Source organism: Haliotis rubra, unplaced genomic scaffold (genome assembly GCF_003918875.1).
Source record: "Haliotis rubra isolate DU_JTF1 unplaced genomic scaffold, ASM391887v1 Scf128, whole genome shotgun sequence".
NCBI classification, from domain to species: Eukaryota; Metazoa; Mollusca; class Gastropoda; order Lepetellida; family Haliotidae; genus Haliotis; species Haliotis rubra.
Genome location: NW_025765203.1, coordinates 1,656,032 through 1,944,389, shown reverse-complemented (window position 1 = coordinate 1,944,389; position 288,358 = coordinate 1,656,032). Strand labels below are relative to the sequence as shown.

The window sequence follows — 288,358 nt, the reverse complement described above, 5'->3', positions numbered from 1 at the left end:
AGGGGTGGGTTTCGTTTCCGGAGCATAACGCGAAAACAGTTCAATATCTTTCAACAGTACTTGTGAGATATATGAGACAGATCTTGAAGTGATGCCTTTTGCTATTTACAGATTTTTGTCATTTTTATTTTTCTAGGTTTCCATGGAAACGATTTGAACTTAGTCTCAAAAGGGAGGGGTGGGTTTCGTTTCCGGAGCATAACGCGAAAACTTCTAAATATCTTTCAACAAAACTTGGCAGATATGTGAGGCAGATCTTGAAATGGTGCCTTTTGCTGTTTACATATTTTTGGCATTTTTATTTTTTTCAGTTTCCATGGAAACGTTTTGGACTTAGTCTTAAAGGTAGGGGTGGGCTTCGTTTCCGGAGCATAACTCAGAAACCGTTCAGTATTTTTCTGCAAAACTTGGTAGATATATCAAACAGAACCAAAGTGGTGCCTTTTGCTACTTACAGATTTTTGTGATTTATTATTTTCTTGGTTTCCATGGAAAAGATTCGGACTTAGTCTCAAAAAGGAGGGGTAGGTTTCATTTCCGGAGCACAACTCGAAAACTTCTTAATATCTTTCAGCAAAACTTGGCAGATATGTGAGGCAGATCCCAAAGTGGTGCCTTTTGCTATTTGCCGATTTTTGTCATTTATGTTTTTCATGATTTCCATGGAAACGATTTGCACTTAGTCTAAAATCAAGCTGGACTTTAAGTAACTGTCAGATGATTTGTTCTTTCAAAGATGTGGGGGCCGTGGGGATATGTCATCTTCTGATGACTCTTGTATTAAAATTGTTAACGTATAGAAAAATACAAGATATATATCAAAACCGTCGTTTTCAGACGTGTTCAATGAATGATGCTTGCTATATATAAGTTACATGCGACATGTGCACCTCAGTAAGAGTATCAATAACAAACTTGGATGATTTCTACAAATAAGGATTAAATTAAAATGGTAAACTTCCATTGAGAAACAAAATATAAACTCCGTGTTTTCAATGCAGGGCGAATAATACTATGTTGTTTTTTTTCAAGTATAGTTATTCCAAACGTTACATTTTAGTACGAAGTAGTTGAAAAGACGAAGTGGGACATTTGGTAGCGAAGAGTTTATCATCAAATTCCTTTATACCCATAATACCACTTGAAGTCTGTCTCACAATCCCCGATCCGCACTATTTCCGCTGCCGCCCGGCCCTTTCTTGTTGTCAAGAAATTCTCGCGACAAATTTGAATATGCCGCCACTTTTCATGAAGAGTTGAAGGCGAATAGTTTCCTAGTACTTTTGTTTTTGAAATCAATCAGATTTTTCATCTCCATGATTTAGAAAATAAGACATTTTGTGCTTGCATTCCTGTATTGAGGCTCGGGGGCCGAATTGGCTGGGGTCAGGTAGCAAATGTCATTCTAATTCATGGTTCGTAACCCGTGAAGGTCCGGGTTAGAATGAACCTTCAGTAACCCATGCTTGTCGTAAGAGGGGACTAACGGGATCGGGTGGTCAGGCTGACTTGGTTGACACATGTCACCGGTTCCCAATTGCGCAGATCCATGCTCATGCTGTTGATCACTGGATTGTCTGGTCCAGACTCGATTATTTTCGGACCGCCGCCATATACCTGGAATATTGGTGAGTGCGGCGAAAAACTAAACTCACTCACTCACTCATGGTTCGTATGCAAGGAATGGAAAATATTTATAACAAACCTTGGCGCTGGCATGTTATGTAATTGTGTGGGAGACTCATCTGAGACAAAACAGCTAGGTAATGAAGATTGTTGCAAAGACCTAATTCAGTGATGCCTTTCGCTTCACAACACTTGTCTCCTGTAGTTGAACCAGGAAACATGGGGTCATGCGGACCAACCCGTGAAGATGCGGATTAGAATTAATCTTCAGTAACCCATGCTTGTCGTACAAGGCGGCTAACAGGATCGGGTGGTCATGCTGTTGATCACTGGATTGTCTGGTCCAGACTCGATTGTTTACAGACCGCCGCCATATAGCTGGAATATTGCTGAGTGCGGCGTAAAACAACAACGATACAAACAAATCATGTGGGCCAGTACTGGAACCTCAGTAATTATCAGCATATTATATGACGTCACAGGAATTTCCTGTGTATGGTCGGTTATGGCCCGGGGAAGCGAAATTTGGACCAAACCTCCTCAATTTAGGTGTCGCTTACGCGGGAACGGTCAAGCTTCAGTGAACACTGAATTTAGCGTTCCCGGTACTCTCAATACCTAGAAAAACAAAGAAATGTGTGTCCTCGGCTGATACCGTAGTCATGGTAGAAATTTAATTTAATGTTGTCGTCGGTGCGATGGAGGAAGGGTTCTCCTGCTTCGGTCAAGATCCACTCTCCCTCAAGCTGAATCACACGCCGGGTGGCAGGAAGTCTAGGAATGGTCTTGTGCCGCTGTCTGTAGAGAATGGTCTTGAGTGTTGCGAAGGAAGGTATTTCCTCCAGCAGGTCGTCGCTTTACCGGGAATAGGGAATGTTGAAATTTCGCTTCCCCGGGCCTACACCACATGGTCATCAACGAACCCGGATGTTAGTTGAAAAGGCTGCAACAGAGTAAGGATTACATTCGCGGTCAGTTTCTACAGTAACCTAAATATCCGATAAGTTTTATCCCAGCCAGATCTATGAGATGTAAATCCAGCCAATCAGATCTTAAGAATCTCAAGGTATTAACCAAGCGCAATGTGGCATAAATTGGCTTTCGTGTGTATTTGGATCGAGCCCTCAGTACAGGATAAGCTGTTGAGATGTGCTTATATCATCACAACTGAGGTTGGAAGGTAAACTTTTATTGCTTTTGTCAGGGACAAATTAAAAAAATTATCGTCGACGGTAATGCAACAGCGAATTTTTGAGAAATTTGAAAAATCGTAAGCCCTTAGACCGTAGCTGGCATCGCACGACCACCGCACGAAAGCCGCATGGTGATCGTGCGGTAAACGCGCGATGTTTTAGTTAAAAAATATCTTACAGCGATCGTAAGATATCCGCACGGCCATCGGACGGCAACCGCGCGATGACCGTGCGGCCTCCGTGCGGTGCCCGTGAAATCGCGCGGACATTGCACGGTCAACCCACGGCAGCCGCATGATGGCCGTGAGACAGCCTTGCGATGGACCGATCATTTTTTTTACCATGGTATATTCATTGGCAATCCCTAGCAGTTCTATCATTTGTCTCGGTTCATGAGAAGTCCAAGACAACAAGATGGTAAACCGATCTCCGCTCAGTCTCCGCTGCGGACGTAGCACGGGCACCGTATGATGTCTAAGCAGTATAAGATCTCCGTGTGATCTCCGTACGATTTCTGTGCAGCCTCCATGCAGGTTTGCCTCAGCTTGTGGCCCAAGGAAATCGCACGATGCCCCAAGACAATCTGAACACAAACGTCGTAGCCCGCGGTCACCCACGATGCCTAAAACATCGTACGGAAAATCGTATGGACTACTTTATCGTACGGCGCCCGTGGCAAATGTGATCCAGGTCTTAGAGGTGGACCATGAAACGGACTACATTCTTCTCATCCACCATGTCACCATTTGGCAAACCGTCTATAGTTCGAAGTGTGAAGTTCGAGGCCATGACGACCGTTACATGTGATTGATATATGTAAAAAGTCGTTACCTGCTGCAAAAACGATTTGAGTAGAAAACCTAACAGAACTAACACTAAAAAATGATAGAGAGAGGGAAAGCTTTAGGTGAGTGTGTCTAGAAATTTACAAAAGAATATTATTAAGCAAACAAGCCTATAACAGCATACCAAACTGTTGTGGACAGTCAGTTGTTTCACACGATGAGTCACTGCACGTGACGGGAACATACCTGTACTAATCTAGGTATGTGGGTAAACATGTTATCATACTGTCTGGACGGATTCCATGCGTAACTGTATCGCATCCGTGTAGATAATAAGCGTCTACCCAGAGAGCAAAAGGTCGGTGTCATGTGCCAAGACAGGTCAAAAGGTAAGTGGGTGAGTTTAGTTTTACGCCTCACTCAGCAATATTCCACCTATATGGAAATAATGGAGTCTGGACCAGGCAATCCAGTGATCAACATCATGAACATCGATCTGGGCAATTGGGATGCGATAGCATGTGTTCACCAAGTCAGCGAGCTTGACCACCCGATTCCGTTAGTCGCCTCTTACGACAACATGGGTTGCTGAAGACCAATTCTAACCTCGCACTTTGAGGGCAGCCCCATACGGAGGAACTTGTTATTATGATGCATACATTGATTGTAGGCATTATTCCAGCAATATCACGACGGGGACACCCTAAAGTACTGTCGGAAATAGATAAAAAAAACTGTTACTGTTACTCTGTATCCTTAAAATTTACACAATTGCAAATAGCATATGTCGAAATAACCCACATCGGCCTAACTGGGCGTTCAGTGGGATGTGCAATAGGATATCCAGAAAAGCATGTTTACTCGTAAACTCGGGCAAAACTTAGAAACACTACGAACAGCTGCTGAAAACAATAGATCAGACTATAGATGGCAATTAGGTCGCTCAGCCAGGTATGACGACGGACCGTCAACTCACTTGGCATGAAATGCACGTGCTGCCCACAGACACAAGGGGTCATCTCAAATATCTTTTATGCTGTTTCATGTGTATTGAACATGTCTCGACTAATTTTCTAATCTAAGCTAATATCTCTATCCCCAAGCCCGAACCCAACTACCGTCAACAACACCTGTCTTGGTTTTGCTTTTGAGACGACCCCTCCTACCTGTTTCTTTTGATAGTGACAGTGAGACTCAATGGTATCTATATCCTTAATAGTTTCAGCATTAAAGTTGTTATTTTTTACGTCTGCTATCGTTTATTATGAAGCTAAGTCTAATTTCAAAATGGACATTCAAAAAGTGTCATTTGTTATACAATATCATCGCACACTAATTTGCATAAAGCCATGTTCTGCTCCAAAAAGTCTCTTCGGACTTTGAAAATAACCGCATTGCTCATTTCTGCACTAATATCTCCTCAGTAAAATCCTTCTTTTACGTTTCCTATCTCCCTACCACTGAGACTGTAGTTAGGCCAAACTTAGTTCAACAGATATTTCACACTTTCACATATTAACTACCTAACTTGAAACAGTTTTTTTTCTATTTCCGACGGTACTTTAGTTCAGTTCACACGGTTAGGGATACGAACCCGGCCTTCGACGAGCTGACGCTTCAACCACTAGGCTAACCAGTCGCCTTTCTGACTACTGAGAGGGGCGGTTGGGTAGCCTAGTGCTTAAGGCGTTCGCTCGGCACACCAAAGACGCGGGTTCGATTCCCCCTATGGGTACAATGTGTGAAGCCCATTTCTGGTGTCCCCCGCCGTGATATTGCTGGAATATTGCTAAAAGCGGCGTAAAACTCACTCACTCACTCTGACTATTGAGGACAAGATGGCTCATGTACATCGGGCACCTGTTGAACTGTTTTTACTGTTCAACACAGGGCGTGTTATAAGTGAAATAATCTTCAAAGCCGCGTTAAACTACAGAGGGAACACTTATTAAAGCGAGTTGAATGATCAGAGCATATCTGACTTGGATTGTATCTGACAGTGTGGGCCGTGCTCTTGACATCAACTACTAGTTTGTCGGCCAAGAAAAATTATCCAAGAGTAAATGAAACGATGCGAGGCCAGCCTTCTTTGAACGTCTTGTGGGACAAGGTTGACCATTGACGTCACAGATTTGCGAAGTCCGACGGGTGATATCTCCACTATATGTTCGAAATTTCACTGTCAGTGTACAATTTGATAACTTAACGAGTCTGAGGTACTCGGATGTCGGTGTTGACGGGTGGCACGTCACCCATAAATACTTGCAATGACCTCTGTATTATCATTTGCTTTAGGAATTATGTCAACATACACAGCTGCAACCTGTATAATCATTAACTATTTGTTTCATGAATGCATTTGCGCAAGAATTTTACCGCCAGCCCTCAACTTTCACTCCGAGTTGAAATATAAATAAGTTTGATTGTCTAAATGTTTCCCGCCGCTGTAGACATTAATATCCCGATGTGACTGTGTCACAGTCCCTGGACCGCATTAGTTTCCTTTCCGCCTCGTCTGTCAAACAGACCCTGAGAAAAATACCCTATGCAGCCTATGCAAGTCTAGAATGTGTGGCAAGTCTAGATTACCACAGTTTCTGAAAATGAAGTAAGTCTCTATTTTAATTTTTAAACTATTTTTTCTGTAAAATATGTTCATTTCAGAGACTAGCTGTTAGTCTACCTTCCACCCAGCCCTTCCTGCAATGCTAAAGCCCTAAATGAAGCAAGTCTAGATTTCCTCAGGCTTAGGTCTCCCATCTCACGGGGGCTCCTTTTCAGTTTAAATGGAACTGAGTGTTGCTACCAAAATTATATATATTCAGTCTTCAGAGAGTGTTTGGGTGTTGCTACCAAAATTATATATACATTGTATTCAGTCTTCAGAGACTAAGCGTTTGTCTACCATAAAAACAACAGATCAGATCTTTCTTCATCTAAATTTACTGAAAAATGTTAGTGAAGCTAGTAGAGTCGATCTACATCATAAAATTAATTTAAAGATTATAAATTTCATAAATAATACATTTTAACAGTATAAACGATATACTTTACCCAGGAATTGGCTTTCACTTTGTGTGAGTTTAATGGAGTATGCACCTTAAGAGTAAGAGACAAAATGGACGGAGATTGCGAGGATATGTTTACCTGAAATTGACACTCTCTAGTTCAACAATAAAGGTGTTAATGGATCAGATTATTATTTTTTTTTTTTTTTTTAATATAACACTCAGCAACGTCCAGCTATATGGCGGCGGTCTGTAAATAATCAAATCCGGACCAGACAATCCAGTGATCAACAGCTTGCGAGTGGATCTACGCAATTGGGATACAATGACATGTCAGCGAGCCTGACCACACAATCCCGTTAGCCTGAAGAGTGACGATCAATTGTAACCCGGATCTCCATGGCTAAATGGATCAGAAACAACGTTCCTGAAGTCTTTCGTGCAAGATAATTTCCACGGGTTTCCCCGGGAAGGTGGAAGTGGGCCGTCCATGATTACACCAGTCTCGTCAAAAACGTACGAACATCTATATGTGTCGTTCGTTCACTTCTAAACGTCAGTTTCGCGGTCATGTGACAGACCTCTCGTCCAATAAAAATGCAATAGGTCGTGCGAACTTTATATTTTCAATTTAGCTGTCAAATAATGAAACACATAAATAATAATGGAAACATACATTAACATTAACCTGTTGGATCACTGCTGAGAGCTCAATGCACATTTGATTTAGTGATGATTCAGTTCACTCACCATACACCTAATTTGGGCGATTGATAATATTATTCCTCGGTTTGCAATGTAAGAAATATGAAAGCGCCTTCCTATATCTAATTTTTCATCGTCTTAAATCTTGTAACTAAATCAAAATTTCTGTGAGAAAAAAGTGAGTGAGTGAGTTTCATTTTACGCCGCACTCAACAATGTTCCAGTTATATGGCGGCGGTCTGTAAATAATCGATTCTGGACCAGACAATCCAGTGATGAACATCATGAGCATCGATCTACACAACTGGGATACGGTGACATGTGTCAACCAAGTCAGCGAGCCTGACAACCCGATCCCGTTAGCCGCCTCTTACGACAAGCATGATCATCGATCTACACAATTTTGTTATTCCATGTTTTTTGGGGTGTAGACCAACAGTTGTCAGAGTTCTTTGTTAGTGTGACTGCTGCCGTGAGATAAGATAAGGATGTGAGAATTGCAGACAGTATGTGTAACATCGGCACAGCTGCAGACTGACAAACTTTGCACTGCAAGATTATACGGGGTGCTGTATGGTAGTGTGAGTCTGAGGTACGTCTTGATAGTTTTCATTATGTTAAAGACTCATGATAGTCATCTAGATTTATTGTCATTTAAGGACATGAGTTAAGTACAAGGTATGGCACCTTTATTATTTTATTATGTTGAGACGTTTCAGTAGAAATCTTTGTACTACCCGTGAAGAGTAGTACAAAGTAGTACAGGTTGGTTGATCTCCACCAACCAATGCCTGGGTTTGGGTGGTCAGATTCCCTGACTTGGTTGACACATGGCATCGTATCACAATTGCGTAGATCGATGCTCATGCTGTTGATCACTTGATTCTGTAGTCCAGACGCAATTATTGACAGACTGACGCCTTATAGCTGGAAAAATAGCTGAGTGCGATGTTAAACAACGAAGATCTAATCCATTTACACCTGTGTTGTTGAACTAAACGTTTAGAGAGTGTGAATGTCAGGTAAAAATATCCTCGGGGCGTTGAATACCAAATAAAGATAAGGGTAACCTCATAACAGAATAATTCATGACATATCTTGCCTTTACTGTTATTCATACACGTTGAGAAATGTCAATCAAACAATTAATATTCAGTGCAAAATTTCATATGTAATTCATATCTGAAACAAAACAGTTGTTGTGCTACTTCAGAAATCAACTCGTATGTTTAATATCAGATACACCTATATTAAGAATAATAGTTGCACCAGATACACGAGGTCAAGTCTTGAAGGTTATAACGTGTGGAGTGTAATTGTAGACTTTGTCCGTTTACTTTGTAATTCTGACTGGATTCTACAACGACGGCACTCAAAGATCACAATCTGCTTATCGACCCCAACGTCTATAAATAAGTTCCACATATTAACCCAGGCATTGCAAGACAACAATTTGGTTTTCTTACAGTTAACTATCATGAATCAGGTTTTGTAGAGATAATCTGCCCACGTGGTTTTACTGTTACAATATGCACGTGACCGTAAAGACAAATATGTTTTGTTTTTGACCGTCATGAAAGCAAAAGACAAAATTTTAATGTCAGAATATGTATTACAATAAATATTATAGTTGTGAGTGAGGGAGTTGGGTTTTACGGCTCTTTTAGCAATATTCCAGCAATATCATGGATTGGAACACCAGAATGAACTTCACACAATTTACCTATTTGGGGAATCGAACCCGGGCCTTTGGTGTGACGAGCGAACGCTTTTACCACTAGGCTACCCCACCGCTCTATTATCGTAGTGGGAAAATGTCCTTGTATTAGATTTTCCCCTTAATGACGGTTAGAGGTAGTTGCTATAGTTACCTCAACGCATCTTTGAAATGATATGTCTACAGCTTGTAAGCGAGTGAGTTAATTTAGCAATTCGCTGTCATGCTGTGGCGATGGTAAGAGCAGGGAGTTGTCCAAAGGTTGACTTCATATATTGCAGCCCGACCCGTAAAGATCCGGGTTAGAATTGATCTTCAGCAACCCATGCCTGTAAGAGGCGACTAACGGGATTGGGTGGTCAGGCTCGCTGACTTTGTTGACACATGTCATGGTAACCCAGTTGCATAGAACGATGCTCATGCTGTTGATCACTGGATTGTCAGGTCTATTATTTACAGACCGCGCTCATAGCTGACATATTGCTGAGTGCGGCGTTAAACAACAACCAAACTTAATATTGCAGCCCAGCCAATGATACTTTCATGTTATTGAATATCCTGGAATGGTTTTGGCTTGGGGATCTAAGCACTACTGTGATCTTAACTCCTTTACCGTAGCACCGACGTACGACAGTCGTAGCGCTACGGTGATCGTAACTTCTTTACAGTAACATAGACGTACGACAGTCGTATCACTGGGGAAATCGTAACTCCCTTACCGTAACATAGACGTACGACAGTCGTGTCTCTGAGGTGATCGTAACCCCCTTACTGTAACATAGACGTACGACTGTCGTATCACTGGGGTGATCGTAACTCCCTTACTGTAACATAGACGTGGAACAGTTGTAGCACTAGGGTGATCGTAACTCCCTTACCGTAACATAGACGTACGACAGTCGTATCACTGGGGTGATCGTAACTCCCTTACCGTAACATAGACGTCGAACAGTTGTAGCACTAGGGTGATCGTAACTCCCTTACCGTAACATAGACGTACGACAGTCGTATCACTGGGGTGATCGTAACTCCCTTACCGTAACATAGACGTCGAACAGTTGTAGCACTAGGGTGATCGTAACTCCCTTACCGTAACATAGACGTACGACAGTCGTATCAGTCGTAATACAGTAACATAGACGTACGACAGTCGGGTGATCGTAACTCCCTTACCGTAACATAGACCCAGCACTTACCGTAACATAGACGTAAGAGTACGACAGTCAGCACTGGGGTGATCGTAACTCCCTTACAGTAACATAGACGTACGACAGTCGTATCACTGGGGTGATCGTAACTCCCTTACAGTAACATAGACGTAGCACAGTTGTAGCACTGGGGTGATCGTAACTCCCTTACAGTAACATAGACGTACGACAGTTGTAGCACTGGGGTGATCGTAACTCCCTTACAGTAACATAGACGTACGACAGTCGTATCACTGGGGTGATCGTAACTCCCTTACCGTAACATAGACGTACGAACAGTCGTAGCACTAGGGTGATCGTAACTCCCTTACCGTAACATAGACGTACAGACAGTCGTAGGTGACTGGGGTGATCGTAACTCCTGGGGTGATTACAGTAACATAGACGTACGACAGTCGTAGCACTGGGGTGATCGTAACTCCCTTACCGTAACATAGACGTACGACAGTCGTATCACTGTGATCGTAATCGTAACATAGACGTACGACAGTTGTAGCAGCAAGGGTGATTACCTTAACATAGACGTACGACAGTCGTCGTAGCACTGGGGTGATCGTAACTCCCTTACAGTAACATAGACGTACGACAGTCGTATCACTGGGGTGATCGTAACTCCCTTACAGTAACATAGACGTACGACAGTCGTAGCACTGGGGTGATCGTAACTCCCTTTACCGTAACATAGACGTACGACAGTCGTATCATATCGACGTAGATCACTGGGGTGATCGTAACTCCCTACCGTAGACGTGAAGAACAGTAACATAGACGTTGTGATCGCTACGACAGTCGGTATCACTGGGGTGATCGTAACTCCCCTTACCATAACATAGACGTCGAACAGTTGTGATCGTAACTCGTATCACTGGAAGTGATCGTAACTCCCTTACGGTAACATTACCGTCCTTACCGTAACAGACCCATAGATGTGGGGTGATCAGCTCCCTTACATTAAGGGACTTTACCGTAACATAGACATTACGACAGTCGTATCGCTGCGGTAATCGTAGCTCCCGTACCTTAATATACAGCGGTCGTTGCGCTAAGGGGAGTCGTAACTCCTTTACCCGTAACCAGACGTTTATCGTCGTAACATAGACATAGACGTACGACAGTCGTAGCACTGGGGTGATTATAACTCCCATACCTTAATATAGACAGGCGTATGGCGGTCCTAATCCTTACCGCAGTCGTAGCGCTACGCTGATCGTAACTTTCATACCGTACTATAGATGTCCAACAGTCGTACAGTTCTATAATTAATACGGCCTGACCTCTTGGAATATCTTGAAAACCTTCACGTCGTTAACATACCAGGAAGATAACTCGGGTCTTGTCCACAGCACCATTAGGTTGTTCAGATAAAGTCTGTTTCACATACGTGTGTGTCTGTGCTAAATCCGCTGATCTGTGTGCCGTGTGGAAATCTGCTCTCAAGTACTTGCTGGTAAGTGGAAGATAGGGGTTAACCATCTGTAGGGCGCGACAAGGCGATCGATAACATTGGAATTCACTTGTGGTGTAACGGAACGGTTAGTCCTGGTAGTCATTGCTCTGTACATAATATATTGTTTGAAACTATTTTTATCCTCAACGTGTTTACTTAAAGTCAGAGGTTGGAATATATTGATTTAGCACTCGTTTCGCGCATCACAAAATGCTGGCGAGGCACGTTTTAAAAAGTGGAATTGTATTTTTCATCTTAGGGGAATGTTCGAAACAAATATCTTCTTAGCATTGAACTTACAGTTAAGTTTGTTAAGATATGAAAAATATCCACTGTTTAAGTAAGAAAAACGTATCCTGTCACGAGATCCGAAACGGCATAGCGGGAGATTCAGTGAACGGGAATATGCGGAACAAGAATCTCGATCTGCATGATAAAACAGCTGTACACGTGCTTCACCCAATTAATGCACGACTTTCCTCCTTAGCACGTGCACAGGTCGTGTTATGCTAGCACACAAAGCTATTCGATATGTACAAAAGAAATATTCAAATATCAGTAATGTAAAGCATGTTATCTGATACATTTAGCCCCATTAAGCTGTGCAGTCTGTCTTAGCGCTCAAATTATCATTTACCAACACGTCCTCCTCTGCAGCAGTGGTATTTGAAGGACACACTGACCGCGACTTCGTGACTTACATACACGGGATCAATGTCACGGTTGTTCACTAATGGCAGTGAAAAGTCGGTTGAGAGCGTTTCTAGAGGCTGGGAGGTTGTCTCGCGGTGAAGTCGACTCTCAGGATTTAAAACTGAAAATATTACAACAAATATTTCACTTGCATTCAGTATCTTTGGTTTTGTTCATTTAACCTACAAAATCCGCTTTGGATAAAATGTTAAACCCTGCTTTCCACAAACAAGTCCGAATCTGACTTTATCCCCAGACATTCAGACACATTTCACAGTACGGCTAGTGTTGTTAGAAGTTTAAAAAGGCGATTGGGAATCATGTTAGACACATAATATCCAAGATATATTTTTTCCGGATATTCTGCATTCTACCATTGAAGTATTTCATGGATACGACACACACTGAACGTCATGGTGCGCAATTTGAAATCTGTCTCGAAAAGGAAATTCAGATTCTGGAAAGGTCGTTTCATAAAAATTTAAATAATTGGGACAAATGTTTTCTGACACACTTCCTTTTTTAACGAGGAATTATATATCTAGAAGTGAAAAGGCTTCGTTGAGAGTGTGTGTATTCTTTTTTGTCTAAGTGTGTTTTCCATCTCCCGTCTACCCTAAAGCTTCCTTCCGACGTGAAATAATATGAAAAAACATTCCTTATCTCTATTATTCTCGCTTCGGCATGCCCAAGTTGGATAAAGGAAAAAAACACGTTACCCGCCAATACTCATCAAACACAGGCCAGCTTTATTTCCCTTCATCTTAATCTGTTAGTAAATTGTTTCCCAAGAGACGCGACTCAATCTACATCATAAATACTGATACGCTGAGATCGAAATTTAAAAGTTTCTAAAAATGCGTTATCATAATTATTAGTAAAACAACATTTTGGTCAAATATTTTTTTTTTTTTAATTATTAATGTCCGCCCGCTCTCTCGCTGGTTGAGGTTACAGATGAAAGTGAGTAAGTTTGGTTTTACGCCGCTTTTAGCAATATTCAAGCAGTATCACGGCCGGGGAACACCAGAAATGGGCTTCACACATTGTACCCATGTGGGGAATCGAACCCGGGTCTTCGGCATGACGTGCAAACGCTTTAACATCTAGGCTACCCCCACCGCCCCTGGTAGAAAGTGAGGGACATGATTTTACGCCGCTTATATAATCACGGCGGAGCACACCAGTACGGTCACGTGGTATGTTAGCGGGCTTGTGCCACTGGTTCAGCTGGTGCCCGCCGTGAGTTAGTTTGAATATTGCATCAGCATAAAATAACATGCACCCATTGAAACAAGCATGGAACATGCCCTTACCCCTCCCCGGAATATTTGATTCAGACCTCTCAAAACCAAAATATTCACCGGAAAATGGTATTCGACTAAACAATTGCAAAGTTAATTCAAACGTTACCAGTCTGAAAACAGTTACCAAAGCACTGCAAACGTACGACCCGAAACATAACAGTGATAACCTACCAATGTTTGTTTGTTTGTTTGTTGTTGAATGCTGCACTCAGCAGTATTCCAGCGATATGGGGGCGGTGGGGTAGCCTAGTGGTTAAAGCGTTGGCTCGTCACGCCGAAGACCCGGGTTCGAATCCCCACATGGGTACAATGTGTGAAGCCCATTTCTGGTGTCCCCCGCCGTGATATTGCTGGAATATTGCTAAAAGCGGCGTAAAACCAAACTCAGTCAGTCAGTCAGTCCAGCTATATGGCCTTTAGTAATGACCTTTCTCTGAACTAGCAGGTAAGATTTTGTTCTCCAGCAACCAATACTTGTCGTAAGAGGCGACTAACGGGATTAGGTTGTCAGGGTCTCTGACCTGGTTGACACATGTAATGTTATCTAAGTGACGTAATACGATGTTCATGACATTAATCACTGCATATCCTGACTCGATACGTGTGTGAAGTTTTCGTCACAGGGTAGACACACATGGTCAGTCCGACTCTGCCCTAAGGGTCAGTTGGGGCAGATAACTACCTACTTGAATGTAATTCTTAAATAATGACACAACCATCCCCGGTGGTTGCCGATAAACCGCTGACAGCCTGGGATGTTGTGGAAGATAATAGGGAATCAAAACTTTGGGGTTATGTAATGATGGCTTGAGTTGTATATATACGGCTGTCGGGGAGGGCCACCTTACTCGGTACCTCTCACTCTGCCTCCGCCGAATAAACTCCCGACAAATCAACAGCCTTCTCTGTTCTTTAAGGTAACACATTTGTTGACATTTCTAGTTTAACTTATTTTGCTCGCTACAGTTAACATATGCTAGATTTAAGCTAGGGATATCATGACGCATCGTAGCATTGCGACAGGTATCATTTAACTTATATCTAACTGGCGACATTCCCGCCGTGATATTGCTGGAATATTGTTAAAAGCGGCGTAAAACCCAACTCACTCACGCTTGCGAACGTACTGTATACGGTATATGTTATTTTAGTGTACTGTCTAGACGGCAATATCCCATCTATCCCACTCTATGCAAACTTCAAAGCGTGTGTCAAATTTAATAATAATTTTTCAACATCTTTTGATTGTCCACTCGGTTTACGACAAGGGTGTATCTTAGGCCCTCTTCTTATCTCCATTCTTATCAATGCACTAGCTTATGAAATCGAAGCATGTCGTGAATCAGGAATTCAGTTTCATCCTGAACTTGTACAGTTATTTCTTCTTTTATTTGCTGATGACGTTGTGTTTATCTCTGATACAGTGTTTGGTCTACAGAAAAGACTTGATGTCCTAACAGTATTTTGTTCTGAGAATTGTTTGACGGTAAATATGGAAAAAACAAAGGTAATAGTTTTCAAAAATGGTGGAAGACTGTCAAAGTATGAAAATGGTTCTATACTGGTGTACAAATAGAATGGTTTCCTGGTATAAATATATAGGTATTTTATTCAGTAGGTCATTAGTATGGACCAAGCACATAGAAAATGTAAAGTTTTATTTGGTACATGTAGATCACTGTCAATGTTTAAGCCGTTATCTTTTTACCTGTTTTTTAAAAGATTTTTGACACCTAAGATTGTCCAATTTTATCATACGGTGCAGAAATATGGGGGCTCAATCAGCGTTCGAAATAATCGCCGGCCCGGAGGCCCAGCACCGGGTGTTTTTGTATCGGGCCGGCAATTTCAAATATTTGCAGGCCCTTGTGGCCTTCAGTAATTTATCTGTAATTTGTTTTCTCAACTGAAATTTTCCCATAATTTCTTTCTGTATTAATGTTAGGGAATCATCCATAATCCCTCATGTTACGATAACTTACAGTTTCACTTCCTGGTATTTCAGCGCTTTGTGCATATGAATGTCAACACCAGTCTTTAACAAATCAAAACATCTCTCTGCGCCATAGGCTTCGCTAATTGATTTTGTAGAAACAGTGTGAATCTGTGTACAGTGAAGTCTATTTTATTTTTGGGGGTTTGACGTTAACAAAATGGGCCTGCAGATTTCATCAAGGGCCCGTAGATTTTAAAGCCTCGCAGGTGTCAGCAGGCCCTGGTGGCCAACTGGCAAATTAACCTGTTGCAAACACTGGGCTGAATGTTGTTAACGAAATAGAAGTTATACATGTAAGAGCTTGTAAACGATTTCTAGGAATTAAATCCTCTGTTTCAGCGATGTTGTGCGAGGCGAATGTGGAATATATCCATTGTATATTTATACCATTTAAAGTTTTATCAAATATTGGTGTAAAATATTGAAAATGTCAAATGAGCGTTATGTAAAGAAATGTTATAACGTGCTTGTACAAATGGAAAGTAATGGTTGTCAGAGCTGGGCATCTAGGATAAAGCATACATGAAAAGTATTCGGATTTGTTTAGCAAGAACAGATGGTTCCAAATGAAACGCTATTTTTAATGAATTTCTTGGTAGACTCAAAGTTTCGGATCAAAAAGACTAGTAAAAGCACAAAAACATTTGGATACTCGTTGTATAAACCTATGTACGGTGTTGAATCATACATCCTCACAGTCAGCTATTTTAAACATGCTCTTGCTCAGTTTAGATCGGGGTCTCATAAACTACGAATAGAAACTGGCAGGTATATTGAGAGGCTAGAAATGACAGATTATGTAATAACTGTAAACTGCCATATCTAGGAGATGAGTATCACTTCTTGCATATTTGTAATATATATCAAGCATTGCGGCGTCCGTACATCCCTTTACAATTTTATGAAAATCCAACAATCCATAAATTTAATATGCTTCTGCAAGCATCAAATGCAAGCATCTTAAAACATTTATCAGCATATATATATCAAGCTATGTTACTAAGACAGGCTTCATTATCACATACTTTCTCACTTTGTAATTCTCAAGGTGTAACCTGGTCCTGTCAGCGTTTAAAATTCCCGCCTGCCCGACCACCCGGAACTGTCTATTTTCATCTCGGACTGTCAAATTTCAAAAGAAGCCTGTCCGGTGGTCTGGTAGAAATTCTTACCCCTAAGAGTAAATATTTCATAATATATCAGACAGATTTTCGTGTCGTCAGTTTGAGGTGTAGATCTATAAGGTATTATGAAAATTATGTTAAACTACACATATGATTGTACAGTTCATGTTACGATAACTAATCATAACACATGTACTTTCAGTTTACCTAAACTCGGTGCATTGCCTGTTAGTGCTATGTAGTTCATTGCGATGCCTACAAACAGTGAATGGAGCTTGCGCGAGTTGGCAATGGCAGTCACAGTTTTTTATTGTTGAAAACCGGACAGGCAAATTTGTATCCGGACCGGCTGTCTGGCTTGGAATTTTGGGAGTTTTAAACACTGCCTATGGCTTATATTACTTTTCTGAAATAAAGCACTGCATATGAGTATGAGTACCAATGTCCAAAACTAGCATGTTCCTACATTCAGAGGCGCATACCGGAAGACAAGACACACAAACCCGCGACGTCACAGACATGGACGGTAAAGTTGCCCTGGTAACAGGATCCACAACGGGCATTGGTTTAGGAATAGCCAATCATCTCGCAGAAAAAGGATGTTCGATCATTTTGACTGGATTGGGAAGCCAAGAGCTCATCGATTCCATCCTGAAGGATTTTAAAAAGTAAGTCTAGAATATTGTTCACTGCACAGTATCATCACTGAATGTAAAATAATTAGTTTGAAACTCACAGACCAGTGACTGATAGTATTAAGAACGATAGACGTCGCCAGGGTATCATGATCCACCACGAGAGAGAGACCGATCACAAACTAACCATTTTCAACCAAAACATCGACCCAACTCTAAGATTTTTTTTGATTTTTTACACTAGAGAAAATGCAACTTTGACTCTCAAAATGTGCATGAATTTTTCTATACACATTATGAATTATGTATAATAAGTTATTGGTCTTATTGCTCTGTCAAATGATAGACATCTCACATGACAAAGAATGGCACCACAACTTACATATGAAGCGTAAAGGTTTATAATTTATCGGTAGTTCGTGTCTTTCGCTCCTTGAAACCCATAGAGAACATTATCTGTAAAACTCTGTATGTATGAGTGAGTATGGTTTTACGCCGCTTTCAGCAATATTCCAGCAATATCACGGCGGGGGGATACCAGAAATGGGCTTCACACATTGTACCCATGTGGGCAATCGAACCCGGGTCTTCGGCGTGACGAGCGAACGCTTTAACCACTAGGCTACTCCCATCGCCCCCGACATATTAAACTGGCACGTGGTGATATGACTGAAATTATGTTAAAAGTAAGATTGAACAAATACTCACTCACTCTGTGTGTTCCAGATACAAAGGCCGAGTTGATTATGTTGCCGCTGACCTCTTTGACCCTGTGTCTATTGCAACCTTCTGTGACAAAGTCTGTGATATACACCCTGATGGAGTTGATATCCTCGTCAACAACGCAGGTGAGTTTACGATTTTAGCGATATCACTTGAAGTAAGAACGCAGGTGAGTTTACCATGTTAGTGATACCACTTGAAATCAGAACACAGGTGAGCTAACCATCGCAGCGATATCCCTTGAAATCGCGGAACGCAGGTGAGCTTACGATCTCAGCGATATCCCTTGAAATCAGAACGCAGGTGAGTTTACCATGTCAGCGATACCACTTGAAATCAGAACACAGGTGAGCTTACGATCTCAGCCATATTCCTTGAAATCAGAACCCGGGTGAGTTTACAATCTCAGCGATATCCCTTGAAATCAGAACGCAGGTGAGCTTACGATCTCAGCGATATCCTTTAAAATCAGAACGCAGGTGAGCATACGATCTCAGTGATATCCCTTGAAATCAGAACGCAGGTGAGCTTTCGATCTCAGCGATATGCCTTGAAATCAGAACGCAACTGAGCTTACGATCTCAGCAAAATCCCCTTGAAATTAGAACGCAGGTGAGCTTACGATCTCAGCGATATTCTTTGAAATCAGAACGCAGGTGAGTTGACCATCTCAGCGATATCCCTTGAAATCAGAACCCGGGTGAGTTTACGATCTCAGAGATTTCCTTGAAATCAGAACGCAGGTGAGCTTACGACCTCAGCGATATGCCTTGAAATCAGAACGCAGGTGAGTTTACCATCTCAGCGATATCCCTTGAAATCAGAACCCGGGTGAGTTTACCCTCTCAGCGATTTCCTTGAAATCAGAATGCAGGTGAGCTTACGACCTCAGCGATATCCCTTGAAATCAGAACGCAGGTGAGTTTACCATCTCAGCGATATGCCTTGAAATCAGAACGCAGGTGAGTTTACCATCTCAGCGATATCCCTTGAAATCAGAACCCGGGTGAGTTTACCATCTCAGCGATTTCCTTGAAATCAGAATGCAGGTGAGCTTACGACCTCAGCGATATCCTTTGAAATCAGAACGCAGGTGAGCTTACGATCTCAGCGATATCCTTTGAAATCAGAACGCAGGTGAGTTTACCATCTCAGCGATATCCCTTGAAATCAGAACCATGGTGAGTTTACCATCTCAGCGATATGCCTTGAAATCAGAACGCAGGTGAGCTTACGATCTCAGCGATATCCCTTGAAATCAGAACGCGGATGAGCTTACCGTCTACCTTGAAATCAGAACGCAGGTGTGCCTTCAAAACTTAAAAGTCTTGACGTCATAACAGTGTAGGTGGGGTAACAATCGCAGAGGCATCTCAACAAAACAGCCAAGGTCATTTTTGTGCCAACCAATGACTGTAGAACTAAGCATGTGAGGTAACAATCACAATATCAGGTGGCATCAGAAAAGTACTAGCTAAAATATTTTGCTGAAACGTATAAAAAAATAAAACATGCAATTAAGTTTTGATTTGTAATTTGTTGTTTAACGGCGCACTCATTAATATCTAACAATATTTAACAGTAAATAATCGAGTCTGGGCCTGGCACCTCAGTATTACAATCACGCCGTCAGGGAACGATGACACACCCGACTGAATCGGAATGCTCGCCGAGTCCAATGGTACTTATCCCTGGAGGGGCGGTGGGGTAGCCTAGTAGTTAAAGCGTTCGCTTATCACGCCGAAGACCCGGGTTCGATTCTCCATATGGGTACAATGTGTGAAGCCCATTTCTGGGCCGTGATATTGCTGGAATGTTTCTGTAGAACCACTTACTTATTGCTGGAGGCTATTATCTTCGACCAGGTTTATTCATAACCTGCTTACATTTCATCATGATATCGATCACTGGTTTAACTGGCCAAAATAACTTATACACCGACTCGATGCAGCGTTAACAACATTTACTCTCTCTCAAATTGTTTCGAACTGCATTTGGGAGCGGTAGCCTAGTGAATAAAGCGTTCACTCGTCAGGCCGAAGACCTGGGTTCGATTCCCAATATGGGTAAGCCTATTTCTACTGTCCTACGCTGTGATATTGCTGGATTATTGTCAAAACGGCATAAAACTTTACTCACTCACTCAAACTGAGTTTACGTCATCGCGATGTTTCAGGTATTCAGTACGTCAGAGCCGTCGAAGACTACCCCCTGGAGAAGTGGAATCAGATGATTGCCATAACCCTGACGGCGCCATTCCTTCTCACCAAACACTTCCTGTCACGGATGAAACAGAAGGGTGAGTGGCATCTTGTGGTTTAAAGTTCTACCCTTGAAGATCCGGGTTAGAATTGCAACCCCATGCTTGTGGTAAGAGGCGACTAACGGGATCAGGTGGTCAGGCTCGCTGACTTGGTTGGCACATGTCACCGTATCCCAGTTGCGTAGATCGATGCTCATGTTGTTGATCACATGTGTGCTTCGTTGTGGGGCAGGACTGAAGTCCTGGAAACTCTCAAGCGTCCAACCACGGCCACCCATCCAAAGAATCTCCTGTGTCAGTCCCCATGAAGTGATCGTAAGTTCGAATCCCATGTTCACGTTTTTCTTTGGTGCATCCGAACCATTACCGTGGTATTGTTTCACAATTGATGAAGTTCCATGATCTGCTTCTCAGGTTGGTGTCCGCCCACCATAACGATGACGTGGTGATATCGGAACCTACAGGGACTTTAACTGAATCTATTTGTTGAATAAATTAATAAAAGCATATTTTAAGATCAACCATATCCTATTTGTGATAACCTACCAAAGCATCTGTAGTACAATTTGGTTACAGCAGACCAGCTATGAGTCCCAAAACAAAACCATGACCATTATTTCTAAGTACTGTTTATTATCAATGGACATTTTACATCGAAAACTTATTCTACATGAATATCTAATCCCAGAGAATTCATTCAATGTTGTCTTTGCATTTGCTGTACAATTCAGCAATATTCCTGCAACAACACGGTGGCTTGCAAAAGAATATTTTGGATCAGACTGAAGAGTGTTTGACATAAGAAAGATAAGCCCCCTCACCGCCGGGGTACAATGACTCGTCATCTACCAAACCACAACTTGACCACTATATGGACGTAGTCGCCTCGTGATGACGAACACAGGTTTTGGGGTTACTGCGAACACAGTTCCCAGTTTCATCAACTCAGGGCATCTGCAAATAGTCGCGTCACAGCCTCGGTACATATTTTAGTTATAACGGTAACATTTGGCGTTTCGTTAGAATTTGTTCGCCAGTCGACAGCCATCTGCCCTCGTGTGACAGCGCCGCAAAGTTCTATCGTTGCATAAACCTTCTTCTTTTCCAAGATCGACGTTTCGTTGATACAGGCAGCCATGGCGTTCAGATCACACAACCGGATGCCCGTCCGTGTATTCCGGAAGTCGCGTTTCACAACCCAGTAATTCGTCATTCTCTCCACAAACTTGCTTTTGGGAGTCTCAGCCTTCATCCATTTGTCATATGAGGCCTGTGGAAGAAGGATGTTTTTATAAATGGTGAATCAGCCTTATACATATTGACATGAGACCAATTATTTACGTTTAATATCGTCACAATCCACCAATGTTTCCTCAAGCTGCAATCCGTTGATGGAATGACCATGAACAAACTGTGGTGATAAGGACATGAATTATCTAATCTGTACGTACTGAATTGGTATAACTGCATCTGAACAAAGAGAAAACAAGACTTTCCGTCTGGGTTATGTAACCGTATGTACATTTACCACCTGAATGTGTGGTTTTCTTGACGTCGTTTTTGTGCATTAGGCGAGGTGAGATTAAATGGGGTTTAACGTCGCACTATGACGACGTGCATTCGTGTGTGTGTGTGTGTGTGTGTGTGTGTGTGTGTCTGTGTGTGTGTGTGTCAAGCTCTGTGTGTATGTGTGCGTGTCTGTCTGTCTGCTTGAGATACTATGCCGCAGTGAAGCATGAATACCCCACTCAGACACATTATACTGACTCCGAGCCGACCAGTCCTTGTACCCATTAATGCCGAGCGCCAGGCACCAACAAGTACCATATTTTAACGTCTTTTGGTATGAAGCGGTCGGGGATCGAACCCGCGACCTTCCGCTCCCCGGGCGGACGCTGTAACCACTACAGCACGGAGTCGGTCCGTAACCATAGGGGAATATTGAAATATATTGTAGTAAATAGCGGATGAATATTTGCTGAAAGTACCATCGGGGAGACAGTCGACGGTCAGTTCTCGACTTGTTTGAGGACAGTGGCTACTCTATGAGCCTGATGGTTATGGGGGACTACTTGATTTACTGGATATCCCTAGCACCCCCAGCCACACTGCCTACACACGGGTTTTCAGGAACAAATATACGCACCCATGGAATCTCCGCGTCCATGCAAGTCTCCCATGGGACAACATTGACGTCACCGAGGCCGTGCAGACTGATGAAGGCCGCCTCCGGGTCAGAGTGGAAGTTGAACTCTCCGCTCATAGTGATGTTTCCTATACCTAGGGGGAAATCATTGCACATATCTGTACTATCCGCTCATCGTGACGTTCCTATACCTAGGGAGAAATCATTGCACATATATGTACTCTCCGCTCTCCGTGACGTTTCCTATACCTAGGGAGAGATCATTGCACATATCTGTACTCTCTGCTCATCGTGACGTCTCCTATACCTAGGGAGAAATCATTGCACATATCTGTACTCTCCGCTCATCGTGACGTTTCCTATACCTAGGGAGAAATCATTGCACATATCTGTACTCTCCGCTCATCGTGACGTTTCCTATACCTAGGGAGAAATCATTGCACATATCTGTACTCTCCGCTCATCGTGAAGTTTCCTATACCTAGGGAGAAATCATTGCACATATCTGTACTCTCCGCTCATCGTGAGGTTTCCTATACCTAGGGAGAAATCATGGCACATATCTGTCACTCCGATCTTTTCTTGTTGGTGATAATCACGCAGCTGTCATATAGGTATTCCACGAATATGGGCCCACTGAACAGATTTCCACCGATGGGCCCACATTTTAGAAAGTCAGATGGCCCACCTTTCTCCCGTTAGATAGGTTACCAGGCCCACCTTTCTCCCGTTATGTAGGTTAACAGGCCCTCTTTTGTACATCACCAAGCTTCATTAGAAAGGTTATAGATTGACTAGCTTGGCTAAGGTCGTTAGTGTTTGTAGATAAATAGTACCTTTATAGTTACCACCCATGATGTAGACGTCCTTCACCTTCTTGCCGAACTCCGGGTCCATTTTCAATGCCAGTGCGATGTTTGTAAGTGGCCCAACAGGAACTAGAGTAATCTCCCCTGTACGATAATATGGTAAATTACTGATTTGTGGTTTCTTTCACGTGACTGCTGAATAATAAAACATAATGAAAATATTTTAGTTGAAAAAAAGTAGATGAATATGTAGTTTGGAGAAGTTTGATAGCTGATACAACCTTGCGTAATACGTATGTCCTTGTACCTGGAAACAAGTTGACCAATCGAATAAGAGCATTGACGGCGTGTTCTGATTGGACGACACTTGTGTCGACCTCTTCGTCCCAGTCAATTTCCCCTAGTCCGTCGTTGCCATGGAAGGAAACTGGTTCACGGTTGTGGGGTATAATTGGGGAATCTGCTCCCTTGAAGACCGGAACCTGAATATGGAGTGAATTTAATTTTACGCCGCTATATGTTCCGGCCTAATTTTATGGTGGGTTCATTTTTTGCGAGGTTCATCGTATACATGGCTTCGGACCCTGGTATTCAGTGAGCCTAGAACTAGGCGAGCCCACTGCCCGAATATTTCCATCCATGTCACACATTGTTTCCTCGTGAAACCAGGGGCGGTGGGGTAGCCTAGTGGTTAAAGCGTTTGCTCGTCACGCCGATTCCCCACATGGGTACAATGTTTGAAGCCAATTTCTGGTGTCCCGCTGCCGCGATATTGCTGGAATATTGCTAAAAGCGGCGTAAAACTGAAGTCACTCATTCACCGGAAGCAGTGTACGATTACTAATATCATTTGTAGATTTTCTTCTACTTCAGAAGATTGCATAAATGCTTATTATGTGATAGTAAATGAATATATTCGGCAAATAAGTCTGACCCCAAATATGACATTGTTTTCGAACACCTCCAGTTGACTCAAAGTATTTGGAAACATAAATACTTGTACAATATTCCAAAATACTTACATTAACTCGATCACATACTTTGAGAACTCTCAATGTATTTCGAATGACCTTGTCCACGTGAACGTTTCCGCTTACACACGTGACACCAAGCACTTCCACATCCGGGTGACTCAATGCCAGGATAATGGCGGCTGAGTCATCGATGCCAGTGTCAACGTCCAAAATTAGTTTTCTTCCCATAACTGAAACAGTCAATAGCATGGAATAAGTTTTCAAGAAATTCATAATTATTTCATGTCCAACGTTCGTATTGTATTTTTGTGCCATCAACTTTTCTACTTCAAATATTTTGTTTCAAGTCTTCATAAAGTTAGACCCCACATGGGTACAAAGGTGAAGCCCATTTCTGGTGTCCCCCCGCTGTGATATTGCTGGAATATTGCTAAAACGGCGTAAAATCCAACTCACTCACTCACTCATAAATTTGTCAGTTTCAGTGACAGTTTGTTGTTCATAATGCTTCATACATGTATAAACGTTTTAAATATTATTATAATGTAATTCAATGTGATTAAATTGTTTTGTAATTTCTGCATGCAGAACACAATCTATTTTGGTCTATTGAAGCTATTTAAATACAATGCATTATCCAGACTTTTCATTTATTCGTACAGATCATGCGATGATTAGGGCACATTAAAAATGAAGCAGTTTTACACCATTTTATACCTTTTATTACAGCAAATCGACTGAATTAATATCAATAAGAATAATTCTATGAAAACGTACAGAAGTAATACATACAAAACATAGGGTAGCGTTTCCAAGCTATGTCTATCATGGGTAGTATAAATCAAAGAATATAAAAAATAACTGGGTGTACAGATGCATCTGTCCAAAAATTAGGTCAAGAAATTGAGGTCACTCGTATCTGAGCGTGGTCAAACGAGGGAATCTAAGGGCAATTCAGGTATATGTTTCTAATGACATCTTAAATCATAATGATAAATATTATCTTCATCCTTCAGTCAAACAATCATCGAACACGACTATAAATAAATACAGATACCTCAACACACGTGTTGGCCTTACGGCTCGCAGGGCGCAGGGTCAGAGTTCAGTGGTGAATATCCAAATCACGTGATCTGTTGACCCAACCAATGACTGCACGATGATGCTCTCGATACAGCCTGGTTCCCGGGGTCTGCGGCGCTAACGCTTCGACACTGAATCAGTCTGGCCTCGATAGACAAACAAAAAGGCGGACACGTCATGTATTTACTACAGAAAACCCCAAGAAGGAGTTGTTAGAATCTTGTCTTAGCATTATCAGCAGCAATGAAGCAAAGTATACGTCACGTGAAAAAAAACATCATTGTTACTGTAATTGAAAGAAAATATTAGGGACCGTTCATAATTAATGGGTGGGGGGTGATGATGATTTTTATGGAGAAGCATGTACAGTACAAAATTTATGTACAAAGTAAGTCACACAATTGTATGTCTGGTGCATTTGCGCCCAACGTCGGACCAAGCATATTCATATCAATTTTGATCAAAGTAAGTCTCACTCCCAAACTTCACGCAGAGGACCGTGCCTAGTGGTTAAGGCGTTCGCTCGTCGCCGAAAACCCGGGTGCGATTCCGTCATGGGTACGTGTGAAGCCATTTCTGGTATCCCCCGCCGTTATAATGCTGGGATATTGCTAAAAGCGGCGTAAAACCATACTCACTCGGTCACAGGTAATTTGTATAGCGTAGATCAATATATTGCTCTCGCGAACTTTAAGCAGAAATATGATAATAGGTTTGTGTTTGTTTTTGTGTAGTTGAGCCATTTAGTCATCCAGCATCTGAATAGTCATATTGATAATGGGTTTTTTATTCGGAGTTGAACTGGACTGACCGCGGAATATCTTCTTATTTGTGATTCATCAGTGTGATTCAGTGTGTGTGAATCTTAAATAAATGGTTTAATGTCATGGAAAATGCACAGGAACATGTCACGTGATTATTCAGCTGTCAGTGAACGGGTTGAACACGTTGTTTTCTGATGCACTGATTGACTTCACTCTCACCGTGTAGTGTTTGTGTCATCTTAGAGGGTTGATAGGGTAGCACAGTGGTTAAAGAGTCATCGAACATGGCCAACAACAAAAGTATGATCCTTTTTGGATGACAACTTAATTATATTATGATGCGACGTTTCAGTGTAGGTTCTAATACCGTTGTCAAGCAAGAGTCTTCATCATACCTTTCTCATAATTCATCTACTTCTAAATTGGCAAACAAACAGATGCTCAGCATCGTTCCTTACGTGGAAGACCCAGGTTCGACTCCCAACATCTGTTAAGCTCATTTCTGGCGTCCCCGCTGTTATATTGCTCAACGTAGGGTGAAACCCAAATCACTCACTCACCCAAGCGAGATCGACGCCCTACCAACCTCCCATACCCACTCTAACGCTCGCCAACACCCTTGACACCAACTTGTACATCTGGTAATACATCCACCAACATACCCGTCCACTCCTCAAACCGTCTGTCCAGTCACCCTATAAACATACGTTCATTTCTCATCATCCCCGTGACGACGTATGACTTGTGTTACAGGCTGGGGTCGCATCATCAACATGTCTTCACAGATGGCGGTGATCAGCACCAATGGCAAAGCTCCATACTCCGCAGCTAAATCCGGCCTCGTGGGCTTCACTAAGGTCAGTAGTCCACATGCGAACCCTAAGTTCAAGGTCAGGATCATCAGTACATGTAAAGGTCAAGGACGAAAGATAAAATGTATTCCAAGATTTGTCCAGGTATATTCTGGTTTCGATGTGTCCTGTGTATATGTATTCACATCGTTTAGAATTGTTTCGGACTGCTCAGCATGGTGTAACTTTCATGGCAATCACAGCGGCTTTAAAGTGACCTCACTGTTTACAGGGCGTGGCGCTTGAGGCTGCTGAATTCGGCGTGACGTGCAACGCCATCTGCCCCGGGTTTGTTGATGCTCCAAGTACGTCGCATATATATTTCAATTTTATTTAAATCGGCATTCATGATCTCGACCTGTTTGATAGTTTAAGAGACCCATTCTTGTCGTAAGCGGCGACTAACGGGATTGAATGGTCAGGTTCGGTGACTTGTTATTGTGTGGATAGATGCTAAAGATGTAGATCACTGGATTGTATGGTCCAGACTCGATGAAAACAGAAAACACGCTAGATATGATTCTGTGCTGCAATATTAGTAAAAAAAATCTAAATTTAGTGATCGGTATCTAAATATAATGTCAGTGACGTCAATCACTGGATTGTCTTGTCTAAGACCCGTGAAGGTCCGGGTTAGAATGAACCTTCAGTAACCCATGCTTGTCGGGATCGGGTGGTCAGGCTCGCTGGCTTGGTTGACACATGTTATCGGGTCCCAATTGCGCAGATCGATGCTCATGCTGTTGATCACTGGATTGTCTGGTCTAGACTCAATTATTTTCAGACCGCCGCCATATAGCTGGAATATTGTTGAGTGCGGCGGAAAACTAAACTCACTCACTCACGTTTGTCTCAATTACTTGCAGACCGTCGTCATGTAGCTGGAATATTGTTGAGTGCGGCGGAAAACTAAACTCACTCACTCACTTTGGTCTCAATTACTTGCAGACCGCCGTCATGTAGCTGGAATATTGTTGAGTGCGGCGGAAAACTAAACTCACTCACTCACTTTGGTCTCAATTACTTGCAGACCGTCGTCATGTAGCTGGAATATTGAGTGCGGCGGAAAACTGAGTCTCACTCACTCGCTTTGGTCTCAATTACTTGCAGACCGTCGTCATGTAGCTGGAATATAGCTGGAATATTGTTGAGTGCGGCGGAAAACTAAACTCACTCACTCACTTTGGTCTCAATTACTTGCAGACCGTCGTCATGTAGCTGGAATATTGTTGAGTGCGGCGGAAAACTAAACTCACTCACTCGCTTTGGTCTCAATTACTTGCAGACCGTCGTCATGTAGCTGGAATATTGTTGAGTGCGGCGGAAAACTAAACTCACTCACTCACTTTGGTCTCAATTACTTGCAGACCGTCGTCATGTAGCTGGAATATTGTTGAGTGCGGCGGAAAACTAAACTCACTCACTCACTTTGGTCTCAATTACTTGCAGACCGTCGTCATGTAGCTGGAATATTGTTGAGTGCGGCGGAAAACTAAACTCACTCACTCACTTTTGTCTCAATTACTTGCAGACCGTCGTCATGTAGCTGGAATATTGTTGAGTGCGGCGGAAAACTAAACTCACTCACTCACTTTTGTCTCAATTACTTACAGACCGTCGTCATGTTGCTGGAATATTGTTGAGTGCGGCGGAAAACTAAACTCACTCACTCACTTTGGTCTCAATTACTTACAGACCGTCGTCATGTAGCTGGAATATTGTTGAGTGCGGCGGAAAACTAAACTCACTCACTCACTTTTGTCTCAGTTACTTTCAGACCGTCGTCATGTAGCTGGAATATTGTTGAGTGCGGCGGAAAACTAAACTCACTCACTCACTTTTTGTCTCAGTTACTTGCAATCCGTCGTCATGTAGCTGGAATATTGTTGAGTGCGGCGGAAAACTAAACTCACTCACTCACTTTGGTCTCAAGTACTTGCAGACCGTCGTCATGTAGCTGGAATATTGTTGAGTGCGGCGGAAAACTAAACTCACTCACTCACTTTGGTCTCAGTTACTTGCAGACCGTCGTCAGGTAGCTGGAATATTGTTGAGTGCGGCGGAAAACAACAAACAAACACTGAATGAGTGGTGACTTCTGGGTAAAACTCATGATGTATATGTGCTCTTTTCAGTGGCCATTCGGCAGATGGAGGATATGTCTAAAGAAAAGGGGATAAGTTTCAAGGCTGCGAGGGTAACAATCTTCTTTCATTCTTGAATATGTGCCCTACGTCTTATGTAATGCCCATAAAGATCCGGGTTAGAATTGGTCTTCTGTAACCCATGCTTGTCATAAGAGGCGACTAACGGGATCGGGGGTGAGGCTTGCTGACTTTGTTGACAAATGTCATTGTATCTCAATTTCGTATAGATCGATTCTTATGCTGTTGATCACTGGACTGTCTGGTCCGGACTCGATTAAACAACAACAAAAACAAAAATCGTCCAACCGTAACCTCACTACCTCGGACTAAAACGTTGAAATGCTGCTAAATGTTATTGTTCAAGAAACAGATTTACCATTCGGTCACGTGAAGTGGGATATAAACATTTACAGCCTTGAGCACGCTAAATAGGATTGCTGCAATACAGTGTATACGTACTTAAAACTTAACATTAATGCCACATATCTGTTGGTAACTTAATTTGGAATCTATATCTAAATGTAATGTTTGTGATGTCAAAATCAAAGATGGTTGACAAAGTTCAAGATGGCCGCCAGGCGTGTGTTACCATGCGGCAGTGCATTAATAGCTGCCTCTGTTGGTGCCAGTCGGCCCCGAGCTGTAGTGGAATAAAACATCTATCTGGAGAGTGGAAGGTCGATCAAGAGACCGCGTCATACCAACAGAAGTGCCTGAATTGGACGCATGAAGCCTCCTTTCTCCCAACGACACATTATTTTTCGAACATCCAATTTTTTCAGTGTGTGTGTGTGTGTGAGGTGAGGTGAAATTGGGTTTAACGTCGTGCTTGAGAATATTTCGCTAATATGACGACGTGCATGCGTGTGTATGTGTAGGTGCGGCTGCTTGTACTAGCCCAGACTTAAGCTGGTTTTATAGTGCTTGCCCACTGGGATACCATGCCGCAGTGAAGCATGAATAACCCACTCAGACAGAGTATACTGACTCCGAGCCGACCAGTCCTTGTTGTACCCAGTAATGCCGAGCGCCAGGCAGGGACCAACAAGTACCATATGTTAACGTCTTTTGGTATGACGCGGTCGGGGATCTAACCCGCGACCTTCCGCTCTCCGGGCGGACGCTCTAACCACTACACCACGGAGGCGGTGTGTGTGTGTGTGTGTGTGTGTGTGCGTGCGCGCGTGTGTGTGTGCGTGCGTGTGTGTGTGCAATTTTAAGTCATTTTTGGATTACAGTACATGTGCATATGTTTTACAAATAGTCATACATGCTCGCATAATAACAAATGGCAGACCGTTTAACCTTTGCCATCCTGCCTTGTGTGTTCTAGAATGACAACAGACATTTTCCTTTGTAGGAACATTTCACCAACGAGCATCCAACCAAGAAACCTGTCACTATAGACGAGGTAGGAGACACTGATGTCAGAAACCCCGTGACACGGGACTACTGTAGAGGTTTCTGTTGGGTTTTTCTGTTCCCTTTGCAAAGATGACTGACTTCAGACTTCTATCATGGTCATCATTATGACGGCTCTGTTGTATTCTCTTGGCAAATGACATTAAAAGTTATAGGTCAAGCTTACGTAAATGGTTCTGGTTGAAATATCCTAAACTTGTTCATCCATTTGTCATACGTTTACTTATGTACCTACTCTAGGAACGGTTTCTTTCCCTAAACACTTTTGGTTATGATTTCGCAAAGGTCAAGGCCAGCGTTCAGGGTTTTGTAAAACTTGGATATGTCATCGTTCGTTTCTCAGGCATGGATTCATCTACAAACATGACTCGTTATGTTTTTATGTGTATTTACATTTTGGTGATGTGTCCGTCGAATATAATGTATCAATAGCCTTGCAAAAATGCCTCTGACCTTGACCTCAACTTGACCTGTTTAACCATGCGCAATTGTGTTTCAGGTGTGTGGTCTCGTTGACTTCCTGTGCACATCATCAGCAGACAACATGACAGCAAGCGCCATCTTGATGGACGGCGGGAACGTTGCTCACTAGCACAATGTCCGGCAGGGCAGGAGTGACACTACGTCCATGAAGTAATCAGATTCTATTGATAAATAACCACAATTCCAATACCACAATTCTAGAAATCTGGAGTACGAGTGACGCTGAGATTTGCTATTTGATAATAATCTTGTCCAGATATTTTGGGGGAAAGTCATTTGGCCTCAGGTTCTTGATGGACGGCGGGAACGTTGCCCACCAGCACAATGTCAAGCAGGGCAGGAGAAGTGAAACGAGATCCATGAAGTAACCAGATTCTATTGATAAATAACCACAATTCCAATGCCACATTTCTGTCATTCTCGAGCACGACTGGCCTGAGATTTGCTATTTAATAATAATCTTGTCCAGAATTCCAAACAAATTGTCAGAGAAACATTTTATGTCCAAGAGCAGTGACTATCTCTTTCTTTCTATGTTGAGCTTTCTATGATAAGAGCTACACGAAGGACTTGGTTCCTTCTGATGCCAGAAAATGTGGCTGTCTTTGAAGTATCGCCCTCTAACATCCAACATTAGTTTCTTCAGTATATATTTGATTGTTCGTTTGACATCAACACAACATTTATAGAGAAAAAACAACAAGTATGAGCAAGTTTGTTATCCAAGACGTAATAGTCATCAGACAATGGTGTTGTTATTTCCATCAACATTAATAAGTATTTTACGAAAGAATGTTTATGTTGAAAATTCTGAATAAAAGTTTCGAAAAAAACGTTCTTCTCATTTGTTCGTCAAACTACTTGATTTCTCTAAGACACGTACGTGAAAGTTTCGATATGATGTACGTTTTTCGAATAAGTATCATCTTTTTTTAATTATTCCTATTTTTGTTGTACATCAAATCATACGTCATTTACATATACAGTTGCATTGAAGAATTCATATAGTGTAGAGGCAGTGTCATGCCCATGTGATTTTGATGGATACTCAACAAAATAAGTAAAGGACCACGCCAATATTCAATATTTAAGTAATATGTGGATCATAATATGAACTATTAAATACTTTGATATTGAAAATTGGGATGGTCCTTCACATTTTTTGCTGAGTATACATGACCAAACTCATGTTGTTTGGCGGTGGGGTCAGGGTGGGGGTCTTTCTTATCAGCTATTCAGTTCTATTCCTAGATCTTTTTCTTCGACCGTTATCCATTGTCATTTTGCATATCTTTATCCTTATCTTATTCTATTTCCACATATTTCCTTGGTCCTACCCCGTAGACGTTTTAGTTCAACCTTGTCATTGATCCTATTTCTTCATCTGATCTTTAATTCCACTCCTTGATCACACTCTCTAATACTATACCTTGGTCTCATTCTAAGGTCCAAGTCCCTTGACTCACCTTGACCGTATCATAATATGTACACATGCACTCAGTGTAACGCTGACCTGCTTCCTTGCTGGGGTCGTTTAACGGAACGATCCCCTGAGGTAAAATAAACAACCCCCCACCCTCCTATAACTCTCCGCCAACAGACTGCTAAGTAGGTCATCCCAAGGAAAGGGATCCTCAGTAGGTCAACCTTATCTGGAGATAAAAGCAAAACAAGCGGACTGCAAATAGCCCCCCCGGGTGTGTGTCAGCACGTGATCGGGTAGATGGGTCCCTACTTCCTGGTCTTGTTCCACGCGGTTTGTTTGTCTTGTCTTTTGATAGTTAGGTAAAACTGACATCCAAGTAAATATCACATAGGACTCGGAGTCAAGCGCTGATAGCCACCTTGTTGAAATTGAGTTAAGATACGTTATCGGGGTGAGGGTCATAGGCTGTGTGGGTTTTCTTTCTTGTTTTGTTTTTTTGTCCTGGGGGTGGTGTTTTTTGTGAGTGTTTTTTGTGAGTGTTTTTTTTTTTCATCTAATATTGTAAAATGGGGGGTGCGGCTTGGAACGGGAGTGGTTGGTGGGTAGTTTTGTGTTGAAGCGGAGTGGGGTGTTGTTGTTTTTTGTTGTTGTTGTTTGTTTTGTTGTTTTGTTTTTGTGTTGTGGGGAGTGTGTGTTTTGTTTTGCCTTTGGTGTGTGTGTGTTTTGTTTTTGTTTTTTTGTCAAACCTCAAGAAAACAAAGTTTAACCACAGGCAGTATCTGAGGAACGTGTAATAGTCGGACCTTAAAGCGTGGGTTGGCTTTGACTGGTTCCTGCCAGATCCTCCACTTGGTGTCGCTGCGGGAAATAACGGAAACCAGTTCAAGTTTTTTTGGGTGTTTTTGTTGTTGTCTTCTTTTTTGGGGTTTTTTTTTTCTTCTAATTTTTAGCACTAGGTCAGATGTTACACATGCGATACATAAGCATATACATCAAGCGGGGTGTTACACTACTTCTATGTGATTCCAAATGTACAATATTTGCTTTACATACTATAATGAGAAATAAGGGGAAATATACGATATTAGTACTAGAAGTGAAAGTGTGGGAATGGGAAGAGAAGACAGGAGAGAAAGCATAAGCAGGAGGGGGGGGGGAGAGAGAGATGGCGTGTCGGTGGCTGCGTGTTTAATTTTCTACAGCTGTAAGTATTGGTATCAATGATTACCATTTGTTTTTTAAAATGGTATTGGCATAGCCGTAAATATGTTTTTCAATGTTAAAAATTTGCTTGATAATTTTTATCAAACCTGGGAAATGCAACTTGTTTTTTTAATATTTTTACACGTGTAGATAAATACATTTTGAGAATGTTATACAAATGGTTTAACAGAATACTTTGATTGGGGTCTCCAAGTAAGATAATTGATTTTGATATTATTAATTTCGTCTTGGTTGTTCCTTTAAACCATATTCGAAACTGTCTTATCAGATTTTGAGTTTATCTGCAATCGTATAAGGATGTTCAAGTGTTTCTGGCTCCTCAGTGCAAAGAAAGCAGTGGCTGCTGTCAGATATCCCTATATAATGAAAAAAGTTTGTGTTGTTAAAATCAGTGGCTGCTGTCGGATATCCCTGTATAATGAAGAAAAGATTGTGTTGTTAAAATCAGTGGCTGCTGTCAGATATCCCTGTATAATGAAAAAAAGTTTGTGTTGTTAAAATCAGTGGCTGCTGTCAGATATCCCTATATAATGAAGGAAAGTTTCTGTTGTTAAAATCAGTGGCTGCTGTCAGATATCCCTGTATAATGAAGAAACGTTTGTGTTGTTAAAATCAGTGGCTGCTGTCAGATATCCCTACATAAAGAAAAAAAGTTTGTGTTGTTAAAATCAGTGGCTGCTGTCAGATATCCCTGTATAATGAAGAAAAGATTGTGTTGTTAAAATCAGTGGCTGCTGTCAGATATCCCTGTATAATGAAAAAAAGTTTGTGTTGTTAAAATCAGTGGCTGCTGTCAGATATCCCTATATAATGAAGGAAAGTTTGTGTTGTTAAAATCAGTGGCTGCTGTCAGATATCCCTGTATAATGAAGAAACGTTTGTGTTGTTAAAATCAGTGGCTGCTGTCAGATATCCCTACATAAAGAAAAAAAGTTTGTGTTGTTAAAATCAGTGGCTGTTGTCAGATATCCCTATATAATGAAAAAAGTTTGTGTTGTTAAAATCAGTGGCTGCTGTCAGATATCCCTGTATAATGAAGAAAAGATTGTGTTGTTAAAATCAGTGGCTGCTGTCAGATATCCCTGTATAATGAAAAAAGTTTGTGTTGTTAAAATCAGTGGCTGCTGTCAGATATCCCTATATAATGAAGGAAAGTTTGTGTTGTTAAAATCAGTGGCTGCTGTCAGATATCCCTGTATAATGAAGAAACGTTTGTGTTGTTAAAATCAGTGGCTGTTGTCAGATATCCCTATATAATGAAGAAAAGTTTGTGTTGTTAAAATCAGTGGCTGCTGTCAGATATCCCTATATAATGAAGAAAAGTTTGTGTTGTTAAAATCAGTGGCTGCTGTCAGATATCCCTATATAATGAGAAAAAGTTTGTGTTGTTAAAATCAGTGGCTGCTGTCAGATATCCCTGTATAATGAAGAAACGTTTGTGTTGTTAAAATCAGTGGCTGCTGTCAGATATCCCTACATAAAGAAAAAACGTTTGTGTTGTTAAAATCAGTGGCTGCTGTCAGATATCCCTGTATAATGAAAAAAAGTTTGTGTTGTTAAAATCAGTGGCTGCTGTCAGATATCCCTATATAATGAAGAAAAGTTTGTGTTGTTAAAATCAGTGGCTGCTGTCAGATATCCCTATATAATGAAGAAAAGTTTGTGTTGTTAAAATCAGTGGCTGCTGTCAGATATCCCTATATAATGAAGGAAAGTTTGTGTTGTTAAAATCAGTGGCTGCTGTCAGATATCCCTATATAATGAAGAAACGTTTGTGTTGTTAAAATCAGTGGCTGCTGTCAGATATCCCTACAGAAAAAGAAAAAAAGTTTGTGTTGTTAAAATCAGTGGCTGTTGTCAGATATCCCTATATAATGAAAAAAGTTTGTGTTGTTAAAATCAGTGGCTGCTGTCAGATATCCCTGTATAATGAAGAAAAGATTGTGTTGTTAAAATCAGTGGCTGCTGTCAGATATCCCTGTATAATGAAAAAAAGTTTGTGTTGTTAAAATCAGTGGCTGCTGTCAGATATCCCTATATAATGAAGGAAAGTTTGTGTTGTTAAAATCAGTGGCTGCTGTCAGATATCCCTGTATAATGAAGAAACGTTTGTGTTGTTAAAATCAGTGGCTGTTGTCAGTTATCCCTATATAATGAAAAAGTTTGTGTTGTTAAAATCAGTGGCTGTTGTCAGATATCCCTATATAATGAAGAAAAGATTGTGTTGTTAAAATCAGTGGCTGCTGTCAGATATCCCTGTAAAATGAAAAAAAGTTTGTGTTGTTAAAATCAGTGGCTGCTGTCAGATATCCCTATATAATGAAGAAACGTTTGTGTTGTTAAAATCAGTGGCTGTTGTCAGATATCCCTGTATAATGAAGAAACGTTTGTGTTGTTAAAATCAGTGGCTGTTGTCAGATATCCCTACATAAAGAAAAAAAGTTTGTGTTGTTAAAATCAGTGGCTGCTGTCAGATATCCCTATATAATGAAGAAAAGTTTGTGTTGTTAAAATCAGTGGCTGCTGTCAGATATCCCTGTATAATGAAGAAAAGTTTGTGTTGTTAAAATCAGTGGCTGTTGTCAGATATCCCTTTGTAATGAGGAACAGTTTGTGTTGTTAAAATCAGTGGCTGTTGTCAGATATCCCTTTGTAATGAAGAAAAGTTTGTGTTGTTAAATTCAGTGGCTGCTGTCAGATATCCCTATATAATGAAGAAAAGTTTGTGTTGTTAAAATCAGTGGCTGTTGTCAGATATCCCTGTATAGTGAAGAAAAGTTTGTGTTGTTAAAATCAGTGGCGGCTGTCAGATATCCCTGTATAATGAAGAAAAGTTCGTGTTGTTAAAATCAGTGGCTGCTGTCAGATATCCCTTTGTAATGAGGAACAGTTTGTGTTGTTAAAATCAGTGTCTGCTGTCAGATATCCCTATATAATGAAGAAAAGTTTGTGTTGTTAAAATCAGTGGCTGTTGTCAGATATCCCTGTATAGTGAAGAAAAGTTTGTGTTGTTAAAATCAGTGGCTGCTGTCAGATATCCCTGTATAATGAAGAAAAGTTTGTGTTGTTAAAATCAGTGGCTGCTGTCAGATATCCCTGTATAATGAAGAAAAGTTTGTGTTGTTAAAATCAGTGGCTGTTGTCAGATATCCCTGTATAGTGAAGAAAAGTGTGTGTTGTTAAATCAGTGGCTGCTGTCAGATATCCCTTTGTAATGAGGAACAGTTTGTGTTGTTAAAATCAGTGGCTGTTGTCAGATATCCCTGTATAATGAAGAAAAGTTTGTGTTGTTAAAATAAGTGGCTGTTGTCAGATATCCCTTTGTAATGAAGAAAAGTTTGTGTTGTTAAAATCAGTGGCTGCTGTCAGAGATATCTCTGTATAATGAAGGAAAGTTTGTGTTAGTTAAAATCAGTGGCTGCTGTCAGATATCCCTCTGTAATGAGGAACAGTTTGTGTTGTTAAAATCAGTGGCTGTTGTCAGATATCCCTCTGTAATGAGGAACAGTTTGTGTTGTTAAAATCAGTGGCTGCTGTCAGATATCCTTGTATAATGAAGAAAAGTTTGTGTTGTTAAAATCAGTGGCTGCTGTCAGATATCCCTATAAAGAGGAACAGTTTGTGTTGTTAAAATCAGTTTGCTGTCAGATATCCCTATATAATGAAAAAGTTTGTGTTGTTAAAATCAGTGGCTGTTGTCAGATATCCTGTATAATGAAGAAAAAGTTTGTGTTGTTAAAATCAGTGGCTGCTGTCAGATATCCCTGTATAATGAAGAAAAGTGTGTGTTGTTAAAATCAGTGGTTGTTGTCAGATATCCCTGTATAATGAAGAAAAGTTTGTGTTGTTAAAATCAGTGGTGGCTGTCAGATATCCCTTTGTAATGAGGAAACAGTTTGTGTTGTTAAAATCAGTGGCTGCTGTCAGATATCCCTGTATAATGAAGAACAGTTGGTGTTGTTAAAATCAGTGGCTGTTGTCAGATATCCCTCTGTAATGAGGAACAGTTTGTGTTGTTAAAAATCAGTGGCTGTTGTCAGATATCTCTGTAATGAGGAACAATTTGTGTTGTTAAAATCAGTGGCTGCTGTCAGATATCCCTATATAATGAAGAACAGTTGGTGTTGTTAAAATCAGTGACTTGCTGTCAGATATCCCTATATAATGAGTGAACAGTTTGTGTTGTTAAAATCAGTGGCTGTTGTCAGACATCCCTGTAATGAAGAAAAGAAGTTTGTGTTGTTAAAATCAGTGGCTGCTGTCAGATATCCCTATATAATGAAGAAAAGTTTGTGTTGTTTAAAATCAGTGGCTGCAGTCGTCAGATATCCCTGTATAATGAAGAAAAGTTTGTGTTGTTAAAATCAGTGGCTGCTGTCAGATATCCCTTTGTAATGAGGAACAGTTTGTGTTGTTAAAATCAGTGGCTGCTGTCAGATATCCCTATATAATGAAGAACAGTTTGTGTTGTTAAAATCAGTGGCTGTTGTCAGATATCCCTTTATAATGAAGAAAAGTTTGTGTTGTTAAAAATCAGTGGCTGCTGTCAGATATCCCTGTATAATGAAGAAAAGTTTGTGTTGTTAAAATCAGTGGCTCATTGTCAGATATCCCTGTATAGTGAAGAAAAGTGTGTGTTGTTAAATCAGTGGCTGCTGTCAGATATCCCTTTGTAATGAGGAACAGTTTGTGTTGTTAAAATCAGTGGCTGTTGTCAGATATCCCTGTATAATGAAGAAAAGTTTGTGTTGTTAAAATAAGTGGCTGTTGTCAGATATCCCTTTGTAATGAGGAACAGTTTGTGTTGTTAAAATCAGTGGCTGTTGTCAGATATCTCTCTGTAATGAGGAACAGTTTGTGTTGTTAAAATCAGTGGCTGTTGTCAGATATCTCTCTGTAATAAGGAACAGTTTGTGTTGTTAAAATCAGTGGCTGTTGTCAGATATCTCTCTGTAATAAGGAACAGTTTGTGTTGTTAAAATCAGTGGCTGCTGTCAGATATCCTTGTATAATGAAGACAAGTTTGTGTTGTTAAAATCAGTGGCTGCTGTCAGATATCCCTACATAAAGAAAAAAAGTTTGTGTTGTTAAAATCAGTGGCTGTTGTCAGATATCCCTATATAATGAAAAAAGTTTGTGTTGTTAAAATCAGTGGCTGTTGTCAGATATCCCTGTATAATGAAGAAAAGTTTGTGTTGTTAAAATCAGTGGCTGTTGTCAGCTATCCCTGTATAATGAAGAAAAGTGTGTGTTGTTAAAATCAGTGGCTGTTGTCTGATATCCCTGTATAATGAGGAACAGTTTGTGTTGTTAAAATCAGTGGTGGTTGTCAGATATCCCTCTGTAATGAGGAACAGTTTGTGTTGTTAAAATCAGTGGCTGCTGTCAGATATCCCTGTATAATGAAGAACAGTTGGTGTTGTTAAAATCAGTGGCTGTTGTCAGATATCCCTCTGTAATGAGGAACAGTTTGTGTTGTTAAAATCAGTGGCTGTTGTCAGATATCTCTCTGTAATGAGGAACAATTTGTGTTGTTAAAATCAGTGGCTGCTGTCAGATATCCCTGTATAATGAAGAACAGTTGGTGTTGTTAAAATCAGTGACTGCTGTCAGATATCCCTATATAATGAGGAACAGTTTGTGTTGTTAAAATCAGTGGCTGTTGTCAGATATCCCTTTGTAATGAAGAAAAGTTTTGTGTTGTTAAAATCAGTGGCTGTTGTCAGATATCCCTATATAATGAAGAAAAGTTTGTGTTGTTAAAATCAGTGGCTGTTGTCAGATATCCCTGTATAGTGGAGAAAAGTTTGTGTTGTTAAAATCAGTGGCTGCTGTCACATATCCCTGTATAATGAAGAAAAGTTTGTGTTGTTAAAATCAGTGGCTGCTGTCAGATATCCCTTTGTAATGAGGAACAGTTTGTGTTGTTAAAATCAGTGGCTGCTGTCAGATATCCCTTTGTAATGAGGAACAGTTTGTGTTGTTAAAATCAGTGGCTGTTGTCAGATATCCCTGTATAATGAAGAAAAGTTTGTGTTGTTAAAATCAGTGGCTGCTGTCAGATATCCCTGTATAATGAAGAAAAGTTTGTGTTGTTAAAATCAGTGGCTGTTGTCAGATATCCCTGTATAGTGAAGAAAAGTTTGTGTTGTTAAAATCAGTGGCTGCTGTCAGATATCCCTTTGTAATGAGGAACAGTTTGTGTTGTTAAAATCATTGGCTGCTGTCAGATATCCCTCTGTAATGAAGAACAGTTTGTGTTGTTAAAATCAGTGGCTGCTGTCAGATATCCCTCTGTAATGAGGAACGGTTTGTGTTGTTAAAATCAGTGGCTGCTGTCAGATATCCCTCTGTAATGAGTAACAGTTTGTGTTGTTAAAATCAGTGGCTGTTGTCAGATATCCCTGTATAATGAAGAACAGTTGGTGTTGTTAAAATCAGTGGCTGTTGTCAGATATCCCTCTGTAATGAGGAACAGTTTGTGTTGTTAAAATCAGTGGCTGTTGTCAGATATCCCTCTGTAATGAGGAACAGTTTGTGTTGTTAAAATCAGTGGCTGTTGTCAGATATCCCTCTGTAATGAGGAACAGTTTGTGTTGTTAAAATCAGTGGCTGTTGTCAGATATCCCTGTATAATGAAGAACAGTTTGTGTTGTTAAAATCAGTGGCTGTTGTCAGATATCTCTCTGTAATGAGGAACAGTTTGTGTTGTTAAAATCAGTGGCTGTTGTCAGATATCCCTGTATAATGAAGAAAAGTTTGTGTTGTTAAAATCAGTGGCTGTTGTCAGATATCCCTCTGTAATGAAGAAAAGATTGTGTTGTTAAAATCAGTGGCTGCTGTCAGATATCCCTGTATAATGAAAGAAGGTTTGTGTTGTTAAAATCAGTGGCTGCTGTCAGATATCCCTATATAATGGAGAAAAGTGTGTGTTGTTAAACTCCGTTGAAGAATTTTGTACTGAAAGTTTCTTTTCTAATTATCAATGAAACCGTTGTTGATAACAGAAAAACATTTTGACATAAAATCTGTTGAGATTGGCATGTCCAGTTTAGATTCCCATTTGTTTGTAATTTTGTCCAACGTGGCTCTAACCTTATCACATAATGTTTGGTAGATGAACTTACTGTATTTTGACGACATTATTCGTTTCAACATATAACTGTTACTTTCTTGATCGATTATATGTGTAAGGTCAAGGTTTGGAGGAAACCACGTCGCCCGGATGTGTCCCGTCAAAGACAGTTTCGGAACATTCTTTTGTGGTTTGGTCTTTTTTTATCTCTCCCGACAAGAATGTTTTATTTTAGTCTTATCGTTCTATATAAGTATACTCGGTAGGTATGTCTTACATCCGTCTTTTGACCCTTGACACGTGAAAACGGTATTGGTGGATTGGTGGAGTAATTTGGCAAAGTCCGGTTCATATCAGCTAACACGGCCAAAGTGTGAAATAATTTTGTTAATTTTCAATAAGGAAATATCTGATTCCCCCCAAACCCGAAAAACAGAAATGGGGTGATTACCAGATGTGCGACTATATAATTGACAAATATTATTGAAACTTCTCATGATTATTTGATAATGGTAATACTGCATTTCAATTATTTCATAGCTTGTCATAGGAATGTTATTGTTAACGAAGCCATGAAGGTTACAGGGACGGTGGGGTAGCCTGGTGGTAAAGCGTTCGCTCGTCACTCCGAAGACCCGGGTTCGATTCCCCACGTGGGTACAATGTGTGAAGCCAATTTGTGGTGTCCCCCGCCGTGATATTGCTGGAATATTGCTAAAAGCGGCGTAAAACCCAACTCTCACTAACTCACTCACTATGAAGGTTACAGACTTTTGGCCAAACGTGGGCATGTGACCACGAACTGAGAATCATAATCATTGGTCATAGGATCCTGACACGCGTAAGGGACGAAACTCTGTATAGAGCGTTGACCACCTAAATTTTCACCATAGAGAGAAGAATATGATGGTGTATTTCCATGAGGTCACCAAAGCATTACATCCCTTAAAATAGGTTCTTATCACATTGAGTACTAGTGTTCTGTAAATATCTCAAAACGATGCCGGGTGTCTATCTATTTTCGCCGTTGTTTTTGGATAATATTCACAGATAACACAGCTCGACACTTATTTCATGCCAGCTGCCGGCATTTGAATACATGTTATCGTGCACATGCAAATCGTGCAACGCATGTTTGGTGTCGTGACGACTGTTGGCCACGAAGCAAGAAATCGTAAAGATAGGGCCCGTAAGTTGGTCACGACACTTCGTGAGACCTCAGTACTTCAGGCGATAAACAACGATGCATACCTTTTCGAATGGTCTCATGGTTGTCAGTTGACAGTAAGGAACCGATAACCCATGCAGGAATAAAAAAAATCATATCTAACCATTCCCAAATTAGCCAACTATTACGACTGTCAACAGCTGTGACAGCCAAGCATGGTTGTATACTTGGTCCTGTCTAGTGATATTTGACGGTCGCACAATTTGGAACCAGAACTGGTTCTTGAATAATACGCTTGTCACCACTCTCCTACCCAGAGTTCCATGCGGCAAGCCAGCATAGTACCTCTGCCACAGGCCAGAAAAATGTGACGATTCGTCACATCTTGCACCGTCCATTCAATATAATGTACAGATTATTTTTACTCTTTTATTTTTGACGCGTCTTCACATCTAACTAAACATCTTTAATAGAATGAATAAGTTTCACTGAGAGAGTATCCAAAAACATGTAACACTATTTCGATTTGCGTAGCGATCCTTTGTTAACATAGGTTGTACGGCTCCACGTGCTGTCATCGAAGCCGTCGGAGAGCAAACGATGCAGCCAGTTTGATATCTAAATATGTACTGTCATAGACCTAACTATCGCAGTTGTGGAAGAATATATATGTAACAATGTAAAACATTATGAAGAGAGCGCCGGAAAGCTTTCGTGAGTCAAGTCTCTTCTTATTATGAATATGCGCGTTTGATTACAAACAAGAGAAAAGTCCGGTCACGTGATATGCAAATTAGCCTGTGGCAGTGATGTTATGTTAAGTCATCGCTGTGCCGGAATGTGGCTTGTCACCGGAAATCTGGTACCGGAAGTAAGCTGGGCCCCGTCTCGAATATATCGCAAGTTGGCGCGCTCAAAGAGAGCCGGAAACAAGCTTAGTACCGGAAGTAGCGCCTCGCGAGACTTACAGGCCCTATTAAACTCGATTGATTAAGTGGGTACATGCATGTTTACTCTGAATTGTTCGGGAAGTTTTTGTGCGTTATATCTTACGACCCTCTCCCAGGTGATGTCCTTTTCTTTTAATCAAGGAGGCTGTCATCGTGTCTGGTGTAGTCAAACATCGGGAAGGTTAATATGTGTACCTGAAAATAAATATATCAGATTAGAATTTAAACAGTCCATGTGTAGTTGAACGGGGCGTGATTGTTGGCAGGAGGTCACATGTACTTATCATGGTGGAAACGTGCGTGTACCACAGTACATACACGAGGGTGTTGTTTACGTCTCAAGGGCCAGTATCTGGGCTGTATCTCGGTGACCGGTCAACTATCTAGACCAATCACGCTTAATCAAACACCAGGAATGACCACCCAATCCATTAGTGGACTCCTTAAAGTGCAGGTTGTGGAGAGTTAAACATTAAACCTACCTGACCCATCCATTCCTTTTCAGTCGGTGGGGTAGCCTAGTGGTTAAAGCGTTCGCTCGTCACGCCGAAGACCTGGGTTCGATTCCCCATATGGGTAAAATGTGTAAGGGCGGTGGGGTAGCCTAGTGGTTAAAGCGTTCGCTCGTCACGCCGAAGACCTAGGTTCGATTCCCCATATGGGTACAATGTGTGAGGCCCATTTCTGGTGTCCCCCGGTCGTGGTATTCCTGGAATATTACCAAAAGCGGTGTAAAACTAAACTCACTCACTCACGACACGCATCAACGTACTGGAGATGATTTTGTGGTTTGATTTGTAAATTTCTTTTTGTTGTTTGCCGCGCTCAGCAATCTCACGGGCACAGTCTGTAAGTAATCGATACTGGACCTGTAAATCAAGTGACTGATATCATGAGCACCAATCTACGATGGGGATACGATAACATGCATCAACTTCAGTGATCAAAGTCAGTGATCTTCAACACCCGATCCCATCGGTCGCCTTTTGTGAAGAACATGGGTTGTTGAAGACCCATTTCGTCACGGATCTTCGTGACCTTTCCATACCTAGCAAACGGTAAGGTGACATCGATCTATCTAGTACATATGCCCTAATGTGGTGATCTAGTAACCGATATTCAGCTAACATTCCTTCTAGGTGTTCGACCTCTTCAGCCTGACCACGCTGTTTGACCGATGACTCAACAACAATTGTCTTGTGCTAGAACTTTGCCCGAAATTCTGTCTCAAACAAAAATATTGTTGTTTGCTAAACACCGCACTCAGCAATATGGTAGGTGTGTGACAGTTGTATGTCATTAATCGAATCAGGACTAGACAATCCGGTGATTGACATGCAATGCAACTTGAATACGAGCACATACGTCAATCAAGTTAAGCCTCATCACCTTGGTAGCATGTTACATGTATCTGTTAAAGACCCATTCTAAGCCGGACCTTCACTGACCGGAAAGCTTTCTGACCCCATACCTAGACAGCCGTAAGGTTACATTTATCTATCTAAATATGTCCTGATATGGTGATCTAGTAACCGATATCTAGCTAACATTCATTCCGTAAATATAATTTCCAGTTTGAGAGCAGAAATTCTGCAGATTGTCACCCATGGTTAACATTGGTGACTTACGGGTTCGGGTGGTTAGGCTCGCTGAGTTGGCTGATACATGTCATCGTATGCCAACAAAGGGCGATGTTCACAGTGTCAGTCACTGGATTGTCTGGTCCAGACTCGATTATTTGTAGACGACCGTCATAGAGCTGGGATATTGCTGGCCGCTGCGTTAAACAAACAACCTTGCTTGAGAGAAAACCGTACTGAACGTTCAAGAGCATTCTTTCGTGATGTTCAGTAAATCCTTACAATCAATAAATAATAGGTTTTCCCAACTAAACGATAGCGTTTTAGAACATCCCTGTTTTGCAGAAATGCAACCAGTTCGTTGCTGTGGATGTCAAAGCTGATGCTGGTGGGTAAAAAGGGGCACCTATAACAATGCTTATGCCCAACTTCCGGTCTCGTTGCTTTGTTTCTTTGAAGATGTGGGCCGTGAAGGTCCTGGTTAGAATATTGATCTTCAGTAACCCATGCTTGTCGTAAGAGGCGACTTACGGGACCGGGTGGTCAGGCTCGATGACTTGGTTGACACATGTCATCGGTTCCCAATTGCGGAGATCGGTGCTCATGCTGTTGATCACTGGATTGTCTGGTCCAGACTCAAATATTTCCAGACCGCCGCCATATAACTGGCATATTGCTGAGTGCGGCGTAAAATAAACTCACTCACTCACTTTTTCAAGATGTAGGTGTATTGGCCGACACACCTACCATTTTACCGGACTAGTACTAGACGTACTAGACAAATATAACAAAGTCACAAATGTTATATTTGGGATAACACTTTCTAAGTAAAGTAAATATTTTAGTACTTCTGTTGGGTTGAGTCCCATCCGGGATTCGAACCCACACACTTAGAGTCAGGCACCTAATCACCAGCACACAAAGTCAGCTTCCGCGGCATTTTGTATTCATACACAAATCTGAAGACACTGGTACAAAGTACGGACTAAAGTAAATAAAGGACAACAAAACCTCACACAAATTCGTTATTTTGACAGGTTACTAGTCGCTTTCATGGTAATTTCTATTGAATCAACGTTCGCGTTCTTAGGGTTGATCGATAGACAACCCGGGCACCCATACAAACGTTTCGCCAGTACTCTTGCATATATTTCCGCTTACAGGATCTTGAAACCTTTTTCTTTTCTTGTTGTTTACTTAAATAACAATCTACATCGTCGTCAAATTCCAAATTAAGCACTTGACTTACAACATCTTCGCAGCATTCAGAGTGCATCCTGCAAAACAGTGAATAAGAAGTATGTAGTGCGCATGTCCAGAGTCAATGTGCTTTGAAAGAGCCCATCAAAACATTTGTTTGGTCCTTCGAGTGCTCTCATACTTTTGATAACTTGCCGGCACATACTTTTGTACGTGCTTGCTGCGGTTGGGTAGCAGCGAATGAAAACGTTTTGAGAATATTAGCATATGGGTGCAAATGAATGAAGAAGAAAGAAACTCAAAATGTCTAATTTGGATGCGAAACAAAAGTGTTTGCTAAATGTTATCTCGACCGTAGTGGGTATTAGACAGATATATGGACTCTTTCTTCGGCACCTCGGTGGGTGTATCTCTTACAACATCGTCACTAAACACTTCGGCCTCTAATTTAACCTTCCCCTAACACTGAGTTTGGTTTTACGACGCTTTTAGCAATATTCCAGCAATATCACGGCGGGTGACATCAGAAATGGGTTTCACGCATTTTACCTGGAGTCGAGCCCTTGTCCGGCGTGAGGATCGAACACTTTAACCACTAGGCTACCCGATCGCCCCTTGTCACTAACACACACACACAATAGTCATGTTCCCATCTTTTGAAAATAGTCACTTGGCTTAGGAACACAACACGTGGTTTTTTCCTTGTTTGATGTTTAACGCCACACTCAGCAATATTCCAACTGTAAATGATTGAGTCTGGACCAGACAGTCCACTGGTCAACATCATGAGCATCGGTCTAGGCAATTGCGATTAACATGTGTCTACAAAGTCAGCGAGATCTGACCACCCGATCCCGCCAGTCGCCTCTTACGACACACATGTGCCTGCATATTCATATGTTTGAAAGGACCGAGCCCTAGAAACCCTTAGACGCATAGCTGTCGAACACGGTTACCCATCCAACCTCACCAACCCCACAGGATCGTCACCACTATCCAGCATCTTATCTAGCGTCTTTGTTGGGAGCATAGCTCGGCGGTCCATTCTTCTAAGGAGCCAAAATGCTCCATGCAGAGTTATTTCCCGTGACCGCGCCAGGATCTGCAGGCGTGTTTCGAATCCCACAGTCTTCGCTATGCACCAGCATCATGTAGGCAACCTGCATCATGTAGGCATTTCCTCTTACAGGGGCGGTGGGGTAGCCTAGTGGTTTAAGCGTTGGCTCGTTACACCGAAGATCCGCGTTCCATTTCCCACATGGGTGCAATGTGTGAAGCCCATTTCTGGTGTCCCCCGCCGTGATATTGCTGGAATATTGCTAAAAGTGGCGTAAAACCATACTCACTCATTCACTCTTATATGTACACTAAACGCCAAAACTACGTTACCCTCCTACCTTTGTGAATTACTTAAAAACTATCAAAGATATGTTAGAAGGTATTAGTTTACAAGAAAACTTAACAACACAGCTTTATGCAAATCACCAAAACGAATTCTCACATTCATATTTAGGTGAAATGCACCTTTTTCAGAAGAGTTGAATTGTCTTATATTCGACCATGCCGAAATAAACCAATAACAGTGATTTAAATGTCCAAAAGAAAGGTTCAAATAAAATTCTGCTTTGAGACAAAGATAAACCATTTTTAGTCACCATTTTTCAACTATTAAAACAAGAAACAACTGTTGTAGAGTGTGTAAAATTGTAAAATTATCATTCTTTTAAAATATTTTCTGCTGATTTGCATTAGTGAAAACAAGTAAAACGTGTCTTTGATATTGTGAAAAAGTGTTTAGGAACACCTAAAATTATCTTTGTTAACATTTTTGCTTGCAAGGTAACATTTTTCCATTTTCTGTTTACATATAGCAATATCAATCGCCAAAACGTAGCAATATTCAAGCAGTATTTGGATCCATTTCACGTGTAGAATAATTCTATAGGGTATAAAGAGAGACTAGAATGCATGATATGATACACAAGTACGAGAATTATGCCACGATTAACAGCTGAAGAGAGAGAGAGAGAGACATTGGGATGGTGCACATAGGGTCGACGTACAATGCTGTTGCCAACGCCCTCGTATGCCATAGTATCACGGTTATAAGACTTATGCAGCTACAGAAAGACTGGGGTCACCGTAGACAGACCAAGAAGTGGACGTCCACGCATCACAACGCCAGCTAAAGATAGGTTCCTCCGTCATTAAGAAAGGAGGGTAACGTTTCTTTTGGCGTTTAGTGTATATAACAGGACTGAGATACTGTTCAGACGAGGCGAAATAGAACTCACAGTCACGTCACAGAACTCATTGCACTGAAATAACCTAAATGATTAAATGTGTTGTAATATACAAATTGATGGTACATGTAAGCTGTTTACTCACGGTTACATAATACCCTCATCTGTACATACCTATAATGTAGGCTTTGTCGCGTGGTGGGTAGAGCGCCTGCCCACAGACCGGAAGGTCGGTCGTTTGATCTGAAGTCACGTTCTACCAAAGGACGTTAAAAGATGGTACTAGTTAGAACACTGACCGACGTTAACGGGATAAAACCAGTACTGGTGGACCGGACAGGGTGAGGCGAGGTAAAATGGGGTTAACGTCGAACTTAAGAATATTTCGCTCATATGACGACGTATGGCTGCTTGTACTGGCCCAGACAAGTTCTGTGTTGCTGTGATGTATCCATATATCTTCCCGAGGTGAGGTGAGGTGAGGTGAAATTGGGTTTAACGTCGTGCTTGAGAATATTTCGACGACGTGCATGCGAGTGTATGACACATATGTGTATGTGCGGCTGCTTGTACTAGCCCAGACTTAAGCTGGTTTTTATAGTGCTAGCTCACTGATATACCATGCCGCAGTGAAGCATGAATACTCCACTCAGACACATTATACTGACTCCGAGCCGACCAGTCCTTGTTGTACCCATTAATGCCGAGCGCCAGGCAGGGACCAAGTACCATATTTTAACGTCTTTTGGTATGACGCGGCCGGAGATCGAACCCCGACCTTCCGCTCCCCGGTCAGACGCTCTAACCACTACACCATGGAGGCGGTTCGACCGGTCAGGGTGTGAGTAGGGCATCTGCGTTAAACTGGGCCATGGTATCTCAATGTGTTAACTCTTAAAAACAGACGTTGGTCTGGTCCAGTACAGATGTCTGATTTCCAGCGCAGTTCTGGGGCGGTGGGGTAGCCAAGTGGTTAAAGCGTTCGCTAGTCTCGCCGAAGAGTCGGGTTCAATTCCCCCCATGTGTGAAGCCCATTTCTGGTGTCCCCCGTCGTGATATTGCTAAGATACTGCTAAAAGCGGCGTAAAACTAAACTCACTCACTCACTTCAGCGCAGTTCTACATTTAAAACCTGTATACCCCCTCCTCTTTAATCACATACATCCAAATACGGACATGTATATAATTGCTTTAGAATATATAATAAGGACCAAAACCACAATCGGTAACTGTTTCGAGATCCGCCACCATGGTTTTCAACCCGTTTTCGTTTTGTAATCTATTACAATACGTCATCGATAGGTTGTAATGTGTAACGTGTAGTAAGATATACAATTGGCAGCTGTTACATCAGCAACTGCCGCGACGACACGGACCGTGGAGGCGTGGTCATATTTGACAGGCGTCCACGAAACCTGATCATATATCGGCTGTGATAAGCCACACTCAGACCTGTGCAGAACAATTATGAAACAGATTATAGGTCGGAAGTGGGCCTATTTAAACCAACGTGCATTGTCTGATAGGTATAGTGGGGTGAGTCGGAGATCACATCACTCAGGTAGGTAGTCGACGATGTTGCTGTAGCTGTGGTGGTCATCACTGGTCACGGGTCTATATTTGACGAGGTGCTGTCTGTGACAAACAGGCAGGACCTTCCATCGATGAAGTCACATATACCCGTTATAGATATGCGTTCTCCGTGGATGAGGCATTTAACCGGTTTTATGTCGTCATAATTAACCTCTTATCTTCAAAGATAGCTGTACGTTTGTAGTAAGTGTGCATTTTGTCCAATTTAGTTTTATTTCACGTAGAAATGCAAAACGGTACCGGATAGTCGGGAATATTTTAGCAAATTTAAATAAATATAAATGTATCCAGTTATTGTCAATTTTCTGCAACACCATTTATCGAAAACGCGTTTCATTTTCGTTTTATTTCACGTAGAAATCTGTTTTCGATACGACCCGGAGAGACTGATTTACTGTTGTAGGGTATTATTTTTTCAACATAAAACATTGCAAGGGACGTATACGGGGATTGTCTTGCACTTATTAAAGGTTTTACCTTTGGTTCGGAGTCGAGGAATATGATTTTGGACTAACAGTAAACGTCAGAAATCTATCACGATGAGGGGCTGCGTCAGTTACCGGTTTGAACCGGGTAGCATTGTCTTATCGTCTTTCTGAACTTTGTCACCTACCTGTTTTTCCGCTACAGCAAGAATGCCTCGAAATGACACGATTATCAGTATACTTTGTGTTATGACGTCATATCAACGTTATAAAAAGTACTTTTCTTTCTAAAATTAACGTTTTCGACACAGTGTACTCAGAAACCCAAAATGATTCGGTAAAAGACAATGTTTTTATCAGATATGAGATGGCCAAAAACGCGACCATCTGTGTTATATGGGACAAAAAACTCGTAATGTTCATTCGGAAAATATCCAATGATTCGGCAAAAGACGATGTTTTTATCGGATAACAGATGGCCAAAAACGAGATCATTTGTGTTATATGGGACCAAAAACTCGGTATGCTCTTTCGGAAAAAATCGTGTATTCCCCGCGGGTGTTTATGCATTCGGAACACATTTAGAGAACGGCAAACAATGTCTCGGATATTTTCTGAGGTTATTTTTTAATTCCCATTTGAAGACACTTGGGCTTCAAACATCTTAACGGGATCAATAGCCACACATATACCGAGTATAGTTGAGAAACCGAGTTCGGAATCAATATGATTTCACATCCATATATACACTGAGGCTGGCCGGCAGAGACATTGGGGGGGGGCAGTGGGGTAGCCTAATGGTTAAAGCGTCCGCTCGTCATGTCGAGGACCCGGGTTCGAATCCCCACATGGGCACAATGTGTGAAGCCCATTTCTGGTGTCCCCCGCCGTGATGTTGCTGGAATATTGCTAACAGCGGCTTAAAGCCAAACTCAGTCAGTCAGTCAGTCAGTTAAAGCGTACGCTCGTCATGTCGAGGACCCGGGTTCGAATCCCCACATGGGTACAACGTGTGAAGCCCATTTCTGGTGTCCCCCGCCGTGATGTTGCTGGGATATTGCTAAAGCGGCGTAAAACCATATTCACGCGCTCAGAGAAAGTGGAAAATTGCTATTTTTTATAACGACCATGTCGACTTTTGATAATTCCTGTACTTAAAAACTACCAATCTTCATTTATCATGATATGATAGCTATATGCGCCCCCGTTTCCGCCACTAGAATTGTACTGTGACTCTCTTGCCATTCGGTGTGCAATAACACGTATCCTCATCCGAATGCGTAGGTTCATACGTTTATATTGAATAATATGTTTTGCCTTTTGATGAGTGTGTCGTGGTATTAAAAAAACCGACGAGTTGTGTCTACCACGTTTGCTCCTCCGGAAATTATGTGTCGAAAAATATGCATCATGTTTGTAAGCAAACAAATCTCGAATTAAATTCAAATTTAGATTCAAATGCCTCTATTCAGTAGAACCTAACTTTCTGCGATTGTGTCTGTTCCACTCCACTCCACTCCGCACCGCACCGCTCTACTCCACTCCACTCCACTCCACTGCACTCCACTCGCTGAAAAAATCGCATACGCTTTCCATGTTCAACATCTTCTATCTACTATCCGCTGTCAAAAAAGTGACTGAGAGCTCGTTGCTATCTTGTTACACTGAGGAGCTGAAAAGTCTCTTCCATGGATCTGAAAAATACCCTTCCCCCATCCAGATCGACTGCAGCCCTGCATCATTAAATGTAGACAGACAGTTTATTTAAGTCTCACCAAGCGTACACAATATATACACATGATATGAGTTTAACAAGAGTAAAGGTACCTAGCCATTCTTTATAGAATTATGAGAGACTGATTTGAGAAAATATAAAATACAAACTGAAAAATATTAGTAAATGGATATAAAAACTTCTTTGCGATAAAATTAGGTAGATGTTTTAGGTAATATAATTCATAACATGTTCATTGCGTGTAAGTGTATGATTGGCACTGTATCGTTTATGTAAAGGATTAACCTATTGCTAATGTTGACTTACCAACGCCCACCAATCAGGTGATTGTTAGTCATTCACTTGAAACGTTTTTAGCCTCATTTCGTGTTTCTTGTTTAATAATTCTATGACGTGTTAGATTTAAATTTTGTGTTGTACAAAACATTTACAAAAAAATCCCAAAGCTTACCCGAAGTAATATACGAGTACATTATTTCAGAAAAATGAAGCTGTGTGACTCACGATAGCACTGTCTGATTGACACGTGGAGACAGGTTAATTGAAACTTGACCCTGAAGAACTTTGACTGGCGTTGCCGGTAATCTAATCTGCTGTAGTAGTATCTATGTTTTACTCTAATTACTGTAATGTTCCTATGTGTTACGTTAAAGTTAGCGGCTAGACTAATCACTAGTAATTTCTACTTTCCTGCAAACCCCGATGGGGCAGACTAGTGCTTAGATCCGGGTTCGATCCCCACATGGGTGTGTAATGTGTAAAGCCCATGTCTGGTGTCCCCCGCCGTGATATTGCTGGAGTATTGCCAAAAGCGGCGTACAACTAAACTCAATCCTTTCCGGCAACTCGACAAGCAACTCGAGGGGGTTATTATCTAGTGACAGGGGTGGACATTCCATGCGGACAACTGTCTCCTGCTCACAGAGATATCAACGACCCTGTCACGAAGATGTCGTACGTTATCGTCTATGACGATGAAGTCTAATCCGATAGCACCAGCATATGATCATGTTCGGCAAAGTTAAGCATCATGAGTTTGATTTTCTACGTCTAAGCCACGACGAAGCTTAGACAGTATCTCGATTATCAGTGGAAAATACTGGAGCAGAGTTCTCGTCTGCTCAATTGGCCTGATCTTCAGCCCAATTATAGCATGCCTGCCATTGATGTCGTGTCAGTGGAATGCGTACCCCAGTGAGTTTAGTTTTACGCCACACTCAGCAATATTCCAGCTACTATGGCGGCCGAAACCGGAGACATGGAGACGATTACGCACTGTTTGAGTTGACGCCACTGTCGTTCAATTTCTTAGTGAGTCATGAAGTGCTAAAGTCGTGCTGCAGTCAGGAGAAACTTCTCTTCATGCAGTGTGGTTGAACGCTGTCGACCACCTGCATGTAGCCTGAGTAGGCGATCCAATGCCTGCAATGAAGTTGTGTTGACCACGTTTCAAGCAATCTTTGATCTGCCTCATTAATAGTCGTCAAACGTCGACTAACCCTTACCCCAACCACTGTTTACCGGCACATTTAAATATGTACTTGTTGGACGACGTTTATTTCATCGTAAGTTGATCCTTATAGTAATATGGTTGTGTTTTTCATCGAACTTTGCAGGGTTTCCACAACTGTTTTCGGCCTAGTAACATTTTCATAGCGTTTTTAATTTTTTTATTAAATTATGAAATTTTAAAGTGTACTTTCTTTTGCCCGGCGGTTTGAATAAATATAAATCTATACCAAATACAGTAGTAATTTTTCCATGAAGTTAAAACAGGACTTTGGTACCATAACGGAATAATGCAATGAAAAACTCATATTCAAAGTCTTGAGGAATTGGGCTTGTCCATAAAGACATTGAAGCGATTGAGTGTTCAAGTTGTGAACTTCTGTAAATATGAAACGTTAATGCCATAGAGATTCCATTGGGGCAGAATTAAGGTTAAGTATTCACTGCCCTATCTGACCCCACACAGCAGCCCTGCATACTCACATCGCGACGGCCTGTGCACACACTACGCTATGGGGTGATTGACCAGAAACTCACATTGCACGATAAAGCATTTACATAGTTACTTGGTGAATAATGGGCGGTGGGGTAGCTAGTGGTTAAAGCGTTCGCTCGTCACGCCGAGGACCCGGGTTCGATTCCCCACATGGGTACAATGTGTGCTGCCCATTTCTGGTGTCCCCCGCCGTGATGTTGCTGGAATATTGCTAAAAGGGGCAACTCACTCACTCACTCACTCACCTTGTGAATAAACTGACGTACAAAAGAAGGTACACACGTGGTGCTTGGGGTTATCAAAAAAACGTAAATATTTTGAAAAACATTGTGATTGTGACAAGTCACAGACATAGTGCACTTGTGTGTTTTCTTGTTTGTGTCAGTTCAATATTCATGTGTGTAGATCAGGCACCTTGAGCAGTATAATTCAACACCATTCAATGTACACCGACTCAAACAGGGTAGTGACGCTGTCCTAGCGAATACAGATATACAAATATAGTATTATCTGCCCGGATACATAATCTGTCAACAGAAAAGTGCAACTGGCTGAGGTAGTGAGTGAATATAGTTTTACAATATCACTATTCCAGCAATATCAGGGTAGTGTAAACAAGAAATAGGCTTCAAACATGGGATCGAGCAAACGTAAGATTAGTTTTAAGCCGCTTGTAGCAATATTCCAGCAATATCACAGCGGGGGGCACCAGAAATGGGCTTCACACATTGTATCCATGTGAGGAATCTAACCCGGGTCTTCGGCGTGACGAGCGAACGCTTTAACCACTAGGCTACCCCACCACACTCACCACACACACACACACACACACACACACACCACCCCTATTAACTCCGGTTTACCCCCATCAGCCCTGTAATTGGCAAGTACAAGGTATCTTTCCTGTGTGGCACTGACCTTCACCTTTGTTCATTGATGGGCAACAGAGTTCATAAAAGGCGAGAGAGTACAATATTCAAGTCGTGGGATAAGTCCGTTCCTATTCTGACCCCATTTCGGGACTCACCATGTCTTCATCTATTGAGATGTCCCCTACAGAGGTATATGATTATTTGTACAACCGTTATGTAGGCCAGCAGTATTATATAGAACGTGACTTGATAGGAAACGACCTGTAGTAACGAAAGAGGCCATGTTGATAGGTGAGTAAACAGTTATAAATGTGGAAAGAGGTACGTGTGTGCATGTGCGTGCGTGTGTGTTTGTTTGTATGTGTGTGTCGGTGAGAGCATTTGTGCAGTTTTGTTGTTGGTTAATAACAGAATAGGTAATCGATACACCAGCGTTGACAAGTGACATGACTGGCAGACATAGTGTCTGGATTTCGGTTCAGTGGCCCAATTACGTCCTTTACTTACGCCAGGATTCGCTAATCGTGGATTCCCAGATTTGCTCTATACATGACCCTTGGTTTACCACTCTGTCCAAGTCAGTGATTTCACTAATGAGATCGGGGCGTGGGGTAGCGAAGTGGTTAAAGCATTCGTTCGACTCGTTGAAGACCTGGGTTGGGTTTCCCACATGGGTACAATGTGTTCCCCTCCGTGGTATTGCTGTCTAACACCGACATCCAGTAAAACAGATCACCATACATTGTCATGTTTTGTTTCAGACAACATGGCGGTCCTGAAATGTCTGACGTCACTTCCTGCTCTAATCCTACTGGTGCTCACAATGACAGCAGCGTTTGACATCAACGACCCGAAGACAAACATAGACAGCCTTGTCCGAGTAATAGGATCCTCTAACTCGGAGGACGTGGGCGTACTTTACGGTAACGGAACAGTTTATGGCCGCCAACCTTCGCAAAAGCTGAAAAAACTCTTCTATTTTGAAGGGTTCAACGTCGGCCGGAAGGTCTACACCGGAAATGGCTACCTCTCGCTCACGCGAGAAGTCTTCGTATACCGAGACATCATAACAGGGGAGATAATCTACATCTGGCACAACGTATATTCGCAGCAGAGCAACGAGATTTTCCACGTCCATAACGACCCTGTTGACATGAACTTCACATACGGAGTTGAGGTAGTCCCAACGGTTCGATTCCCAGAACAGGAGTTTGGGTTTACTAGCGACATTCTCTTGCAATACCCGAACCTACTGGATCCGGTTCATTATAAAGAATTCTCGGCAGGTCCCCTCTATCAAGCGGATGAACTGTTCCAGTACTTCTCCGACTACGACGTGTTGACGACAACCAACATCTCCTCCCTCAACATGACGGGGGCGTGGTTTCGGCGTGCCCAGTACCTCCCCTGGATGCAAATGGGGGACACCCCGGGTCATCTGTATTACCAGACAAGCAACTGGAAGTGCCTCAATGGCCTCAAAGATCTATCCGAAGACCTTTACCAGTTCGTCGAGTCCAATTTCCCCGAGTTCTTTGAACCCCCAAATGAATTTGATCCAATTCCGGAGACAACATGGCAAGTTATCAAAGACGTCATAGACAGCAGGAGAAAACAAGGCCTGCCAGACATAATTTTACCAACCGTCAATATTACAAAACGCGTGACCCCAAAGGCCAACAGCCTTGACCCAAGAGTCAAACCCCTGTTCACGAAAGACTGTACCAACGTATTCTTCAACGGGAGTATCTATAGCGAAATTACAGGTAGACAGTCCATTGAACTCATGAAACTCACAGGAACGTTCAGAGCATCCGCGTTCAACTCTGTACTCCCAGACATATTCCTGAATGTCAAAGTATCGGGGGTCTTCCGTGATCCCATAACGCTGAAGGAACTGCAATATTTCCACAACCCTTTTACCAATGCCACTGTCAGCGTACCAAAGTTTACAGGGGAGAGAGAAGGAATTTTTAAGAAAGACGATGTCTTCTCGATATCTGTTCCTCATCTGGAGAAAGTGTCAGTACAGGCTAAGACATCGCACACGACACATCTTCCGGACAACGGTAGTGAAATCTGGTCGGTAGACATGCTAACGCTGTTCTTCAAAGAGTGCGACCTCGACAAACAGAACCCCTACTTTTACGGGACATGGGCCCGCTTTACCAGCTGGTTAGACTGGATGGGCATGGATGGTATTGACGGGAACCTGGTATGGCGAATGAGCATCAACAGAGTGACACCTCAGCCGGGTGACCCAACTTGCCAACAATGAAGCCCTGTATATACATCAGCGTAGCCGTTTCTGTGATTTAATGTGATCTAATGTCACGTTGACCCAACTTTTAAGACATTCCGAGATGGTCTTGAGTGCACATGACAGAGACTCGCACAACTCATCATATTTACGGACGGAAATGTACCAGGTCCCGATCCACAAACCGTTCGTAACGTTACGACCTGTCCTAACTCTATAGTTTAGCATAGGTTTACGAATTGTGTGGCTCGGAACCCAGGTCTTGCAAGGTCAACATAATATTATATATTCATTGAATAGCTGTATCGGTTTTTTAAAATAATTTTTAATTATATTGTAAAAGTATTTCGAAACATCTTGTTATTCGATGTATTTTTTTATTCCAACAGTGACCTTACAGTTGATGAAACTACTCAAACCAGGCTAAGGACCGAACTATTATTTCACATTTCTGTCATGGCATGAAGGAATGATCCTTTACATCTTTTGAATTACCATGTCAAATAATATGTTTTCGATATTGCGTCACAATATATCCAATTCTGCTCTACCGGTGACATATAAATGTATTTCTTTTATCATTGTAGCTCATAATATCGACCCTCCGCTTTTCCGGAACTATGTTTATCTCGATGTGTTTTCGGTGTATCAAATAAGTGTGATGTTGTTTATGGTTGAATTGTTGATAACGCATAATGTTCGTATTAAAATCGTTCGTTTCAGCATCTTGCTTTCATGTTCATGTGTCTAAAAATAGTCCAGAGTAATTATGGCATTGGCGGTAGTGAGTGAGTGAGTATGATTTTACGCAGCATTTCGCAATATTCAAGCAATATCACGGTGGGGGACACTAGAAATGGGCTTCACACATTGTACCCATGTGAGGAATCGAACCCGGGTTTTCGGCGTGACGAGCGGACGCTTTAACCATTAAGCTACCCCACCGCCCCTAACGTTGGAAGTAGTAAATTACAATTACAATTAAATGTACAAAAGAAAGTACACCTCTGGTGTTTGGGGATTATTTTCCAATAAACAAAGTAAGCATTTTGGAAGGTGTTTTGATTGTGATTACAAGTCAAAGACATTGCGTACATATTTTTAAAAACACCATATATGACCTTTACGGTTCTCAGAATGGAATATCTTGAAAATCGTGATTTTGTTGAATCGCACGTGCATGTTATGCGCTAACAGTATGAAACATAGTCGATTTTAGTTGCAAGAACGTTTGACTGTACAATCTGTTTAATGAAACGCGTCAACCAGGCTGTCAAGACATCTGACAGTTCCAGAACTGGAAGAGTGAGTGAGTTTTGTTTTACGCCGCCTTTAGCAATATTCCAGCAATATCACGGCGGGGGAACCAGAAATGCCCAGAAATGGAAGAACGAGAGTGACTGCCCCGCAAGAAGACCATCACCTTCGTATTGTCGTTCTGCGCAACCGGATGCTCGCAGAGACGTCATCAGCAGAAGCTACATGATGAGACGACGGCGTGTTGTGGGTATCCGGGCTTATCGACCCGGGCCCCGTTTCTAAATGCGATCGCAGGTGATCGTAATTCCCATACTTTAACATGGGTAAGGTGAGGTGAAATTGGGTTTAACGTCGTGCTTGAGAATATTTCGCTCATATGACGACGTGCATGCGTGTGTATGTGTATGTGCGGCTGTTTGTACTAGCCCAGATTTAAGCTGGTTTTATAGTGCTAGCCCACTGAAGATACCATAGCGCAGTGAAGCAAGAATACCCCACTCAGACACATTATACTGACTCCGAGCCGACCAGTCCTTGGTGTACCAATTAATGCCGAGCGCCAGGCGGGGACCAACAAGTACCATATTTTAAAGTCTTTTGGTATGACGCGGTCGGGGATCGAACCCGCGACCTTCCGCTCTCTGGGCGGACACTCTAACCACTACATCACTTTTACTTTAACATGGGCCTACGACAGTCGTAGCGCTGCGATCGCTTCGGGACATGTTATTAACCCGTCAACATCGACTGAAACGCTGAGGTGCTGGCAACGTTGCATTTTGGTACGACATCTGTCGTGTATTGGCAACATGCACACGATGTTTTACTGTTCGCCACTTGTAAGTCACAAATAAGACACTTTCCATATTATTTACGTACGTTGTTTTTGAAATATTATCCCAAAGCAACAGATTTGTATATAACATCTCAAAAAGCACGTGCATACATAACATTACCACAACCACATGCACAGAAAGAATCACCACAACCACATCCCCGCATGACATCCCCACATCCGCATACACACATGCCATCCCCACATCTACATACACACATGACATCCCCACAACGACATACACACGTGACATCCCCACAACCACATACACACATGACATCCCCACAACCACATACACACATGACATCCCCACAACCACATACACACATGACATCCCCACAACCACATACACACATGACATCCCCACAACCACATACACACATGACATCCCCACAACCACATACACAAATGACATCCCCACAACCACATACACACATGACATCCCCACAACCACATACACACATGACATCCCCACAACCACATACACACATGACATCCCCACGACCACATACACAAATGACATCCCCACGACCACATACACAAATGACATCCCCACAACCACATACATACATGCCATCCCTACAACCACATACACAAATGACATCCCCACATCCACATACACACATGCGGGGCGGTGGGGTAGCCTAGTGGTTAAAGCGTCCGCTCGTCACGCCGAAGACCCGGGTTCGAATCCCCACATGGGTACAATGTGTGAAGCCCATTTCTGGTGTCCCCGGCCGTGATGTTGCTGGAATATTGCTAAAAGCGGCGTAAAACTAAACTCAGTCAGTCAGTCAGTCAGACATACACACATACCATCCCCACATCCACATACACACGTGACATCCCTACAACCACATACACACATGACATCCCCACAACCACATACACACATGACATCCCCACAACCACATACACACATCACATCCCCACAACCACATACACACATGACATCCCCACAACCACATACACACATGACATCCCCACAACCACATACACAAATGACATCCCCACAACCACATACACACATGACATCCCCACAACCACATACACAAATGACATCCCCACAACCACATACACACGTGACATCCCCACAACCACATACACACATGACATCCCTACAACCACACACACACGTGACATCCCTACAATCACATACCAAATACACACATGACATCCCCACAACCCATACATGACATCCCCACAACCACACATGACATGACATCCCTACAACCACATACACACATGACATCCCTACAACCACATACACATGACATCCCCACAACCACATACACACGCGACATCCCTACACACACGTGACATCCCCTACAACCACATATCCCTACAACCACACACACATGACATCCCCACATGACATCCCCACAACCACATACACACATACCATCCCCACAACCTCTTACACACATAACATATTTAAAGTGGATGAATCACATTAGTTGAATATTTTCAGCCCCTTCTCGTTATGGCATCGAAACTATCTTGGCACCGGAAACAGACCTCTGGTTTGTCTTTCAATCAGTATTGTATTACTATTTTATTACCAGTCGTAATGACCCGTGAAGATTCGGGTTAGAATTGATCTTCAGCAACCCATACTTGTCATAAGAGGCGACTAACGGGATCGGGTGGTCAGGCTCGCTGACTTGGTTGACACGTCATCGTAAACCAACTGCGTAGATCGATGCTCGAGATGTTGATCACTGGATTGTCTGGTTTACAGACCGCCGCCATATAGATGGAATATGGCTGCATACGACACACAAAAAAAACACTATCTTATTACTGCGAGTGCGAGCATTGTTTTTACGCCACTTTTAGCAATATTCCAGCAACATCACGGCAGGGGACACCAGAAATGGGCTTCACACATTGTACCCATGTGGGGAGTCGAACCCGGGTCTCCGTCGTGACGAGCGAATGGTTTAATCACGAGGCTGCCCTACCGCCCCTATTTTATTACTGATTGCAATGTATAAATATTGTCATGTCTGATGTCTGAGTCCCCATCATCTGTAACAGTCAATGTAACGAATGACACGTACCTTTACACCTCCTTCTGCTGCATCCGGGGTGGAATAGGTCTTCACCAACCCATGCTTGCCACAAAAGGCGACTATGCTTGTCGTAAGAGGCGACTAACGGGATCGGGTGGTCAGGCTCGCTGACTTGGTTGACACATGTCATCGGTTCCCAATTGCGCAGATCGATGCTCATGCTGTTGATCACTGGATTGTCTGGTCCAGACTCGATTGTTTACAGGCCATCGCCATATAGCTGGAATATTGCTGAGTGCGGCGTAAAACTAAACTCACACACTCTGTTTTTGTTCTTTAAAAACGCGAAACATGGGTATTGAGAAATTCAAGTATTTGATTGTAATGGCGCTTCTATATTCTCACAAGATGCACTCGTAAAATCTAAGCAATGAAAACATGATGGGCAAGCTTTATATCCACCATATTATATTATTTGTTCATTCATTTGTTTGTTTGTTTGTTTGTTTGTGTGGCATCGATCATAGGGCCCGTAAGTCTCGCGAGGCGCTACTTCCGCTTCTAAATTTCCGATGACAAGCGAATATCAAGAACCAGTTCTGGTGCCAAATTGCGCGACCGCCAAATATGACCTTACTAGACCGGACCAAGTGTACTACCATGCTTGGCTGTCACAGCCGGTGACAGTCGTAATAATTGAATCATTTGGGGACGATAAGATCGAACATTTATTATTCCTTCAAGGATTATCGGTTCCCTACTGACAACCGACAACCATGAGTCAATTCGAAAAAATATGAGTACCTTTCTTTAGCTATAATATATTTTTGACAACCAGTGCAGTTCAATCACTAAACGTGTTTCTCTTCAGTATCGCGGACAGTGTTTGTTAGAAAATATATTTCGGGAATCAATGGCATGGTTAACGTAAGATGCATTTGAGTAAACTGTATTTATTGAATTAATAAAACTATTAATTAATATACTGCTATTCATAAAACAGTCATGTGTAACCAAGTTGATGTTCTATTCATTTTTAGCCACATTGACTCTGTCATTTCCATGTTCAATTAAAGTATGTAATTTCCAAATTAAAATATATTTGTTTGTTTAATTTGTTATTTATTTTCTAAATACATTTGTTATGCTGCAGCAATATCTTCAGTAACTATTCCAAATTAAAAAACTATTTTTTACATATCAATATCTATATTTGCTAGGAACTATTTAATAGATATAATCAATGGAGACAATTTGCTTTATGCAATGTAAAATGCATGTGTATAAATACTTGAGGTACTAATATAAATACTTTGTAAACTAGTTGGTAGGCTTTACATGTAATTTTACTCATTTCCAAGTCTAAGGGACGACTGTATGCAAGTTCAGGTGACATAATGACTCAAAGATACAATAAAGAAATTGTTTGTTGCTTTGCAAATTTGACAGAAAATGCATTATAAATTTTACTTTGGTTACATGACAGGGATCTGCATGTGTCAAATTGTTTCTTTGCCATGCTGTAAATATATTGATAATGATATTGAATAAATAGCAGTTCTCATAACATTATGAAAAATATATATAAATATATGAACTTTCCCATTTATGGTGACGTTTTTATTCACACTAGAAGTCATAGTGTCACAAATCAATCAACAGCTCGACAAAATAACCCCGATGGCATTAATACGGTTACAATTATTTCGGTTACTACTGTCAGATATTCAAAACAAAAATGTGAAAACCTTCAGACATATGAATATTCATCATGAAACAAATATTTATCAAATTATGTAAACATTATTTCAGTGGGGTGATATATAAAAACTGGTTGTTGGACAATATTAATTACACTTTGTACTAGATGTCTTGGATGTTGTGAACTTTGTACTATGATCTTCAGTACATTTGTGTTACTTAGTTCTTGGTTAAGCAGGGGTGAGGTTCTGCTGTGCTGTGCTGTAAGCAAAATATGAAGCAGCACACAGCACCTTCAAGTCACAATAGGCAAAAATGCAAGACCATATATACTCAAATATGGAGTAATCACTCAAAGACATATCCTGTATTGTAAAATATACTGACCAATACATGGGGAAACTAAATGTGCATATATACTATGTCATGACTGTAGATTCTGCAGACACTGGCTGATAGCAGCATGAGTATTAATTATTACTTGTCATGAAATATAGTGTTTTTCACCTATTTTTCATAACTTATACATTCCAAATATTCTGCCAATGAGGCCAAGGTTGGTAACTGGCATTCCATATTTTCCACTATAAAGCTAGACCAATATGTTTTATAATAATGGAAAAGAATAATATGTACCGGTATTGTGCTATGAACCAGTGTTGTAACCTTACACTACAGCAAATAAAAACAAGAATTTCATATTTCAACAAAAATTACATGTCATGAAGAAATACATGCCTATGCCATTGATTAAGTTTAATTTTCATTGGTAAGCATGTTTTTCATGGAAACTGGGGTAGTAGGGTAACCTAGTGGTTAAACTGTTGACTTGTCACACTGAAGGTCCGGGTTTGATTCCCCACATGTGTGCAAAGAGTGAAGCCAATTTTTGCTCTCCTCAGCATGATGTTGCTAGAATATTGCTAAAAGTGGCGTAAAACCCAACTTTCTCACTTGGAAACCTTTGCTATATACACTGAAAATCTAATCTCATACATTCATCGTTATATATTTAATGTCAAATCAATATCATGGCTAAAAGCAGAAATCTTCCAAACAATTCAATTTGTGCTTGCTTTACCACACTTAAAAAACAATAAACGAGTTTTATAACTATTCTGCAATTTTATTCCAAAGACATAATTACTCATAACATATCAAACATGTTTTGCATTTCCCAGATGCTAAACCTGAAAAAATACTGTAACAGTATGAACTGGAATATTTTCATGGTCACTCATCTAAAATCTCACTGAACTATCTGAGAGTCCCAAGATGTCCCAAGAAGTTCCACAACACCTTGCTGATGACAAGCATTTCCTGTTCAAGCAAGTGTCCAAAGGATGATGTGTAGGGCTTTAATATGTTTTATAACTGTATATGCAACACTTTAATGACTTATTGTTTCTTCATTGGTAATGTACTGCTTGAACACCAGATGTTAAGAGTGAGTGAGTGAGTGAGTTTGGTTTTACGCCGCTTTTAGCAATATTCCAGCAATATCACGGCCGGGGACACCAGAAATGAGCTTCACACATTGTACCCATGTGGGGAATCGAACCCGGGTCTTCGGCGTGACGAGCGACCAGATGTTAAGAGAAATCTGAAGATCTGTTTCAGTTTGTGTTGCTCCTGATGTCAATGGTAATTGTGGTGATAAAGAAATCTACCCCTCCTTCTTTCTCCCCTTAAAGATGTGCATCTGTTTAGTTCCAACTGAAAAAAATACATAACACATGTGAGGCCAAGTATGATATACTTAAAAACATGTAAACATTTGCTTACAATGTTGACATCAAGATATTATTGATAACTTAAGCATGTGGATGTTATTTTTACCTGAACATGCTGCACCATAAACAAATGCTAAATGGGTTTGTAATAATCAAGCTCATATTACAGAATACATTTGTGAGAGACACCTACTCAGAGCTATTGGCATCAATCAAAGTGTGGATATAATCATCATTGTTTATGCGCTACTAAATTATTATTTAATTCATTTCATTTATTTTTTTTAGAATTACACCTGGAATTTCATTGTATATAAAGTTATCTTCTGGATAATTCCAACTTAAAGATACTCTATTTATAAACACAGTTCCCGATAAAACGTGTTTTGCACAACTTTACAAATATTGACCAAAACAATATTTTTGTGAGGTTCCAAAATAACTTAACATTGTTATATACAGGAAAATGCTCAGGATAGACTTAATTGATATTTGCCATGATGAATAACGTAAGTGATAATAAATGTAACAACTGCAAAATTCAACTGTAGTGAGTGGGTGATTTAATATTTATCGTCACATTGGCACTATTTCAGCTATATCGTGACGAGAACAATTTATTATCATAGATCGATACAATTAGAAAGTAAAAGTCTGTTGTCGAAGAATAGTAGAACTACTAGTATATCACATGTATTAAAGTAAAATTAACACGCTATCATAAAACGATATTATTGAATAAAACAATACAATATAAACATGGGCTACAGTAGGTCTATATAGGTTACTAACCACAGAAGCTACTGTGAAGATGGGGACGGGAACTTACAGTACTTTTGCTACCTGCATGGACCCTAGCTGGATTTTCATCATCCCTTCAGCTGTTGACAGTTTAGACAAAGTTAGCCATTAATTTAAACGAGCATATATTACTTAAACTATGTTAGCCTTTAAGAAAACAAAGAAATCCATGTAACAAATAAGCTTACCTCGACTAATGAATGGGCCAGCCTGAATACGACGCTATGACAACTCTGCAGCTGTTTGGCAGTTATCCAAGTGCTATTCATGCAACATAGCCTTAGTGCTTTTATTGTCTGTTGACATAGTCTTCTGAGTCACACAGCGAGTGTCGAGTATGATTATCCACGGCACGCCCCATGTGACAGCGTTATCGCCATTACCGAAAAACGTTGTTTGTCACCGGAAGTACAAAACAACGTAAGGTCTCGCGAAGTGCCGTGACCTACTTACGGGCCCTATTCATTTGGAATACTATGACACGTGTCAACCAAGCTATCAAGATTTACCACCCGATCCAGGAAGTCGCCTTTTACGACAGGCACAGGTTGAAGAGGAGAACCCAGATCTGCATGGGGTAGAGAAATGTGCAACTGGTCTGAGGTCATTCTGACCTCGACTAGACTCCCACTAGACACACTGTCAGTGACATGATGTTTGCGAAATAATGCAGTGTAGTGGAAAAAAAAGATTTTTTACTTTACTTCAATTGTCCGTAAAAGTATGGAAAATATTAGGGACGGTGGTAATCGATGCTGAATCCTGGAAGGGTCGTGGTCACGTTGTTGCGGTGTCCCCCTTAAAACAGAAGGAAATAATGTTAAAATGAACCAAAGCGCGAAAACGCCACATTTTGACCATTTGTTGCTCTACCGCGTTATTGCGTTAATACATATGTTTGCTTTCACAAAAGGGGGGACGGTGGGTTAGCCTTGTGGGTAAACCGTTCGTTCGATTCCCAAAATGGGTTCAATGTGTGAAGCCCATTTCTGGTGTCCCCTGCCGTGATATTGCTGGAATATTGCTAAAAGTGGCGTAAATACCATACTCACTCACTCATTTCACCAAAGAGCGACTACGCTTCAACGCCTCATATTTAAGGGTCAAGTACGTTATGTCGCCCTTTTCCATCTCCCAGCCACTTGTCACTTAAATCACAAAATGTAGCCCTGCATCCTCCATCTTGATTTCGCAGTCACCACCACAAACAATTCTTACTGGAAGTTTCGACCACAAGCAAGCACATACCATGTACAAATTGTGGATGGAAATAATTCACAAGAAAGTGAAATGTCTAATCATTCATTTTAGCTATTTAAACCGGGCACTTCATTCTAGTATTTTGTTCCAATTCATGGTAAAACCTAAGGGGAGATCACTCTGGTTTGAGGCCAGGAAGTGAATTACAACACGCATGCGCAGAAATTGTTGTACATCACTGCATTGTCGCAGTTTCTTGCTTTTGTAACATTTGATCCTGTTACTTGTTTAATAAGGGCGTTCTCAGCGATCATGGTCCTTTGAGAGTTCCATAACTTAAGGAAAGTAGGGTGGGCATCACAAACGAAACATTATTTTCCACGAAACAGTTATAGGACAACATCCGTGCATCAAGTACATTTTCTTCAGCGGCTGATTGTTGCAGTGCATATGACGCTTGTTAGGCAACTCACGTAACAAACAGTCCTTGTGTTAATCTTGAGACTAATTCTGTTCCTACTGATGCAGAACACATCCGTTGTCATCAAAGAATAGCGCACTGTGATGTGCGCAACGGCTCATAAACTCCATTGCCAGATTAAACACTGTAACTAGTCATACCCGTGTTGTTTTGATACCACTTAAAACTATAACTCTCTTAATGCGATGAAAAGACATGTTTCTATGCAACGTCTTGAACGATTATGGCTGAGTTATGTAACATTGACAACCCCATCCCTTTCCCAGACGACTGTCCAACAAGCCACTGTTATTACAGACTGCCAACACATATCTTCGATATTGTTAAATATTTACAGACCCCCGTCATATAGGCTGACGTACAAAAGAAAGTACACACACAATGTTTGCCATGACACAACAAATACCCTTCATATTATCCTGCGTGGGATATCGTGATTTTGGTATACGCATGTTATACGCTAAGGGACCGTTCATAAGTGGGGTGGGTGTGGGGGGTGATGATTTTTTTTTTTTTTTTATTTATTTTTTTTTTAATTTTTTGGGGGTGGGGTGGGGGTTGTCAGCCATTTCGTTCTGGGAGGTAGTGGAGGGTCAACAATTTTGTACAGATGTTTCTAGGGGGTCAACACTTTTGTACATAAAAATATGTTCATATTATGATTAAAATATTGGAAGGGGAGGGGGCATTGATTTTGGTACATGACATGCAGGGGGTCACTTACTTTGTACATAAAATTGGGGGGGGGGGTCATTCACATAGTACATGCTTTTCCATAAAATTCATCATCAACCCCTGGCAATAAATTATGAACGGTCCCTAAGAGTATAAAACACAGTCGACTGAGATTGTTAGTAGCATACTGGAGCCGAGCGAGAACGAGCCATTGAATGAGAGATTTGTGCTTCCGACAGTGGGTAGCCTAGTGGTGAAAGCGTTTGATCGTCACGCCGAAGACCTGTGTTCGATTCCCGTCATGGGTAGAATGTGTGAAGGACATCTATGGTGTCACCCGCCGTGATATTGCTGGAATATTGCTAAAACGGTATAAAACTCACTCACTCACTCACTCGAGAATATATCATTCTGCCGCAAGACGTTACCACAATGGCGCTAACGTTGAAATGTTTAACGACTGAACTCGCAAACCAGCTGTTTGAGTGAGTAAGTATGGTTTTACGCTGCTTTTAGCAATATTCCAGCATTATCACAGCGGGGGACACCAGAAATGTGCTTCACATATTGTGCCCATGTGGGGAATCGAACCCGGATCTTCGGCGTGATTTTAACCACGCGCCCCACCAGCTGTTTGAAGACTGAGCAGCTACGTAAACGAGACACGATGATCGTGTTTAGTACCATGACCACAACAGTGAGTGAGTTTAGTTTTACGCCGCACTCAGCAATATTCCAGCTATATGGCGATGGTCTGTAAACAATCGAGTCTGGGCCAGACAATCCAGTGATCAACAGCATGAGCATCGATCTACACAATTGGGATTCGATGACATGTGTCAACCTAGTCCGCGAGCCTGACCACCCGATCCCGTTAGTCGCCTCTTACGACAAGCATAGTTTGTGGAAGATCAATTCTAACCCGGATCTTCACGGGTCCCATGACCACAACAAAACAACAGAAAAATAACAATATGCGGAACATAAACCATTTGTCTATCGCGGGTCAACGTTTCAAATGCAGCCATACGTAATACCTCCAACGTTATAGTGGGGAACGCTGGTATTCAAGTTGTCATGCAAACACACTTTGAATACATTGAATGCATTAACGTACCAAAAAGCATTCACGAAGAAATCACTGAAAGGGATCTGGACCAAGCCCCGAGTAATACATATTGAAACGTGTCTGTGAAAATGTAGAAGGGACAAAAACGTATTGTGACTTAGTTAGACACGGGCAATGCATGGCAGTCAATGGTCTGGGCGGATTCAATAGGCTAATAGAGACAGACAGCCATGTCGACCCAGCTTTGACAGAAACGTCACCATGTTCCTACAATGGCAAGTAGCAATACATATCTAGTCGATCGAACAGTCATTTGTATATATGATATACTCCTCGTATTTTCCATTAGATATCATCGGTAGCAAAGTAAAAAGGAATAAGTTTAAACTTTGAACAAGGTCTATTACTTGTCAGTCACCATGTACTTGAAGAAGTTTATTTCAGTTTGTAGGCCATCGGCCCATGTACAAAAAGCAATACAAATGATAATTGTGCATAATGGCAAAAGGCAGACATCTGTGTTGTCAGTTTACAGAAGATCGACATTTAAGAGATGATTTGATCAATTTAGCACGATTCAATAAAAGTACCATGTCATTGGAAATTCCTAACTTTATGAATTTACAAGCATTTGTTAAATTATTTCATAAGGGAAATACGTTTTTCGTAGAGTGATATATTTATCACATACAAACAGGATGTGGCCTTCATCTTCATTTCTATTACTATTACACATCTTACAAATTACATCAGAGTTTCCTCCCATCTAATATTACATCGTAATGGTAATCCATTGAATCTTAACAAACATAAATATCTTCTTAAGTCTCTTACGTTAATGGGGCGGTGTGGTTGCCTAGTGGTTAAAGCGTCCGCTCGTCACGCCGAAGACCCGGGTTCGATTCCCCACATGGGTGCTATGTTTGAAGCCAATTTCTGGTGTCCCCCGCCGGGATATTGCTGGAATATTGCTCAAAGCGGCGTAAAACAATACTCACTCACTCTTACATTAATTCTTAAAATGTGATTATCAAGAGGCAATGATGATATATACTTATGGAAACAAATAAGGGAACACCTTAAAGTACAAGTGCTCCTTTATTCTTTTCCAGGTTTTTTCACAAGGTAAGTCATTTTCGGGGAAATTCTGGGAATAAATATAGGAACACTTGTACTTTCATGTGTTCCCTTACTCGTTTCCATAAGTATATAATATGTTTAAAATGCACAAGACTCGATGAATCCATGATATTGCTACTAATATTTGGTTTTGAGCAATCAACCAACCTCTGCTTAATAATAATAAACATAATGACACATTTCCAGTGTCTTAGGGGCGTCACCATGTATTCATTCACAACACAAAGTGCTCACATACTTATTGTACATGTTTTCTTTCTCTTTTTCTTTGTTGTTTTACGCCGCACTGAGCAATACTTCAGCTATAATTATGGCGGCGGTCTGTAAATAATCGAGTCTGGACAAGACAAGCCAGTGATCAACAGCATGAGCATCGATACGCAATAGGGATACGAAGACATGTGTCAACCATGTGACCACCCGATCCCGTTAGTCGCCTCTTACGACAAGCATGGGTTACTGAAGATCAATTCTAACCCGGATCTTCGCGGGTTGACGATGATGATGATGGCTGGTGCAGGTTACCTTCAGTAACAGGTTGCACTCGGTGCAGGTAACAATAAATCTTCCAGCATCTTTTAGCTGTCATCGTGCATTTTAATTGGGAAGTAAGTGACTGGAAGTAATAGGTCTCTCTCCGCTTGACTTGTTACAGCATTAACATTTGTTACAAATATTTTTGTTACTTTTTAGAACCAGTGACATTATTTTATGGTGCAACCAAATTTTGATGGTGCAGCCAAGCCTATAAGCCAGGTTGCACTCGCTGCAGGTACTGGAAAAATCGCACCCTGCAAAAACATTTTTGGAATGTTTCGTGGCATAACGTATGTGTACTCCCTTTCAGGTTAAACTTTATAGACTGGCAATCTTTTTGCAGTTCTATACAAAAGTTACAGAAAACCTCACTGTTTGTATGACAGAGACATACATTTTATTCAGTAATAGGCCACTGGCCCAAAATACATTCATAGACGTATGTCTTGCATGAAGTTACATGCGTCTTACAGAAAAACATCAGAATTGTTTATTTTCCCAACATTATATAAAAATAGGCATAAATTATTTATAACATTAATGTTTGTTGAAGACATTATGTTGACAAAACTGTGTTGTGAAAGAGGTTTCAAATATGTATCCAGAAATGTATTTCTTATATCTAGGTAGGTTTTACAATAAAGTAAAACATGTATTTCATCTTCAAGTAAATTAAGATTATTTTTTTGCAAAAATGACAAAATCGTGAATCATAAGGGACAATGTTATGTCTACCGGTCTAAATTTTGTTATACAATTTCTTAAATATGGGGCAATATCTAAACTGAGATAAGTTTCAACATTCAGGGGGAACTTGAAAAGCATATAATTAGAACACTTGGTTGTATTATGTAGGGATGAGTACCAATCTTGTGAAAGATTATCAGACAATCTCTGCTTAAAAACAGAGATGAAACCATCAATATCTCCAATATCCTGGGACGTCCAAACAAAGCCAAACCCAAATCTTAATAAAATATTCTTGATATGAGATGCCCATGTCGTGCATCCAGATTCATCCAAAGACTTTAACATTACATTAAACAGATGAGGTAATCTATAACTTGGAGGAGTTAAAAGTGTACACCAATATTTAACTGCCCTTGACATATAAGTTGAAGAGGGAACCATATTGTTACAAGTATTTTTGCCAGCTTTTAAGAAATATTTACATGTTTTTATCTGGATTTGTTCAATGATTTTACAATGTGTGACACCCCAAATTTCTGAACCATAACGAAGAATAGGTTTAACCATAGCATCAAATATTTTGAGAAGATCCGCACATGACAAATAACCTACTCTTTCTTGGTATCTATAGATAGCCACAAGCGCTCTATTGACTTCATGAATAATATTCTTCTCCTCACAAGAAACCTTTAACCTACACTGAGAATGGAAGTGAATATTTTACACAGAGAATCAATAAGAGAGATACCTCTATCATTATTGGGGTTACTTTTTACACCAGATATGTAAAAGGGACAAATAATCCTTGTTTATCTGTCTGTATGTAATAACACCACCAACTCAGTTCTCCGTTATGTGTAACACAAGTTATCTGCCCTTGTTTATCTGTCTGTATGTAATAACACCACCAACTCAGTTCTCCGTTATGTGTAACACAAGTTATCTGCCCTTGTTTATCTGTTTGTATGTAGTAACACCACCAACTCAGTTCTCCGTTATGTGTAACACAAGTAATCTGCCCTTGTTTATCTGTTTGTATGTAATAACACCACCAACTCAGTTCTCCGTTATGTGTAACACAAGTAATCTGCCCTTGTTTATCTGTTTGTATGTAATAACACCACCAACTCAGTTCTCTCCGTTATGTGTAACACAAGTAATCTGCCCTTGTTTATCTGTTTGTATGTAGTAACACCACCAACTCAGTTCTCCGTTATGTGTAACACAAGTAATCTGCCCTTGTTTATCTGTTTGTATGTAATAACACCACCAACTCAGTTCTCCGTTATGTGTAACACAAGTAATCTGCCCTTGTTTATCTGTTTGTATGTTTGTATGTAACACCACCAACTCAGTTCTCCGTTATGTGTAACACAAGTAATCTGCCCTTGTTTATCTGTTTGTATGTAATAACACCACCAACTCAGTTCTCCGTTATGTGTAACACAAGTAATCTGCCCTTGTTTATCTGTTTGTATGTAGTAACACCACCAACTCAGTTCTCCGTTATGTGTAACACAAGTAATCTGCCCTTGTTTATCTGTTTGTATGTAATAACACCACCAACTCAGTTCTCCGTTATGTGTAACACAAGTAATCTGCCCTTGTTTATCTGTTTGTATGTAATAACACCACCAACTCAGTTCTCCGTTTACAAATGTAACGAACATAAGACTGATCCTATGTTTAATGTTTAAGTAGACATCGGTTCATTTCTTTTTAAATGAATAATGATAAGTGGAAACATAAAGACGTAATAATTAGTACTAATTTATGAACATTACAGTGCTACTCCCCACCCAGACCTTTAACCACGTGGTAATGTGTGATCAAAACTGTAAAATCGTGGTTAACTTAAACAATATGCATACAAGGTGTGGAAAAAGAGGTTCACAACATGCATGCATTGACACATTTTTCGTTGTTCCCTGATATTAACGAAATTAATTTGTGTAAACTAGGATAATGGATATAATATTTACAAATGAACTGCTTTCTGAGATCGGCATACAACCGTCATATTAGTAAGAAATGCTATTCTCTACAGTGTTTAAATCAGTGAGTGAGTGAGTTATTATTTAACGTCACATCGGCAATATTTCAGCCATATCGTGACGAGAACATATTTGATTTTGAAGTGGAATATATGTATAATATAAAAACCTGTCGACGAAGGACAGTAAAACAACTAAAAATATCACAATTAGAATTAAACTAGCGTGGAAAGTTTAAAACTAACAGCACTATAGGGACAACACATGTCGTGTTGAAACAGCTCTCTCTGTCAGTTAAAAAGCGAGTGAGTTAAAGTTTAACGTCACATCGGCAATATTGCAGCCATATCGTGACGAGAACAGTTGATATCAATAGGCAAATCAATAAATGTATAACGTAATAATCTGTCATCGAAGGACATAAAAACAACTAGAATATCACAGATATACATGTAAAACTAGTAATTAAATCTAAAACATTCTAACTATAGGGGACAACACAATATAAAAACAGGCTATAGATCTCCAACAACAGAAGGTAGATCACCATACTAGGGACCATGGGGACTTACAGTACCTTTGCTACCTGCATGGACCCTAGTTGGATTTACACCATCCCTTCAGCCGTTGGCGATTATAAGAAATGTTAGCCAAAATTAAAATAACAAGAAAACTACGTTTAAAAATCCTGGTAAGATTGAATTGACTTTCAAAGTTTTGGGATTTACGTACCCTCTCAGGGGGACAATAGTTTTACGATACTTCAACCCCCCTTGAGGGTACAGCCACTAACAGTCTAAGTTACTAATCAAACTACCAATCATTAAAACACATCTATCTACAGAACATATTTATCAAAATTCATTAATTAAATCAATTTCTTTTAAAAAGCAAGAATTAAATGAAGATGAACAGTATTAAAAGATCCTTAACAGTTTTAACATTGAAATATTTATCCCTTATGATGGAGAATTCAACACAGTCAAGCAGACGATGCGTGTTTAAATCACAAAACTGACAAATTCTGTGTTGCTGTGATGTATCCATATATCTTCCCGAGGTGAGGTGAGGTGAGGTGAAATTGGGTTTAACGTCGTGCTTGAGAATGAATAAAGCAGATGCTTACCAGAACATTGTCTGTCCTAGTTGGTCGTTGAGTTTTGACATTTCTTTGAATATCCTGCTACAGTTTCAACAATCAGTTTCGTCAAGTATTTCGTCGTCCTCATTTTGACAGAAACAGTTAATGGATACCTTCCACATTCTCAGAAACAATTGAAGTAGATGTACTATGGTTCAGACCAACGGGTCGTTTTATATACGCATAAATGTACGTTTTCTATTACATGAAACATTTCTAATCCCCAAACCTCTGTTTCACATAACAAGATTGGAATGTTCTGGGTGTTTTATTTAAAAATCTTGAAGAATGTACGATAGGATATTTCAAGGACTTTCATTTTCTGAAGAACTCAAATTAAGATATTCTTAGCTTGTACAACGCTTGATTACATACATTTTCAATGACATTCTTCTTCTATAATATACACCTAAATACTTACAGAACGATACAACACCTTATGGACTATTTTTTTAAATCTTTTAACTGTTTAAAAAATACCAATCCCTTTTATGTCATTTTAAATTTCATTTTTTGCAAAATTAATTGTTATTTATTGTATATTATATTCCTGTACAGAGTTTACCTGAACTGTTTACCCGGAGTTACCAGTGATAATCCTGTCTGACTGGAGGGGCCATCTGGTATAGTGTAGTGGTTAAAGCGTTAGCACGTCACGCCGAAGCCGTCGATTTGGGTATTGCTATTCGCATAAAACAACTCACTCACAACTAGTTGGAACAACTCAGCAACACTTTCACATTTACGCGTATATAAACTGACGTACAAAAGAAAGTACACACCTGATGCTTTGGTAAAATGATTTCCTGAAAACAGCGAAATATTTAGAACAGTGTTTTGATTGCCACTTACAAGTCACACACATTGTGTACGTGTTGCAATAAAACCATAGTTATCGAACCCAATTGGAACATTGCTAGCAAAATATTTACGTTGCTATAATAGTCTCAAAACACCAGGTGTGTACTTTCTTTTGTACATCAGTATAAAAATGGTCACAAAGGATACGGAACAGAAAGACATAAACAATTATTTACCAGGAAGTAACTTACGACGGGGGACACCAGAAATGGTATATAAATAGAAACGACTAAACCCTTTCCAAGTATGTATTTGCTTCAGCAGTATTTTAGCTGTACGATGTTGTCTGGAGCAGACAATCCAGTGATTGTCACGATCCGATACGATAACAGAGCATGATTGTGTTGCTGATACCAGGTGTTCGCGAAAGGTGAGCGTATAATGAATAGACAGTAAATACAAATGACAACGTTGCACACAGTTAATGCTACTCCGTCAGTCACAACATCGAACACCCTGTCAAATAAACCGGAAGGTATACATTTTAGGTAACAACCCGTCAAATAAACCATTAGGTATACATTTAAGGTAACACCCTGTCAAATAAACCGGAAGGTATACATTTTAGGTAACACCCTGTCAAATAAACCGGAAGGTATACATGTTAGGTACCACCCTCTCACACCTTCTCCAAGGTGCATACCTTCCGGAAGGTATACATTTTAGGTACCACCCTCTCACACCTTCTCCAGTGCGGCAATATTTGCACCCCTTCCGGAAGGTCTACATTTTAGGTACCACCCTCTCACACCTTCTCCAGTGCGGCAATATTTGCACCCCTTCCGGAAGGTCTACATTTTTAGGTACCACCTGTCTCTCACACCTTCTCCAGTGCGGCAATATTTGCATCCCTTCCGGAAGGTATACATTTTAGGTACCACCCTCTCACACCTTCTCCAGTGCGGCAATATTTGCACCCCTTCCGGAAGGTCTACATTTTAGGTACCACCCTCTCACACCTTCTCCAGTGCGGCAATATTTGCACCCATACCGGAAGGTCTACATTTTAGGTACCACCCTCTCACACCTTCTCCAGTGCGGCAATATTTGCACCCATACCGGAAGGTATACATTTTAGGTACCACCCTCTCACACCTTCTCCAGTACGGCAATATTTGCACCCCTTCCGGAAGGTATACATTTTAGGTACCACCCTCTCACACCTTCTCCAGTACGGCAATATTTGCACCCCTTCCGGAAGGTTTACATTTTAGGTACCACCCTCTCACACCTTCTCCAGTGCGGCAATTTTGCACCCCTTCCGGAAGGTCTACATTTTAGGTACCACCCTCTCACACCTTCTCCAGTGCGGCAATATTTGCATCCCTTCCGGAAGGTCTACATTTTAGGTACCACCCTCTCACACCTTCTCCAGTGCGGCAATATTTGCACCCCTTCCGGAAGGTCTACATTTTAGGTACCACCCTCTCACACCTTCTCCAGTGCGGCAATATTTGCACCCATACCGGAAGGTCTACATTTTAGGTACCACCCTCTCACACCTTCTCCAGTACGGCAATATTTGCACCCCTTCCGGAAGGTATACATTTTAGGTACCACCCTCTCACACCTTCTCCAGTGCGGCAATATTTGCACCCTTCCGGAAGGTCTACATTTTAGGTACCACCCTCTCACACCTTCTCCAGTGCGGCAATATTTGCACCCCTTCCGGAAGGTCTACATTTTAGGTACCACCCTCTCACACCTTCTCCAGTGCGGCAATATTTGCACCCATTACCGGAAGGTCTACATTTTAGGTACCACCTCTCACACCTTCTCCAGTACGGCAATATTTGCACCCTTCCGGAAGGTCTACATTTTAGGTACCACCCTCTCACACCTTCTCCAGTACGGCAATATTTGCACCCCTTCCGGAAGGTCTACATTTTAGGTACCACCCTCTCACACCTTCTCCAGTGCGGCAATATTTGCACCCATACCGGAAGGTCTACATTTTAGGTACCACCCTCTCACACCTTCTCCAGTACGGCAATATTTGCACCCCTTCCGGAAGGTCTACATTTTAGGTACCACCCTCTCACACCTTCTCCAGTACGGCAATATTTGCACCCCTTCCGGAAGGTCTACATTTTAGGTGACACTCTCTCACTCCTTCTCGAGTACGGCAATATTTGCACCCGGAATAGGGGGTCGCTTTCAGGCGTTTGTGTCTGTACATATGACACACACAGATAATGTTTATCTGCCCACAGAATTCATTCATGAGCTGACTACGCGGTCCGAGGGGTTCGCGAGAGCGCTATACAAATATCAAGTGTCGCCATGGCCTCGCTATCGTACCGTATAACCACGCAAAGGCCCGGATTGTGAACGAGGTCGATCTTCCTGCATACCAATAGGCTCTGATGCGAGGACAACATTGTCAGGCCTTAACACGCCAGGATTGAGACATGGGAGACCTGGATTTATCTGAAACAGTTCATACACTGTCATAACGGTTGACTAGAGTTCATTATACCATAACCTAAATTCAACTGGATTTCAAAACAGGAGACAGCTGTATATCCAGCTTATTCTGCCTCCAGCCATGTTCGTACTAACCTGTGATATTTCTGGGATGAATACATATTGATGCTTATAGGTTGATGGGAACCTACTCGGTTGTAACTTCCATTTGAATATTTGCGATTTTACAAGGTTATGATTTGTTTAAGATCGCTAAGGAGACGATTGCCCCAGATGAAGAATATATTCAAGAAGAAAATACTGTTCCTTCTTTTGTGTGCCGTAGGCTGTCTTGTATATGTTTGGATGACGGAAGATCAGGTGTCTTTTGGACCGGTCCTGAATCACAAATGGACATTGGTCAGCGGTTCGGCGGATCTGTACGTCTTCAGCGCGTATTTCACTGGACGTGACCACCTGGTGAGAATCGTCAGCGTAGGTCCCACCTTGAGCAAGGGCAGGGTGGTGTGTTCCTATTACTTCCTGAATGACGTCACGGACAAGGTGGAGGCTGGGGAAGAAGATGTGTCAGGGACCATACATCAAATGAGGGATCATCATGGGATGACGTAAGTATTATCATCATCATTATCATCATCATCTTTTGTTGTTCTTGATGGTGGTGGTCTTCGTCGCCGTAGTAGTAGTAGTAGTAGTAGTAGTAGTAGTAGTAGTAGTAGTAGTAGTAGTAGTAGTGGTGGTGTTCGTTGAGGGTGGTAGTAGTAGTGAGTGAGTGAGTGAGTAAGAGAATGAGTGTGGTTTTACGCCGCATTTAGCAATATTCGAGCAATATCACGGGGGGCACCAGAAATGGGCTTTGCACTTTGTAACCATGTGGAGAATCGAACCCGTGTCTTCGGCGTGACGAGCGAACGCTTTAACCACTAGGTTAGTGATGGTGGTGGAGATAGTGGTAGTAACTGTTAATTACTTTGGGCAACTTGTAAGTTAACAACAGACAGACATTACGCCACGACATCATGTAAACTGAACGTCATCAAAGAACCTTTGATGTATGGGAGTAAAGAAGTGTCCTAGTGAAATGTCAGTCTAATGTCATCATAACATTTTATTGTAATAACTGCAATAATGCCGAGAAACGTCGACAACTACAAAAGATGTCGTTTATAATTGTGCCAGGTTGTATTTTGTTCGGTATTAGTATGTTCAAAACAGTTCCGTTTCGACTGATTTACAATCAAATTTTCACCAGTTGACGACGGTTTCGCATCTCTGATAATCATCTACATTTGTATTCACATCAACAAACACATGCAGGTCTAGTTCACTCCAACCAGCACTTGTTGAACATTTGACTGTGAAAGGTCTTCCATATAGCCTCAACGCTTGGCTGGTTGATGCACACTATACAGTGCCCTGTGATTCTATTTACAGTCACAACGAGCTTGACAACCACTGAATGGGTTTTATAGAAATAACATTGATTTCACGGTATAATGCACCTTGTTCTCACAGTCGACTAGTCAGTGTAGACATCTCTGTGTAACCTGCCGGGGGGGTGGGTGGGGGGTTGTCTCTATTCGCCTACATCTCAATTCGAAGTAGAATTTTGTTGTTACAGTAGATCTATAGTCTCCTTGGTGTTGTGCCGGTGTTGTTATAAGGGATTAAGTCACTGGGTGCTGTAGAAATTCTGAACTATGTTATGGAATATAATTTCCATTTGAGTTTAGCTCACTGAGATTATAATGTTACTGATTAATGTGTTCATTCAACCAGTGCCATACAGTACATACATGTCTTACATATTGTATAAATACCATCAAGTTACAATAGCTAGTATCATTTTCACAATGGCTCATGGACAGTTAAGAGTTCAATTACAAGTTCCTTCCTACTTCACGCGGTGGTACTTCCTACTTCACACAGATACCGTAGATGCACTCTTATTTCAGTTTATATTCTGGTACAGTCAAGAGCAGTTGGTCAGCTGATCGGAGACTTCTAGAGGGCTTGTAGTTGACAAACATCTCCTGAAGATAGGCAGGGGCAGTGTTGTGAAGGGACTGGTAGACTAAAGGAAGCATCTGAAAGTCAATCCTGTCGCGGATCCTCAGTCAATGCAGTGACTTTAGGCTTGGGGTGATATGAGAATGCAGCTTCCTGGATATGATACGGGCAGCTCTGTTCTGTATCATATGGAGTCTGTTCAGCTCATCTCCACGAGTAGGCTGTTAGATTAATCCAGACGAGACAGGATCAGTGATCTGGCCAGAGTGGCTGTAGTTTCAGCTGTAAGAAGATAAAAATGAAAATGACATTTGTTTGTAGAGATAGTCTACTTGCTTTTTTCATAGTAAGAGAAGAGTCAATAAAAACATCAAGGTTTTTTCATGGGGAGAGATAGAAATCAGACTGTCAAATCTTCAGTTGGGTTAGCCGGGATTTTTGCTGTCTAGATGGTGTGCAATGATGATGGCCTCTGTCTTTTCATCATTTAATTTAAGCATGTTGGTTGACATCCTGGATTTGACATTGTTAAGACAGCTTTCCATGTTAATCAGAGATGCCATCTGGTTTGCTAAGATGGGTCTGAAACTGTCAGCCAACTGGGAGTTATGGGTGTTACACTGATGAAGCACATGCTGCTCTGATGTCCCAGTGGTCTTGCGTACATGGTGAATAAGATGGGACCCAGCACAGACCCTTGAGCGACGCCACAAACCAGAACTTCAGTATAGGACATAGATTTGTTAATGTGGACAAACTGTTTCCTATCTGCAAGGCACACACACGCACACACACACACGCACACACACACACACACACATACATACATTACACTCAGGTAACTCTTCGCTGGTTTATGATTAAACAATATCTCTACCGTTACCGTTAATTCATGTCGTCAATTGAAATTATAGCCAGTCGATAAATCTGGAAGGTTTTGTCACGGTATTCGTTTCCACAATACCTTTTCAGGATCTGATGGACAAGTCGATAAAAGTGTCAGACCTTTATTACATTTCTGTTGTAATTGTTTGTTTTCGAAGGTGATGTTCCTGCATAGGATCCGAATTGTTTTTTTCGAATTATGTGCCATCTTTTTGTGTTTTGAGTGCGGCCCCCTTTTCAAGTCAAAAGGCTGTCTTCGCATGTAATACAATAAACAATATAATGTTCAGGAATTTGTAAGAAGCGGTCGTAAGAAATATGTCATTCTTATCTAATTAATGTCGCCCATTTCTATTCCAGATTCAACACCCTTGAAATAACCTGTCCTTTAAAGAAGGGAAGCTATCCACATTTTATTGGGCTCTCCGCTACAGGGAAACCAAGTAATTACTTGAAGATCAACTACCCACCTACACGAAGTTTTAAAGCCAAATTCACAGTCTGCATACCCCCGATTCATTCAAATTTCAGCCACACGACAGAAGTCGTTCAAACTCTTGAATTTGACCAGATGCTAGGTGCAAGCGACTTCACCATCTATTACACGTCTGCATCACCGGAAGTGGATGCTGTTCTGCGCATGTACAGAGATGTCGGGGTGGTGAAAGTAGTCCCGTGGTTTATACCAGATGTTGATGTACATTATCATGGACAGATCGCTTCCGTTCGAGACTGTTTCTATAGGAACATGCATACGTCGGATTATATTGTGTTCAAGGATCTTGATGAGATACTACTGCCATACAAACACCGAACATGGCAGCAACTCTTGGACAACATCCTTGAACGCCACTCACGAGCAGGAGCATTCATCTTCCGGAATTCATTCATACATAAACTCGGTCCAGACGTCACGGATAGCATGAAGAGTGCTGATATTCAAATTGCAAAAACATTCGGCCTCTACACGCTTCTTAAACGGCAGCGTCAGACAGAGATTTGGAAATACAACCTACGTGCTAAATTCATTGTTAACCCCTTGAGAGTACATAATGTAGAAATACACGAGGTGAAGGATATAATGGAAGGATATACTCGTGAAGTGGTTGATGAACCATTGGGTCTACTATTCCATTATAAACAATTTACTGATGCAAAGATCAAGACTGTGAATGATCCTGCGGCTGCACGGTATCGCGAGGAACTGATAAACAGGGTCAAAAATACCTATCACGTTTTGAATACTCAGTATTGAAAGAACACACTCACTGACTCCACATGAAGAAAAGAATGTGAGAGAACACGGAGTTCAATATCTTTACATTGACTTACACTGTGCTCAATCATTCTGATGCACCTCAACATCTAAAGTCTCTACTCTGCCCATACCATCCAAGTCGACAACTAAGATCAGCCAACAGCAGTTTACTAGGAAAAGGAAAACCAAGTTCTATGGATAGTCAACTTCTTTATTGCAACGAGTGCGACGTTTCGGTGTAGATAATTGCTTGATAACGGTGTAGTACCTACACCGAAACGTCGCACCTATTGCAATAAAGAAGTTGACTATCCATAGAATTTGGTTTTCCTTCATCTTTACAACTTCTCTGAAAAAAGCAATTTACTAACTGTACCCGAAGCACAAACAAAAATGGCTGATAGGTAATTTTCTGTGTCAGCTCTGCGACTCTGGACATCAAGCAGGCGGCAGACAATCAAACTTTCAGGAAACTCCTAAAAACGTATTTGTTCAGACAGGCATATGCTGACCTGCTAGACTGTAACAGCGCCGTTGAGCAGGTGCTGCAGAAATGAAATATATTATTATAGTATGAGGCTACTCTGTCTTGTCAATGTTCCGATGACGTGGCAGTACCAGGATACGAATTTCTAAAAGTAGTGCACAGGTGGCCCATCATTCGTGACCAACTCGTGTTATTCCGGGACACGCCGGAGGTTACGGAAAGGGGCGAGTGGTGACGAATGGGGGCCTGTATCCACAGCTTTACGAGCTGTCGTAAAGGTATAGTTCGCGATAGGCGTTACACGAATATCGTAGCGCTTCGAACACTTTTTTTAATCGGACCCAAAAATTTAAGCGAGTGAAAGAATAGTATGGTTGTCCGTTAGCGATTGGATTATGTCTGTGAAAATGAAATATTTGACACTTAGATCCATTTATATTGCATTTTGTGATCTCGGGCAACATTGACGCCGTCCAAAACTGTACATTCAACTGTAGAATGAATATGGGTTCGTTTTCCAGTTGGTTGGTTGTCGTTGTTGTTGTTGTTGTTGTTTAACGCCGCATTCAGCAGTAATCCAGCTATATGGCATCGGCCTGTAATCCACTTACAAATTCGCCACAATTATGATCCTTGTCAAGCCATATTTGTTTGTTTATTGTTTAAGGCCGCACCTCGCAATACTCAAGCTACATTACACCGGTTTGGACCTGACAAATCAATGATTGATGTTATGAGCGAAAACGCCCAATCTGTCAGTGAACAATAACAACTAATTAACCGAGAATGACCATCCGATCCACAAAGTGACCCGCAAAGTGGACATCCGATCCACAAAGTGGATTTATAAAGATAAGCCTGGCTTGCTGGAGACCAGTTCTAGCCTGGAAGTACTGGGAGCCGACTTTGGATCTTGAGTCGTTTTGTATAGGATAAACAGTCCATATACGATCATTTAAAAAATACAAGTTTCGTGTTGGCAATACAAATGATATTAAAAAATTTTATATGAAATTATAATAATACTTTCTTTTTTCCTAAGATGAAAGATTTTATTCTAATCGTTTGTTTGAATTGTATACATGTGCATATCTGCAATAAATAGTCATTGCCAGTTGCATCAAAAGCTGTATACACTAATACAAATTGACAATTTCCATCTTCTGTGCCTTGATAGTCTAAAGTAGGACACTGCAACACCAACACCCACTGTACATGCTCACAAGTCTTCCACAGTTCACTTAGGAATCTCAACCTCGATAAACTTCCAGCATCCGTAGCGAAATGTATTAATAATTGAATTCCATGAGCAAACTCTGTCTTCCTTGACACAACAGCTTCTACAATTCTACATGTCGGTAAGATTTGCATGCATGCAATTGTCCCCAGCAGTAATATTGCTAATAAAGGCGTTGGTAATAGCACATATCCCAATTTTGATTAAAATATTAACAGCACAATCCTTCAACATGCTTATTGTTTGAACATATTTTATTCAATGTTGAAAGGGATTGGGCACAAGATATGTAACATATTATCGCCCGCTCCCACCAGAAACATAAACAATAATGAATGGAAGTAATGAATGGACATGATAATATACTCATGCCAATAATGGTTGTCACCCCCTTCATTATGACAACCATTATTGGCATGAGTATATTAAGACATATTAATCGAAGCGCTTACTTCATACAATGTATTTATGCACATGACTAAAGATATTTTGATTAATAGTATTTGGCAGAACTGGGTTGCCGAAAAGAATGGTATCAATGTCTAAGTGAACTATTAATAGTACAAAGTCTTGCTTCAGCTCAAAACGGCAGCTGACAAATTTTGGACATTTTAAAAAGAAATGCTTAGCATCTTCCACCGGAGCACCACAATTGCAAGCTTTACTCTCTGATAAATTAACACGAAAAGATCTGCATGTAATGAACTACACGAATGTCTTAACTTCGTGTGTAGTATATTTGTCTTTCTTTCACCAAATAGAAAATATTTTGGAACTTCGTCAATTTTTTCAGATAACTTTAATTTAAACGATGGTAATGAATTTGTACATTTTGTTGTACAGGAGAGAACATTCCAGAAACTTGCAGAATCATAAATAAATGACTACTGTAGAATTGAGGTGCGAAATTTAGGAATAGCCAAGTCGGATTTGTTACCCAAGTTGTATCCGGAAATGGTTTCAGTGAAAGGTGGAAGTAAATCTATCAGGTAATCAGCATATTAACAATTTTGTTAAATGTATAGAGTTTTCTTTGTGTTCGTCTAACTTTCAGTGGTAACCAACCAGTTTCACAGTATAAACTTGAAGCGGATTTAGGCAATGCTTATTGAACTTCTTTATTTCCTAACGCGCTTGTGTTTGGATTTTCCGACCGCTTCACTTAGTTTAACAACGGTTCAGCCTACAAAGTGCCAAGACTCACGTATGTGCTAAAGGTTTTAATTTGGCATACAAACGATATTGTTTTACCGCCCAACTCTCCCCTACACTCGACAATCGACATATGTATCATAGTTTAATTATAGTTTATTATGTACGCACTTGTTAAACCCGGGTTTATTAACACAACTGATCCAAAATACAAATGAATTAAAAGAATAAAAAGTAGAACAATCTGCTTATTTACCTCCCTGATACGGTGTGATCGAGCTCATAGCGGGCGCTTAACGAAACTTCCCGCACGAAAGCTTTGAACAGTCATGGGTTCTTCAGATGTGATGTCATTGTGTGATGACGTCATCACGATCTTCCTGACTGTAAGTAATGATAATGATGATACTGATAATTAATTTATATATCGCTGTTTCCAAAAAAGCGTTTGCACAACGGCGCTGAAGAAGAAAGTCTGAAAGACTTTGAGAGGGATATTGATGGATTTTTAAGGCTTTTTTTTAAAAGTCTTTACAGTTGATTTCCCTAAACCATTTACTTCTCACATTATTTCAACACCGCAAGCTCAGTTGTTGTTGTTTTTTTTATCAATAACGAAAATAACTTCTGGTCAATATTTCATCCTAACCAAATTCAATAATGTCATAGACAGAGCATTATTGTTAAAAGCGGCGAATTCCGATGCCCTTATCATCACTGTTTGTTAGTGATTAGAACAGTGATTTTTTTTTTTAAATTGTATTTTGTTTGTTTGTTTTGTTTTGTTTTTTGTTGTTGTGTGTGTGTGTGTGTGTGTGTGTGTGTGTGTGTGTGTGTGTGTGTGTGTGTGTGTGTGTGTGTGTGTGTGTGTGTGTTGTTGTTGTTGTTGTGTGTGTGTGTTTTGAAATGATAATCGTACACGTGCAAATTTCACCTCACACACCAATCATCTTTCAAGAGCGATTACTGTACAAACAACTATGGTCATAAGGAAGTGCAACTGGTGATGCACTCTCAAAACGTTCATTAATTTTTATAAACGTAAGTTAAATATGAAGTTCTCCTACTTTTGTGGAAGAGTATATTAAGGAGTGGGATTTGTCAGCGTTTGTTAAATGACGTCAGTATTTTACTAAGGCTTCATTAGATGTTTGTAAAATCGTTCATTTTGATGTTGGTCCGGGGCATAAAAGGATCGTCCATTTACCGCTGTGATATCGATCACAACGGAAGGATTGTTGTACTTTATTTCTGAACAGAAGAACTGCCAAGGAGGTTGGATAGATTATAAACAATTGGCGTGTAATGAATGGATTAATGAAATTATGAACAAGTACTGAATGATCAAGAACAAGCAATGTGACGATCATCAGATCAAGAACAAGCGATGTGACGATCATCAGATCAAGAATAAGCCATGTGATGATCATCAGATCAAGAACAAGCGATGTGATGATCATCAGATCAAGAACAAGCAATGTGACGATCATCAGATCAAGAACAAACAATGTGACGATCATCAGATCAAGAACAAGCGATGTGATGATCATCAGATCAAGAATAAGCCATGTGATGATCATCAGATCAAGAACAAGCCATGTGACGATCATCAGATCAAAAACAAGCCATGTGATGATCATCAGATCAAGAACAAGCGATGTGATGATCATCAGATCAAGAACAAGCGATGTGATGATCATCAGATCAAGAACAAGCCATGTGATGATCATCAGATCAAGAACAAGCCATGTGACGATCATCAGATCAAAAACAAGCCATGTGATGATCATCAGATCAAGAACAAGCGATGTGATGATCATCAGATCAAGAACAAGCCATGTGATGATCATCAGATCAAGAACAAGCCATGTGGTGATCATCAGATCAAAAACAAGCCATGTGACGATCATCAGATCAAGAACAAGCGATGTGATGATCATCAGATCAAGAACAAGCGATGTGATGATCATCAGATCAAGAACAAGCCATGTGATGATCATCAGATCAAGAACAAGCCATGTGACGATCATCAGATCAAAAACAAGCGATGTGATGATCATCAGATCAAAAACAAGCCATGTGACGATCATCAGATCAAGAACAAGCGATGTGACGATCATCAGATCAAGAACAAGCCATGTGATGATCATCAGATCAAGAACAAGCGATGTGATGATCATCAGATCAAGAACAAGCAATGCGATGATCTTCAAATCCTGAAAAAGCGATGTGATGATTAACCAAACTCGCTGTCCTGAAAACAGGGTGGGGTAGCCTTGTGGTTAAAGCGTTCGTTCGATCGTCACACTGAAGACCCGGGTTCGATTCCCCACATGGGTATAATGTGTGAAGCCCATTTCTGGTGTCCCCCGCTGTAGGGCTGGGACGGGTCCAAATTTTCTACCCGGGTACCCGACCCCCTATTACCCAACCCGACCCGGGTACCCGTTATAACACTAATTGCGAGTTCTTCTCCTTCAATAAAATCAGTTATGACTGAGATTAAGAGTGGCGTCTGGAAATATTTTGAATACGTCACATCATGCACAAAGACAAAATGCACTTTGTGCACAGTGCAGCTAAGTCAGAAAGAAGGGAGTATGTAATCGATGTGGAAACATCTGAACAACAAACATCCCTCCGTAACAAACCAGGAGCTAAAACAAATGTCGTTCCAACAATCTGCAGGCGAAATACAATTGAATGTATAAATAAAAAGTGTATACCATTAAACTAACAAGTAAACAATGTAATGTAAACATAAACTTTTCAAAGTAAATACCTCTCTCCGTCTCCCGTGGATTCATAATCCAATCACAATAGTCAGACAGACAGACAGATTGTTTACGTCTCACCAAATGTTTATTAAAATAAACAATAATACATTATAAAAACATTATATATGGAGTTATGAGAGACGGTTGATAATTAAATATCACAGAGCAATATATAGAAAGTATGAGTAGATAAAATGACAATTGAACTTTAAAGAAATATATACAAAATATGAACATGAAACGTTGAACTTATTTATATAAAATTTGGCGGCGTCTTAAATAGGGGTGGGTATTGGAGAGAATTCTCATGTTGCGATATATTGCGATATGTATGGCAATATTTTGCAATAAGTAATTTTAAACAAAAAACTACTTATAATCGAGTTAATGCTTGATTTATAAAGCATGAACACAACAAAAACACAATCCTTGATTAAACTTTATTAAAAACATTTAATCATGACAAAATAAAAATGTAAATTTTGGCACAAATGAAACAAGGAAATATCCGAAGGTCTCCGAGCGTTACGAAGTTTTCCGAATGCAAGTCAAAATACCGGTTTCGCAATACGTATCGTTTTCATGTTTGAACCGGTTCATACCGGTAAACTGGTAATATTGCGCAGCCCTAGTCTTAAAAGGGTTTAAAGCAGTTTTGGCACACACGTTTATAAGATCTTGAGTGCTTAACAAGTGATAACTTTTCAGGTTCCGATAAGAGGGTAAAACGTGGCATGAAAAACTTTGCTGATGTTAAAAGGTCTTCTCTTAAATCGCCATGAAGTGGAGATTTCAATAAAACGTGCTGTTCCGCTTCAACTCGATTTGGGCAGTGAAAACATCTTCTATCTGTAAGTTCAATGCCTTCATAACGCCGGTTTCTATATGCGAAGGCGCTGTACCCGTCCTGAACAAATCGAGGGCACGTCTGTGAGACTTGGAAGTGTTAAAACATAGGCTTCTGTTATATCGAATATCGATTTATGGATTTTGTAGCACAGGCCCTCGTGTCTTTGCGAGGATTAAAGATTTTTTTATAAATATATCAAAATTTGAGATGACCCATGCACATTTGAAACGCTTAACAGTACAATACATCATGCATTTACTGTGAACCATTTCGAGTCGGGGGTCATCTCAAAACAATATTTTATACATCTTTAATCCTTGCAAAAACACGAGGGCCTGTGTTCTGTAGTGCCTGAGTTTGTTTTCCCCCGATCCCTGTTTTGCGTTCTCCAGGTGTAATGATTTTTTTCTTGCTCTTATAAAAGCTTGTAACGATAGTTCGTCAGTCTTTTACAGTGATGACGTTGTTTAAAAGAGCTTATTTGGTGATTTCCAATGTGTTCATTCGCCGGTAAAAAGCTGAGTGCCAAGGCTTGTGTCTGTTCAGTGCTTGAGTATTTTCCCAATATAAAACATAGGGCTTTATACGTTCTTGATCCATATTCATCATGCTCCTTGAGTAACGAATCAATCATACACGTATATCTTGTCGTACACTTAGTTGTCACTTGCAGGGTGTTAAACAATATCGTTTGTTTCCAAGACTAAAACCTTTAGCACATACGTGAGTCTTGGCACTTTGTTATTGAACCGTTGCAAAACTAAGTGAAGCGATCGGAAAATCCAAACACAAGTGCGTTAGGAAATAAAGAGTGAGTGTGTGAGTTTAGTTTTACGCCGCACTCAGCAATATTCCAGCTATATGGCGGCGGTCTGTAAATAATCGAGTCTGGACCAGACAATCCAGTGATCAACAGCATCAGCATCGATCTGCGCAATTGGGAACCGATGACATGTGTCAACCAAGCCAGCGAGCCTGACCACCCGATCCCGTTAGTCGCCTCTTACGACAAGCATGGGTTACTGAAGGTTCATTCTAACCCGGACCTTCAAAGAAGTTCAATAAGCATGTTGAAGGATTGTGCTGTTAAATATTTTATTCAAAATTCGATATGTGCTATTACCAACGCCTTTATTGTGAATTATAAAGCATGTTGCGTCTTTAACACGTATCTTGTTTCAGTTAGTTTTTCAAATCTTCGAAACACTTTTGTGAATTTTAGAGGAATGTAAAAACAATGAGTGAGTGAGTATGCTTTTACGCCGCTTTTAGCAATATTCCAGCAACATCACGGCGGGGGACACCATAAATGGACTCCAAGCATTGTACCCATGTGGGGAATCAAACCTCGCCGAAACCTTTAACCACCAGGCTACTCCATCGAAACATAACAATTTAAATCACGTTTTAAAGCAGTGGTAGAGTGAGTGAGTGGGTTAAAATTTAACGTCACCTCGGCAATATTTCAGCCATATAGTGACGAGAAATGTTGGGCATACACAGTAAATACAAGGAGGTAAATAACCAGTCATCGATGGACTGTAAGATAACTAAAGTATCACAGATATGGATTTAAAACTTGCATGGAAAACTAAAACATTTTCATTAAAGAAGACAATACAATATAAAACACGGGCTATAGATCGCCAACAACTGAAGGTAGATCACCATACTAGGAACCATGGGGACTTACATTACTTTAGCTACCTGCATGGACCCTAGTTGGATTTATAACATCCCTTCAGCCGCTGGCGATGGTAGGAAGATTTAGCCGAAATTTAAAATCACAAAAATACTACGATTAAAAAGTATGGATGAGCGAAATTGACTTGGAACGTTTTGGGGACTTACGTATCCTCTCAGGAGGACAATAATTTTACGCTACTTCAGCCCCCTTTGAGGATACAGCCACAAACAATCTAAGTAAATAATCTGAACTACCAATTTTAAAACTTTCTATTTACAAAACATATATCAAAATTCATTTAACAAATCTATCTCTTTTAAAAAATCAATGATTAAATGATAATTAACATTATTAAAAAGGTCCCTTATTGTTATGATATTGCAATATTTATCCCTTATGATGGAGAATTCAACACAGTAGCAGTGGTAGAGCTAGAAGAAAGGAAGATGTTAGCAAACACGTTGCCGCAGTGTTTCTTTAACACCTGCAGCGGCTAAACACAAGGCGTGTACAATGCATCAATATAGCCATCCGTATATCTTTATGAGTGGCTCACTTCCCGCAGCATCCAGCGAGAGAGCGAGCGAGCGAAATTATATATATATACTTTTAAAATTATTTTTTTTCACATGTAATGGAACTGTTTTTACGAAATTGTAGCGAGTGAGTGAGTTGTGTTTTACGTAGCTTTTCTCAATATTCCAACATTATCACGGCGGGGAACACCATACATGGGGTTCAAACAATGTACCCATGTGGGGAATCGAACCTGGGTCTTCGGCGTAACGAGCCAACGCTTTAACCACTGGGCTACCCCACCGCCAATACGAAATTGTAAAGTTAAAACCACTTGGTGACGTTCTGTCAAACATATGACGTAGATCGAGTCACTTTGCCTAGGAAATTGTTTTTAGTAAATACAGATGAAGAATGGTCACGTTTTCCTGGTGTTTATGGGTATGAACCGGTTAGAGTATGTTTCTGTCACACTAGGGTATAAATTTCCACAGCGGTGAGGAAAATCGAGATGGGAACACGTTGTATTTATTTCTGGTCGGAGCAGCGTTCGAAATAGCTGCTGGCCCACTAGCCAAATGCTAACTGATTGTGAATCGGGCCAGTAACATATTGTTAAAGCTATCCCGAGTTGCTCGCTGAAAATCTCAGATAATTTGTTCTTTATTTAATTTACATGAATATGGTGAAGTAAATTATTAAGGGGTTAAAAGTCCGTCCGCAAAAGATTCCTGATATTATTATCTCTTGTCATACGAAGATCGCTATATTAAAAGAATATTAATAGCAATATGGAACAAGTTTTTATGGATAACAACTTCTTTATTTCGTGAGTGCGACGTTTCGATACAGATTCTTGTACCGTTGTCAAGCAAGAGTGATACATGAAGTGGAGGAGCTGCATATTTATACTGTGTATAACAATGAAACTACATACATTGTAATTGACAAAGGAAACAACATAATTGCCATAATTGGTTAAGCAGTAAGCTGATGAAGCCAGTGAGTACACAAAGGATAGTGAATGGAAGCCAGAGATGTATAAATACAGGAGTGGTACAATGAAGGAGATGTTTATACAATAGGTGCGATGTTTATACAATAGATTGGGCTTGGTGGAGGAGTGGATCATAAGCTGATGGAATGAAGTATCCTTGGTCACGGTTGATGGTGGGCTTATGGCGTTTGATGTGAATGGCTTCGGTGAGCTTGCGTTTAGTGAAGTCCGTTTGGTTGTTGGCGAGAATGGTGAAGTCGGACCACTCAACAAACCTACAAGAAGAAATTGAACACCTAAGGAAAGTCTTTGTAGAACGCAACCACTACCCACCTGAAATAGTCAACAGAACCATCGAAGCAACGCTTTCACCTCCTGCCAAAAGATCTAAACCAGAATCAGCCCCCATCAAGATATCCATTCCCTACATTGGTAAACCATCACATCAAATCAGCCGACTCCTGAAACAACAGGCAGGCATAGACACAACCTTCTCAGCGTCCTCCAGCCTCAACAACCTCCTCCATGCCAACGGAAGAAAACAACCCACCGTCAACAACAACAACAACAGCCCGAAATATGTTATTTATAAAATAAACTGTGATTGTGGACAAAGCTACATAGGTGAAACATCCCGACCCATCAACACCCGAGTCAAAGAACGTCGCACCTCTGTTGCTACTTCCAACACCAAATCAGCTATCTCTGACCAAATCAAAGCAAACCCCAATCATCAAATAGAGTGGTCCGACTTCACCATTCTCGCCAACAACCAAACGGACTTCACTAAACGCAAGCTCACCGAAGCCATTCACATCAAACGCCATAAGCCCACCATCAACCGTGACCAAGGATACTTCATTCCATCAGCTTATGATCCACTCCTCCACCAAGCCCAATCTATTGTATAAACATCGCACCTATTGTATAAACATCTCCTTCATTGTACCACTCCTGTATTTATACATCTCTGGCTTCCATTCACTATCCTTTGTGTACTCACTGGCTTCATCAGCTTACTGCTTAACCAATTATGGCAATTATGTTGTTTCCTTTGTCAATTACAATGTATGTAGTTTCATTGTTATACACAGTATAAATATGCAGCTCCTCCACTTCATGTATCACTCTTGCTTGACAACGGTACAAGAATCTGTATCGAAACGTCGCACTCACGAAATAAAGAAGTTGTTATCCATAAAAACTTGTTCCATATTGTACGTCTCAACTTCTAAAATGCCACTCAAACAAATGTTGATATTGATATTTTGCAGGGTAGCATGACGTGGGCTAGCAACAGTTTTACTTGACTGGCCCTCCTGACCGATGTGTATGTTGATATTGATATTTTGCAGGGTAGCATGATGCGGGCTAGCAACAGTTTTACTTGACTGGCCCTCCTGACCGATGTGTATGTTGATATTGATATTTTGCAGGGTAGCATGATGCGGGCTAGCAACAGTTTTACTTGACTGGCCCTCCTGACCGATGTGTATGTTGATATTGATATTTTGCAGGGTAGCATGATGCGGGCTAGCAACAGTTTTACTTGGCTGGCCCTCCTGACCGATGTGTATGTTGATATTGATATTTTGCAGGGTAGCATGACGTGGGCTAGCAACAGTTTTACTTGACTGGCCCTCCTGACCGATGTGTATGTTGATATTGATATTGTGCAGGGTAGCATGATGCGGGCTAGCAACAGTTTTACTTGACTGGCCCTCCTGACCGATGTGTATGTTGATATTGATATTTTGCAGGGTAGCATGATGTGGGCTAGCAACAGTTTTACTTGACTGGCCCTCCTGACCGATGTGTATGTTGATATTGATATTGTGCAGGGTAGCATGATGCGGGCTAGCAACAGTTTTACTTGACTGGCCCTCCTGACCGATGTGTATGTTGATATTGATATTGTGCAGGGTAGCATGATGCGGGCTAGCAACAGTTTTACTTGACTGGCCCTCCTGACCGATGTGTATGTTGATATTGATATTTTGCAGGGTAGCATGATGCGGGCTAGCAACAGTTTTACTTGACTGGCCCTCCTGACCGATGTGTATGTTGATATTTGATATTTTGCAGGGTGGCATGATGCGGGCTAGTTTTAACTGGTCTGACCGATGTGTATGTTGATATTGATATTGTGCAGGGTAGCATGGCGGGCTAGCAACCTCCTGACCGATGTGTATGTTGATATTGATATTTTGCAGGGTAGCATGATGCGGGCTAGCAACAGTTTTACTTGACTGGCCCTCCTGACCGATGTGTATGTTGATATTGATATTTTGCAGGGTAGCATGATGCGGGCTAGCAACAGTTTTACTTGACTGGCCCTCCTGACCGATGTGTATGTTGATATTGATATTATTGCAGGGTAGCATGATGCGGGCTAGCAACAGTTTTACTTGACTGGCCCTCCTGACCGATGTGTATGTTGATATTGATATTGTGCAGGGTAGCATGATGCGGGCTAGCAACAGTTTTACTTGACTGGCCCTCCTGACCGATGTGTATGTTGATATTGATATTTTGCAGGGTAGCATGATGCGGGCTAGCAGTTTACTTGACTGGCCCTCCTGAACGAGATATTTATTGTTGTAGCTGGCGGGCTAGCAACAGTGTTCCTGACCGACCGATGTGTATGTTGATATTGATATTTTGCAGGGTAGCATGATGCGGGCTAGCAACAGTTTTACTTGGCTGGCCCTCCTGACCGATGTGTATGTTGATATTGATATTTTGCAGGGTAGCATGATGTAGGCTAGCAACGATGTGTATGTTGATTTATTTGCACTGGCCCTCCTGACCGATGTGTATGTTGATATTGATATTGTGCAGGGTAGTATGGTGTAGGCTAGCAACAGCATGATGTGGGCTAGCAACAGTTTTACTTGGCTGGCCCTCCTGGCCAGTGGCGTTTCAAAATTAATTCATACATTGTCTGAAAAAAGCATTCAGGGCAGAGAAGAAAAGAGTGGAAACACAGAAAAACTACGGACAGAGTTACCGAGATATCACAAGGGTATCCTTACCCAAATCTGTACATAATAACACACGGTAAGGGTTCAACGCCATTAACGATCGTGTAATCTAGAGAGTGGCCACTACGGGTTTAAAGGGCCACTGATCCAGAGCAATTTCCGTGGACTGGTTGTTGCTTTTGTTATTGTTTTTCTCCCGTGAATACCCGGATGATATCCCAGAATTCATGACTGGTTCGTTACCTCTGCTGCGCCACCCTCATGTGCAATTGATAATATAAGTATATACTGATCAACAAAGATGAAGTCTTTTTTACTCGATAATATTTCCATCTTATGTTGATTTTGTTGTAACATTATGTAGACTGTGATGAATAATTTGGTTTCTTATAAAAAACAAATTCACTTTGATAAAAATGCTGATTTTGATGTAAAATTTTGATTTCATTGTAATGTTGACTTTATAAAAATGTTACCGTAAATGGATGTAGAATTTGATTTAAGAAATAGTTTGACCGTGAATTTGGTGAGAAGCCTGATATAATATCATTGTTTTGAAAGTAAGGCTAACTAAGTACATGGGGAGTCTTGGGAAGAGTAGTGAGCTTGGGTTCACTACTAGTCAATCTGAATGTTGTATTAAATGGCATTATTTTGATAACAAATGAAAACATTTTGAAGTTTAACCATCTGCCAGTGGTAAAACTCGTTAGGACTGAAATAACGAAGTCAATGTACGTCTTTATATTATGTCTTATAATTGCAATTAGTTTATTATCATATTTGTATGCATTTTGAAACACTTAGTGAATATAGATTGCCAACGTGAATCATATTTCACAACAACAAAAAACTGATTCTGTTGAATGCCATAACAAATAAATAAAAAGAAAATGCAAATATTAAAAGTAAAACAGACTAAAGTGAAAGCAACAATATCAGGCTATTACATTGTTCGGGGAATGTATCCATCAATATCCACATAAAGGAATGAGATGCCATTCATCTGCGGCTGACAATGTATCCTGTTCCATGTCATGTGTCTTTTAACAGTCTAATATACGAAAAAGTGATCTATCGTTTCAGGTCCTCATTGGCCACCCAAGACATCACACCTGGCAACTTATTGCATGATGTCTGTAACTCAGCTGATAATTCCTCTTGCTGCACTTCCATGCGCATATTACATAAGATGTAATACATTTGCCACATCAGACCTCAATTTATAATGATGAGTATTTACTCCAGACACAAGAAATGCCAAATGGGAACCTTTGTCGGGTAATCTGAGTGGGGTTATCGCTAATTATACCTGTTATAAATTAGCGAAGTTGCGCTGGGAACGAACCAAGTCACTGTGCGTTGGAGCATGACGAGGCACACGTTAATTAGTACAAATGGTAAAGAAAGCAAGCGAGTGACCTATCCCTGTTCAGAGTATCCCTGGTTTAACGTGGCTGTCAGCAATAGTTCATCTGAATCAGGGTGAGACTCTCTCTCTCTCTCTCTCTCTCTCTCTCTCTCTCTCTCTCTCTCTCTCTCTCTCTCTCTCTCTCTCTCTCTCTCTCTCTCTCTCTCAAACTCTCTCTCTCTCTATCTCTCTCTCTCTCTCTCTCAAATTTGAAATACTTGCATAAGCTCTACATGTACAAACTCATATCATTATCGATGAAGTATGGCCTACTTTTCAAGCACTCCAACCTTCGCACTACTTTGTCACTTCGTTAACTCAGCGCTATAAATAGTAGACGACTGCATGTCGCAATGTACATGCGCAGTACATTGACATGGTCAACCAGCTCCACGTGAACTCCACGTGGTCTTGCTGTTGTATAATGCTTGGCAGAGACCATATGTAATATCGGTAGATGTCGCTGTGCTTGGTTACAAAATGCGATTGTTATAACATACAGATCGCGGAAACCCACAACCAGCTTTGGATTCCGATTCTATATATATCATGGCCGGCCTACTTGACTTAGTTATATTACAAACACAATAGGTACACATACCAGCATATGACAGGTGGCGATTAGTGGAGCGTCATTTACAGTGCATGCAGGAGTGATGTGGATGTGTTCTGATACTGTATGAAAGTGTTCTCAGGCAGACACAGGGTCAGGAGAGAGTCGTATACGATGTTGAGACTTGTACTGTGTGACTTGCTTTGTGGACAATAAGCCCGAGAGTGAGAGACACTTCCTTGAATCTCGCAAATTCTCTAATTAACGATTTATGGCTTGTATAACGGGAGCTATGATATATTTGATAATATATGTTCGAGCAGAACTGTATACACAAGGAATACAAGCTGTAGGTCGTGTCACATATGTCATGTGAACTATGATATGTAAAAGATATGTACCATACATGTCCTCGTTATCTCATAACAGTAAAGACGCATGCGTATTACATTTGGTTCACCACGTGGTTGTGTCGTGTTGAGGGACTAAGTGTTTAGACCTACCGACCGGTGAAATGTCACTTGAGCCATGCAACTTAAACGCCATAAAAATACAAACTTGATGTTAACATTATCTGTGTGGGGTTAGTCTTTGAAAATACATAACTTTGACAGAGATAAATAACCCTACTTGCATAGAAGAGGTACCCAGAGAGATAGGAAATTCCGGGGAACCTTGGGTGAGTCTGGAGCACATAGAGAGTTTCATGGCAGAAAGCGGTGGGCGGGTGGAAAATAAATGTGGTTCAGGGACTGTCGTACAGATTATGTTGGGGTGGGGTTGTGTGTTTGGTGGGGCGTGTCTCGGGATGACGGGTGTATTTTTAGGTTAATATTGGGGTTGGGGTGTAATCACATATATGGCATATTATGAGTGAGTGAGTGAGTAAGTGCGGGGGACACAAGAAATGGGCTTCACACATTGTACCCATGTGGGGATATATTACTATTAAGTAAATGAGGGAGGAATTTAGATACTCGTTATCTTTATACGGGCTTTGTTTGTGACAGTGTTATTATGGTGGTGAATCAGATTATTCGTAATCAAAACCAGCCTTTCAGGAAATATACACCCTGTAATTACCAATGAGAATAGTGTGTGCTCCAGGTTTTATGTACACGTTTCGAAACCTCATATCAGGTTAAATTTCGACCATTTCATAACCTAGGTTTTGAAATGGTTGTTATTTAACCTGATATGAGGTTTTGAAATGGCCATTATTTATGATTCATACAACTTTGTGTTGCTATGACTGATCGTAAAATATCTCCTTATTGAAAACTTCCAATATATAGTGGCGATAACTGGCTTCGAACCCGCAACCCTTCGATCTCTTGCTTGGCGGTTTTATCCACTAGGCTACGAAGGATCGCTGTGAGGAATGAGATTGTTTGTCAGTATGAACCATGTGTTCCTCATAAGACGGGTACTGACACGGGCCTTACGCGTGCGAGGCAAGGCGTTGGCTGCCAGTCGCATCCCAGTTGACACCGGCTGTTCCATCATATGTGGGCTGTTCCATCAATGTTGTTCTGCTCAGTACATGCACAAATTGAAAATAATACACGTTTGTGTTTTACATTCATGCCGGTTCATAAGTCGGATAAATCACTCCCCCTCGGTCTTGGTCGGGATTGTAAAACCCTCGAGCAGCACGGACGGAGCTTGTAAAAGAACTCCGTCCCTGCTGCTCGAGGGTTTTACAATCCCGACCAAGACCTCGAAGTCGTGTTTTATCCTTTACTTCAAAACCTGGGTTTGGAAATGATCGGTGCAAAGACACGACAGAGGTCTACCCGATTCTGGAAGGAACCTACTTTACTGCAGAGAAAATCGGAGATAGGTTTATAAAGCACAGTACTATATGATCCTGCGACAGATATACCTACAAGCCCGTGATAAGGAACACCTTTCCTATTGTTCCATATCTCCCAGTGTTCCATCTTCTCGTAGCTCCACTTTTCCCATTATAGTTCCATCATTCCCATTGTTACTTTTTTCTCATCGGTCCATCTTTTTCATATTCCATCTTTCCCATTGTTACATCATTCCCATTCTTCCTTCTTCCCTCCGGTCACGTGGTGTCAGAACCTACTGAGGTGGAACACAGTGTCTGTCAGTAGTAGTATCTAACCTAATTGTTTTCATCCCACTGAGGTGGAACACAGTGTCTGTCAGTAGTAGTATCTAACCTAATTGTTTTCATCTACACCTGTCACAGAAAATGCAGCTGCCACAATGCACGCAGTCTATTTACGTCACCACTGCATTGTCCCGAGGCGAAATCGCTGGGTCTCATAAATCTGTCACATATTTTCGCGTGAACCAAACCAAAGAGACCATATATATAAATAATATACGACCACCTGCAGAGTGACAGTTTTTAAGGGAGCAACGGCATCGGCCGTGTTAGAGAATATCTCGTAACGATATGTGGGCATTTGCCCCGAGTGTCTTACATTAAGTAACTTATCTTTATTAGTAGTAGCTTTTCTTACTGTGCCTATATACGACTAGGGACAGTGTGTCAATTATCCAAGTATCAACGTCACTGATCCCGACCCTAACCAAAACTCTGTCCATAAAGAAAAAAATGGCAGGAACGATTGGAATTCTTTCCGCCGTTTTCACAAATAATATCCTTGTTTACATGATCCCTGAATAAAGGGGATTCTACACACGCGTTCATGGTTGTGGCGGGTGTGGTGCGCATTTCATTACTAATTTCACGAACACTGCTTGTGTACAAATATACTCAAATGACTAAGTGTACTCTCTTAACCTTACCAAAACATAAAAGTAACAAAACGCATTCTCTCAAGAAATATAAAACTGCCTTTGGATATGTGTTGCCTAGTGCTTAAAGTATTCGCTCGATTCTCCGAAAACCCGGGTTCGATTCTGTGTTGTGAGTGAGTTTAGTTTTACGCAGCCTTTGGTCATATTCCAGCAATATCACGGCGTGGGGCAGCTGGGCTTCACACATTGTACCCATGCTGGGAATTGAACCCGGTCTTCGGCGTGAAGCGCGAACGCTTAAACCACATGGCTAACCCCCCAACCCCCGTAGGCCTACTTTAGAATCAATAACGGTATGTCTAGCTAACAAGAGCGGTGGTTCGTGATGTTGCTGGAATATTACTAGAAGCGGTGTAAAAAAACTAAACTCACACACTCGTTTAACATGGGTTGTATAGTACAATGTCAGCTCTGTTTTATTGAGACACTTGTCCAACTTTCATACGTGTGTTTACAGGAACACATAGCTGATGTGCCTCGCCTTTGAGTGGCGGCCATGTTGTATTATAGCTACAGTTGGTATTGTTTCCTTATAGTTCTGATAGTGTCCTAAGTTAACCTTAACATTTGTTTTTCCTCAGATCGAGTCGAGTCAAATATGGTTGACACACGTTTGGATAACCGGACGCACGAGGTACGGATGTTCACCGATAATGTGTAACGCAGACATTTCATTAGACATCATGCTGCACGTGCAGTACGTGCAGGAGCAGAAATGGCTGGGATTCAGTTGTCTCGTGTCAATGTCATAATTGTTATGTGATTATACGATAATGTCATTATCGGGACGTGGTTCTGTTGCGCAGAAAAATGATTGGGTTCGTCTCGCACTGTTTCTATCTGTGTATGCTGTCCATGAACTGTCACGGGTTTCCTATCTGTTACGCAACTCCGGTGTGAAGGGGGCGGTGGGGTAGCCAAGTGGTTAAAGCGTCCGCTCGTCACGCTGAAGACCCAGGTTCGATTCCCCACATGGGTACAATGTGTGAAGCCCATTTCTGGTGTCCCCCGCCGTATTATTGCTAAAAGCGGCGTAAAAGGATACTCACTCATTCACCGGTGCGGTGGAGTAGCCTAGTCCCTAAAGCGTTCACTCGTAACGCTGAGGACCCAGGTTCGACTCCCCACGTGGATTACAACGTCTACAGTCCGTTTGTTGTGTTCCTGTCGTGATGTTCCAGAATAAAGCTAAAAGCGGCGTAAAACCCAACTCACTCACATTTGTAATGCCCCTACCAAAACCGGAGATTTGACCCTTATCATTTACCTATATTTGTGTTTAAATCAGACTGGGTAACGTGCTATACGATTCGCATAAATTGACCACCGGTTCAAGGATGTACAATGTATAGCTATAGAATGCGTTGTCAGGAAATACATACCAGGAAATACAAAAGATCAAGTTAATCCTCCGTTTAGATTTCGGGTGAGCATTGACCCTCACTAACCTATACATATGCGTGTGATATAAGGCGACTTCACGCAGAGAGAGATCCATAAAATATATACATATTGTATGTTGATACAAAAGTAAAAAATGGTGACACAACAAAAACGAATCTCCCGCTAACATGTTCAAGAGGTTAACATATTACAACACGAATGCCCCTCTTACATGCTTAAGAGGTTGAGATACAATACGAATTTCCCTCTTACATGTTTAAGAGGTTAAGATATCACAGCACGAATGTCCTCTTAAATGTTAAAGAGGTTGAGATACAACACGAATTTCCCTCTTGCATGTTTAGGAGGTTATGATATCACAGCACGAATTTCCCTCTTAAATGTTAAAGAGGTTGAGATACAACACGAATTTCCCTCTTAAATGTTTAAGAGGATGAGATACAACACGAATTTCCCTCTTGCATGTTTAGGAGGTTAAGATATCACAGCACGGATTTCCTCTTAAATGTTTAAAAGGTTAATATATTAGACAGTAATCGGTGTCTTCTGTCTAAACAAACCATAATTTGTCAACTACATATTTTTATTTTAATAAAAAGGTTACCTCATATCTTTCCTTCCCTCGAGGGGCGGTGGGGTAGCCTTGTGATTAAAGCGTTCGCTTGCCACGCTGAAAACCCGGGTTCGATTCCCCACATAGGCACAATGTGTGACGCCCATCTCTGGTGTCCCCCGCCGTGATGTTGCTGGAATATTGCTAAAAGCGGCGTAAAACTAAACTCACTCACTCCTTCCCTCTAACTACGACACTTTTATGTAGGTGATACAATCAACAGTAAAGTCACCATTTTTTCGAAAGCTGCTGTATGTACAGAAACGTATGTACGAAATATTGCTAAAAGAAACATAAAACAACATTAACTACAGTAGATATATGTACAACACAACTCCCGGACAACTAAGCCTGATCAATGGACCGTCTACTAGGTACGCCAACAATTTACTATATTTAACCATGATGCCTTTATGGACACTTGCCAACTCGAACTATTGATCCAGGGAGAGGTTTCGCAATTTCGCTACTAGACTATAAGCGTCCATCACGACGCCAATGGCAAGGCCCGTGTACTACTATTGCGAAAGAAGGGGCGTGGCGATATGGAAATTCTCGTATAAAAGGCGCGCAAGTAATTTCCGCACGCTACAAAACTTCCAAACAAGATTTTTACTACAAGCGAATTTGATACTCAAAATCCAATGAGTGATTGCGAATACAAAGCTTACGAGAACGAATTTTACGGATCCAGTCGTTTCGACGGACAGCAAGTAAACCGTTCAAGTAAGAATTCATCCAGTTCCCAGAAGAGGGAACAGTCTAAGGGCGACTACTCTTACTACAAAGATGGCTCGAATGGACCGGACCCGACCAGGTAATTAACATTATTATCATTGTCAGAATTATTATTATCAAAGTGATGATCATTATCATTGCCTAACACGAGATTGATATAAGGTACTAGCAAATATGAAAAATGGCCCAAAAATTATAAAGCGTTTTTTTGTATTAGAACTTTTTACTGAAAAAGACACAACAAACACAAAATGTATTTTGATTATCATATAAGTGTAAAGCTTTAAATGTAAAGCATTAGTTTATGGTGTAATGTTAATCTTTGACATATACAACCACATGTTGTACGTATAGTCCTTTTCCTTGAAAAGTCAAATTTGTATCAATTTGATTCGTTGGGATTTTTAGAATACTCAGCGTAAAGTATTTAATGTATGTTGAATCACATTGTTATCGACTATGATACAATCGATGATGTCTGATTGATCTGAATTCCTGAGTGATGTCACGAGCCGCTCCCTTATAACGCCCTTATTACACTAAGACTACAGTACACTCCATTGCCACATACTTCGATCTTTAATATACTACATCGTAAGTTATCATAGCTAATAAATAACATAAATTACTCGCCTTCATAGTTATAGATTAAAGTTGAGTTGAGTTGAGTTGTGACGTAAAACCCAACTCAACTCAACTTAACTTTAATATATAACTATGAAGGCGAGTAATTTATGTTATTTATTAGCTATGATAACTTACGATGTAGATTCATAGTAAAACTACTTCAATTATCGTTTAAAATATGTTTCATTCAACTTTTCGAACGTGAATGTTTAATTTAAATACAAAAGATACATTTTAATTCCTCCGCCTGCGAGTTTGACGTCACAGCCCTGAAATGGCGAACCCGTGGAAGACTTTTCACATTTGATATATCACTACGCGGGTAAAAATTGAGGATGTAAGGCATTTATTGAGATTTATAGATATATTTAAGGGCTCAATCGTATTCAAGGGAGCTTAAATGTTCACTTATGTGCTATTTTGAGTGTGTGAAGGACGCCGAAGGGCGAAATTGCGCAATCGCCGAGTCTTCCGCTTAGTGCTTCGGCTCGCACTCACTCTTTTCATCACGACTAGAAGAAAGAGAGCATGTCATATACTTTAGATTATCATGATCGGTAAGCAGTTGTCGTGGTTTTACGTGTATTTCAGATCTGAAACTTTGTAAATTTATTTGTCTATACCGTTGGGATGTATAACTCAAGGTGAGATCTCATATTTGATCGTACTTGCTGTTAAATCCGATCTTTTTTGACAGCAAATCGGGAAAGGGAGCCGGAAACATGGCCGCCAATTGCGCACGTGTGTGTCATAGGCGAACATATGTTATCAGGAATTTTTATGTTTTGTGTTCGCCCAGTTCATTTTCAGCATAGCCAACACATGGAGTCGAATGGAATAGTAGTCTTTCTGCCCCAAATTCTCTAGTTTGGAACAATTTGACGGCTTGATAATTGACAAAGCTTTCTTCAAAAATCAACCACTCCGAAGTGTGCCATGAACTGTCCTCGATGACACGAAGGATTAGTAACATAAATTACTCCTTCCCTGTAGTCATGTGAGTTACGTGAAATTGTTTCAGCTAGTCTACTTATGTATCTATAATAACGTCTGAAAATATTTCTTTGAAAAGCCATGTGACTTTAGCAGAAACAATGCACGAAACGCCTGTCTCAAATAGACCTGGGTTGTACCACAAGCTGACACTTATCTTGACAATATCATTCTGAATATTTCGTATTTGGGAAAGAGTTCCTTCCGTTCCCCAACCTTAACCCTAACTTAAATTTTGGACTTTTAGTCGTTTTGTGAGTTCTCTAGTAATTATTGTGTTAATAATTTTAGTATATTTCTAAATATTATTTGGGATGGGGGAGCGGGAGGAACTCTTACCCAACAATTAGTAGAGAACTCACTCAAAAATAATTCAAAGCCCAAAACTTAATTACAATGTATTGGGTCAAACCACATTGTTTTAGCTCTGTCAATCTGCGGAAGAAAGAAGTGGGCAATCATATGGGGGAACGGAAGGAACTCTTTCCCTTACCCCTGTTTTATTTTTATCATTCTATGCCTAAGAACAAATGTGTTTTTTTATCAAAACCCTGAACACCCTAACCCAAAACCTAACCCTAAAACTTCGAAATAATCATAATAAATAGAAGACATTTCAAGCGGGGGTTACAGACGGAGCTCTTACCTAAATGATATCTTGGATCCTTATGTTTTCACTCTAGTGGTTTTGCATACACTAAAAGTTTAAGTATCACCACTTTGAAGGCAATACATCAAGTTGTTTCCATCTGAAGTAGCCCTAACAACAGTATTGTGTTAATACATGTTGGAAGTAAATTTTTGCAGTGTGCTACACAGTGCCTACAAACACATGACCATGTATCAGTCAGATCATTGATCAAAATGAGAACATCTCTAAAACTGGAGACATTGTCCATAAAGAAACAACTCTTAGTATTGGCACCATTCTCATGCTTCCATTAAGTCTCTGGATGGTTGCCAAGGAAAGATTCTTCCATGCTTCAGTAAGAGCATTGTCAAGATACTGTTGGGTTGCCTGAAAGACAGGCATCATGGGAGGGCAATGCTTTTCCATATGCAATCAATGCCTTGAGGCAGTGACTGAGCCACTCTATGCAGACAAACTTCTCTTGCACTAGATCCGGGGTAGAATAGGTCTTCAGCAACCCATGCTTGCCACAAAAGGCGACTTTGCTTGTCGTAAAAGGCGACTTTGCTTGTCGTAAAAGGCGACTAACAGGATCGGATGGTCAGGCTCGCTGACTTGGTTGACACATGTCATCGGTTCCCAGTTGCACAGAACGATGCTCATGCTGTTGATCACTGGATTGTCTGGTCCAGACTCGATTATTTACAGACTGCCGACATATAGCTGGAATATTGCTGAGTGCGGCGTAAACTAAACTCACTCAGTCACTCTTGCACTAAGTAAAGCATCGGCAGTCCTGTCATGTGCTATTGCCATTAAGTGTCAAAGTGCAAAACATACTCTGGTATCTTTCTCCTTGTCTGTACCACACTTGGGGGTCACAACCTGCGAGGTCAATACAGTATATCAGTGAAAAACAATGGGGTCCAGTCCTGGTCTGTCTAATTTGTTATCTTCCACCAATTCCATACATGCCAGCCATTGATGTCTGGTCACTTGGATGGGAATGTATCCCCTCCTTGACCAGACCCTAATAGAGATGATTATACAAGTACATTTACATCATTGGTGTTACACATGAAATTTGTGGCTGCAATCACACATTTCTGCAGCCAGGAGAAACTGACAGCTCTCTGTATGGCTTAAACACCATTGACCACCTGCGTTCTGCTTGGTGGCTGATCCAAACATCTTATCAATTCTATGCCAAGCTGCTCAGTTTGGCCAACGCCAAAGACGTTGGCAACATAACTTGTTGGCCTAGATTCAAATGCTGAAGAACATTAAGTGTGACATACCAGTACAATTTAAGCCTATAGTTGGGCGGTGGGGTAGTCTAGTGGTTAAAGTGTTTGCTTGTAACTCTGAAGTCCCGGTTTTGATTCCCCACATGGGTACAATGTGTGAAGCCCATTTCTGGTGTCCCTACCGTGATGCTAAAAGCAGTGTGAAACCAAACTCACTCATTAAGCCAATAGTTTATTTCCTATATTTAGTAGACCGCCTCCGTGGTATAGTGGTTAGGCGTCCGCCCGGAAAGCGGAAGGTCGCGGGTTCGATCTCCGACCGCGTCATACCAAAGACGTTAAAATATGGTACTTGTTGGTCTCTGTCTGGCACTCGGCATTAATGGGTACAACAAGGACTGGTCGGATCGGAGTCAGTATAATGTGTCTGAGTGGGGTATTCATGCTTCACTGCGGCATGGTATCTCAGTTGGCTAACACTATAAAACCAGCTTAGGTCTGGGCTAGTACAAGCAGCCGCGCATGCACATCGTCATATGAGCGAAATATTCTTAAGCACGACGTGAAACCCAATTTCACCTCACCTGTATTTAGTAAATATTGCTGGTAGACTTGAACTGACCTCTAGTTTGTCACTCACCTGTATTTCCAACTTTTCCAGGCCTCAAACACAGGGGTCATATGATGATGAGCAGCGGGACAAGGTGGAACAGAGACAGCAGCCAAAACAAAGTGACGACAAGCGATCATTTGATGACAATCCAGATGACAAGGAAATCTCTCGAGATGCCATTCCAGACACTAACATGGTCATCGAGGTATGGTCACTTTGCAATTACCAGGTTTTCAGATGCTTGTCCAGTCTGAAGAAAAGGAATATCAGCTAAAGTAATTAATGAAGAAGTCATGTAATATGGGTATTTTGGCTGCACGTTATATTTGCCTTATGTTCGTGGGGTAAATTTTGCCTGTGATGAATAATGAAGTAGATGCTCAGGGAAATGCCTTATTCCCTGTGGTGGGATAAAGGGCTGGATGTTTTTAACATACATGGTTAATTACAGAGCAACTGGACGAGTGTTGTGGAGTCCTTCGATGACATGAAGCTGAATGAACAACTTCTAAGAGGAATCTATGCCTATGGTTTCGAAAAACCATCTGCTATCCAGCAGAGAGCTGTTATGCCTTGCATTGCAGGTAACTTGACTGTCATTTCCGTCTTATTAAACTCTGAATACCTACCTCCATGTTATATTATTTTTATCACCCTGGTGTTATCCTGCATTTAGATTCTTGAAAACATTGAAAATGCAATAACATCATACAAGTGTAACTTGGTGAAAAGAGACAGAATTTCAGTACTTCATGATAATTCTTGACAAATAACTTTTGTGTTCTTACCTTAATAACAGGCATTACAGATAAATAATTGAAATGAACGTTTGATCTTGCATTTTCGACATATTTGGCTTTAAATGCACAGAGGTACAGATAAGCTGCGTATCTGCGTAAATTACACAAATATTTGTGAAAACTCAATTCTTATTAAGTCTGTTTGTGTGCAAGTACAAGTAGGCTTGACTTTTTGTAAACACTCAATGAATATGATCTTGCATTGTAGACACAAAACTGTTGAATCATAGCTTGCGTACCAGTGCATAGATAAAATAACTGAGGTATATTCATAGATTCTATTTCAACACACGAATTTGGCAACTTGCTGTCTTTGTTATCATTTCTCATATTACAGATCAAATATGAATAACATTTAAACTTTATTATATTTTTACAATTAATGGAAAATGGCAAAATACCCTATTGAGTTTGAGTGAGGTGGGTACAATGTATTTGGTTACTTGAAGGAAAATTAGGCTACCCAATTGAGATGAACACAAGTACATAACTAAATGACCAATAAGTTATCTGTATCTCTGAATGTAGGGTTAATTGCTAAAGTATTTGCCTGTTTTTTGTTACCATGTTTTTGTATTTGTAATTTTTTTCTTGTTTGAGTGTGAAGTCCATTTCTGTTGTCCAAGTCGTGATATTGCTGGAATATTGCTTAAAGTAGCATTAAGTTAAACTGACTTGCTCATAAAGTTTAATCTGTTGCAGGCCATGATGTAATTGCGCAGGCCCAGTCGGGGACAGGCAAGACAGCCACCTTCTCTGTTGCAATCCTTCAGAGACTGGATATCTCCATTAAGTCCTGCCAGGCTCTGGTTCTTGCTCCAACCAGAGAACTCGCACAACAGGTAACTTACCAACATTTGCTCGTAAACTTAGTGTAGATGTGATCTTGTCACTCAGTTGTAAGATTCAAATCTTTTAATTGTGAGTTGTTAGATTGTAAAGTTTATGCAAATCCATCTTAGCGAAGATGACTATACTTGGGTCATGGTGGTTGGCTGTGGACTATTTTCACCTGATTTGTATCTAAGTTTGTCAGCACTGTAGCCATGCTGAGCCTATTGTAAATGTGTGACAAGCATTACTTTATGCTCTGCTCAAACATAAGTTCACACACTATTATATTAATGGAATACTGTTCAAAAAGGCATTTCAACCAACTCAATCACTACTGGCAGGAACAGCTGTCACTGATCCATTGGACACACAATTAAGTTATTTGAATGATGTCGACCTGATGAAATGGATCTGGTTGCTATATCGCCAGAGTTCGTCCTGTAAGTCTGTTAAAAATTCCTTTGACACTTGACGTCGGTGCCAAATGGTTTTGGATCATTGTAGATAGCACTTTATTTGGATATTTTAATTGTGTATTATTAGTACATTGACCAGTATAAGCTGATCTTACTAGACTTAGAGAAATTGTGCTAAGCAGTGGAATCAACCTATAAGAAGCTTCAGGCAAGTTGATAAGTCTAAGACTTCACTTCAATGTCTAGAGTAACTACAAACGTTCACTTCCCAAAAGCACCGTATTGTCTTATGACTTTGCTGGTTGTCAAGAGGAAGAAGATGAAAGCATATGACTTGGGTGAGGTGGACGTCTTGTGACTTTCATCTCAATATTGTGTGCGACACTTTAGAACAAAATTAGAAGTTTATACACTGGTGGTTTATATCAGTCGAGGTTTGTTTCCTAAAACTAAAAAATACCACTGATTCCTTGACAGTTCGACACGAAAAAGTCAAGTGACAGCATGATATCACAGAAAAATGAAAATATTCTGAGTCACCAAATTGTCAACATATTTTGTGATAACGATATCATTTGAAAAGATCTTAACTTGTGAGACTATAAATTTGACAAGCTGGATTTACTGAACATTATCATTACTGCGAGAACAGTTCTGCTTCAAATGTCATGGGCCTATAAACTAACCCACAAACATTATCATTCAATACAGGATTTTCTGTTATACGCACTGACATTAAAAATGGCCACACGCGTGTTGACCTGTGAGAATGGTCCTTTGAGTTTCATGGTGAATTCTGAACACTGTTGACCATCAGCAAGATGGTGGATTGATCAGTTTTATGGTAAATAGACCCGTCCTACTTCCGATAACTACCGTATAGTCCTATATATGACTTTGCTGGTTGTCAAGCGGAAGAATATTAAAGCATATCACTTGGGTGAGGTGGATGTCTTGTGACGTTCATCTCAATGTGGTGTGCGACACAATATAACATAATTTACACTGGTGGTTTATCAATCCCAATGCGCTTTGGGGTAGAGGTGTAACCAAAGTGATTAATGAAGCACAATGCTTTGCCTGTATTCCAAAGTAGTTGGAACGAGAAGGTTCATGTATGTCTGTATCATCAGTGGTCATTTCAGATAATACTATTCTGGTGTTTGACACTCTTTTTAAAAAACAGCACTTTATTTCCAATACAAATACGCGATACTGGCATATAATTTCACTACATACTTTTAGTTTAACATAATGACTAATCTGAGAGATACGTCTTTCGTCCCATTATAACTTTAAAGTATTTCTAAGTAACTCCGCGTAGCAATGTGTGATATGTACACACGTTCTAAAAGCTGAAGTCCATAGAGAAGGAGGTTGGTTGGAAAGACGAGACATCCCATTCAGTGATGCCTACAACTTCCTGCATGTTTCATCCAATGAATGAAACTCATGTCTGATAACTCATTGTGGTTTCATGCTAATCGTCCATGTTTTTGTCAATGAAGGGTCAAGGCAAGCACACAAAATACCAAAACACTTAACTTAAAATATTTTTCCTCAATTGCCAAAGACAGTTGATCACTTGACAGCAGTGCAAAAATCAGTCGCAGTCTGATATCATTCAGTGTATGGAAAATGAACATTCAGAAAATATGCCTGATAATGACAGCACGATGTCACAGAAAATCACAGTAAAATGAAACTGTTCCTGAAGTAAGCTCTGAGTTTTATAAGCTGCCAGTCTGAGCAGCAAAGTGATCAGAAAATTTGTCAAACTTCCCAAAAGCACCGTATTGTCCTGTGACTCTGCTGGTTGTCAAGCGGAAGAAGATTAAAGCATATGACTTGGGTGAGGTGGACGTCTTGTGACTTTCATCTCAATATTGTGTGCGACACTTTAGAACAAAATTAGAAGTTTATACACTGGTGGTTTATATCAGTCGAGGTTTGTTTCCTAAAACTCAAAAATACCACTGATTCCTTGACAGTTCAACTTGAAAAAATCAAGTGACAGCATGATATCACAGAAAAATGAAAATATTCTGAGTCACCAAATCGTCAACATGTATTTTATGATAATAACGATATAATTTAAAAAGATCTTAACTTGTAAGACTATAAATTTGACAAGCTGGATTTACTGAACATTATCATTACTGCGAGAACAGTTCTGCATCAGTTGTCCTGGACCTATAAACTAACCCACAAACATTATCATTCAATACATGATTTCCTGTTATGCGCACTGGCATTAAAAATGGCCACACGCGTGTTGACCTGTGAGAATGGTCCTTTGAGTTTCATGGTGAATTCTGAACACTACTGACCATCAGCAAGATGGTGGATTGATCAGTTTTATGGTAAATAGACCCGTCCTACTTCCGATAACTACCGTATAGTCCTATATATGTCTTTGCTGGTTGTCAAGCGGAAGAATATTAAAGCATATCACTTGGGTGAGGTGGATGTCTTGTGACGTTCATCTCAATGTGGTGTGCGACACAATATAACATAATTTACACTGGTGGTTTATCAATCCCAATGCACTTTGGGGTAGAGGTGTAACCAAAGTGATTAATGAAGCACAATGCTTTGCCTGTATTCCAAAGTAGTTAAAAACGAGTAGTTTTCAACATCAGGAGTACATACTCCATATTTTTTCACTACAGGAGTACTGGAAAACCTTAAGAGTACATTTAGAGTACTGAGTGGAATTAATGGCATATCAGTAATCTTGTGTTTCGTTTCATATATGCACCACAACATTGATAGTCTTGTGTAAACAGGTCAATAAACTAAACCAATATTTTTTTCAGATAAATACGTCTGTAAATGATTCTAAGACCATACACCATTGCTGTGGTGCGTACCTGCTACGTTTTCTAAATTATTTGATGCCGTATCGTGCATATTTTGTATCAGTACATACGCCGATACAGCCCTTATCTGGAGCCCTGAAGCTCTGAGTTTTATAAGCTGCCAGACTGAGCAGCAAAGTGATCAGAAAACTTGTCAAACTTCCCAAAAGCACCGTATTGTCCTGTGACTCTGCTGGTTGTCAAGCGGAAGAAGATTAAAGCATATGACTTGGGTGAGGTGGATGTCTTGTGACTTTCATCTCAATATTGTGTGCGACACTTTAGAACAAAAAGTTTATACACTGGTGGTTTATATCAGTCGAGGTATGTTTCCTAAAACTGAGAAAAATCGATTCCTTGACAGTTAGCAGAGCAAAAATCAAGTGACAGCATGATATCACAGAAAACTTGTAAGTCTATAAATTTGACAAGCTAGGTTTTCTGAACCCTATCATTACTGCGAGAACAGTTCTGCATCAGTTGTCCTGGACCTATAAACTAACCCACAAACATTATATTTCAATAAATGATTTCCTGTTATGCGCACTGGCATTAAAAATGGCCACACCCATGTTGATCTGTGAAAATGGTCCTTTGAGTTTAATGGTGAATTCTGAACACTGTTGACAATCAGCAAGATGGTGGACCTGTCAACTGTATGGTAAATCCATCCATTCTACTTCCGATAACTACCGTATAGTCCTATATATGACTTTGCTGGTTGTCAAGCGGAAGAACATTAAGGCATATCACTTGGGTGAGGTGGATGTCTTGTGATGTTCATCTCAATGTTGTGTGCAACAGTTACTGCTGATGCTGAAGATATTCTCGTGTCAGTGTGTCCTTGGGGTGTTTATTTCACTATTTTGAATTCAGTTTATATTCATTCATGTGTTTTTGTGCTCCAGATTCAGAAAGTGGTTGTTGCCCTCGGTGACTATCTTGGAGCCAAGTGTCATGCCTGCATTGGTGGCACAAACGTCCGTGACGACATTCGCAAACTGGAAGACGGCATCCACGTGGTCGTGGGGACACCAGGACGTGTGTTTGACATGATTAACAGGCGTGTTCTCAGTAAGTAGTTGCTTTGTAGTTTTACAATAGCTGTGAAATGATGTGAAGGAGTTCTCTGTGAAACTCAATATTTGTGTTTAAAATTAGAATTGGCAGTGATAAATATTAGTAAAGATGTTTAACATTCAAAAGGCTCAGATTTTCTAAAATTGCCCGTTGAAAGAACTTGGAATATGGTTGAGCAGTGGTTGATTATTTCTTCTGTTTGTAGATTGTAAACACATCCAGATGTTCGTTCTGGACGAGGCCGACGAGATGTTGTCCCGAGGATTCAAGGATCAAATCTACGACGTTTTCCAGTACATGAATGCCAACACCCAGGTCAGTCCTTCACACCCTCACTCACTCATAAGTGAGGTAGACAAGTCAGTTAATGGTGGGCTGCTAACTACAGATGTTTGGTGCTTGTAGGGGTTCGAAGATGTGTAAGCATCGGTTCAAAATCATTTAGCTTTTTGGGGTGAAACTTACTTTTTCAAACACAAAAATGTACATTGCGAAAAAATATGAAATACAACTCAAGTGACCAAGTATATCCAGGCAGTGTCTGGGCACAACAGTTACAATGTCTTATGCCTGATGCAGACATGTTTATGCCATACGGGTCATAATAAGACCAACTCTATAGATGGAACCTAGTTTGTAAGTGTACTATGGCTCCTGTCAACTTGCATTAAATAACCTTGGTCATCTCATCCGAAAGTCCATACGTTCCATCCTGATTGTCAGTGTTGGTGTTGTAGGTGGTGCTGCTGTCTGCCACGATGCCGGTGGAGGTGCTGGAGGTGACACAGCGGTTCATGAGGTCTCCAATCAGGATCTTGGTGAAGAAAGAGGAACTCACCTTGGAGGGTATTAAACAGTTCTACATCTCTGTAGAGAGAGAGGTGAGGCCTAGTTTTGTATAATCTGATCTCCATCCACTAGTATGATGTACATGCTGTTAGAAAATAATATGGTGGCTTTGTCAATTCTGATAGTTAACATTTCCTAGCTATGCATAAAACTCAACTTCATATGTCACCCACAGGAATATGACTAATTTCTTTCGTACTTGATCACCAATAACTGCTTTTCTGTAGTAAGTGGAGTAAACATCACTTGGTCTGGCGATCGAGTGTCGATTTCTAAATCTCAATCATCACTGTTGCATAATGTATTCCTGGTCATGGTTGCAATGATGAAGACTCTTCCACTATTCGCAGTTTCCACAGAGAGGTCCGAACCTCGAAGATGTCAATATCCTTCCTTGGATGTCTGAGCAACCTGTACTCAAATATGACTTGTAATGTAAGTTTGGTTTCTCAACATCCCAGGTTGTAGTTCTTATGAATCCTTGTTTGTTTCTCAGGAATGGAAACTGGACACCCTTTGTGATCTGTACGAGACCCTGACCATCACACAGGCCGTCATATTCTGCAATACTCGGAGGAAAGTCGACTGGCTCACGGAGAAAATGATGTCCAGAGACTTCACAGTATCTGCCTTGGTGAGTGGATTGGGTGGTTCTCAGTGACAGGATCTTTGTATCATTTTAAAAAAAATTAACTTGTACTTGACAGAGAACAGTTGCAATGATGAAGACTCTTCCACTATTCGCAGTTTCCACAGAGAGGTCCGAACCTCAAAGATGTCAATATCCTTCCTTGGATGTCTGAGCAACTGTTACATCAACTTTATTTCTTAAAATTTTCATGATCACACCACTAATCATTGGTGGGGATATATTCTTGAGACAAATGACCTTAGGGTGGATATTCTATAACCATTCCATGATTGTATGAGGGTTTTTTGGGGTGGGGGTTGTTAAAGAAAATTTTGTAACATTTGGATAATTTTACCAGGAACCAGAAGTATGAAGTCCTCTGAAAGACTTGGATGGATGATGTGTTTCTTGGATAGAATGCACTTTTGAAATATTCTAATACGTATGTGATAGAAATATTCTGGACCATCTGTATGTAATACAAGGGTGAAGGGTTGTCATGATGTGTCGGAGGATGCCACCTCAAGAATCGTGAAACAACTTATACAGGTTAAGCACATTATACAGGTTAATAACAGGTTGGAAAGGTGGTACCCTAACTATATGGAACTTGTAAAACGTCAGGACTGTTTGTGATAGAACTATCATGACCCGTGTGTTTCATGGTGTGGTTTTTCATTTTCTGTCTCAACACTGCAGTAAAACGTCCTCTGCTCTGTTTCAGCATGGCGACCTGGATCAGAAGGAACGTGATGTCATTATGCGGGAGTTCCGCACAGGATCAAGCCGAGTGCTGATCACCACCGACTTGCTTGCCAGGGGCATTGATGTCCAGCAAGTGTCGCTCGTCATAAACTATGATCTGCCCGCCAACAGAGAAAACTACATTCATAGGTGAGTACATCTCGCTTAAACCTGGCTGTGGTTTTGCTGTTTTCATCTCTTCTGAAAAGTTTAGATGGAACATTATATTCATGATCACAGTAAAACGGTCTCTTTATTATGATGATATCTGATGTGATCTCGAGGATGTTGATAAAGTGTTATATTTTTTCAGCCACACAACTAGGGCTCGTTTGTATTTGTTTAGTGAGAGATGAATATTTCTGCATGTAACTGTCGGGTATCATGTTTTGGCTCCATTTGAAATTGCTCTGCCTTCTACATCATACTTTTCTGTAGGGGTTTAAATAATAAGATAACATTCAGACATGATAGATCTTTAAAAAAAATTCTATCACCCACACATTCCCGATACCAAAATGCAATGATTTCTCTTTATTCCCTCAGAATTGGACGAGGTGGACGATTTGGCCGAAAGGGGGTGGCCATTAACTTTGTGACAGAAGCTGATACCCGCACAATGCGGGACATCGAAACCTTCTACAACACGCAGGTTGAAGAGATGCCTATGAATGTTGCTGACCTTATTTAATTTAAGCCAAATCTAGGTTTTTCTTCACTGGTTCCGGCTGAAAAACAGGAACTAGTCACAAGGATTCTGTTTGAAAAAAATCTAAAATTGACTTAATGCATTCATTAGCTCTTATGTAATGTTTATTGTTTTCTCATGCTGACTGTCTGCAAATATGGTCACATGAGGTTATCAGCTGTCTGAAGCATCAGCCATGTTTATACCAACTAAATTATGCCTAATTATTAGCAGCACTCATTATTTTTATTACCAAATTGTTTCCTTTGTTGAGCATGTAAAAAGGCACCACAGTATCATATTTTGATATTGTGCAATACCAAGCATCTTTAAATTTTTAAAAATTACAAAAAAATAGCAATTGTCATTTGAAAAAAAATGTAAGTGAAAAAAATTCCTGTACAGAAGTTGAAATGTATCATTTTGTGTTGTTCGTCGTCCATTGCTCTGTGGTACGCGTCAAAGCCTACCTTCCTACCACCACTCATAGGGGCAGGCGGCTCATGTTGGTCCGCGCGGGATCGGGATTATCACTGTTCCAAGAAACGCGGCAAAAACATACTAGATGTATTAAAGTCATGTATTGATAATGTTGGTGTTCATTGTTTTACTTGGCAGTCTGAAGTCGGGAGAAACCAGGCAACATGGGGTCAAGTTTATCCACACACACCTGGGCTTGTGAATTTTATTAAAGTTGTCCGCACACATTAATCTGACAATGTCGTGGTTGAACTTATATCCTGATCAAAGCAAAAGCTGTAAATGTCCTCATCACTAAAGATTTAACTGATTGAAAATATGGCAGGATGAGTGTGAAATTTGTACTTGCCCTGCCCATTTCATAACGTCGGTCTCATCTTTCCTTCTTTTAAAGCACACATGGTATTTTATAACTAAATATGTCTCAAACTAAATTTGTAGTCTGGTGAAATGGGAACTGCCTTGAAAGTTTGTTGTGATTTGGACACTAATTTGGGGCTATAGGAGATAATTGGGGGTTTTAATTCTTTTAGCAACATGCATGAGGATATTAAAATTGTTAGCAATTCTCAATGGATGGTTCATGAATCGCTTTGCTCGTAGGTCAGGATTTAGGTTTTTCAGACAGTTTCTGAATCATCATTACTCTACACCCATGAAAGTGTACCTTTCCGCCATACACCTAATGTCTTCCGAAAGTCGATGTCATCTTTTAGGTCATTTTGACGTGTGGTTCATAACTTACCAGCTATTGTGTTTGCACAGTATTAGACTTGATAATTGATGGATGTTACTAAGATTTTGACAGTTGTGTCAAAGCATGTTTGCGATAAGTCCCCAAAATGACACTTTTGTTGTAAACCACAAGCAGAGGTTTTTGATACTTTAGGGATGTTCCAGAAATGTTGCAGCTAGTGGCATAGAAATGGGCACCACACATTGTACGTACCCATATGGTACAAAGTCTTCTTTAACCACCTTTTATGGGAAGTAATTATGATTGCATCGGAGGTTTGAAGAAACATTGCAAAGAGTTGCTTCTGTTTTTGCAAATACAACAATGTCCACAAGAAGTGTTGCTAAGCAGACAAGACGTATTTGCTCCAGTAAGCGAGGGATGCTCTCTGGTGTGATGACTTGCCCATACATTGTCTGGATTCAATTTTTCCAGTGGACTGACAACTGTTTTCAATGACAACACTTTGGCATACCAGTGTCACTTCAGGGCCTTGAAAGCACTTGAACCTCATCTGGGAGAGCTATGGTGGCTGGTACACAAATAACACAAGTCAGTTTTTGTGATAAGGGATTTTCACTTTATTGTTTTCTTTCAAAAATAAGAAGTTGTACCTATCACATGTAAGTTTCACGCAGACACTAGGAAGAAAGATTGAGATAAGACAAAATATCTGTAAGGTTATATTGGCAATTGTGCTCCATGTAATATTTGATTTATACTCATTTTTTCCCTGACCTCAAGGTCCAGGGAAAAGTTCAGTAATACAAATGTTTTTCTCTTATTTAAGCTCTTGTGACTACACTCCCACTAAGAGGTTTGAGTGAGTGTGCATTTGTGGTTTGATCACATTTCACATGGCCATCCCTTGAGTTGACTAATGCATTTTCCAAAATACCCTTCAACAATTACAGTTGTCAGGAGAATAGTGTTGAACAGATTTTTGACTGATAAAGCATGTACACTGAGACTCCAAATTCCTGAGGAAGCAAATATAGTCCCTTGGTCACTAATCCCTCTAAAACGAATTCAATGGAGGCACAGCAACTGGAATGTAAGAAGTCCTCAAGGGAGACAACTCTTTTTGGCTAACATTTCCTAACCTCTCTAATTCATGTTTCCTCTTGCATTTGATTTTAGAATATTAGCCAAGAAAAGCTGTTTTCCCCCCTATGTTGGAAGATTAAGTCACAGAGTGTTGGTAATACGTTCGTTGGTAGGTAGATAGTTACTAGAATTTCACAGCAATAACAAAAAAAGATACATTAACATGAAGACGAGTGTCCAAAATTTGGGATGTTTTTGTGGGGGAGAGGGGGAGAACTTTGTGAAAGTGAACATGTAGATATTTTTCATTTTGTTGATTGTATCTTGTGAACATCAATATGGAATTTCATCAAGCACATGAAACAATATGTGACAGCTAAAAGAATATAAAAATATAAAAGACATTAGAAAATTTGATATGAAATGTTACAGTGTGATGATGAACAGCTGTCTAAAGTGAGTTGTAACACTTGTCCATGTTTGGGGCCAATGGTCACACATCTGGGGCCCAAAGCATGGACATATATCACAAGATATTTGTACCCCTACAGTGAAAGATGTATACTGTAAGGCACACCAACAGTCCACAAACACTAACAAGGTTAAAGCTGTATTTTCTGAAGTAATGGCCAGTAGCATTGTTTATCTCACCTGAAGCTTCTCACTATGAGACCTAAATCTGCATTTCACATTTTCTTATTTCTAATATTCAAAGATTGTATAACATTTTCTTCTTCCAAAAATATTTCAGTATTAAGTAACATTACTATAGGACAGAGAAATAGACAATTTTTACCACACTGCTTTGACATTTACTCTTTAAGTTACAAAGAGATTTTTTTCTAATAAGGTGTACATTATTTAGAAAATATATTCAGAGGGGACAATTTCTAAAACATCTAAAAGCTGGTGAAAATGTCTAGTGTGAAGCCATTTAACATTTTGACATGGGCAGTATAAAAAACAACATTGGCAGACAATATGGAAGCAGAGGAAACACTAGTTACCATAGGAACACTGATGCATCATGGGATGCGTCACAAGGTGATATCACAGAAGATAACCCTGACTTCCACTGACAAAATGTTCCAGAATTCTCTTCCCAGTCTCCAGGAAACCACTATGTAGAAACTTCTCACCCAATCAAACAACAGCTCCAACTTCATTGCAAATAAGTGGTAATACCTTTCCATATCACTCCTAGATTTTCAGATTAACTTCTCTTAATTTTAAGCCATACCACTTACACACAAGTCCCAACTTAGAACTATTTTATTGAAACTGTCAGTAACTCTTTGACATTGCGCCCTGCTATTGGTCCCAACCCTAGCTTCCTGGAATGGAGAGTTCAATACTAGGACCAGTTTGTCCCTGGTGCCAAGGACGAGTAGTGTGTTGATTCTCGAGGATCAAGAAGACAGTATCACGCTGGGCAATCTTAATGGAAACTGAAATTCTTTCTATTGCAATTTCAAAACTTAAATTGTTTGGCTATTTTGCAAATTTCTATTTCATTCACAAGTCAAAGGTTTAAAAAAACAAAGTCAGGTCCAATAAATTAGTACATAAAAAGTACTTCTTCAAACAGCCAAGACTACAAATACCTCTGTAGTTCATGAGCTTCACACTGTACAGTCTATCAAAACTGCAGGTTGGAAAGTTCTCTTCAGTCACTAGTGGGTTGAAGATGGCACATTGTCGTGAGAGACCGTAGTAAATGAAATTTAATTATCAAAGCATATGAGGCACTTGGGATCAGGGCAATGGAAAAACCAAAACAATATTTTTTAAACTAGGTCTCGGTCTACAAAACGTTTGTAGCACTAGGAACTTCATTTCACCATAGTTTAAATCATTTCACAGCACTACAGACACTTCGTGGGTTGGTCCTTGCAGTAAGTAACGGAATAATGATCTATGGGAAACATCGAGACCGCTCTTTAATCTTCGAATAACCCAACACTTCACGAATCGAGAATATTAGGCTAACAGTGGTTTGAAATCTCACACAAAAGTCAACTATAAAGTTACCCTCAGCAATACTGCCTTCTCAAGAACATCAAGTTCAAAAGATTCAAGCCATGCAAAAATAGAGTTCTATACATCAGAAAATATATACACTTGATGCCCATCGTGGGCTATAGTGAAGAAAGAGCCAGTTCACCTTACAAAACTGTTTCGATAATGTGTCAATTCATTTCATGTTATTTGGCACCAGATGATAATTGTTAATCTTACTATCAGTGTCTCAAAGGGTTTCAGAGTGATAGTAATAATATTTCAATGCATTATTGACAATTTACCGAGTCAGCTCTGGAAAACAAACTGGTTTGTAATAAATAATCGTGCCATTTGAATCCTTGCTCATCTGTCCTGTCAAGTATAGTCATCTCATCATCACAATAAACCCTGTGATTTTCCACCAGCTGAAGTTGAATGATGTTTTAATTATAAATGTTTGTGTTGGTTAAACTGTAAACTAGCTCCCGTTATACTCTTGTACAAGGTAGATCAATCAACACACTGGTTCTCTTAGGATCTCTTAGTTACATGTGAACATACTACCCTGATACAGATTCTCTCTTTGTGTTAGTAAAACTGTGAATTATTTTTATTTTATGTAAGGAAAACTGAAATATTTCTATTCTGATACAATTCTGAAACAAAACACTTTTAATCCTCTAGTCTTAACAATGTATCACTTCTTGACAAAATATTGTTTTACTCACTTTCATTCAAGTCAAGAAATCAGATAAGACAGCTGTGTCTCCAACTTCCAGTTAGGGCCCTTCCAGCAATCTAGCCAAGTAGACTATCATAACAATTGTAATTACTGCCTTATTGAGAAGGTGCCATTTCGTCATCAAAAAATGTCTTCAATAATTTATATAAATGTACAAGAAATACATTTAATAAAGAACAAATTTTGAAATGTTCAAAGAAAAACATCATCCAGCTTCACACAGCATATCTTCTTAACAGTTACTTGTATAAAAACAGCTAGATAGTATCAAATATCAGCAATATAGAAAATGTGTGTGTTTGCACAAAAAGTCACCATTAAGATATGACGGTATTCGAAGGTACAAAACGTGGAAAATATATACAAAACTTTGAAGATGCTATCGTGATGAGTCCTCAGACTCGAAAATGTAGTATGAAAACTGTAACAGTTACAACATGTACGGCGTACAAGCCGTTTTATACCAACAACTTCAACATCCAATACAGGGTAGTGTACAACAAAAATAACCACAATCATAATTACATAACACTTATCTAATGGGAGGGAGCCCACGTAGATTGCACCGTCTTGAAAACAAATGAATATACATGTGGTAGCCAATGTTCCACAGTCATAGAGCTCAGTCTGAACACAACACACCTCAAACACTGTCTACATGTTGAACATTCTTTCTATAAAATGGCATATCAAAATGTTGAAACTAGTAATATGTATCAAATCTAGAAAATAGAACATGTTGAAATCTACAAATTGAAACAGGTTGAATCTGAAAGCTAAACTTCTTCCTAGACAAGAGACACGTCCAATGTAGTATCTAGAAATCAGGTACATCCTCTTTAGAGCCTGGAACGTCTTGCAAGAAATGCAACTGTGCTACATAAAATGCTGTGTTACATTGTAAATAAAATGTCACAAACGAAACCTGAAATAAAGAATGCTAGTTCAGAAATCTGAGTAGTTCCAGGCAGTCTTGAAGGACAAGAAACGGGAGGAACATAAGAGCACATCAGGGCACAGGGACTAGATTCTTCGTTGACATTTTGTCAAGTAGAATTTCGCTAGGTTGAAACTGTCCATTAAGATACCAATCTGACCAGTATATGCATCTCAAAAGAAATGAAAAAATACCTAATTATATAGTTAATCTGTCATGGTACATAATATGCTCTTCTTTATCAAAATGTATCAATTGATTTCGAAATTGGGGTGTCCTTATATTTGTACTCATCAACTATTCAACTCTATCACGTGTCTGTTTGATGTCTAGCTATACCATAAATCATTGATTTGATTGATTTTGGAAATTAAAAAAACTCTGGTTTATACAAAGAATCCAGGTATGGTTTCAGTATATCATTTCAGCAGCACGTGTTCTGACTAAAATGTCAAAAAGTACCCCATAAATCTGACCTGTGTTAATCTACATTAAAGTTAGCTTGTGTTTGAACTGAACTATAACCTGCATTTAAAAATATTTGAAACCTGACATCAACTGAGCTCACATCTAGAGGAAACAAAGTCTGACTTAATGACGCGATGAAGGAAATGATTACTCTTCATCTGATAATTCCATAACTACATGTGGTTATCATATGAGATTCATACCAGCCAGGAACATAGTACCTCGTTCCAGACAGCAATATTAGTGCAAAGACCATTTTAACCAACACACCTCAACACTGACACATAATCATTGGAATCGAAAGTCTTTAGCGGAAAAGGACCAGTATGTCCCTTTCCCACGATGATCTTAGCGCTAAGACCATCATCACTCCTACACATTATCACTGCCATTATTGTTGGAGTCACAAGATCATTTCGTGGAATAAGGACCAGAGTGTCCACAGTAATCTTAGCGCTAAAATCGCCACTCTCATAACTTAACATAGCCATACAATAATAATATTACTACGATGATCGTAACATCCATACCCAAACATAAATATAGGGTTCAGAGTAGCGCTAAGACGATGCATACTCCCATACCTAACACAAACCTACAATGCTCAAATCATTATCTGGAGTATAAGGTCAAGGCCAGGGATCTGTTCAACAGCACTATCGGAAGTCAATGTTAATGGATGGGAGTTACGACTGTCTTAGAGCTAAATTCATTTCGTAAACATGGGCCTATGTTGGCTCTTTGGTCATACAGAGACTTTCATACAGACCGGCTGTACAATACGAAACTCTCGCTACACCTAAACAATACAAAATATACAAAATAGGAATGAAAGATACGTTCAATGCTATCTTACAAATAAAATATAAGACGAATGTTCCTGTTTGAAAACATTTGTATCTTGGCAGAATAAATAACTTAAAGCCATTTAGAACATATAGAAAGTGAAAACAATCTAAACCACTTTTCACACTCTCTGCAATGAATCACTTGAAACATTTGTACTGAAACGTCACGCCAGTAACATGCTTATCATAAGTACAAAATATAAACTTTTGCCTCTGAATTGAAAACATAACAGTCTTTCGGACATCATTTTTTTGTGAAAAGGATAAATTATAGATAAATAGATAAACCAATACTGGGTAGGCATGTTATGTATTTGATTGTGGTGACAGTGCCACTGAAGGGGGCAGGCTAGCTGCAAGTTGTATAACCATGGAAAAACAAGTTTATATGGCCCTATTATGAAGGCTTTATGAAAGCAATGATGCACAGAAGGGAAATAACATTCCCTCAATAACACAAATATCAGCATAAACAAAATTATAACAGCACTATGTTCTATACTCTTGCCTTGTCAGTACAGCAAGATAGGAGGGAGTTTGTACAATATGTTAAAACAAAAAACCGAAACATTTTCCAGCTTACCTATTAAATAAATACATACCAATTTAATGAAAATGATGGTCACATGATGGTGGAATAAACCATTTTTTCAGATATTAATTAAATTAATAAAATTAATTTTTCAAGAACAACAGTTCAGCTTCCAGTGTCTGAAAATGTTTTCTCAGGTCGATTTCCCTATTGAATTCCTTGTGTAACGACAAGCGAATGACCTCACCATAGTAACAGAGGATGGCAGGTGACCCGGACAATACACACATGCGTGAAATTGTGTCGACAAGCTTTCACCTTGCACGAACAAAACAGTAATGCAGTTAGGAACAGTTCCTGGAAATATAACACTGAAACATAGCTGTGGTCCCAGGTGTTATCACGTAACAATGTCATACATCGTCACACCAACATCGACGATGTCCGATGACGTCATCGGATGTCATCTCACCCTGTCACCCAGATGGTCCATGTCATCAGGTCGAGTGATCCTGATGCAGCACTGCAGTCAGTCCCACAGAGCAGCTTCAGCAGCGACGCCACTGTCAGTAGGACATCGCAGCATCGGCTGCAGCGGCAGCTAAATGTCAGGAGGTGGAGGTCTTCTCAGCTCGCTCCAGCGCCAGCTCTCTGTTCAGCAGCTCCTTGATGCCTTGCTGGATTCTCTTCAAGTGTCCCACCTTCGTCACCCCGAGGTCCTGGACACGTTAATAATGGTCACTGGTTAAAGCATGTAACTATTCCCAAGACAGTTATTTTGGAAACCCATATTAATTCTAAATGTCCAAGTGAATGTCTGTGTGTATGTTACTACACTTGGTTCAGATATTGACAAGCTCTCCTCATTCACACAGTATTATAGAGGCACATTGGCTTATCATTCTTTGTCTTTCACACAATTTGTTGTGTCTGTAAATAATCGAATCTGGACAAGACAATTCAGGGATAAACGATACGAACATCGATATATGCTTCTTACGTCCTTGCCCAGAACCTGTGAAGATCCAGTTAGAATTGGTCTTCAGTAACCCATGCTGACTTAAGTAACACATGTCATTGTATCCCAATTGAGTACAATGATGTTCATGCTGTTGATCACTGGATTGTCTGGTCCAGACTCGATTATTTACAGACCGCTATCATATAACTGGAAAGTTGCTGAATGTGACATTAAACAACAAACTACCTAGTCACAAGACAGTACAATGTAATAAACATGATACTGACCTTGAGATCTCTCCGCTCCAAGTTGAGGAGCTCCGACCCGCGGATCTCATGGCTGATGAAGGAGTCTCGGTACTCCCCTAGTGAGAGTTTCTCCAGCCAGACTCCGACTTCCTCAGGGGTCCAGCCTCGAACCTCAAACCCTGGGGACAAATACACACCATCAGCCCGCAGGAAAATATTTATTACTTTCTCTTCCTCATCTGCTTCACTACCAAACCCTGGGGAAAATACACACTGTCAGCCCACAATAAAATATTTTACTTTTTCATACCCACCTGCAATACTACTGACTACAACTAGTATTATTTCATCATCCCACGTGATCTTATTATATAATACTTGCTAGAGCTGACAAGAATGCAAATAAACAGTTTATAATGTGTTCATATATCTCAACAACACTATATATTTATACATGAACGGCATTTGTTCCTTACAAATTTTCACACAGATTTCATCAGACGTTCTAAAACCTTGATCATAAATGTTACCACTTGGAAAGATCAAAGGATGATGTCAATCAATTAATCGATTCCTTTTTTACACATGTGTGTCCTGTTTATGACTGAGGATGAATATGATTATACATCAGGCAAATATTATACTGAAAAAGACCAAGATTATTTACTAGAATTGTGTTGACTACACAAATATTTTACCATGCACATCTCAGAATAATATATACTAATGATTTCTCCGGGTGCAGACAAAGAAAATCACAATATATACCACCAAAACATGCTAAAGAAAACCTTAGTCTTTCATATTACTGTAGTCTAACCACAGTGATGTGAAAGAATCAAAGCATCTTTGGAGTTTTGAATGTTTGCACGTGATTCCTGCTTCACAAAACCACATACAAAGACAAATAAAAAACCCAACAAAAACAAAAAATACAATGAAGTCTGACTGATACTTTCAAGAGAACAGGATTCAGTGTCAACATCATGACCCCATTCATCACAACAAGCAACATCACAATGTTCTATGGTTAAGGATAATTTAGGTGAGGTGAGGTGAAATTGGGTTTAACATCGTGCTTGAGAATATTTCGCTCATATGACGACGTGCATGCGTGTGTATGTGTATGTGCGGCTGCTTGTACTAGCCCAGACTGAAGCTGGTTGTATAGTGCTAGCCCACTGAGATACCATGCCGCAGTGAAATATGAATACCCCACTCAGACACATTATACTGTGCCAGGCAGACAGGGACTAACAAGTACCATATTTTAACGTCTTTTGGTATGACACGGACGGGGATCGAACCCGCGACCTTCCGCTCTCCGGGCGGACGCTCTAACCACTACAACACGGAGGCGGTCGGAGACTAAAGGATGCCAAATGGTGCCGCTCACTGTTGATTGGATAACAGGCATGTGTCATGTTTCGGCATCAACGCGGCATGTTGAGTCATGAGGCAAGAAAGGTCTGTTCTCGATCAGTTATCTTCAATTATCCGGGAACATCATATCACCATTTTATCAGTCATGTTGAAATTAGTGGGTTACTAGGGTCCTCGAGATTCGATGACTTAGTTTTCAAATTTAGCCACTCCTAATATGTTTCACAATAATATTAGGACACAGGTCACTTAAATGTCAAGATAAATTTCAAACAATGATATGAGTAATGCCCTGAACCCATTTTCTTCCATAGCTTTGTTAGGGAAGCAGCATCATAACGCATCTTCAGTTACTCTCCCATACAAGTGAGTGGAAGCATCTTTCTGACTCGAAATAAAGCAACAGAAAGTGAGAGAGACAATAACTTTTAGCAATATTCCAGCAATATCAAGGCGGCAGACACCAGAAATGGGCTTCACACATTGTACCCATGTGGGGAACCAAACCCGGGTCTTCGGCATGACGAGCGAACGCTTTAACCACAATGCTACCACACCGCCCAAAGCAACAGAAATGAATGGTAAATGATAGAAGCTTGAAGACATAGCACTCTTGATGCCTAACCACTAACTAATTAACAACGCAATTAGAACATCCAAAAACAACAATAACAACCACAATATTCAAACAAAAACCACATTTCATGCCAAAGACGTCCAAACTGACATTGACACAAGAGAGATAACTCTCACCTGGAGGGAGACTACTCCGGCCTCCTTTCTCCTTTTCCTTCCCCTTTCCCTTCAACTTGCTGTACACCTTGCTGAACTTGCCACCATGTTTGTGGCGCTTATGCTGTTCTATCATCTGCACCTATAAGCAATGTATCTATGGTTACGGCCTACCGGTCATATTTCCATGTTCCACATGACCAAGTGATTTGAAACACAAAAATAACCAACCATTTGCAATCCAACTCTCTGGCACACAGTTTCCAGGGACTCTCATTTGCATAATCTAGGCTTCTTTCAACTCTTATCCACAGAAGATATTTTATTGTACAGGAAATTCATACTGAGTAAAATAAGTCTACAGAACAAAATATTACTAGCATGAGTACAGAGACAGCTAAAAGCTTGCTACCAAGTTCTACTTTTTACTACAGAACTGCCATCACACTATCCCTTATTCCCTATGAAGTGATCAGAATGTGACCAGTAACACCCATTATTTCAGCCTATAAAAGCATTGTACAGAGGCCAGAAATAATTTTGGAGTTTGGATAAGAAGATAGAGATAGAAATTTGTCCCCAAATCAATTTGTTCCATAGAAGAACTATGTTTTGTGTTAGGAGGAACTACTTTCGGCATACTCACTTCCTCTGGTGTCTGTGTATACTGGCCCACGCCACTGATGTTGGCCACCTTCTTCATCTCCACCTCCAGTGTGGCCAGGCACATGCTAAGCTTCTCCTCGATGTCGTGCCAGAGGTGCTGCAACAGCATCGAAATGCTTTAGTCAGTCACTGCACTGCACGTGGGCATTATGGTATTCTGGTGATTCATCATGACTTCATATTTATAATTATTTTTCATTAAATACAGATATTAGTGAGCGACTGAGTTAGTTCTAATACTACTTGACCCGTGAAGATCTGGGTTAGAACTGGTCTTTTGTAACCCATGCTTGTCATAAGAGCCGACTAACGATTTGGGTGGTCAGGCTCGCGGACTTAGTTGACACATGTCATTGAATCCCAATTGTGTAGATCGATGCTCATGCTGTTGCTCACTGGACTGTCCGGTCCAGACTTGATCATTTACTGACCGAGGCCATATAGCTGGAATATTGCTGAGTGTGGCATTAAACAACAGACCAACCAACCAATTAATACTACTGGTTATGTCATGGCTTGTTAGCTGGTAGTGGGAGGAAAGGCCCCCGAAACAAAAACAGGCCTCAGAAGTTAAACACTTTGGTGAAACCCACGAGTACAGGGATGGTACTGACAAACCTGGAAAGGGCATGCCAGGATTCGAACCCAGGATTTCTGGCACATCTAAGGGATGAAAGTGTGCACTGTGAAAGACTGACTGACTGAGTTTGGTTTTACGCCGCTTTTAGCAATATTCCAGCAACATCACGGCAGGGGACACCAGAAATGGGCTTCACACATTGTACCCATATGGGGATTCAAACCCGGGTCTTCGACGTGACAAGCCAACGCTTTAACCATTAGGCTAAGCCACCGCCCCTCACAGTGAAAGAAGGAGAGACAGAATACTTAGGGGTATTAGGAGAAATCTCGTGAGAGGAATATCAGTAGAGAGGGCATGAGAGTGTCAGTCAATAGAGGAGAGGTAGAGAGAATGTCAGTAGAGAAGGAGAGAGAGAAAGGTTTTCAATTGAGAGAGGGAGTGAAAGTGTTCAGAAGAAATGACCGCTTACAACATTGGACATGGCAGGAGCTTTGTCCGAGAGGAACAGGCTTGCTTCGTTGTAAAGGAGTTTAACGCTGTGTAGCAGGTCGGACACTTGACTCCGTAGTGTGGGCTGAAACAAGGACGGTCATCTTACATACAACACAAATCAGAGCTACAAGCATGTGGATATCTCCTTAGCAGCAAACACGACAGCCGCAAACATGATGTAAAGGATAAAATACAACTCCAAGGTCTTGGTCGGGATTGTAAAACCCTCGAGCAGCAGGGACGGAGCTTGTAAAACCAAGGGCTTACAAAACCTAGGTTATGAAATGGTCAACATTTAACCTGATATGAGGTTTCGAAACGTGTACTTCAAAACCTGGGTTTAGAAATGATCGGTGCAAAGTCACGACAGAGGTCTACCTGATTCTGGAAGGAACCTACTGTACTGCAGAGAAAATCGGAGATAGGTTTATAAAACAGTACCCAGCAGGTGTAAACAGTACAAGCTGTAACGTTTGATGATGACAGACACAGATCAGGTAAACCGTAGTTGATGTTGTACCCATCAGCGTCAACTCGGTTCAAATCTAAATCAACGCAGCCAGAACTATGGCATTGGCAACTGTTTCATTTCAATAAATGTGTTTGAATCTGGCACCACGAAACCATAGTCTAGTCTTACTAGTTAATATGTTCACCAGTAGTGACATGCATTCAGCAATGAATATCCACCCAGCTATTTTCACCATCTAAGATAGTTTTCACCAGATACATTTTTCCTGCAGGCCCTTCAATCCCATTACACCACAGAGGTAAAAAGGATCACTGATACCATTACTAGGTGCTGATTTTACAAACTGTACTCTATAATCTCAATCATTCAATACACAAATAACACCGTGCCACTCAAATATTCTCTGAATGACAAGCAAATTATCACAAAATATCAACTAGTCACGACATTCTTGTTAAGCATTATAAACAACTGAAATGCTAGAACATGCAGATCCAAACATAACTGCTGTTAGGACATAATCACATTTCAAATGTTAATTAAATTAAAACAGGGACTTGCATGCACAATAATATAAAATCAAGAATAAAATCTAAATTTGGAGGCATCTGAAATAACTGAAAGAAAGCTACAAACAATCTATGGTGCACTTATACAAGCAATAATTAAATTAAATTAATCAACACGAAACGGATAAAATAAAATTTCCTAAAAACTTGGGGGTGAATTAATGACACAGAAATCAAATGGCAAACTCTACAAGATAACAATACTACTAGTGACACAAACCTGGTAGGTCTCAGGCTCCGAAGACTCAAGCTGATGTGGGAGAAAAAAATTGAAATCATTTTAAATTTTTTTTCTGTGTTTTACCAAATTTGAATTTTTAACACACCTTTGCCCACTCATCTGTGGAACCTGTAGAAGCTCACCTCACCCATCCATGACTGTATTTAAACAATAAAGTCTAATTTTTTATCCATAAAAACCCATCTGACATCTAACAGTCATAAAAAGTCAATTAATTGGGATCAATAGATAAATTTGGAAACAATTGTGAAAACCACATAATGGAAATGTCAATCCACAGTTTTTGATCACTTCTCTCTGAGCACTGTCCTGAACTACTGCCTTACTGAAGAGAAAGTAACAGATAATCACCTCGGGAAGTTTTCCTGAAGGGTACAGACGATCCAAACAAGACGACGCTTGTTGGGCAAGGGGAAATAACTCTTGTTCTATTGTACTGTGACTTCGGGCAGCTACCTTCACACTGAAAGAAAAAAACAACTTCTTTCAGCAACAGAAATCAGAACTTAGCTATGTCAGCAATTTCCATAAGGTTATAGTACATTTACTGGAGAGCCTGGTAAACAGGCCAGTGTCTTGCAGGGATGAGAATGAAGTTTTGAGAAAAACTCTGAAAACTAGCCGGGGGCAAAATCAATGCCAAATTATACAGATTTAGACGATTCACAAAAATGACCCTTGGCCTTATGAAATTCCCGGAATTAAGCGGATCCGCAGAAAATTCTTATCCCTGGTCTTGGAATGTCCTCCTCCCATGAAGATCTGAGTCACAACTGGTCTTCAGCCAACCAGGTTTATCTTTAATGGCAACTAATCAAATCAGTTTGTCGGGATTACTGACTTGGACGTACACGTCATTGTATCCCTACTGCATCCACCAAATGCTCATTATTTCGATCACTGGATTGTCTAGTCAAGACTTGATTATTTACCGACCACAACCGTACAGCTTTGATACAGCTCGGTGCTGCATTTGACAACAAACAAACATGACCACCATGAGTCAATGCTTATTGTATTGTTTTATCCCCTTCTTACCATCGTATGAGCGACGCTGCTGCCTCCACAAAGTTAAGCAATATGTGAGCTTCATCTTCTGACAAAGGTGCTGGCTGTGGACTGATTGACCGGTCTATCTTCTGCTTCTCGGACCACGATTTTAACACATTCTCGAAAGTCTGTAACACAAATATTGTATTACCAACAGATAGAAACCACAAGTTGAAAAGCCACATTAATGGATAAGCATTTACAACACTTGAATTCTATGAAAAACAATTATGAGACAATACAGGCAATGAAATATAACAATCAAAATCAATAATTTCTTGGCATCATCTGTAGATGAAGGTTAGGCCCAAATTGTTACAACCAAACCATGAAGTTAGATCACAAGGGTGAAACGTCATTATCAAATGAAGCCAAGACTTGTTCTATTTCTTAAATCCAGACGGGTGCCTCATCAACTGACCCTGTCTCTTGTGAGCATCTGGGCTCGATTCTTGTGTACGATGCGGATGAAGCCGGGAGGCTGTGTCCATGCCTCCCCATCTACCTGCACAGGTACGCCCTCGTCCCCCAGGATGGTGATCTTCACAGTCCGACACTGCAACACCAACATCCACTATACATACTCACAAGTCACCCAGTTATGAATCTCAAGCTAGATAACTTGTTCTAGCATCTGCACTTAATGGCTCAATTTCACACATCTTCAACAATATTTTGGCCTCTATGATACATAATGGGGCATATGCACTCACTTTAGCTTTCTGTTGATGCAATAAAAAACTTATTATCACTTACGACTTGATAATTGAAACTTTGGGGAGAACAATACCAAACAGAGAACATTTGCCATATATGGAATGTAAACAATTGCTGCGTACATCGAAAACTGGCACACACAGTGTTGTCGGTGTTTGCCGAACTGGTTTCAGTCACAAGTTGCATGTATGTTTTTGCACCAGACACAAGCGTCATTTGTCTAGGGCTGAGTTCTGTCTCCAAAGGAGCTCTAGGATATTCGTAAAGAGCACTCCAAGGGATATAACTCTATGGGGTTAACTTGAAATAATGTTCGGTAAGGGGCGCAAGAGTCGATTTAATGCATGCTGCATTAATTCATTCAAACTTTTTAATTTAATATTGTAACCTAAATAAGTAATCTTTTTTAAATAAATTATTTGGTAGCTTCCCTGAGGGCTGATAGTTAGTACTATTGAGAGAAATGCATTATTTATTTTTAGAAAATTGTGGTGTGAAATAGTGCCTTGAAAAGTTTTTTGAACGACAAATGAATTCCAAATGTCAACTGTTTTCATTGATTTTATAACTCCTAGAACCAACTCCTGGCAGTTACTGAAGCCAGTAGTTTAGCTTAAAAGCTCTCTTCTTACATCAGAAGTAAAGTTCTGATCCTGTTAGCTTGATGAATATTTACATATTCCCCGCAAGGAGGGAAATCAATCTCTGACCACTAGTAGGAGTGGTTGTCAGTTTAGCTTTACGCCACACTTACCAATATTCCAGCTATATGGCCTCGGTCTGTAAATAATCAAGTCTGGACCAGACAAAAATCCAGTGAGCAACAGCATGAGCATCCATCTACGCAAATGGGATACGATGACATGTGTCAACCAAGTCAGTGAGTCTGACCACCCGATCCCGTTAGTTGCCTCTTACAACAAACATGGGTCTAACCCGGATCTTCACGGGTCCTCTGACCATTAGAACACATCCCTTATGCCAAACCACACACGTTCACCTCATTCAAACTGAACAGCTGCCTTCTATCAATCTCTTTTCTGTTTAATTCTTTTGTATTGGGAAAATAATTTCGTTGAAGCAGTATCGTGATATATATATGATTCTAATGTATCCTGCGAGAGGGTTTATACCATGCATCTCCTCCACCATTTGACCCTAAACAGTCCAACTAGTCTACATGCCACCCTAATATATACAATCATTTTGTTCTGATTACACAACCAACAGACATAATACTTGTAAAGAGATCTCAATACACCAGGAAATCATTACCCAATCACTAGTTCCCCCGGTCTTATTAGAGCCATGCCTACCTGACAGATTCGATGATGTTGAATGTCGATGACCCTTGACACAGCCATCTGCACTCCCCCAAACACAGCTACCACTTCAAGAATCTTGTCATCAAAGCTTGGGGCAGTGAAGTTCTGGAAAAGTTTCAATGCTGTCAATTTTTACGAACATACAAGACTATGGCATCAGGGTACAATGTGTCACAGAATCAGTCTAGTAAAAGCTGAAAGTGGTTTTTAGCTTCATCAACCAGGTAGTCCATAGTCAGCATATCTGAACCATCCAATCCACAGTACAGTAGAAATATTCCACTATCAGTGCAGTGGCTTCTATATTCTCAATTTAGACACTTCAAGCATTTCTGATCTGATTTGTTATAATGCAAATGAATGCAACTGGGCAGTTCCAAATGGAGCATGATAAAGACAGTGATATATCTATGTCAGTAAGTACTGAAACAGATTCATTTTGAAAACCGACATTTGCTTGGCCCAACACTTTCCATCTTGACTGAGAAGTCCAAGTTCAAATGATAGAATCTATAGACAGTTTGTCACATCTTGGCAGAGATTTTGATTTTGAGAAAAATTAAATTGATTACCGGTAAATGAGATTGGGATCAACTATGATGTACAGATTGCAAAATCATTACTGCATTACAATTCATAAGGAACATTAACACCATGGATAATAAAGTGAAGTATTCTTACTATATCTTCTTTGGTACCACCCCAGAAATTTGCCCCTCCACCATAACTGAAAATAAACAGAAAACAGTAAATACAGGCAGAATGAGAAAATAGGCAAATAAATATATAGAACTATCACTATCAGCAAATGATTCTCACACCAGTTACTCTCCTCTGACCGGTGAATGATGAGGAAAGAATGCTCTTCCCCCAGATACATATCTTCACAGTAGGATATTCCAATAGTGAGAATATGTCTGGCCACAGGCAGCAAGTTTACAACTGTATCACAATGTGGACGACAGCATGAGCAAGGATCTGCAAATGATCAGCAGTTTTGACCAATCAGTGAGCCCTTGTACCAAAGCAATTAGCAAGCCAACCAATCAGCACTTGATCCACAGATATTAGAAATATTGCCCAGTCAATCAACAAGTAAACAATCAAACAGACATTTTCTCCAATCAATCAGCCCAAAACTCCAATCAGTCAACAATTGTGCCCAAAAAAACAACACATGTCCTCAGTCAACTGACTTCTGTCCCTCAGCAATCAACAACTGTGCCAAGACAACGGACAACTGTGCCCACACAATCAACAGTCCTGCCTAAGGTCTGTCTTCCTTCTTCCTGTCAGTGATGTCATCATGCCTGAACTACTTTCCATGCAACTGACCTTGGAATGTTGAGAATGACGATCCCCTTAAGACTTGGCAGTGGAATTCTCTGTCCATCGCACTCCAGGAGAACTCTCTGGTCCAGGTTTTTGAAGGTGCGATGTAGGATCTCCTTGCTGGCCAGTACTCCATACCACATCAGATTCTTCGTCCGACTCCGACACTTCTCCGGGTGCTCGTCCCTCTTCATCTGGAACTCCAGGTTTATCTTGGCATCGAGACCAATCCCGAAGTAGTTGTTCATGACACACCTCTCTGTGTACAGCTCTCTGAAGGATACACAACAAGAAATATTTCACTGAAAGTTATTAGACAATCACATCTGAAAATAACTACAATGTCAACAGTAGTTTATATTCATTTTCAAATTAACGAAAGCACAACAAAGGAAAATGGGCTACATCATTCCACAATGAGAGCGATAGTTCATCTAATAAAGAGGATTGGTGATAAACTGGTCATAGTGCTAAGCATGCTGCAAGCAATTCTAGCAATGGTACACAAGATGTCACAACAAATTTTACGGAGGGATAACAACATATGGATGGACAACTTCTGTATTACAGTGAAAGTGACGTTTCGGTGTAGGTTAATATGGTGATTAATACATAAGAGGGCGAAAATATCAGGGTTCATATTTTTCATACGATGCCCTAGGGCAAAATATCACTTTGTCATGGTGAGTAGATTTGGGTTTATTTTCCTCAGTTTGATGACTTCGGTAATAAATAGAATAGCATTTTTGTGCCCATATCATACTATGTTTACAACACTTGTGCCTAAAAATCGGTATATCCTTTGCTCTCACTCAGGAAATACCAACATTTAGACATTCGTGCTGTAAACATAGTATGACATTGGCACTCATATAATATCCTCTATGAATGTTAGAAACATCACTCTCTCTGTAACAAAGAAGTTGTTCATCCATATATTGTTATGCTGCCTCACTTCTCCAACTGTCAAATGCTTCTAAAGGAAGTTAAATCTTACGGAATATCTTCTTCTAATAGCGGTGATGCTGCAGCACAGAGGGCGTCAGCGTTGGCCAGAGCACCTTGCTGATGAAGCTGCCTCCACCCAGTGTCTTGGCCAGACTGCTGCTCATCCCTGGAGCAGACGACAAGGCAGCCATTTTGAATTGCCATTATTTTATTTTTAGCATTTATTTAGAATTTGAGTTCATTCATTTTGCATTTTTCATCCTCATCAACACCATAAAAACATTTCCACAAGATAAGGAATTATAAATTTCATGAAGAGTCACAGTGTGTACATTTCTCATTCATTGGAAAGCAGATTCTGTTCTAGCAAATAATGGGAAATTTTGTGATAAAAGATTACAACAACAAAAATCTAATACAAACTTAAAAACTGAATTACTTCAATTTTAGCAACGCGTAATTATAAACGTGGAATTACAATATATATCTTCATCCAAAGAATATTTATCCAAATCATCCATAAGGCCAAACATTTATTTCACAAGACTTCAAAACAGACGGATTATTTACTATGCCCTGGCCCAGACCAAGATGGCAGCCACTCACCTGGCAGCATCATGTGGTGGTCAAGGATGGGCAGTCCAAGAGTTGGGGGGACATTCAGGGTGTCTTTGGAGGGACTCCTGTCACGGCCGCGGGTACAGAGGTTGGAGCCCACGCTGGCGGAGCGGTTAAACGTACTCATGCTGCTGATCCTCCGTGACGACGGACCTCTTGGAGAGCGAGATCCATCTGACACAAAATATGTAACATTTAACAAATGTAATATACATCTTGTAAAATATCCCACACTTTTGTGCCATCTTAAAAACAAATTCTGTTAGGCAATACACAATAAATAATTTTTGATAATAATAATAATGTTAAATTATCAACACTAACATTGAGAGGGTAAACAATTAGCTATGCTGTCTGCGTCCAGAAGCTTACTGGACTGAAAGAAATTGTACAAGACTCGGGCTTCTGACTAGTGGCTATGGCCATAGATGAGCTATGAAGTTTTGAGACAGTATTCCTTGTATTTTCTGGTTGTAACTGTCACAAATTTGACATTTCTCAATGACATGATCAAAACCGTGCTAACATATTCTAAACAAGTCAAAGTGTTGTCAGATAACAGCACTCACCTATACGACTTGGAGCCGGTGGAGGTGGAGGAGGAGGAGGTTCCATTGTGAATATTGAGAAGCTTGGTGCCGACCGAGACGTCGTTCCATCTGTCAAGCCAGCATTCTCCAGGTCCCGATTATCTGCCCCTGCTCCAAGCATCATCTGTCGTGTCTGCTCATTTTGTTCATCGACAGCTGCAATGTAAGGGGCTCTGTGTGAATCAGGCAGAGTAGAAATCACAGTTGCTGCATCACTGAGTGGATTCATGGGTCAGCACATCCTATAGGCATGAGGAACCTGAGTTAACTATGCCCAGTCTAGGTGAAGGATGTGTGAAATCCCCCGAGCCAATCACATCAGTTTTCTTAAGTGATGCAGCTTTATATAATATAACAAATTCAGACACTTCAATAGAACAAAATAGGAAACCTGGACTGCATGCCATTGTGAAAAACATCCTCATCACTACAATGATCCCAAACATGAGTTTACGATCACTTTAGCCCTAAGATCCCTTTGTATAACAGTACCCTGCACAAGCCACCTCACACGGCACTGTGTAGTTGCCACTGCACTCAAAGTACAGGCTGCATCAGATATCCACAATATATGCAGCACAGCCTTTATTATTTTCCATTCAGAACTGCTAGGTTGTGTTAGTTTTCAGATAAAGATATCAGAGTTGATGCTCTGAATGCTCAACTCACTGGTTCCAAGAACACAGAAGAAACAGCAGTGTTGGGCTAATTAGAAAGTTCCGTGACCTCATATATAGAGTTTGTCATCTCTTCACAAAGAGAAGATAACATGCTATTGCTGCACTGCTGTGACCAACCTGTTTAATTGAAGTGATCCTACCTTTTTCTGTGTGTTCTATTATCTGACGCACTGCTTTCTTCAAGCTGTTGGCTCGTGACATCAAGGCATCGCGGGGTCGGAATATGGCCTGAAGAAACACCGAGGAGGATCATGTTAACTCATAACTTGCATCTTGCAAAAAACATTCCGATTATTACACATGTAACAAATTCTGTATGGCTACAACATTAATAATTGGTAATCATTTTTATGGTTTAAAGATCAAATATAGTATGCAGCAGAGAGAGGTTGTTTGGTTCTGGCACAGTCAGGCTGGCAAGGTTCATCATCAGCTCAGGGCCCTTGGCCCTGGTACACGCAGCCCAGACAGCGTCTAGTCAAACCAACCAAGAACTTTCCAGAGAAAATGGAGACAGCCCAACACTGCAGCATTCTGCATTACCCAGTGGGTCAGAATGGCTGTGCTTCTGTTGGAGAACCAGGGCACTCTCTTGATCTCTTGGCACAGATAAGGAGAGTGCCCTCGATCAGGAGGTACCAAACCAGGGCACCAAGAACAATTGGGAGTCAGGATGACAGTATACTGTGATGAAGGAGGGGTTATTATGATTATATTATATCAATTATAAAAATAACCCTTCTTTCTTCACTACCAGATTCCAACCGACATGCAGACAAACCACTGTAGTTGACTTACAGATCTGACTTTGATGGGCCCAGTTATCTCCCCTGGGACGATGTCTCTCTCGGGGGAGCCAATCACAGGCTCCTCCACAATCTCTTCCTCTTCCTCCGGCTCCTATAACATGATCCAGACATGAGGAACAGAACAATTCAACATCAGTTGGGTATTCATCATAAACAAATATCTGCTTACGGACCATTCATAATTTATAGCTAGGGGGGTGGGAGGGGGTTGGGGGTGATGACGATTTTTATGGAGAAGCATGTACAATGTGAATGAGTGCCCCTAAGATTTATGTACAAAGTAAGTGACACCCCCTGCATGTCATGTACAAAATCAATGATCCCCCCCCCTCTAATTTTTAAGCATAATTTTTTGAATATATTCATGTACAGAATAGCTGACAAACCAACCCCACCCCAACCCCCAACCCCGAACATGTATACAAAATTGATGACCCACCTACCTTCCCAGAACAAAATGGGTGAAACAAACCACCACCACCCCCCTTAAAATCATCATCACCCCCTAGCCATAAATTAAACGGTCCCTTATTGCAATGTTGGCCCGTGTGTACTTACCTCTGTGGAAACCTTTGATTCCTGGTTAAGAGTCTTCAACAACCCTTCAAGTTTTTCATTTAACACAGCACACTGCAACAAACAGACAACCAGTTGAATACACTTCCTACTGCAAGCAAGAGTGACAACAGTATAAGAATCCATACCGAAACGTCGCATCATGTACATAAGTAAGTATAAAAGAAGTTGTTATCCATAAAGAATGTATATAGAGACATTGGGTTTTGTAAATACATGCTTTCTGCATTTGCGTTCGATCCAATCAACAAATACTGAGGTGGTGAACTACTGCGTGGCTGGAGACTGTCGTTCATCCAAGTACAAAGCAGGACTTGAAACTCACAATCTGAGTTTGCACCGGTTTCCGTCCGATCCAGCCATCCGAGAAAAATGGATGCAGTTTGTTTGCAACCCCACCACCCACAGACATAATAACATGTCATGTGTACAAGTATCACACCAGCCTGTCTGTGTAATAATATTACATGATGTGACAGAGACAGAACTCAGGTGCACGAGCCATAAATCAATGTATTTTGTTTATGGTGTATAACCTGATAGGTGTTAAGTTCAAATTGCATGTGGTCAATGATTGAAGTTGTGTATTGCATATTGTCATAAGCAGACAGGCAGGCAGACACATAGGTGTCAATAAAACAGACACTGAGTTTTGTCTGTGACAGAGTGCTGGGGTGAAATTAGTGAATCGTTTGAACTCTGATTTCGAGGGGGGGTTTCATCGGCGTCTTCCCACTTCACCCAACTCCTATTTTTCAACTTTATAAGTTGAATTTGCATTTTTGATAATTTGTTACTGTAAGTCCATACCGAAAGGTATCAGAATCTGCAAAGTTGTGTTTTGCGTTGCATGTGACCTTTAAACAAAACAAAACTGAAGAATTTAACAATCTAACTTGTATTATCTATTATCCATATAAAATGAGAGAAAAGGGAAAGAGATCCTTACGTGCCCACACCTATTTTTGTGATGAGCAAACACTATAGTTTAGTGTATAGTTTATAGTTAAAAATTAGGTGGAGGGTACGTAAGGAACTCTTACCGAGAAAAGTTGGAAAAATAAAAAATAGGTAATTAAAATTCTAAAAAAAATCCTGTACAGCTATACATACTTATGTTACTGATATTTTTCACTGGGGGTGTAAGATAATCTATGCAGGTAGACAGGTAAATGCTATGAATTTTTCAGAAATTATTTTCCCTCTTTTCGTTCACGCCTTCATACCTGTTTAGAATATGCATATTAATATGTATATGGGCCTGTGACCTTCATATGTAATAAACACTTTGATGATGACACTTGGCCAGAAACCTGCCAGTCAATATATCGCAATATGTATTGCAATATCTCTTACATTATTGCAATATATCGCAATATGAGAATCAGGGCAATATCCAGCCCTACTCCTCATGCCGAAGACCTGGGTTCGATTCCCCACATAGGTACAATGTGTGAAGCACCTTCCTGGTGTCCCCCTACTGTGATATTGCTTGAATATTGCTAAAAGCGGCATAAAACCAAACTCACTTATATAGCTGAACACTGGATGGACAAAAACAGATTCTCTCCCTTTGACCATTCATGGTCAAACATGAGTTATGCCCCTTTGACCACAGAGATTTCTAAATGCATGTAAGATCAAGGCAGCAGACATGAGAATGTCAAGAACTGGCAGCAAACAACAATGTGGCAGTCAATAGCCTGAGCAACAGTTTTCTCTTCAGGTATTTTACACATTACAAAATGTAACCACAGAATTGTCATTAATGATGGGGACCTAGATCATCATCATCATCATCATCATCATCATCATCATCATCATCATCATCATCATCATCATCATCACCAGATCCTTACCTTCATGGCTATTGATTCTCCCTCAGGCTCTTCCTTCTCAGGCTCCTCTTCATGAGAGTCTCCTACTTTGGCTACAAAATCTTTGACAGTTTCACATAAAACTCTGAAACAAAAAACAACATGCTCTTGTTTCAACAGGAAAATGAAACTGGATCCTAAATTTTTAGATTACATTTAACAAATTAAGATTCTTAAATCTATACATCCCATAACATCTTATACAAAGCTCTCTCTGGGATATAGTGAACATCTCAAACATAAATATTCTGTTGAGGTTGAAGGAGGTTGAGGGAGGATGAAGGAGGTTGAGGGAGGTTGAAGGAGGTTGAGGGAGGATGAAGGAGGTTGAGGGAGGTTGAAGGAGTGAGGAGGTTTTATGCCACTTTTAGCAATATTCCAGCAACATCACGGCAGGGGACACCAGAAATGGGCTTCATACACTGTACCCATGTTGGGAATCGAACCCGGTCTTCTGCATGACGAGCAAACGCCTTAACCACTAGGCTACGACACTGCCCCGGGCGTTGAAGGAGGTTGTGGCAAGTTGAAGGAGGTTGGGGGAGGTTGAAGGAGGTTGTAAGTTGAGGGAGGTTGAAGGAGGTTGAGGGAGGTTGAAGGAGGTTGAGGGAGGTTGAAGGAGGTACTCACTTGGCAGAGGATATCACAACCTGATGATCTTCGGAATGAAGTATTTTGGACAGATGGGCAGCGACAGAGTCCTCATACTGGGAGATGGGATCAGTCTACAAGGAGAGAAGGACACCATTACACCAACACTGCGTCAGTAGAACACTCAACTCAGCAGCAACATAATCATTCCATCAGCCCAGGGTCTTATTAAATGTACCATTCAATTTGATTGGCCCATGTAATTAGCGAATCACATTTCATCTTACAGAATGTTTTTCATCATTATTAAGGTAGGTATTATAGCAAATGTACACAGTAAAACATAAAAACAGTTCTTGAGATTGTACCACTAATTGTTCAGATGAGTATAGGATTTACTTCTATTCATTATAAGGATCATATTAACAATTTGGCTGTTTATAACTTGCAGTAAAATCAAACTGCGTCAAGAAGGCTTGTTCATGTTTCAGACAAGATACACTATTGACATACAGAACCACTTAATAATTATCATCGCTATTGTTATTATTAAAAATTCTAATGCTGTGATTCTAAATGCTGTGATTCTAAATGCTGATTGGTTTATTGAAGCCATATGTCATCACAGTGCTTCATTGTTGAGAACTATATGATGACATTTTAACAGAGATGTGGTCAATGAAGTGGTGATTAACACATTTTGTGAACGACTCATTTCAACCCCAGATATTGATACAGGCACTGATGTAAAGTGGCTGATATTTCTGGGGTATGCGCACCTGTTGAGACAGTTTCCTTGGGGGTGGCATAGTTCCCTCATACGTCCATATACTCCAGCTGAAACAGCAATGGTATTCCTCAACAAACATGCCAGAATTAACTAAAATAGTTCAAGCTCTTTATATTTAAAGTCTCCTCGCATAATCTGGTCACACATTTTCTATGCCATTTCACTCTGTACATTCTAAAACACAGCAGTGAAACACTTTAGTTGAGTGATGAATTACACCCCAATCACCGATTGTACGGCTATATCACTAATGCTATAAAAATTAATGTAATTAAGTTTGAACGGATAAAACCAGATTCGTTGATTGCACGAAATCCAACCCACCAGGCTGTGACATCCCCCAGCAAGGTCACACAGCAAGGTCACACACTGCCAAGCTAATATTCTGTCAGCTCTAACAAACAGCAAAGTGGTAGGACCATAGCCTATGGAATTCATGTGTGTGATTCTTTGAGCACAGTAACCACACCAACGGATACTCACCGATCTAACTTTGAGCACAGTAACCACGACAACGGATACTCACCGATCTAACATTGAGCACAGTAACCACGACAACGGATACTCACCGATCTAACATTGAGCACAGTAACCACGACAACGGATACTCGGGCGATCTAACATTTTAATCCACGCATAACGGATACTCACCGATCTAACATTGAGCACAGTAACTGGACGTAACGATGTCACCGCATCTAACATTGAGCACAGTAAGTAATGCATAACGGATACTCACCATCTAACATTGAGCACAGTAAACCATAACGGATATTCACCATCTAACATTGAGCACAGTCCCAAACGGATAGCACCCCTAGTTTCTTGGCAGCTGGAAGTTTAGTGTATCGCTATCAAATGTCTCTTCCCTAGAACCCGCAAATCAGCCCCAAACGGTAGCACCCTTATTTGGCACTGAAACATTACAAGGTTACAAATCAGCAGCTTTAATTCCATGCAAATTTGACACTCGTTCACACATACAACTAAAATATTACTCAGTCTATTAAATATTCCTCAATCACACAGACTATTTACTATTCCACAGTCAGACAGATACTATTAAATATTCCTCAATCACACAGGCTATTTACTATTCCACAGTCAGACAGATACTATTAAATATTCCTCAATCACACAGGCTATTTACTATTCCACAGTCAGACAGATACTATTAAATATTCCTCAATCACACAGACTATTTACTATTCCACAGTCAGACAGATACTATTAAATATTCCTCAATCACACAGGCTATTTACTATTCCACAGTCAGACAGATACTATTAAATATTCCTCAATCACACAGACTATTTACTATTACACAGTCAGACAGATACTATTAAATATTTCTCAATCACACAGACTATTCACTATTCCACAGTCAGACAGATACTATTAAATATTCCTCAATCACACGGACTATTCACTATTCCACAGTCAGACAGACACTATTAAATATTCCTCAATCACACAGACTATTTACTATTCCACAGTCAGACAGATACTATTAAATATTCCTCAATCACACAGGCTATTTACTATTCCACAGTCAGACAGATACTATTAAATATTCCTCAATCACACGGACTATTTACTATTCCACAGTCAGACAGATACTATTAAATATTCCTCAATCACACAGACTATTTACTATTCCACAGTCAGACAGATACTATTAAATATTCCTCAATCACACAGACTATTTACTATTCCACAGTCAGACAGATACTATTAAATATTCCTCAATCACACAAACTATTTACTATTCCACAATCAGACAGATACTATTAAATATTCCTCAATCACACAGACTATTTACTATTCCACAGTCAGACAGATACTATTAAATATTCCTCAATCACACGGACTATTTACTATTCCACAGTCAGACAGATACTATTAAATATTCTCAATCACACAGACTATTTACTATTCCACAGTCAGACAGATACTATTAAATATTCCCTCAATCACACAGACTATTTACTATTCCACAGTCAGACAGATACTATTAAATATTCCTCAATCACACAGACTATTTATTTATTCCACAGTCAGACAGATACTATTAAATATTCCTCAATCACACAGGCTATTTACTATTCCACAGTCAGACAGATACTATTAAATATTCCTCAATCACACAGACTATTTACTATTACACAGTCAGACAGATACTATTAAATATTCTCAATCACACAGGCTATTTACTATTCCACAGTCAGACAGATACTATTAAATATTCTCAATCACACAGACTATTTACTATTCCACAGTCAGACAGATACTATTAAATATTCTCAATCACACAGGCTATTTATTATTCCACAGTCAGACAGATACTATTAAATATTCCTCAATCACACAGACTATTTACTATTACACAGTCAGACAGATACTATTAAATATTTTTCAATCACACAGACTATTCACTATTCCACAGTCAGACAGATACTATTAAATATCTCTCAATCACACGGACTATTCACTATTCCACAGTCAGACAGACACTATTAAATATTCCTCAATCACACAGACTATTTACTATTCCACAGTCAGACAGATACTATTAAATATTCCTCAATCACACAGGCTATTTACTATTCCACAGTCAGACAGATACTATTAAATATTCTCAATCACACGGACTATTTACTATTCCACAGTCAGACAGATACTATTAAATATTCCTCAATCACACAGACTATTTACTATTCCACAGTCAGACAGATACTATTAAATATTCTCAATCACACAGACTATTTACTATTCCACAGTCAGACAGATACTATTAAATATTCCTCAATCACACAAACTATTTACTATTCCCACAATCAGACAGATACTATTAAATATTCTCAATCACACAGACTATTTACTATTCCACAGTCAGACAGATACTATTAAATATTCTCAATCACACGGACTATTTATTTTATTCCACAGTCAGACAGATACTATTAAATATTCCTCATTCACACAGACTATTTACTATTCCACAGTCAGACAGATACTATTAAATATTCCTCATTCACACAGACTATTTACTATTCCACAGTCAGACAGATACTATTAAATATTCTCAATCACACAGACTATTTACTATTCCACAGTCAGACAGATACTATTAAATATTCCTCAATCACACAGACTATTTACTATTCCACAGTCAGACAGATACTATTAAATATTCCTCAATCACACAGACTATTTACTATTCCACAGTCAGACAGATACTATTAAATATTCCTCAATCACACAGACTATTTACTATTCCACAGTCAGACAGATACTATTAAATATTCCTCAATCACACAGACTATTTACTATTCCACAGTCAGACAGATACTATTAAATATTCCTCAATCACAGACTATTTACTATTCCACAGTCAGACAGATACTATTAAATATTCCTCAATCACACGGACTATTTACTATTCCACAGTCAGACAGATACTATTAAATATTCCTCAATCACACAGACTATTTACTTTTATTCCACAGTCAGACAGATACTATTAAATATTCCTCAATCACACAGACTATTTACTATTCCACAGTCAGACAGATACTATTAAATATTCCTCAATCACACAGACTATTTACTATTCCACAGTCAGACAGATACTATTAAATATTCCTCAATCACACAGACTATTTACTATTCCACAGTCAGACAGATACTATTAAATATTCCTCAATCACACAGACTATTTACTATTCCACAGTCAGACAGATACTATTAAATATTCCTCAATCACACAGACTATTTACTATTCCACAGTCAGACAGATACTATTAAATATTCCTCAATCACACAGACTATTTACTATTCCACAGTCAGACAGATACTATTAAATATTCCTCAATCACACAGACTATTTACTATTCCACAGTCAGACAGATACTATTAAATATTCCTCAATCATACAGACTATTCACTTTTCGTCAGTCTCACACATATTATTTACTGTTCACTATTCGTCAATCTCACACATATTATTTACTGTTTGAAAAATATTTGCAATTCTATCTACATGTTCTTAAATATTCATTTCATATGACCATTTTCCTGGATAATTAATCAAAATTTGTAACACAAAATTTCCCCATTTAAAATGTTCTTGAGGGCAGTAATATAACGCACCTGTCGATGTAGATCTAGTTTGTCAATCTCAGATAGCACCCATCCAATACTGCCATCACCCCCACAGATGAGAATACGGAAGGAATCAAATTTTTGGAATAATCGTAGCCTGAAACACAAAGCAATATCGTTCACACACAGAAAGAGACAACTAGAACATAGATGAGCAGGAGAATATTGTCAAAGACGTCACTTGTTTTCTATGAGGGCAAGAGCTGGATGTATTTCTGCTTCATTCAAGCATGCCAGCTTGGTGTGGGAGATAAGCCCTTTTCCTAGCTGATTGTCAGGACAATGTTTAACACCGCACTTGGCAATATTCCAGCTATATGGTGTCAGTCTGTTAATAATTAATGATGGACCAGACAATCCAGTGATCAACAGCATGAGCATCGATCTACACAATTGGGATACGATGACATGTGTCAACCAAGTCAGCGAGTCTGCCTAGTAAATATAGTTACTGGGGTAGTTGTCTGTTACGACAAGCATGGGTTGCTCAAGACCAATTCTAACCCAAATCTTCATGGGTTTAAGAACATTGAGACCTCTGACATTGGTTCACGTGAACAAAATAAACAGGCTGCATGTGGATATCTGAGAGGGACAGTCAACCCCTTCCATGCAGCTCTAAAGCAGAAAGCTACATGTAGTTTACATGTGTAAAAAGTCACAGTTCAGGTGTACCGCAGCTCAATCAAACTTTTGTTTTATATTAATTTTCAGTTTATTTTAAAGGGTGTCGAAGAGATTGCTGACTTAGAGGGAAAGGACATAGTCCAACTCACCCTGGGTACGGGCCTCCATTCATGAGATCAAAAACCTGAGCAGGATTCAACAGCTGCTTAAATCTTCGTAAAAATTTTACTCCCTGAAAAATAATATACATGATATAATCCATAATTAATAATAAATCTTGAAAGTTTACCACCCGCCTTTTCCAACAGACCAACGTGCATATATTCCTGATTATACAGCAACTTTTGACTCTAAGGTATTGCCTGGGTACCCGGTGGGTACAATATTTTGTTACAAAGTGCTGAGATTGTTTCTGTTCATAAACAGAAATACATGTCTGTCTGTCTGTGATGAATTGTAGTATTTCAGGTGTTTCAACAACCAAAGTTCAAGATCACGTCTGCGTCAAGCATCTGTTGCCACTAATTCTGTCATTTTTCCATCAGTTTCTGCCCATGATGTCAAATTCCATCACTTTCTGGCTATACAGAAATACTAGTATTCAGCTTGTACCACTTATGATATGTCTCTCCACCTTTACTATTGTGTTCCATGTGTTTCCAACTGTAACTACTGTGTTGCACGGGTTCAACTGTACCTGATTGTCGCCACTCTTGGTGTTGACGTACACCAGCAGTGGGCTGGTCCCAGGCGGGCGTGTCGCCTCCCAATAGCCGTCCGAGTCAATGCTGTTAATAGCGATGGGAGGGAGCACAGACAAGCGGCATTGACCAAGGGGGCATTTCTTATAGAATTGTTCTTTACAGGACGTATGCACCTGAAAATATATTGTCAGTTGTGAAAATCATTGTGAAAATCATTGAGAGAATGTGTCATTAAAAACACAAGGTAAAAAAATGAATCTCCAACTGGGCCAACACATGGAAAACATTTAATTGCACATCCTTTTACCATCAAGTTAACCATTCAAACTAGTCTGTCATACAGACCCTGAAGCAAATATATCCAAGAAAGCCCACACAAGTCTAGAAAATGTGGCAAGTATAGATTTCCTCTCAGGGCTCCTTTTCATTATATTATAGTTTTTTTACTATGAACTTTTTTCAGTAAAATATGTTCATTTCAGAGACTAGTTGTTAGTCTACCTTCAAACCAACAATACAACACAGAAGACATACAGTTAGTAACAACCGTGTGGGGCCCCTGCTGCTCAAGCTGCAGCCCTGACCATGGATGTGTACTCACCATAGCTCGACACCAGAGGCAGCGCCAGTCCTGGAGGCGGAGAACGCTGCCGCAGGTTTTATCACAGACATTGCATTTAGCACTGACAGGTAGGTTGCCTTCTAACCACTGATGTGGTAATGAGATCTGAAACAGGCACAAACATTGTAGAGACTTCTCCAACAGATTATAACTCTTTTAGTCAAGTCAGTGAGTCAGTTATAACATTCAGTTTAACCACTGCATATTGAAGTAATGTAGGGCAAGACAGACAGAATCAGGTCGAAGGTGTTGACTAATTTCGTAAACCCACATGTAGAGGTGTGCTGATGACAGGGCAAGGGTCATAATTGGGCAGATTTGGGGTAAATCCACCAGTAGCGGATCCTGGTATGGTGAAGGGAAGGAACTCAAGTTGAACTGAAAAGCATTTGATCAGTATGTCACCTATGCCCCAATGATTATTACTCTTGAATAAAATAAATGGAATTATTTTTCAAGAGCTATTTAAATTATTTTTTTCAAGACCCAAATAATCTCTGAAATGCCATCCCATTCAACCAATCAACGACATCAAGGACAGTTGGAATCCCAGTTGACCTTGACAGTATTTCCAGGTTTGGCAACCCCTGGTTTCAGTAACATGGCAGCATCATGTCTGGCTTTCCTCCCTTGTTGGGCGACAAGTCGCAACCACAATACTGTTCACAGTGACGTTATACCCAACTCACTCTAACCATAGACAAAGAGCACTTTTCAAAGATATTCAAATATGACAAACTTCAGAGCAGCACACAGTAAGCTTGAAGTGACATTGATAAGTCTTTCTGTGACAGGGAACACCAACAAGATAGCTTTCCTTCTATCAAGGACAATATTGTATTTACAATTGAAAACCTGCAAACAATGAAAGCATATCAGACCTGAGCTTACAGACTTCTGCTTCTGGTCAAAATCAACAAAGTCAATGCTAGTCATCCAGAAGTACCCCCATCACCATCAACCCATATCTAAAGTCAAGCTTCCTGTCAATCATATCTCAGAAATAACAACTGGACCACAAGGAAGTAGTGTCAAGCACCCAAAATAAATATCAATAGGTACAAGGATATATATAAAGAACTCCTTAGAACTCTTTAGTGCTGCAAATCTCCCCTTCTACCTTGTCCCACGTCCCTAAGGCACCACCGCCTTAATTGACTTACATCATAAATTAGGACTTCAGCCTGAAGTTATCATAAACGGCAGCAACACTGAATCTACACTACAAGCCTCCAGTCAAACCTGTCTGAATTCACACACCTCTAGAAAACAGTAAATCCTAAGCCAAATAAAAGCTTGCCACCAATTCCACAATTCTAAGCTACCTAGCTAGCTGCAGGCATTGCCATAGAGCACTAACTACTAATCATAGCTATATAGAATATCCAGCAGGGAAGCCTAGAACTTAGTCGGGGTATTTCAGTCTGAATTGCCCCGGACAATCCTCCATCCCCAAGCCTCACTGATAATCGGCTTCAAACCAGCCCTTAGCCCAGTGACGGTGGTCTAGCTTCTGGGCAAATTTGACCCGTTACAGCTTCGCGGACAAGCCTAGTTGGCATGCTCTGGCCATGGTGTGTGTCGTGATTGTGCAGTCCCTGCAACTATCCTGTGATAGGCCTCATTGAGCGTGCTGGGTGCAGTCAGGGAGAATCAATGTGCCCGTGGGTACAGTTGCCAACCAGCAGTTTGACAAAAGCTTCTGGCTTGTGAAGACCGATCTTCAAGTACAGCCATTCCCCAAGAGGAACACTGATCTGAACACTGAAGGTCACCTGGGCTAAGTCAAAACTTACACCAATTTCGTACTTTGCCTGCAGGCATATTTCAAACAGTTGTACAGTACATTATGTTTATCATGAACAAAGGAGCATGCTTATAATGAACTAACACTGACTGACTGAGTTTGGTTTTACGCCGCTTTTAGCAATATTCCAGCAACATCACGGCGGGGGACACCAGAAATGGTATTGAACTAACAGACATACACAAGCATTTGTTTGGTTCCGGATAATTGCAGCATATTTCAGACAAAATACATATAACAAACTACAATTATAGCAATTACAGGTCCCTTTGAGTTCGTTATAACTATACTTTACTTTACATGCATTGCTTCTACGCAAAAAACAAACTTCCACTGAACATATCTCATCAATGCAGGTTCCTCTTTAGCCATTTACTGGTTAAGTGATGTTAGTTTCATGAACAAACTTTGAATTGTATGCTCAAGCCTACATTGACTATAAATATAGGTAATATATCACACAGAAATGACAAAAATAATGAATTTGAAATTTTGTAACTATCAGCAATCATGTCTTGGTTGGTAAACCGCCAGGAAGTGCTTACAACATTTACATCTCAGAATTTTATTCAACTTAGGATAAAAGTTGTTTAACAAACGATCATAGTTTCAAATCGCTATTATTGGTTTGTATTACAAGGGGATACGCGCAGTAGTTGGAACTGTGAAACAAATGCACGTGCGCTGCGTGATGAGCGTTAACTTAGACCAACCCTACATGTTCTCGGTGTTTCATTTAATGTGCATACCCTCTAGTAATACAAACCAATAATAGCAATTTGAAACTATGATCGTTTGTTAAACAACTTTTATTCTAAGTTGAATAAAATTCTGAGATTTTAATGTTCAATTGGCAAGGTAAAGTTATGAGGATTCGCAATCTTAATTTCACTTTATTTATTTACTTATTTGTTTAAAGTGAAATTCATCGGTACGTTTTCACTGCCAGCAGACTATAGTGCTGATGTAAGTTCAACTGAAGCTGGTGTAAGTTCAACTGAAGCTGATGTAAGTTCAACTGAAGCTGGTGTAAGTTCATCTGAAGCTGGTGTAAGTTCAACTGAAGCTGCTGTAAGTTCAACTGAAGCTGACTCAGGTTCAACTAAAGCTGGTGTAAGTTCAACTGAAGCTGGTGTAAGTTCAACTGAAGCTGATGTAAGTTCAACTGAAGCTGGTGTAAGTTCATCTGAAGCTGATGTAAGTTCAACTGAAGCTGGTGTAAGTTCAACTGAAGCTGATGTAAGTTCAACTGAAGCTGGTGTAAGTTCAACTGAAGTAAGTTCAACTGAAGCTGGTGCAAGTTCATCTGAAGCTGGTGTAAGTTCATCTGAAGCTGGTGTAAGTTCAACTGAAGCTGATGTAAGTTCATCTGAAGCTGATGTAAGTTCAACTGAAGCTGACTCAGGTTCAACTGAAGCTAATGTAAGTTCAACTGAAGCTGACTCAGGCTCAACTGAAGCTGGTGTAAGTTTAACTGAAGCTGGTGTAAGTTCAACTGAAGCTGGTGAAAGTTCAACTGAAGCTGGTGTAAGTTCAACTGAAGCTGGTGTAAGTTCAACTGAAGCTGGTGTAAGTTCAACTGAAGCTGGTGTAAGTTCAACTGAAGCTGGTGTAAGTTCATCTGAAGCTGGTGTAAGTTCAACTGAAGCTGATGTAAGTTCAACTAAAGCTGATGTAAGTTTAACTAGTGCTGATGTAAGTTCATCTGAAGCTGGTGTAAGTTCAACTGAATCTGGTGTAAGTTCAACTGAATCTGGTGTAAGTTCAACTAAAGCTGATGTAAGTTCAACTGAAGCTGGTGTAAGTTCAACTGAAGCTAGTGTAAGTTCAACTGAAGCTGGAGTAAGTTCAACTAAAGCTGGTGTAAGTTCAACTGAAGCTGGTGTAAGTTCAACTAAAGCTGGTGTAAGTTCATCTGAAGCTGGTGTAAGTTCATCTGAAGCTGACTCAGGTTCACCTGAAGCTGGTGTAAGTTCAACTGAAGCTGGTGTAAGTTCAACTAAAGCTGGTGTAAGTTCAACTGAAGCTGACTCAGGTTCAAGTAAAGCTGACTTATAAATTAACATCTATCATGATGAGAGACCAGATGAAATCTTTGACAGTCTCTCAATCTTGAGTGTGTACAAGGATGATGAGTTAAGAGTATGGACCTAGAGGCAATGTTCACCTATGTTAATCATTGGGCCAACATCACTCAAAACAAATTCAATTCATGGTATTTTCAAACCTGCATAGAACACCACTATGATCATATCGAATTGAAGGACACTCTAATCTGGGATACAAAGTGAAAGAACATAAGACACTAGACCATGAGACCATCCTCCACATGGGTAACGTGTTTGAGTAGCTTGACAATGGTACAACAATCTGTATCGAAACATTGCACTCACGAAATAAAGAAGTTGTTATTCATAAAGTTTGTCTATACTCAACTGGGGTGTATATTTGTGATGATTTTTTATTTAGAATTTCAAGACAAACAAGACTTTTCAGGGTTTTTTCTCTAAAAACAAAGTCACCAATGATGTTTTCTTCTTATTTGGACACACATTCCATCTGGAATCCACTTTATACTTTTATAAAATTATTTGTTTGAAGTATTTTCTGGAACAAATTATTTTTACAAAAACCAAACTTACTCCCTCCTCCTCTTCCTCGATGATGTCTTTACCAATTGATGACAGCGACGTCCACTTGCAGTCTGTAGGAGCACGGACTGCACATCGCTTATGAGCTTTGAATTTACAAACTGAAAAATAAACGTAACATTGATGCTTATGATATCAATCACTGGATTGTCTGGTCCAGACTTGATTATTAATGACCTGTCTTCACACAGCAATATCTGTGAGTGTGCCATGAAAAGGACAACACACATACAAAACAGCACGATTTTTTTTAACAAAAAACCCAAAACATTTGCTAATTTAATTTTTCCCTGGTCATCAAGACTCTTCAATTCTGAATGAAGATTAGAACAATCTAGAATCTGTTTTCATGGCTAACAACATGATTCTCAACAAATGCATACGTAAACATTTACAAAACCAAGGACAATGGCTGAGATAAATTTGTCCATCAGGGACAACTATTGCACAACATGAGACATAGCAGCATCTCCCGGACAACTATTGCACAACATGAGACATAGCAGCATCTCCAGGCCGTGTCTGCCGACCAACAACATCTTCACATAGCGCCAGACACAGACATGGAGTACCATCCGACTCACGGCAACATCATCACTCGATGCTTTATATTACAACTGTCCTCATCACCATATTGGGTTGAAACAGTACAAAGAGATCACATCCATAAACTGACAGCATTATCAGGTTCTCTACGTGACAGCAGAATCCATATTCTTTGTAAACAAGACAATATCCTCAGATGATATAATGGGACTTGCACTTTAGCAACCGTAAGTTTCAGTTGTCAATCTGAAATAAGTAAGCTTTAAAATTCTTTAAAGATGGATTCCCTAATCCTGAATGAAGCTGTTTGACAATGCATGAACTGTAGACTGATACCGCACATTGAATAGTGCATACTGACTGCTTGATACTGCATTCTGTTTAGATGAATACTTAATACTGTATACTCTTTGCAAAATACTGAACACTGATTGTTGCATATTGAATAGTGCATACTGACTGAATACTGCATACTGAATAGAGCATACTGACAGATGCATATTGCATACTAACTGCTGCATACTGACTAGCGATTACTGTATTCCAAATACTGCAAGTACATGCCTAAGCTCATGAATAATCAAACTTTTGCTTTTCGTTATCCAACCAACTCTACTTTACCTTTTAAGGATCTGTGATCCAATATTTGCACCAGATTCATATTTTACCTGGATTTTCCTGCATAAACTAAATCCATGCCTCCTTAACAAAACGTTCTTTACACAACAAATAGAACAGGTAAATATTGCTTCAACCGATGCTCATCAACTCGATAATTAGTCATACATCCAACAGATCCTTTCTTTGCTCTCAAGTGACAGAAAGCTTGGCAAAACCGAGAATGTTTTTGAGAGAAATGCAGGAAAAGGTTACACCATAAAGAATGGTGTTCTTTTCTGACAAAGCATATATTTTCTTTTACAAGAAAAAGAACCTTATCTGCCACTTCCCTTCACAGACCCTTGTGACGAAGCCTTGAAGCCTTGGTGCTGTCATACAAGCCAAAAACATTCACTTTTTGGAGAGCCTACCCCACCATTAAACCTATATCAGTTCTTTATATTTGATCGAAGAAATCCATAATTTTTCAATTTTATGCAATTATGCATTTCAATGCACATCTTTTCAGAACCCTGCTGCATACCTGAACACCATTGTGCAGGGAAGGCGCTGCAATATTGCTACACCCAAAGACACTCGTGTCACTCCCTAATCACTGCCAGACTATATATATCGCCTTGTAATTTGAAGCCAAGTTGGACTGGCCTGGACAGATTATGTGTCCTTTGTGTAGTCTGACTTCTTGAGCCAACGACAGGCTTGCTCCCTGGACATCGCTGATGAAAATATCTACTGTAAAGGTCAAACCTACAAGCAGGTAGTAAGTCGGCTGGCAAGTAGGTTCGATGGCACTGCGTTTATAGCTGGAGCCAACAAGACACATGGGATCACGCTGGCAACAACAGTGTCGTTTGCCGCTGATTGAAGCACACAGATTTTTTCTAAATGTGACAAACGATTGTTTTTTACCTCCACTGAATTTGTCTTTATCTTCTTTCTGATTCTCTGTTGATGGTGGACGAAGAAAAGGAAAAGGGGGGAAAGGGTGGTTGGGGGGGAGAGAGTTGTTATCTGGTCTCTTGTTATTTCCAGTTACTGTTTATTGATTGCTAACTTTGGAGACGTTTAAGGTGTTCTTTAAAAGCATTGTCATGTTGCCTAAGCTGGATAAAATTCCTGTTAGGAGGTTATTCCCTATTGTCATGATATTTTCCAGGCTACTGTGTTATTCCCTACTTTCAAGTTACTGTGCTATTCCCTACTTTCATGTTACTATGCTATTCCCTACTTTCATGTTACTATGCTATTCCCTACTTTCATGTTACTATGTTATTCCCTATTGTCATGCTATTTACTAGGCTATTCCCTACTTTCATGTTACTATGCTATTCCCTACTTTCATGTTACTATGTTATTCCCTATTGTCATGCTATTTTCCAGGCTATTCCCTACTTTCATGTTACTATGCTATTCCAACCTTTCATGTTACTATGTTATTCCCTATTGTCATGTTATTTTCTAGGCTATTCCCTACTTTAATGTTACTATGCTATTCCCTACTTTCATGTTACTATGTTATTCCCTATTGTCATGCTATTTTCCAGGCTATTCTCTACTTTCATGATACTATGCTATTCCCTACTTTCATGTTACTATGTTATTCCCTATTGTTATGCTATTTTCTAGGCTATTCCCTACTTTCATGTTACTGTGCTATTCCCTACTTTCATGTTACTATGCTATTCCCTACTTTCATGTTACTATGTTATTCCCTACTTTCATGTTACTATGCTATTCCCTACTTTCATGTTACTATGTTATTCCCTATTGTCATGCTATTTTCCAGGCTATTCCCTACTTTCATGTTACTATGCTATTCCAACCTTTCATGTTACTATGTTATTCCCTACTTTCATGTTACTATGCTATTCCCTACTTTCATGTTACTATGTTATTCCCTACTTTCATGTTACTATGCTATTCCCTACTTTCATGTTACTATGTTATTCCCTATTGTCATGCTATTTTCCAGGCTATTCCCTACTTTCATGTTACTATGCTATTCCAACCTTTCATGTTACTATGTTATTCCCTACTTTCATGTTACTATGCTATTCCCTACTTTCATGTTACTATGTTATTCCCTACTTTCATGTTACTGTGCTATTCCCTACTTTCATGTTACTATGCTATTCCCTACTTTCATGTTACTATGTTATTCCCTACTTTCATGTTACTATGCTATTCCCTACTTTCATGTTACTCCCTAGTGTCAGCTAATTCTTGCGGACATGTTATCCCCTAATGATATTAGCCCTACAGAGATGATATTCCCTACTGATATGTTATTTCCTACAGTGATATCCTTACTGATCTGTTATTAACTACTGTGATATCCCTACTGATGTGTTATTCCTACATACAGGGCTCCAGATAAGCGCCATATCAGCGTATGTACGGATAGAAAAAATGCACGATACGGTAGGAAATAATTTAGAAAACGTAGCTGATACGCACCACAGCAATGGTGTACGGTCTTAGAATCATTTACAGACGTATTTATCTGTTTTATTGTTCATTGACCTGTTTACACAAGAGTAGCAATGTTGTGGTGCATATATGAATTGCTGATACTCCATTAAATTCCATTCAGTACTCTAAATGTACTCTCAAGGTTTTCCAGTACTCCGATTTTGAAAAAAATAAGGAATACATCCTCCTGTTGTTGAAAAATTATCTGACTGACTGAGTTTGGTTTTACGCCGCTTTTAGCAATATTCCAGCAGCATCACGGCGGGGGACACCAGAATTGGGCTTCACACATTGTGCCCATGTGGGGATTCGAACCCGGGTCTTCGGCGTGACGAGCCAACGCTTTAACCATTAGGCTACCCCACACATGCCCCTAATTTTTTTTTTATCTGTACCTATTCCCTACCGCCCCTTAAAAATTTTTATCTGAGGCCTGTACATACATGTTATTCCCTACTGTGTTATCCTTACAGACATGTTATTCCCTACTGTGTTATCCTTACATACATGTTATTCCCTACTGTGTTATCCTTACAGACATGTTATTCCCTACTGTGTTATCCCAACAGACATGTTATTCCATGCTACCATGTTATCCTTACATACATGTTATTCTCTACAGTGTTATCCTTACAGACATGTTATTCCCTACTGTGTTATCCTTACATACATGTTATTCCCTACTGTGTTATCCTTACATACATGTTATTCCCTACTGTTGTCCTTACAGACATGTTATTCCCTACTGTGTTATCCTTACAGACATGTTACTCCCTACTGTGTTATCCTTACAGACATGATATTCCCTACTGTGTTATCCCAACAGACATGTTATTCCCTACTGTGTTATCCTTACAGACATGTTATTCCCTACTGTGTTATCCTTACAGACATGTTATTCCCTACTGTGTTATCCTTACAGACATGTTATTCCCTACTGTGTTATCCTTACAGACATGTTATTCCCTACTGACTGACTGAGTTTGGTTTCACGCCGCTTTTAGCAATATTCTAGCAACATCACAGTGGGGGACACCAGAAATGGGCTTCACACATTGTACCCATGTGGGGATTCGAACCCGGGTCTTCGGCGTGACGAGCCAACGCTTTAACCATTAGGCTACCCCACCGCCCTTATTCCCTACTGTGTTATCCTTACAGACATGTTATTCCCTACTGTGTTATCCCAACAGACGACATGATCTCCTCTCACTCACACATAATATTTTTTGTACAGATTTATCTAGACCTTCATGGAGGCTAATTGTAGCCCCAATACTATGTTTAAGTACCTCTGAACTTACGAAAACCGATCACTTTAAACAAATCTGAAGTTTTAACAAAATGATGATTTTTCACCCTAACTGAATGCATGGTCATATAGTTTACAATCCTGGCTTACCCTTGAAGGTCCGGGTTAGAATGAGCCTTCAGTAACCCATGCTTGTCGTAAGAGGCGACTAACGGGATCGGGTGGTCAGGCTCGCTGGCTATGTCATCAGTTCCCAATTGCGCAGATCAATGCTCATGCTGTTGATCACTGGATTGTCTGGTCCAGACTCGATTATTTACCGACCGCCGCCATATAGCTTGAATATTGCTGAGTGTGGCGTAAAACTAAACTCACTCACTCACAATCCTGGATAAATCACTTACATTTTCTCAACACCCTATCCAAGCAAATAAATCAACAACCAGCCAAACTATCACCCTCTAAAATGTTCATAAGTATACCACATATTTCAAAAAGTTTTCGTTCTTGCTTCGTAAAGGTCAATCCTCTTGAACGCACGCAGTCCACCGATATTGATCTCATCCCTGACAGTTACCTACGATATTACACTAACAGATACTTACGTTTAATTGCTGGTATTGAATTGGTCAGGTGACCATGATCAAGTATATGAGAGCTACTTCCTGTGTGGCACAGACTGACTGTGCGTCTATTTGCTGCCATCTCCTGACATATCTGCACGCTAATGTCAACATGGGCTGGGTTGGGTGCAAGTAGCAAAGTGGTAGACAGTGACTGGGACGAACCAAAGACTGGACACACTGACAGAGTAAGTAGGGTGCCAGGCAAATGATAGAGGCAGAAGACTTTTTAGAGTACAAAAAGGGGCCAAGGAAAAGACAGAGGAAGAAGAATTTCTGGAGTACAAGAAGTGGGGCCAGGGAAATGACAGAGGACTGACTGACTGACTTTGGTTTTACACCGCTTTTAGCAATATTCCAGCAACATCACGGTGGGGACACCAGAAATGGGCTTCACACATTGTACCCATGTGGGGATTCGAACCCGGGTCTTCGGCATGACGAGCCAACGCTTTAACCACTAGGCTACCCCACCGCCCCAAATGACAGAGGAAGAAGACTTTCTGGAGTACAAGAAGTCGAGCCAGGGAAATGACAGAGGAAGAAGACTTTTTAGAGTACAAGAAGTGGGGCCAGGGAAATGACAGAGGCAGAAGGCTTTCTTGAGTACAAGAAGTGGGGTCAGGGAAATGGAGGCAGAAGACTTTCTGGAGTACAAGAAGTTGGTTCAGATAAATGATGGAGGCAGAAAACTTTCTGGATTTCTGGAGTGCAAGAAGTGGGGGTCAGATAAATGATGGAGGAAGGAGGCTTTCTGGATTTCTGGAGTGCAAGACACTGACTGTCTGGGTGGAAGAAGTAGGGATATGGACCTGAGTGATGTGGAGCTTCAGAATGTCAGCAACAAAGTACATTCAGATTAACAAAAAGTGTACTCACCTTCACAGGACAGGCCATGTGACGTGACCCCTGAGAGGGCTTCCCGGCACACATTGCAGTATGTAGGGCGTGCGTGGGAGCAGGCGTACCAGTTGTGCTGTCCTGACATCATCTCCGTGTGACTAGTAGTACCCTGCTGTGGGTGGAAGAATACACACATCATCAAGGGACAACACACTGGAAACATGAAGCTAAATAGTTGATATCAGGCTGTCCTGACTTCTCCATGAGACGATAGAACCCTACTGTGGGTGGCAGGGGGGTGGGGATTTTGGTTGTAACTAGGGTGGGGGAAGGCCAAGGTGATTGAAAGCATCTAAGGTGGCATTAGTTGAGAATTAAGGTGGAATTTCAGAGTGGGACATTTTAGGGTGGGAAAGCCACAGTGGTAGGATTTTTGGTAGGAATGTGAGAGTGGTGGGGTTTGGGGTGGGAATGTGAGAGTTCGACATTTTAGCATGGGTATATGAGAGTGGGACGTTTTAGCGTGGGAATGTGAGAGTGGGACGTTTAAGCGTGGGAATGTAAGAGTGGGACATTTTAGCGTGGGAATGTCAGAGTGGGAGGATTTTGGCCTGTCCTGTGAAGGTGAGTACACTTTTTGTTAATCTGAATGTACTTTGTTGCTGACATTCTGAAGCTCCAAATCACTTAGCGTGGGAATGTGAGAGTGGGACGTTTTAGCGTGGGAATGTGAGAGTGGGACATTTTAGAGTGGGAATGTCAGAGTGGGAGGATTTTGGGTGGGAATGTGAGAGTGGTGGGGTTTGGGGTGTGAATGTCAGAGTGTTACGTTTTAGGGTGGGAATGTCACAGTGGTAGGTTTTAGGGTGGGAATGTCACAGTGGTAAGTCTTGGGGTGGGAATGTCAAAGTGGTAAGTTTTAGGGTGGGAATGTCACAGTGGTAAGTTTTAGGGTGGGAATGTCACAGTGGTAAGTTTTGGGGTGGGAATGTCACAGTGGTAGGTTTTAGGGTGGGAATGTCACAGTGGTAAGTTTTGGGATGGGAATGTCACAGTGGTAAGTTTTAGGGTGGGAATGTCACAGTGGTAACATTTTTGGGGTGGGAATGTCACAGTGGTAAGTTTTAGGGTGGGAATGTCACAGTGGTAAGTTTTAGGGTGGGAATGTCACAGTGGTAAGTTTTGGGGTGGGAATGTCACAGTGGTAAGTTTTAGGGTGGGAATGTCACAGTGGTAAGTTTTTGGGGTGGGAATGTCACAGGGTGGGAATGTCACAGTGGTAAGTTTTTGGGAATGTCACAGTGGTAAGTTTTAGGGTGGGAATGTCACAGTGGTAAGTTTTAGGGTGGGAATGTCACAGTGGTAAGTTTTAGGGTGGGAATGTCACAGTGGTAAGTTTTAGGGTGGGAATGTCACAGTGGGTGGGGGAATGTCACAGGGTGGGGTCACAGTGGTAGGTTTTGGGATGGGAATGGGTAGGGTGGGAATGGAATGTCACAGTGGTAAGTTTTAGGGTGGGAATGTCACAGTGGTAAGTTTTAGGGTGGGAATGTCACAGTGGTAAGTTTTAGGGTGGGAATGTCACAGTGGTAAGTTTTGGGGTGGGAATGTCACAGTGGTAAGTTTTAGGGTGGGAATGTCACAGTGGTAAGTTTTTTAGGGTGGGAATGTCACAGTGGTAAGTTTTAGGGTGGGAATGTCACAGTGGTAGGTTTTAGGGTGGGAATGTCACAGTGGTAAGTTTTGGGGTGGGAATGTCACAGTGGTAGGTTTTAGGGTGGGAATGTCACAGTGGTAAGTTTTAGGGTGGGAATGTCACAGTGGTAAGTTTTAGGGTGGGAATGTCACAGTGGTAAGTTATGGGGTGGGAATGTCCCAGTGTGACGTAAGAGGCACTGTACAGACGGAATGAGAAAATATTCAGTATGGATTTGTGATCTCAGAATGGGGAGTATGGATCATATTTAAAAGATCCTTCCACGAACATAATCCTGTCAGTATTGACACATGACCTTCAGAGAAGTACAACATACTCGGGCCAAAGCAATTCAAATTCAATACAAAATAATAAGTGCTCACTCTGCGCCTTACAAGTACGTACTGACACAGCCCTAGAGACGCCCACACCAATGAACTGTTATAAGCAGCAGGGCAATGATCATATAGCACATACATAACGTGAATCTTTTAAAGATATACAACCGTGTGGGGGTGGAAGGGGGCGAGGATTGGGGTTGGAAGGAAGGAAGGGAGGGGAGGGGAAGACAGGGATGGATCGCAAGAAAGGTGAACACACAGAATTAAGTCATTAATCCTTACGAAAAAGGTGGTAATCATTGAGAAAACCACCCAACCAAACATTTCAAAAATCAAGGAAATGTCCTTGTGATGATAATCAAAATGTCGTTGGTCATTCCCTACACAAACCATTGTCTAACATATACTGGCTGCTCAACACACACCATACATAGATATATCATCTTGTGACATGTGCTGCATATTGTCTAACATACACTGGCTGCTCAACACACACCATACATGATATATATATCATCTTGTCACATGTCCTGCATATTGTATGACATAACATTTCACATGAGAGTAGAAATCCTGTTTTCACATTTGGTCAGATATCCAGGGTGCCATTGTACAAAACAACCTTAGCGCTAAGACTACATAAAGTCTATGTTAAAGTATGGGAGTTACGGTCACCTTAGCGCTAAGACTACCTTAGGTCTATGTTAAAGTATGGGAGTTAAGGTCACCTTAGAGCTAAGACTGCATCAAGTCTATGTTAAAGTATGGGAGTTACGGTCACCTTAGAGCTAAGACTACCTTAGGTCTATGTTAAGGTATGGGAGTTACGGTCACCTTAGAGCTAAGACTACCTTAGGTCTATGTTAAGGTATGGGAGTTACGGTCACCTTAGCGCTAAGACTACTAAGTCTATGTTAAGGTATGGGAGTTACGGTCACCTTAGCACTAAGACTACTAAGTCTATGTTAAGGTATGGAGTTATGGTCACCTTAGTGCTAAGACTACTAAGTCTATGTTAAGGTATGGGAGTTATGGTCACCTTAGCGCTAAGACTACCTTAGGTCTATGTTAAGGTATGGGAGTTACGGTCACCTTAGCGCTAAGACTACTAAGTCTATGTTAAGGTATGGGAGTTACGGTCACCTTAGCACTAGGACTACTAAGTCTATGTTAAGGTATGGAGTTATGGTCACCTTAGTGCTAAGACTACTAAGTCTATGTTAAAGTATGGGAGTTACGGTCACCTTAGAGCTAAGACTACTAAGTCTATGTTAAGGTATGGGAGTTATGGTCACCTTAGTGCTAAGACTACTAAGTCTATGTTAAGGTATGGGAGTTACGGTCACCTTAGCACTAAGACTACTAAGTCTATGTTAAGGTATGGAGTTATGGTCACCTTAGCACTAAGACTACTAAGTCTATGTTAAGGTATGGAGTTATGGTCACCTTAGTGCTGAGACTACTAAGTCTATGTTAAGGTATGGAGTTATGGTCACCTTAGTGCTAAGACTACTAAGTCTATGTTAAGGTATGGAGTTACGGTCACCTTAGCGCTAAGACTACTAAGTCTATGTTAAGGTATGGGAGTTACGGTCACCTTAGCACTAAGACTACTAAGTCTATGTTAAGGTATGGGAGTTACGGTCACCTTAGCGCTAAGACTACTAAGTCTATGTTAAGGTATGGGAGTTACGGTCACCTTAGCACTAAGACTACTAAGTCTATGTTAAGGTATGGGAGTTACGGTCACCTGAGCGCTAAGACTACATAACGTCTATGTTAAGGTACGGTCACCTTAGTGCTAAGGTTGCTTTGTACAATGGCACCCAGATCTATAATAAATGTCTGGTGGTGCTACAGAGCCAATACCTATGGTCTAGGATGCCTAGTCTTACACGGTTGACAAACATCTAATCAGCATCGTTTCTCCTGTTACCATCATTGTCACAAGGCATCAAATAATTAACCAGGGCATAGATTTTCAAAGCTCTCTTAGAGCTAAGATAGTCGTAAGTTAATGTCAATGTATGGCACTTACGACCATCTTAACATAAGGACAGCTTCGAAAATATAGATATTCGACACAGTAATATTTCAATACTGTACAAGTAGATATTCGACACAGATATATTTCAGATCTGTACAAGTAGATATTAGACAGTAATATTTCAATACTGTACATGTAGATATTCGACACAGATATATTTCAGATCTGTACAAGTAGATATTAGACAGTAATATTTCAATACTGTACAGGTAGATATTCGACACAGATATATTTCGGATCTGTACAAGTAGATATTAGACTGTAATATTTCAATACTGTACAAGTAGATATTAGACAGTAATATTTCAATACTGTACAAGTAGATATTCGACACAGTAATATTTCAATACTGAACAAGTAGATATTAGACAGTAATATTTCAATACTGTACAGGAAGATATTCGACACAGTAATATTTCAATACTGTACAAGTAGATATTAGACAGTAATATTTCAATACTGTACAAGTAGATATTAGACAGTAATATTTCAATACTGTACAAGTAGATATTAGACAGTAATATTTCAGATCTGTACTTGTAGATCTGGAACATACAACTTTAATGCACCCTACCTTAACATCCAACCATCATCCACCCTTTCCAACACTGGAGCGCTTCCACAGCGTGTATATATTGTGTGGGTCGCGTTAGTGCAATAATGCTCGGATAATAAGCAAACTCCTCAGCACTGCAGGATCCCCATGCAGGGCGTGGTCACAATCCCCCACATGGCTTGCTAGCAGTAATGGAATAGCAATACATGCACGGCGGTCGCAGCGTACAATCTATTTTGAACCATGTTGTGCATTTCACATCATGCTCACTGAAACAATTTTATGATGGATGACTGATGCAAATATCAACAATGGAATCAATATTGTTGTAGAATTTGCAAATGCATGCGATTTTATTCAACTACAAAATGCATGTTGACACTGAATTGAAACTATTGGGGTGCGCATGTAATGTTCGAACTAGTTTGTTGTATATGGATTAACACTCACTACAGCCTGCAGATCAAGCTCAGCTTTGAAGTTACAGTTAACAATATGTAAAAAGCAAAATGAAATTATTAGTCTAGGCAGATTCACTGCTCTTAACATGCATGACGTCGTATATGTACGTTAATCATGAGATTTATAGTGATGTTTAGATACAGATCTAATACACCATATTCCACTGAACCCTTGAACATCCGGGTTAGAATTGGTCTTCAGTAACCCATGCTTGTCGTCGACTAACGGGATCGGATGGTCAGACTCGCTGACTTGGTTGACACATGTCATGGTATCCCAATTGCATAGATCAATGCTCATGATGTTGATCACTGGACTGTCTGGTCCAGGCTCGATTATTTACAGATTGCCACCATACAGTTGGAATATTGCTTAGTGCGGCATTAAACAACAACATATTCCAGTGTTACATTTTCATCTCCACTGATATGCGCCACCATTTACAAGCAGCATTAATCATATGTGTCACACATCAAAACTTGTAAATGCATTCAACAATCTTAAAAAAAATGTTCAAAAATTTTAAAACACATAAAAATAGAAAAAACAAAACACAAAGCTACAAACTTATCTTGGCAATCTAAATACAAAAATTCTTAACCTAACGAAAGAGTCATCAATAACTTTCCCTTATCACATCCAAGGATTTTCTTCACTGACAACAGAAAAGAAGTTCTCCCAAATGTTTCACATTGGATTTGCGTGTATTAAACATGTGAACAAAACAAACCACTTACACATACATCTTCTTCATAAACTGTATTGGTGGAGAATTCTGGCTCGACATCGAGTTCCGAGAACTCTGGCTCGACATCGAGTTCCGAGTCCTCACCACTGTTCGGGTCATCCAGCCTTGTACAGGCACAAACAAAACAGCCTCGGACAGACTGCAGCATTTTAAATGATCAATGCTTTTATCACGCTCTCAGTCCAAGGTGTGTGAAGAGCTAACTGTCCATTGTGTTTCACAAGTTTCTCCTCCAGTTAGGAAGCTGATATTAAATATTAAAATGTCATGTCAAATTTAAACGAATTTAGACCCATACTGCTTCCTAAACTTAGGCGGAATTTTCTTCAGTTCTACATTCTTGCAAATAATAGCTGACGATGATGAAACAGTGAATAGATGAGATGATGATGAGATGAAATGATGAAGAAGTGAGATGATGAAGTGATGAGGTATCAGTTATTCTTCGGAGTCGCTTTTGGGGCTAAGCAAATTTTGGTTGACAAAATTTATAATTGTTGAGTTCAAACAATTCTGCACTACACCAGAAATAAGCTTCTCACATAGTACCCAGGGATAGAAATACTTTTATTTCTAAGTGTGCCTTAGGGCACCAGACAAATACTTTAGGTGTGCCTTTCAGAACTTGAGTTAATGCCCACATGTTTTTAGAATAAATGACAATGATGATGATCATTGTTAAATAAAGAAATGGGTTTATGAGCATTCAAATATGTATGGTATTATTTAATTTGGAAAAAAAAAATTGTTTTGGGGATTAAATGACTAAATGTGAGTTATGTCTCTGAAAAATAAGGCGTGTCATAAGGGCACCGAGAACATTTTTTAGCCATTTCAGTAATTACCATGCCATGGCACACTTATATATGGGGTATTTTGAACCCTGGTAGCCATGTAGGGAATAGAATCCCGGTCTTTATGATGATGAGCGAACACTTTAACCATTAGGTTACCACTCTGCCCAATTCATACTTACAAAAAATGTAGAGATACTGTTACTTGACTGACATAGTGATCAGATCTGTGATCCTGCTTCCCCAGGTATTGAACCTATTGATCTACAGCTCCACATGCACTGAACACACTCTATCAACATGCATTCCTATATGGCACACAAATATGTCATGATCACCCTTAATGTGATTACATGCTAAACGAGCTTTACTCCCACATCAAAGAACACAGGTATGCAGGTAGATTTGAACCAGACAAACCCATGTCGAGGACTGAACCACAGAAGAGGACTATGAGTCAGAACTCCCCGTATGCAGGTAGATTTGAACCAGGTAAACCCATATCGAGGACTGAACCACACAAGGGGACTATGAGTCAGAACTCCCCGTATGCAGGTAGATTTGAACCAGACAAACCCATATCGAGGACTGAACCACACAAGGAGACTATGAGTCAGAACTCTCCCTTGTTCACCACCATATCCTATGTTAACAAGAAGGCAGCAATATCCCCGCAGTGGTAAAATACAGAGTCCATTTCAATACCCCCGCAAAACGAGTTGCGGGGGGGGGGGGGAAATAAAAAACCTTCAGTACTAAAGAGTGATACATCAGTGTTTCTAACAGCCCTGATTCGTATTTCAGTTATTTCAGGCGTGTCAGCTTAATGTGGGCAGCAAGTCCAAAGTGATCAGATCTTAGACATTTTGTGAGACAACAAAAAGGCATGGGTATATGGTACTGCCAGATTTTCACAAATAAACTGGATTTGAATGAGTAATTGAGTTGGGGTTTTGCTGCTCTTAAGAATATGTCAGCAATATCATGGTGGAATAGACATGGAATGGGCAGCTAGATGAATGAACAGCATCCAAATTACTTATACTACTTGCAAACACCACCTAATTTGTTGACATTCAAACAAAAGGAGTTCAGGATACACCTATATTTCGTATTATGTTATGTATTTATCGTCTTGCTATGGTAACTACAGTGCTATGAAAGAATCAAGGGGACTCTTTATCAGTATATAATAACATCTAAAGCTCCCTTACAGTTACTCCTGGCTTTAAACTTTCTGCCTAGTGCCTGATTCTATCACTACACATAAATTCTTGTAGACTGTCAATGTGATCACGAATGACCCTCTACTATCAGTAGGAGTTAGAGCAAGTTTTAATCAGAATTGAACAATCATGACAAATATGTTAGTTTCCTTTAGGCTTCATTATAACAATGTCACGTAATATTTTTATACATCTCCAATGTGAATTACATTCCTCGCCACTAATAAATATGTTCCTCTTAAACCCTTAATAATGATCAATATAAACAACATGACCGAGTGAGTGATTTTTCAGCAATATTCCACCAATATCAAAGCGGATGACACCAGAAAAGGCTTCACACATTGTACCCATGTGGGGAATGGAACCCGGTCTTCAGCAAGACAAGCAAACACTTTAACCACTAGACTACCTCCACCACCCACCCACAAATTGTGTCCAAGGACTAACATAACCCAAAACTTCAAACCATGTATTATATATAACCTCTACAAACCAAACTTTCTCTGTTAATATTTTACCTCCTGAGCTGGAGATTAGAAAGCACTCAGTAACAGCCACGTCAGTCACTAGCTGCTTGAAATCAAGCACTGACTTAGCGAGTCCAGGATCAGAAAGCATGTGCTCATTGTAGAAAACCCATCCATTCACTTCATTCATACAGCATATTTATAGCTGTGTAAAGTAGACAGCGTAACCACTAGCTTACCAACTGGAATCACACTGGCACCATTCTATGTAACCATGTCCTTTATAACCATGTCCTTTGTAACCATGTCGTATGACTCACAACAGCTGAATGGGCACAGTCCAAAATAGCCTGATATTAACTGATATTGTATCACATTTACTTAAAGAACAGTGAAGGAAATACCAAGATGTGTCTAGATCTCGTCTGACGTTTGCTAACATTGATAATGTTGACTGGTTCATGATGTCTAACATATTTGTGAATGCATGCAAATCTGATGTTTGTTATTCAATAAACTCCTGACACCCACGGTGTCGTACATATATAGAACGTCATACTAGTGCATTTGGATGTTTTGTATTGCACAAGAAGATGTGATGGGAGCAGAGAAACAACGAGTTAGAAGTTCTTACCTTGCAATAATCTGTTACTTCAATAAAACAAATCATAGCGAGGCAATGTAGAACTGGCAGGGGTTCAATACAGAATCTGGGCTGCAATACTGCACCCCTGTATAGCTATCCTAAGTTTACATGGGTATATTATAAAAGCATAAACGAACCCATTTAACAGAGAGAGAGAGAGCAATGTTGTAAGCCTGACTTGCTGCTGATTTGATCAAAGTTAGGCATTAATTACAATATCTTCTCTAAACACGTCACCTTGAACCCACTCTCCTATATCTATTGTTGGTCAAATCCTACTTAATTGAATACACAATGCCATCAATTGTTTAACAGTAAGCTTGTCATAAACTGGTTTCTCTTTTATATACCCAATTATTACTGGCTTCACCTACCTACCCTACCACCTACCACCTACCTACCTACCTAAAGATAAAAAGTAGTAGAAGTAGCAGGCCGTAACCCCAATATGTTAAGTATGTGGTCTATATATATTTTTCATGTCTTTCTCATCTCCGACCTCATGCATGCCTTAAGTATATAGTTTCATAAAGAAATATTGACCTGTAACCTAGTTATGTGATATGACCTGTAACCTAGTTATGTGATATGACCTGTAACCTAGTTATGTGATATGACCTGTAACCTAGTTATGTGATATGACCTGTAACCTAGTTATGTGATATGACCTGTAACCTAGTTATGTGATATGACCTGTCACCTAGTTATGTGATATGACCTGTAACAAACCTACCCTCATTTGAAACTAACTCCAACTTGGTTGCCATGGAAATGCAAATAAAATTAATAAAAGTTTTTTAATTCATGAACAGATCAATGAAAATGTTCAACTAATAGTCGAATGGTGTGTGAGTTGTGCTACTGAAACTAAACACAGACAGGTTGATACAGTTCGGTTCAATATTTCTTTCTATATTCATTTTTAAAAACAACATATATCATATACAAATGCACATCAAACAATATCCAACATTTATTCTTATTAAATTATCTATATCCAAGAAAGTTGTACACGACTTGATGATCACACACTGTTTGCATAATTACAGGTAACCTAGATGCCTGTGTCATGGCGGGGGTGGCTTCTACACCTGCTGCCGATAGCAACAGCTGATCACCCACTCACACGCCTAAAACAAATTTACACAAAACTGGGCTATTAACCAATATTTCAGCTCAGACAAATTTCAACTCAATCTAATCATTTTCTGGTGGCTCCTGCTGTGATAATGCTAGAAAAGTACAGCAATGATGATAAGAGCAGACTAAACTCTACTTCACTCACTCATTCCGTTGAACACAAAATGATAATATGTGCCTTTATTCATGTAACTGTTTACCTGAATATTCAAACCACCTCTTGAAGTTGCTCTAGGACTATGTGAGCTTATGACACAAAGATACATTTCACTTAACTCAGATTTTATACCACTGCAAACAAGTTTACTAATGAATTAATTAATTTTAATATCATCATTAGTTCAGTATCAGAGGTACAGATAAGCTGCGTATCTGCATAAATTACACAAATATTTATGTGGAAACTCAATTCCTATTAAGTCTATTGCATACACAAGTATGCTTGAATTTTGTAAATACTCAATAAATCTGATCTTACATGCGTACACACAAAAATGTCAAATCTTAGCTTGCAAACCGGTGGATAGATGAAATAACTGAGGTATTTTGAGAGGTTCTATTTCAGGACATGAACTTGACAACTTGCATTCTTTCTTTCTGTTTCTCATATTACAGATCAAATATAAATAACAAACATTAACATTTAAACTACATTATATTTTTTAAATTAATGGAAAATGGCAAAATATCCAATTGAATTTGTGTGAGGTGAGTACAGATTATCTGGTTACTCACAGGAAAATTAGGATACCCAATTGAGATGAACACAAGCGAGTACATAACTCAATGACTCAAAAACTTATCTGTAGCTCTGACTGACTGACTGAGTTTGGTTTTACACCGCTTTTAGCAATATTCCTGCAATATCACGGCTGGGGACACCAGAAATGGGCTTCACTCATTGTACCCATGTGGGGATTCGAACCCGGGTCTTCGGCGTGACGAGCCAACGCTTTAACCACTAGACTACCCCACTGCCCCCTGTAGCTCTGAGTATGAATGTAACATTAACATTGCTATCACTGACATGTTATCATTATCAACAAATTATGATGGGATTCCACTGTGATTGGCTGGTTGGTTGGTTGGCTGGTTGGTTGGTTGGTTGGTTGGTTGGTTTGTTGTTTAAAGCCACACTCAGCAATAAATCAACTTATGAATCCATTACATAACTGTGATTATCATGTTTAACTGCATAAGGTTGTTGTTGTTTTTAATTTCTTACAACATATTTTTTCAGTGTCAACTATAACTTAAAAACTAAAAAGTGAATTAGTTTTATGCCATTTTATTCCAGCAATATCATGGCTGGGGACACCAGGCTTCACACATTGTACCCATGTGGGGTATTGAACCCAGGTCTTCGGGGTGATGAGCGAACGCATGAACCACTAAGCCACCCACCACCCCTAAATATTGAACAGAAGTCCATGCATGCTAACAACCAATCATGCAAAGGCAACTTGTGGCAACCATGGCTTGAGAGGACTGTACCAGAGTGGGTGTCCACAACAGTCACTGCACCATGACGGCTAATGTGTCACATGGAATAATGCTCGCACTATCAACCACTAGTCTTATCTGATTCAAGCATGCAGAAGGTTTGTCTGTAAAATTACAGACTTCAACACAAAACAACAAAGTGTCTCATCTTTTACAATAACAAAACACCTGACATATGAGTTTTAAGATTCAAACATAATAGCACACCACTATCTGCAAATATTAAATAAAAAATCATAAACAAAGATAGTATTTTCCTTGCAACTGACCTCACCTGTGGTGAACACAAGAAAAACCAATGAAACATGTTAACCACCTGACGTTTTACTGATGTGAATGTCTGTCTGCATCTGACATGTTCAAATTCCACGGAAAGCCCTTCCAGTCTTGCCATGCTGAGGGTTCTTCCTGCCTATTTAATCTCTTAAAAGGACAGTGGGGTAGCATAGTGGTTAAAGCGTTCACTCGTCACGTCGAAGACCCGGGTTTGAATCCCCACATGGGCACATTGTGTGAGGCCCATTTCTGGTGTCCCCCGCTCTGATATTGCTGGAATGTGGCTAAAAGCGGTGAAAACCCAATTCACTCACTCACTTTTAAAAGTTTTTCAGATCATATTATTAAAAAAAATCGTGGCCATTCAATCACATGAACATCAACCTATTTTGCAAATGATCCAGTTTGTTCCAGTTGTAAGAAGCATAAATGTTTGGACATCATACTACAAAAAAACAACAATCCCGCTACACTTCTGAATATGCCACCTCGCAAAGCAACTATTTACCAGTCATTACATACTTTCCTGAATGTTGGGTTAATGTTTCTGATTCCAAAATCTTACCCCGTTGAACAAAGATGTCTGGCACCAGTTTCTACAGGCAGTTGTTCAAAGGTGTTGATGCTGTGGTAAAACTCACCAGTTGTTGGACAGGTTAAAAGGGCTACAATTTGACCTTCTAGCTGATTGACCTTGTCTTTGGATTCAGTTCAAGTCCAGGAACAATAGCCCTTATTGTCACATATTACGAGGACAATTCTCAGTATCTTAATTGTCTGGATACTAACTGGCTGTGTGAAAAGCCAACTTTTCTCATAGAAAACACACGCTGCTATGATCACCAGGTTTACTGCTCAACACAAAGCCCAGTCCATCAATGAAACCCCAATAACCATATCATGTGACACTTTAAAAACTTTTAAAAAGCAAACAAACGCACAGCTAAAAGTTGAAATATATACCTTGGTATGTTGAAACTTTTAAGAAACCAAATACTTCTCCTGTTAGTTCCGACCTAGTTCATTTGAAACATGTTAGAGAACTATCCTAGAGAACTATCCAGGCAGCAAATTCAAGTTGTGCTCAGTAGGGAATGATACAAGGCTGTGACCCAGGTAACGGAGTCTCTCTATCAACCACTGGTTTGGGTGCTGCTATATAACTGGACAAGGCTGTGACCCAGGTAACGGAGTCTCTCTATCAACCACTGGTTTGGATGCTGCTATATAACTGGACAAGGCTGTGACCAGGTAGCGGAGTCTCTCTATCAACCACTGGTTTGGATGCTGCTATATAACTGGACAAGGCTGTGACCCAGGTAACGGAGTCTCTCTATCAACCACTGGTTTGGATGCTGCTATATAACTGGACATGGCTGTGACCCAGGTAACGGAGTCTCTCTATCAACCACTGGTTTGGATGCTGCTATATAACTGGACAAGGCTGTGACCCAGGTAACGGAGTCTCTCTATCAACCACTGGTTTGGACCCTGCTGTATCGCATTGAAAGCTTGACACTCAAGCCAGTCATAGCAACCTTGGGAGACCTTGTCCACTTTTCAAGACAGGCACAGTCATTCTGTAGGCTTAAACATTAAAATGTCCCATTATCGCCTGGTACACTTGATCAAAGTATAATTTCACTAACATTTGATATGGGGCGATGGGGTAGCCTAGTGGTTAAGGCGTTCGCTCGTCACGCCGAAGACCCGGGTTCGATTCCCCACATGGGTACAATGTGTTAAGCCCATTTCTGGTGTCCCCCGCCGTGATATTGCTGGAATATTGCTAAAAGCGGCGTAAAACCAAACTCACTCACTCACTCACTCACTAACATTTGATTGAGTGGTGAACTTGCTTTACTGCCAGTTTGAATATATATCCAATTATATCAACATATACTCTTAAAAAAACATAGGGTAACCTGCTTTCTATTTGGATACGAAGTGTAACCATTAAAATTCTTTTCAAAGACAGACATCTTATGAACGCACCACCATTTCTCTTTATCACCACCCCTAAACACAACGCAGTAGCCCCATATATGTGCATCGGGTGTCGTTCTTGAATTTGACTGTTTTCAAGAAGGTCAATAAATCACTGTAGACCATTAATTTTGACAATCATCTTGCATCACACAGTTGTTAGTGTTTGTTTCCAGCTGGGTTTTTTGAGTACACATGCAAATTTCACGTCATACTCCAATCATCCTTCAACAACAATTACTGTACAAACAACTATGGTTATAAAGAGGTGCAAGTGGTGATGCACTCTCCAAACATTTATCATTATCATATCAACATTGATTGACTGCGATATATCTCACAATTTTTTCACCCATAAATTAACAATGAAGTTCACCTACTTTTTTTAAGAGTATATTATGAATGCCTATTACAGCCTTTGACAGCATTGATCTGGATAGGACTGGAGTCAATAGGACCATCCCATTACACATGCTCCGTTGTCCTTACATCCTGATACAAAACAACACTTGGACAATTTGCTGTAACAAGTCCCTACCAATCCCAAGCAGGCACCTCAGCAGCACAGCCATCACTCCCACTCATAAGTATCATACTTCCTTGTTCCCTTTGTCTTTCCCCAATAAACAGTAAATATGTATAACACCCACTATAAGCAAACTAAACACAGCTCTGCGCTGATCAGCAGAACATGAATAAAACCTATAATACAAAATAGCCCAGAGCCCTAATAAGATCTGAACTGTGTGTAGTGTTTAACACCACTGTTGAGCAATATTTTAGCAATATTTTAACCATATTTTAGCAATATTTTAACCGTATTTTAGCAATATTTTAACCGTATTTTAGCAATATTTTAACCATATTTTAGCAATATTTTAACCGTATTTTAGCAATATTTTTGCAATATCTTATCCATATTTTAGCAATATCTTAACCATATTTTAGCAATATTTTAACCGTATTTTAGCAATATTTTTGCAATATCTTATCCATATTTTAGCAATATCTTAACCATATTTTAGCAATATTTTAGCAATATCTTAACCATATTTTAGCAATATTTTAGCAATATTTTAACCATATTTTAGCAATATTTTAGCAATATCTTAACCATATTTTAGCAATATCTTAACCATATTTAAGCAATATTTTAGCAATATTTTAACAATATTTTAGCAATATTTTAACCATATTTTAGCAATATTTTAACCATATTTTAGCCATATTTTAGCAATATCTTAACCATATTTTAGCAATATTTTAGCAATATCTTAACCATATTTTAGCAATATCTTAACCATATTTTAGCAATATTTTAGCAAACTTGTGCCATAATTTAGCAATATTCCAGCAATGTTATTGCGAGTGGTATCAAGACTGTGTTTCTTCTTCTTTGAGTATTTCTGGCAAGGCCTGCATCGTAGTCTGTCTCACAGTCCCTGAACCGCATTATTTCCCCTTACCGCCTAGCACTGCCTGCAATACTTAAGACCTAAATGAAGCAAGTCTATAAAGGAAGCAAATCTAGATTTCCCCAGGTTCAATCTCACTGGGGCTCCTTTTCAATTTAAATGGGTTATTTGTTTATATTATATATCATATATATTCAGGGACTAAGCAGTAGTCTACCTGCACCCCTGAACAGTGGATTAAGGCATTAGTGCGTGAGAGAGTGAGTTGAGTTTTACACCGCTTTTAGAAATATTCCTGCTATATCACCGGCAGGGGCCATCAGAAATGTGCTTCACATATTGTAGGGAGTTGAGCTCTTCACCTCTTCTATTGAGACCTCAGTTGAATGAATGAACGAATAAATAAATAAATGAATGAATGAATGAATGAATGAATGAATGAATGAATGAATGAATGAAGCGACAAATGGATCGATGATCATTACACAATATTTTAGACTTAAAAACTCCTTAAATAATTCACACACATATCACATAATGTTCCCTTTAGCATAGTAACAATATGTTCCACTCTACATACAACTCAATCTGGACATATTTCACGATTTTCAATAGTCAGAATGACCAGTATCAATATTCAATCTCACTTGATCATTTAAACTATCAAAATTCTCTATAATAATCAATTTTAAATCTTACTTTGAATGACCTACATCAATAAACTAACTATGTGGAGTTACAAGTCACTACACATTATACACATGTACTATTATAGACATATATGGACATGCTGTTCAACCCTCCAAACCGTATCTGTCGGTCTAATGGTGTCCAGTATATAGTGGCCAGTATATCCGCTGATCCGTGCCGTATTGTACAGTCCCATCACGTAACGTTATCAAGGGAATTTCATGATTCCGTTCAGTCGATCGCGACAAACAGGCCGAGACATTCACAAGCACAGCTATAAAACTTCCTTTTAACTCAAAAGCAGGAAGTGTGTACTTTGATAACACCACCCCTCCACCTTTGTTTAGATTGTCCCATATCAGATACATATCTTGGATAAAAGGTTATACCACTGCTGTGATTAGGGGTCAAGCCTACAAATAGTCCCCTTGTCGGCTGTGAGTATACGAGTGTGACTCGATAAGATCAGTACAGCAGTAGGATGTACATGTGGACAACGTGACAAGACATGCAGCCAGCCAGGTGCAATTACAGCCTCCACCCCATCCCAACATCCATCTGCCGTCCACCTCCACCCCACCCTTACACGGATGCCGTCATGAGTGTGTTTGTTTCCAATTTCCTCACGGTTCTCTGTTTAAGCTTATAGCAATCTAAAATACAAACCCCCACAATAAACAAACACAAATATCACCATGGTTACTTTACAAATAATGATAAATGTTTTTAATAATCTAAGGGTACATGTTCGCTTACTGACAAACGTGTAGTCCCTGAATATACATAAAAACAAAAAGTCCTTTCAAGTTAAAAAGGAGCCCCAGTGAGATGGGAGACTTGGAATCTAGACTTGTTACATTTGAGGATTTAGCATTGCAGAAATCACTGGTGGAACAGAAAATAAGGCCAAATAAAAAAATATTGTGGTTCCGATTACAGCTCTTTATAGTGAGTGAGTTTAGTTTTACGCCGCACTCAACAATATTTCAGCTATATGGCGGCGGTCTGTAAATAATCGAGTCTGGACCAGACAATCCAGTGTCACGGGTCACAGCTCTTTATAATTTAGGGTAGGTAGGTAGGATAATATGGGTTTTTAAAATTTTTAGAAGCACAGTACAAACTAATAACACATTTATCAATGTGTAAGTGTTTATTTAATCAAGCTTGTCGCCATGATGTCAAATTTCTCTATCAGAATGAGCGATGACCGTCTTTGTCGGGGAAAAACAATGGTATCTAAACGCTTATTTTATTTATACCGCTTAAAAAAAACAGGTTACACCACTGCCGTGATTAGGGTATCTGAACGCTTATTTTATTCATACCACTTAAAAAAATAAGGTCGTCACCAGAATTCAAGGGTCAGTCGGGTGATCGGAACCACAACATTTTTTTTAAGCCTAATTAGGTTCAGGGACTGCCAGACAGACTAGTTGGCTTATAGAAAAATGAATGAGTTGGGCTTAAAGCTGTTTGAATGGTATATTGTATGACCTATATCACACTGTGCCTGCTCAATGGGGCAGGAAATCCCCAAGTCATTTAGGTCTCACACTTTACCTCTTTGGTAAAACCTGTCAGTATGGGTAGGTCGCTGAATATTCTATAAACACGATCGGAGCAAAGAAAGATTAGTGATGAAATCAGTCAGTAAACAACTTAACTGCTGACTTGACAATTTTTAAAGTCAAAGTGACAGCTTCTGTTGTGAGGAAAATCAACAGTGATTCAGGTCTGAGATGTTTATGGAATAAACCATCACTTGCACAGTGCTGACAAAAGGACAAAACTGGGACAAGAACACATGATACAGGATACTGGATGTCCAAAGGGAGACAACCCTGTGTCACCAATGTGTCAGTGCATAGCCTCCTCTAGACTCCCCCCTTTCATCCAGCTAGAGCTAGCCTGTGCTCATCCTAACATTCTCTGGCTCTCTGGGTTCACGTGTTAAGACATCTTTAAGCACATATTATAAACATAGCGACAATAAAGTTAATATAGTATGAATTGGTTTAGCTTTTTAGAGAAATGTCTGTAACACAACCTCATTTTTATCTAGTACCGATGAGCATGTTTAGCATTGTAAAATGTGCATGTGTATAGATATGACATTAAAGGACACATGCATATTTTAACTGCAGTTAAACTCCCATATTCCTCTGTACATCACCCAATTTCTGCTATCCGACTCACAGAACCACAGCTGATCCTCGAAACTAAGGGAGAGAACCCACAACAATGCATGAGCATTACCCAAATAATGACACCTTTGATTGAAAAATAAAGCCTGGGGTTTTACACATCTTACAATGCTATTCCCATGATATCCTAGCAGACACACACCACAGAAGGGCTTCACATCTTGTACACATGAGGAAATAAGTCTGTTAAGTCTACACCAGGAGGACACCCATCTGTTCAGCGTTAGCTGTATACCTCACGGTGCAGGTACAGCTCACAGACGTACAGCTCACAGACGTGTGTACATAGTGATACTTCAGCAACCTTTTTAGACTAGTTCATGGGTCAGATTTTGACTGGCTAGGAAATGCATGTTTTTTCAAGACTGGTACAAAGGGCTTATGTAAACATTATTACACTGGAGCTTTGAGTTTGTACCTAGCCCTGCTTGAACGAACCAAAATAGTTTCCAATGTTTACATGTTCTGTCAGTTTTATTCAGTTCCAATTTCAAGCAAAATTTAATGTCGAGAGCTTGTTCAGAATTACAGCTACCACTAAATGAAGACTGCCATGACTGGACCTACTGGCACTCGTCCCAGTAGGGTCAAGCTAGCAGACGTGTGAAGTCTGAAGGATTCATGACAGTCAATCACAGTAGGGTCAAGTTAGCAGCTGTGTGAAGTCTGAAGGATTCATGACAGTCAATCACAGTACGGTCAAGCTAGCAGCTGTGTCAAGTCTGAAGGATTCATGACAGTCAATCACAGTAGGGTCAAGCCAGCAGACGTGTGACCTCTGAAGGATTCATGACAGTCAATCACAGTAGGGTCAAGCCAGCAGACGTGTGAAGTCTGAAGGATTCATGACAGTCAATCACAGTAGGGTCAAGTTAGCAGATGTGTCAAGTCTGAAGGATTCATGACAGTCAATCACAGTACGGTCAAGCTAGCAGCTGTGTCAAGTCTGAAGGATTCATGACAGTCAATCACAGTAGGGTCAAGCCAGCAGACGTGTGAAGTCTGAAGGATTCATGACAGTCAATCACAGTAGGGTCAAGCCAGCAGACGTGTGAAGTCTGAAGGATTCATGACAGTCAATCACAGTAGGGTCAAGCTAGCAGATGTGTGAAGTCTGAAGGATTCATGACAGTCCATCACAGTAGGGTCAAGCTAGCAGACATGTGAAGTCTGAAGGATTCATGACAGTCCATCACAGTGGTTTCAAGCCAGCCGACGTGTGAAGTCTGAAGGATTCATGACAGTCAATCACAGTACGGTCAAGCTAGCAGACATGTGAAGTCTGAAGGATTCATGACAGTCCATCACAGTGGTTTCAAGCCAGCAGACGTGTGAAGTCTGAAGGATTCATGACAGTCAATCACAGTACGGTCAAGCTAGCAGACACGTGAAGTCTGAAGGATTCATGACAGTCCATCACAGTACGGTAAAGCTAGCAGACGTGTGAAGTCTGAAGGATTCATGACAGTCCATAACAGTGGTTTCAAGCCAGCAGACGTGTGAAGTCTGAAGGATTCATGACAGTCAATCACAGATGTAGGGTCAAGTTAGCAGACACGTGAAGTCTGGAAGGATTCATGACAGTCCATCACAGTGGTTTCAAGCCAGCAGGCGTGTGAAGTCTGAAGGATTCATGACAGTCAATCACAGTACGGTCAAGCTAGCAGACACGTGAAGTCTGAAGGATTCATGACAGTCCATCACAGTACTGGTAAAGCTAGCAGACGTGTGAAGTCTGAAGGATTCATGACAGTCAATCACAGTACGGTAAAGCTAGCAGACGTGTGAAGTCTGAAGGATTCATGACAGTCCATAACAGTGGTTTCAAGCCAGCAGACGTGTGAAGTCTGAAGGATTCATGACAGTCAATCACAGTACGGTCAAGTTAGCAGACGTGTGAAGTCTGAAGGATTCATGACAGTCAATCACAGTAGGGTCAAGCTAGCAGACGTGTGAAGTCTGAAGGATTCATGACAGTCAATCACAGTACGGTCAAGTTAGCAGACGTGTGAAGTCTGAAGGATTCATGACAGTCAATCACAGTACGGTCAAGTTAGCAGACGTGTGAAGTCTGAAGGATTCATGACAGTCAATCACAGTAGGGTCAAGCCAGATGACGTGTGAAGTCTGAAGGATTCATGACAGTTCATCAGCACCACCTCAAACCTTATTGTCCAGTGTATCACCGTAATAACTGTCAACAAACCAGCCTACAAACCACTGTGCTGTATTTGAACAGGTGAATCTCAGACCTTTCCAGTACCAGGCTCAACACACAAGTCATAATACCACTTACAAGTACGCTCACAGCCCTATGTTACAAATCCATTTAAGAAACGCACAGAGAGACACAATTCATTGAAAGTAAATATGACACAGCGCGCTCTAGCTCTTGTATGTCTATACAAATCAATGGACGTCCAGCTCTCCACATCGTGATGAAGGTATTAGCTGTCAGGGTGTGGCAATGTTTGCCTCCACTTGCGCTGTGATTGCCGCCGGTTACAGTGGCACGGGTAGGTGCGTGCAGGTAACACAGTTGATGCACAAATCCTGGATGTACAGTCTGTGCATAAACTGCTGCAACATGATGTCACTGTCCGACCCTAAGGCAGCTCCAAGTTAGGGAAATCACTACGGCATGGTATATTTCCTAAATTATAAAATCATGGACATCACATATTTCCTAAATTACAAAATCATGTCCCATATTTCAGACAATTACAAAGTCATGGACATCCCATATTTCAGACAATCATAAAGTCATGGATATCCCATATTTCAGACAATCATAAAGTCATGGACATCCCATATTTCAGACAATCATAAAGTCATGGATATCCCATATTTCAGACAATTTTAAAGTCATGGATATCCCATATGTCAGACAATTACAAAGTCATGGATATCCCATATTTCAGACAATCATAAAGTCATGGATATCCCATATTTCAGACAATCATAAAGTCATGGATATCCCATATTTCAGACAATCATAAAGTCATGGACATCCCATATTTCAGACAATCATAAAGTCATGGATATCCCATGTTTCAGACAATCATAAAGTCATGGATATCCCATGTTTCAGACAATCATAAAGTCATGGATATCCCATATTTCAGACAATCATAAAGTCATGGATATCCCATATTTCAGACAATCATAAAGTCATGGATATCCCATATTTCAGACAATCATAAAGTCATGGACATCCCATATTTCAGACAATTATAAAGTCATGGATATCCCATATGTCAGACAATCTTAAAGTCATGGATATCCCATATTTCAGACAATTACAAAGCCCATCACATCCATGATTTCCCAAATGTTCCATGATATTCTACATACAAGGGTGAAGCCTCAACACCTATTTGAATATTATCAATACAATGTTTAGTCTGCAAAGTGTGAATGGACACAAAATACACTAAATCCATTGGACATCAAAGAGTATGCATGTACAAAACTTTAAAAATAATTTCAATTGCAGCTTTTTATCTGATTTTTCTATTCAGATAGGAAATGCCAAGTTTGGAGAGACAGTGTCAGCTCTTCATCACCCAATCACAATGCTGTGATTTAAACAGAAAATTGCTCAACCCAGTGGGCCACCAATGCACACATAACTACTGCAGCTGCCATCTATACCACAGCTTGTCAGTGCATCTAATCACCAACAAAAGACAACTAAACATCCATGACACAGCTAGTTTTGATTTCACGGTGGCATCCAATTGTCTACACATGCCACTACCAATCTACTTATACCTACCTCAAAAAGATGTCTGTTGAATTCCATCTTCAACAAACAAATTCCATTTAGCAAATGCCAATAACTAAAAAGGCATAGTTCATTTTTGTTTTCAGAATAACAGTTTTGTACTCACCTCGTAGTATTCTTTGTTGGCAGCCATTTTTAAAGCACTAATCCACTCCTCCATCTCCCGGCGCGAATCACTGCACAAGATGAGGTTTCTGAAGGGGGTTATAACCTGAAATGAAGAGACAACGTCAGAAAGAAATCTTATATTACCCAAAAATGTCCTTCATTCCTGAAAATACATTCATCTAAAGTCAGAACGTAACATTAAGTCTTCCATCATCATTTCTCACACTTAAGATGACAAAAACATACCCTATATTTCTTTGAAGATCATGTGATATCACATGATATCATCATGAGATAACAATATTATTTACACCATCACTAAATGTCATTGTCCTCATTTTTGGATCACATCATCATCATCATCATCATCATAATCATCAGATAACACTATTTACACTGATACTACATGTCACTGTCCTCATTTTTGGATCACAACATCGTTATCATCATCATCATCATCATCATCATCATCATCGTCGTCGTCGTCGTCATCATCATCAGATGACAGCATCATCAACACCATCACTAAATGTCATTGTCCTCATTTTTTAGGATCACACCATCATTGCACTGTCCAGTGTGAAAGGTGTCCACGTCCACCTAAGATGGAAATTGTCCTTTGCCTGCTGACAATATATCACTGACTAAACACAACAGTCAAACAAGGCAACAGCATCCCAATAGGCTTTCAAATTATTACAATCATGAAAATACCCTGTCACCTCCGTTAGATACCACTGATATCCTTGTATATCCACATATATCACTCGTCATAATTCTTCCTGTTCAGATCACACAAACATAGAACTCAATAAAACATTCACATTCCTGTCAAGAATCCAGTTAAGAATTGGCCGTCTGCAGCATATACTGGCCGTGAAAGGCAGCTTAATGGTTCGAATGGTCAGTCTGGGGGACTTAGTATATTTCATTATTGCACCCCAAAAGTTTCAATCTGTGCTTGCTGGAACAATCACTGGAATTGTCTGGCCCAGACTCAACTATTCACCGGTCAGATGGTGAAAAGAGTTAACTGAAAACAAACTTAATAAATGATCTAAACTTTCACTTTCAAAAATACCACAATTATCCCTAAAATCAATAAGATGTCAGAATTGTCACAAATATCAGTTAAAACACCCAACACATAAAATATCCGTAAAGATTCAGGACAATACAAATGTACAATACAAAAAAAAACAACAATGTTCATTTCTGCAAAACAAACCTAAACTGATCATAAATCCTTACTACACTTCACTGCGTAGGCTACCAAAGTTCCTACCTCTGGGTCACCCCCAATGGCCTCCACACATGGTCTGCTCAAACCTCTCTACAACTCAGGTCTTGCACCAGCTTTGGTTCTAAAGACGACCTGTAAGCTTTTATAGACATCTACTCACCAGGGACTGTAATCAATAATGCTGAAATTATCTGACTAATGTCAAAGTTCAGCGACTAATAAAATATTTATCTACTGCCACTGATGGAACTCCAAGAGCCTGTTAATCGATCCTGGTACATATGTAAAAACAAAAGCTCTGCCACGACCGTTAAAGCACTGCTAATTAATCAGTTGACACAAGCCATATTCTGAATGACAGTTTTTGTGATTATGATTCAGAGCCCTTGAATTCAATAACTAAATTCCACTTTCAACTTTCGTTTTAAAAAAAAATAACATCATTTTTTATATCTTAAACATCATTAACACATTTCAGAGAAAATTCAATTGAGTCTTTTTATATAGCCCCTGGAGGTAGACATAACAAGCTAATTAACCCCGTTGTTGACAAGTCTTTGTTTCTTTAATTACACTGTGTGTAACAAGCTCATGGCATTGTGAACGGACATAGACAAAGATGAATACTATTCAGTACTACATCTGACCAAATCATGTCCTCTGGACATGTACAAGTTGTCCAGAATGCCTCAATATGGAAGTCAGGGAACTCTTCCAGGAGCGCCAACTGACCAATGAATCTCCCCTATATATCCTTCCTGGTGTGTATTCGGTTGGCACCACGATCCCCTCAACCCAAATGTTGGTTCACATATATGTTTACTTGTTAATGAACCTATTTTTTCAATAGAGAAAGCATATGAAACAGGTGCATGTTGCTTTTAAAACTATTCTTTTAATGAAACAAACATCAATCTCTGTACTTCCTTTAATCAACGGTGACATTTCCCATCGACAAACAATAACTGAAAATACATCAGATTATATAAATGATTTAAGCATGATTAAAATTATAACTATTTTTGTATTTATTGAAGGCTAAAAGATTATTCATATTCGTCAAATATATTTATTTTTATTTCTTTTATGTGAAGAGTTGATCAGGGAGGTCTCAACAAAACAAGTCCCATCCATTCTACTAGATCTTCCTGTATGTAGGCCAATCTCGGATTCAATCCTACAACCAACAGAGCAACTCTGCCCCACAGTGGCTTGAACTGCTTGGCCACCATAGCTACAGATTTATTTCACAGCTTTAAATACTCAGGTCTTTGAATGGCATTTAGAAGTGATGCACACAAGGAAGAGAGTGTTAGGGATGTCAACTTTTTTATTATGAATTCCTCATAATAAAGAAGTTGACATCCATAAAACTCCCTTCCTTGTTAAATACTGAGTTGGTTCCAACATTCCTTCACATCTAGTACAGTCAGTATTCATGAGGCATTGATGCACATTTTCACCAGACAATATGATACATGATACACCCAGCCATGTATCAATGTTATATTTGTGTATCATGTTCCACAGGTGATATCTACACAGTGCTGGAAGTATAAACAGACGTAGTCATCGCATTGTTTCACTGTCCACAGAATAACATGTTGGGAGGCTACACAAAGTGATAAATCAGATACAAAACTGAAACATCACATACACAGTGCTATGATCAGGTGCAAACTGACATCATCAGATACAAACTGATATCATTAAATACACTGTTATATAATTCAACACAAAGTGATACTATCAGATACAAACTGATATCATTAAATACACTGTTATATAATTCAACACAAAGTGATACTATCAGATACAATATGGTATCAGATACAAAGTGATATCATCAGATCCAATGTGATATCATCAGATGCAACATGATATCAGGTATAAAGTGATACAATCAGATACAATGTGATATTATCAGATACAAAGTCAGGGGTGGAAATAACTTTAAAATTGCTAGTGTACTCCGGTACAGTGGCACATGTAAAATCACTTGCCCTGATAATTTTTCCACTATACCGGCCGCTTTATTGTTGATTTTTTATATAAACAACATAATTAACACTGGAAAGTCAACTGGACACCAGTACAGTGTGATATACAAATGTGCTTGCCTGAAAAAAACACTGGACTCAGGCGTCGGGCAATGGGTTATTTCCACCCCTGAAAGTGATATCATCAGATCCAATGTGATATCATCAGATGCAATGTGATATCAGGTATAAAGTGATATTATCAGATACAATGTGATATTATCAGATACAATGTGATATTATCAGATACAATGTGATATTATCAGATACAATGTGATATTATGAGATACAATGTGATATTATCAGATACAATGTGATATTATCACATAATAATAATAATAATAGTGGGTATTTGTAACCGCGCCTATATCCGTGCATTCAATGCTCGCTCAAGGCGCTACAGCACACATATTATTACCCCGGATAACCCAAGCTGCCTGTTAGGCGCTAGAAGGTTATAGTCACATGACTTATCCCACCGGGTACCCATTTTCCTGCTGGGTGAACAAAGACAATGTTGAACAAACTCACTTGCCTAAGGTGAGACCACATGTGTCACATGTGCTTCGTTGTGGGGCAGGACTCAAGTCCTAGAAACTCTCAGGAGCCAAGCTGCCAAGCACGGTCACCCATCCAAGGACTCTCCGAGCTCGACGGTGCTTAACTTCACCGATTTGTGACCTGAGCTTTGAGCACAGGACCACGCGCCACCACAATGCAATGTGACATCAGGTATAAAGTGACACAATCAGATACAATGTGATATTATCAGATATAAAGTGATATCATCAGATACAATGTGATATCATCAGATGCAACATGATATCAGGTATAAAGTGATCTCATCAGATACAATATATTATGAGATACAAAGTGAAATGATCAGATACAAAATGCTATGATCAGATACCAAATCATATCATGGGATACAGAGAGACATCAAATACAAGTGGCATTAGATACAATCGCCTGATATAGAGACATCACCCAAAGTGATTTAGACCGTATATGGTCATAACACCCCAACTACAGCAGAGTCACTAAGATCAAGCATTACTCCCACAAACCTTCAGAGACTCCCGTTCCACACGTGTGAACGAACCATCCTCTCCCTTCCACAAACACAAGACCAGTCCTCGACACCATCACCGAGTAAACACACCAATAAGCAAACAACCACACAACTACAACTACCACCAACCTGTCATTCCACTCAACCGTCGTCCCAGGCAGAAAATCCACGCTCAATTTGTGGTCGTCATCATCTAATATCTCCGTTGACAATATCACGTGCAGCCACAATAACGAGTATGTCCACGAGCACTGATGCCGGTACTGCCAGCATCAAAGCCTCATTCTCCCAGTGGATACAGATCTGTAATTGCTTGCGGTACCTTGCCGCAAACTGCTAAGCAAACCCTATGGGGCTAATCCCATAGCAAACTGTGCGCCAGCCACGAACAGCATGGTGGAGGGATTGTGCATACCTTCAAAGACTTCAAATAGGATCTGGTTAATAATCTGGACCTTCAAGAACCAGATCTGAGGGTTGGAACTGAGTGGAATGACATTTTTTCTTCAAACTGATTCAGCAGATATGATCCAAACATTACTTGTACATGTCACGCCTTGTCAGATTGAGGTTCTATAATTGCTATATTACATGTGTACATATCCTGATATATCACTTCATGAGTAAAACAGTCAAAGTATATTTCTATGGAATTCCCTTTCATTCAAATTCTACCTGCAACGAAACAATGTCAAGTAATGCTTCATCAAAAGGTTTCACTGCTGCTAAATACGATATATATGAGTTTTCTGTTGGATTCTTAATATTCAGCTGAAGGTCAGTGAAATCTTGTTAGACAGAAAACATTGACTCTGACAAAGTTCAACCTTGGAACAATAAGATTTGTGATGACAGCCGATCTGATGTGATCCAGTTTCTGGACAGGAAAACTATTCAGATGAAAAGAAACTGTCCCAAAACTTGGACAGTGAACTTTCCCATCTAACTTTGTCTCAAGGCATGAACAGTGAAATTTTACTCACTAATCTTCATCCCAAGGCATACTCAGTGAAATTGTCCAAGTACTGGGATAGCAGAAACAAAGTTTCACCTCAACGAATTTGTGTCAAAGACAGCATAATTTTTCACACACTGCTTAAAACAATTGTAAATTGACATTTGTGAAATATGATTTTATTTCACAATTCACATTTTCTCAAGACATCCAGCAGGTCCATCAAATAATACATTTGAAGGCAAATATTCTGGTTCAAGATACCAGGTTAGAGCACCTACCTAACCAAGCTTATCTTTGATACCTGGGATGTGCAAACAACCAAACACACTTGAACGGTGAAGTACAGACAGCTGGATGGTACCTGCCATCAAAGTAATCTCAAAACAAAGAAAACGAAATCAATTTTGAAAACAGACATATCGTAAACCATGAACCAACACATCCCACAATCCTATTTATACTTCAAGATGAAGTGCTGTCACCTCTTAGTTGAAAAAAACCCAGAGTAATCCAGTGAAACAAGAATAATTCTACACAAAAATTTACACTTTTAATATAAAAAATCCACAAGCCTTACAGTTAATGACGTCAAACCTATATAAGCTTCATTTGGCTTCCACAGAATGACGGTGGTAAGAGTCACCGACGGAGACATGAGAGTGGCCGGCTTTCTGGCCCCATATGCTGGCTAATTTCCCTGTTACAAGCCATTTGAATGATGGACATCGAGTGACAAAGACTGCGACATCCCCATTTTGTCTTCTTCAAGTCTGCAGGGGAAGATTTTCTTGTAAGATGTCCTGACTTTTTTCCACTCATGAACTTAACTTTCCCGATCAATGAATGGATTGTCCATGTGTGGTATTAGAGTCTTCATTATCTATTTTTTTAAGATATTCTCTAAAATATTCCAAAAAGATGGATCTTTTACTGAGAATATGCATTTGGCGTCATATTAGAATGAATGATTCATGACCATGTAGGGACTATGGAGTACAGAGTTCTGAGTACTGATCACCAAGTATTGAGTACTGTTCCTGAAACTAGAAAGTAGTTTTGAGTGTCTCCTGAAGTTGACAAAGGATGAAACATGGTCACTTCTTCTCCTTACGTATCTAATTCATGTCAGCTGCACTATTGTGTCAATGTATACTGGCAATGATGTATGTACTTCAATAGTAGTTGTCAATAGTCAAATGTCCATCACAACTCTCAAACCTTCACAACTATCATCTCCACATGCATCAAACCCTCCCCTAAATAACCTTCAAATCCTCACCTGTCAGACTCTCACTTTAACGACTCTCACCTTCACAATCCTCACCTGTCAGACTCTCACTTTAACGACTCTCACATTCACAAACCTCACCTACCCTCAGGTTAGATTACCCTCCCACACAAACACATGCAGGTCTGAAAACAACCCAGTACATGCAGGTCATCATGACATTGTGAAACGACCCAACACATGAAGGTCATCATGACATTTAAAAAAACAACACAATTAGGTCGCCATGACATTTTGAGAAACATCCAACAAATGCAGGTTGTCATAGAAGTTAAAAACACTTGATAAAATACATCATCATAATGGAACTATTTTGCATCAATTCCAATACAGCATGATTGAACGGAAGTACCCAAATATTCTGTTTGATTGGCATTTTAGAAGTTGATGAATAATAAGAAAGCAGGGCTCGAGTTAAAGAAATGAAACCTACTTGCACCAAGTGCAACCTTAGGTAGAAACCTTGTTGCATCAGACAAAAACAGGTTGCACCTGCTGCTCAGTATAAAATCTTGTATAAAATATGATGCTTGAGTTTTGGTGATAGTTTAGAACATTATAACAAAAGAAATCTGGGACTGATAAGATTAGTTTACTTCCTAAAATTTCATGAACAGATAGTCCTTCAGTCACTGCTCATACAGTCATCAGAGTCACTCTTCCAAGTCAGTTCCTCATCATTCTGTTTTCCAGCTGAAGTCTCAAAAATTTACTTGCACCTGATGCAAGTAAGACTAATAACTAGGTTGCACTTTGTAATATTGGGTTGCACCAGTGCAAGTAACAAAGCACTAACTTGAGCCCTGGAAAGGTATGATACTTTATGGCTAACAACTTCTTTATGATATTAGGATGCAACGTTTCTTGCTTTAAAACAGAACAAGAACTGTACCGAAACTTAGCATCATAATATAAAGAAGCTGTTATCCATAAAGTATCATGCCATCTTATTACCCAAATATTACTCCCAAAATTAACGTCATGGAAGATAGAGTTAACGCATTATTTTGAATTCTTTATTCTTTCAAAAAGACACTTCAGTAAAGATGCCAGCACTTGATAAAGGCACCAGCATTTGCACCAAAACGTCACATTGTGAAAACACTCAATACATCTTCGCCTTCATTCATACTACAACTCAAATTTTCAGTAATTATTCAGTCATTTGTCAATAATGGCCCAAGCGGTCGTTAAACCTGTTTTTGATGTCAAATTGATATCACCATCAGCCACTGAAACCAAAATCATTGGACTACTGAGGAGTACGCTGTGTGCTTGTCACTTACACATGGTATGCTGTTCACAAACTTGCTACATCAGGGCCTAGATTTTCGAAGCTCTCTTAGAGCTAAGATAGTCGTAAGTTAATGTTAATGTATGGCACGTACGACTATCTTAGCGCTAAGAGAGCTTCGAAAATCTAGGCCCAGGTCTTCAGTTAAGGAAGTAAAACTTACTTGCATCAGGTGGAACCATAAGTAATAACCTTGTTTTATTATATAACCATGTAAACTTACAGGGATGCAATACGGACAGTAATACAGGGATGCAATACGGATGATGTCATAAAATTCCGTAGTGCACCCCAGATTCCGTATTGAACCCACGCCGGTTCTACATTGCTACGCTATGATTTGTTTTATTAAGTAACAGATTAATGCAAGATAAGAGGGTATATAATAAATATAGAACGTCATACTAGTGCATTTGGATGCTTTGTACTGAACAAGAAGATGTCATGGGAGCAGAGAAACAACAATGTCCCATGACATTTTCTCGTTCAATACAAAACATCCAAATGCACTAGTATGACGTTCTATATATGTACGACACAAAATCAGGTTGCAGCTGCTGCACAGTATAAACTTGTATATAATGCTTGAGTTTCAGTATTGATGATTTAGAATGCTGCAGCAAGATTATTGTGAGTCTGATAACAGAAAATTTCATGACATAAGCACTGGTATCTCTTTGTCAGTCATACACAAGATTTTCTCAAATAATAATGACCCAAAGCAAGGTCTGTAGATACATGGACTTCGACCTAACACTGTTTCACTGGACACACAACGTCCTTTTAAAGTAAAGAGCAACAAGAAGACAAAGTCATCAATATCCCCCGCAATGGCAAAATACTCTTCATGATTATGTCTACGAGTTATGATTATGTCAAATATTTAGGTGTGTCTAGAAGGAGAGTATTGAAAGGTTTTTAAAGTTCTGCTCCAGAAAGGAGCACTATGGCCAATTTCAGTCTAAGTCAAACTTGTTGCCATGGAAATGACAAAAATATTTTATTCAGAAATCCAAAACTATCAAAAGGCACCAGTACACCACCAGATCTATGTATGTGCCAAGTTTGGTGAAGAAACATTGAACGGTTTTAGAGTTCTGCTCTGGAAAAGAGCACTACCACCAATTTCAGTTTTAGTCAAACTTGTTGCCATGGAAATGCCAAAATATTTATTCAGAATTCCAAAACTACCAAAAGGCACCAGTACACTGTCAGACCAATCTATGTGCCAAGTTTGGTGAAGAAATATTGAACGGTCTTAGAGTTCTGCTCCGGAAAAGACAAATGTGCACGGACGGACGGACGCGTTGTGGGGGATAAACAAAGGAACTCTACCAAGTCCCTTTGAGAGATGCAAGTCCAAATTACTGCCGCACAATTACCTAGCTGAACAACAAGCTCTCGGGTAATTACTGGAGAATATGGTTGTAAGAGCTTTCATCTGAAAGGTTGATTAATATTTGACCCTTCTTCATTACATTGGCCATCACCAGAGATCTGGTCAGTGTAGTGGTCAGCGAAGTGCTTTCCCTTTACACAAACTTACAACACTGTTCCTCCAAACAAACAAGACTTTCATTCTAAACAAACTCACAAAACTGTTAATCCAAACAAACTGTCGGTCTAAACAAACTCATGACATGTTCCTTCCAAACAAACTCCTGACAGTGTTTCGCCAAACAAATACATGACACTTTTATTCTGAACAAACTCACAAAACTGTTAATCCAAACAAACTCGAGACAGTGTCGGTCTAAACAAACTCATGACACGTTCCTTCCAAACAAACTCCTGACAGTGTCCCTCCAAACAAACTCCTGACAGTGTCTCGCCAAACAAATGCATGACACTTTTATTCTGAAAAAACTCACAAAACTGTTAATCCAAACAAACTCGAGACAGTGTCCTCCTAGACACACTCATGACAGTTTCCTTCCAAACAAACTCATGACAGTGTCTCGACACCAAACAAACTCATGACAGTGTCAAACTCATGACCGTTCCTTCCAAAACAAACTCATGACAGTGTCTCGCCAAACAAACTCATGACTGTGTCTCGCCAAACAAACTCATGACAGTGTCCCTCACAAATTCTTTCAATCACTATTGTCGGGAGAACTGATTGTCAAAACACCAACCTTAATCTATAATCAATTTTCATAAGCTTGTGAAAATAATGGAAATGTCAATTATTTGCTGCCACTGATCAGAGCTACACTAGCGAGGGTAAGTTAAAGGTAAGCCAAGGGTAATGTTGGAAAGTGCCAGGATCCCTCATGTAATCAGACAGAAGGATTGGCTCCCATCTTCCAGACAAAGGTTAGTGAATGGCGGTCACCAGCAATAACGTGAGTTGGAGCTGTACCACTGAGTCATATTATCAATGTTTGTTTCATTAAAAGATGGCTCCTGTTTCATATTAAAAGATGGCTCCTGTTTCATGTTAAAAGGATGGCTGCTGTTTCATATTAAAAGATGGCTGCTGTTTCATGTTAAAAGATGGCTCCTGTTTCATATTAAAAGATGGCTCCTGTTTCATGTTAAAAGATGCTGTTTCATATTAAAAGATGGTTGCTGTTTCATGTTAAAAGATGGCTGCTGTTTCATATTAAAAGGTGGTTCCTGTTTCATATGTGTCAACCTTAAAAAGATACAATTTAATGAGTGAGGTGAGGTGAGGTGAGTGGTGAGGTGAGGTGAGGTGAGTGAGGCAGTGAGTGAGTGAGGTAAGGTGAGTGAGGCAGTGAGTGAGTGAGTGAGTGAGGTGAGTGAGGCAGTGAGGCAGTGAGTGAGTGAGGCAGTGAGTGAGAGAGTGAGTGAGTGAGGCAGTGAGTGAGAGAGTGAGTGAGTGAGCAAGTTTTAACACTTCAGTGAACAGCCAAATGTGAGGAAACTTAAAGTATTGCAGATCTTTGGCATTTACTACCAAATTAGAACCCCGAGCACAGGTAAGGTACCAACAAACTGAGAAACAGTCAGGGTTTGCTGTATGTTTCTTGCACAACATGGACAACTGGGCCACCCACACAAGGCAGGTGGGTAAATACAGTTCACTATGTTAAACCTGCAACAGGTAGAAATTAATCAAGCACAGGTAGCAACAATCCATGTGGTCTGCATTAGATGAAAGAGTCCACTCAAGCAATAAACCTCTAAACAAATATTCTGAGAAATCATGACTTTGAAATGATTTGCTTCAAATAATCATCTACATACTTTCAACACTGACTGCACAATGTCTTTCACCTGTGCTGCCGCATCTATCCATTACCACTAACAAAACTTAGAACACACAACATCCAATAATCAAAACAGGCAGCTGCTTTAAAAATATAAATTCACAGATGACAATTTTTTTAACCAATCTCAACAAAGGATATTTTCAATCTAAGCATACATATTCTAAAATTAACTTCAAAATAATCCTTCCAAAAATCAATTCTCACTTTCAACAAAACTAACATTGAAACGCACCAAAAAGTAAATTACTCAAAATCAGTGCAAACACTAATACAAGTTGTTGTCACCAAAACACAATATGACAACATAAACAACAAATTGTCGTATCCCCAAAACAACAAAACAATACATTTAACCATAGTGACAAAACCACTTCCAAAAATCCCATCTGAACCAATCAAATTACACATACCTTTACGACAAGTTCAAGTCTTGCTAAATTGGTACCCAAGCATTGCATCTGAGCACTGACTGACAGACCTGTCTCAGAACGGTAAGCTTCCAGCCACACGGCTTCCAATCAATACCTGACAATGGTGCCAGAGCATCCTTTCCTGAGAGCACGAGATTTGCGCTGGATCTCACATCACTAGTCCAGGAAGATTGGACTACGACAGCTTTGATACAATCCGAATATATTAGCACGGCAATACGATGCCTGCCAGCGTTACTTGTAATACCATCTAATATTACGTTTACAACAGCTTGTTTAGACTGTCTTGTCGTTGTGGGTGACAACTAGTGGAGATAAAGCCCAAATTGAAGTGGTTCAACTTAATCATGATTGAACAAATAAAATGTTTTTGGTTTGACAAATTAAAACATTGCCTTACGATGTTTATATAATTCTATATTAAACTGAGTTTCGGATGATAATCACTGAATACTGTAAAGCGTAAAACTAACTTTGTCATTCTTGTGAACATTACCAAGTACAATAAATAGTGTTCAGTTTCAAATTATGCTGCAACCTTTTTGGACATTTTTACAATTGATAGCATTTGTAATATCAGTATCATCAAATGTATCTTAAAACTGAATATCATGTTGAGTTTACAATATCTGCAGCAACACAACTGTTCCGATTACCATGGGAACAAAATCTGGGTTGATGTACCTTTGTTTTATTGCCTTTCGGACCAATCTTTAAATCCTATTCTGTAACTCTGCCATTGTAGGAAACCTACAGTCAGCAATACCAGCTGATGCTTGTCAACGTTAACTAAGACCGAGATACAGGACCAGACTTGTTATCTTAATGTATACAGAAATTTGCTCTTGGACTCCTTCTTCCAAACATCCACTTAACACCCTGAATCATGGATCACAGAACACTGACATGATTGTGAGGCAAACACACAATGCTGGTTTCCAAACTAATGCTGTAAGCTACATCCAGCACAAAATCATTAATATCATTATATCATGTGAACTTACCAAACGGTTTATAGGATCATTTTAAGACAAGCATAATAACTGTATAAAATGAACATATTAATTTAATTTGAAAATTGGTCCTTATTTCTTTTATTTTTTAAAATAACATATCACATATCATATTCAAAATATAGACAAATATGCAACTATTCAAAATGATGTGGTCTTTGACAGTTTGGGTTTTTTCTACCCCCAGAAATCAATTCTGCTACCGAACATAATGAATATAGAAAAAAATCAATTACAAGTTTCAAATGTGACGCCAAGAACTATGAAACGCCAAAACTCCACGGCACACCAACCCTACATCGTGATGAACAGTAAGACCTGTGAAATCCAAAGCAGTTTGCTTCAGCGAAGGATACCTTTCCATCTCACTTGACAAATACCAAACAAGCTTTTAATATCTTTGTAATTCAAAACAGTTGCCATGGCAACTTATTTTCAACATTTTCTTTGTCACTTGCGAGCATGTGAAACCCTACCTGGCTTTAAAATGTCAACATTGCTGTAACGGTAAAGGCCAATTAAATCAGGACCTGCAGCTTCTTGTCTTCACGCTGGTCTTTCCGCATGTCAGCATCTGACGAGAGCATCTGACAGCATGTGTCCATGTTAGGAACTGTATTCATCAATTCCAGAGCCTGTGGTCAGTAAGTCCAGCTGACTTACAACCACACATTTCAGCACGCTACGATTGTTGAGTATATACGTTACACATAAATATACACGCACACACACATGCACGTACACATGCATGCACGCACTCACACATGCATATGCATGAGTTGTTAGTAAATTCACCGTATTGCAGTGCCACTTTAAATGAAATTGGGGCGGTGGGGTAGTCTAATGGTTAAAGCGTTGGTTCGACTCCCCACATGGGCACAATGTGTGAAGCCCATTTCTGGTGTCCACTGTCGTGATATTGCTGGAATATTGCTAAAAGCGACGTAAAACCCAACTCACTCACTCACTCAAATGAAATTAGAACCATATGTGGCGCCAAAGGAGAAAATGACACATGAAAATATCACATAATTACATCACACGTTACATCATAGTAAACAATGTTCTAAATATGGTTTCAAGTGCTGGAATTATGGATGAAGGGCAAGGTGTCCTTGTCATGATTCCAGAGATTTAAGTGGCGGCAGGATTCTCACAATGTAGCAGTATCCCGCAGAGAACCCCGCCCACTCCCGCACACACTGACACATACACACATAAAAACAAAGACACAGACACAAATACATCTACCCACACAATTTCACAAATACACACAAACACAAACATACTGACAGACACGCACACAATTACACAGACACAAATAGTTGTGTCAAATAGTTGTGTCAGACCATGTAGAACCAATCTAACAATCTTACATCAAAATAGTTTACAGTATAATGTAGTAGCATTAAGACATTATATATAGGTTCAGTAAATCACAATTACATATGATCGGGGCTCGTGGAAGCAAAGCAATTCTTGCGCACGTGTTGTATATTTTATTGCGTGTTTGCAATGAAAGTGAATCAGGGATTTTCATGGAGTCCTGTATTTGAGGGTCCCTGGGACTCATACTTTTCAGGGGTCCTGGACAACAACATGGGGGTCCCAGACACTTAAATATTATTATTAATACTGTTATTGTATTGTGTATCATGATAATCACATTGTTACAGTAATTAAATTGCAAATAATACCATAACCCAGCTAGTAGCAAACTCAGTGATAAGTTATTGTCAATTGATTGGAATGTTTACAAAAAGTATTTGGACTTTGTCTGAGTCCCTGTGGACACGCTAATAAATTTTGTTGCGTCCATTGTCCATTATTATGCGTGTAGGACGCAGGAATCCGCGTCTTGTAAATCCCTGGTGAATGTCAGTGAATGTATTTCTAAATGATTATTATATGTGTTTAACTCAAATGTTCAATGCCACCTTTCATCAACCAATGTTTAAACAATGTACATAATATGTGAGGTTACAATACGGTACACGCAAAACTACTGAGCGCACATAAACATTGTTGTTTCATTCTGTTGCTCACATATTGCTACGTTCTCAGTACTGTAAAGCTTTAAGTATGTATATGTGTACTTATTCAATAACATGCCGTTCGGCATATGATCTTTAGTAATTCTAATTCTTAGACAGTCTAGATATTCAGATGTGGTCATATGATTCAACTAGCAGACTGAACATTTATATTATTTGTGTATTCTTATTATTCTGCTTAGGTTGTATTCTGTTGTGATGTAGCAAAGTAACGCCTATCAATTACGACTTCCATAGAAGATTATTTTAGCAATTGATAGCACATGTACTACGTGTCTTACTGAACAGTTACCTCATCATTCTCTACGCATATTTCTCAGCTGCGCTACATCTCGTGTATTATGTTTCCAATATAATATGAAGTGTCCTCATTTCCGTGTAATCTTGGCAATTGTTTATTGTAAGGTATATTGTCAGTAAGGTTTATGTAATTATTAATTCACATGATTTTCATATTATGTATTAATTGTCCAAGTTTGAAATAATGCTGATGTTTTATATAATTTGACTCATGAAATGCACCGAATAAAGACTGGCCACTAATCGATGCTTCTCTTGGTTATTTGAAGGTGTTGCGGTCCCAAGCTAATTCCCCGACAACAAATTCTAGGTATTATAATTATCCTAGACCAAATATAAACCCTAAAAAGGTTACTTTAAGGTCAAGGTTATTATAAATGGTTGTGTAAATAGTTACAGACACAAATATACTCTTTCACACACAGAGACACAATATCATAAAAACACAAACATACTCATTCACACAGACACACACAATTTCACAAACATACTTATTCAGACACAAACATGCTCTTTCACACACACACACACACACACACACACACACACACACACACACAGAAATAAAGGCACAATAATCACACAGACACATAGACATGCATATACACACATACACACAGAGACACACACAGACAAGCACACGCACACACTTACATATGTAAGCATAACACAAACACCTGATTTCCATGGTGACACATCCATCGCAACATTCCAAATCCAAACCAACCATCCTTTAGCAATAAATAAGGATTATGTTATGAGCGCCTAAAGCTTGATAAGATCAGTTTATGGAATTCATTTTGTCTTAAGAGTTCCAACTGTCTAGTATTCATATACATATTTGTCTATTACAAAACATCACAATCCCACCTCGTGTGCAAGCCTTTTAGCAAACCGATAATAACATATTGGCAACAAGCTGACTTAAGATATGTCATCGAAGGTTCCCCATGAGTGAGTGGGTGAGTGAGTGTGGTTTTACGTCACTTTAAGCAATATTCCAGCAATATCACATCGGGAGTCACCAGAAATAGGTAATCAAACCGGATCTTCGGCTTGACGAGTGAACACTAGGCTACACCGCCATCCCGGTTTCCCCATGAAGTGAGTGAGTGAGTTCAGCAATATTCCAGCATTATCATGGCATACCTTTTTCCCATGAAGACATTATAAGTTAGGTACTAAACACACCAGCAGCCATCCTTACGGTAAGATAGTATCATGATACATACTACATCACTAACATAAGGTAACAGTGGAACTGGTACAAAGTGACCTATATTCCGTCAAGCTGGATGAAATCAGCCAAAATGATTTCAGTCTGTTTCAGGTGACACTGTGGTCGATAGCATGAGCATCAACCAACTTTGTCAGGGCACCATAACATACACTTGCTTACACATTTCACACTTAATTCTGTTCAGCTCCTAAAACAAGCATGCGAATACTGGATAGCAAACTTTACCCACAAGTCATCAGCACTGAATGCTGACTGATGTGAGATGTTTGTCGCCATGAATGGTATTTGTATCTTCACTCACTGAAAGGATATTCATGTATAAAACACCTGATAAACTGCTGTCCCTTGAGAACAATCACTGCCACTATCTAATCTGGCGAGACCTCTGAATAAGTTATCCACAGTAATTACAAGGAAATGTTACCAAACCAAGCTACCCCTACGCACGTTCTATTGGGAGACACTAATTCAGTTAAGCTGCACGATCTTATAATCGCAAACCACGGTGTCAATCACTTGTATACCAGGCGTTACACAATACACCAGGGAGGGAGATTCCTGGCTCCACTGATATCATCTAAGATTAAACACAAAGTGAAAGAGTGAGTCAATGACACAAAGTGATTTAAATGAGGCTATTTTTACAACCATCAAGATATACCAGCCTAAGTTAACTCTAAACCTCACTACCAGATTGGTATACTTCTAACCCCACTACATATACCAGTCAGTTATACATATACATCCCACTTTATACACCAGTTTATACCATCAACCTCTCACTACATACACCAGCCTATTCTGCCACTAAAACCCGACTTTATATACAATGTACCAGTTTATACCACCAACCCCTCACTACATATGCCAGCCTATTCTACCACTAAAACCCCACTTTATATACAATGTACCAGTTTATACCACCAACCCCTCACTACATACACCGGCCTATTCTACCACTAAAACACCACATTATACACCACTTTATACCATCAACACCTGACTACATATACCGGCCTATTCTACCACTAAAACCCCACTTAATACACCAATTTATACTACCAACCCCTGACTATATATACCAGCCTATTCTGTCACTAAAACCCCACTTAATACACCAATTTATACTACCAACCCCTGACTATATATACCAGCCTATTCTGTCACTAAAACCCCACTTTATACACCAGTTTATACCATCAACCCCTGACTATATATACCAGCCTATTCTGTCACTTAAACCCCACTTAATACACCAATTTATACTACCAACCCCTGACTATATATACCAGCCTATACTGTCACTAAAACCCCACTTAATACACCAATTTATACTACCAACCCCTGACTATATATACCAGCCTATTCTGTCACTAAAACCCCACTTTATACACCAGTTTATACCATCAACCCCTGACTATATATACCAGCCTATTCTACCACTAAAACCCCACTTCATACACCAGTTTATACCATCAACCCCTAACTACATATACCAGCCTATTTGTGTTCATCTCAGTTTGGTATCCTAATTTTCCTTTGAGTAACCAAATAAATTGTACTCACCTCACTCAAACTCAATTGGGTATTTTGCCATTTTCCATTAATTTAAGTGAGTGAGTGAGTGAGTTTAGTTTTACGCCACACGCAGCAATATATGGCTATATGGCGGCTGCCTGTAAATAATCGAGTCCGGAGCAGACAATCCAGTGATCAACAGCATGAGCATCGATCTGCACAATTGGGAACCGATGACATGTGTCAACCCAGTCAGCGAGCCTGACCACCCGATCCCGTTAGTCGCCTCTTACGACAAGCATAGTCGCCTTTTGGGTCCATTAATTTAAAAAATATAGAAAAAGTTTAAATGTTAGTGTTTGTTATTTATATTTTATCTGTTATATGAGAAATGATAAGAAAGACTGCAAGTTGTGAAGTTCATGTCCTGAAATAAAACCTCTCAATATACCTGTTATTTCATCTATCCACCGGTACACAAGCTAAAATTTGACATTTTTGTGTGTACGCATGTAAGAATACATTTATTGAGTATTTACCAAAATTCAAGCGTACTTGTATGCAAGATTTAATAGGAATTGAGTTTTCACATAAATACTTGCGTACGCAGATACGCAGCTTATCTGTACCTCTGTTTACAGCTCTTATATCCCTGATTTTAGAGTTATATGTTCACACTGCACTGAGTGAAAGTATTTTAAATCAGGCATTAAAGGTTTTCACTTTCTATTGGTTGTGTTACCATTGACAACCAAGTCATCACTCTCTAAAGATAGCATTATATAATTTATTTATTGTGCAGTTATGATGTCAGTAATTAAGAGGACAGGTTAGGGCAAGTGCAATTTCTGTCCACAGGATCTGTGTAGTAGAATTGACCCAAAACCTGTATGAACTGGTTTATTGTCATTTCAACAAAGATGCGATTACACATGATAAGATAAAAAGGACTAATGGTCTACACATGGATGTTTGAGAAAAATTAAATGTCTGGATAAAAATGTACTTTATTAAAAAGGATGATTTTTAGGCATTCTTGTTAAGAATTTTTTAATATTTGAGTGACGTTACCAAAATTTATTGTTATAGAAGTTGATTAGATATTCATCTTGGGTCATGGGCTCATTCCAAATTTGATTTTCATATTACAAAATATAAATCTTTTTCGCTCATTTTAGCCATATGTTGTGTATTTACCATGTTGAAAGTAAAACATTTGCAAATTGTAAGAAAGAAAATTTCGAGTTATTAGGTGAATGAACATGTTTGATAATTTCCATATCTGTGTTTCAAATTTGACATTACCTTTGTGCCAAAAAGAGCCACTATACTTTTTCCCCCATTGTATTTTCAATGTGAGAATTTATGCTGGCAATTGCTTGGAGTTAGAAGCAAATGATAACAGATGTTTTTTTAATAAATTCCTGGTTTCCCAAAAGCACCTCTGTGCAATACATGCATGGCAGTGATGTTATCATTGCATGCCTGTTGCGAGACCAATGTGTGAAAAGTTGACGAGGTGCTAACTGATACTTCACATCTGGTGATGGAAGTGGGTTGGGCGGTGATGATTTCACATAGGTGGTTAATGGTTGAACATTTGCTATTTGCCTTCTGGTATATCTCATTATGGCCATCAACAGAACTTATTTTGATTTAATGTTGATTGGGTATCAGATTACTATTGAAATTGGCTATCTGTGTTCATCAGAGCCCTACTCCAGAGTTTTTAAAAGTTCATTGGTCAAGACAAAACAACCTTCACCTTCAGAACTGAACCTGAGTGAATTAATGGATGTGAGCCTTTGAAATATGGAAAAACGATGTGTGGAAAATATGGTAGAAATTTCCAATCTTTGGAAGTGTGTGGAGGAGTAATTAGTAGTTGAGCGTCACCCTCCATGTTTTTAGTGGACGTTCTCAATTAAGTCAAATGGGGGTTAGACTTGCACAATATCCAAGGTCACAAGTAACATAGGAACAAACAGTATCTGTTGTAGGTCAACCCCAGAATCCTGAAGAGGCCTCTGTTTATTTAGTGTATCTTCATCAAATGTTAATCTATTCTGAGATTTCTAATTTGTTGAATTTTTAACATTTGATCAAAAACAAGATATTTGAGTTTTGAGACGGCCCGACCACATCATGCATTATGCATCACATCATAGCAGGATATTGTCACAGGTTAGGCAGGGAGTTCATTCAGGTCATCTCATAATCATTCAGAGTGAATAATGGAATAATGTTTGACTATTTATGAAGTTTCTGTGAATGAATAATGGCTGTGTCACTGCGTGAATTGTTGAATGAATTCTTTTTCATAATGATTAAATGAATGATTTAGTTAGTTGTGTCCTGGTTGTGATAGGATGGGTTTAAATGTAGATTAGAACTGGTGTAATGAAGTGGGTTTTAGTGGCAGAATAGGCTGGTATATATACCGGTAGTCAGGGTTGGTTGTAGAAGCTGGTGTATGAAGCGGGTTTTAGTGGTAGAGAGAGTACATAACTCAATGACCCAAAAAGTTATCTGTAGCTCTGTGTAAAAAAACATTTACAGCAAAGTAACAATTTTTCCCTATCCTTCCTACACAAGGCACTTAATTAAGTCTTTGAATGGCATTTGGAAGTGATACACAATGAATAAGTTTATGGATACATTAAAATATAAGAAACCTGACTTTTACAGGTACATGTATATTCTTACATCTTCACCTGGTGAATAAGAATATATGCGTTCCTCACAATACAAAGTTTCACATCCACAAACCTTTTCCCTTTCAAAGGCAGTTAGGTCTTCTATGAGTTAAAGGTGGATCCCGAAGAGGGGGTGTAAACAACACCCAAGTCACGAAATGAATTCACCTACACGGTGGCTGAAAGAAGTGGCTACACACCCTGGATTCTGGATTCACCAGTGTCACATCTAAAAAAAACAGCCTACTTGTCCCTTTGTTGCATAAATAGCACACAAACCGAAAAACACACTTTACATACTGGTAAATACTATCCTTTGATGGCAAGGGTTTGCTTGTTGTCAGTTTCACAGCAGAAAGACTTTAATTCCTTCCTTAAACTGTTATCTGTTTATGGTATATTGCATACCTTAGAAATAGTTTTAGAATGTACATCAGAGGAAACAAGTAATTAATTTGTAAATATTTCCCAGAAGATACCTTTAAACCTATATTCATTTATTTGCAAAACAGCTTCAGATTTCATTTTGTTAGAAAACGCAAACAAGAGCAATCAAAAGATGACATATCCCCGGTATTGTACTGTTTCCTAACAGTCTGAAATTTGTCCTCATAGATTTTTTTATCAAAATTCATTGTTTTAAGTGTTTCAAACTAAGACGACGCATGTTAACTGAGCAAGGTTTCAGGCAGAAATACATATATTTGACATTCTGGTATGTAGCAAACTGGCATGTTCACTGTAAATGCCAGTCGACGAGGATGAAACCTGGTCATGCATGAAGCCTACAACTGTACACAGGTAATGTTAACATGATCTGCAGTAATTCATCACACCTTTCCATCAATCATTGCAGGCACACCTGGCTATGACATGACTGCCTAATACCATCAAAGAATTTCAATCATTAGTCTACTCCCTAGTAAATCATTCAGCAGGTAAAAAGTTTCTTCATGATGAATGCATATCTGAGGTATGACTACAAGGACAGGTCTTGAGTCAGTCAGGCATGTCTAACCTGGAAATTTTACATTTTTTTCATTTCCTTTTCATTAAAGTTGGTTGCATGTTTTGGTCTGAAGTAAGATGTGACATGAATGTTAATATGTTACTATAGAGCATTTACATGAGAAACAAACTATACTCTGTATGTAGTGAATATATGTATAGAAGTCTCAGAGACTGGGAAATAATTAATGTTTTGAGTGAGTGAGGGAGTTTAGTTTTTACGCCGCACTCAGCAATATTCCAGTTATATGTCGGCAGTCTGTAAACATTCGAGTCTGGACCAGACAATCCAGTGATCAACAGCATGAGCATCGACCTGCGCAATTGAGAACCGATGACATGTGTCAACCCAGTCAGCGAGCCTGACCACCCGATCCTGTTAGTCGCCTCTTACAACAAGCATGGGTTACGGAAGATCAATTCTAACCCTGATCTTCACGGGTTAATGTTTTGAGTGAGTGAGGTGATCAGTAAACTAGGAGAATATAGCACCTTAAATAAATCTGATGTAAAAGACTTGAAATTCCTTACTGATTGTCTGGTTGCACATACAAAATTATGCTACTTGACACATTTGTTTCTTTAGCCGGTTATTTATCAATTGATTAAAATATCTTTTGTTGAAAATGATTCATAACTTTCTATATATATCTTTCAGTTGCTACAAATACAGAATGTATTTATCATCTCATCAATATTGATTTTGAAGACTCGCATAAGTCCAAAGCAATGACAGCTAGATTTAACAGAAAAACAATCCAAACTTGCTGATAGAGAATATTGTTTTTCCACAATAATATCCTGAAACCATTTACATGGAATCAACATTTCTTGACAGCAGTCTTTCAAAATTCCACATGCTTGTCAACAAGAATTTGAAAAGAAAATATAATACAACATTGTACACAAAATTACATAGATTCATATATATATAAATGATATCATAAATACAAACCAAACCTATCACTAAAAAAATATTGGCCATGTTTACATCCTACCCAATTCTGACCTGAATGTAATAGAAATGATATGACAACAAACAAGTATCCCTGTCAGGAATGTCTCACCTGTCCACAAGTTTTACATTATCTTGAATCCAAACAGATAAATCCTTGAAGCAGTCTCAGACGAAGAGGGATGCAGTGAAACCCATGTCTCCTGAGGTGAGACACAACAAGCAACGCTGCTGACCACGTGTAAAGCTTGCTACAATCTTCCCATCACATCCGACTTATCTATTTCACACAGGTCAGGTTTTTAGCCAATTTTAGTCAAGACTGTCACACGTTTTCCTTTCAATGCTCCACCTGTGAATCTATAAATAGTCCACTAACGACGCAGGTAATTCCATTCACACAGCAGTGCTGTACTATACATGCGTGCTTAGTGAGCAAGTGATACCAGCTCGAGCTGCTACGTCAGGAGTCAAGTAACACTAGCGAGCCGATAACGTCATCTATGTACGTAGGTATACGCGGCAACAGCACTGAGAGTGGGGGGATGAGCTCTGACCAAGCTTTTATCGGTTAATTATTCCCTAAATGATTATGGCTCATTTTAACAACAGCTGAACAGTAGAAACAACCTTGAAGATATCTGGAAGAGTGCATCAACTATAAATGGTTTGACATTTTCTTTTCATAATTTTATGATATTCATGAGACTCTCATAATTTCATCACAATTGTCAGGAATTGTATAGTTTTCATTCTTTTTGTGATAGTCATGAATTTTGAAAAGAATATTTTATTATTAAGAGACAATGTTCTAAATTTTATAATGTTATTTGGATGAAAATAACAAAATTGTAGGTTTGCTCTTTGGCAAGACAGTTTCCTTTATAATTTCAAAATGATTCAAGAATTTTCACATGTGTGTAATTAGGGGTAAGTCACGTACAAGCCAGTATGTTATTTATTTTTCATTACATTTCATGTTTAGAATATCTGTTCCTTTCAGTATCGGTTTCCTGTTTCCATATGAACGAAGAAAACAAGCTTCCTGATGTGTTTTTGTCATTCAGTAAATTCACCAAACAACATCTTGTAGAACATCCAGACGCAACGTCCCCTTCTTTTTATTTACTTATTCCATCTCCCCACCTTTATCTTGCACATTCCATCTCCCCGCTACCCCTTCCTTTATCTTGCACATTCCATCTTTCCATCTCCCCACTATCCCCTCCTTCCATCTGTCCATCTCCCCACTACCCCCTCCTTTATCTTGCATATTCCATCTTCCCATCTCCCCACTACCCCCTCCTTTATCTTGCACATTCCATCTTTCCATCTCCCCACTACCCCCTCCTTTATCTTGCACATTCCATCTTTCCATCTCCCCACTACCCCCTCCTTTATCTTGCACATTCCATCTTTCCATCTCCCCCTCCTTTATCTTGCATATTCCAGCTTCCCATCTCCCCACTATCCCCTCCTTTATCTTGCACATTGCATCTTTACATCTCCCCCTCCTTTATCTTGCATATTCCAGCTTCCCATCTCCCCACTACCCCCTCCTTTATCTTGCACATTCCATCTTCCCACTACCCCCTCCTTTATCTTGCATATTCCATCTTCCCATCTCCCCACTACCCCTCCTTTATCTTGCATATTCCATCTTTCCACTACCCCCTCCTTTATCTTGCATATTCCATCTTTCCATCTCCCCACTATCCCCTCCTTTATCTTGCATATTCCATCTTCCCACTACCCCCAATTCCCCTCCTTTATCTTGCATATTCCATCTTCCCACTACCCCCTCCTTTATCTTGCATATTCCATCTTTCCATCTCCCCACTTCCCCTCCTTTATCTTGCATAATCCATCTTCCCACTACCCCCTCCTTTATCTTGCATATTCCATCTTTCCATCTCCCCACTATCCCCTCCTTTATCTTGCATATTCCATCTTCCCATCTCCCCACTACCCCTCCTTTATCTTGCATATTCCATCTTCCCACTACCCCCTCCTTTATCTTGCATATTCCATCTTTCCATCTCCCCACTATCCCTCCTTTATCTTGCATATTCCATCTTCCCACTACCCCCTCCTTTATCTTGCATATTCCATCTTTCCATCTCCCCACTATCCCCTCCTTTATCTTGCATATTCCATCTTCCCATCTCCCCACTACCCCTCCTTTATCTTGCATATTCCATCTTCCCACTACCCCCTCCTTTATCTTGCATATTCCATCTTTCCATCTCCCCACTACCCCTCCTTTATCTTGCATATTCCATCTTTCCATCTCCCCACTACCCCGCCTTTATCTTGCATATTCCATCTTTCCATCTCCCCACTACCCCTCCTTTATCTTGCATATTCCATCTTTCCATCTCCCCACTACCCCTCCTTTATCTTGCATATTCCATCTTTCCATCTCCCCACTACCCCTCCTTTATCTTGCATATTCCATCTTTACATCTCCCCACTATCCCCTCCTTTATCTTGCATATTCCATCTTCCCACTACCCCTCCTTTATCTTGCATATTCCATCTTCCCACTACCCCCTCCTTTATTTTGCACATTCCATCTTTCCATCTCCCCACTACCCCCTCCTTTATCTTGCATATTCCACCTTTCCATCTTCCCACTTCTTTATCCTGCACATTCCATCTTCCCACTACCCCTTCCTTTATCATGCACATTCCATCTTTCCTACCTTAACAACAATCATTTTAGCTTAAGTAAGATAACTACAACATTGGACAAAATAGTTTAAACTTTATTCCAACATAAAGCAGGGTTGAACCAAGCACTAAAGATCATTAGAGGTCATTATACCTTATCACCAACCTCCAGAATCAATAGATGACATCATAGGTTGGTACACTCCCACTAGTCTGTCTCACAGTCCCTGAACCACATTAATTTCCCTACTGCCAAGCCCTCTCCGCAGTGCTAAAGCCCTAAATAAAGCAAGTCTATCTCTGGTCTCCCTGGGGCTCCTTTTCAATATAAATGGGCTTGTTTGTTACTATCAAAGTTATATATATTCAGAGACTAAGCCTTAGTCTACACTCCCACCACCACAACATTGTAAGAATGTCTTCCCTGTCTCTCATGATCCCTCACAAATAGTTCCACACAATCACCTAATGTAATTTCCATCACGTAATGTCACCCTTCATAAATCTATACAAACTGACAATATGTAATCTTGGCAATGTAACCAAAGTAGATTACATTCCCAAACATTTCAAAAGCTTTCTCCCCAGGCTGGACCAACTGACCCTGGGGAACCCAGGGAGACCTCAGGGCACTTGAGGGGGCAGGGCCACAGCCTCTTCTTGGGGTCAGGCAGGGACGGTTGCTCTTTCCAATAGCTGCTCACAAAACTGGAGCAATCGTGGCAACTTTTCAGTCCCACTCTCCTTGATCATGGCAGTGGTTTCTAAAGTACAACATAATCTCACAAGGAAGGATGTCAGATAAAAATCATTTTTGATTCCAAAGAGTCAGACTGATGTATTGGAGTGAGATTGATTACATACATCTATCTCAGATGGCTGTCGGTCTGCAGATCAAGTCCACAGATTGGGTTTGGTGTAACAGTTATTGTGTAAAGACCAGCAACTGTCAGTATTCCTGAGGCCATGATAAATTAATTATTAGATTTTAATCCCTATACACAGCACTGCTATATACCTGCCAAATATCATTAGTTTGTCTCAAGTAGACTCAATCTCTCCATGATAAGATAAGATATTTATTGCATAGCATGCCATGAAGGAACAGTGGCAATAAGTTTTATATACTACAAATATAAGTTGTTTGTTTGTTGTTTAACACCACACTTTATCAGCTATATGACGGCAGTAGGTAAGTAATCATGCTTGGACAAGACAATCACGAGCATCGATCTACGCAATATTGTGATACAATAACAAGCAAGTGAGTTGTTTTACGCCGCTTTAAGCAATATTCCAGCAATATCACGGCGGGGGACACCAGAAATGGACTTCACACGTTGTGCCCATGTGTTGAATCAAACCCCAGTTGTCGGCATGATGAGCCACTTTAACAAGAAGACAAAGTCATCAATATCCCCCGCAATGGCAAAATATTCTTTATGATTATGTCTACGAGTTATGATTATGTCAAATATTTAGGTGTGTATATAGAAAAGTGGAAGGAGAGTATTGAAAGGTTTTTAAAGTTCTGCTCCGGAAAAGAGCACTACCACCAATTTCAGTCTAAGTCGAACTTGTTGCCATGGAAATGTCAAAAATATTTTATTCAGAATTCCGAAACTACCAAAAGGCACCAGTACACCACAAGATCTATCTATGTGCCAAGTATGGTGAAGAAATATTGAACGGTTTTAGAGTTCTGCTCCGGAAAAGACAAATGTGCACGGACGGACGGACGCACGGACGGAGTCCATTTTAATACCCCCCGAAAAACGCATTGCGGGGGATAATTAAACCTTCCTTCATTAGCATTTTGTCAAAATACAGTCATCTCCTTCAAAAATGAATGAGATTGTCAAGACTGAAAAAACTCTTTAAGTGAACTGTTTCGCTGTGCACTCAATAAAGCAAACAGCAAGAATGTTTGGAGACAAATGTTTTACAGATATTCAATAATAGGTTTTGTATGTCTGATTGTCTCTATATCATATAAGACAGTATACATACTGATGGTAAAATTTGAGGCACCACCTGATTGAACATGATGTAAATGAAATGTAGTGTAGAATGTATTCAAATACCATTTTTGAAGGTCACGTTGCATTTTGCGTACTAAACATGCATCTGAAAGCTTTCGTAGCTACAACTTTTACCATCACAGGGTGTAGGAACAGGGGGGGCTTTGGGGCCTTAGCCCCTCCCCCCCACACTTTTTGCAAGATGAAACCATAACCATAACTACAATTTCATTTTCATTTTCAATACTTTCATAAAATTAGCCCTCCCACTCTGAAACCGTTCCTACACCCCTGCATCAGTATATTATATTGCATTTTGTCACATATGTTATGATCTATGCATATACATACACTTAAACACCTTTTTCCATAAAATTTACCAATCAATAACGAGTCCTAAAAACCAAAAACATACCCAGGATTAAAAGAGGAAACTTTAGGCTGACTGCTAATGGGGTCATGGAGAGGTCACAGGCACCAGAAGGCATTAGGTGCCGCCAAATGGCAACTGTTTACCTCCCTTATCTGGTAGCTGTCCAACCAGGTCTCATTATCAATAAACATGCTCTGTGGTTACTCAAGTCTGCAGGGAGATAGCATGGCCCGGAAACCAAGTAGCCAATGGTCAAGGTAATGGCTGCAGACAGCCAGATGGTCAAGATGAATTGCCGGATACTGGAACAGGTCCAGGCCTTTTGCTTGACATTTGAACTCAAAGGTCAAGGACAGATCCTTGATATTCCAACTCACGCTGAAGGGGTCATTGTCGACACGGGTACTACAGATATGTACCCCAGGTACATTTCTGTGTACAGATATGTACCCTGGCCATAATGAGAATACAGAAACGTACCCTAAGACGATTCCATTCCCATTGTGTCGTATTCTTGATCGGAACTGTCATGCTGTTGTATTAGATACATTTGATTGTGTTATGTAAGTAATGACAATACACAGTAATGGATATTTCGCGATGCACATGAATACCACTTGCAATCAGTTGAACGGGAACAACTACATGCGGTTTCGGTTTTGGATTGCGGAATATGGACTCGTCCGCCTTTTAGGTACCGGGTACGTTTGGAATCGTCCTAGGGTACGTTTCTGTATTCTCATTATGGCCAGGGTACATTTCTGTATACCTGGGGTACATATCTGTAGTACCCGTGCCGACAACGACCCCTTCAGCCTCAGTGAGATGGGAGATTCCTGAACCTGAGGAAATCTAGACTTGTTGCATCTATCACTTAAGCATTGCAGAAATGTCACTGGGTGGAAAGTAAATAAAGCGGTTCAGGGACTGTGAGACAGACTAAGATTCAAGTTTCATGCTATCACTATTTTATTTATTTGGATAAAGATGCATAATGCCATACACTTACAACATACAATGTTTTCTGAGATTATCTGATGAGTTTCTGATGACTGAAACAAGCATAAAATAAACCAAATATCCAACTGTTTTATTTAAAGACAAAATGCTCTTCTGATCTGTACTGAGTTTCTGGGCACAAAACCACAAACCTTCCACTGGTGCATCCTATCCTTGTTACAGATCATGGTCACAGACAAAGTCAAACACACTGGTCGCACAGAAATTGTAAAATATCAAACTACACATATTTTCTTTTTCTTTAGTGAGTGAGTGAGTGAGTTGTGTGCCACTTTCACTCAATACTCAGCAATAGGATGGCAGGGACACCAGAAAGGGTCTTTCAACATACAGTATGACCAAAATCAAACCTGGGTCTTTGGTGTGATGAGCAAACACTTTAACCACACAGCTACCCCACTGCCCACATTCTCTTTAGTAGAGCTGCACAATATAACCGGTTTACCGGTATTAACCGGTTCAGACATGAAAACGATACGTATTGCGATACGCTGATCGATGCATTCGGAAAACTTCGTAACACTAGGAAACCTTGATGATCGTAGCAAATGTGGTAATGGTGATGGGAATGATTGTGGTGAAAATTACATCTAACTGAGAAAAGCAAGATTTATGGATGTCAACTTCTATATTGTGAATGAAGTTGACATCCATAAATCTTGCTTTTCTTATGCATTCCACTTCTACATGCCCTTCAAAGATTTTACATTTAACTGGTTTGTTAAGTTTGGTTTGAAGTTGTGTTCTTAATTTTTGTTCAAGTGTTTCGCAATGTTTTGGATCAGAATGTTTTAAATATTTACTCATTAATGACCAATGATCACTGATATGCCCTGACCAGGTCAAGTTGCTGTCTAAACTCTCAGGGCTTTTTTGAGAGTGGAGAAAGTAGTTCAAACTAGTAACCACTCTGTTGATGTTAAATTATTCTTTTCCTTGTTTCATTTGTGCCAAATATTATTTATATTCTTATTTTGTCATGATTGAAAGTTTTTATTAAAGCTTAATCAAGACATTGTGACTTTGTTGTAATTTTGCTTTATAAATAAGGCGTTAACTCGATTATAAGTAGTTTATTGCTAAAAAAAACCTTCTTGCAATATATCGCAATGTGAACATTCTCTGCAATACCCCCCCTACTCTTTAGGTGAGTGAGTGAGTATGGTTTTACGCCGCTTTTAGCAATAACCCAGCAAGATCACGGCGGGGGGACACCAGAAATGGGCATCATACATTGTACCCATGTGAGGAATCGAACCCGGATCTTCGGCGTGACGAGCCAACGCTTTAACCACTAGGCTACCCCGCTGCCCTCATTCTCTTTAGTATGATGTACGAAATGTGACTAATCTTTCTATATAATTTCATTTTTATTACAGTTTCAAAAATACACAAACTACAGTAATACATTTTTTAGTCAGGGTGATTTATTTTTCTCTCATTAACAGGATTTGAGCAAATTAATAGAAAATTTTATTCCTCCTAGAAACATTTTTCGTGAGCTGTAGAGATTCTGAACTTTAACAAGATAACATTTAGCTTTGCTGTTTTTTAATCCTAAAAGACCTTACACATTTGTCTCTCTGTCAGTTAAAACTAAACATGTTTCAAACAGTTCTAGCATTTGTTTTTGTTATTAAACCCATAAAATAACAAGAAACATAGAAGTATACAGGAAAATAAATTCATATCTTGTTTGATTTTTACAACTGCAACAGAACTTTAGTCAAAATCCTGAAATTGTTAAAAAAGTATGATGTATTCCAGGTTTCAATCTGCAAAAGCACAAAGCACTTCTCCAGGGACATTAACCAGATGAGAAACATGACCATCATGGTGGAATACGCATGCTTCATAACAGAAGCTGTTTATATCGGACAACTGTTGGTAGTGCAAGGCAAGAATCCCTTAATCTCTACAGGCATCTGCGACCTGCACTCCAGTTCCCAAGACCTTCAAAGTAGTCCAAACCAGCCAAACAAAGTGAGGAGTGAGTGAGTGAGTGAGTGAGTGAGTGAGTGAGTGAGTGAGTGAGTGAGTGAGTGAGTGAGTGTGAGTGAGTGAGTGAGTGAGTGAGTGAGTGAGTGAGTGAGTGAGTGAGTGAGTGAGTGAGTGAGTGAGTGAGTGAGTGAGTGAGTGAGTGAGTGAGTGAGTGAGTGAGTGAGTGAGTGAGTGAGTGAGTGAGTGAGTGAGTGAGTGAGTGAGTGAGTGAGTGAGTGAGTGAGTGAGTGAGTGAGTGAGTGAGTGAGTGAGTGTGTGTGTGTGTGTGTGGTTTTACGCCGTCTGTAGCAAAATTCCAGCAATATGACGGACACCAGAAATAGCCTTCACACACTGAACCCTTGTGGGGAATCGAACCCGGGCCTTCAATGCGAGGAGTGAAGCTATAACCACTAGGCTACCTCACTGCCCCAAGAACAAAGTAAAAAGAAACAAATCACATGTCAACTCTATCACTATAGATACCTATATTTTGGTGCTCTCATCTGGCATAAAGACTAAACCTAACCATCAGATTTCTTTGCATTCTTCCTTCTGTCATTACGGACTTCAAACCTAACCATCCGATTTTCTATTTTTTATACTTCCCTACATGCGTCATTAGACATTCATAAACCTAACCATTTTTGGGTTGCTTATTCTTCCTTTTGTTATTTTTATTTTTCACTCTTCCTTGTCCTAACAAACTTCTAACCCAAACATCCAATTTATTATTTTTCATTCTTCCTTCTCTCATTACAGGCTTTAAACCCATCTGTCTGATTTTCTATTCATCCATTCTTCTGTCAGTACTGGCATCGATCCTTCATTTCTTGTACCGTTCCATGCTTCCTAATTTTCCTTCCTGCCAATATTCACTGATCGTTATTTATTTTCTGTATCATTTCAGAGTTCACAGTTTACCAGATGATTAATGCTGTAGCCTTCACCCTGGTGCCCAGGCATGCCTGAAGGGTCTGCGACTGACATGCCAACTGCTCCTATCAACACCACCTCTACCCTTGTTGCCTTCACCATTCATGGACACTTTCAGCTGGAACCCAGCCTCAGACCAGGGTAGTCAGCAGCTACACATCTCACTCACCCCACTCAACACTACACCAAAGAATGAATCTGGTTACCAGTAGTCTACACACAATCCAGTCCAGGGCCCCGCTCCACAAAGTGTTCATAATGTTACAACCTGTTGTAACACTACAGTTTATCATAGGCTTACGACCTGTTGTAACACTACAGTTTATCATAGGCTTACGACCTGTTGTAACACTACAGTTTATCATAGGCTTACGACCTGTTGTAACACTACAGTTTATCATAGGCTTACGACCTGTTGTAACACTACAGTTTATCATAGGCTTACGACCTGTTGTCACAATACAGTTTATCATAGGCTTACGAATGTTTGTAGCACTACAGTTTATCATAGGCTTACGACCTGTTGTAACACTACAGTTTATCTTAACACTACAGTTTATCATAGGCTTACGACCTGTTGTAACACTACAGTTTATCATAGGCTTACGACCTGTTGTAACACTACAGTTTATCATAAGCATAGGCTTATGAATGTTTGTAGCGCTACAAACCTTTTGTGGATCAGGAACCATGGGGTTAAGAGTTGAGTTGAGATGGGCTTGACGTCACATCGGCATTATTTCAGCCATATAGTGACGAGATCAAGTCTGCATTCATAAACATTTTCAATACAAAGTCCAAAAGAGTTTTATTTAAACACATATGTATATTCATTACATTATTATTTGCAAACAGAAAATATCATAAGAACCAAGCAAGTCACTGACAAGTCAAACAGAATGTGCCTTATCCCTTGCTGGAGACAAGTTAGTCATAAACCATAAGAGGTGCGAGTGCTATGACTGTCGTAAGTCTATGCTAAGGTATTAGGGCTAAGATCACCTTAGTGCTAGGTTTGTCATAAGTCTATGTTAAGGTATTGGGGCTACGATCACCTTAGTGTTAGGTTTGTCGTAAGTCCATGTTAAGCAATTATGATCACCTTAGTGCGAGATCTGTCTGAAATCTATGTTAAGGTATGAGAGCTACGATCACCTTAGTGCGAGATCTGTCTGAAATCTATGTTAAGGTATGAGAGCTACGATCACCTTAGTGCTAGGACTGTCTGAAATCTATGTTAAGGTATGAGAGCTACGATCACCTTAGTGCGAGGACTGTCTGAAATCTATGTTAAGGTATGAGAGCTACGATCACCTTAGGTGAGAGATCGCGTTGTACAACAGCAGCCAACCCTTAAAGATCTGTGTAAAAATTGGCCTTCAGCAACCAGTGCTGGTCGCAAGAGATGACTAACGGGCTCCAGTGGTCAGACTCGCTGACTTGATTGACACATATCATCGTATCTCAGTTGCATAGATCAATGCTTATGATGTTGATCACTGGATGGTCTGGTCCAGACTTAATTATGTACAGACTGCCGAGGTTGAACATTATATAATCAACTGGCAGTGTTCTTCACCAGGTTTAAATAGAATACAAACCACAAAGATGAGAATCTTTTTTTTTCTGTTTTATTCCAAAGTAATTACCAGCACTATATTAAAACTTTTTTTCATGAAAGATCCAGAATGTAAAGACAAAATTAAACCACCATGCCTCTCAAGAACCACTTACACACATACCCTGTGCCCATCTGAAATCGGCCCAGGAGTACCAACTTCTCTCACCAGTCTCACAATTGCTACAACCTTGGGTTAAATCCATCACACTATCATTCAAGCATCTACCCTTACACGTCACCATGGAAACATTTTGTTCTCACTTATCGCTAAAGATTTCTCAAAGTTTCCAGAGTATATAGGTTTACAAAACATCCTATATCCAGCAGATGTGACCAATTCACTAAAATTTCATCCTTTGGAATTGAAATTTACAATCTGACAGAGAATTTTCAGTTGTTGAAATCCAACTGTGACAACAGATTGCAAAACAGAAAGTGCACAGCAAGCAGTAGAGTGAGTGAGTGAGTGAGTGAGTGAGTGAGTGAGTGAGTGAGTGAGTGAGTGAGTGAGTGAGTGAGTGAGTGAGTGAGTGAGTGAGTGAGTGAGTGAGTGAGTGAGTGAGTGAGTGAGTGAGTGAGTGAGTGAGTGAGTGAGTGAGTTGGGTTTTATGCCACTTTTAGCAATATTCCAGCAACATCACGGCGGGGGACACCAGAAATGGGCTTTACACATTGTACCCATATGGGGAATCGAACTCGGGTCTTCGGCATGATGTGCGAACGCTTTAATGACTAGTCTACCTTACTGCCCCGCAAGCAGCAGAACAATGACAAGCAGGTGACCGGCTATCGCAGATTATCTGTATACAGATATATATATATATGCAGTCTGTGATACTATGATATCCTGTTCTACACCAGAGCAGGTGACCGGCTATCGCAGATTATCTGTATGATACAGATATATGCAGTCTGTGATACTATGATATCCTGTTCTACCCCAGAGCAGGTGACAGGCTATCGACAGATTATCTGTATACATATATATGCAGTCTGTGATACTATGATATCCTGTTCTACACCAGAGCAGGTGACAGGCTATCGCAGATTATCTGTATACATATATATGCAGTCTGTGATACTATGATATCCTGTTCCACCCCAGAGCAGGTGACCAGGGCTATCGCAGAGATTATCTGTATACATATATATGCAGTCTGTGATACTATGATATCCTGTTCCACACCAGAGCAGGTGACCGGCTATCGCAGATTATCTGTATACAGATATATGCAGTCTGTGATACTATGATATCCTGTTCCACACCAGAGCAGGTGACCGGCTATCGCAGATTATCTGTATACAGATATATGCAGTCTGTGATACTATGATATCCTGTTCCACACCAGAGCAGGTGACCGGCTATCGCAGATTATCTGTATACATATATATGCAGTCTGTGATACTATGATATCCTGTTCCACACCAGAGCAGGTGACCGCTATCGCAGCTATACAGATATATGCAGTCTGTGATACTATGATTATCTGTATGATATATACAGATATATGCAGTCTGTGATACTATGATATCCTGTTCCACACCAGAGCAGGTGACCGGCTATCGCAGATTATCTGTATACATATATATGCAGTCTGTCATCCTATGATATCCTGTTCCACCCCAGACAATATGATTTTCAAAGTAAGACATGTCAAAAACTGTATCTTACAATCCTGATTGTCCACAATAAACCTCATCACCTATCACTTTGTATTTTCCTCGAGTATATTTAAAGTCTAAATGAATTCTTCCATAAAAAACTTTTGGCGTTCAAAGCAGTTGGCTAATTTATTAGCATACAAACTAAATGCTTCTAACTTGCACTGACATGCTGTAGTAACAATTACTGACATGAATATTTACTAAAATGAAACGAATTTCAACCAAACATGTTCACAATATGTTAAAAATGTTGTCCACCACTTTAATACCACCATGCCACAGACAGTGCTATTCAATGACCCGGTTCCATTGATCATGCCAAACAAACGTCATCCACTACTTCAATACTACCATGCCACAGACAGTTCTATTCAATGACCCGGTTCCATTGATCACGCCAAACAAACGTCATCCACTACTTCAATACTACCATGCCACAGACAGTTCTATTCAATGACCCAGTTCCATTGATCATGCCAAACAAAAGTCATCCTCTACTTCAATACTACCATGCCACAGACAGTTCTATTCAATGACCCGGTTCCATTGATCACGCCAAACAAACGCCATCCACTACTTCAATACTACCATGCCACAGACAGTTCTATTCAATGACCCGGTTCCATTGATCATGCCAAACAAACGTCATCCACTACTTCAATACTACCATGCCACAGACAGTTCTATTCAATGACCCGGTTCCATTGATCACGCCAAACAAAAGTCATCCACTACTTCAATACTACCATGCCACAGACAGTTCTATTCAATGACCCGGTTCCATTGATCACGCCAAACAAACGCCATCCACTGCTTCAATCCCAGAAATTGTACAGAGAGTTCAGAGGCTCTGTTGATGATGGTATGCAAGGTATGGTGGTTGTAAATCCTGGATGTTAAATCCCCCTATAATCCTGGCCTGATCCTGATGAGATGGTGGAGCTGACGCGGCCATCCTGCCACACACTGCCCTGAGTTATGCCCCATATGGCCGGATCCATTGGCTTAACTGACCTCTGGATGGCGATAATGGGGGCTTTTACCGATTCTGGAGTTGTCTAGTCCGTCTTCACTTCAGGACACTCCTATATTTATTCCTCTCCACAACGTCATGGATGGTACTTTCACCTGTCCATCGGCATAAACATGGCCACATGGCTACCCCACACGCCAGAGAACAATTCACGTCAGAGACAGATCTTTTCACCTCGTGCTCACGAGTTCTGAGAATGTTGTTAAAGGCAAATTAATTTTGTGCTGTTCTTTCAAATATCAGCTGATGGAACTAATTAGAATCCAGGTATAACCAATTACCCAATCACAACGACATATCATTCACATGAGACCTGACCAATCCCATTGACATGTCCCTTGCCTGGGAAACGACCAATCACAAGAAGAAGACAAAGTCATCAATATCCCCCGCAATGGCAAAATACTCTTCATGATGTCTACGAGTTATGATTATGTCAAATATTTAGGTGTGTATATAGAAAAGTGGAAGGAGAGTATTGAAAGGTTTTTAAAGTTCTGCTCCAGAAAGGAGCACTATCACCAATTTCAGTCTATGTCAAACTTGTTGCCATGGAAATGCCAAAAATATTTTAATCAGAATTCCAAAACTACCAAAAAGGAACCTGTACACCACCAGACCAATCTATGTGCCAAGTTTGGTGAAGAAATAGTGAACGGTTTTAGAGTTCTGCTCCGGAAAAGACAAATGTGCACGGACGGACGGACGGACACTCAAAGGACACTTTACCTGATAGAAGAAAACGGACCTATTCAAAGGGCACTCTACCTGACAGAAGAAAACGGACCTATTCAAAGGGCACTCTAACAACCAAAGAGTTTACTTCACAATCCCCTAAAGACTCCTATATTCCTTACAGGAAACTCATCAAACCGCTAGGTCAGTGTCATTATTTGTATCAAAACTCCCCGATCCCCATCTATATTTCTGATGGCTCTAAGAATGCTACATTTAAGGGCAATCACCCCTACTCACTCTAGTTATGCTACCATGTAAAGGATACACATGGGGATATGTTTTCAGACAGAAATATCATCACTTATGTTTCTGCACCTATCTGTTTGGGCCATATCTAGGCCATATGTCAAAATTAATCAGTCACAAATCAACACATTTGAAAACAGGTAAAATCTTTTGGCACCGAAGTGTAGAATCTAATCTTCAGCTGATAACAAGACATTTGCATGTTGCACACTGGCTTCAGACGGCCATGAATCAGGTGGGACAGATACCAGTCAGCTGGAGGCTTTTGTCTGTTCTAGTAGTGGAACCATGGTAACCATGGTACTTGCTGTTACAATGTAACCGTTTCTTGAAAGATTGAATACTGTAATATGCATTATGATTAACAGATTAACGTCTGTTAAAAGAGTTACAATGTAATTGTCACATAAAAGATATACTTCTGCTACAAGAGTTACAATGTTATTCAATCACAAATTAGCTGGAATATTGCTGAGTGCGGAGTTGAACAAAACCACAAAAACAAATAAACAAAAATTGAGATAACTTGATTCTGGACAATCAATTAAATCAGTCAAATGACAATAAACTCAGCCGAGTCTGACAACCACAGAGGATGACGTTAATAAAGGGGTACATTTGATAAACAGGTACATTTAATAAACGGGTACACTTGAAAAACGGGTACAATTAATAAACTGGTACAATTAATAAACGGGTACAATTAATAAACGGATACATTTTTCTCAGTATTGTACGGAGGTACATGTACAATTATAGAAAGCAGATTTGTGGTAATCACAGTTTTCAATGTTTGACAATCAATTTTGTGCAGAAAACCACCTAGAAATTGACTGAGTGAGTGTATTTTGAGTTTTGGGAAATCAGAGAGTTTGAAATTTGGCAGTTTACTGTTACACAGTATTTTTGCCTCTAATGAACAGTACGACGTCATGATAGTGTCATGCAGTGTACACCTAATCCTTGAAAGCATATAGAGCAATCTAGCTCTAAATGCAAAACACCACAATACCGCTTATGATACACGAAATCACAAAGGGAAGTAACTATAAAAAACTAACTCATGTACCACACTCATAACGTTTACTGCTGTCAAGTCTCCTTGACAGGAGTATATGGTTAATGTAATCAAGATGATTAATTTAATCTACAATTATATATTAACTGTCAATGGCATGAGAAGAAAATTTAAAATTCTGATTTATCTCCCCACCTCTTCATTTCCATGTTCGAAGGTCAGTGGAACCATAAACCAAGTAGAATATACGGAAGACCAAAACAGGGTATGAGCTATTCCAGGAGCCATCGTGTGAATCCAACATCCACTCAAACTACGCTAATTAACTCCAATAAATTACTGTGTCCATATAATCAACTGCTAACTCAATCAGTTTACCCATGTTACATAGGTCAGCCTCACCCTTAGAAATTAATCCCCGACCACCATTTCACATAAAGACATCAAAAACTTTACTGAAACGGCCAATAGAATCCCACTCCCCTGGAAACTGACCAATGGCGCACAACCACCACTTCCTGGTTCCCATGCACCCTTGACGGACAAAATCTAATTCCTTGCCCACTGGGCAGTTGTTTATTGACCAACATCTTCAATCACACCATGCCAGCAATCAATGCCCACAAATTAACCAGCATGCTTTCCTTTACAAGTCCACTTTCTTCAATGTGTATTTACCGTGGACTAATTCCAGTGAGTCGTAAGTCACAATATTCAAATATTGTTTTTGGCATATTACATGCAATGTTCACTTTGAAAATTGAAACATCACACACAACTTAAATTTGCATTCTGAGATTGAGATGTAGTGAAGATTTCAAACATCGATAAAACTCTTTCATCAACAGTCACCTGGAAGTTATACGCCCTTCCTGCACTGCTATTTTCTGCAAAAACATGTATGATATACGGAGGAAATCTGGACAGTTATGCAGCATTTCTGTCCTCCATAGTGTCACCAATTAATGATTACAAATGTCTGGTCTAGAGATGGTCAGGGGGGTCAACTAGGAGGAGGACACATAATATGTTGCCAACAAAAACTTGGTTCAGGTGTCTAAGCCTTGAGCGAGTTTGCTGGCTTTGATTTGTCTTTGAACAACAGTGTTCAATATTAAGGGAGTCTTTGGTTCCTTGAGGAAGGATCTATTGGTATTTGAACCTCATGAACCCATCAATCAATACTATGAGGGCAATGACAAGGACACTTGAAGTTCATGCTTAATGATGGGCACAGGGTTCAGTTATAACATAGCCTGTCATAGATGGAATGTAAGGAAACTTAATGCAGCAATGATATAAGACCTTAAAGTTCACTACAATTACAACATCTCTTCCGGTCTGAGAACCTATACATGAGGAACATTCTTGTCTTGTTCCACCACTTGATGAATCACAACCGATATTACATTCACTACAATTACAACATCTCTTCCGGTCTGAGAACCTATATATGAGGAACATTCTTGTCTTGTTCCACCACTTGATGAATCACAACCGATATTACAATCACTACAATTACAACATCTCTTCCGGTCTGAGAACCTATATATGAGGAACATTCTTGTCTTGTTCCACCACTTGATGAACCACAACCGATATTACAATCACTGTCCAACAAACATTCACGCTTCACATTTGTTGGGTTTTATGTTTGTTTGTTTTTGTTTAACCACTCGATCCCATTAGTCGCCTCTTACAACAAACATGGATTTTCATGGGTCCATTGAGTTTTATGTTTGTTGTTGTTCAACACACTCGATCCCATTAGTCGCCTCTTACATCAAGCATGGATCTTCATGGGTCCATTGGGTTTTATGTTTGTTTTTGTTTAACCACTCGATCCCATTAGTTGCCTCTTACAACAAACATGGATCTTCATGGGTCCATTGGGTTTTATGTTTGTTTGTTGTTGTTTAACCACTCGATCCCATTAGTCGCCTCTTACAACAAACATGGATCTTCATGGGTCCATTGGGTTTTATGTTTGTTTGTTGTTGTTTAACCACTCCATCCCATTAGTCGCCTCTTACAACAAACATGGATCTTCATGGGTCCATTGGGTTTTATGTTTGTTTGTTTTGTTTAACCACTCGATCCCATTAGTTGCCTCTTACAACAAACATGGATCTTCATGGGTCCATTGGGTTTTTGTATGTTTGTTGTTGTTTAACCACTCGATCCCATTAGTCGCCTCTTACAACAAACATGGATCTTCATGGGTCTATTGGGTTTTATGTTTGTTTGTTGTTGTTAACCACTCGATCCCAACCTCTTTCGATCCCATTAGTTGCCTCTTACAACAAACATGGATCTTCATGGGTCCATTGGGTTTTATGTTTGTTGTTGTTTAACCACTCGATCCCATTAGTTGCCTCTTTCAACAAACATGGATCTTCATGGGTCCATTGGGTTTTATGTTTGTTTGTTGTTGTTTAACCACTCGATCCCATTAGTCGCCTCTTACAACAAACATGGATCTTCATGGGTCCACTGGGTTTTATGTTTGTTTGTTGTTGTTTAACCACTCGATCCCATTAGTCGCCTCTTACAACAAACATGGATCTTCATGGGTCCACTGGGTTTTATGCGATGAACACAAGTACATGGAGTACCCAGAAAAAATATATTCTGTGTCCAATGAAAATAAGTGAATAATCTAAAATGGAGTCTAACTCAAATCTAGAATGGGCAAGTCTAGATTCCCTCAGCTGCTGAAATTCAGGAAAGCTCTGGGTGAAGTAATTCTCATCTGTCATACAGAGCCTAAAGCAAATACACCCAAGAAAGCCTATGCAAGTCTAGAATATGTGGTTGGTCAAGTTACCATAGTGTTTGATAATGAAGAAAGTCTCTGGGCTCCTTTTCATTATAGTTAATAATTATACTGTTGGAACGTTTTTTCTGTAAAATATGTTCATTTCAGAGAGTAAATATTAGTCTAGGTTATATTTGGATTTTGCATAATTCTTGCTTTGTAAGTAGATAGTTGTTTAATTAGGATTACTTTCTTACCGGGACTAAATGTCTGCATCAAGAGCAGTTATGGACATCTGTGCATTCACTCATTAATCATGACCGCTGTGAACTGACTCATCCCAGGTTCTGCAGTAATTACCCAGATGGACATACACTGATGGACAGTACGCTTCCCCATTTCATTACCAGGACCAAATAATGCCAGCAAGGATTCTGAAAACTAATTAGGGGTTTCCAAAACCCCCTGTTATAGCATGACAAGGTAAAACCCTGCATTGGACATATACAAACATCCCTACAACAATGTGTTCAACAAAAAGTATCGAAAAATATGCAAAATGTCTCTAACCTCACCAAAAATTATCTAAAAATGGGTAAAAATTCTAAAATAATTTATTGTGGTTTTAAGTTAATACTTATCCTGTCAGGGAGTGAGTGAGGATGAAACTTTGGGTAGATTATATATTTCAAAATGTCTGCTGTACTGAGAATGGACACAATACAGTAATACTTGTCATATTGCTTGTTTTGTTTCTTCACGAACACGCAAAATTAAAATTCTTGATTTATTTAATTCTTGAAAATTGTCATTCTGATTTCATACTTTTTCACATCTATTCTTCATACATGTGTTAACATGGTGGGGTCCTGTGTATATAAATGCATGCAAAACAACAAAATTGTTATGCCTACCACTTTTACAAACATTCCCAAAATCAAAATCAATTTTGTTCTAAACTATGGTATGAAGTTCTATCAAATCCCAATTAACTTTGTATTCCAAAACATCATGGAAACAAGCCTCTTTGTAACAACATCACAAAATACTTCTCAAACATTAACAGATAATCACAAACATATAATACATCCCTATCAATGATATTTCACAATTCAATCAAGACCACTCTGTCAACATAATCATTGACAGCAACTTTCTCAGTCATTTCTCAAACCTTTTCCTTTCAACAACCTAGCTGACTCATATCACATGCCTTCACGCCCTTAGTTTCTGATGAAGGAAAATTGACACCAAAATTTCAAGATAATTCATCAAAATGAAAGTTTGAAGAAAACTAGTAATTGTTCCAGGACAGACAAATATGTCAAACTTACCTGATTCCTGTCCAGGATCACATGTACAAACCTATCCTCATCATACTTTTCCATTTACACACACTATTGAAAAGTTTCATATTTGTAAAGGGGGGGTGGGTGTCAAATTTTTCTAAACAAAACACACATATCTAACCAGTATTTCAGTTTATAATTCAGATCTATTCCTTGTTAAGTACATATTTCACTGGCTTTTCTCGTAATTGAAAATAAACAATTCATAATAAAGATAAACAGAAATTAAAATTTGCCAGCAACCACTTCCCCCTTGGATCCAAAATGGTATGTTCTATCAAAGAGCATGAGGTTGCCAAGCTCTCTGACTGGAAGGCGGTGCTTGAGGCTCAATAAGGTAGGTCCACCTACATCAAAATAAATTTCACATTTTAATTGATTATTCACATGTCAGGCATATATTTGCCCAAATGAAATCCCAAAGTGTATTTTTAAAGAAGATAACTTTCTGAAACAAGTGATATTGATGTAAATGAGATGTGTGTGTAAGGACTACCACACCCCTTGGGCCCCTCATGTCTGGGTATCATATTTCAACCTTTTCGGTGAACCAGTTCACCCCCCTCAGAGTCAGTCTGCTGCCTATTGAAAGTGTTTCCTGGTGTCTATAAATAGCACTGCTAATTACAAATGTCTGACGAACGGCTATTTATAGCAGGAATCTCAACTGAATGTAAACACATGCATGTCCACATCTGCACATCACAAGGAACTGCTCATATTCTGATGAATGAAGAAGAAGTACAATCACTTACAGACAACTAGAAACTTGTACAGAAAATCCTGAATGTATTCATTATTATATTAAACGACAGTTACTTATTATTTAACTTTAGCAAGATCATTAACAGTGTTAACGTCCATCATACGTCACTCCCAGCTGAACTGTTTTCTAAATTTGTTCATTATTATCATTCAACTATTATCCAAAACTACTATCTAAAAGTTATTTCAAAGTATCCCATTTTAAGAGTATTTTACATAAAATATTGTAATATTGCATAATCTTTTCAGGTTACAGTGACATTGCTGGAATATTTTTGCGTACTGTCATCATTATTTATACATAAATATACACACAGCAAAAATAAATCACTTTCTTCTTCTTCATAGCTCTTCAGATGACGACCGCCCCCGTGGTGTAGTGGTTAAAGCGTCCGCCCGGAGAAGCGGAAGGTCGCGGGTTCGATCCCCGACCACGTCAAACCCAAAAGACGTAAAATGGTATATCAGCATTCATGCTTCACTGCGGGTGGTATCTCAGTGGGCTAGCACTATAAAACCAGCTTAAGTCTGGGCTAGTACAAGCAGCCACACATACACATACAAACGCATGCACGTCGTCATGTGAGCGAAATATTCTCAAGCACGACGTTAAACCCAATTTCACCTCACCTCTTCAGATGACAAGCAGAGCTGTCTACCTAGAGTGGCTTCAATATGATGTAGCCTTCACATTTTGAGTGTTTTGGAACATTTATGTGTACAATGTCATTGTAGTGGTCAAAAGGGAAAACAAAGAGATATCAGACAGAAGAGTTATTACTGAAATATGTCAATGTCAAAAAAATTGACATGATTTCTCTCCAAAACAATCATTCTCGTCAGACTATTTCCACTGAACTGGTATACAACCATGCAGGTACATACAACTTGTTTCCTGAGTGACAGTCAGTGGATTGGGGTCCTAGTGGTTTAAAACTTCGCCCGAAGACCCGGTTCGATTCCCCACATGGGCACAATGTGTTAAGCCCATTTCTGGTGTCCCCCTGATATTGCTGGAATAGATATAAAACTAAACTCAGTCAGTCAGTCAGTAAAAAGACCCTACAGATATATACTCTCAAAAGAAACAAATATAATTTAACTTCATCCTTCTTGTATTTGTGTTGAGACAGGCAAAATAACACTATCTTGAATTCTCAATGAATATATCTGGGAAGGATATTTTTCATATATCACCTTATTTTTTTATTCCAAAGTGATTATTATTCATATGATATTATGCTAAACAATTCTCAAATAACTCTTAAATTACCCAAATGCCAACCTTCTACTACACCACAATATATGCAATATCACTGAAAGGACATTAAGTTCAGTTTGGTTTCAAGACAAAACTGTCTGTAAAACATTGGTCCAATGGGGAAAAAATGTTTGTGACATCCTGTAAAAACCTCAACAATCTATGCCATTCCCATATGAAGATAGACCAAATACAGAGCTGGGTTTAATTTGTCACTGATGGAATTCTTTGAAAATTGTTTTCCTTCAACTTTGGAGAGTTGTGTGTGCTAACAGCTCCTACAGCCTACCGCTGGGTTTAATCCAGACTGAAGCTGGAAATAGTTCTAAGTGTATGTTTTTCTGGACAGATAACAAAAGCAAGAAGTGCCATCCACAAAATCAAAAGCAAGTCTACAGCTGGAAAAGTCTGACCTTTTTAACCCAGAATTTCAACAATCATTACATATTTTGTCAGCAATAATTCCTAAGGTATCAATTAATGACATACATGTGCCCAAACTCCATATTAATCACATGTTGTCACAGATGGCCGTTCTGTCAATCTATGACACATCAATGTGAGTGAGTGAGTGAGAGAGAGAAAGAGAAAGAGAGAAAGAGAGAGAGAGTATAGTTTTATGTCGCTTTTAGCAATATTCCAGCAATATCATGGCGGGGGACACCAGAAATGTGCTTCAGACATTGCACAAATGTGGGGAATCACACCTTCAGCGTGCCGAGCAACGCTTTAACCACTAGACTACCCCACCGCCCTCACATCCATGTGAACTACATCAGGAGCATGACCACACAATCTTGAAGTACCCACTGTCTGATAATGGTAAGCTGAATAATGCAGGACAAATCACATGTTACAGTGGTATTACGTGTGTTTAAAGATCTTAAGATCTTAAAGTGAGTAAGTGAGTATAGTTTTACACCGTTTATAGCAATATTCCAGCAAATCACGGCGGGATACACCAGCAATATTACACCAGCAATATCATCGCAGGCGGGTACACCAGCAATATTCCAGCAATATCACGGCGGGTACACCAGCATATATCGCGGCGGGTACACCAGCAATATTCCAGCAATATCCAGCATCGGCGGGGGTACACCAGCAATATCATGGCAGGGTACACCAGCAATATTCCAGCAATATCGCGGCGGGTACACCAGCAATATTCCAGCAATATCCGGGCGGGCGGGGTACACCAGCATTCCAGCAATATCACAATCTGTAATATCAATGGGCCAGCAATATTCACCAGGGTACACCAGCAATATTCCAGCAAATATCACGGTGGGGTACACCAGCAATATTCCAGCAATATCACGGCGGGGTACACCAGCAATATTCCAGCAATATCACGGCGGGGTACACCAGCAATATTCCAGCAATATCACGGCGGGGTACACCAGCAATACCAGCAATACCAGCAATATACACCAGCGGCGGGGTACACCAGCAATATTCCAGCAATAATATGGCGGGTACACCAGCAATATTCCAGCAATATCACAGCGGGGTACACCAGCAATATCACGGGCGGGGTACACCAGCAATATCACGGCGGGGTACACCAGCAATATTCCAGCAATATCACAGCGGGGTACACCAGCAATATTCCAGCAATACACCAGCCGCGGCGAGGGTACACCAGCAATATTCCAGCAATATCACGGCGGGGTACACCAGCAATATTCCAGCAATATCACGGGCGGGTACACCAGCAATATTCCAGCAATATCACAATGGGGTACACCAGCAATATCAGCAATATATCACGGCGGGTACACCAGCAATATTCCAGCAATATCGCGGCGGTACACCAGCAATATCATTCCAGTAACCAGTAATATCGGCGGGTACACCAGCAATATTCCAGCAATATCGGCGCGGGTACACCAGCAATATTCCAGCAATATCACGGCGGGTACACCAGCAATATTCCAGCAATATCACGGCGGGTACACCAGCAATATCCAGCAATATCACGTACCAGCGGGTACACCAGGGTACACCAGCAATACCAGCAATATCACGGCGGGTACACCAGCAATATAACGGTACACCAGGGGTACACCAGCAATATCACGTCGGGGTACACCAGCATTATCACGGCGGGGTACACCAGAAATGTGCTTCACACATTGTAACCATGTTGGAAATCAAACCTAGGACCTGGGCATGACGAGCAAACACTTTAACCACTAGGCTACCTCGCGGCCCCATAAGATTTAAAGACTGTGGGGCATGTCAGTAAGATACAAATTTGTTTGACATACTCATACACAAAGACATAATTATTAGGTTGCATTTTTCAATAATCATTTCAGTTGTGCATGTTTGATTCACCTAAATCCAGCCCTGACATGAACTGTCACAAACACTTCCTCCGGCTTTCTGTGTTATTTGCCATCAAGAACACATCCTTCCAGCCAAAACACATACACTCAAACAATAAATACTAACAAGTTAATTGAATCCAAAAAGAAATTCAAGTATTCATCAACAACAAACAATCTTTTAGCTTCTATCAAACTTAGCCAGATCGCAAGAAACAATCTGACATTACCAAAATGTCAACTGTCATAATTTGGACACTTCACGCAATGGAAAGGGCAAAATGATGCTGATTCTCCATAGGGCAGATTTCAAAGCTAAGCTGTCCTTATTCAAGACAGCATCGGCTGTCTGCAACAATTTTAGGAATATTAAGTGCTTATACTGTAGCCAAAGGGCTATGACGCTCTTCTATCACTTTAACAAAGGCACCTCCATGGAAGAAGATTCCCAGTATGGTAGTGGAAATCCCTGAAGGCATGGAGGAGTGAGTGGTCACTCGGAAACTTTCCTTGCAAGTTTTTCCCTCAAGGTATGGACTCAGCACATGACGCATATCAGTCAAAAGCTTGAGTAATCGAATCACCGATAATTGGCCGCGGAGGTCATATAGGGAGACTTCTTAAGGAACCTACGCAAGTTGACGAAGGAGTTACTCGGATCGGCCAGCGGATTTGGTGGCAAATTGTTGACAAAATGCATGCGACACATGGAGTGAGATTGAGTTACTGGCCGTGTTACAGACACACGTGACAAGGGAGGGGATGAGGCCGGCTATGGCAGGCTGAGTGCATCAGATGCTAACGTCTTGATTGTGTTAGCTGTAATAGTGTTAGCGAAACAAAACACTTACGGGATGGGCCATGGTTTAACCACTTGCAAAAACCTGTCAATCACTTTCCTATCCTAAAACCCATCACACAATTAACTGAAAAGCAAATAGTAATGAAGAGTCGTAATACAATAATATCAATGTCGAAAAATAACAAAATCATATCACCTAATCAGAAAACTATTTCATTACTTGCATACTGATGATTGATGTGATAATCAGTTTCTCATCACATTAGATACAATATCGTATACAGGTACTACTTTCTTAAAACTGTTGAATAACGTCACCACAAATGTACCATATGTCATACTTTCATCATTCTATTATAGCGGAAACTGCACCTTTGGGTAGGAAGTTGGATATTTCCTTCACAAAATAAATCCCTTCTCCAGACATACAACATTGCACAATAGCATTTACACATGAAAGGATTTCACAAAGTCTTCAATAAAGAGGTTTTAACATGTCCATTTGGATAAATGTCACAGCAGAACAAGCTCATCAGATTAGTAAGAAACTACTTCCCTAGCAACATATTTATACACCTGATGTCCAAACAGCTTATCAGCGTAAATGGAAACATCAAATGAGCAAAAAGATCCATAATCCATTACACAAGCTCCGACAAAAACCTTGTACTTAAAACAATCGAACATTATCAAACAACTGGGAAAATACCAGGGGCGCATAAATACCCTTCCAGAGCATACGGGCACGTCACTCGTCCAGAAGCAGATTGAAATACGACATCGTGCACTGATGACATTGCAGCATTTTATCGTGAACGACAAATTGCCGGCACTTATTGAAGAGAAGGGACGAAGGCCTATCCCAGACTGTCGTCCATTAGATGGGGAGGTCCATTACTCAGCAGTTTGGTTGCTGATGACAACAGTCCCAAGTTACAAATATCCCTCACACCCAAACTGCTGTATTGTAATACAACCGACAGCTGTCTTATCGGTATGAAACTCCCAAAAATTTCAGGGCTGTTAGATGTAAAACTTGCCAGACCTGACAAAAAGCTTACCTGCCCACAAAATATCTCCATATACATGTCTAAAGTTTAACCCAACCGTCAGACAGGTGAATTTGAGAATCTGACAATCTAAAATAACCCGTCCCGGGTGCTGGTCTTATACAATAGTTTGTTTCTTCGTTTAGCTATTTGATAACACACAGAGGCAATATACCATCTGATGATAAAGTGCCTGGGCCAGACAATCCTGTGATTGATATTATGAGCAAATACCTACACTATTTGGGTACGCTGACATGGGATCCTTTAGGTCACCAAGAGTGACTACCCCTCCAGATTCCTACTACTAGAATATTCTAACCTAAAAACCCTGGGAAGTGAGTGAGTGAGTATGGTTTAACACCGCAATTTTCCAGCAACATCACGGCGGGGGACACCAGAAATGTTGTATGTAGTTTTAGGGTTAGAGCTCTGATTTGGGCATATTTCTACACCTGTCAGTTACATCAGAGTGTTTTAACATCACAGTTGCTGCGTGTCTGGTTCCAAATCCAATACAGTGAGATAAAATTCTAAAAAAATAAATGTTGTGGTTCCGATTACCCGACCGACCCTTGAATTCTGGTGCCGACCCTAGTTCTTTTACGAGGTAAAAATAAAATAAGCTTTCAGATACCATTGTTGTTGCCTGGAACCAATGGCATGATGGCTGCAAGCTTGTTTGAATAAACAATTAAACATTGATAAATGTGTTATTAGTTCATACAAGTAAAAAAAAAAGAAGAATTCCTACCTACCTACCCAAATTTTAAAGAGGTGTAATTGGAAAAACAACATTTTTTTTATTTGGCCTAATGAAACTAAACTCTACATTGAAACTACTCTAGGCACTAATGACATTTTCATGGATGTACTGGTATAGTATATCATGTTCTTATCGGCTGTGAAGAGCAACATCAATGTTGGTTCTCATTTTAAAAGGTTCATCATTTCATTGATAAACATATCGACGTCCTTTCTGAAGAAAATCCTTTAATATATATTTCATCATTGACCATGTAACCATAGAAACAGAATAATGGCTAGAAACAGTCAATAAATGATAATAAAAAATACCTCCTCCTTATCTTCTCACCGACGGATATCATTAAAGGATATCGACTTGTGCCACAATAATTATAGAATCAACTATTGACAATTATAGTACGTACAAAGATTTTCACAAGTCTAAAAATTGTTGGCTTGACATGGCTCAGATTGCAGCTTTCATCAATATTTTACAACCATAATTCAGTCAATCATTTCAACCCCGAATAGTCAGGAAGTCAGAATTACCCACAATTCAATGAGTGATTGAAAGTCACTGTGACTCAAATTGTCGTCTGCTGCTATGGCCTTTCAATTTTCAGACCATCCTTCCTGTGATGGGCGATGGCGATCTTCAGTAGATGATCTGAAATCTCTCCACCAAACGACCTCAGACCTTGCAATACATGGCCATTATCGTTAATTTTAACCACACTTGAAGTGACCCTAGCCTAATAGCAAACTTCAGCCATTAGGTGAACTATTTCCAATAGTTGATTGCGGTCTGAGGGAAGACAAGGCACATCAAATAAAAGGGAGGAGCAGCTCTTTGATTTTGCATGGAACTGCAATTAAGACAGACTGCTTGAAACAAACATGCATATGATTTCCGATGTGCAATCTTAACGCACTAGAATATTTCATTATCGTCTACAAAGCATTGTTTCAGAGAAAATCCACTGGTTTTTTTAAGTTTCCGGATTACAATAATTCACCCATAATACTTATTCTTTGATCCGACGTGTGGTAAAACAGATAAATTAACGAACATGCCTGTAATGAACTGGCGGACAAATCAGATTGTTTCTCTGGTGCCAGCCACCTACTGTGCACTCATGGGTATAATGAACTAGTGAGTGAGTGAGTTTAGTGTTACGCCGCTTTTAGCAATATTCCAGCAATATCATGGCGGGGGACACCAGAAATGGGCTTCACACATTGTAGTGAGTGAGTGAGTGAGTTTGACGCCACACTCAGCAATATTCCAGCTATATGGCGGTGGTCTGTAAATAACCGAGTCTGGACAGACAATCCAGTGATCAACAGCATGAGCATCAATCTGCACAACTGGGAACCGATGACATGTGTCAACCAAGTCAGTGAGCCTGACCACCCGATTCCGTTAGTCGCCTCTTATGACAAGCATGGGTTACTGAAGATCAATGTTCTAACCCGGACCTTCACGGGTTTCACACATTGTAACCATGTCTGGAATCGAACCCACGTCTTCAGTATGACAAGCGAATGCTTTAACCACTAGGCTACCCCTTTACAACAAACTAGACAGCAGCATCTTTAAGTACTTCATAACCATAGTAAAGTGTAGCTAATTATTCCAAATAACCATTTCAGGAGCTGTGACAGCATAGCATAGTGATGTTAGAACTTTGCCGTTAAATGGCAACTCAAGACCAAGTTAACTAAAGGGAGGTAATTCTACCGACTTCAAAAGTAAGGCACCCTTTGACGTGCATTGATATTAATAGACCCCTTGTTGAGATTCTTAATGTCAACCATACTTTGCCAGTAATGTTGTGGACAACCCTGTGTATTGCTGGGTCCTAGTTTGAACCTGGGTCTACTTCCCAACCAATGAATGAAAATGCTGTACTGTGATCGTACATCTGACTGTGACTGTATCAGACTCAAACATACCCACATTGGGCTGCAACAGCTGTCCTCCCACTTCTGTGACCCCACCCCACCCCCCTATCTTGGACCAACAGCCCTCCGAACCAACACAGTGGTGGGACAGAATAGCCCCCCCATTTCATACATACCTACCACCTGTGAGCAGACGTCTGCTACCAATTAGAATAAGGCTTTCCCAGGGATTAAACAGGCTTTCAATCATAGACTAAACGATCTTCCCTTGTGCACTTAAAAGAAAACGCGGTGCTTTACCCCACAAATACTTGCAAATAATTACCATCCAGCACCTCAGTTTATTTTTATTCTTTTAAAAGTGTTTCTTGGCAAGCATGTAAAGAGGCGTAAAATCAAGATAGCTTCAATCCTCCTCATATGAACTCCGTTCTGTCTCTACAGTCTCATAAATATTGACAAATCACTTTGTCTGTTTTCACAGTGGCTAATTTTCTGTTATTAGCTATACTTACATGTATTAGTGGTATAACGACAAGAAACTGATTGTCAGATTTATAGGTGAACATCTTTATGTTATCAACCCACTATCTTTAATTGCGAGACATTGTTAAATATCTCATATTTCATGGCTAACTTAATTAGCGTCATGTCAGATACTTAACAAAAGTTGCTTTCAGTATTGATAATCCAATATTCAAATATGTGTCAAATCCTTAAATAGAACAAATATACTGTTGGCAGAGTTATACCTTTTCAATATGGCTGCCATGGAGGCCATTTTGAAAATCAGACTTTAACCTCATGAACAAATTTAACTTTCATCTTTGAAGGGGACAATCATGCATAGTTTCACCTTCATCGTTCCAGCAGTTTCTGACAAGATAATGAGTTTCACATTGAGTAGACCTAAGTGAGACAACAAGCTGCAAATCTCAGCACAATAACTCAATCACCATGACAAAATAGACACACAAATGACACACAAACCACAAATACGACACAATAAACTGTATCAGTAAGAAATATAAATATCATTTTAACACTCTTTCAATTTTCTCAAAGCAAAACCAAATCTAGTTCCAATCAAAACTATAAATAGAAAATAAAATCACCGAACATCCTTCAAATCAATAATTCCATATTTTCCATCACTCCTATTAAAAAATTGCAGCAAGGCGATCGCCAAAAAATACCCCAAAATCAATCCAACCAAAACTAACCTCATACATATTCATAACTAATCAGCTAAAGATCTAATCATTATTCTAAGAACACTATTACTCCAAAAATGTGATCGTTGCCCGACCACTGTTCAGATTTACAGTGGTCAGCCCTTGCAACTCACCTTTCAGACAACTGTCCATCTATCCAGTGGCCTGTCCAGTCTGTCCTCTGCCCAATAATAGCGATGTCTGGTAACAGCTGTCTGACACCGCTGATCTAATCAAGTTGAAACGCTTCTCTTACGCTATGCCCAATAATCGCTGCCATTCCTGTGCATTATTGTGACCACCTACTCTCATTTACAAAGTGACGTCCGCTGTGGGTAGAATGAAGGTAAACTCATCGCTACGGCAACTTGGTCCACTGACACCATTTTGTTGAGGTAAAATATCGATATTCCATACAATAGCAGGATGGTTACTTTCTTGTGTATGTTGCAGGAATCTGTTTTCTAAGTGAGTGGAAGTGTGCTGGGTAATAGCACTGCAATCAAGAATGTCACAATTTGGGTTGAACATCTCAACAGCATATTCCAGGATCATTACCCAAACAATACCACTTAAGTTTTGAAGGAATTTAAAAAAAAGCTAAAACATGAAGTTATTGATAAAACTAAAAGGATCATGTTCTAACATCCACATGCTTTTCTTAAGAAATATTATGGGTGTGACTGAAGCAGGGTTAATGTCAAAACAAAGTGCTGATATAAGCACAATCTTGGCTGTACAAGGTATGACAAATCAGAATCTACTAAACCATCGGAGTGATTTCAGCTTATCACTTTTTCACATAAACCAAAATATTCACTACAAATTCGTTTTTGTTGATGCCACAATTTTCAAACAAAATTAGTATAATATGCAGCTGCTGGACACTAATTCTAACATGCATGGGCTGCTGAAGACCAGTTCTAACAAGGATGGGCTGCTGAAGACCAGTTCTGACAAGGATGGGCTGCTGAAGACCAATTCTAACAAGGATGGGCTGCTGAAGACCAGTTCTGACAAGTATGTGCTGCTGAAGACCAGTTCTGACAAGGATGGGCTGCTGAAGACCAGTTCTGACAAGCATGGGCTGCTGAAGACCAGTTCTGACAAGTATGTGCTGCTGAAGACCAGTTCTAACAAGGATGGGCTGCTGAAGACCAGTTCTGACAAGTATGTGCTGCTGAAGACCAGTTCTAACAAGGATGGGCTGCTGAAGACCAATTCTAACAAGGATGGGCTGCTGAAGACCAGTTCTGACAAGTATGTGCTGCTGAAGACCAGTTCTGACAAGGATGGGCTGCTGAAGACCAGTTCTGACAAGCATGGGCTGCTGAAGACCAGTTCTGACAAGTATGTGCTGCTGAAGACCAGTTCTAACAAGGATGGGCTGCTGAAGACCAGTTCTGACAAGTATGTGCTGCTGAAGACCAGTTCTAACAAGGATGGGCTGCTGAAGACCAGTTCTGACAAGCATGGGCTGCTGAAGACCAGTTCTGACAAGTATGTGCTGCTGAAGACCAGTTCTAACAAGGATGGGCTGCTGAAGACCAGTTCTGACAAGCATGGGCTGCTGAAGACTAGTTCTAACATGCATGGGCTGCTGAAGACCAGTTCTAACAAGGATGGGCTGCTGAAGACCAGTTCTGACAAGCATGGGCTGCTGAAGACCAATTCTAACAAGGATGGGCTGCTGAAGACCAGTTCTGACAAGCATGGGCTGCTGAAGACCAATTCTAACAAGGATGGGCTGCTGAAGACCAGTTCTGACAAGCATGTGCTGCTGAAGACCAGTTCTAACAAGGATGGGCTGCTGAAGACCAGTTCTGACAAGCATGGGCTGCTGAAGACCAGTTCTGACAAGCATGGGCTGCTGAAGACCAGTTCTAACAAGGATGGTCTGCTGAAGACCAGTTCTAACAAGGATGGGCTGCTGCAGACCGGTTCTGACAAGCATGTGCTGCTGAAGACCAGTTCTGACAAACATGTGCTGCTGCAGACCGGTTCTGACAAGCATGTGCTGCTGAAGACCAGTTCTGACAAACATGTGCTGCTGAAGACCAGTTCTGACAAGGATGGGCTGCTGAAGACCAGTTCTAACCTGGCCCATCTCAGGTTAATTCACTGGTAATCATATCATTCTCTAAATCCACATTCACTTTAGTACAATGAACACTATTTCTTACTTAACTGTTCAATGAATCTGAATTGTATTGTATTCACTACTGAATTTAATTTTCACAGCATATATCTGCTTAATTTAACAAAAGAAATCTGGAACTTGATTTTTCATCAAGAACAATTTCAGACCATAAAATAACCACCTTCAAAGCCACAGAAAAATATCCTTTCAATCTGGAGGAAATGTCAATATCATTTGTCCAAACAAGTCCATCAACATGATCAAATATGGATGGTCCATAACACCCACATCATGTTCAGACTACCACAAAATGTCTGCACTGTACAAACACACCATGAAAAATGCTGACAAAACAAAAAGCAATTGTAATGCATCAGATACTAATAAACATACAACTAATTTAGATTTGGGTAAAACATATGAAATATGAATGAACTGAGCCCAGCTGCTGAATTCCCACAGCCGGCTGCTTATCACTCCATTCAGCCCTCACGTTTATCAAATTATTAAGTAATTCCTTCTCACATGTGGCATTCTCTCATAACGCCAGCATCCGATATTTAACGTGGTATTTGACGAAACACATGCAAGGGTCATAAAGACACGCCCTGCTGACAAGATAAACACTGATGTCATTCTCAAATATCGTCTACACAAGAACGCCATCCATCACTATGGGCGCTGCACTTTATCTTCCACTGAAAAGTACACATGCACTAACAAATGAGAAATGTCGCAACTTTGCCAATCGGTTGCTGCCTTGAGGCTCACGGAATGTGGTTTCAATAAAGTTTTCAATGAATCTGGTTGGAAATGATCTAAATTCCCTTACAGTGTCTTTGATATGTTTCCAGGAATGTGCTTCAAAGAGACTTGGTAAAGTGAATAATTCAAGCTGACAACCATTCCTATGTTAACGGGTGGTCTTGCTGAGACTTGATCTTGATTGAGGGGCAGGAGCCTTAGAGCTTGCTTTCCAGGGCGTGATGCAGAGGTGTGATGCAGAGGTGTGATGCAGAGGTGTGATACAGAGGTGTGATACAGAGGTGTGATATGGTACCTTCATCACAGGGCAAGGACTTGAAGTCTGGGCTGTGTGTCACCTGCTGCTTGACTCAGCAACACCTGCTGCCTGTCACAGAGACACCTGCTGTCTGTCACAGATACACCTGCTGACTGTCACATAGACACCTGCTGTCCATCACATAGCCACCTGCTGCCTGTCACAGAGACACCTGCTACCTGTTACTGAGACACCTGCTGCCTGTCAGCTACCTGCTCCCTGTCCTCCCTGTCGCTTAGACACCTGCTGTCTGTCATTTAGACACCTGCTCCCTGTCACTGAGACACCTGCTGCCACTAACATATACACCTGCTGTCTGTGACTGAGACACCTGCTGCCTCACATAGACACCTGCTGTCTGTGACTGAGACACCTGCTGTCTGTGTCTGAGACACCCGATGCATGTCACTTAGACACCTGTTGTCTTTCACTGAGACACCTGCTGCCTCTCACATACACACCTGCTCCTGTCACTGAAACACCTGCTGCCTGTCACATAGGCACTTGCTGCCTGTCACACATACACCTGCTGCCTGTCACACAGACACCTGCTGCCTGTCACACATACACCTGCTGCTTATCACAGACACCTGCTGCCTGTCACACAGACACCTGCTGCCTGTCACACATACACCTGCTGCCTGTCACACATACACCTGCTGCCTGTCACACAGACACCTGCTGCCTGTCACACAGACACCTGTCTTGACACCTGTCACACAGACACCTGCTGCCTGTCACACAGACACCTGCTGCCTGTCACATAGACACCTGTTGCCTGTCACACAGACACCTGCTGCCTGTCACATAGACACCTGCTGCCTGTCACATAGACACCTGCTGCCTGTCACACAGACACCTGCTGCCTGTCACACATACACCTGCTGCCTGTCATAGACACCTGCTGCCTGTCACACATACACCTGCTGCCTGTCACATAGACACCTGCTGCATGTCACCTGTCACACAGACACCTGCTGCCTGTCACACAGACACCTGCTGCCTGTCACACAGACACCTGCTGCCTGTCACACAGACACCTGCTGCCTGTCACACAGACACCTGCTGCCTGTCACACAGACACCTGCTGCCTGTCACACAGACACCTGCTGCCTGTCACACAGACACCTGCTGCCTGTCACATAGACACCTGCTGCCTGTCAGTACAATACCGACTTACCTGGAAGCTGTGGTTGATGTTTTTGGTGCTGCATTCCGCCACACTGAGGTTCGTTAGATCGATCTCGTCAAAAATCAGAGACTGAAACATAAGAGTACTGTATATTGAGGTTGTCCTGATACATCTGTATCAGTCATCAACAGGTATCACAATATTTGAGACAATCATGGCAATATGCAGCTATTTGTGTGTACATAGGTTTTATTATGAACTGTTCTTGGGGGAGAACTCGACTGTGCATCGGGTATAGTGACACTAATACCTGAGTTAAATTTATAGCATAAATATCAGAGGTCATCAGTGTCCGGTACACAATTAGCCAGATCACAAGAAATACATGATCTTCCCTGACACTCACTGAATCATAGTGCTGGTATTAGCATACAACCTGCGATACAATACATCACGGACTAAAATTTTAGTCACGATAATATACTGCCAAAGTATTGCGCATTTAAGCTGTGATACGATATAAGTGCCGATACAAGGGTGGCGATACAATACGTATCACGATACTAAAATCTTTAATTCTAACACCAACTATAAAACACCTTAAGATCAAAACAAAACTAATTTTAAAGTATTTCGTCAAATTCCGCCAGCGTTGTTCAATGTTATAATTAAGTTTATACACGGACTTAATTAACTTTGTGAATGTTGATAATATGCGAGCGCTATGTCTGACACAGATCTTGACGCAAGGATTTGCGAGAAAACATTTACTTATGAAGGGAAACTAAATATGCATATATTTTAATCATCAAACAAAAGTGAATCTTTTTTTCTTGACAGACATCAAGATTCGGCAATATTCAAAGTTAAACATCGATGTATTGTAGCCCATTTCAAGTATCAGATCGGGATATACAACAATGTATCGATTCACTGTATCGGAGGCCCACGGATCGATGCATTGATGCGTATCAATGAATCGTCACTCTACTACTGAATCACCCCAACCCACTCTTTTATGAACAATTTACTCACCCTAACCCACTCTCTTGCGAACGATTTACTCACCCGAACCGACTCTCTTGCGAACAATTTACTCACCCGAACCGACTCTCTTGCGAACAATTTACTCACCCTAACCCACTCCAAAACAATTTACTCACCCTAACCCACTTTCTTATGAAACATTTACTCACCCTAACCCACTCTCGTGCGAACAATTTACTCACACGAACCAACTCTCTTGCGAACAATTTACTCACCCTAACCCACTCCAAAACAATTTACTCACCCTAACCCATTCGAGAACAATTTACTCACCCCTAACCAACTCCAAAACAATTTACACATCCTAACCCACTCTTAGGAACAATTTACTCACCCTAACCCAATCTCTTATGAACAATTCAATTTACTCACGCTAACCCTCTCCAAAACATTTTACTTACCCTAACCCACTCTTATGAACAATTTACTCACCCTAACCCACTCCAAAATAATTTACTCACCCTAACCCACTCCAGAACAATTTACTCACCCTAACCCCCTCCAGAACAATTTACTCACCCTAACCCACTCCAAAACAATTTACTCACCCTAACCCACTCCAAAACAATTTACTCACCCTAACCCACTCTTATGAACAATTTACTCACCCTAACCCCCTCCAGAACAATTTACTCACCCTAACCCACTCCAAAACAATTTACTCACCCTAACCCACTCTAAAACAATTTACTCACCCTAACCCACTCTTATGAACAATTTACTCACCATAACCCACTCTCTTGCGAACAATTTACTCATCCTTAACTCCCTCACAATTCACACCAGAAAACCAATTCCCTCACAAACAAATAATTCACACTCTCTCTCAAAACACTCAAAACAGCTACTGTCCACTCGCTAACCCACTCAGAAACAATCCACTCACTAACCCACTAAACACAATCCACTCTCTAACACTCAAACATAACTCACCCGCAGGTCAAAAACAACTCAGTCACATCTCACAACTCACCCACCTCTCGCCAACAACTCACCATCTCACCAACAACTCACCCACCTCTACCCAACAACTCACCATTTCACCAACAACTCACCCACCTCTCACCAACAACTCACCATCTCACCAACAACTCACCCACCTCTCGCCAACAACTCACCATCTCACTCACAACTCACCTACCTCTAACCAACAACTCACTAAGCTCTCGCCAACAACTCACCATATCTCACTCTTAACTCACACACCTCTAACCAACAACTCACACAGACATCTCATCAGCAACAGCTTTCACAACAACTCACTGATATCTCTGACCGACCCCTCACAACAACTCACCCACCTCTCACCAACAACTCACCCACTTCTGACTCTAGCCTCACCAGCAAATCTACATCTCACTAAAATCTCAACCACCTCTCACAAACAACTCTCCCACAAACCATTCATCCACCCACAACACCCTCCCATCCGATTCACTCATTATTCTGACACCTCAAAACTCACCCCCAACTAATTCTTGGGCCACTCACAACAGCATTGGACCAAGTCATGGAAACACCATATAGGACAGCTTACTTAACACTAAGTGCAAACCAGCCAATTAATTGGAACTGTTCAGCTGACAAAGATCAAATACTAACAAAGCTATGCCCACACAGCGGCTTGGGAGTATTGCCGCTCGGAGATGGAAAGCGTCCTACGTGCCTGTATTTGAATGGAGATGGAACAAAAATCAATTGCAGATACTGTGATGGTTTTGTCCACTACTGCCAACAGTCAAATAATGGAGCTACAGAGCTGGAGATTAAAGTACAATGGAGACGCCAAGTATTCGTACAAGACATCGACAAAGTATTTCTGTTGGATAGTAATGAAATGTAAAGAATTCTCATATCGTCTATTAAAAATCTATCTTGAGATTAAATCAATATTTTCACCAAAAAATTCTTCACGAGTGATGCAATATGTTGGGTATTCAAGTTCTCTAATTAGAAGACTGCAAACATTGGCTAAATGTAGTAATCCGATAAGTAAGCCATTTCCAATACTCTTAAACAGATCGTATAAATAAAGACTGGGCCTGTCTCTGTGCGAGGTCTGTGAATACATCTACACGGAACTGTGCCACAAACCAGTTGTGGAGCTATCACAAGTATGGGAGTTACAAACACACTATAATCTTTAGGTGCATTTGAAACTAATCAATTTTATTAGAATTGTATTGTTATTCACATGACATTATTACAAAGTCATATTTCTATACTAACAGGTCTACCTTGCATTATAACAGGACCTCCCAAGCCTTGCTAGACAATATACTCGACATACTAGCAAGGTCCATCAGGCATTTAAGTGTGGTCTACATGTCATTATAGGATCTTTCATCTGGCACTGTAACAAGGTCTATATGGCGTTATATGATGTTCCATCTGGCACTATAACAAGGTCTATATGACAATGTATGATACTCCATCTGGCAATGTAACAAGGTCTATATGACATTATATGATGCTCCATCTGGCATTGTAACAAGGTCTATATGGCGTTATATGATGCTCCATCTGGCATTGTAACAAGCTCTATATGACAATATATGATGCTCCATCTGGCATTATAACAAGGTCTATATGGCATTATATGATGCTCCATCTGGCATTATAACAAGGTCTATATGACATTATATGATGCTCCATCTGGCATTATAACAAGGTCTATATGACATTATATGATGCTCCATCTGGCACTGTAACAAGGTCGTTATATGATTATGGCATTATATGATGATGCTCCATCTGGGCATTATAATTGTAAAGGTCTATATGGCGTTATATGATGCTCCATCTGGCATTAACAAGGTCTATATGCATTATATGATGCTCCATCTGGCATAACAAGGTCTATATCAATATATGATGCTCCATCTGGCATAACAAGGTCTATATATATGATGCTCCATCTGGCATTATAACAAGGTCTATATGACATTATATGATGCTCCATCTGGCATTGTAACAAGGTCTATATGTTATATGATGCTCCATCTGGCTAACAAGGTCTATATATCATTATATGATGCTCCATCTGGCATTGTAACAAGGTCTATATGGCATTATATGATGCTCCATCTGGCACTGTAACAAGGTCTATATGGCGTTATATGATGCTCCATCTGGCATTGTAACAAGGTCTATATGACGTTATATGATGCTCCATCTGGCATTATAACAAGGTCTATATGGCGTTATATGATGCTCCATCTGGCATTATAACAAGGTCTATATGACAATATATGATGCTCCATCTGGCATTATTATAACAAGGTCTATATGGCATTATATGATGCTCCATCTGGCATTGTAACAAGGGCATGATGCTCCATCTGGCTATATTGTAACAAGGTCTATATGGCATTATATGATGCTCCATCTGGCATTGTAACAAGGTCTATATGGCGTTATATGATGCTCCATCTGGCATTGTAACAAGGTCTATATGACAATATATGATGCTCCATCTGGCAATGTAACAAGGTCTATATGGCATATATATGATGCTCCATCTGGCATATGTAACAAGGTCTATATGGTCTATATATATGATGCTCCATCTGGCATTGTAACAAGGTCTATATGGCGTTATATGATGCTCCATCTGGCATTGTAACAAGGTCGCATTATAACATCTGGTAACAAGGTTATATGACATTATATGATGCTCCATCTGGCATTGTAACAAGGTCTATATGGCGCTATATGATGCTCCATCTGGCATTGTAACAAGGTCTATATGGCATTATATGATGCTCCATCTGGCATTGTAACAAGGTCTATATGGCATTATATGATGCTCCATCTGGCATTGTAACAAGGTCTATATGGCATTATATGATGCTCCATCTGGCATTGTAACAAGGTCTATAACAAGGTCTATATGACATTATATGATGCTCCATCTGGCATTATAACAAGGTCTATATATGATGCTCCATCTGGCATTATAACAAGGTCTATATGGCATTATATGATGCTCCATCTGGCATTATAACAAGGTCTATATGACATTATATGATGCTCCATCTGGCATTATAACAAGGTCTATATGACATTATATGATGCTCCATCTGGCATTGTAACAAGGTCTATATGGCATTATATGATGCTCCATCTGGCATTGTAACAAGGTCTATATGGCTATATGATGCTCCATCTGGCATTATAACAAGGTCTATATGGCGTTATATGATGCTCCATCTGGCATTATAACAAGGTCTATATGGCGTTATATGATGCTCCATCTGGCATTATAACAAGGTCTATATGGCGCTATATGATGCTCGATCTGGCAATGTAACAAGGTCTATATGACATTATATGATGCTCCATCTGGCATTGTAACAAGGTCTATATGACATTATATGATGCTCCATCTGGCATTGTAACGAGGTCTATATGACATTATATGATGCTCCATCTGGCATTATAACAAGGTCTATATGGCGTTATATGATGCTCCATCTGGCATTATAACAAGGTCTATATGGCGTTATATGATGCTCCATCTGGCATTATAACAAGGTCTATATGGTGTTATATGATGCTCGATCTGGCACTATAACAAGGTCTATATGGCGTTATATGATGCTCCATCTGGCACTGTAACAAGGTCTATATGGCGTTATATGATGCTCCATCTGGCATTGTAACAAGGTTTATATGGCGTTATATGATGCTCCATCTGGCATTGTAACAAGGTCTATTTGGCATCTAATAGCAACCTTCAGTTCACTGAACAGTTACCCAGCTTGCATTAAAAACTGTCAACAAGACTTCCAAACTGATACCCAAAGCTGCTCCATCGCCATCAGAATCACCATACCCTACCTAGGCCCTGTCAGATCTCCTGCCTCATGAAGAACAAAGCCAACATAGATGTCACCTTCTCCAACACCAAGACTATGAAGACCCACCAATGGCAGAGGCACCAGCAGCTCAAGATCCAAACCCAGAGGATGTGTATACCAGATCCTCTGCAATTGTGGCGACACATACTGAAGGCCACCCTTATTAAATAACTTGGATTACGGATTTTTTCAACTGAAAAGCAGATTTGGAGGCTGAGAAAAAAAAATCACTTCAGTTTTTTTTCTGGGGTGGGGGAGGGGGCGCTTTGACTTGACATATCTAAATATATAGTAGGCGCTAGAAAAAAAATCCCTAATAACCAAAACGTTTCTGACATGTCAGGCCTCAAAAGTGCGACAAATGATTCATATATCAAATATGTCACTTTTCACAATGACTGAAAACACTTATTACATTTTAAATGACCATATATCATCAACAGAATTAGAATTATAAACTATTTTTCCCAATGTTTTTTTAAATTAAACAAATTCTCGTACAGATCCTTAGGCAATGGGTCCACATCAAAGTCGTCAAAGAGCAAAGTATTAAAACGATGTTTCGAGGAATTAATCAAACAAACTGAATAAACAAATGAATAGAATCAACAACTGTACTCATAAAAGTCGTCAAAATGTACATAATAAATTACTATTTCCATCTTTTTTTCAGGGATCATGTAATGTAAGTCAAGTGACATCTCGGCTTTCGGCACCTCAGACTCCACGCTTAATATGTTTAATGCTAAAATATTTGCATGAAGCATTATTGTCACAGGTCGTAACCTAGCACGATACGTCCTATAAGTTTCATAATTTACTTATAGGTGGTGATTGTTTGCTTAAAACGTTCAGAATAGCTTGATTTTACCCCAATCTCTTGTCTAAATCTTAAGTTTTCGTTTACGAGGACGGTACCCATTGCTGTAATATGACTGGCTGCCTTAAGTCACGTGCATGATTTTGACCAATCAGGATCCTTATAGCAGACTGTGCCAAAAAAGGGTTATTAGGAACCAATATTTATCAAATCACTTCTTACAACTGCTAAATACTCCTGGCAATGTTGCAGTGTATCATTGATGTTCAGAACTTTTGAACGAATCATGCAGTGCTCCCTATAAATTTAGAAATAGAAGGTTACACGTGCATCAAGATCAAAACCTGTCAGATCCCCTTTGTATTTCGTACCTGCCATTTGCAGACGACGCTTAGAGGGCACTGTTGTCAGGGCACATATCTCTTATTTGTTTACCACACCTATGAGAACAATCACAAATGCCATTTCAGTGAATATTTCCTAAATGGGGTAAAAATTGCAAACAAATATGACGTTGTTTATTCCATTTTTACACCCAAGTAGTGTTTGCAGAATAATAAGCAAACATTTGTCCAGTCAGCGGGAAAAAACTCGTCAATTTCCAATTTGTTTTTTTAATTTCCAGAAATTTAGGGTCAGCAGGTTCATAATCCAAGTTATTAAAAAAGGGTGGCCAAATCGGTAAAACCCCTCAAAGGACACTAAAGTGTCAACAAACTATCTGAAGTCTGCTATTTCCGAGCACATCAGCAAGAACCAGGACCACGCCGCCATAATGTGGGACGCCACTAAGTGCTGTCCACCACCAACAACATCTGGCATCAAAGGAAACTACAAGACTGACTGACTGACTGAGTTTGGTTTTACGCCGCTTTTAGCAATATTCCAGCAACATCACGGCGGGGGACACCAGAAATGGGCTTCACACATTGTACCCATGTGGGGGATTCGAACCCGGGTCTTCGGCGTGACGAGCCAACGCTTTAACCACTAGACTACCCCACCGCCCCGAAACTGCAAGAGCCAGAGCCATCAGGAGACACCATTTAATTATCTGCGCTGTCTGCAATGTTTTCACCATCCCAATCAGTGCTATTCTCCCCCTTTGTCCATCACCTACCAGTGCTTGATCAAGAGGACTACCGGGTATTTACGCCTGGATTAATTCCTGACTTCTATTTGTCCATTGCCATTACCAGTCAGTGCCAATTAACTTCTGACTTCCCTTGTTAAGTGACCACCACTGTGATCTTACCACTGTTGTTGTTTCCCATGTACACATATAGCCATCTACTTCCTAGTGTTTCATCTTGTTTTTCATTCACCTGATAAGGAATAAGAATATACTCTGAAACATTATGTTCCTCATAATTAAGAAGTTGACATCTATAAATTTTCAACTTTTGGGCTTCGCACAGTTATTCACGGGCTATCATGTAGGGACACAAGCCAGTGCTTGTACAGCTATATTCTTCAGGGTGGTGGGGTAGCCTAGTGGTTAAAGCATTCGCTCGTCACGCTGAAGACTCGGATTCGATTCCCCACATGGGTACAATGTGTGAAGCCCATTTCTGGTGTCCCCTGCCATGATATTGCTGGAATATTGCTAAAAGTGGCGAAAATCGTAACTCACTCACTCACTATATTCTTCAACCTGTGAAACTCAGGACACATACAGGAATAATGAGTCTTGTGAAGTAATGAGATGGTGTAGTGTTCTGTACAGTAATATTTAATAATTACTTTAATTACAGTTCTTACGTCTTGCCAAGAATTCCATGCAATGAATATCATTGTGCAACCCTAAGGACACACTATCTGTGTTCATTGCACATTGAACATGTTTGACACAGAATTGTCTGTCATGGAAGACCCTATTTATACAACTTTAGGGACCGTTCATAATTGATGGTGGGGGGTGGGGAGAGGAGGGGGAGGAGGAAATAGAAATGGAGGAAGAAACCTATAATTTGGGATGACATACTCTAAAACTAAAATCTCTAGTTAGGGGCCATTCATAATTTATGGCTAGAAGGTGTATATGATGATTTTAAGGGGGGTCACCCATTCTGTTCTGGGGAGGTAGGGGGGTCATCAATTTTGTAAACATGTACTAGGTGGTCAGCAATTTTGTACACAAAAATATTTTTAAAATTGTAAGAGGGGGCATTGATTTTGTACATGACATGCAGGGGGGTCACTTACTTTGTACATAAATTTTAGGGGTTTTGGATTCACATTGTACATGCTTCTCCATAAAAATCATCATCACCTCCACTAGCCATAAATTATGAATGGTCCTTACAACCTCGCCACAAACTTATGCAATCGCATGACAAAAGAACACCACAGATGCATGTTATCCATTGTGCCCATATGGGAATCCAAAAGCTCATCTCCTGCATGACAACCAAACATCCAACCACAAATCTCCTGCAACTCTATCCTCCACTGAGAAAGTGTAATAACAACTATAACGTATGTTACACAAGACCACTTTCTACACAGCATTGCGTATTCATAACTCTGTACAAGTATCATAAAGTATGTTAACCTGTTTGGACGGAACTTTACAAATGATACCCCACGACAACATCCTGCAGTAATAAGCTCCCTTTCCTCTATGTATTGAGGTGAGGTGAAATTGGGTTTAACGTCGTGCTTGACAATATTTTCCGCTCATATGACGACGTGCATGCATATGTATGTGTATGTGCAGCTGTTTGTACTAGCCCAGACTTAAGCTGGTTTTATAGTGCTACCCCACTGAGATACCATGCCGCAGTGAAGCATGAATACCCAACTCAGACACATTATACTGACTCCAAGCCGACCAGTCCTTGTTGTACCCATTAATGCCGAGCGCCAGGCAGGGACCAACAAGTACCATATTTTAACGTCTTTTGGTATGATGCGGTCGGGGATCAAACCTGCGACCTTCCGCTCTCCGGGCGGACGCTCTAACCAATACACCACAGAGGCGGTCTCCTCTATGTATTGAAATTATTCCCCCTAGCCCCCAGACTCTTGGACCAATAATCACACAAACGACAGACACAGAAACTTATGTTGCCATCCTGCTGACGATGACTGCATCCATCTACCTACTTAGATCAAGCACAACTAGAGATTACTGTTGACCACTGAGACAGACGTAAAGGGAATGCTTTGTCAAGACAAGTCATGTGACCACATGTGCAAATGATGCTATTCACCTTCCTGAGAATGTCATCTAGATTGTGACAAATCACAAGCACACAGAATCTATTTTTATCATCTGCTCTGTCGTGGAAGCCTTTTATGGGGATGCTACTCTTGAAGCAGGAATCTCAAAATACAATGCACATCAGAGAAGATGGATTCTCAGGGTGGAAACAATCCCTTTCAAAAACCTCCACACTGAACTAGAGCTTTTGTTAAACCCTCGTAGTGAGTGCTTAGTTCACAGCTTGTATTTGAGCTATTCCACCAAACACAAATTATGGTTCACAAAAGAAGATTCTGACAAAACAATTTCAAGAGCTAGCTGTTGAGCAAATAAAGCAAAATCTTCTCATTCTGACTTGATGGCCTGTATTCTGTGTAAATGGAGACTAAAAGTAGGTCCATTAGACTCTGTAGCTCACCTGCTTTTTTCTGATATTTTCCCATCAACTGTATCAAATTCTAAATGATCTAATGTCTATTTCAATAGATCTTAAGGGTCTTCTATCTTTTTTAATGAACATGTGGACATTAACATTTCGACACAACAGTTATTTGTGTACAGTAACTGCATACATCAAATTACACAAAAATACATGTCTGAACATGAGAACATTTGCATGACCTTCCAAGGAGGAGCTGTCTCTGGAGATGTAGAAACTGCTATGTAAACATTCATGACTGTGTAACTGATTGAACTGGACTTAAACTTTTAAACTATGGGTGGATAAATTATCAAAGAAAAAAATGCATCACAATTGTCCATTGCAAATTTAGGGGTACCGTTAACTGGATCACAAAACTGATGTTTTATGAATTAAGAAATGTTGAACATGACATTTTCAAGATGGTTGCTATTTGCAGACATTTATGAAATCAGATGCTTGTGAGTATCTTTCACAGAGGTAGTATCATAGGTAGTATCATTTAAATGTCATTATCGCAAGTGTTGGTGTTGAAAACAACAATATATGATTGTCAAGATACAATTACAGAATCTCAATAGAACGTTTGGTAGAGTTAAGACAATAACCCGCTCCTAAGTACAAGGGTTTGTCAACACAATCCCACAGTGATAAGGGATCACACACAAACGTGTCAAACTCAAATTAAGGGAAAGAATACTTTGTAAGCCACCTACAGGGATCAAAACTGACCAATCAGACTCTCTGGTGATGCACAAGTTACTGTGAAATGGGACCAAATGTCTCACTCATGATTATTGCACTTACTCAGCGACATGCCTTCACATCTATCTATGTGTGCATGTGTGGCTGCTTGTACTCTCACAGACTAATTCAAGCTGTATAATGAGAGAGTGAGTTTAGCTTTACGCCACTTTTAGCAATATTCCAGCGGTATCACAGCGAGACACAAGTAATGGGCTTCACACGTTTTACCCATGTGGGGAATCGAACCTGGGCCTTCAGCGTGACAAGCGAATGCTTTAACCAATAAGCTACCCCACCGTCCTTCAAGTTGTATACCCACTGAGATACCACATGGCAGAATAAGTTGGGTACCCCACCCACACAGATTACTGATTCCAAACCAACTAGTCCTCGTGTCATCCCTTGTACGGCCAGCACCAGGCAGCATGACAACAAGTAACAGTATGACATGGTGGGGGTCCAAGCAACCTTCTGTTACCCAGGCAGACGCTCTTTCAACTGTCTGTCAACCTTACTTTTGAATCCTAGTTTTATTTTGCATTTAGTATTTAATTTGCCTGTGTTTAATTTGTGTGTTTGTATATGAGTTAGTGGGTTGGTCCCATGAATATCGAGACAACGGTTCTTGACTGTATTAAAGTATGGGAGTTACAATCATCATAGTGCTACGATCGCATTGGTTGGTCAGTTTAACCAGAGAAACATGTGACCTATAGTGATGCAGTCTTGAATGTTCATCTCGTCAGTTGAAGCCACAGTCAGATGGAGCAGGTAAACCCGACACACCATAACCAAATCTGGGATTCAAACATCTAGATCCTCTCATCAGCGAAATGCTAAAAGTTTATTTCAGCTCCACTTCCATATTTTGCACCCTCCTCAGATTCCTTCCATACCACACCCGTGAAGATTCAGTTTTGAATTGGTCTTCAGTAACCCATGCTTGTCGTAAGAGGTGACTAACGGAATCAGGTTATGACTTGGTTGACACATGTTTTCGTATTCCCATTTCATGGAATGATGCTCATGATGTCGATCACTGAATTGTTTGGTCCAGACTCAATATTTACAGACTGCAGCCATATAGCTGAAATATTGCTGAGTGTGGCGTTAAACAACCAACCAACCAACCAAACCAACCTTCCATACCATAATATACAAATCGAACAGAAAAATATCATCAACACATTTCTTACACACAACAGGGCAGTGAATTATAACTTTCCAAGAAGAGTGTGGGGGACACCAGAAATGGGCTTCACACATTTTACCCATGTGGGGAATCGAACCCGGTCCTTCGGCGTGACGAGCGAACGCTTTACCCACTAGGCTACCCCACCGCCCCACTTTCCAAGAAGAAGCAACATCATATATTAATAGATGTTAAACCTAGAGAACAAGATTCCATTAATACGTCTTTGATCACATCATAACAAAGTCCAAAAATTCGGCCACAATACCAATCCCTTACACCTGATTGTCACACGAAACCCAGAACTGAATTGGAAAGGTCAAATGTCAAATCCCAGCTCCAGCTTCCGTCATCAACCAACAGAGTCATTACCCCTCTCCGCCTAATTACGTTTTTTAATTTTTCTTTTCAAGGGCCCTTATTGATCCTCAGTATCAGGAAGCAACTAGTCGAGGGAGCAGGCAGCCTCCACATCTTCAAGACACTGTGTCAGTCATGACGGCCACTCCATCGTCCTGTCTCTGCCGCATCAGCGGGGGGACCATCGTTGCCCGTAACAAGAGGAAATTGGAAAGCCTGTGAATGCTGCTTCTCACAGAGCGCTGTGACGTCATGGAAACGGTGAGGACCAAGGCGCAGCACCACTAAACAGTAATTGTGACCCAAAGGTAGCTATTCCCTTATTAATGGAATTTCAAGTCATACAGCTCGATCAGGGGATTAGCGTTCCTCAAACGCACACCCTGACAACTCTTAAAGGTCAACTTCAACAAGCTTGTTTCCTTGACGATCTACCAGCTAGATATAACAATAGTAAACACTCTCGCACAGTGAATGTATTGGAATTAACTTCTGAGCTGGCATGTCTCGCTTCTTCATCTGATCATTTAAGAACAAGAACATATAAGAAATGTCAGCATTACGTAAATTTTACAAAAAGCTTCATTAACCTCAGGAGTGCTTCTGGCAAGAATTGACGTTATAACTTATTTATTTGATTGCAGCCATGTCTAATGACATTCGTAATACAAAAACACCTAAACAATCCACACTGAACAATCAGCTAATACAATATGCTGTTAGATAATGTTATGGAGAACTGCTGCTCACCAGGATCATCATGACAAGATCAAACTGGGAATACTTTTACATGAAAACACTAAGTGATCTTCTATCAACAGTTTCAGAAATATCAAACCTATTCTTTTATTCAGCAGTATTATCAAATATCAAAGAGTGCTGAGAATACGTCTGTGTCACAGCAACAGCAATCACTACATCAACAGCTACATCCACACGTCGCATTACCAGAACTACTCACAGGTCACATTACCAGAACTATCCACACGTCGCATTACCAGAACTATCCACAGGTTGCATTACCAGAACTATCCACAGGTCGCATTACCAGAACTACAGGTCACGTCATTACCAGAACTATCCACAGGTCACATTACCAGAACGCCGCATCCACAGGTCACCAGAACTACCAGAACTATCCACAGGTCGCATTATTACCAGAACTATCCACATTACCAGAACTATCCACAGGTCACATTACCAGAACTATCCACAGGTCGTGCATTACCAGAACTATCCACAGGGTCACACTATCCACCACCAGAACTATCCACAGGGTACCAGAATTACTATTACCAGAACTATCCACAGGTCACATTACCAGAACTATCCACAGGTACCAGAACTACATTACCAGAACTATCCACAGGTCACATTACCAGAACTATCCACACAGGTCAGAACATTACCATTACCAGAACTATCCACAGGTCACATTACCAGAACTATCCACAGGTCACATTACCAGAACTATCCACAGGTCACATTACCAGAACTATCCACAGGTCACATTACCAGAACTATCCACAGGTCACATTACCAGAACTATCCACAGGTCACATTACCAGAACTATCCACAGGTCACATTACCAGAACTATCCACAGGTCACATTACCACCAGAACTATCCACAGGTCACATTACCAGAACTATCCACAGAACTATCTATCCACAGGTCACATTACCAGAACTATCCACAGGTCACATTACCAGAACTATCCACAGGTCACATTACCAGAACTATCCACAGGTCACATTACCACCAGAACTATCCACAGGTCACATTACCACCAGAACTATCCACAGGTCACATTACCAGAACTATCCACAGGTCACATTACCAGAACTATCCACAGGTCACATTACCACCAGAACTATCCACAGGTCACATTACCACCAGAACTATCCACAGGTCACATTACCAGAACTATCCACAGGTCACATTACCAGAACTATCCACAGGTCACATTACCAGAACTATCCACAGGTCACATTACCAGAACTATCCACAGGTCACATTACCAGAACTATCCACAGGTCACATTACCAGAACTATCCACAGGTCACATTACCAGAACTATCCACAGGTCACATTACCAGAACTATCCACAGGTCACATTACCAGAACTATCCACAGGTCACATTACCAGAACTATCTACAGGTCACATTACCACCAGAACTATCTACAGGTCACATTACAGAACTATCTACAAGAACTATCTACAGGTCACATTACCAGAACTATCCACAGGTCACATTACCAGAACTATCCACAGGTCACATTACCAGAACTATCTACAGGTCACATTACCACCAGAAGTATCTACAGGTCACATTACCAGAACTATCCACAGGTCACATTACCACCAGAACTATCTACAGGTCCGAATGAAACATATCATATCACACTCAAATCACAGTTACTAAGAAATGGTTTTGTACCTAAAAAAAAGATGAAGAAAAAAAAGGAAAAAGAAAAGAAATGGTTCAAGTTTGTTCAAATGTTTTACAATGATAAATGGTAGTGAACATTAACAAAATTATCTGACTGCAAATTATTTTGGTAATCGTACATCATCAAAAGAGTTCTGTAAAGTTACACACATCTTCTTTGTGCCATTTCAGGGAATTCTTGTCAGTGAATCCAGTGAGTGATGAGGGAATATAGTTTTAACCTGTTTTTTTTGCAATATTCCAGCAATATCACGGCAGGGGACACCAGAGATGGGCTTCACACATTGTACCCATGTGGGGAATCAAACCTGGGTCTTTGGTGTGATGAGAAAACACTTTAACCACTAGGCTACCCCACAGCCTCAGTGAATCAAGTGAACGAATCACGCTGATCCATGTGACCTGTAGCAGTAGATTATAACGCTGCAACATGCTCACAACATGGCCAGCCTAACCATCAAAGTTAATACATGTGCAACAATACAATATGGGAATAGAGTCGTCATTCATGTCAGTGAACTAATCATGATCAGTGAGGTACAGTTTGTGACCTGCCCAATCATTCTGATCATTGATCATACTAACAACCACTGCTTTACCAGATCCAGATGTCATTACACTCACTCACTCATTACATACATTGTGATATACATGGTATATAGCCAACTATAAACACTCACTCACTCATTACATACATTGTGATATACATGGTATATAGCCAACTTTAAACACTCACTCACTCATTACATACATTGTGATATACATGGTATATAGCCATCTATAAACACTCACTCATTATATACATTGCGATATACATGGTATATAGCCAACTATAAACACTCACTCATTACATACATTGTGATATACATGGTATATAGCCAACTATAAACACTCACTCACTCATTACATACATTGTGATATACATGGTATATAGCCAACTATAAACACTCACTCACTCATTACATACATTGTGATATACATGGTATATAGCCAACTATAAACACTCACTCACTCATTACATACATTGTGATATACATGGTATATAGCCAACTATAAACACTCACTCACTCATTACATACATTGTGATATACATGGTATATAGCCAACTATAAACACTCACTCATTACATACATTGTGATATACATGGTATATAGCCAACTATAAACACTCACTCATTACATACATTGTGATATACATGGTATATAGCCAACTATAAACACTCACTCATTACATACATTGTGATATACATGGTATATAGCCAACTATAAACACTCACTCATTACATACATTGTGATATACATGGTATATAGCCAACTACTCACTCATTACATACATTGTGATATACATGGTATATAGCCAACTATCACTCACTCATTACATACATTGTGATATACATGGTATATAGCTCACACTATAATACAACTCACTCACTCATTACATACATTGTGATATACATGGTATATAGCCAACTATAAACACTCACTCACTCATTACATACATTGTGATATACATGGTATATAGCCAACTATAAACACTCACTCACTCATTACATACATTGTGATATACATGATATATATAGCCAACTATAAAAACTCACTCACTACATACTACATACATTGTGATATACATGGTATATAGCCAACTATAAACACTCACTCACTCATTACATACATTGTGATATACATGGTATATATAAACACTCACTCACTCATTACATACAACATGGTATATGGCCAACTATAACACTCACTCACTCATTACATACATTGTGATATACATGGTATATATGGCCAACTATAAACTCACTCTCTCACTCACTCATTACATACATTGTGATATACATGGTATATGGCCAACTATAAACACTCACTCACTCATTACATACATTGTGATATACATGGTATATGGCCAACTATAAACACTCACTCACTCATTACATACATTGTGATATACATGGTATATAGCCAACTATAAACACTCACTCACTCATTACATACATTGTGATATACATGGTATAGCTTCAGCCAACTATAAACACTCACTCACTCATTACATACATTGTGATATACATGGGCCAACTATAAACACTCACTCACTCATTACATATACATGGTATATACACTATACTCACTCACTCATTACATACATTGTGATATACATGGTATATAGCCAACTATAAAAACTCACTCATTACATACATTGTGATATACATGGTATATAGCCAACTATATTACATACATTGTGATATACATGATATACATATAGCCAACTATAAACACTCACTCACTCATTACATACATTGTGATATACATGGTATATAGCCAACTATAAACACTCACTCACTCATTACATACATTGTGATATACATGGTATATAGCCAACTATAAACACTCACTCACTCATTACATACATTGTGATATACATGGTATATGTCATATTGCCAACTATAAACACTCACTCATTACATACATTGTGATATACATGGTATATAGCCAACTATAACTCACTCACTCATTACATACATTGTGATATACATGGTATATAGCCAACTATAAACACTCACTCACTCATTACATACATTGTGATATACATGGTATATAGCCAACTATAAAACACTCACTCATTACATACATTTGTGATATACATACATATAGCCAACTATATACATGAACTCATTACATGCATTGTGATATACATGGTATATCAACTATAAACACTCACTCATTACATTCATTGTGATATACATGAAATATTGCCAACTATAAACATACACTCACTAATTACAGTACATTGTGATATACATGAAATATTGCCAACTATAAACACTCACTCACTCATTACATACATTGTGATATACATGGTATATATTGCCAACTATAAACAAACACTCACTCATTACATACATTGTGATATACATGAAATATTGCCAACTATAAACACTCACTCACTCACTCATTACATTCATTGTGATATACATGAAATATTGCCAACTATAAACATACACTCACTAATTACAGTACATTTTGATATACATGAAATATTGCCAACTATAAACACTCACTCACTCATTACATACATTGTGATATACATGGTATATGGCCAACTATAAACACTCACTCATTACATACATTGTGATATACGTGGTATATGCTCAACTCACTCACTCACTCATTACATTCACTGTGATATACATGAAATATTGCCAACTATAAACATACACTCACTAATTACAGTACATTGTGATATACATGGAACATTGCGAACTATAAACATTCACTCACTCACTCACCTACTATCACATGGCTTGGATATGACACTTTCACAAACCTACGTATGATATGATCTTTTAACACAGATAAGACATCAGGAGACATTCGCACATGATTGTGTTTTTGTTTTGATGCTTAATGCCACACTCAGTCACTATTCCTGTTTTGGGACAGAAAACAATCAGGCCTTATCAGACAATCTAGTGATGTTATTATGAGCTTTTGACCTCTGTCAGATCATAATCTGGGCAAATGTAGGATAGAAAACATGATCACAACATCCTAACCAGATTAAGGGACATAACTCTGTAAAGCAATCTGTAGTGTCAGGCCACTGGGTTATTCAAGCATGGTAGCATGTTCACTGTTTCTTTCAGAAAAATCAACTGCATGGTTTGAAGCAGTGATGAAATATGATGCTGTCTCAATCAGAATCTCTTAAAATTCACCTCAATCAAATTGTTTTCATTTAATAAATGGAATTTCTGACAGCTTGCAAAAAGTTTGAGCTCCACTAATACCAAATATTCACATGTTTCACCACTTCTGATATAGAAGACCCGTGAAGGTCCGGGTTAGAATATTGATCTCTTCAGTAACCCATGCTTGTCGTAAGAGGCGACTAACGGGATCGGGTGGTCAGGCTTGCTGACTTGGTTGACACATGTCATCGGTTCCCAATTGCGCAGATCGATGCTCATGCTGTTGATCACTTGATTGTCTTGTCCAGACTCGGTTATTTACAGACCGCCGCCATATAGCTGGAATATTGCTGAGTGTGGCATAAAACTAAACTCACTCACTCACTCTGATATAGATAATACACTCATCCTTTCGATGTGAGCATATCATAGGAGGACAGCTCAATATTCTTGTTTGAGTTGTCTCCCTTGGTTAAGGTTTTCAAGACTCTTTTAAGGGAATACATGATATCTTTGTATGAAGAATCAATATAACTCATTGTTATATGTTTGAAATAACATTCTGAGATCAAACAGTATAACTGCTCCATTAATCCACATGTCACCATAGTCACACCAAGAGATAATGCTTTCCAACAACTTGTCTTGATTCACACATACATCCCGAACAATGACAAAATTGATTTCGTTAAGATACACCAGATTTATTTTAAACACAAGAGTATGAATATCAGATGATACAGGTGAAAAGGGCACATATGACATGAATTCTACATCAGAATGTACGACAGCTTGTAATGTCACTGTGACCCTACACCCATCAGGCAATAATCACTGATAGGCACATGAGTGAACTAAGCTTATCTGTTCTTATACCACATTCAGCAGTAATGTGCTCTTATACCACATTCAACAGTAATACATTCTTATACCACATTCAAAAGTAATGCAATCTTATACCACATTCAACAGTAATGCATTCTTATACCCCATTTAACAGTAATGCGTTCTTATACCACATTCAACAGCAATGCATTCTTATACCACATTCAACAGTAATGCGTTCTTATACCACATTCAACAGTAATGCGTTAGTATACCACATTTAACAGTAATGCATTCTTAAACCACATCCAACAGTAATGCATTCTGATACCACATTTAACAGTAATATGTTTGTATACCACATTCAACAGCAATGCGTTTTATACCACATTTAACAGTCATGCACTCTTATACCACATTCAACAGTAATGCATTCTTATACCACATTTAACAGTAATGCGTTCTTATACCACATTCAACAGTAATGTGTTCTTACACCTTATTCAACAGCATTCAATCTGCACCAAAGAAGACCACATATACTTAAGATCAGGTCAGGCAAACAAGTACCTGATCCAAGCCCTGAATCACAGAGCCTGAATGTGGAATCACACCTAAGATTTACTGGCACTTCATGAACAGGTCAGGGTGAAACTGAGGTATCAGTTTTGTCCAGTAGGAGCTGTTTTGGTTGGTCATGTAACCAAAATTGAAGCAAACTCTATTTTCACAATATTCGTTTGAATGGTAACCTTGTTAGAAATGATCTTGTTAAAACATATGTTTTACTCTAATAAGATACTTTCATGTAGATCTAACAATCCCTTCATAGAAAGTCATATGAGCACATGAATGAGTATGGTTTTGAGCTGCTTTTAGCAATATCCCAGTAATATCATGGCAGGGGACACAAGAAATACGCTTTACACATTGTACCCATGTGGGGAATCGAACCTGGATCTTCGGCGTGACGAGTGAACACTTAAACCGCTAGGCTACACCACCACTCATGTGAGCACATAAAGCCTGATACCTGAACACCAAAACAAACAGAGGCAGTTTGGGTTCCTCAGCAAATAAGATGTTAACGCTGTAAAACAATTCAGCTTCATTTCTTTACCAACTTGATTCAGAATTTGTGGTTCAACTGCTACAAAACAAAACCCTACACAGAATACAAATAGTCATTCAATGGAACCACCCTTTGGGTAAAGATTGCATGAGGTGAGGTGAGGTGAAATTGGGTTTTATGTCGTGCTTGACAATATTTCGCTCATATGACGACGTGCATGTGTGTGTATGTGTATGTATGTGTATGTGCGGCTGCTTGTACTAGCCCAGACTTAAGCTGGTTTTATAGTGCTAGCCTACTGAGATACCATGCCGCAGTAAAGCATGAATGCCCCACTCAGACACATTATACTGACTCCGAGCCGACCAGTCCTTGTTGTACCCATTAATGCCGAGCACCAGGCAGGGGCCAACAAGTACCATATTTTAACGTCTTTTGGTATGATGCGGTCGGGGATCGAACCTGCAACCTTCCGTTCTCCGGGCGGACGCTCTAACCACTACACCACGGAGGCGGTCAAAGATTGCATGATGTTACATGGTATATACAATAGCAATTTTTGTAAAAGCCTTTATAATTTACATTCAGAACTGATCTCATAAGTTTGTTTCCAGTCATTCTGGAATCATTATATGATGCTCAGAATTTTAATTCATTTGTACAAAGAATACAAAAGCCTGGATGTTGATTGGTTAGACAGTTCATTCTATAGATCTTGGAAGGCATTGCATTAATGTAAAAGATCTGACTTCCGTAATATTGTTGTCGGAAAACACTAACCTTGGTATCCTTTGCATAGAAGAGTCTCCTGCCCTGCAGTTTGAAATACCGTCGCTTCCAGCGCTGCATGGAGAAATTAAAACAGTAATCTAAAGTCAAACATGTTTTCTGAGAGTAGTTGGTTGATTTGTTGTTTTACGCCGCACTCAGCAATATTCCAGCTATATGGCAGCGGTCTGTAAATAATCAAGTCTGGAACCCACAATCCAGTGATCAACAGCATGAGCATCGATCTACACAATTGGGATACGATGACATGTGTCAGCCAAGACAGCGAGCCTGACCACCCGATCCCGTTAGTCACCTCTTACGACAAGCATGGGTTGCTGAAAGACCAATTCTAACCTGGATCGTCACGGGTTGAGAGTAAACAAATTCAAAACCAGACAATAAAAATAGTTCCTGAAATTCCTTCCCCAAATATATTCAAAAATATCCCACTAAAAAAATTCCATGATATATACTTTCTCCCCGTGAGTACTATTAGACTCTCTCAAAATTATATATTTTAATCTTTCTTGATAATTCCATTGTTTTATGTTGGTCGTTTTGCACCCTTTACAATTTATAGTTTTCTCGTACCTACACCTCGTCACTTTTATAACGTAAGAGAATGTTTTTTTCTAAAAATTGACCGGAAGGCGAGGTTTCCGGATATCTGGGGTCCGGGTATCCGAGGTCTCACTGTATATGTACCCCAGTGAAAACTTTTAGGTCCTAAATTACATCTTTTTAATCTTTCTTAACAATTCCATTGTTTTATGTTGGTCGTTTTGACACTATCAAGTACCCCTTTACATCAATTTATAGTTCTCTCGTACCTCTATTTATACATCTGCGCATAAAATAAGCACCACCCTGTATATTTAAAAATTAATTGCCAAAACGAAAACATCATTGAAATGACCATGTATTTTAATTAGGATAATTGCCTACATTTAAAACAGGTGTTTTTCTGTCCTAAAACAAGTTACCTTATTTTGAAAAGTGAAAGTAATAATTGATTGTTGTGTGGCCTATAAATTCGTTATTTATTGTGAATGGATGAAAGTTTGTAAACTAAGATTTAGGAAAAGTTACAAACTAAAAAAAAAGGAAAATTTTAATATGCAGTAAAAGTTGCTTTACAAACAAAACAAACAGATTTTAGCTGTAATTATCAGTATCCGGCAAGGAGAAGTGTTTATTCATTACAATAAACTCAAAATCATAAAAAAATTATTCCACAATCTTATTAATGTGGCCTTTGTCAATTAGCAATCTGAATTGTTGGAAAAAGGTCTGAATCTTTTACATTCAGGTTCTTCCTGATTATGCATAATTAAAGCTTACTTGATGTGTAAATGTCATCTTGGTTATAACAGAATTGTTATTTTTAGTCAAAACTTAATTTAATTGTGTAGTTTGAGCAGGAGAGGAATAGTTATTTTGGGTAAATATTCAGTCCCATCACATTTTCATCAACATATTCTTTCATAAAGAATAGAAAAGGTTATGGTATTTGTAAAACTGTCAGTGGATAAAGCTTCTTTAACTACAGGTTGATTAAATTGATGGCTATACCCTAACTTTTCTGTAGCATCACATCTTGTTTTCAAAATAGGGTGGAGCTTAATTAATGCACAGGTGTATATATATACTGAACATCATTGAAAACGCACCACCTGTAAATTTTGAAATATGGTAATATGATTGTTTTGAGAATGAAAATGAAGTTAATAACACAAAAGACAATAAATAATGCTGTACAGTAAAGAACGGATTGCCCGAACACATCATGGAACACATCACATGACAACAACAAAATTCATGCACAACACACACGAAAAGCACAAATTGCATGCGTAAAACATGTTGATTAGGGGTATAAATGACCGTCAGCACAAAAAACGTTCTCATTTTAGCTGTACCTCCGCAAGTAAAGTATATTTTGCAATGCCAAGATTGTCACCAGAGGAACGAGAATGGGCATTGGGCATGTTGCAGGTTGGCACATCAAGCAGGATTATTGCCACATGATTTGGTTGCCATCATTCCACCATCATAAGACTTGCCAACAGGTACCAACAAACAGGAACCACCAGGGACCACCAACGTCCTGCATACCACCCCTCGCCAAGATCGAGACATTGTTCGGCACCATATTTGGGATCGTATGTTGCCAGCTGCCAGAACCGCCAACGGTGTCCAAGGCCGACGTGGTTTGATCAGTGCTTCCATCGTTCGACGCCGTCTCCGTGCAGCAGGATTACGGTGTCAACTCCCTTATGTTGGACCCATCCTGACTGATAGACATCGCTGTGAACGCCGACGATGGGCTCGACAGCATCGTTTGTGGTTGTTACGATGTTGGCATGGTGTTCTGTTCTCCGACGAGTCACGTTTTCACTTGCGAAATGCTGACGGGCGTCTACTGGTATGGCGTCAACAGGGAGAACGTTACCATCAGGACTGTGTTGTGCGAACAGATGAAGCAAACAGAGGAAGCATTATGGTGTGGGGAGAGATCAGTTATCATCACAAAAACGCTCTGATAGTTTGTCGTGGCAGAGTGAATGCCCTTACTACCGTGACACCATTCTTCAGAACGTCGTTCCCTTCTTTAACCAACATCAAGATCTGCACACATTCCACCAGGACAATGCTAGAGCGACACACTGCACGTGTTGCAACACAGTTTCTGGCAAACAACAACATTCCTCTACTTCCATGGCCTGCATTGTCACCAGATTTGTCTCCCATTGAACACTTGCGGGATTACATCGGCCAATGCCTCTCACGTCGCCCACAGATCAACAACCTTGGGGAACTTGAGAATGCCTTGCAACAAGAGTGGAATGCATTGCCTCAAAACATTATTCAGATACTAATCAGAGGAGACATTGTACAGCTTGTGTTGCTGCTAACAGTGGTCATACACGTTACTGACTTTCCAATTTGACTCCATCTTTCTTTCATGGTCAGCTGAATTAAAACTTCACTTTTTTGCTGGATGTATTCTTGTTTCTTTTCTTTACCAATCATTGGACTACAAAAGTACGTAAAATTTACACCGATTGCTCATTTATGCTCTTGGAAATCCAAACTAATACAGGCAGTGCATTTTCGATGATGTTTAGTATATTTACCCCAGTGAAAACTATTAGGTCCTAAATTACATCTTTTTAATCTTTCTTAATATTTCCATTGTTTTATGTTGGTCGTTTTTGTAAACACTCATGAAAAAAGTCATATTGTTTGAGGAACCTAGATGTGGAGTAGAAGTGTGTCAATAAATCCTTCCCTATCACCAAAGCTCAGCCCATGAACACCAAGGGCAAGCTAACTGCAAGAATTGTCTCCCTTAGACCATGGACCTTGCCTAGCACCACTCTGTGTCTCCAGTCTCTATGCACACGTCCTCTTAGCCACTATCTGTGTCTCCAGTCTCTATGCACACGTCCTCTTGGCCACTATCTGTGTCTCCAGTCTCTATGCACACGTCCTCTTGGCCACTATCTGTGTCTCCAGTCTCTATGCACACGTCCTCTTGGCCACTATCTGTGTCTCCAGTCTCTATGCACACGTCCTCTTGGCCACTATCTGTGTCTCCAGTCTCTATGCACAGTCTCTATGCTGCGTCCTCTTGGCCACTATCTGTGTCTCCAGTCTCTATGCACACGTCCTCTTGGCCACTATCTGTGTCTCCAGTCTCTATGCACACGTCCTCTTGGCCACTATCTGTGTCTCCAGTCTCTATGCACACGTCCTCTTGGCCACTATCTGTGTCTCCAGTCTCTATGCACACGTCCTCTTGGCCACTATCTATCTCCAGTGTCTATCCAGTCCTCTCTATCTGTGCAGTCTCTATCCTCTTGGCCACTATCTGTGTCTCCAGTCTCTATGCACCGTCCTCTTGGCCACTATCTGTGTCTCCAGTCTCTATGCACACGTCCTCTTGGCCACTATCTGTGTCTCCAGTCTCTATATGCACAGTCTCTATGCACCGTCCTCTTGGCCACTATCTGTGTCTCCAGTCTCTATGCACACGTCCTCTTGGCCACTATCTGTGTCTCCAGTCTCTATGCACACGTCCTCTTGGCCACTATCTGTGTCTGCCAGTCTCTATGCACACGTCCTCTTGGCCACTATCTGTGTCTCCAGTCTCTATGCACCGTCCTCTTGGCCACTATCTGTGTCTCCAGTCTCTATGCACACGTCCTCTTGGCACACACTATCTGTGTCTCCAGTCTCCTGCGTCCTCTTCTTGTCTCTATGCACACGTCCCTTGGCCACTATCTGTGTCTCCAGTCTCTATGCACATCGCGTCCTCTTGGCCACTATCTGTGTCTCCAGTCTCTATGCACACGTCCTCTTGGCCACTATCTGTGTCTCCAGTCTCTATGCACACTTGGCCCTCTTGGCCAGTCTCTATCTGTGTCTGTGTCCAGTCTCTATGCACCGTCCTCTTGGCCACTATCTGTGTCTCCAGTCTCTATGCACACGTCCTCTTGGCCACTATCTGTGTCTCCAGTCTCTATGCACACGTCCTCTTGGCCACTATCTGTGTCTCCAGTCTCTATGCACACGTCCTCTTGGCCACTATCTGTGTCTCCAGTCTCTATGCACACGTCCTCTTGGCCACTATCTCTCCATAATCAGCATATCAAGGAAGTCCACAATGCTAGTATTTAACAGGATCAAAACCATTGACATTTTTCGGAAACATTCAATTGGTGTCAATAATGCATTAACTGTTTCATTTACATTCCTGGCACTATCATCATAGTCATTTCTTAGTTCTCTTGTACCTGCACACAAAGAATATCACTTTGTGTTTCCCCCATTTTCTTCATTACATTGATAAACATACACCACACACAGAGTCCATTAAACATTTATGTTTCATATGAATTAACTCCATTAACAGTTTGTACAAAATGCCATGATAAATGTTTTAAAAACTAACCTATGAAAATTTAATAATTGAATATACAGTGGCTTAACCTCAATATGTTCATTAATAATTTTATCTCGGTGAAAGAGAGTCAAGCACCATTCACAACTCACGCTTAATTTAAACACTATAAAGATATACTTTTCTCATCACAACGTCTGTATGTACGTTCCATCCCAATCACTGCAAGGTGATGCACGTTGATACGTACCTGGAAGGAGCTGGTCTGTTTCATCAGGTAGCCCTCTTTGGTGCAGGTCTGCAAACAGAGAGAGAAACAGTTACCGTGGGAACAACCCATCTTCTATGATCAGGGGCATAATACCTCCATCTGCATTCAGATATATACCCTGGAAACAGTCATACCGCATTCTGACTGACCTTAATCACATATGCTGTATCTGGGTACAGGTATAGTGGTACAGTCAGGGTACAGGTGTAGTGGTGGTACAGTCAGGGTACAGGTGTAGTGGTACAGTCAGGGTACAGGTGTAGTGGTACAGTCAGTACAGGTGTAGTGGTACAGTCAGGGTACAGGTGTAGTGGTACAGTCAGGGTACAGGTGTAGTGGTGGTACAGTCAGGGTACAGGTGTAGTGGTACAGTCAGGGTACAGGTGTAGTGGTGGTACAGTCAGGGTACAGGTGTAGTGGTACAGTCAGGGTACAGGTGTAGTGGTGGTACAGTCAGGGTACAGGTGTAGTGGTACAGTCAGGGTACAGGTGTAGTGGTACAGTCAGGGTACAGGTGTAGTGGTGGTACAGTCAGGGTACAGGTGTAGTGGTGGTACAGTCAGGGTACAGGTGTAGTGGTACAGTCAGGGTACAGGTGTAGTGGTACAGTCAGGGTACAGGTGTAGTGGTACAGTCAGGGTACAGGTGTAGTGGTACAGTCAGGGTACAGGTGTAGTGGGTACAGTCAGGGTACAGTGTAGTAGTGGTACAGTCAGGGTACAAGTGGAGTGGTACAGGGTACAGTCAGGGTACAGGTGTAGTGGTGGTACAGTCAGGGTACAGGTGTAGTGGTACAGTCAGGGTACAGGTGTACAAGTGGAATGGTACAGTCAGGGTACAGGTGTAGTGGTACAGTCAGTACAGGTGTAGTGGTAGTACAGTCAGTACAGGTGTAGTGGTGGTACAGTCAGGGGTACAGGTGTAGTGGTACAGTCAGGGTACAGGTGTAGTGGTACAGTCAGGGTACAGGTGTAGTGGTACAGTCAGGGGTACAGGTGTAGTGGGTACAGTCAGGGTACAGGTGTACAGGTGGTGGTGGTACAGTCAGGGTACAGGTGTAGTGGTGGTACAGTCAGGGTACAGGTGTAGTGGTACAGTCAGGGTACAGGTGGGTGGTGGTACAGTCAGGGTACAGGTGTAGTGGTACAGTCAGGGTACAGGTGTAGTGGTACAGTCAGGGTACAGGTGTAGTGGTGGTACAGTCAGGGTACAGGTGTAGTGGTGGTACAGTCAGGTACAGTCAGGGTACAGGTGTAGTGGGTACAGTCAGGGTACAGGTGTAGTGGTACAGTCAGGGTACAGTCAGGGGTACAGGTGTAGTGGTACAGTCAGGGTACAGGTGTAGTGGTACAGTCAGGGTACAGGTGTAGTGGTACAGTCAGGGTACAGGTGTAGTGGTACAGTCAGGGTACAGGTGTAGTGGTACAGTCAGGGTACAGGTGTAGTGGTACAGTCAGGGTACAGGTGTAGTGGTACAGTCAGGGTACAGGTGTAGTGGTACAGTCAGGGTACAGGTGTAGTGGTGGTACAGTCAGGGTACAGGTGTAGTGGTACAGTCAGGGTACAGGTGTAGTGGTGGTACAGTCAGGGTACAGGTGTAGTGGTGTACAGTCAGGGTACAGGTGTAGTGGTACAGTCAGGGTACAGGTGTAGTGGTACAGTCAGGGTACAGGTGTAGTGGTACAGTCAGGGTACAGGTGTAGTGGTACAGTCAGGGTACAGTGTAGTGGTACAGTCAGGGTACAGGTGTAGTGGTACAGTCAGGGTACAGGTGTAGTGGTACAGTCAGGGTACAGGTGTAGTGGTACAGTCAGTACAGGTGTAGTGGTAGTACAGTCAGGGTACAGGTGTAGTGGTACAGTCAGGGTACAGGTGTAGTGGTACACAGTCAGGGTACAAGTGGAATGGTACAGTCAGGGTACAGATGTAGTGGTACAGACAGGGTACAGGTGTAGTGGTACAGTCAGGGTACAAGTGGAATGGTACAGTCAGGGTACAGGTGTAGTGGTGGTACAGTCAGGGTACAGGTGTAGTGGTACAGTCAGGGTACAGGTGTAGTGGTGGTACAGGTGTAGTGGTACAGATCAGGTACATGTGTAGCGGTAGTTGTACAGTCGGTACAGGTGCAGTGGTGGTGGTACAGTCAGGGTACAGGTGTAGTGGTACAGACAAGGTACAGGTGTAGTGGTGCTGGTACAGACAGGGTACAGGTGTAGTGGTACAGTCAGGATACAGGTACAGGTGTAGTTGCAGTACAGTCAGGATACAGGCATGGTGGTACAGTCCGAGTGCAGGTACATCCTTGGCTCCCTGGCTACAAGGCTCTAATAATTAGTGTTATCTTGAGTCAACCTTAGACGAGCCTGATTGCCTCATTCATCTCCCTTGTGCTTCCTGCTAGATGACAACATTGTCTCACTGTTTACTGCATAGTCCCATGGTTATATTTGTCTCATGGTGTTGGATTGCCAAACAATGACACAGGTCGGATCTTAAAAATACAATAATGATGCACAGTTTGGGAGTGTAGCAGGGATTGAATGGGGGTGGTTTGAGGGTTGAATCAGGGTTGAATGGGGGCGGTTTAAGGGTTGAATCAGGGTTGAATGGGGGCGGTTTAAGGGTTGACCTAGGATTCAATGGGGGTTGAATCGGGGTTGAATGGGGGCGGTTTGAGGTTGAATCATGGTTGAATGGGGACGGTATGATGGTTGAATGGAGGCGGTTTGAGGGTTGAATCTGGGTTGAATGGAGGCGGTTTGGGGGTTGAATGGGGGCAGAATAGTGGGTGATGTGGGAAAGAGTGGAATGGCAATGTAGGAGTGATGAACTTAATTGATTGCACCAAGGCTGTGCGTATGGAATAGGTATGGAGTGACTGGGATGTGTACAGTATCGACTGGATAGGAGGAACTCAGTTGGGTGAGGGTTTAATTAAATGTGACTTAGGAGGTGATGTGGAGCTGACTTTGGGCCTTAATGGTGTGTGTATGAGAGGTGTGGAAAGAGAGTGGAAATGGAGTGGAAAGAGGGTGGAACTGGAGTGAACTAGAAGTGGAATGGGTGTTTTGGGGCTGTATTGTAGGAAAAGATGTGATGAAATATTTCTCTGCGAGGACTTGACGTGGAGTTTACAGCTAGACTGGTTGGATTGGATTGACGCATACCATAACCTAAAAAAATATTCTAACATAAAAAAATGCCCTGCTTAAACACAAGGACAAAGAAGCACACCTACCCTATATGCATACAAGACTACAACAGTATCAGAATCTATCAATCCCATGACCAGCACCCATTAAGTGACGCCATGATACCTACCAAACCTCGACACAGGATTATGTTCATAATCACCGTCAAACATTCAGGACAAACTAGCGGCCCTGTTTCAGAAGTCCTCCTATGACTAACACACCTTATCATTCAATGTGAGCCTACGTGATCCCTAATCTCAAGCCTGAACAAAACTTACAGTGACGACCATCTACCTGATCACATTTCCCCCCTGACAGATCTAGCCATCCAATAAAGCCCTCATTAATGAGGTGTCAGATAATCAGCTCTATGTTAATGCACTTCAACATCAGAGTCAATATATAAGGTCTGTCAACCACACAAACCATACTTACAAATCCCAGCAAATCCATTAGTCAGTATTTGTACATAACACCGGTTGATATAATCTAGTTTCATTATAACAACGCGACTGGTATACCTATCCTCCTTCAAGTTTCCAAAAATATATTGCGCGTCGCAAATCATGAATAATCACACAAGATTAATGTGTGTCTTATAAATAAGTAATCATGATTATATAGTTAACCTATTATAAGTTCAGCGTTTTTGTCAACCTCCTCATTATAAAGAGAACTGAAGGGTGACAGTTCTCCTGGAAGTGAAGGTAAGCCATGAATGAAGATTTGACAGTTTCACAACCGACAAAAATACTTGATGGCATTATCCGAGAGTTTCCACGAGTGCTTCCTAGTTGCACCAAATACTTCTGAGTTGTTTAGTTAATGACACAGCAACCTTATAATTCTTAACAATAAAGCTGTCACTCTTTTTCATATTTTCAGGTTATTAATGAATTAAAAATCAATTGTTTCTCAAACTGTAAACTATAGTGATCGAAGATATGAGAAAAACAAACATTTATTCTGACACACTGCTCGTCACCATATTTCGTGGACATCTGGACAGAGGTCAGTCAAGGTTACTACTACTACTACTACTACTACTACTACTGCTGCTGCTGCTGCTGCTGCTGAACTAAAACTTCTACTACTACCACCACTACCACTACTGCACATGAAATCATCAAGATATCATTCATTCCTGTTCCTATGGTTTTGAACTTTTCATCACATTACAGATGAACACACCCTGATATTTCCAACACAATTTGATGATTCAGCCATGTCCAGGAGATGTCAGCTTCAAATTCATGTGATTAGTCACAAGCTAACGTGGAAACCAGCCATTACTTCTCCTGTGACAACAAACAGGACAGGCACTTGGCTAAAAGCCACCATCACTTTTTTCCCCTGTTTCCCCAAAATGATGAGACATGAGGATACTATGGCCTTTTTTATCATAATATCATATTGAAGTGATTGGTTGGTGGGATGGATGGTGGAGTGGGTGGTTGGGTTGGCTGGTTTTGGAGTGAGTGAGTGAGTGAGTGAGTGAGTGAGTGAGTGAGTGAGTGAGTGAGTGAGTGAGTGAGTGAGTGAGTGAGTGAGTGAGTGAGTGAGTGAGTGAGTGAGTGAGTGAGTGAGTGAGTGAGTGAGTGAGTGAGTATATGGTTTTACGCTGCTTTCAACAATATTCCAGCAATATCACGACGGGAGACACCAGAAATGGGCTTCACACATTGAATGGATGGATGGATGGATGGACGGATGGAAGGATTTATGTCGGCCTGGGCTGGGCTGGGCTGGGCTGGGCTGGGCTGGGCTGGGTGAGGTGAAATGGGGCTAACATCATACTTAAGAATATTTCGCTCATATGACGATGTGCATGATGTGTATGCGTGTGTATGTGTGTCTGCTTGTCCTAGCCCAGACTTAAGCTGGTTGAGTGAGGAGTGAGTGAGTGAGTGAGTGAGTGAGTGAGTGATGATGGTATATTTTACGCTGCTTTCAACAATATTCCAGCAATATCATGGCGGAGACACCAGAAATGGGCTTCACACATTGAAGGGATGGATGGATGGACGGACGGAAGGATTAATGTTGGCCTGGGGGCTGGGCTGGGCTGGGCACGGGGCAGGGCAGCTCATATGGCGCATGTGCATGCGTGTGTATGTGTGTCTGCTTGTCCTAGCCCAGACTTAAGCTAGCTCACTGAGATACTGTGCTGCAGTGAAGCATAAATACCCCACTCAGACACATTATACTGACTCCTTGCCGACCAGTATTTGTTGTACCCATTAATGCAGAGCGCCAGGCAGGGACCAACAAGTACCATATTTTAATGTCTTTTGGTATGACGCGGACAGGGATCCAACTCGGCTCTTTGGGCAGACGCTCTAACCACTACACCACGGAGGCGGTCTGGGTGGGGTTGGGTTGTTTGTCGGACAATATGTGATATCATATAAAGTGGTTGGTTGGTAATTCATTGGCGATTGGTGTAGGTTGGGTTGGGTTGAGTTGGGTGACTCAAATACTTTGAACAGCATTTCAGTCAGATAATGGTAAGACAGCTTGAGGTAGTAATTTCAGACATTTTATACTTTACTGAAACCTACAAGCACAGGTACAGTGCTGACAATATATCATACATATGGGCAAACCCACTACCCCAGCTTCCTGGTGTGCCCAAGGTAGGCAACTCTGTAAAGCAAACTGTAGTGCCTTACATGATCTTTACAATTTATGAACTCATGGAATGCAAAAGATAACAATATTATTTTTTATTTTATTTATTTTTTAACTTTTTTTTTCCCCAATATGTTTATTCATTTCAGTGGAGCATATACAGAAGCATATAAGTACGGTTTGATGAAGTCTCAGTGTCGGCATAGGAGGCAGTGTAGACTACCATGACATATATAGCAAGTAGTGCATACTACACTTATATGTGAAGGTATATTCAGGCTACATATGTTTTATGGTAAACGCAATATAATGGATTATCAATGTTGGCATAGCAAACATTTTAGTCTAGCATAAGCAATGCAGTAGGTAGTGCATAATACACTTATAAGAGAAAGTATTGTCTAAGGATATTAATTCAGTTCCTTGAGCCATTACTTTCTGTGGTGAATATGGTAGAATGAAATCAAGATATCAATATTGATAGAGATATACTTTTCCCATTCCAAGCCTGCATTATGTGTATAATTTCACCGACACCATTGTCATGTTGTTTTCAGGGAAAGGCTGACAACCAAGGCTTTAATGTACTGTTTTTGTTGCAGTCAATATTCCAGTCATAATGATTCAGCCAGTAAATATTCCAGTCAGGGAGACAAGCAGGTGGTTGATATCAGGAGCTACATCCAATGTTTGGAATGATCAACCGAGCCTGCTCATCCAATCAAATGTCTTGCATTCTACTACAAGAAGAGGTACGCGAGGACCTTGTGTAACCTCCACAATGTTCCTTCCTAAGCAGATACCACTTACAAAATAAAACCACTTCATCAATGTTTCCAATCAATAAATGGGTACCTGTCAGAAAACCCATCCTCAGTTATGAGTGAGTGAGTGAGTTTAGTTCAAATGCACTTTTCCAGCAATATCACAGCAGAATAAACCAGAAATGGGCTTCACACATTTTACCCTTGTGGGGAATCGAACACGGGGCTTTCGGCGTGACAAGCAAACGCTGTAACCACTAGGCTACCCCACCTCCCCTCCTCAGTTATGAAGGTAATATACCTTTACTCCATCACCATAAATACCATGGACTAAGTATGGTTTGAATAAAAATGCTTAAAAGAGACATCCACCAAATCACACTTACAAGCAAGAGAGATTCTCTGCTGAGACAACAGAGACAAATTAAACTGCAGTGGTGAAAGGGTCCAGGATAAATATCGCAATGAAAATTGGAGACAAAACACTAAGGGTGGGTATTGCAGAGAATTTTCATATTGCAATATATTGCTATGCGAAAGCATGTATTGCGATATGTATTGCAATATATTGTGTGAAGTATTTTTACACAAAAAACTACTTATAATCGAGGTAATGCTTGATTTATAGAGCAAATACACAGCAAAATCACTATGCTTGATTAAGCTTTAATTACAACTTTTATTCATGTTTAAAAATAAAAATGTGCATAATATTTGGCACAAATGTAACAAGGAAATATCCGAAGATTTCCGAGTTTTACGAAGTTTTCCGAATGCAAGTCAAAATACCGGTTTTCGATCAGCGTATCGCAATACGTATCGTTTTCATGTCTGAACCGGTAAATACCGGTAAACCGGTTATATTGCGCAGCCCTTAAAAACACCCTGGATCAAACATTACGAACAAAAACAGCAATAAACTTTACAACACTCAGGAAAACCAAATTGCATATTCTGTCCCTGAATGTAGACGAAGCAGCTTTAACAATTTATCAATCATTACAACCAAAACATGTTATGGTATCCCAGCATCCCATGCAAACAGGAAGTACACAGAGAACTGTTGACTTAGAGCTGGCATCATGCCAACTGTCATTTTTTCCCCATAGCATTCATGGATTGAAGTCGAAATCATTACATAAAAAACATGCCGCTGTGGTGCGCTTGTCTCAAGGAACGGTTTTCACATTCAGCATCCGGAGTCCTCTCAAAACAGAGGATTTCCATATTTCCATTTGAAATGTATCCAAAATTCGGTCAATGTAGTCAAACAGTAATGGGCTGTGGGGACGTTTCAGGTCAATATCAGCCCGCGTGATCAAATGCATGGAAACTAGTTTAAACAGAAATGTTTGAATTATTACACAAGGGACTTAATGGCTCATCATCCTCGGCTTGTTGAAGTGACGGTGTCTGGTAAAGGGTGGCTTTATGTTGTTGTATTGGTCCAAAGGTAGAATATCTGCATCAAGCTCAGCAAATATGGGCTACACGTCCGAGTTTGATTCCCATTATTTTTATGCTATATTTTTTAGTTATGTTTGGTTATGTTGGATAATTACTGGGGTGTAGGCATGAGGTAAGGTGAGGTGATATTAGGTTTAACGTCGAATATCTGGTTTTGTAGTGCTAGCCCACTGAGATACCATGCCGCAGTGAAGCATGAATACCCCACTCAGACACATTATACTGACTCCGAGCCGACCAGTCCTTGTTGTACCCATTAATACCGAGCGCCAGCCAGGGACCAACAAGTACCATATTTTAACGTCTTTTGGTATGATGCGGTCAGGGATTGATCCCGCAACCGTCCGTTCTCCGGGCAGACGCTCTAACCACTACACCACGGAGGCAGTCTGTAGGCATGAGGAAGGGGACGGGTGTTGAATCCAACACACGTATAGTTTCACAATATGACCCTGTATTCATTCTCTGTTCATCCTGTGCTCGGTCTTGTTGGCCCTTGTTGCTAAAATGGATGTTTTAGTATTTCCTGATTTGACATAACTTCTCATTGTTCTGTTTTGGAGACATAAAGAACCATAATTGTTGCCTTGATTAAGACAAATACAGACATTCTGAATTCAACCCTTTGCTGTTGTATTAAGCAGATTGTATAAAATAAACAAAATTACCATAATATTTGTCATGACTACCAAAAAACAATATTTTTCTCACTATTTTTTTCTTAAATTTAACATTTGTATGCAATGTTTTATATTTAGGGACATGCATGGTTTCATTATAGTTTTGTTGAAATATGTTTTATTTTATTTAACAGCAAACATCCAGCTCACGAAGAGATCCAATAGCATCTTCTTCTTCATTGTCACTCCCACAACTATACCCTGGTATTTGGCACCAGATTGCAGCTAATCAATAATGAAGACTACTTAATTAGTCCAGTAATTCACGCACACGAGAGGCATCTGCGATGCCGTTTCTTCATGCATCAGTGCAAATCTGGATTCTTGCATAATGCATTGTTCAAACCTCTCCCTAACGCAACAACCTCAACCTTCTGTCATCAAACATTAACCAGAAGAAACAATCACCCTGTTCAGCAACATGCCATTCTGTTGTATGGAAGATCCTACACAGGTCATCGACCAGCCATTCTGTTGTATGGAAGATCCTACACAGGTCATCGACCAGCCATTCTGTTGTATGGGAGATCCTACACAGGTCATCAACCAGCCATTCTGTTGTATGGAAGATCCTACACAGGTCATCGACCAGCCATTCTGTTGTATGGGAGATCCTACACAGGTCATCGACCAGCCATGCTGTTGTATGGAAGATCCCACACAGGTCATCAACCAGCCATTCTGTTGTATGGAAGATCCTACACAGGTCATCGACCAGCCATTCTGTTGTATGGGAGATCCTACACAGGTCATCGACCAGCCATTCTGTTGTATGGGAGATACAGGTCATCGACCAGCCATTCTGTTGTATGGGAGATCCTACACAGGTCATCGACCAGCCATTCTGTTGTATGTAAGATCCTACACAGGTCATCGACCAGCCATTCTGTTGTATGGGAGATACAGGTCATCGACCAGCCATTCTGTTGTATGGGAGATACAGGTCATCGACCAGCCATTCTGTTGTATGGGAGATCCTACACAGGTCATCGACCAGCCATTCTGTTGTATGTAAGATCCTACACAGGTCATCGACCAGCCATTCTGTTGTATGGGAGATACAGGTCATCGACCAGCCATTCTGTTGTATGGGAGATACAGGTCATCGACCAGCCATTCTGTTGTATGGGAGATACAGGTCATCGACCAGCCATTCTGTTGTATGGAAGATCCTACACAGGTCATCGACCAGCCATTCTGTTGTATGGAAGATCCTACACAGGTCATCGACCAGCCATTCTGTTGTATGGAAGATACAGGTCATCGACCAGCCATTCTGTTGTATGGAAGATCCTACACAGGTCATCAACCAGCCATTCTGTTGTATGGAAGATACAGGTCATCGACCAGCCATTCTGTTGTATGGAAGATCCTACACAGGTCATCGACCAGCCATTCTGTTGTATGGAAGATCCTACACAGGTCATCGACCAGCCATTATGTTGTATGGAAGATCCTACACAGGTCATCGACCAGCCATTATGTTGTATGGAAGATCCTACACAGGTCATCAACCAGCCATTCTGTTGTATGGAAGATCCTACACAGGTCATCGACCAGCCATTATGTTGTATGTAAGATCCTACACAGGTCATCAACCAGCCATTCTGTTGTATGGAAGATCCTGGCCACAGGTCATCGACCAGCCATTCTGTTGTATGTAAGATCCTACACAGGTCATCGACCAGCCATTCTGTTGTATGGGAGATCCTACACAGGTCATCAACCAGCCATTCTGTTGTATGGAAGATCCTACACAGGTCATCGACCAGCCATTCTGTTGTATGGAAGATACAGGTCATCGACCAGCCATTCTGTTGTATGGAAGATCCTACACAGGTCATCGACCAGCCATTCTGTTGTATGGAAGATCCTACACAGGTCATCAACCAGCCATTCTGTTGTATGGAAGATACACAGGTCATCGACCAGCCATTCTGTTGTATGGAAGATCCTACACAGGTCATCGACCAGCCATTCTGTTGTATGGAAGATACAGGTCATCGACCAGCCATTCTGTTGTATGGGAGATCCTACACAGGATCGACCAGCCACTGTTGTAGGTCATCGACCAGCCATTATGTTGTATGAAGAGATCTGTTGTATACACAGGTCATCAACCAGCCATTCTGTTGTATGGGAGATACAGGTCATCGACCAGCCATTCTGTTGTATGGAAGATCCTACACAGGTCATCAACCAGCCATTCTGTTGTATGGGAGATCCTACACAGGTCATCGACCAGCCATTCTGTTGTATGGAAGATCCTACACAGGTCATCGACCAGCCATTCTGTTGTATGGAAGATACAGGTCATCGACCAGCCATTCTGTTGTATGGGAGATCCTGGGTCATCAGGTCATCGACCAGCCATTCTGTTGTATGGACACAGATCCTACACAGGTCATCGACCAGCCATTCTGTTGTATGGGAGATCCTACACAGGTCATCGACCAGCCATTCTGTTGTATGGAAGATACAGGTCATCGACCAGCCATTCTGTTGTATGGAAGATCCTACACAGGTCATCGACCAGCCAGGTCATCCACCAGCCATTCTGTTGTATGGAAGATCCAGGTCATCATCGACCAGCCATTCTGTTGTATGGAAGATCCTACACAGGTCATCGACCAGCCATTCTGTTGTATGGAAGAGATACAGGTCATCGACCAGCCATTCTGTTGTATGGAAGATGGGGACCAGATCCTACACAGGTCATCGACCAGCCATTCTGTTGTATGGAAGATCCTACACAGGTCATCGACCAGCCATTCTGTTGTATGGAAGATACAGGTCATCAACCAGCCATTCTGTTGTATGGAAGATCCTACACAGGTCATCGACCAGCCATTCTGTTGTATGGAAGATACAGGTCATCGACCAGCCATTCTGTTGTATGGAAGATCCTACACAGGTCATCGACCAGCCATTCTGTTGTATGGAAGATCCTACACAGGTCATCGACCAGCCATTCTGTTGTATGGAAGATCCTACACAGGTCATCGACCAGCCATTATGTTGTATGGAAGATCCTACACAGGTCATCAACCAGCCATTCTGTTGTATGGAAGATCCTACACAGGTCATCGACCAGCCATTCTGTTGTATGGAAGATCCTACACAGGTCATCAACCAGCCATTCTGTTGTATGGGAGATCCTACACAGGTCATCGACCAGCCATTATGTTGTATGGAAGAAGATCCTACACAGGTCATCGACCAGCCATTCTGTTGTATGGGAGATCCTACACAGGTCATCAACCAGCCATTCTGTTGTATGTAAGATCCTACACAGGTCATCAACCAGCCATTCTGTTGTATGGAAGATCCTACACAGGTCATCAACCAGCCATTCTGTTGTATGGAAGATCCTACACAGGTCATCGACCAGCCATTCTGTTGTATGGGAGATCCTACACAGGTCATCGACCAGCCATTCTGTTGTATGGAAGATCCTACACAGGTCATCGACCAGCCATTATGTTGTATGTAAGATCCTACACAGGTCATCGACCAGCCATTCTGTTGTATGGGAGATCCTACACAGGTCATCGACCAGCCATTCTGTTGTATGTAACTTGTAAGATCCTAAACAGGTCATCGACCAGTTATTTTTTGTATGTAAGTGTAATATCCTACACAGGTCATCGACCAGGGCCTTGTGGTCTTTTGAAAATTAAAGACCAGTGTCACTGGGTCTTTAATTTGTCTTCCAAAGACCACCACATTGGTCTTACCTTGGTTATCACATGGGTCATCTCTGTAGGCTCATGGGTACTACCCAGATCATTAAACATGTATTTCTCATGTTATCGCAAAGCTCTTCTCTATGTTATCATATGGGCTCTTCTCTATGTTATCATATGGGTCTTCACTGTTATATGGGTCTTCACTTCACTGTTATCATATAGGTCTTCACTACATTATCATATGGGTCTTCACTATGTTATCGTATGGGTCTTCACTATGTTATCATATGGGTCTTCACTACATTATCATATGGGTCTTCACTGTTATATGGGTATTCCGTATGTTATCATATGGGTCTTCACTATGTTATCATATAGGTCTTCACTACAATATCATATGGGTCTTCACTATGTTATCATATGGGTCTTCACTGTTATATGGGTCTTCACTGTTATATGGGTCTTCCTATGTTATCATATGGGTCTTCACTATGTTATCATATAGGTCTTCACTACAATATCATATGGGTCTTCACTATGTTATCATCTTCTTGGGTCATCAACTAGGTATTCTATTGGTCTCATCAACTCAGCACACACATGACTCACGAACAGGTTGTATCAGTGTTACCATGGTTACCATCACTAACAAAACATATCATTGTTTCTATGGACACGTTACCTGTTATCTAAAACCCATTTGTCTTCAGTAGATAGAGTGAAAAAACAAACAACTATTGTAGTCAAAGGGAGAAAACAACACTGTTCCATTATTCCAAGAATAATCATTCTCTTCTTGATATCGTAGGCCCAAGCACCAGGAACATATGATGGTCAGTGGTTAAAGCTACACAGTATGGCATGTCTCTCACGGCGGACTTCCCTTCAACATTGTTCAATGAATGCTATGTGACTAGTCCATTTGGTTCAAACTTATCAAACATGTGTTACAACAATAGACAGCTTTTTCTCCTGCTAGATCTGTTTTCAATCATGATTGAGAACAAATACTAAAATTAGCCTCAAAAGCAGTTTATCACCACCCAGCATTTCGTCAGTTACTCAGAAGAGAATGGTACGGAACATACTGCAAGACTCCTAAACTTGGCATTTCATTAACAGGTTCTATTGTGTGAGCTGAAACTCGTTACAGTGATGTAGGTCACTCAAGATCACACCTTCATGACACTGGCATGCATGGATTTGGTGCTATCAAACAAAGACTCATAAGCATGTAAATAATTGATTATTAGATTATATTCCCCACTTGCCTCACTACCAAACACCGAGACTTATCACAGAGTCCATGAAAGCTCTTATTACCATGATTAGACAATTCACTTCTCTCTTCTACAAAGACTTTCTTCTGGAAGTAATTTCGTTACTTTCCCAAGATGAGATGTGGTGAAATGTGTTTTAACGTCACTTTCAGTTTCAAGATTATTGCACTTCCTTGGCAACATGCATGCATATGCTTGTTTGGACTAAGGTCAGTTTCACAGGTTCAGCCTTCTGAGACCAATGCCAGAGATGACCATGGCTACCACACACCAACACAATATACGAACTCCAAGTCAACCAGTGCTGGTCCTAATAACCAGCTTCCAGGCAGGGTAAAAACAAGCATCATTTTTTAACATCTTGGCCAGGGACCTTCCAATCTCCATACAAATGATGTTTTTGTTTTGTTGGTTGGTTGTTTAAAGCCGAACTCAGCAATATTCCAGCTATATGGCGACAGTCTGTAAATAAAATCGAATCTGGACCAGGCAATCCATTGATCAACAGCATAAGCATCGACTTATGAAATTGGGATACGATGGCATGTGTTAACCAAGTCAGCGAGCCTGACCACCCGATCCCGTTAGTTGCCTCTTATGACAAGCATGGGTTGCTGAAGACAAATTCTAACCCGGACCTTCACGGGTTAATGATGTATCAAGTAGGCCATGTAGGCAAGTAAGCCCAGAACAAGCAGTGTGTTCCCATCAGTATGTATAATAGTTATGTAGTCCTAAACATCCACCTATCAACCACATCTACTGACAATTAAACTACATATGTGTCTTGACATTTTTTTCTGTAAAAACTAAACTATGAATAATAAAACCGAAATATCTGTTTTTCTTAAATTGTTGATGAAAGTTGAACAATCAATCTATTCTGGTCAAATGCATTTCTATTTACAACAAATCAGACAGGGATTAATGTGTCTATGGGCTATGTTTGGACCATGGTACATGTTCATTCCTGTCTGATTTGTTATAAAGACAAATGACCCATCCACAGCCCAACCAAGGCCCATGACCCACCAACAGCCCAACCAAGGCCCAACTATGACCCACCAACAGCCCAACCAAGGCCCAACTATGACCCACCAACAGCCCAACCAAGGCCCAACTATGACCCAACCAGTCCTCACAGCCCAACCAAGGCCCAACTATGACCCAAACACAGTCCATGCAGCCCAACCAAGGCCCTACTATGACCCAAACACAGTCCATGCAGCCCAACCAAGGCCCAACTATGACCCAAACACAGTCCACGCAGCCCAACCAAGGCCCAACTATGATCCAAACACAGTCCACACAGCCCAACCAAGGCCCAACTATGACCCAAACACAGTCCACGCAGCCCAACCAAGGGGTTTTGTTCCTTGGGCCATGTTTATTGTTAATATGACCATGTTTATTATTACCGTGACTGTTTGTGAATGACAATGCACGCTTTAAAAGTTACAGCTCCAATTTCCCCCATCGCCACTCAAAACCTGAGTCTGCCCTCATAGTCCCTCAAGCAGATCTTTTCCCTTCTGCCAACTGTTATGCCATAGTCACAAATGAAACAAGTCTAGATGTTCCACAGGTTCAGTTCTGAATTTCCCATTTAAACTTGGGCTCCTTGATAATTTCAATGGTGCTGTTTGTTTCAAAATTAAATATTTTCAAACACTAAGCCTTAGTGTAATCCCAACTGTCAACACCTGCCAACACCTGTACCACCTACACCCCAAATCCAATGGACCATCTGATGAGGACAGGTAGCATCACCTCCTATATGAGGTGATAAAATGGCACATGTTGGCTTCCATGTTGAGGTCTGGGTGTGACATGGGAATGAGGTCACCGTCAGTATCCCGGCAATCTGGCCGCTGGGTCAGCACAGCGGTAATGGCCGCCTTCCTGTGTCCTGTCAGCAGTCAGCAGGTACTTAGTGTTGACCAGTGTCCATCAGCTGCAGCCATAATTAACGTTCAGCTAACGGGCACAACGAGGCAACAGCCGTAACAACATAAACCTCAATGTCAGAAGGCATAATGGTGTAACAGCCGTCACAACAACATAACCCTCAATGTCAGAAGGCATAATGGTGTAACAGCCGTAACAACAACATAAACCTCAATGTCAGAAGGCATAATGGTGTAACACAACAACATAAACCTCAATGTCAGAAGGCATAATGGTGTAACAGCCGTAACAACAACATAACCCTCAATGTCAGAAGGCATAATGGTGTAACAGCCGTAACAACATAACCCTCAATGTCAGAAGGCATAATGGTGTAACAGCCGTCAGTCAACAACATAAACCTCAATGTCAGAAGGCATAATGGTGTAACAGCCGTCACAACAACATAAACCTCAATGTCAGAAGGCATAATGGTGTAACAGCCGTCACAACAACATAACCCTCAATGTCAGAAGGCATAATGGTGTAACAGCCGTCACAACAACATAACCCTCAATGTCAGAAGGCATAATGGTGTAACAGCCGTAAACAACACATAACCCTCAATGTCAGAAGGCATAATGGTGTAACAGCCCACAACAACATAAACCCTCAATGTCAGAAGGCATAATGGTGTAACAGCCAGCCCCAGAACAACATAACCCTCAATGTCAGAAGGCATAATGGTGTAACAGCCGTAACCACAACAACATAACCCTCAATGTCAGAAGGCATAATGGTGTAACAGCCGCCGTAACAACATAACCCTCAATGTCAGAAGGCATAATGGTGTAACAGCCGTAACAACATAACCCTCAATGTCAGAAGGCATAATGGTGTAACAGCCGTAACAACATAACCCTCAATGTCAGAAGGCATAATGGTGTAACAGCCGTCACAACAACATAACCCTCAATGTCAGAAGGCATAATGGTGTAACAGCCGTAACAACATAACCCTCAATGTCAGAAGGCATAATGGTGTAACAGCCGTAACAACATAACCCTCAATGTCAGAAGGCATAATGGTGTAACAGCCGTAACAACATAAACCTCAATGTCAGAAGGCATAATGGTGTAACAGCCGTAACAACATAACCCTCAATGTGAGAAGGCTACCTCAGTTCTATGTTGAAACTGTCACATGTTACTATGATCATTAACCACCTGAAGAAGGGGCAAGAACTTACTCAGAAACGTTTTGAGAAACAAATAAATAAGTTGTTATCCAACATTTGTCTCGTTTCACAGTAACATTTACAAACATTCATGACTTGCTGTGAGGTGAACGTTTCACTATCAGCATGAACCTTGCTATGGTGTCTTTCCACTGCTTCATCCTGCGTCCTGGGCTGACTGACTGACTGAGTTTGGTTTTACCTCGCTTTTAAGTTTTAGCAATATTCCAGCAATATCACGGTGGGGACACCAGAAATGGGCTTCACACATTGTACCCAGGTGGGGATTCGAACCCGGGTTTTCGGCGTGATGAGCCAACGTTGGCTTTAACAACTAGGCTACCCCCAGCCCGTTCTGTCCAAGAAGCCCCATAGGGAGACAAGCATTGGGTGCAGTGTTTCCACTGGCATGTTTTACAGCTGGATATTGTGACCGGTGACCGGACAAAATCCACCCCATTGCCAGACAAAATTTCTTCTTATCAAAAATGGACAAAATCCACCCTACTCAAATTGCTTTGTTTTAGTGTGTCCTGATCTTTGATCAAGTTGTTTTTCTCAAGCAGATAGCATTTGTCCCTGTTGTAATTTCAAAGGCATTTGTCAGTGACCATGTCCGTAATCCCCTTAAAAATTAAGATGTTTTTGCAAAATTTTAAAATCAATTTTCTAATTACCTATGTCAATTTTATGTTTCTCCTCGAAAATGATTATGAAAAAAAAATTCATTTCTGCTTTTTTCTTAGGGTGGATTTTGTCCGGTTCTACAATGACATGACCGAGGTGTATGTACCAGAGTTTTGGAAAACCATGTCCGCAAATTTTGGTCAATTTTATTTCTCCTTAAAAAAATACCCTGGCTAAAAATAGCAGCATTCAGGGTTTTACACAGACTTTTAAAAATGGGTGTCATGGTGACTCACAATATTTATTTTGGGGAGTCATTTTAAATATTTGGGAGTCATGAAAATTTTAATATTTCTTTGTGTTAATCATTCTCAGTATGTAACTGTCTATGTCACGCCACCAAATGAAACTACAGCATTGTTCAATTCACACAGTCAGGATTACTGTCTCCTCTGAGTTCACTGGAATAATCTGACAGCTCTGTAAAAGTCAAACTATCATCGAACAATATCTTTTTTTTGCTTATCAAATCGATTTTATTGAACTGAATTGTGAGGGCCACCCATAAAACTTGCGTCAAGCTTGACTCGTATGATAATATTTTGAGGGTCATTTACAAAATTGTTGCGTCAAATACGCAGGAATCACGCGTCATGTAAAACCCTGAGTATCGATGCATTGTGATACCCTCTACATTTCTGATTTGTGGTTTTGGTACAAGGTATCGAGCATAATGAAAAGCGTGATTGCTTGACTGGTAAAATTTACAAATGACCGCTAGTCACAATTTTCAGCTGTAAAAATGCCAGCAGAAACACTGGATAGCATTTCAAATATCGGTCATTTGTAAATTTTATTGGTCAAGTGATCACGCTTTAAATTGCTGGATTTCATAAAAGTAGAGTTGGCACAAAATAGTTCTGTCATAAAATAGTATTGCTGAGACAAGATAGTATAACTGTCATAATAATTATAAGTAAATGCCTGTCTCAGCTCGTGATAACTACAGAGTATTATTGTAGTCAGTAGTGGTGGTCCGATTAATTGAAATAATCGAAGATTGGTCGCAGTGACTAAACGACCAAGTAATCAATCATGTTTTCTCATAATCAAAAACAAACAATTCTGGAACACTTAATTTCATTAACAGTATTTTTCACAAGGCTGGTTTTGTCTGTTATATTTCATAAGCACTACAAGCTCGTTCCAATTTATCTTAAAGACTCAAAGAAATTTATGTTCCTAACATACTAGCATCCGTTAAAGATGTGAAATTTTGCCCCAAAAACTCAAAAAGAACTACGTTTTTTTCCTTATTTTTTTTTACATTAACAAATTGCATAAATGACGCTAACCAATTATTTTTCGATGATTGATCGGTTGTTATGAACCGATCATCAATTATGAGATTTTAACCAATTCCCAACACTAGTTGTCAGTACTCCTATCATACACGTCACAAGAGGGAAAGTAGGGTATAGTAGCCTAGTGGTTAAAGCGTTCGCTCCTCACACAGAAGGTCGGTGTTCAGTGCGTGAAGCCTCTTTCTTATGTCCTCTACAGTGATAATGCTGGAATACAATCTTACTGACTGACACACTCCTCACAACAAAGTTGTCATAATACAGTATTCCTGTATATTGTACGAAGACTAAATAGATAACAATTAAGTTTAACATTAAATGTGGAAACAGGAAATTTCATCTGACTTTGATTGTTTTTGTTTAGTCTTTATGCTTATGAAACCAATCTTTATTTCAAAAAGACTCCAAGCTCGTCCCAAGAAACTAAAATGGCTGGCCCCTAAGGATCTGGGAGTGTAATTGAATATCTGTAAGTATTGTTGTACCCAAACTGCGTGGAGCAGTAGAGCAATAACTCACGGCTTCAGCCTGAGGACAGTTTAAACTAAGTTCACATGGCTTATTGACAGTGCTCGTTGTCATTCACTCTCATTGTCAATATTCATATCGATGGGCTCCATGATCAATAATGATCATTTCAATTCTTCCCAGAAAATAAATGAATTAGATAAAGCAGCTGATGTAAGGAAGCATGACTGGCTGCACGACCACCCTGGGAGATTCTGGGGCAATGATACTGAGCTGGGACACTCAGGAGTAAAATTACAACCTTCAAAATTCTGGGGAACATTTAAAGATGATCGGGAGGAAATATCAACCTGGGGTAGAATTATTAACGTGGGAGATCCTTAGTTAAAATTATGACCAGGAGGATTTGAGGGTTGAATTACCTGACCTGGAGGATTCAGGGGTTGAATTACCTGACCTGGAGGATTCAGGGGTTGAATTACCTGACCTGGAGGAATTGGGGGTTGAATTACCTGACCTGGAGGAATTGGGGGTTGAATTACCTGACCTGGAGGATTCAGGGGTTGAATTACCTGACCTGGAGGATTTGGGGGTTGAATTACCTGACCTGGAGGATTTGGGGTTGAATTACCTGACCTGGAGGATTCAGGGGTTGAATTACCTGACCTGGAGGATTCAGGGGTTGAATTACCTGACCTGGAGGATTCAGGGGTTGAATTACCTGACCTGGAGGATTCAGGGGTTGAATTACCTGACCTGGAGGATTTGGGGGTTGAATTACCTGACCTGGAGGATTTGGGGTTGAATTACCTGACCTGGAGGATTCAGGGGTTGAATTACCTGACCTGGAGGGGATTCAGGGGTTGAATTACCTGACCTGGAGGATTCAGGGGGTTGAATTACCTGACCTGGAGGATTCAGGGGTTGAATTACCTGACCTGGAGGATTCAGGGGTTGAATTACCTGACCTGGAGGATTCAGGGGTTGAATTACCTGACCTGGAGGATTTGGGGTTGAATTACCTGACCTGGAGGATTCAGGGGTTGAATTACCTGACCTGGAGGATTCAGGGGTTGAATTACCTGACCTGGAGGATTTGGGGTTGAATTACCTGACCTGGAGGATTCAGGGGTTGAATTACCTGACCTGGAGGATTCAGGGGTTGAATTACCTGACCTGGAGGATTTGGGGTTGAATTACCTGACCTGAAGGATTTAGGGGTTGAATTACCTGATCTGGAGGATTCAGGGGTTGAATTACCTGACCTCGAGGATTCAGGGGTTGAATTACCTGACCTGGAGGATTCTGGGTAGAATCTGAGACCTCGAGGATATTTGATAGAATTAATGATGTGGAGAATTCTGGGTAAAATAACTGACCAAACACAGATTCTTGACACCTCAAGCATCTAAACACTCATGTGCCGACATCTCAACAAGTAACAATGAACACTGTACATGTCAGGCCCCACTGTAGCTCACGCAGAATATTTTGCAGAAATACCCATTCAGTGCAGATGTACCTGTCTTTTGGAAGATCCCATGAGCAGATTTTGTCATTTTTCTAACAAAGAATTTGTGAAAAACATTGCAGGTTTTCATCACGCAGTCAAAGACCATTCTTTCATAACTATATATTTTGGTGCATTTCACAGAAGCATTTCCAGTTATTAAACACTTTGACCACAGACATATTTGATTTGAATAGCACTGAATTAATTACATTATTCAAATAATTATTTTAGGTAGATTTTTGTTTTATTCGTAAGAAAAATATTTTATAAGTGATCACTTAACATTTTAAGTTTTGCAAAATGATTAAATGAAATCAATATCCTTATTTTATTTAGAAGAGTAGGTGATTATCGTTTACCAAAAATGCATGTCTATGTTTACACAAAAATGATATTCTGATTCACTTCAACAAGCTAATCTATCCATGGACAATTTTGAAAAATGCCAGGGAAACAGGTGGAAATCTAGGAAATTCTTGAAACTCAAGTGAAAACTTTCCATAATTGTTTACAGAATTATCACACATTGGTTCACTCTCCTACCCAGAGTTCCATGCGGCCAGCCAGCATAGTACCTCTGCCGCAGGCCAGAAAGATGTGACGATTCGTCACATCTTGCACCGTCCATTCAATATAATGTACATATTTCTTAACTCTTTTATTTTTGACGAGTCTACACATCTAATTAAACATCTTTGATAGAATGGTTTAGTTTCACTGAGAAAATATCCTAAAATATGTAACACTATTTCGATTTGCGTAACGATCCTTTGTTTACATAGGTTGTACGGCTCCACGTGCTGTCATCGAAGCCGACTGAGAACAAACGATGCAGCCAATTTGAGATCTAAATATGTACTGTCATAAACCTTACTGTCGCAGTTGTGGAAGAATATATATGTAACAATGTAAAATATTGTGAAGAGTGCGCTGAAAAGCTTGCGTAAGGCCAGCCTCTTCTTATTATGAATATGCGCGTTTGTTTACAAACAAGAGAAAAAGTCTGGTCACGTGATATGCAAATTAGCCTGTGGCAGTGATGTTATGCTAAGTCATCACTGCGCCGGAGAGTGACATTGGTTGGAGAATTTACAAAAATCACACACCACCTATGCCTCAAAACATTTTTGGGGCGCTGGGGTAGCCTAGTGGTTAAAGCTTTGGCTCATCACTCCGAAGACTCGGCTTCGAATCCCCACATGGGTACAATGTGTGAAGCCCATTTCTGGTGTTCCCAGCCGTGATGTTGCTGGAATATTGCTTAAAGCGGCGTAAAACTAAACTCAGTCAGTCACTCAGTCCAAACATTTTTAGCCCTTCTCCCAAAGAGTGAGTGAGTGAGTGATATTCCAGCAATATCGACAGGGTACACCAGAAATAGGCTTCACACATTGTACCCATGTGGGGATTGAACCCGGGTCTTCAGCATGATGAGCAGACACTTTATCCATTAGGCTTCCCCAATGCCTTCTTCCAAATAAGGGGAGGTGGGTAGTCTACTGGTAAAAGCGTTGGCTCGTCACACCGAAGACCCGGGTTCGAATCCCCACATGGGTACAATGTGTGAAGCCCATTTCTGGTGTCCCCCGCCGTGATGTTACTGGAATATTGCTAAAAGCGGCGTAAAACCGAACTCAGTCAGTCAGTCAGTCTTCCAAATAATACACTGCCTTATTTCTATTATGAAAAAAACATCAAGCACCTGTTTGTTGCAGAACAAAATCATCTGAGCTCCTAAAATATGTAAATCTGAAAACCTACTCCCTCCCCTCACCTTGAAAATCCAATGGCTGCCTCCTTATATACGGATCCAATACAGGTTTAACTCAATGTGGTATTATACAATGATTAATTTAACAATCATTGACATATATGTATCTAACATTAAACAATGCCCAACACAATATGACAATACATGGCTCACGTAGGAGGGGTACATATCTATCAATTCAGACATATTGCAATTAACACTCATCCTCCTCTGAATATTTATGCTAATTCTATAAATTTAGGTTCAGTGGAAAAGCCATGAAATTGATTGTGCTAGAATTAAAACAAAAGAGAAACCCTGTGGAGATTAATGGCAAGCTGATGAACTTCTGGCTTGCTTGGCTCATGAGTTTATCAATCAAAAATATTATTTATATTACAACTACTGATTAATGAAGATGTGGAGTTTCTCTTCTTTCTACAAACATTTGGTAAACAATAGTTCGGAATATGTCACAACAATAGTTATATGTGGGGTGGGGGTGGAGATAGGGTAGTCTAGTGAGATTAAGGTTGTGTGGTTATGAGAAAGATAGCAGTGAAAGAGGAGGATCAAGATTTAGCAGAGAAATATGGCAGAAAGTAGAGGTAGGGAATATGAAAACATGATAATTCTATTTATTCAAAACAATTATAACTTGCTCTCTGGAGGGGGAAAGACAAAAATTACCAAAAATTGGAGGTTCATACAGTGGTATACTGTGGAAATGCTAATTTTCCACGTCACAAATCCCTTCATACAAACTGACCAGTCCCTTATGTGAGGTGAGGTGAAATTGGGCTTTACGTCGTGCTTGAGAAGATTTCGCTCATATGACGACGTGCATGCGTGTGTATGTGTATGTGCGGCTGCTTGTACTAGCCCAGACTGAAGCTGGTTTTATAGTGCTAGCCCACTGAGATACCATGCCGCAGTGAAGCATGAATACCCCACTCAGACACATTATACTGACTCCGAGCCGACCAGTACTTGTTGTAACCATTAATGCCGAGCGCCAGGCAGGGACCAACAAGTACCATATTTCAACGTCTTTTGGTTTGACGCGGTCGGGGATCGATCCCGCGACCTTCCGCTCTCCGGGCGGACGCTCTAACCACTACACCACGGAGGCGGTAGTCCCTTATGTAGAAGTCTACAATATACATTTGTCAGTTTCAGGTAACTGAAAAAAACATTTTGCTGAAATGTCCAGCTTTATAAAGAACTTCGGGTAGATTTTTGCCTAAGATTTTGCAAGTTAATATGATATCATTTAGCAATATCCTTAAGCAAAACAAAACTGAAGACATAAATAATCTAGCTCGTTTTATCGACTATGCATACAAAATGAGAGAAAAGTTAGAAAAATAGAAACAGGTATTAAAATTCTAAATAATTCCAGTACAGCTATACATATACATGTTACTGATATTTTTCACTGGGGGTGTAAGATAATCTATGCAGGTAGACAGGTAAATGCTATGAATTTTTCAGAAATTATTTTCCTCTTTTCGTTCATGCCTTCATACCTGTTTAGAATATGTATATTAATATGTATATGGGCCTGTGACCTTCATATGTAATAAACACTTTGATGATGATGATAATAATTTTCCATGTCACAAATCACTTCATAATAACTGACCAGTCCCTTATGTGGAAGTCTACAATATACATTGTCAGTTCTCAGGTAACTGAAAAAAACATCATTCAGTTGTTGTTTTTATAAAAGGGAAGCAAGTAGTTGATCTGCTGTTCCTTCAAACATTTTAACTGGTTCTGTTGGACTTCAAGGTGTTTTGCAGAGATTGAGTTGTATTTGTAAAGTTTAAGTTGTAAACAAAATAAATATCTTTTTAACAGCCTTGATTTTTTACTAGACTTCAATACAAGTGATGGTAGTAGGCAGCTTCCAAAATTATCTCCTATGGGCATCAATAATTAATAACAAAACATGGTTGGGGAAGATCAATTTCTCCATCAATCGCTTTCTTTAACAACAGTCACAGATCACAAGTAAACTGAATAATATACCTTACAGTATACAGGTAATTAATACATTAGGGTAGTTTCACACAAAATATAAGGTGCCCTGTTTTCTTTCCTGTATGTGCAATTAATGTGTTTAAAATGTACTGCTGTCAAAATCAGTTCAAATACATTCATTGACCATGTTGATACGCTAATACTCCACTTCAATTGTTTTCAGTGCCAGAGGATGTTTTATTTGGCCTGAGAAATGTTATTGCCATTAAACGATAAGAGAACCGTTCACACATATTGTATATAAAGATGTCTTTGGCAGAAATCGCATAACCTACATTCGCTAACATGCACGTGACTGCACATGCATTACGAGATTCTCGTGCAATCTCCTATCGTCTCGTCAAACTGACATGTGCAACGAGGCATGAGTGGCACGTGCTTCGCTTATAACAGAAACGGTGAAGAATGAGAGAAACGTTAAACAACACCCGTTTTGTCCATTCAAAATATTGATGTAAAAAACATGTAACCTTTCAACACAAACCACAACAGGTGCCCGTTTAATAAAGAATCGTCCGGTAGGTGTTCTCATAGTAAACAGACGCCCGACGCGGTGCACACACATTCGACTCGATTCTGCAATTTCTTGTTACCATAAAATGGAAGTATATATACTTACAGACGATTTTATAGCTCGGTTAGTTGATATGCGTCTGTGGAAAACTTTAGCTGGTTCCGTTTCGGCATCACTGTCCGACGAATCATCCTGGACAGTAATATCTGCCACTTTAACCGATGGATATCCGTGCTTTCTGGGGGCGGCCATTTTGCCTCGAACGTCAAGTCGGACGAACTCTTCTGTGCTGAGGTTTAAAAAGTTCAAAGGTTAACTGCTCGGGTCTCATAAAACAATCGTATTTTCAAAATGTGATATGGAAATCATAAAACATGTGTCACAAATCATCAAATTTATAAAAATGTAAATTAATTCATACAAAATTACATTGTATACTATGTCACCGGACACACGAGACAACAGAAATTAATTTATCAATGTATGTACAAACAAAATTCTTTGAGGTAAAAGTTGCATAAAATGAAAAAATAATATCA

The 288,358-nt window shown here is 40.2% G+C and overlaps 7 protein-coding genes across 13 annotated transcripts in view; 5 read left to right on the top strand and 2 right to left on the bottom strand.

Annotated features, from left to right (window-relative positions):
* LOC124266789 (D-beta-hydroxybutyrate dehydrogenase-like) overlaps window positions 1-31,942 on the top strand; it is a 33,616-nt gene extending 1,674 nt beyond the window's left edge. The window contains exons 1-9 of one of the 3 annotated variants that reach the window (XM_046701593.1): window positions 7,817-7,909; window positions 17,282-17,477; window positions 18,171-18,292; window positions 20,344-20,466; window positions 26,960-27,063; window positions 27,290-27,362; window positions 29,193-29,254; window positions 30,565-30,615; window positions 31,126-31,942. In XM_046701593.1, the coding sequence (XP_046557549.1) occupies window positions 17,329-17,477; window positions 18,171-18,292; window positions 20,344-20,466; window positions 26,960-27,063; window positions 27,290-27,362; window positions 29,193-29,254; window positions 30,565-30,615; window positions 31,126-31,218 (777 nt within the window). In that variant the 5' untranslated portion in view covers window positions 7,817-7,909; window positions 17,282-17,328 and the 3' untranslated portion in view covers window positions 31,219-31,942. Of the gene's footprint in view, window positions 1-7,816; window positions 7,910-11,600; window positions 11,690-17,281; window positions 17,478-18,170; window positions 18,293-20,343; window positions 20,467-26,959; window positions 27,064-27,289; window positions 27,363-29,192; window positions 29,255-30,564; window positions 30,616-31,125 lie in introns of those variants that run through there. The other 2 variants (XM_046701594.1, XM_046701592.1) reach the window with 2 other exon arrangements.
* LOC124266787 (inosine-uridine preferring nucleoside hydrolase-like) lies at window positions 21,047-25,524 on the bottom strand. 2 transcript variants are annotated; one of them, XM_046701590.1, is made up of 6 exons: window positions 25,417-25,524; window positions 24,408-24,589; window positions 23,693-23,867; window positions 23,413-23,529; window positions 22,577-22,710; window positions 21,047-21,700 (listed from the first exon to the last, which is right to left on the bottom strand). In XM_046701590.1, the coding sequence occupies exons 2-6, from the start codon at window positions 24,585-24,587 to the stop codon at window positions 21,371-21,373; spliced, it is 936 nt and encodes a 311-aa protein (XP_046557546.1). In that variant the 5' UTR covers window positions 24,588-24,589; window positions 25,417-25,524; the 3' UTR covers window positions 21,047-21,370. The 2 variants fall into 2 exon arrangements, with proteins under 2 accessions (XP_046557546.1, XP_046557547.1); XM_046701591.1 differs by having other exon boundaries at window positions 25,427-25,443.
* A 17,537-nt stretch (window positions 31,943-49,479) lies between the features above and the next one.
* On the top strand, window positions 49,480-57,590 carry LOC124266786. 2 transcript variants are annotated; one of them, XM_046701588.1, is made up of 2 exons: window positions 49,480-49,536; window positions 55,367-57,590. In XM_046701588.1, exon 2 carries the CDS (start codon window positions 55,372-55,374, stop codon window positions 56,881-56,883), a length of 1,512 nt encoding a protein of 503 aa, XP_046557544.1. In that variant the 5' UTR covers window positions 49,480-49,536; window positions 55,367-55,371; the 3' UTR covers window positions 56,884-57,590. The 2 variants fall into 2 exon arrangements, with proteins under 2 accessions (XP_046557544.1, XP_046557545.1); XM_046701589.1 differs by lacking the exon at window positions 49,480-49,536 and adding an exon at window positions 49,626-49,751.
* Window positions 57,591-77,101: 19,511 nt separating this feature from the next.
* On the top strand, window positions 77,102-81,758 carry LOC124266785 (glycosyltransferase family 92 protein C33H5.2-like). Its single transcript, XM_046701587.1, has 2 exons — window positions 77,102-78,033; window positions 80,681-81,758. Exons 1-2 carry the CDS (start codon window positions 77,660-77,662, stop codon window positions 81,573-81,575), a joined length of 1,269 nt encoding a protein of 422 aa, XP_046557543.1. The 5' UTR covers window positions 77,102-77,659; the 3' UTR covers window positions 81,576-81,758.
* A 4,036-nt stretch (window positions 81,759-85,794) lies between these two features.
* On the top strand, window positions 85,795-86,694 carry LOC124266811 (hyphal wall protein 1-like). Its single transcript, XM_046701615.1, has one exon. It carries the CDS (start codon window positions 85,795-85,797, stop codon window positions 86,692-86,694), a length of 900 nt encoding a protein of 299 aa, XP_046557571.1.
* A 14,967-nt stretch (window positions 86,695-101,661) lies between these two features.
* LOC124266784 (eukaryotic initiation factor 4A-I-like) lies at window positions 101,662-115,387 on the top strand. 3 transcript variants are annotated; one of them, XM_046701584.1, is made up of 10 exons: window positions 101,662-101,862; window positions 105,943-106,099; window positions 106,346-106,478; window positions 107,397-107,536; window positions 111,714-111,879; window positions 112,091-112,200; window positions 112,623-112,766; window positions 113,231-113,368; window positions 114,090-114,259; window positions 114,656-115,387. In XM_046701584.1, the coding sequence occupies exons 1-10, from the start codon at window positions 101,690-101,692 to the stop codon at window positions 114,798-114,800; spliced, it is 1,476 nt and encodes a 491-aa protein (XP_046557540.1). In that variant the 5' UTR covers window positions 101,662-101,689; the 3' UTR covers window positions 114,801-115,387. The 3 variants fall into 3 exon arrangements, with proteins under 3 accessions (XP_046557540.1, XP_046557541.1, XP_046557542.1); XM_046701585.1 differs by lacking the exon at window positions 101,662-101,862 and adding an exon at window positions 102,860-102,967; XM_046701586.1 differs by lacking the exon at window positions 101,662-101,862 and adding an exon at window positions 102,959-103,054.
* A 1,183-nt stretch (window positions 115,388-116,570) lies between these two features.
* On the bottom strand, window positions 116,571-288,102 carry LOC124266809 (diacylglycerol kinase delta-like). The gene is given in 35 exon segments (XM_046701614.1): window positions 116,571-123,307; window positions 123,837-123,976; window positions 125,934-126,054; window positions 126,559-126,675; window positions 127,631-127,735; window positions 128,915-128,944; window positions 129,287-129,398; window positions 129,974-130,113; window positions 130,407-130,541; window positions 132,019-132,132; window positions 132,709-132,754; window positions 133,363-133,632; window positions 134,357-134,417; window positions 134,420-134,473; window positions 134,914-135,099; window positions 135,495-135,671; window positions 136,336-136,423; window positions 136,994-137,095; window positions 137,563-137,634; window positions 139,440-139,542; window positions 140,088-140,182; window positions 140,828-140,886; window positions 141,453-141,536; window positions 141,699-141,753; window positions 144,991-145,099; window positions 145,779-145,861; window positions 146,327-146,506; window positions 146,935-147,060; window positions 151,405-151,514; window positions 157,807-157,942; window positions 179,867-179,971; window positions 236,110-236,190; window positions 257,541-257,603; window positions 262,688-262,735; window positions 287,925-288,102. Coding segments are annotated over 35 exon segments (3,765 nt in total). The 5' UTR covers window positions 288,072-288,102; the 3' UTR covers window positions 116,571-123,196.
* Between the last annotated feature and the right edge of the window lie 256 nt (window positions 288,103-288,358).

Excerpts from the sequence above, each read along its gene's own strand:
- LOC124266787 (XM_046701590.1), bottom strand. The coding sequence starts at position 24,587 with ATGGGAAGAAAACTAATTTTGGACGTTGACACTGGCATCGATGACTCA. Across the intron at positions 23,868-24,407 it reads AAGTATGTGATCGAGTTAAT|GTTCCGGTCTTCAAGGGAGC; the intron begins GTAAGTATTTTG and ends CTCCATATTCAG. Across the intron at positions 21,701-22,576 it reads TGGACGCGGAGATTCCATGG|GCCTCATATGACAAATGGAT; the intron begins GTGCGTATATTT and ends CTTCTTCCACAG.
- LOC124266786 (XM_046701588.1), top strand. The coding sequence starts at position 55,372 with ATGGCGGTCCTGAAATGTCTGACGTCACTTCCTGCTCTAATCCTACTG.
- LOC124266785 (XM_046701587.1), top strand. The coding sequence starts at position 77,660 with ATGATTTGTTTAAGATCGCTAAGGAGACGATTGCCCCAGATGAAGAAT. Across the intron at positions 78,034-80,680 it reads AGGGATCATCATGGGATGAC|ATTCAACACCCTTGAAATAA; the intron begins GTAAGTATTATC and ends TTTCTATTCCAG.
- LOC124266811 (XM_046701615.1), top strand. The coding sequence starts at position 85,795 with ATGATCAAGAACAAGCAATGTGACGATCATCAGATCAAGAACAAGCGA.
- LOC124266784 (XM_046701584.1), top strand. The coding sequence starts at position 101,690 with ATGAGTGATTGCGAATACAAAGCTTACGAGAACGAATTTTACGGATCC. Across the intron at positions 112,201-112,622 it reads ACATGAATGCCAACACCCAG|GTGGTGCTGCTGTCTGCCAC; the intron begins GTCAGTCCTTCA and ends TTGGTGTTGTAG. Across the intron at positions 113,369-114,089 it reads ACTTCACAGTATCTGCCTTG|CATGGCGACCTGGATCAGAA; the intron begins GTGAGTGGATTG and ends GCTCTGTTTCAG.